This window comes from Heloderma suspectum, chromosome 5, assembly GCF_057233095.1.
Source record: "Heloderma suspectum isolate Gila_16-S chromosome 5, 16-S_ref, whole genome shotgun sequence".
NCBI lineage: Eukaryota > Metazoa > Chordata > Lepidosauria > Squamata > Helodermatidae > Heloderma > Heloderma suspectum.
Genome location: NC_139462.1, coordinates 120,697,723 through 120,951,647, shown reverse-complemented (window position 1 = coordinate 120,951,647; position 253,925 = coordinate 120,697,723). Strand labels below are relative to the sequence as shown.

General features: G+C 44.6%; 2 protein-coding genes across 7 annotated transcripts; one reads left to right on the top strand and one right to left on the bottom strand.

Moving 5' to 3' along the window:
* Positions 1-25,831: 25,831 nt before the first annotated feature.
* On the top strand, positions 25,832-150,812 carry ABLIM2 (actin binding LIM protein family member 2). Of its 5 annotated transcripts, XM_084859862.1 has the most exons (21): positions 25,832-26,117; positions 40,268-40,411; positions 60,384-60,567; positions 69,037-69,146; positions 70,774-70,900; positions 75,386-75,479; positions 77,221-77,308; positions 77,705-77,763; positions 79,591-79,674; positions 80,248-80,394; positions 88,014-88,134; positions 99,226-99,324; positions 121,866-121,967; positions 123,130-123,183; positions 128,153-128,205; positions 137,382-137,526; positions 141,756-141,814; positions 145,523-145,577; positions 147,054-147,061; positions 147,495-147,575; positions 149,768-150,812. In XM_084859862.1, exons 1-21 carry the CDS (start codon positions 26,102-26,104, stop codon positions 149,879-149,881), a joined length of 1,944 nt encoding a protein of 647 aa, XP_084715988.1. In that variant the 5' UTR covers positions 25,832-26,101; the 3' UTR covers positions 149,882-150,812. The 5 variants fall into 5 exon arrangements, 1 of the variants encoding a protein (XP_084715988.1); XR_014792501.1 differs by lacking the exon at positions 147,054-147,061; XR_014792503.1 differs by lacking the exons at positions 99,226-99,324; positions 147,054-147,061.
* A 5,192-nt stretch (positions 150,813-156,004) lies between these two features.
* LOC146344332 (solute carrier family 2, facilitated glucose transporter member 3-like) lies at positions 156,005-180,179 on the bottom strand. Of its 2 annotated transcripts, XM_084857148.1 has the most exons (11): positions 179,854-180,179; positions 177,261-177,392; positions 176,633-176,728; positions 169,787-169,947; positions 169,011-169,251; positions 168,013-168,175; positions 164,932-165,119; positions 163,280-163,384; positions 162,246-162,347; positions 160,476-160,679; positions 156,005-159,526 (listed from the first exon to the last, which is right to left on the bottom strand). In XM_084857148.1, the coding sequence occupies exons 2-11, from the start codon at positions 177,276-177,278 to the stop codon at positions 159,299-159,301; spliced, it is 1,506 nt and encodes a 501-aa protein (XP_084713274.1). In that variant the 5' UTR covers positions 177,279-177,392; positions 179,854-180,179; the 3' UTR covers positions 156,005-159,298. The 2 variants fall into 2 exon arrangements, with proteins under 2 accessions (XP_084713274.1, XP_084713275.1); XM_084857149.1 differs by lacking the exon at positions 177,261-177,392 and having other exon boundaries at positions 179,854-180,145.
* Between the last annotated feature and the right edge of the window lie 73,746 nt (positions 180,180-253,925).

Below are 253,925 nucleotides of genomic sequence, written 5' to 3'. Positions count from 1 at the left end.
TCTAATTCTCTCTGATCACTATAGCCAGAGATTCAGTTGTAAGGGCAAACAGTGGGGAGAAGAAACACCCCTATCTGATGCCTCCATGCAACCCATCTTTTCCTGAAAGCTGGCAATTCCCTGTAACTTGTGCTCTCAGGCTGCCTTAGATCATCTATTCCTATTCTTGAAGCAAACCCCTAAATTAAAAGGAGACCCAAACTGAAAATAAATATCCCCATTACAGACACTGACTGGGTTCGCACAATATGCTAACCCATACTCAGTGGTTGAGTGTGGATTGCTATTGAACCGTGGGTTAGCGTGATGTCTGAACCCAGGACATTTTCCACAGGGTGGCTTGTTAACCATGCAGTTTGGCTTATTTTTCTTGAACAAGCCACCTTGAGAACCCATTGTTTGTTGTTGGGTTGTTCAGGGTGGTTAACAAACCACAGTGCATGGCTAACAAGCCACCCCACAATTCAACAAACAACCCATGGTTCAACAACAACCCACACTCAACCACTGAGTGTAGGTTAGCATGTTGTGTGAACAGCCTGACTAGAAATTTCCGATACTTTCCTCTAAAGGAAATTAAATGTGTACCCCTCTCGACTTTTCACTGCTCAAGGAAGTACAGAGAGCTTAGTAACAATTGACCTTCAAATAAAAAGATCTAGCAAAAATGATCTTATTTTATTTTATTTATTTATTTATTCATTCATTTCATTTCATTTCTATACCGCCCAATAGCCGAAGCTCTCTGGGCGGTTCACAAAAATTAAAACCAAACAGCACACAATAAAACAATTTAAAATATATAGAACATTAAAGCCACAATATAACAATGCAACCACAATAAAACCTAGCAGCAGTGCAGGAGTTTAAAATACAGATTTAAAACAGCAAAGCTAAAAGTTCAGAAAGCTAAAATGCTAAAATGCCTGGGAGAATAAGAAGGTCTTCACCTGGCGCTGAAAGGAATACAATGTAGGTGCCAGGCGAACCTTGCTAGGAAGCTCATTCCAGAGCCGGGATGCCACAGCAGAAAAAGCCCTCCTCCTAGTAGCCACCCGCCTCACTTCCTTTGGCAGGGGCTCACGGAGGAGGGCCGCTGACGATGACCTTAAGGTCCGGGCAGGCACATATAGGAGAAGGCGATCCTTCAGATAACCTGGCCCCAAGCCGTTAAGGGCTTGAAATGTTAATACCAGCACTTTGAATCGGGCCCGGAAATGGACTGGCAGCCAGTGCAGCTGGAAAAGTACTGGCGTAATATGAGCTCGCAGGCCAGTCCCTGTTAACAATCTTGCTGCCCTATTTTGGACCAGCTGAAGTTTCCGGACCGTTTTCAAAGGCAGCCCCACATATAACACATTGCAGTAATCCAGACGAGAAGTTATCAGAGCATGGATCACTGTAGCTAGGCTATCTCTGTCCAGATAAGGGCGTAGTTGGTAGTTGGTAAGCTGATAAAAAGTGCTCCATGCCACTGAGTTCACCTGTGCCTCAAGTGACAGTTCTGGATCCAAGAGCACCCCCAAACTATGAACCTGATCCTTTAGCGGGAGTGCAACCCCCTCCAGAACAGGTTGAATATCACCTAGCCGGGCAGACGAACCACCCACTAACAGTACCTCCGTCTTGTCTGGATTGAGTTTCAGTTTATTGGCCCTCATCCAGTCCATTACCATGCCCAGATTCAGAACAGCCACTGCCTCACCTGGATTTGATAAGAGAGGTAGAGCTGGGTGTCATCCACATATTGATGGCACCTCAGCCCACACCTCCGGATAACCTCCCCCAGCGGTTTCATGTAGATGTTAAACAGCATAGGGAATAAAACAGAGCCCTGTGGAACCCCATGGCACAATTGTCATGGCACAGAGCAATAATCCCCCAGCACCACCTTCTGGAATCGGCCATCCAAGTAGGAGCAGAACCACTGTAATGCAGTGCCTCCAACTCCCAACCCAGACAACCTATCCAGAAGGATACCATGGTCGATGGTATCGAAAGCCGCTGAGAGGTCCAGAAGAATCAACAGGGTCGCACTCCCCCTGTCCCTCTCCCGGCAGAGGTCATCCCACAGGGCGACCAAGGCAGTTTCCATTCCAAAACCAGGCCTGAAGCCCGATTGAAATGGATCTAGATAATCCGTTTCATTCAACAGTGCCTGGAGCTGTCCTACAACCACCCGCTCAAGCACCTTGCCCAGGAAGGGGATGTTGGCCACTGGCCTATAATTGTTAACATCCTCTGGGTCCAGTTTAGGCTTTTTCAGGAGTGGTCTAATTACCGCCTCTTTTAAAGCAGCAGGCACCACTCCCTCTCTCAAGGAGGAATTTACAACCTCCTGGACCCAGCCGGACATCCCCTCCTTGTTTCATTTAATAAGCCATGAAGGGCAAGGGTCAAGCACACAAGTGGTCGATCGGACTTGGCCAAGCACCTTGTCCACATCCTCAGGCCTCAGTAACTGAAACTCATCCAATAAAACTGGACCAGACGGTGCTCTGAACGCCTCTACCAATGGAACTGTATTAATCGTGGTGTCCAATTCATGACGAATCTGAGCGACTTTATCTTCAAAGTGCCTTGCAAACTTATCACAGCATGCTGCCGAGGGTTCTACCGTCTCTCTCCCTGGCTCAGACTGAAACAGGCCACGAACCACTCGGAAAAGCACCGCTGGATGACACTGAGAAGATGCAATGCTGGTGGAAAAGAACTGTCTCTTTGCCACCCTCACCGCCACAGAGTAGGCTTGATAGTGGGCTCTTACCTGCGTTCGGTCAGACTCAGCACGAGTTTTCCTCCACCTGCGTTCTAGCCGTCTCCCCTCTTGCTTCATTGCCCTTAGCTCAGGTGTATACCAAGGAGCTGGCCGGGCTCTGCTCAGAGGGAGCGATCTTCTTGGATCGTATGCCCCAGTTTCTAAAGATGTAATTTGAAATGAAGGGAGGGAAGATGAAAGAGAGGGGATTTGAAATGAACCACTATCTCATTCTAGCTCTAGGACTGTGGTTCATCAGGCTGAATTGTGCTGTTCGGGGTGCTGGGGGGACTATCATGAAGCATAAATTATACAGAACAAGGTTTTTCCACGTGTAAAATTGATTTTGACCTTTCCTAGCTAGAATCATACAGTCTTCTTTCTGCTCTTATTAAACGCTACTAAAGGAAACACTACAAAAATATCATGGGCTGGATCCAGAGTGACAGCACCATCTTATGTATGTCTACTCACAAGTAAGTCTCCCTACTTTCAATTAGGCTCATTCATGAGTAAATATGTTTAGGATCACAGCCTAAGTTACTTGCACTTAGTCCCACTGAAATCAATGTGAAAAGTTAGACAGGACTTGAGTTCGATTGATTTCAATAAACATTATCTTAGTCTGGGTCCTACCCCATATTAGAAAGTGTATATACCCTTCCTATTTCTGTCAGATCACACAATAGTATTCAATGATATTCACTTCTCAGTCTTCAAGACTTGGCTATCCTTTGGTTCTTTAAACAGATATACAAAACACTCTCCCCACCTCCCCCAATCTCTTTTGGATAGCCTGATGTTTTTAAGTTTATTTTTAAAGGAAGCTGAGACATGCATCACATATGGGGGAAATCACAACATTTCCTTTTATTGTTTTCTTCAGGGTCAGCACAGCTTCCTGCTTTCTGTGGCTGCATGTTCAGCTGAATGCATTGAGGATTTTCGGAAGCAATCTGTTTAAATACAGCAGTCTTGTATAGTGGTGAGAGCACTGGACTTGAGTAGGCAGATCCAGATAGATATCCCCACTCACAGCCATGAAGCTCACTGGACCAATCACTTACTCTCAGACTAACCTACCTCACGGGGCTGCTTGGATGATAAAATAGGAGGCATAAAAGTTGCCCTGCACTACTTGGAGGAAAGGGATGATTTTCTGTGGCAAAGGACAAGACGATGATGACCCCCTGCTGCTGCCCACATCCCAAATATAGATTAGACTGGCAGGTGAATCTTACTTCAAACACTGGCAAAGGGACAGTGGTCTCCACCATCCCAAAGACTGGCAGGCTAGCTGAAGGGACATGGGGCAGTTCGCGTGGCACTCAGCTCTGTCCTCTAATACCTCAACACCACTCACTCTTTGCTCTCTCCGGTGGTAGAGGAAGTCCTACTAAAGCCCTGACCTCCAAGGCAGCTCCACAATCTGAGCAACATGGCAAAGGGAGGTGTTCTGAACAGAACCTGCTTCAGAACCTGACCACTAGCTTATCTTGGATGTCATCTGGATCTGGGAATTTGAATCCTCATCTGCCTGATACGGAACTCAGCCCTCACTTGGGCCTGGCTCTGACGCCTGTCTCTGAGCTAAGCCATCGATCTGACAGAAGCAAGAACAAAGATCCAATTACAAGGATAATTTTTATGTAATTATTTAAATTAGTATTAGAAGGAGGGTACATTTTGTATTTCTCCACTAAGTAAGGCTGATTTTAAATGAGTCATTTATTGTACCCTCATGATTGGTCACTCACAGATGTTCACTGGTAATTTACATGATGCCATCAACCTCCAGGACACAGCCAGCTGTATTTGATCTTTATCCCACTAACACCCCACCCACAGAGATAATCCACTATTTAAATGTAAATCCACTTTAATGGCTGTGTGTAAATGTGCGGTTGTCCTATAACCACAAGCTGGGAAGAAGAAGCCATTGAGAAGAGCAGGAAAATCACAATTGCTCTCCCACGCTCTGCCCCTCCTCTAGCATGTCTGCCTGTTGACCTGGGCTGGGAGGGGAGTTTTCTTGGCTGGGCTAGGAGAGGCTCAAAGCAAACACGGAGCTGGCTGGGGGAGGAAGAAAAAGATGGTGACTCCCCATGTAAACGGCTGACAGCAATAAAGCCACACCCCCTCCCCACATACTAGAGAGACTTGAATCCCTCACTCTCTGCCCCAAGGCTGTGAAGAACTTGGACGTCTCTCTACATTAAAGAAAAATCCAGGAGCCCCCAGGAGTATTTTCTTCCATCTCCATGGCGCGATGAGAATTCACTCATTAGACGAGGAACGCGACCAAACGTCCTTTCTCACCAGCCCGTATGGCTGTCAATGAAAAACTGCGCCACCTAGTGCCTGAAAAATGGCAGTGCACCCCATTGTATTTAAATACCTCATTTAAACGTTTTTTCCCCAAACTACACTTTTTGCCAGGGATAGCACAGGAGGGGCCTTGGATGACAATGGCATCATGTAATGGACCCACAAACTTCCATCGGTGGCCAGTCACGAGTGCACTATAAATGCCTCGTGTAAAGACAGCCCTTGTCTGTGTAAAGAGCTGATCTTTATCTCGCTTCGAATGCGGAAACAGAAGCTCCAGTAAACTTCAAAACAAACAGCCTCATGTGATAAATGTTCAAGTTCTGAATTAACATAACACCAGGCTGGGTGTTCTATTTCATTTATAAAAGGACACTAGCCAAAATAGAACATAACTGAAGGTAAATTGTGATTCTAAAAGCCTGACTTGAACCCTCAAAAAATGTTCTGAATCAGAGGACCCCATTATCTGTAATACTGCTCCAAGCTGCCCGTGGCTGTGTACCTTAATATACAAAAGCTGCTTTGTTTGTGCTTTGGAACGCTACATGCTCCTTCTCTGTTCCAGGTTCTTAAAAGGTGACATTGTCCCAGAAGAGGGGCCAGCTATATACCTGCTGTAGTGCACTGGTCCTCCTGCCTGTCAAGGTTAGACATTCAAAAAGGAGGTAGAAGCTTCTCCCGCTCAGCTAGACATTCTAGTTCCTTCATGTTTGTCATCCTCTAACACAGAAATCCCAAACTCTTAATCTAGTCTGAAAATAAGACAGGCCTGCTATAATATTATGCCTCTAGGTGTCACAGGTAGGGATATTGGAGAAACCCACAATGGATTCAAAGCAGTACTGATGTCTGTGAATCCACCTGTGGATTCCACCACAGACAGGCTTTTTCTGAGCCATGCAGACTCTGCGGACGTATGGACTGTTTTTTTTTTAAAAAAAAACAAACCAGGGCTGGATGCACCTGATCTCATCTGATCTCGGCAGCTAAGCATGGTCAGTCCTGGTTAGTACTTCGATGGGAGACCACCTGGGAATCAGGTTTCCTGCACTGAGCAGGGGGTTGGACTATATGGCCTTGTAGGCCCCTTCCAACCCTACGATTCTATGATTCTCCGGGGTGGGAGGGGGGTTGCGCTAATGCACATTTGCTCAAGTGGAATGAAAGTCTTGTACATCTACAAAATAAATCCAATTCTGTCAAAGAGCGGACAATGCAAAACACAGACAGAATGGATTTACCAAAATCTGTACATCCCTAGTTACAAGTAAAACTTCACACATACAAGTTTAAGAAATGTTACATTAATAGAATACGTATACATTTTGGGCTGAAAAAATGCAGAGTTTAGAGCATAAGAGTTTTATTTTTCTTTCCTTTCCATACAATTTTATTTTAACTGAAAAAGGAAACTTAACTGACTTTCAGTACTGAACATGTGCAGTCTGTGGGTTGTATGCAGTGGTGTCATTCCACTAGCACAAAGCTTCTACTGCTTGCAGAACACCTGTTTTTATCCTTGCTCAAGAGTCAAATCCAATATTTTTTTGTTGTGCAACTCATTACAACTTCATTAGACTAGGTGTTGCTTGCTCCAGGGGAGTATCTCCAGCAGCAGCGATTTACTATCAGCCAGCTGCATGTTGAGGTCGTTAGGGATACATGACATCATGGCCATTCAGCAGCCACCCCGGAGCTTTTTGGAAATCCAAAAAACCGGATTTCCTGAGGAGACCACTTAAAGTCTGATTCTTTTCCTTATGTCAGGTTCTCCCCAGTATAGTTGCTGTGTACCCCAACCCCCACACTGACTTCAGGTATGCTAGCCTTGCCCAGAAGTCTGCCTTTCAGCATGACTCTGTCAAGGGGTGTTTCCTTCCCAGCACAAGCATATGTGTGTCTACTCAGAAGTAACTCCCATTGTGCTCAATGACGCATGTCACCTAAATGCACACATCGGAAGTTAATTCACCCCTCCATTACAGCGATCAAGCACACCAAGGGGCTAGAAAGGGGTTGTGAGGCGTCTGCTAAATGCGCACGTCAGAATTACTTCACGCCTTTGTTACTGAGAAAGGGGGGGACTTGGAGGGGGGGAAGCCTCTCTGAATGGTTGAGCAGCCCCTGCCACTCAGATGACATTCACTCCAACCCTCTCCCCCACTGGGAAGTATGGTATGTCACACGAGTTGGAATGGTGCGATGCACACCCATGTGGAGCCCGGCTCGGACCAAAAGTGTTACTAGAAAAATGTGGGTTAAGCCACTCCCCCCTTCTCCTTCCATTGTCATGGAGACACAGCCCAGGTGTGCTAGTTCCAATGCTAGTGGAAAAATTACAGGAGTTCTCATTGTTCCGCTAGTGGTTACACAATCACTATCAGAAGTAGCACTCCTGCCTGTCAAAGTTAGAAATTCAAGAGGGAAAAGCAATGCATAATCTAGTGATATCATAATGAGTTGCACAATGCCTTGTGCAACAATTTATAGAACAGCTTGTGCAATGCCTTGTGCAACAGCTTGCACAAGCAGAATCAAGGTATTGGGTATGACATTTACACAAGGAAAAAACAGGGTTTCCACAAGTGGTAGAAGCTTTGTGTAGGAGAATGACATCACTGGATAAAAACCCTAGATGACAAGGTTTATTGTAGCTTTTCAACAACATGAAATGCATAATAAAACAGCGCAATACCTTCAAATATGTTGTTCCACCGTTTGTAAGATCTGATCTTAGCGGAACTATTGTGGCACTTAAATTGCGTAGTGCTGGGGGACGGTGTTATTTAACCCTTTCCACTGCACCATTTTCCTGATCCAACCCACCCCCCCAGACACACCCACACAAACGCACGCATGCGCGCGGCTACTTGACACACATGGGGAAACATAGAGGTACCTATGTAGTGTGCCTATATGTTCTGTGTTTTCTACCACAGGAAAATGGGAGATCATGTTTTCCCCAGCATCTCATCTACTTTGACCCTTAGGGCTAAACTACAAGCTAAGTTAAATACACAGCATGCAGCTTGTCCTCACTGTTTTGTGTACCTTAGTGTAAGCATGGAGCGGGGGGGGGGGGATCCAAATCAGAACCACCACCTGCAGGTAAGGGAGCTTTAAACCTTCCCTGCCACACACACACACACAAGCTGCCAAAGATTTCCCAAGATTTGTTGCTAACAAAAAAACTCCATTGGCACCAGCGGAGTTTTTTCTTCTTCTTTAGTCCCTGCAGGGGGTGTGTGTGTGTAAAATTTGGGGGTGGAGGTGGGTGGGTGACGCAACTAAATGCGAAGGTTCAAACCTCCCCTACCCATGTGCAGTGGTCCCAATCCAGATCCCCCACGCACTTACAATAAGGTAAAAAAAATATTGAGGATCAGCTGCACGCTGCACATTTAACATAGCATGCAGTGTAGCCCTTAGACTGCAGAGAAACTTGAGTTCTGGCTTCATCTAGTACACCAGCTCTTGCAAGGTTACCTTCTTTCATGATACATTCCAAGGGACTGCTGAAAGTGGCTGCCATAGCACAATAGATTCCTGTTAAGGAGAGAACCCACCATGCAGTATGCTGGGAACAAATTAATTGGAATACATACTGAAAGAAGCCCCAAGACAAGCCAAATGAGCAGGGAGGCATATCAGCAGTTTCAGAATTCACATCCAAAATTAAAAAAACAAAATGGGACTAGCTTTAAAGCCAATTAAGAACATTGCTGGATCAGGTCAAGGAAGATTTACTAGATGCCTTGGGGATACACACAAGCAGAATATGAAGGCAGGAGTTCTTTCCTGAGGTTTATTCCTAGCACCTGGTATTCAGGCAAAAGAGACATTATGGTTCCCGCTCAAGAACAATTGACAATATAGACATTACTGGAAATTGCATGGATATAGACATTCATGCAAATTTCCTATAAAACACGTGCGTGCATCTGAAAGTGCAGCATAGGCGGGCACAGGGGCAGGTGCTGAACTCTCCTTGGAAATATTCCCTCTCACTCCCAAACTACTTATCTCCAGGGGATTACAATGGATTCTTCATATTAACCCAAAGAACAAATGATGTTCAAATTCAGAAACAATGGTTAGTGTTGGAGCAACCAAGGAGTTAGGAGCACCAAATAGATGAAATTACTGCCTAGAAGGCAGTAACAGTTGTCAGTCTAGGCAGAACCCAGGACACCACCTCCCTCGCCTTCCCCACCACCCCATCCTTACACTCGCTGGCCTTCTACCTTTAAATCTTCCACTGGCATTAAGGGTTTTTTTTAAAAAAACCAGATTGTGGGCCTAAAACACCAGCCTAAAATCCTGCATTTAAAACGGGGCTTTCTCCTTCCATTTTACATGCAGGATCACCGCTGACTCCCTTTACATGCACTTCCTCCCCCGCCCCGTATCTGAGTCTTCCATTATCTTTCATTGATCTCACTCCTTCTTGCTGCTTTAACTCTTTTCACCGAAGAAACTGAAGTGGAACACAATAGGGTAATTTGAAAGCTCATTATCTGCGATCTATTTAAAAACAGAACAAAGGGCATTTAGTGCAGAAGGGTCACAGCGTCATGTAAAGAGCCCATAAACGTCTGTGAAGGAGCAATCTCAATCACAGGATAAAAGCTCCGTGTGATGAACCCCTGTATCTCCTAAGAATGTGTTGTTAAGCACTTAAGATTGCGTGATGCTAGGAGACACTTCATGTGTGATTAATTTTTTAATTCACTTGACTTCCTTTCTTTGCAGCTGAAGACTTGTAGCAATTCCTAGCAAACAGACCCAGCTTTGCAGGGGTTGGAATAGCCCTTAGTTTCATACAACAAAGACTGCAAGCAAACTTACCCAGCTGTCAGTATTGGACACCTTGTGCCCACCCCATCTGAGAGAAGACATGACTTCTGGAAACTCTAGGTATGGTTCCTGCCATGGTGCACCTCTATAGCCCCCAGAGGGAGGGATCTTTCCCCTCCATTACCCAAAGTGAGGCTGCCCCACAGTAGGGAGGAGGGAGCAGGCATATAACTCTGCTCCTTGGCCTCCAAATTTCTCCTGACTTCAACCTGTATGGACTGCAAAGCTATGCACTGGGATGCACACCTCTAAGGTTCCCTTAGTATGCATGCCAAGTTTCAGGTGGCCAGGTGTCACAGCCTTACCTCTATGGCACTGATGAACAGACCCATCCTCTATTATATTAAAATCTTGTCAAAAATATTAAAGCAAATATTAAACTAACCAAAAGCCAGATAAGTGTCTCATAAGAGAGCCTTATGACCCCAGCAATGCAGACCTGTCTTCCCAGTGTGTCTCTACCAGAAACCTACAAGACAGTAGCTATGGCTCTGTATCGTGTACTGCACATCTTTCCTGCTCCACAAACAAGAAGTCAGAAACACGGGTATGCAACCTGGTGTCTTCTGGATGGGTTGGATTACAATTCCCACCAGACTCCCTTTAGAGAGCAATCCTATGTCCCCAAGACATAGCTTGAAGAGCAACAGCAAGATGAGGCAGTGGGAAATGCTGAGGTGAAGAAAAATGGAGTAGAGGATACTCCTTGGAAAACGGTGACAGTTAGGGGAAGAAGAACTAGACGCCACTCTGCACCAGTGGAAGCGGTGGAGCTGTGGAACCGATTCCAGGTACTTGCAGATGAGACTGGAGGACAGCCTGCAGAGGAAGAATCACAGGGGAACCTGCATGAGAGTGAGCAAGAGGCTAAAGGTCAGTCAAACAGAGGCGATGAAACCCAGGCCTACAAGAAGAAGAGAAGAGTGGTAGTAGTGGGAGACTCCTTGCTGCGTGGGATCGAGACCCAAGTATGTCGCGAAGACCCGTGGACTCGCCAGGTATGTTGTCTCCCGGGAGGACAGATTAGAGACGTGACTGAAAGGCTGCCTGCACTCATAAAGCCCACTGACAGGTATCCCTTTCTTCTCATCCATGTGGGAACAAATGATACCGCCAAGCGGAGCTACGAAGAGATCACGTCAGACTTTGAAGCTTTGGGAAGGAAACTCAAGAACTTTGGGGCCCAGATAGTTTTCTCATCCATCCTTCCAGTAGTTAGAAGAGGGATAGAAAGGGAACGAAAAATACTCCGGGTGAATGACTGGCTACGAAGGTGGTGCCGACGAGAGAGATTTGGATTCTGGGACCACGGGCTATACTTCCTGGAAGATGGGCTGTTGGCTAGGGATGGGTTGCACCTCACAAAGGCTGGGAAGAATGTGTTTGGCCACAGCATGAAGAACTTCATCAGGAGGGCTTTAAACTGAATCCTACGGGGAAGGGAGATGTAATGTTGGGGGTAACAATGGACGTATGCGCATGCACTGCAATGGAGAGAACAGCTCTGATAGCGCCCAATAATAGTCTTCAGACACATGTAGGAAGAAAGCCAGACTATGAAGCACATGGTCTTCGATGTCTATATACTAATGCCCAGAGTATGGGAAACAAACAGAACGAACTTGAACTCTTAATACAGGAGGGAAATTATGACTTGATAGGTATAACTGAGACTTGGTGGGATGACTCTCATGACTGGAATACAGCAGTTGAAGGATATAACTTGTTCAAAAAGAACAGGAGGAACAGAAAGGGAGGCGGGGTTGCACTGTATGTGAAAAATACATATCTCTGCACAGAAATACAGGAGGAGGAGCTTGGTAGCCCCATCGAGAGCATCTGGGTTGAAATAAATGGAGCAAAGAATAAAAGGAACCTGGTGGTTGGAGTCTACTACCGGCCACCCAATCAAGGAGAAGACAAGGATGAAACTTTTGAAAAGCAAATAGCCAATGTTTTAAGGAAGCATGATGTAGTAGTAATGGGGGACTTCAATTTCCCCGATATTTGTTGGGAGACAAATTCTGCAAAACATGGCCCCTCCAGGAAATTCCTGACTTGTGTGGCGGATAACTTCCTCCTACAGAAAGTAGAGGAAGGAACTAGAGGATCGGCTATCCTTGACTTGATCCTAACCAACAGAGATGACTTAGTGGATAAAGTAGCAGTTACAGGAACTCTGGGGGAAAGCGACCATGTTGTACTTGAGTTCTTGGTTCTAAGGGAAGCAAAAGCCGAGTGTACTCAAACGCGTACCCTGGATTTTAGGAAAGCTGATTTTAATAAACTCAGAACAATGATCAGTAAGGTCCCATGGCAAGCAATGCTAGCGAGAAAAGGAGTCCAAGATGGGTGGGAACTTTTAAAAAAGGAAATTCTCAAGGCACAATCACAAACAATTCCAACAAGAAGAAAAGGTGGAAGACAACAGAAGAAGCCAATGTGGCTTCACAAAAAGCTTAGGGATGACCTGAAAACAAAAAAGGACACATATAGGAAGTGGAAAGAAGGCCAAGTAACAAAGGAAGAGTACAGGCAGGTAGCACAGAATTGCAGGGATGGCGTCAGGAAGGCTAAAGCGGAGAACGAGGTGAGGTTAGCGAGGGATGCTAAAAACAACAAAAAGGCTTTCTTCAGCTACGTGCATAGTAAAAGGCAGAGGAAAGAAATGGTTGTTCAGCTATTAAATAAGGATGGCAAAATGATAACAGAGGACAAAGAAAAGGCAGAGGTGCTCAATTCCTACTTTGGCTCAGTCTTCTCCCAAAAGAGGGTCTATGACCCTCCTGGCAAAGGCGAAGTACAGGCTGAAGGGGCAGGATTGCAGCTTGAGATCGACAGGCATATGGTCAAGGAACACCTCATTACTTTGAATGAGTTCAAATCTCCAGGGCCAGATGAACTGCATCCTAGAGTCATAAAGGAACTGGCAGAAGAACTCTCAGAACCGCTGTCTATTCTCTTTGAGAAATCATGGAGGACCGGGGAAGTGCCAGATGACTGGAGGAGGGCTAACGTTGTCCCTATCTTCAAAAAGGGTAAAAAGGAGGAACCTGGGAACTACAGACCAGTCAGTCTGACATCAATCCCTGGGAAAATTCTGGAGCAGATCATAAAGCAATCCATCTGGAAGCACCTTGACAACAATGCCGTGATTACTCGAAGCCAACATGGATTTGTCAAAAACAAGTCCTGCCAGACAAATCTGATCTCATTTTTTGATCAAGTCACCTCCCTTGTAGACCGTGGGAATGCTGTAGACATCATATACCTCGACTTCAGCAAAGCTTTCGACAAAGTGCCCCATGATATCCTGATGAGCAAACTAGCTCGAAGTGGGCTAGATGAAACAACGATCATGTGGATCCACAGTTGGCTACAGAATCGGACTCAAAGAGTGCTTATCAATGGGACCTTCTCAAGCTGGGGAGAGGTAACGAGTGGGGTACCGCAGGGCTCAGTCCTGGGCCCAGTGCTCTTCAATATTTTTATGAATGACTTGGAGGAGGAGGTGCAGGGAATGCTGATCAAATTTGCAGATGACACAAAATTGGGAGGGATAGCTAATACTTTGGAAGACAGAAACAAAATTCAAAGTGATCTGGATAGACTGGAGCGCTGGGCAGAAAACAACAGAATGGCATTTAATAGGGACAAATGCCAAGTTCTGCACCTAGGAAAAAGAAACCAAATGCACAGTTACAAGATGGGGGATACGTGGCTCAACCACACTACGAGCGAGAAGGATCTTGGAATTGTCGTCGATCACAAGCTGAATATGAGCCAACAATGTGATGTGGCTGCAAAAAAGGCAAATGCTATTTTGGGCTGCATTCATAGAAGCATCGCTTCCAAATCCCGGGAAGTACTAGTTCCCCTCTACTCAGCACTGGTTAGGCCTCATCTGGAGTACTGTGTCCAGTTCTGGGCACCACACTTGAAGAAGGATGCAGACAAGCTGGAGAGGGTTCAAAGGAGGGCAACAAAGATGATCAGGGGACTGGAAACAAAGCCCTATGAAGAGAGACTGAAAGAACTGGGCATGTTTAGCCTTGAGAAGAGAAGACTGAGGGGAGATATGATAGCACTCTTCAAGTACTTGAAAGGTTGTCACAGAGAAGAAGGCCAGGATCTCTTCTTGATCATCCCAGAGTGCAGGACACGGAATAATGGGCTCAAGTTACAGGAAGCCAGATTCCGACTGAACATCAGGAAAAACTTCCTGAGTGTCAGAGCAATACGGCAATGGAACCAATTACCTGGGGAGGTGGTGGGCTCTCCCACACTGGAGGCCTTCAAGACGAGGCTGGACAGCCATTTGTCAGGGATGCTCTGACTTGGATTCCTGCATTGAGCAGGGGGTTGGACTCGATGGCCTTGTAGGCCCCTTCCAACCCTACTATTCTATGATTCTATGAAGACAGTGACTTGGGGACATAGGATTTTCCCATTTCCTGGCTCTGAGCTCGTGGACAGGGCTGTGCTCCTCGACCCCTCCCTCTCGTAGCTGGCGCAGACAGAACTGTGCCAGCTACTTCTCCGCACTTGTAAACAGGAGTATGGTGATGGGGAGAAGGGGGCGTTCCCAGGGGAGGGGAGGAGACCGGGGCAGCATTCCTACAATCTTTCCTATGGCCACCCCAGCCTCCTTCCCTCCTCCTCTCTGAAGCTTCCACTAGATAGGCAAAATTGCCCATCTAGCTAAAATGCAGAGAGGCAGGTGCGACGCACCTCCTGCTCTGCATAGGAGACTCATAAGCCTCTGAGTTCAGGGGCTTACGAGTACCCAGGGCGCAACCCACAGGATTGCGCCATTAGTCTTTTTTCACGTTACCACTTCTCTGAGCATCCAGGGGTGCTGTGCACTGGTGTCCCCTATGTGTTGTGAGCATTTTCCCCTAAGCATTTCTCATAGCTTACCATTTCCAGAGGGTAGCCATGTGAGTCTATTGCACCAAAAACAACAAAGAGTTTTGTGTCACTTTAAAGACTAAGGGCACAATCCTGTCGGGATGGCCATGTGCCTCATGGGTTACTGCCATCCAATGCAGAGTGAGAGGAGTGGCCTCCACGCTCCTCCCACTCTGCATTTTGGCTGGACAGGCTTTTTTGCCTGCTTAGCTGGGCCTCTGCAGAGCAGGAGGGAAATACTCTCCAACTTTGCAAAATACCCTCAGGATAAAAAGCATTGTATAGTTGCTCAGAAAGATCCTGATTCTGTGCCAATTAATTAAATGGCACAGAATGCCATTCTAATTTTGCATGTTTTTAATGCAGAAAAAAGCTACTAACTTCCTCTTGTTCTTTTTTTACCAAAGGCAGTATGACTGTGCAAAAGAGAATGAGAAGTTAGTAGCTCTTTTCTGCATTTAATCATGCACATTTATTAAACGTATTGGAAGATTTATACCCTTTCTTTCATATTTGTTCAAGGTGGCATTTTAATCCCCCCTCACAGAGCAGTAGGAGAAGTAAACTCTACAGCATATAGTGTTCTTGTAAATTGCCCTTGAAGCTCCACTGAATGACAGTATATACGTTTTTTAAACAAATAAATAGTGTAACAGGAAATACAGAGACAAAAACCTACTTACATTGCATGGTAAATGTAGAAGATTGGTCTGCAAGCAAATACTGTTGCTAAAACCCCTGTTGTTAAAATGCATTTTAAGTTAATAAAGGTTATTATAGTGACAACGAGTACAAAAGCATGACTGGCCACCAATCAAGAGCTGGAGCTCCTGATGCGTTAGCTCAGGATCTTACCTAATCAACAATTAAACACACAAATACACACAACGTTGCTATTAGGACTTGGCACAATTAGGATCTTTGGCATTATTTTCTTAATGTTTCTGAAAGGCAAAGTGACTCCCATCTACACAATGTTATTGGAATTAAGGAAACAGAGCACCACTTAATGTTGAGAAGTTTAGTACGTAGGTTTCACCACTAAAGTTAAAAGATGACGATAAGATAGGTACGTGTTATTACTAAAATTAAGGATTTGGTTTGCAAAATGGTAAAGACCTCTAGTATCACTAAAAGATTCACCGTTCCCTGATACTATTGACCAAAATTGGTGGGTTTGTTCCATTTCCTTTTGTTTTCCTTTCCTTTCTAGCAGAGGGAGGACGCTACTCCCAAATAAACAGGGCTTACTAAAGAAATAAGAAAATTAAGAAAAAAAATACTTCTAGGCAGTGCAGCATCATAAAAATAATTAACCTTTGGTCAGGGAAATACTTGTTTAACCCCCCTACCATAGAAGTTCATTGAGGCTCTTGCCTTCTTTTGTGGCCTTAATTAGAAAGTAAAATATTGACTTAACATTTTGTAGTTATAACTCTAGAATCTTGCAGAGTACAGGATCAAGTCAGTATTTCATGAAAGTTTGAGATAAGAAGAAAGACTGAGACACTCACCTGGAGGGAAACACAAAGAAATCTAGGACCCAGAAAGCCAGTAATGGGAGACTTCTGCCAATAAGATGGGCAGGACTAAATTTAAAGGGCAATTTACATTTAAAGGGCCTATACTGTGCCTTATTCTGTCACCTCATAAACCACACCTTCTGGTGGGCACTAAATAAGCAACTCATCTCACATCAGATCTCTCATTCAGTCTATCCTACCACACACCTTCACTCAAGTTCTTTTTCTCCAGTGCAGATTGTATCATTCTCCAGTTGTCCAGGCTGCTAATATTCTTAAGCGTCATACGCATGTATAGTTGAAAGTATACATACTGATTTCAAGCAAACAGGGCTGCCATGTAAATCCTCCTCCTAAGGGAACATGAGAGCCAGTTTTGTGGTCACCATGTCTGGGTGAAAGGCACGTAAAAGAAACCCAGCACAGGGAACATGATGCAGATGCTTTTAACATGGGGAAAATTCCAGATAATTAAATCAAAACAGGGCCCCTGAATTGAGCGGCGGGCAAGAAGGAAGTGAGACACAGAGCAGGCAGTGGACTGAAAAGCAGAGACCTGAGGGGAGGCAAGAAAAGGTCAAGCAGAAAGATGGACTGGTGGAAGCCTCACAAAGGATCTCACCACAGAAGGGAGTGTGTGTCCTTGGCAGAAGGCAACAGTGGGGCAGTCAAAGGGAGTCTGGGAGCATCTGGGCCATAGAAAACAATGTGCCAAATACTGGGGAAGGGCTGAATTTCAGATACCGAGTGAACTAATCTGCCAACTCTTTAGTTGCAGGTTTCTGGTAAGCTATTGTTACAGGATTGGGGTTCAGACTAAACTACATCTCATGGGTCCCTTCCAAGTTGGTGGTTCTTGATTTTAAGAGAGGGTGGGCCTGGCTTATCATCTGGCCAGGCAGTTTCTTGTTAAGTAAACCAAGGCCAAAAGTTGTCCAGAACCCTAACCCAGTTGTTAAGGAGATTAGCTTTAACAACGAGTACGGACCTAGACATGTTTTTCTTCCTCCACCTTCTCCTCTGTCCCCTCTCTGGGGATGATGTCATCCAGCTGTGTCTAAGCAAAGAGCAGAAAGCATGTAGTTTGAGACTGAGAAAGACACAAGCTGAGAGTCAGAGAGCTAAATGATGTTCTGGAAGATTTTGTGGTGTCTTTTGGGCTGTTAAACTGTGAGCCTTCACATATGCTCCACCTAGATAGTTGTAAATAAGTGCAAATATTAGAAAACAGCAGTAAACATCCAGTTACCTCATTCTAAAGGAAAGTAAACTTGGGTAGTGCTACACCCCTGATGTTCTCACTGCTCAGAGAATGGGGGTGTGCTTAACAATATTTATTAGCTGTAACAAGTGTGGGTGTCCTGTTTTAACTTCAAAGAGGGAAAGGTTAATAAATTCACTACAGATTTTGGGTATGTCATGGCAACCCAGGTGACTGTGCTTACCACAAATAAGAGAAGGAATATTGTAATGGGGAGAGGGCTGGAATAGGGTTGCCAGGTTTTTCTTTTTACTTACCCCATGCCTGTGCCTTTAACACCAATCTGACACAATAATTTAATGAGTGGTGTTTTTTTTTCCTGCCATGCAGTGTGTGTGTTTGTGTGTTGGGGGTGGGAACGTTTGATCCAAGACCTGTTTTAAGGGAAACTTGAGAGAAAAGAACAGGAGACCATTTTCCTTTAAGCAGCTGCTGTGAACAGTTTGAGAGCTTCACATCTATTTTATTTATTTTAAATATCCATCTAGGCCCATCACTCAGGGCAAAACCTCTCCCAAGGTGGCTTACATAAAAATATAAAACTACAGCACAAAATTTCAATAAAATACAATTTAAATCATTAGTTGTACTTACAACCAAGTAATCCACAGAATTAGATCAACCATTTAAAACAAGTAGTAAAATATCCACTAATAATCCAAAATCTGGTGGGAATATAACTCTTAAAAAATGAGGGGTGGGGGGAATGACCCCATACTTCTATGGATATGGTCAATGGTGCCTTAGAGTTGTCATGGGATCACTCTTGATGTTTTCCAGAACAAATAAAAGTTATCACATGAATAGTCCCTTAGAGGGTCATCATTAATATCTCATGACGGTTATTTTCCAGATCTAGGAAGGAATGTTTTCCCCCCATTGTCTTCAAACTGAACAATGCAGCTGGCTATTTCTAGCATATCACACACTTCAGGGCAATAAATCAAGGTAGGGCCACTCATGTTCACAGCTCTGAACAAATTCCTGTTCACTAAGGATTTAAAGAAATGGAATTACTGTATGCTGGATGACTAGCAGGGTCAACATCCACAGGGGTCCAAAGAGTGTTTCAATCTGTAGACTACCAACAGGCTGCTTGTTGTCAAACCTGTTCAACAGATGGTAGTAGTACCCAATCTTTGGTCCATATCCATAATTCCAGTGACAGAAGAGAGGTTTAATGCACACAGTGATTCAGAGGCTTATGTGCCAAACCTGCATATGCTCTCTTGTGTAGGCTGATGCCAGACATGTCTGATTGATCGATTGAAAGGGCAACAGACACAGTCAAGTGCCTGAAGCCATCCCATGTTAACAAACATTAAAAGAAAGCATTACAACTCTCAGAGAATTCTACAGTATGTCACACCATCACTTCCCATTTTATTGCTACAATAGTGTTATGTGTTTGGGGTCAGTCTAAATTACCTTCCGGAGTGCCTTACAATCTAGTGTCTCTGAGTGCAAAGAGACTGAGGAGGATTGCCAACAACTCTGACTCTTGAACTGGTAACCTTTGTCCTACAAGGCCTGAGGGGATAGGACAGGAATGAAGCTGGAGGAAGGCTGAATCTAGACAAAGGGAGAACAGCTTTTGTCTTGCAGATGAAGATCCACTGGGCAGCTGAGAAGAAGCAAAGTTTGCTTGGAGTTGAGGTGTTGTAGGCCTTTATCCTGAGCACAGTGTAAATAAACCTTCATAAAAGAAACACCACAAGTCTCTAGTGCCCTCTTTCCAGGAAACTGAGGTCTGTATAAGTGCTGAAGCCCCTGCAAGTTCTCCCCTCTTAGGACTGAGGTGCAGGAGCGTAGAGTGGTTCTCTGCAGAAGTGTTTTAGTCATGACCCTAATCAGCAAGCAGGAAAATCTGCTCCATCGGAAAGAGTAGTGCAAGCAATGGAGATGCTGAACACAAGCCCAGGCCTGACACCAAGCCTGAGCCAGAGCCTGTCAGCCAGGATCCCCATGAGCTAGATCCCCCAAACTGGAACCCGAGGTAGCACCCCCAGAGACACATTTCCCTGTGGTAGCAGCCCCCACAACACCAGGGCCTCAGAACCCTCAGTGCCTGCTCACCAGTGTGGGAGCAGACAGAGAAGCAATTAAATACTAGGCTGGGAGATGACTCCTTTGAAGACCTCCTCTCTTCTGGAATAAAGTGGGGTCTGGGAGGAGGAGTCTGGCCCAAGATATAAATGGCTTCGGTTGAGTTCCAGGTCTTGCTTAAACAGCAAGGACAAGACGTAAATGGCAGCTCCTGGACCTCCCAGAAACAGGAAATGTAGGATCACAAGGCATTAGGTACAGTATCAGAAAAGGAAAGATCTAAAAAGTCAATGAAGATTTATTACTGACTTTTTAACAGTTTATGCAATGTATATATTTTTATGGGATATCTATCTGTCTCAGAAATATATATTGTATGAGCTGATTGTATCAATTGATTTTGTATCTTTAATTTAGAAATATTAAATGTATATACATTTAATGCATTTTTTTAAATTGAAGAATCTTTATAATTAAGTTACTTGGTTCAAACAAAAATTGACCATATGCAATTCCAAAACTGCCCCTGCAAAAAAAAATCTTGATATATATCAAAAAACAAAAACAAAACAAAGGTAGCCATGTTAACTGTAAAGAGAATTCCAAAATCCATATTAGTTTAATACCTTTATTAGGCTAATAAAAAGATTACAAAAACTGTGCAAGATCTCTTCATCAGGCAAGATATTAAAAAAAGCAGGTGGCATGAGGAAGGGGGAGGAAAAAAATGGACTTGATGGTGAAGTCACAATATCTGCGTGTTCAGAGTCTCAAAAGATCCCCAGTTTATCTAGAATTGCAAAACACCCCAGGAGGAAAAACCCCAAATACCCCAATGACTGAAGATGATAAGTGGTTATGGAATGTTTTGCTGGCTGCTTGTTAGAGGGGGGCAACAAAGGGAAAGCTGGGATTGGGGGGAGGGGGGAATGGCTTGTTGGAACACTAAACAGAAGCACTCCATACTGTAACAATTTATTGCAGGGCTCACTTGTAGGGTCCAGCAATAACCTGTTTAACTGGGGCAAACTGAGGAAAATAGGCAAGTAACTTGACAGAGATCATGACTGCAACACTCTGGAAATTTCAAATGGAGTTAAAACATTGCTGCCAGGCTGCTATCGGGTCCTGGAAGATGAGCTCATATATCTTGGATCCTATTCCATATGCACTGGTTGTAGTTAGGTAAATTTGGACTCTGGACTTAATTGTCTTACAAGTGGGAAGTTGCCTTGAGATGGTAACATGCTGGGCTGACTCTGGGGAACACTGAGTATTATTGGGGTGGGGGAGAGAGGTGGCGGCTTTTGTACTGCCTTTTCAGCATCACCTCTCCCTGAGAATTTAAACAGGTTTTATCCAGCGTAACTTAAAACTTATAGAATCATAGAATCATAGAATAGTAGGGTTGGAAGGGGCCTACAAGGCCATCGAGTCCAACCCCCTGCTCAATGCAGGAATCCAAGTCAGAGCATCCCTGACAAATGGCTGTCCAGCCTCGTCTTGAAGGCCTCCAGTGTGGGAGAGCCCACCACCTCCCCAGGTAATTGGTTCCATTGCCGTATTGCTCTGACACTCAGGAAGTTTTTCCTGATGTTCAGTCGGAATCTGGCTTCCTGTAACTTGAGCCCATTATTCCGTGTCCTGCACTCTGGGATGATCAAGAAGAGATCCTGGCCTTCTTCTCTGTGACAACCTTTCAAGTACTTGAAGAGCGCTATCATATCTCCCCTCAGTCTTCTCTTCTCAAGGCTAAACATGCCCAGTTCTTTCAGTCTCTCTTCATAGGGCTTTGTTTCCAGTCCCCTGATCATCTTTGTTGCCCTCCTTTGAACCCTCTCCAGCTTGTCTGCATCCTTCTTCAAGTGTGGTGCCCAGAACTGGACACAGTACTCCAGATGAGGCCTAACCAGTGCTGAGTAGAGGGGAACTAGTACTTCCCGGGATTTGGAAGCGATGCTTCTATTAATGCAGCCCAAAATAGCATTTGCCTTTTTTGCAGCCACATCACATTGTTGGCTCATATTCAGCTTGTGATCGACGACAATTCCAAGATCCTTCTCGCTCGTAGTGTGGTTGAGCCACGTATCCCCCATCTTGTAACTGTGCATTTGGTTTCTTTTTCCTAGGTGCAGAACTTGGCATTTGTCCCTATTAAATGCCATTCTGTTGTTTTCTGCCCAGCACTCCAGTCTATCCAGATCACTTTGAATTTTGTTTCTGTCTTCCAAAGTATTAGCTATCCCTCCCAATTTTGTGTCATCTGCAAATTTGATCAGCATTCCCTGCACCTCCTCCTCCAAGTCATTAATAAAAATATTGAAGAGCACTGGGCCCAGGACTGAGCCCTGCGGTACCCCACTCGTTACCTCTCCCCAGCTTGAGAAGGTCCCATTGATAAGCACTCTTTGAGTCCGATTCTGTAGCCAACTGTGGATCCACATGATCGTTGTTTCATCTAGCCCACTTTGAGCTAGTTTGCTCATCAGGATATCATGGGGCACTTTGTCGAAAGCTTTGCTGAAGTCGAGGTATATGATGTCTACAGCATTCCCACGGTCTACAAGGGAGGTGACTTGATCAAAAAATGAGATCAGATTTGTCTGGCAGGACTTGTTTTTGACAAATCCATGTTGGCTTCGAGTAATCACTGCATTGTTGTCAAGGTGCTTCCAGATGGATTGCTTTATGATCTGCTCCAGAATTTTCCCAGGGATTGATGTCAGACTGACTGGTCTGTAGTTCCCAGGTTCCTCCTTTTTACCCTTTTTGAAGATAGGGACAACGTTAGCCCTCCTCCAGTCATCTGGCACTTCCCCGGTCCTCCATGATTTCTCAAAGAGAATAGACAGCGGTTCTGAGAGCTCTTCTGCCAGTTCCTTTATGACTCTAGGATGCAGTTCATCTGGCCCTGGAGATTTGAACTCATTCAAAGTAATGAGGTGTTCCTTGACCATATGCCTGTCGATCTCAAGCTGCAATCCTGCCCCTTCAGCCTGTACTTCGCCTTTGCCAGGGGGGTCATAGACCCTCTTTTGGGAGAAGACTGAGCCAAAGTAGGAATTGAGCACCTCTGCCTTTTCTTTGTCCTCTGTTATCATTTTGCCATCCTTATTTAATAGCTGAACAACCATTTCTTTCCTCTGCCTTTTACTATGCACGTAGCTGAAGAAAGCCTTTTTGTTGTTTTTAGCATCCCTCGCTAACCTCACCTCGTTCTCCGCTTTAGCCTTCCTGACGCCATCCCTGCAATTCTGTGCTACCTGCCTGTACTCTTCCTTTGTTACTTGGCCTTCTTTCCACTTCCTATATGTGTCCTTTTTTGTTTTCAGGTCATCCCTAAGCTTTTTGTGAAGCCACATTGGCTTCTTCTGTTGTCTTCCACCTTTTCTTCTTGTTGGAATTGTTTGTGATTGTGCCTTGAGAATTTCCTTTTTTAAAAGTTCCCACCCATCTTGGACTCCTTTTCTCGCTAGCATTGCTTGCCATGGGACCTTACTGATCATTGTTCTGAGTCTCTTCTCACTCTTCTCACTTCTCACTCTCTGACTTGCTTCTCCTCGCCCATGGCATTCCTCTGACTCTGCCTTCTGATGCAGGGCCCCTTACCCCCTTACTTACACCTACCCCATTCAGCTGATGACATTTCCTCTGTCTTATCCATAAGAAATGTGTGTGCATTTTGCTGCCTGAAGTCAAGCCCCAATAGTGCCCCATATCCTCCTAGGGCCAACACATTCCACCACACCAATTCCTGCCTTCTGGGTTGGCTCAAACTCTGTGTGTTCCCTTGGTCCACAGAGCATCAGTGGATTCCCTTTGACACCACCTTATCCTCTAACTTCTCTCCGACACACTTTGACCCCTCTCCAATGGCTAGGATGGCAGCTGTGGTCGAGTGTGTATGGGGGGGACCAGCAGCTCATGGCTCGAGACAGATCTTGGTCAGTCCTAGAGGGCTGAGTGGCAGAGCCCACACAATTTTTTTTTTAAAAGCAGGGGTAGCCAGCATGGTGCCCTCCAGATGTTTTGGACTACAGCTTCTATAATCGCTGACTGTTGGCCATGCTGGCTGGGGATGATGGGTGTTATAGTTCAGTGCATATGGAGGGTGCCAGGTTGGGGAAGGTCAGCGCAATTGCACCCAAAGGGATGTTCTGGAATTAAGGATTGGTGGTCTAGATCCATGACCCTTTCTGCTCCTGCAGAAATCTGCATTGCTAACGTCAAGTGGCCTCTGTTGCTGTGCCTGTAATAGCAGTAGGACATGAAGGTATTTATTCACAGGTTACGTTAGTGCTCTGGAAAGCTTCATGTGTTGATTTCTGCACATCAAGCTACTGTCAAAAGCACAAGAGCAAGCCATTCTTTAGCTCCCGGCAAGCCCATACTGGAGGCTAACTGGGTGGGCCTATACTCTTGCAGGAACAGTTAACTTCAGTTTAACCAATGCATGTTAACCTCTCTCAAGAACAGAAGTTAATGTGAGGAGGACAAGTATATATGCTTCTTTAAATAGTTGTGCATATCTTTAGATGCTTCCAGAAGGATTTTATTGTGCAATTGCTCTTGGAGCAGTTGCATGATGCCTTCTGACTGATAGTGCTATGAGCCCCCCTCCCCCCACCTGGAAGCACCATCTCTTCTTGACTGAACTAGCGTGGCTGTTTAGGGGCTAGCCTGGCCTTCCCCAATCTAGTGTCCTCCAAGTGTTTTGGACTATAGCTCCCACCATTCCTGGCTATTTGCTATTCTGGTTGTGGCTGATAGGAGTTGAACTCCAAAACAACTGGAGGGCACCAGGTTAGAGAAGGCTGGACTAGAGCATAGAGTGAAAATTCACAGGATGACCTTCATCAATCATGATTCACAAGCTAAGTAGGCAGGAAATACCCATGGAACAGTTATGGCTACTTTTTTTGGCATTGTGACAGGATGATCCACCATCACTCCATCATACACCTTGTATTTTCATCCTCCCAGAATCCAGGGGCTTACACACCTCACTGGCAAGGGGAAGAGCTTGCCTTTCCCTGTCAATAAATGAAACTATTCTGCTCCAGGGTCAGTACCTCAAATCTGTGGAGAAAAACCATAGTAAATCAATCAAGTGAATCCAGCCAGTCAATCCTTGTGCAAATGTGTCAGATGACTGAGAGCTGATGGGGTTTCTTGTACCAAATGTTCAGAAAAAATGCACAGCATATCCCCAATCCCCCAAAATAAGGCCCCCAGCAAACCCTCTTGCTTGGATGAAAAGGGGCTTTTATGTTATGAAACGGCATGTTGCAACATTTTTGTTTGCTTGCACTGTAGATACTTGGATAAAATTAACTGGAAAACTCTTAACTTTGGTCTACTTTTTTTACCTACAGTAACCCTGTGAGTACAACATGGCTGAAATTGGTTGTCAGAACCCAGTTCCGTATCTGAACGTTCAAAACAGACCTGCTCAAGTGTTCTAAACACGGAACTGACCTTATATGCCTCTGCACCCCAAAAAATCCTTTGGGTTACCCATGTTATACCCCTCCATGACCAGGAGACTGCCCCCAGCGAGAGACGCAAGCATTTTCTCCAGTCAAAACACTGGTTTTGCAGATCATGCAGTAACAAATGATTACTCCAGGCCACAACTACTAATATAAGGATCTGGGGATTTTTCATCCCCAAATAAGCGTTGGTCACCCTCATCCGCAGCAAAGGAGATTGTCCCCTAAGAGGCACCGTAGCATCGCGCCTATGGTGCATTGGACTATCCAGAGCACTACCCCAATGCCAATAACAGCCGACATGTCTCTAAATGAGTGCGAAACTAGCGCTGCGCACCCCAAAGTCAGCTTCAGGCATTGTTACAGTATACATTTCCCCTCCCATCACGCGTCTTTAACATGGCTAGCAGACGAGGTGGCGGCGGATCGGCGACTGCAGCTCTTCCCAGCTGGCGACGAGCCTGGCAGGGCTCCAGAGGGGTGCTGGCCGCCGCAGAGAGCCCCAACCGTACCGCGCCCCGGCCCTGGCGGGCTGCAGTGCAGCTCTCCCACCGCCGAGCTCGGTTGTGAGCCGCTGCAAATCATCGCGAGGCGGGAGGTGCGCGCCTGGACCGGCAGCCCCCGCCGCTCCCTGCGACGCGCCCCGCCTCCTGCGCCGGAGAGCAGCAGCCAGAGCGCTCGAGCGGCAGCCGCGCTCCAGCGCCGCGCCTGGCCCCGTTCGGCTAGCCGCTGACTGGAGGAGAAGGACGGCGGAGGGCGACGCCTGTGCCCCGCCCCGCGGGAGAGCTGGCAGCGCAGCCCTCGCCTCCGGCCGCGGAGACTGCCGGCCGCGTAACAGGTGCCCGGGGATGCCTCCCCGCCAGCCCCAGACGGAGCCAGGAGCAGGGGCGGCGCTGGGGCTGCAGGGAGAAGCGGCCGCAAGATGAGCTCCGGCACAGGTAGGCAGGCGCTGCAAGCGAGCGGCAGCGCCGGCGCGGGGGCCCGAGCGGGGCGCTGGGAACGGGTGCCGGCGGCCCCCAGACCACGTCGCTGCGCTCGCCTGGCATGGCTCTTCGGGCCTCGGCCGGTGCCCGCCGCCCCTCCGCGGGAGTCGCCTTATGATGCGGAGCGAGGCAGAAAAGGCACCGCTTCAGCTCCCCGTCCCCCTCCCCCCGCTGCCGCCATCGCTCAGCTGGAGGGTGGGCAAAATGGTGCTTGGGAACGATGCGTCAAGCCCTGCCTGAGAAAGCTGTCGGGGGCCCGGACGAGCCGCCGCCGCCTCTGTCCCCACCCCACGCGGGAAGCATCCTTCCGCCCCGGCTCCTTCGACGCACCGCTCGCCCGTCCCGCAGCTAACTGATGCAGGGAGGGAGAGGCGAGGACCGCTCGAGGATCCATCTCGGTCGCATGTGCCCGCCTTCTTCCTGACCTGCAGAAGGGCGCTTTCCTGCGGGAGGACCGGCTGGTCTCTTCGAGACTGCGGGAGCGGATATGTGGGTCAGCGACACTGTGCCTACGCTCCGGCAGGCTCGTCCCTCTGCTAGAAAAAGAACCGCATAATCCCAGTTCTAGCCACCGTCGCATGTTTAAGGGTTTTAATATTATGACTACTTTAGATCAACAGCCTGGTGTTATTCGAGGTGACAGAATTACAGATGGCTGGATAGTCATATTTAGGGGTTGGGGCCTCAGTATCAGTTTCATTTGGACCAGGGCTGTTGGTGTTATGTTAGCATGCATGTTTGAGGCTGCTGGCTTGCTGTTGGTTTTGCTCCCGTTCTGCTGCTCTGGTGTCTTATGGTTATTGTTTCAGCTTTTTCACTTTGCTGAGTTTTATTCCATTTAATTCCTTTTTGGGACGCTGCTTTGAGGGCCCTTTTGGCTGGAAGAATGGATTAGAAATCTTAATATAGAGGAATGAAAATGCTAGTGTTAAGGGGAAGAACAGTACTGGGCAAAGATAATGATGGCTGCTAACTAGAGTTCCCACAAGAACAAGTAATAGTCTAGCTGCTTCCACATTAGTTCTTCCTTCCAGAGCTGATGTCATTTGTTCACTCAGTTATTCCACATGACACTGCTGCTGCTAAACCATGGCCTTCCAATGTTTTCCCTGTCCTCCCATTTTGGATGATTTTGTTTTCACTTGGAGTCCAATTGCTGAGCCAGCCTGTTAGGTCTGGCAAAGAGCTATTGATTCGCCTAGGAGGCCTGATGGCTACATGCTACTTTTGGTACCAAAGGCAGTGAGCCTATGTACACCAGTTGCTGGGGAACATGGATGGGAGGGTGTGGTTCCACTCCTGTCCTGCTTGTGGGTTTCCTGTGGGCAGCTGGTTGGCCACTGTGTGTGAACAGAATGCTGTGCTAGGTGGGCCCTTGGGCTGATCCAGCACAGCTCTTCTTAAGTTCTTATATTCTATGAGTGGTCCACAAAGCAGTTGGCAACATCTGGCCTTTCTGATTTGCTTGCCATGTATTTCCTGACTGCACCCATGGAGCCATTTCAAAAAGGTTAAAATTATTCAGTTTGGGAGAAGAAGCTGCACAGTCTAGTGGGTGGTAGGGTGTGGGACTTAGACTTGGGTTCAGATCTCTGCTTTGTCACTGGGTGACCTTGGGCCCGTCACAAGTTCTTTGTTTAAACTACTTCACAGGGTTGCTGTGAGGAGAATAGGGGAATGACTGTGTATGCTGCTCTGAGCTCCTGGCAGGAAGGGTGGGATAAAAATATGGCAGATCAATAGAGCAGGGGCCCCCTCCCCCACCCCCACTCTGTCTCCCCCCCCCCCGCCCCCTCTGCAGGTTGGCATTCTCACTTGCATCAGCTGCTTGCACTTCTGTTCCACAGCACAGTCCCTTTGCCAGATAGAGAGAACAGGGTGACAGGGAGAAAAGGGCTGGCGCCACCCATGTTTAACTCTGGACCTGCATAGCACTGCAGCCCTTGGTAGAAGAAAGGTTTCTCACCTCTGGCTTATATGAATAGTGTATTTATACAAATAACATTTACTGTATACTGTATTAAAAAGATTTGTAGATCAGAATATTTTATTAAACTTGATATTCCTTGCATGGACAATAAAGAGGTTGTGATTTGTTTATAATAGCTTCCTCTAGGGATCTTTTCCAAAGACAACAAGTGCTGTGGGAAATCATTAAGCTATAAAACCACAAGTTCTCCCAGGTATGACCATCTGCTCTGATATATTTCCTTGGGGTTGATGCCAACCCACTCCCAGTCCATCAGATGTCATTGGATATTATGCTCAGCAGCTTACTTAGAAGTTAGTTTTGCTGTCTTACTCCCAAGCAGACATACCTAGGATTTGGCTGTCAGGCTTAGGTGCTAGCTTTGAAACAGAATGTCACCATTACAATCTATAATATGAAGGTTGGAAAAAACAGGAGAATTTAGAAATGTGTATACCACAGAGAGTCACATTTGATAACAGCCCTGTGTATATACATCCATATAGAATCCTAGAATAGTAGCGTTGGAAGGGGCCTATAAGACCATTGAGTCCAGCCTGCTGCTCAGTGCAGGAATCCAAGTCAGAGCATCCCTGACAGATGGCTGTCCAGCTTCATCTTGAATGCCTCCAGTATGGGAGAGCCCACTACCTCTCTAGGGAATTGGTTCCATTGTCGTATTGCTCTAACAGTCAGGATGTTTTTCCTGATATTCAGCTGGAATCTGGCTTCCTGTAACTCGAGTCCATTATTCCGTGTCCTTGGCATTTCTCCCTATTAAATGTCATTCTGTTTTCTGCCCAGCGCTCCAGTCTATCAAGGTCTATCTTCCAAGGTATTGGCTATCCCGCCCAATTTTGTGTCATTTCCAGATTTGATCAGCATTCCCTGCACCTCCTCCTCCAAGTCATCAATACAAATGTTGAAGAGCACTGGGCCCAGGACTGAGCCCTGTGGTACCCCAACTCGTTACCTCTCTCCAGTTTGAGAAGATCCCATTGATAAGCACTCTTTGAGTCTGCTTCTGTAGCCAACTGTGGATGCAGCTGATAGTTGCTTCATCTAGCCCACTGTGAGCTAGTTTGCTCATCAGGATATCATGGGGCACTTTGTCGAAAGCTTTGCTGAAGTCGAGGTATATTATGTCCACAGCATTCCCACAGTCCACAAGGGAGGTGACCTGATCAAAAAATGAGACCAGATTAGTCTGGCAGGATTTTTTTATATATGGTATATAAAATGGGAGCAGAAGTTAAGGTTATTTAAAAGTTTGACCCACCAAATATTGATGGATGGATGGATGGAATTATCTTTACCAGGGAATGTGAAGAACAGCCTTCTCCCATATGAACCTGCCTGCTTGTTGAGGCCCTTCTGTAGCTACCCTTTCCCTCAGAAGTTATGGATATGGCTTTCTCTGTGGTGGTATCCTTAGGCTTAAACCCACCATTGAAGTCCTTCTGTGGACTGAAGCCTGGAAAGAGAAAGATGTGGCTTGTAACAGATCAGAGTTTCTTCTCACCTTGCCAGATTCCTTCAGAAGGTAGAGCTGCTGACCGGGTTTGCATGATCACAGAGGGAAAATAAGCCATGGTGGGTTATTTTCCCTCCCCATGTATGCTGGTTGCGATCTGCCTCATTAGCATAATTGCCCTCACCGGGGGTGGTTGGGGTGGCTTACAAACCACCCTGAAACCCTAGAACAAGCCATGAGTTCTGAGGTAGTTTGTAAACCACCCCTGCCACCCACACTTGCTGGGTTTCATGCCCAGCATAGATAATTATGCTAATTAGCACACATGGGGAGGGAAAATAATAAGCCACGGTGACTTCTTTTCCTTCTGTGATTATGCAAGCCCACCTGCTGCCGCAGTTGGAAGGAGGGAGGGAAACAGGAACCTGGTGCCACTGCTCACCTTGATAGTCTCTCTTCCCTCACTAAAGGAGACTGACTGGAGCTGCCCAGGTGCCTTGTGGCCCAGGATTTGCCATGCCATGCTCCTTCTAAGGCAGTTTTGACTGGCTAGTTCAAATCTATTTGTAAAATTCATCTTCCTTCTCACTGCCTGTTGGGCCTTTCTACCTCCTTAGGGTTTCAAAGTCTAGACCAGAGAGGGCCAGCTGAGAGTCCACAGGCCTTGGATAACCCTTGAAGCAACTTATTTGGCCTTTGATCCTATCAAGCTTTAATAATATTGTGGTTTTTTAAAAATGTGGATAGTTTTACTTGTAAGGAAATGGACTAACGTCCAGGTGTGGGAGCTTGTGTGTTGGGAATGGAAGAGGTTAAGGCCGCGATCCTATGTGCACTTACCTGTGAGTAAGCCCTATTGAACACAGTGGGATGTACTTCTGAGTAAACATGCACAAGATTTTCCTGTGACTGTTTTTAGCTCTATTGGGTTTTATTGTTGTTTTATATATTGTGTTTTTGTGATATTGTTGTAAATTGCCCTGAAAATGTTTAATTACAGCGTTGTATATGTATGTGTTAAATATTTTGTGACATAAGTTAGACTTCAGGATGGATTTTTATTCAAAGCCAGTCAGATAACGTAGGAAGCAATCCTATGGCTGCTAGTCAGTGGCTAGATGGCCATAGGATATCTTGTTTTCCAGGAGCCGACCTCAGAGCCCATGCTCCAAGGTCAGTTCCTGGAGAATTGCCCTTCCCCCTTCCACGCTGCCTCAGAGGCAGCATGGAGAAGCCCCATGCTCTGCGCTCTCAAGAGGAGCGTGGAGCAGCCGAAACAGGGCATTCTGGGGTGGGGAGGGCGGAAATGCCAGTACGACACATCCAGTGTGTCATCCGGCAGCCTCCTCCCGCATTCTGTCATCCTACAGCTAGACAGCCAAAAGCGGCTGTCTAGCCGAAAATGCAGGACAGGAGGAGCACGGAGGGAACGATCCCCTCCATGCTTCTCCTGCCCTGCATTGGATAGGCGGTCGCCTATCTGCATAGCATTGTGCCCTTAAAGGCTAAACATGGAGCTGAACTTGAATGTGCCATGTCCAAACCTGCACTCCCTTTGTTGCATTGTTAACCATACTGATTATCAACCTCTGGCAAGGCACAGGGGTATACTGAAATGAATGACAGAGGCGTTTTGAGGGTAAAATTGATCACATTTGCTCTGACCTTGGCATCACTATTGGTACAGTTCCTGTGGAGGCGTCCAGAGCAATGTCTAATCCAGTTATATAGGATCAGTTTCAGTTGATGTGAGCATGTGGCCTGAAGATATGGACAAGGTATTTGGAGGGGTTCAGCTGACCACCCCTGTTCTTGATCCTTGCCCATCTTAGCTAGTTACATTGAATCGGAAGGGATTGACTGGTTGGGTTCAGGAGGTAATTAATGGTCCCCAGCCACCTCGAAACAGGTGGTTGGGTGGCATCTCCATAATAACCCCCCTTTGGACCTGGAAGATTGTAACAACTATCTCTCAGTTTCAAATATTCTCTTCTTGGGCAAGGTACTCAAGAAGGAGACGGTGGTCCAACTCCAGGGAGTCTTGGATGAAAATCATAGGTGTTCAGCATGTTCTGGATGGGGTTGTACTTTCCCTGAATGAGCACATATGCAGCTGGGGGGTACTCCTTGATCAGCTCTGTGACTTGACGCCCAGGTGGTCTCAGTGTCACAGAGTCCCTTCTATCAGCTTTGGCTGGTTCACCAACCATGGCCATTCTTGGACAGAAATAGCCTGGCCACAGTGTACAGTTAAACTATGGAATTTGCTACCACAAGATGTAGTGATGGCCACAAATGTGGATGGCTTTAAAAGAGGATTGATCAAATTCCTGGAGAGAAAGCTATCAGTGGCTACTAGTCCTAATGGCTGTAAGCTACCTCCAGTATCAGAAGCAGTATGCCTATGTACACCAGTCACTGTTGCACTCATGTTCTGCTTGTAGGTTTCCCTGGCAGCTGGTTGGCCACTGTGTGAATAGAATGCTGGACTAGATGGGCCTTTGGTCTGATCCAGCAGGGCTCTTATGTTCTTATCTATAGTCTGATAACTTCCTGGTTGGATTATTATAATGGGTTATATGTGCGTCTGCCTTTGAAGATGACTCGGAACTTTCAGTTCGTGCAGAACTTGGTTCAACCAAGTGGAGTTGTATTATGTAAAATAAATAAAATGCATTGTACTTCCAAATGGCCATTGCATTAAACCACATTAAACCACAGTGATGGGATGAAGGGATAGTAGTTTATAGGGACCATTCACAAATAATCAAACAAAATGGCCTTGCCCTTCTGAATGGCCATAGAAATATACTGGGACAGGCTGTGGTTTTGCATGCAAATCTGCATACTTCACAATAAAAGACAGATCGACAGATCTGTTTCCAGTTGTCATAGGAATAAGTTAGAATGGGCGCACACGGTCCTGCAGGCCTCCGGAGAAAGCTGTACGAAATACTCGTCATTCCAAATAACCATAGGAATGCATTGGGATAGTAGGGGAAAAGCTAATTCTGTGCAGGGTGTGTTGCCTGCCATGTCAGTGTACTGATTTTGTGGATGACCATAGGAAGACATCGAGATGACTTTATCAAAGAGCAGAAGCCCCAATATCAGTCACAGAGGTACACACGACACCTCCCCCCCCCCCACACACACACAACACACACACAACACACACACACACAGACTCTGGGGCACTAACAACTGCAGAGCCATCTTAAGCTGCAGACCACTTTCCTATGAATAACACCAATCTGTTCTGCTTGCCAGTTTCAACCCTTCGGAACCCCCCGGGGGCTGATCCCCCGCTGCTTTGAGGTATGCACTCCCGAATTTCACTGGCATCATCATCAAAGCAATCGGTGCACTCCCCCCAGCCCCAAACAAAGCCTCTTGCACTCTGCCCAAACAAGGCTTTAAAGCTAAATTTGGCCTTTTTGTGCTACCATCACAGTTTGCCGCTGAAATTCAAGTTGTCGATTGTTTTGTTGCGCTGCTGCCACCACAACAAATTTTGGGGCAGTGGGGGCCAGGGGCCACATGTAGAAGGAGAGTGTGTGTTTGGGGGTGGGGTGAGAATGTCTGTGTCTTGACTTTCTGGAGAGGGTGAGGGAGATACTGCATGTGTGTGTAAACATCAAAATATTAGCCTTCAGTGTTTCCCAACCTGAAGAAGGCTGAAAGGCCAAGAGAAAGTGTGTGTACATGGAGGCTGGATTATAAGACAGCTGGGAACAGAGATGGAGAAAAGGTCATGATGATTCTGATCAAACATGAGTGCCTGCCCATTATCATGCCTACACTGCAGCAGTGATGGAGGCAAAGAAACAGTTGACCACCACCTTTACATCTGCTGTGTCAGCCACTTTCCCGAGTGGTGCTGGCCTCGGGGGAGATTTAGAACCCTCAATAGGTGATGCATTTGCAAGACACTTTGAGAGTAAAGTTCTCCCTATCTGCCATGACTTGGACTCCACAATTCATGCAGTGTCATTAATGGAGGTGTCCAGATCACTGGTCCAGTTTTATTGGATAACTTTTACTTATTAGAATCTTAGGAGGTGGACAAGCAACTTGATCAAATCTGGCCAGATACTTGTGTGCTTGACTCTTGTCCTTCTTAAATCTAGGAGGGAGGGGATGTCCGTCTGGGTCCAGGAGGCTGTAAATGACTCATTGAGAAAGGGAGCAATTTAAAAAGTCATAATCTGAATGGTCCGAAAGAAACCTCGTCTGGAGCTGGAATACATTAACAATGTTAGCCTTATTGGCATTTCCAGATTGTACTTACAACTTCCCTTCAGATCTTAGTGCTAAATGTAGAAAGGTGTTCAGAGGAGCTGCAGGTGCCCCACCACACTTCTAGCCCTCATGTGATCAGGCTGAATGCCTGCACAGCGCTTTCTGGCTGTCCCGAATAAATGCTTGTGTGCAGTAACCAACTGGATGAGGGTGAATAAACCGAAACTGAGGTCCTGTTTGTACCATCACTGAGGGGAAATAAGCTATGGTGGCTTATTTCCCTTGCCAAGCACGCTGATTGCATGCTGGGGGGGAGGAATTTGCATAATTACCCCTGCCAGCACAGCTTGCTGTATCATACAGACCCTGGCAAGGGTGGCTTGTTGCCATGGTTAACAAGCCACCCCAGAACCCTACAACTGCCCATGGATTCTGAGTGACTTTCTAATCATGGCAACAAGTCACCCTTGCTGGGTTTGCATGACATGGCAAGCCATGCCAGTGAGGGTAATTATGCACATCCCCACCCCCACCCCGCGCAGCACATGACAGGCACTCATGGAGGGGGAAATAAGTGGTTTATTTTCCTCTCAGTGATCATGCCAACCCAGTCAGAGGTACTGAGGTACTGCTAGTCAGTGGTTCATCCACCAAGGTGAATTGTGTTCAGCCTCTCACTCTCCCCGTAAATGGTTAGGTTCACTGGGGGTGCCTATTGAACCAGCATTGTCATTAGAGGCTCAAGTGACCTTTGTGGCTTAAAGCACCTTTTACTAGCTTTGATTGATAACACCAACTGTGACTTTATCTGGATGAAGATAGTGGCCACAATTACCCATACTCTAGTAGCCGTCTGCTTAGACCAGGGATGAGCAGCTTATAGTCCAAAACATCTGGAAGGTCACAACTCCCATTATCCCTTACCATTGGCTCTGCTGGCTAGAGCTGTTGGGATTTGTAGGCCAAAACATCTGGAGGGCCACAAGTTGCCCACCCCTGGCTTAGACTATTGTAGTGCGTTGTATGTGGGATTGCCTTGAAAAACAGTTTGGAAAGTGCAGTTGATTGAGAACAGGGCTGCACAATTATAACTGGAATGGGCATTTTCACCACATTATGCCTGTGCTTTGTTCCACTGACTTCCAGTCTGTTCTGAGCCAAACTTAAAGTGCTGGTTTTAATCACTAGTGGCTTGGGACTACGTTACCTGAATGATTGCTGCCTTCTATATGTACCCATCTGAAACTTATGCTCCTTTTCAGAGGCCCTGCTCAGAGTGCCACACCAACTGAGGTGGGAGACCACTAGGAAAAGGGCCTTTTTTTGTGGTGACACCCTGGTTATCTCCAAAAATGCTCACATTGCATGATTTTTATGAACCAGGTGAAGACCTATTGATATACCAGACCTTTTATATAACATGGTGTCATTTTAGCGTGAGCCCCTCAGTGTAAAAGTCTGTATTTTTAGCTTTAATCATTTTTATTATTTTTATACTGTATTTTTATGTTGCATTTGTGAGCAGCCCAGAGTACGTCTCTTATGGGTTGGCTATATTAACACAGCAATAAATACATTACAAATAAAAAAGTGAACAGAATATGTGAGATTGCAGAAGGAAGTTAAGGTGGGTACTTTAATTTAAGGGCAAGCAGAAAGTAGATGGGATCTACTGGGAGATCTCTGGATGATCTGTAGTAGATCAGCAAGGGTTTCTGATTCCAATAGTTTAAGAATAACAAATAAAATGGAAAGTTAACAAAATTCTCTGCCATGGCTGATCTTGTACTTATCTCGCTTATTCTAGCCTCAGTGTTCCTCACCTGTAAAATATGGTATTAATTGGTTGCTTTTGAATGGGGCTCATTCAGACAACACAATAACCCACACTCAAGGGTTGAGTACGGATTGAGTGTGGGTTGTCATTGAAACGTGGGTCGTAGTGTTGTCTTAACCCAGCTGTGCTAACAAACCATGGTTTGTTAATCATGAACAACCCACAGTTCACAACCCAATAACAAACCATGGGTTCTCTTCATGGGTTGTTCGTAGTGAACAAACCATGGTTCAACATTTTTATTAATGACTTGGAGGAGGAGGTGCAGGGAATGCTGATCAAATTTGCAGATGACACAAAGCTTTCAACAAAGTGCCCCATGATATCCTGATGAGCAAACTAGCTCAAAGTGGGCTAGATGAAACAATGATCCAGTGGATCCACAGTTGGCTACAGAATCAGACTCAAAGAGTGCTTATCAATTAGATCGTCCCAAACTGGGGAGAGGTAACGAGCGGGATACTGCAGGGCTCAGTCCTGGGCCCAGTGCTCTTCAACCTTTGTATTAATGACTTGGAGGAGGAGGTGCACGGAATGCTGATAAAATTTGCAGATGACACAGAATTGGCAGGATAGCTAATACCTTGGAAGACAGAAACAAAATTCAAAGTGATCTGGATAGACTGGAGTGCTGGGCAGAAAACAACAGAATGACATTTAATAGGGAGAAATGCCAAGTTCTGCACCTAGGAAAAAGAAACCAAATGCACAGTTACAAGATGGGGGATACGTGGCTCAACAACACTGCAAGCGAGAAGGATCTTGGAATTGTTGTCAATCACAAGCTGAAGATGAGCCAACAATGTGATGTGGCTGCAAAAAAGGCAAATGCCATTTTGGGCTGCATTAATAGAAGCATAGCTTCCAAATCCCAGGAAATACTAGTTCCCCTCTACTCAGCACTGGTTAGGCCTCATCTGGAGTACTGTGTCCAGTTCTGGGCACCACACTTGAAGAAGGATGCAGACCAACTGGAGAGGGTTCAGAGGAGGGCAACAAAGATGATCAGGGGATTGGAAACAAAGCCCTATGGAGAGAGACTGAAAGAACTGGGCATGTTTAGCCTTGAGAATAGAAGACTGAGGGGAGATATGATAGCGCTGTTCAAGTACTTGGAAGGTTGTCACAGAGAAGAAGGCCAGGATCTGTTCTTGATCATCCCAGAGTGCAGGACACGGAATAATGGGCTCAAGTTACAGGAAGCCAGATTCCGGCTGAACATCAGGAAAAACTTCCTGACTGTTAGAGCAATACGACAATGGAAGCAATTCCCTAGGGAGGTGGTGGGCTGTCCCACACTGGAGGCGTTCAAGACGAGGCTGGACAGCCATCTGTCAGGGATGCTGTGACTTGGATTCCTGCATTGAGCAGGGGGTTGGATTCGATGGCTTTGTAGGCCCCTTCCAACCCTACTATTCTATGATTCTATGATTCTGTGATTCTATGATTCTATGTTAGTGTGGCTGGGTTCAGACAACACGATAACCCATGCTTCAACAACAACAACCCACAGTTCAGTGACAATCCACACTCAACCCGTACTCAGCCCTTGCATGTGGGTTGTCGTATTTGTGCAACGCTACTGGCCACTTTGAGAGTTCTGTGTTAGAAACCCTGAGTTAAAGTAACTCATAAATAGATTTTAATTTGTATATAAAATGTATGGCTCATGGGGTGTAGTAGGGAATTGACTCCATTGCCCCACCCCAACCCTGACAACTAGTTTGCACCTACCTCAAGTTAGTGGACCTCAGGGTTCTAGTAAAACACAAAGTAGGCCCTACAAGTTCAAAGTCTGCCCACCCCTGCTTTAACTTTGTTTCCATGCCTTTGAATCATAGAATAGTAGGGTTGGAAGGGGCCTACGAGTCCATCGAGTCCAACCCCCTGCTCAATGCAGGAATCCAAGTCAGAGCATCCCTGACAGATGGCTGTCCAGCCTCGTCTTGAACGCCTCCAGTGTGGGAGAGCCCACCACCTCCCTAGGGAATTGGTTCCATTGTCGTATTGCTCTAACAGTCAGGAAGTTTTTCCTGATGTTCAGCCTTGTAAGTGTCTTAACTCTTCCCCTTAAACCAAAGAGCTTTAAAATAATATTTTAGAATGATACCATTGTCTCATGTTGTTTCTGGAAAGGAAAAGGACCAGTGCCCGACACCCCTCACGGGACCAAATGAGATGTGTGTTTAACAAACGGGTGGTGGCCTCTTTGGCTATGAAGTGGGGATGGGGGGCCCACTTCTTAAATATCAAGCAGCGCATGTGCGGAGAGGGAGTGCTCACTGCCCTGCTCTGCTGCTTTCACCCATTTTCTTCTGGCCTTGCTCACCTCTGGTGCCAGAGCTAGGTGGCAAGGGGGTGGTAAAGACATCCCAGTGTGGCATGTTAAGGTGGGTTTGGGGAGAGGTTTTCCTCCCCTTCCTTCCCTGCTTTGTTTGATATTTAAAAAGTAGACTCCCCCCACCCTTGTGTTACAGCCAAACAACCCAGCATGTCATAATTTAGCTCATGCATGTCGAGTTTGGACCAAAGTTTTTTCTGCCTCTATGCCATGTATAGGGTTGTCTGTGGCTGGGCTCCTGCACCTTTAAAAGCAGCATGTCATGCAGAAATGTGACCCCTGAAGCTTTTTCTTGCATTGATGTGCTCTCATACAGAAAGCTGCACCTGTTACATTCCTGCCATCCATGAAGCTTTTAACAGGGCACATTGGCCCTGTTAGCGGGGGCGGGGGGAAGATGGCAACCTTAACCCTGGATGAAGTTTGCCCCAGCCATTCCTGAGCCTCTCTGCCAACCACTGTTTGTTTAAGTCCTTGTTGGTCCTGCTGCCCTTGCTCCCATCCAGTGCCTTTCACTACCCAGCATTCTTGTTTCTCTCCCCACACTTTGACTCCTTCCTGGCAATAATATGTTTGCATCTTTTAGACCCTGCAAGAGGGTTTTTTTTCCTGCATTCACACAGCTTAGGGATCTTTCTTCAATTCATTGCTTGATTTTTTTCTCTCCCCCCTCAGGCCTCTCTTCTTCACCTTTCAGGCTGCTATATTTAAGTCCACTGTTGACACTGACACCCTACATCTCAGGTCCCTGCTCCTCAGAGTCCTTCCAAACGAGGCTTTGATTGTGCAACCCCCCTGCCTCACTCATAGAATTTTACTGGGGGGCAGGGGAGGGATCCAGACCTCATCACCTTACATTTGTAATCCATCGTGTTTCTTACCAGAAAAAAAATCTATTAAGGAAGGAAAGACAGAAGAGCTGCACAATGCCTTTGGATTGGTAGCTGCTACTACCAGTGAAAAGGAACCCTCTGTCTGGAAGCACCTTTAGCATCCTGCCTCCTGGGGCCTTTTCTCACTGGGGCCTCTTCTCACTGAGCCTGCGGTTCTTCCAACACCTTTTCCATTTAGAGACAGCATTTCTGTTTCGGCTTTCTGTCAAAATGATCACTTTCTTCCCACAGATTCTCTTAACACCTAGAATGTTCATGAGCATTTTGCTGTCTTGATTTCCCATGTGAAGAAGTTTCCTCAAAACATGCAAACATGGTTCATACCGTTACATGTTAGAGTTTGGTTCAGTAAACAACCTGCACTGATTCCATTCTCAGAGCCATCAGGTCTTCCGGGAGACAAACACACAGCCTCTCTGTAGCGTATTCTTGGCCCTTGTGGATTGTGCTGATACAGAAAATCTAACACAATCCCTCTAATTCATACCACAAAAGGATATGATGGGTGATTGGATCACCCACCCGAATCACCTCTGGATGAGTGATTGCCCTCCACCTTGCCCCAGTGTGCTCTGGGGTTTACGTGTTCCAGAAGAGGGATGACACCTCAAGTCAGCAAGCCACAGAAGGAGCCAGTAAACTGGCCTTCCCCAACCTGGCGCCCTCCAAATGTTCTGGGCTACAACTCCCAGGATTCCTGAGTATTGGCTGATGGGAGTATGAGTCCAAAACAACTGGAGGGCACCAGATTGGGGAAGACTGCAATAGACTCCTGGCAATAGGGAGGCAGCCCCCAGTGGAGCAGCAGCACCCGGCCTCCTTAGGGCCTCTGTCTTGGAGGCGCCCACGGTTTGTAATGCTAACCATAGTTGACTGTGAAACTCGAAAAGGAAGGGGGAATGCTCATGAAGGGATGTGAGCCTGTAGTGTGTTCCTGATCACAGAACTGAACCATAGTTATGGAACTGATTCCATCTGCACTGGACTACAATTTTATTAGAAAGAAAGAAAGAAAGAAAGAAAGAAAGAAAGAAAGAAAGAGTTCTGTCATATACAGAATTGACTATTTTAACAGCAGAGGACATACCTAAATAAAGGACAGAGGTATCCTCTTTAATGTGATTATATAATGTTTAATATAATAAAACAGTGGTTTGGAGGATCATATAGCCATAGTCTGCAGTTCTGATAGTCCCACCTCAGAAAGGGCCAGAGTAGTGTTTGATTGTCTGCGATTGATGTGACGACATTACATCACAATATCAATGGGACTTGCTAGAGAAAGCAGTACATTGGCATTGTTCCATTTATTCTAAAACTTCAATTAAAGCATTTTTTCTTTCTCATAGCTTCTCAACCACAGGCTGTGCATAGCCACCTGGAGAAGCCTTCTGGTGCGGCAATCCTCTGCAACAATTGTGGCAATCCATGCAAAGGAGAGGTGCTAAGGGTGCAAAAGAAGTATTTCCATATTAAGTGTTTTGTTTGTAAAGGTATGTATTTTTATTATTGTTTTTATTATTGTCTGTATTAACATTTAAATGGCCTAAAAACACCTCCTACGGTTGGACAGAGGTATGAATTCTTAACAGGAGACCTTTTCCATCTCTGTTGGCAGGCTGTATTCACAGAGGAACAGACCCCCCTAAAAATGCACTCGAAAGTACTAGACAAAAGTCTACACCGGGGAAACAAAACAGTAGTAAATAAAGCAAGTAGAACAAATACAGAAGATCTGTGATTGGACAGATTCATGTGACCATTTCTATACTGGATCCTTGCCCCTCCTGGCTTATAAAAACCAGCAGGGAGGGAACAGGCAGCTGGGCCAGGGAAGTAATGAATAGCTCTTTGTGAGAGGGAGGGGTCCTGAGCTGACTGAAAGAGGCAGTGATGAGACCAGTTCTGAAGAAATCCTCTCTGGACCCAGAAGATCTTAACAACTTTAGGACAGTGGCAAATGTTCCTTTCCTGGACAAGGTCCTTGAGCGGGTGGTGGCCAACCAGCTCCAGACATTCTTGGATGAGACCGATTATCTGGAACCATTTCAGTTGGGGTTCAGGCTGGGTTTTGGCACAGAAACACCTGTTACAATGACCTATGTCAGGATTGATACAGGGGCAGTGGGATCCTGTTGATGCTCCTGGACCTCTCAGTGCTTTTCAATACCATCAACTATGGTATCCTTCTGGGGTGACTGTCTGAGCTGGGAGTGGGGGTACTGCATTGCAGTGGTTCTGCTCCTACTTGGATGGCAGACTCCAGAAGGTGATGCTTGGAGGATATTGCTCAGCCCTGTGGATTCTCCAGCATGGGGTTCCTCAGGGGTTCGTTTTGTCCCCTATGCTATTTAACATACTGAGTGGGGTCATCTGGACTTTTGGAGTGCATTGCCATCAGTATGCTGATGACACGCAGGTCTGCTTCCCCTTTTCATCTTCATCAGGTGAGGCTGTAGATGTGCTAAATCAGTGCTTGGCTGCAACAGTGGACTGGATGAAGGCTAATAAACTGAAGCTCAATCCAGGCAAGACTGAGATCTATGTCACTTTGAGGCTCAGGTGGCCTCAGTGGCACGGAATGCCTTCTACCAACTTCAGTTGGTGGCCCAGCTATGCCCCTATCTGGACAGGGATAACCTGGTTTCAGTAATCTATGCTCTGGTAACCTCCAAGTTAGATTACTGCAATGCACTCTATGTGGGGCCGCCCTTGAAGACCTGCAGCTTGTGCAAAATGCAGCAGCCAGATTAATAACTGGGACCAGTAGGTCTGAACACATAAGACCAATTCTGGCCTGCTTGCATTGGCTGCCTGTATGTTTCTGAGCTCCATTCAAGATGCTGGTTTTAACCTATAAAGCCTCACACAGCTCGGGACTGCAGTACTTAATCACAGAATCATAGATCATAGAATCATAGAATAGTAGGGTTGGAAGGGGCCTACAAGGCCATCGAGTCCAACCCCCTGCTCAATGCAGGAATCCAAGTCAGAGCATTCCTGACAGATGGCTGTCCTGCCTCGTCTTGAACGCCTCCAGTGTGGGAGAGCCCACCACCTCCCTAGGGAATTGCTTCCACTGTCGTATTGCTCTAACAGTCAGGACGTTTTTCCTGATGTTCAGCCGGAATCTGGCTTCCTGTAACTTGAGCCCATTATTCTGTGTCCTGCACTGGGGGATGATCAAGAAGAGATGCTGGCCTTCTTCCCTGTGACAACCTTTCAAGTACTTGAAGAGTGCTATCATATCTCCCCTCAGTCTTCTCTTCTCAAGGCTAAACATGCCCAGTTCTTTCAGTCTCTCTTCATAGGGCTTTGTTTCCAGTCCCCTGATCATCTTTGTTGCCCTCCTCTGAACCCTCTCCAGTTTGTCTGCATCCTTCTTCAATTGTGGTGCCCAGAACTGGACACAGTACTCCAGATGAGGCCTAACCAGTGCTGAGTAGAGGGGAACTAGTACTTCCCGGGATTTGGAAGCGATGCTTCTATGAATGCAGCCCAAAATAGCATTGGCCTTTTTTGCAGCCACATCACATTGTTGGCTCATCTTCAGCTTGTGATCGACAACAATTCCAAGATCCTTCTCGCTCGTAGTGTGGTTGAGCCACGTATCCCCCAGCTTGTAACTGTGTATTTGGTTTCTTTTTCCTAGGTGCAGAACTTGGCATTTGTCCCTATTAAATGCCATTCTGTTGTTTTCTGCCCAGCGCTCCAGTCTATCCAGATCACTTTGAATTTTGTTTCTGTCTTCCAAAGTATTAGCTATCCCTCCCAATTTTGTGTCATCTGCAAATTTGATCAGCATTCCCTGCACCTCCTCCTCCAAGTCATTAATAAAAATGTTGAAGAGCACTGGGCCCAGGACTGAGCCCTGCGGTACCCCACTCGTTACCTCTCCCCAGTTTGAGAAGGTCCCATTGATAAGCACTCTTTGAGTCCGAATCTGTAGCCAACTGTGGATCCACGGGACCATTGTTTCATCTAGTCCACTTTGAGCTAGTTTGCTCATCAGGATATCATTTATTTATTTATTATTAAATTTATTAATCGCCCATCTGGCTGGTCACCCATGGGGCACTTTGTCGAAAGCTTTGCCGAAGTCGAGGTATATGATGTCTACAGCATTCCCACGGTCTACAAGGGAGGTTAGTTGATCAAAAAATGAGATCAGATTTGTCTGGCAGGACTTGTTTTTGACAAATCCATAATAATAATGGATAATAATAAAAATAATGGAATGCCTCTCTTGACATGAACGTACCCAGACACTTCGATCAACATCTGAGGCCTTCCTCTGAGTGCCTGCTCTAAGGGAGGCTCGGAAGGTGGCCACAAGGGAGGGGGCCTTCTCATGGAATGAGCTCCCCAGAGAGGCCTGCCTGGTGCCAACACTGTCATCTTTTTGGTGCCAGGTTATCCCAGGCATTTACTGGCATATGATGGGGCACCTATGTCAGCTGTCTTGAACAGGTCTGTTATTGAAATTGTTTATTGAAATCGGTTTTAGCTATGTAAATTGTTTGAAAGTTTATAAGTTTAAAAAAAATAGACTATGTTTTATTATAATGTTGTATTGTGTAGTGTTGTATAATGTTTATAATGTTGTAGTTTGTATTTTATGTGTGTGAGTTGTTGTGAACCGCCCAGAGAGCCTCAGCTATTGGGCAGTGTGGAAATGAACTAAATAATGATGATGATGATTAGGACCTCCCACTTCATACTATTTAGCAGCTCACACAGCTGCTTTGAAGAGGGTGGAGAGTGGAAGATATTTCCCAGTCTAATCCCCCAGCCTAAAGCTGCTGCCAGCTCTATGGGTGGTGGAGGGCAAGTGAGGCATCTTCTTCCAGAGCATCACTTCCTCGCTTTTCGAAGCAGACACATAGAGATGCTTAGTGCTTTGATTTTTAAAGTTCAGAGGCTATTCAGTGCAAAAAAGGAGGACATTCTGTATTATATTCCTACCCAACATATGGTCGTGGTCAAATGGGAGCTGGAAGGGATGGCTGTAACTTGATGGTTTTTTAAATCTCTGTGGGATGCAAACATGTGGGCAGGGGGAGAGATTCTAGTAGCAACCATCATGTCCACCACACTGGCAGCCTGAAAAATTAGATGCTGTTATTGTAGAACCAGTCCTGTCTGGTAGGATGCTGTCAGAGACTCCAGAGTGTGGATTGGGACATTCTTGGGCTGATGGAGCATCTTAGCTTGGTGGGCCACTCATGACTGTTCTTGTCTCAGAGCTCTCTCCAAGCACAGAAGGCTATAGGGGTGTGCAACAGCGGTCCCTGTGATTAGCAAGCAACATGAAGCCCTGGGTTAAATATTCAGGAGCCTTGTCTTTGGCAGAGCAGTACCTTCTGCCTGCTGCACTTCTGGACCAGGGTCAAACCTGAATCCAACTCCAGCCATGGACACCAGGAACTCAGTGCTGGAAAACTCCCAATCCAAGTCTTGATTCACCCACAGCCCCAGATTGGCCTTGACATGTAGTCCGACTCAAATGTTGCAGTAAACAGCCTTGGGTACCACCCTGTTCATGTGCAGTTCAGGAGGTGCCTGAACTGAACATAGGAGAGCTGCTCCTCTGCGTGGTGACTGAGCGATCCTTCGCGTGCCACTTGCTGCCCCCATCAGGAGGTGGATTGGTTTGGGAGGAGCAATTTGGGCCCTGGACCACAAACCAGTTCAGCATCCCTGCTTTATTCCAAGCAAGCTAGTACATACAAGATAATTGAATTTAAAATGTAAAACACAGTCACTGCCTTCAGTACTTAGTCACATTTTTCAACCCAGCTTGTTGATGTGATAGGTATAATGTTCTGTTGAAGCCGCATTCTTGTTGGGGCTCTAATCCTGCACTACTTATATACATTACTGAAGCCACCTATCTATCTGTGGTAACTGAGGAGGACATAGGGTTCATACCAACAAAGCTGTGCCTTGTTCTTCACTGGTACCAAGATTTTTTAATCCTGGGATCCATAAATACCCCACTAACCCAGCATAAAGGTCTTCCTTCCTGGCGCCTCCTGCCAAAGCCCAGCATGAGGGAGAGAAGCCGCCCCTCCTTTACTCTATGGAGAACTTGGGGAAGGAAAGGAGGAGCGGGTTCTCTTCTGCAAACTGGGGCAATGGTGGTCAGACACTTTTCCCCACGTGCACACATGCATCTCCATCATCCTCTATGCGACTTGGGTGCCAGGTCATGTGGAGCTCCTTTGAGTGTGTTTGCACCATTCTCTCATTCTTGCTTTCCATAAAACAAGAAGGAGCTCCTGGAGGGAGGTCCTAGTGAATGCAAGCTCCATTTCCAGGAAATTGGCAGCTTCATCACAGGAGGTAAAGTGGGAGGTAAACAAGAGCTGGTGGAGTTACACAAGTCCAGTGCTTGCTGGTATTTCTTCCCTCACCTCCAGATATTGCCAGACAACCTTAAGCTCCCCACAACTTCATCTATGATGAAGAGGACATCTTTTTTTGGTGTTAGTTCTAGAAGGTGTTGTAGGTCTTCATAGAACCGATCCACCTCAGCTTCTTCGGCATCAGTGCTTGGGGGCATAGACTTGAATTACTGTGATGTTGAATGGTTTGCTTTGGATTCGTACTGAGATCATTCTATCATTTTTAAGATTGTACCCCAGTACTGCTTTTCCCACCCTTTTGTTGACTATGAGTGCTACTCCATTTCTTCTCAGGGATTCTTGCCCACAGTAGTAGATATGATGGTCACGTGAATTAAATTTGCCCATGCTTGTCCATTTTAGTTCGCTGATTCCCAAAATGTCGATGTTCAATCTTGCCATCTCATGTTGATCTTTGCAGTGGGCATCATTATACAGGGTGGCCCAAAAGTAGGTATACAGTTGAATGTTTAGAATGTTGATGGGAGGGGGAGAGAGTGAGTGAGTAGAGGATGTGTGGGTGGAGTCAGAATGACAGTTGGGAAGAGTGAGTGTCAGGGAGTGACAGTTAAATCAGTTAAGTATAGAAAGTGAAGGGAGTGAGGCCCTTAAGTAGGTATACAGTTGTTTAGTTTTTTAGTAATTTTTTTTTACTGATATTGTGAATGATGGCAGCGAACTTGAGTCAAGAACAAAGAAAGTTGATTCTAAAGCAGTACTGGAAGACTGAAAATTCTCTCCCCCTCCCATCAACATTCTAAACAACTGTATACCTATTTTTGGGCCACCCTGTATAATCCTTATAATTTTTAATCCATATTTTAATGCTAAATAACTTTTCTGGCTATTGTTTTTTTAAAATATTAAAATATTAACAAAACACTGCTTAAATTAAAGAATGTTTTAGCATTATAATACTTATTTAAAATATAAAAGGTGGAAAAACATTCCAGACAGTGCTATTTGTAACATGGATTTTTTCTCAATTAAATACTTCCAATGTACACTTCTAATCTAAAACAAATGCTAAAAACTTGAGGTTTGTTTTTTTACATTTCATGGCTACTATGTTTATCATGCTTAAATTATTGAGCTTGTAGCATTAAATAACATAACAATCCTGTGGGCGCTCCGAGAATCCGGTGCCCAGCTGGCAAGAGCCAGGCAGGGTGCGAGGAATGATGCGGGTGTTTTCACCTCCTGTGCCTCCTTAAAAAGCATTCAGAGCTAGACTGGCCTCTGAACCCACCTGCCTTGCTTACCTGGCCATAAGCTGGGATGGGAAGGGGAGCCTTGTGGATCCAGCAGATCCACAGTCTCTCCCCACCCACTGGTGTGCCCCATTTCCACCCTCCTTGTCCCAGGTCACAACAGCTGTTGCGGAGCTTTCTGTGGTGGGTGGGGTGGGGTGGGGAAGCTGAAGAGCCAGTTCACCTGAGCAAGCATTTCAAGAAATATTCCAAATGATAGTTTAAAAAAGAATGAAACCAGTTACAGAGCAATCCTATGACCCCTGGTATGGCGTCCCAGGGATCATAGAATATGGTGTACTCCCGCCTCCACCAAAGCCATAGACAACACCATGAAAGAATCCCCACTTGGAGTCTCCTGTGTCATGGCCCCAGTGTGCCATTTGTACTAGCCAAGCATGAGTGGAGAGTGTGAGAAGGGGATGAGCAGCATTCACGTTCAATGTGCCTCCAGACAATGTTAGCATCTTATGGCAGTAGGAGAATGTGATATGGAAGCCTGATGGCAAACTTCACTCATTTGCTGACTGTGACACTTTATTGAATACTTAGATAGCTATATTTAGACAATGATTGAGGGGAAGGAGTAAATGGTAATAAACACAGGCTGCAGGGCATGAGGGAGCATTGATGTATCAGGAATTAGGGTTGGTGCTGGCATAAGCCATGGTCTTCTGTTCAGAGTAATCATAAATATTGACAGTATATCTCACTTACACTGTACATACTGAATAGAGGCTGAATGAGTCTTTTATATGATAGATAGCTCTTTTGTCCTTTCCACTGCCAGTTCTCTGATTCTGTGGATAAGAACTTTGGTGCCTGGATAAGTCTTGCTGGAAGCCCCCCCCCCCCCCTTTTCAAGTTAGTGTTGTGGTCCTTAGTTGCTAACATAAGCCTAAGTTTAATCAAAACATAATTATTCCCCCCCCCCGCCTTCAATTTGTGCCACTAGGTAGATGTGTAAGGAAGGGAACATAAGAAAAACCATCCTGGATCAGACCAAGGGTCCATCTGATCCAGCATTATCTTCACACAATGGCCAAACAGCTGCTGTTGGGAAGCCCACAAGCAGGATATGAGTGCAACAGCACCCTCCCACCCATGTTCCCCAGCAACTGGTGTACACAGGCTCACTGCCTCTGTTACTGGAGGTAGCATGTAGCCATCAGGACTAGAAGCCATATCCTCTATGAATTTGTCCAATCCCTGTTTAAAGCCATCTAAATTGCTGGTCAGCAGCTTCAGCGTGGTTTGGGAGTCTGTGTGACCTGAATTGCCTTCAGTGCGGGCTGGGGGGAGCAGTGCGAATTGGTGGAACAGAAATTGGCGTCATGAAAAGGTGAACATGAGGAGTGGAGTGGCCAAAACATGTCTACTCGGAAGTAACTCATTCCCTTCAATTGTACTTTACCGAGTACGAGTGGAGAGAGGGGTCGGGAGAATCCCTTTGCCTGCTGTTTTTGAAATGTCCAGACCAGCAAATGTGTGCATAAGTTTAATGAGTTTAGAGAGTGATCGCCTTCTTCTCGTCGAGAAAGGGTGGACACAAGAGGGGATGTTGGCTTAACATGTGTACTCAGAAGTAACTCATTCTCCTCCATTGCACTTTATTGAGCACACGAGCAAGGAGAGGAGCAGGGAGCAAGGCTCTGTTCATTTGCTGCCCTGGACCTACACAGCTGATGACTTTCAGTTCTACTCGCCCACCCAACCGCGAACTAATGCGGTTTTAGGTGCCGTTTGCCCCGTGAAAGTGGTTAATAAAAATGTATACACTGCTTTACTGGCTATGTTTGCCCTGGGAGGAGCAAACCCAATATCATGAAAATCTGGATTTAAATGGAATCACCACAGAAAGTATTTGTTTAGATGGGGCCCAAGTGTGTTGCATCATAGATTTGTAGATTTGTATAATGGGAGTATGATGTTGGCAGTTTTACTTTCAATTCCTTTCCTGATTATGCCTAGCATGGAATTTGCCTTTTCCACAGCACTGGGTTGACATTTTCATTGAAGTGTCCACCACAACCCCAAGATCTTTCTTGGTCAGTCACTACTAGCTCACATCCCATCAGTGTATACATGAAGTTGGGATTTTTTTAGCCCCAATATTCATCACTTGACACCTTCTTACACTGAACTATATTTGCCATTTTGATGCTCATTATCCTAGTTTGGAGAGATCTTTTTGGAGCTCTTTGCAATCCCTTTTTGTTTTAACCACCCTAAATTATCTGGTGTCATCAGCAAACATGGCCACCTCACTGCCCACTCCAAATTCCAAGTCACTTATGAACAAGTCCAGAAGCTTTGCTCCCAATACAGATCCCTGTGGGATGCCACAATTTACATCTGTCTACTGGGAGAATTTACCATTTATTTCTTCTCCCTGCTTCCTGTTCTTTAAGTAGTTACTGATTCATAAGAGGACCTGTCCTCTTATTCCATGACTGCTAAGTTTACTTAGGAGTCTTTGGAGAAGGACTTTGTCAGAAGCCTTTTGGAAGTCCAAGTAAACAATGTCTACTGGATCACCCCTGACCACACGTTTATTGACACTCTCAAAGAACTCAAAAAGGGTTGTGGAAAAGTTTGCGGAAGCCATGCTGATTCTTTTCCAGCAGGGCTTGTTGTTCGATATGCTTTCTATCTTTAATAATGCTTTCAACCAGTTTACCCAGAACAGATGTTAAACTAAGCGGGCTGTAATTTCCCAGATCGCCCTGGATCCCTTTTTAAAAATTGGTATTACGCTGGCCATTCTGCAGACCTTTGGTACAGAGGCTGATCTTAGGGACATGTTATGTATTTTTGTTAGAAAATCAGCATTTTCATATTTGAATTCTTTAAGAACTCTAGGATGGATACCATCTGGGCCTGGTGATTTATTAACTTTCAGTTTATCAATAAGGTTGAGAACTTCATCTTTTGTCACCACTATTTGCTTCATTTCCTCAGACTCCCTTCCTGAACACATCAGTTCAAGCACAGGTATCTGTCCTACATCTTCTGTGGTGAAGACACATGAGAAGAATTAATTCAGCTCTTCTGCAATCTCCTTATCCTCCTTTAGTACTCCTTTAACTCTATGGTCATCCAATGGTGCAACTGGCTCCCTAGCTGGTTTTCTGCTTCTGATATATTTAAAGAACTTTTTGTTGTGGGTGTTGATGTTGTTAGTGGTATGCTCCTCAAAATGCTTTTTCACATCTTATTGTCTGCTTGCATCTCCTTTCTGCAAGTTTGTGCTCCTTTTTGTTTGCCTCATTTGGGCAAGACTTCCATTTTTTGAAAAAAGCCCTCTTTTCTCTAATAGCATGCTTGACACTGCTCGTTAACTATGCTGGGAACCTCTTGGACTTGGTGGTACCTTTCTTAACCTGTGGTAAACATTCTAGCTGAGTTTCTATTACTGTGTTTTTGGGTAACCTTCAAGCATTCTGAAGGGATTTAATCCTCTTGAGTCCCCTTTCCTTTTTACCAGTTCCCTCTTTTGAAGTCAAATGTGACTGTGTTGGACTTCCTTGGCAATTTCCCACTTAAATATATATTAAATCTGATAACACTGCGGTCACTGTTTCCAGTTGGTTTGACAACACTCACATCTCGTACTTGTCAGGATTCCCTTAGCCCCCACTTTACTTCAATGCCCAAACATACACAGACGATAGGCTTCAGTCTATAGCTTTTAATCCATTACTTCACAGGGTCATACAGATGCAAATTCTCAGAGACTCTCCGTCTACAAAGGAATGCCTTCAGGGGGTTCAAATGGGATTTATGAGAGTTGCCCGAGTTGCCCGCCATTTGAAGAGGGAGGGGGTCTGGCTAGTTTAACTTAAGGGGGGAGGTCCCTCTCTTTTTGTGAGGCCTCTAAGCGCAGCTTTTCACGCAAGGCCAATCAGGTAGACCGTCTAAGTTCCGCCCCTGCCTTCTCTCTCTTTGCTCTGCATCTGCGCCTAGCATTTATTAGGTCATCTTCCCCAAACCCTGCCTCCTCCTGTTCGCTGCCTCTTACGGGGGGGGGCGAAGGGACCCTCATGCTCAGCCATCTGGACGTTTGTAACCTGAGAAGCAGGCCTACGCATATCTGGACTAGCCTGGGAAAACTCCTCCCCCATGTCTGACAGTTCTCTTTCAGAATCTGAACTGCTATCCCACTCCCTGCACTCTGAAACACTCTTGACATCACTAGATCCTGGGCAGCACCACTTGGGATTAAATCCAGGGTCGCCTTCCCTCTGGTTGGTTCCATGATCAACTGCTTTAAGGCACAATTGTTTAGGGCATCAAGAAATTTAACCTCTTTGTAGTGACTGGAACATGCATTTATCCAGTCAATGTGGGGGTAATTGAAGTCACCCACTGTTACAACACTTCCTCGTTTGGAGGCCTTCCTGATTTCATTTTCGATCTCAAGGTCACCCTGAGCATTCTTGTCTGGGGGATGATAGCATCTTCGTAGCACTAAATTAGTTTTGGAGCCCAGTATTGTCACCCACAACTCTTCTGTGGAAGGGTCTACCCCTTTTAGGTGTTCTAGCCTGCTGGACACTATGCCCTCTTTGACGTACAGTGCAACACCTCCAGTATACCCTTCCTTGTCCTTCCTAAACAGTTCATATCCAGAGATTACCGTATCCCACTGATAATCTCCATCCCACCAAGTTTCTGTAATGCCCACTATATCTAGGTTCTCCTTTAAAACTAGGCGCTGACTCTTCCATTTTGGCTTGGTGGCATTAGCATAGAAACACCTGTATGGTGTTCCTTCCAAGATGTCTCTGGTGTGTGCATCCTCTGCTGTGGCCCTGAGGCCTCTCTGACTGACTATCGTGTTTCACCATTCAGAAACATTTTCATCTTTATCCCCTAGGGATGATTCAGCCTGAACTAGATGCTTCCCAGCTCCTGTCAGCTTTCCCCCGGGGTTCAGTTTAAAAGCTGCTCTACCACCATTTTTATGCCAGCAGTCTGGTTACATTCTGGTTCAAGTGGAGCCCATCCCTCTTGTACAGGCCTAGTTTGTACCAAAATGTTCCCCGGTGCCTAACAAATCTGAACCTCTCCTCTCTACACCATCAGCTCATCCACGCATTGAGACTCCACAGCTTCACCTGTCTAGCTGGCTCTGCACATGGAACAGATAGTGTTCCAGAGAAAGCCACCTTGGTGGTCCTGGGATCACTATTCAAAGGCCACTGTAACTGGATAATTTGCACCACAGCTGCAGCAGTGGCTAACTTGTTAGTCTTGGGAGAATGTAAGTGGCATCTCAAACTCTTCTGTTTGGTTAACATTAATGGTAGACTGGGGCCTCAACTAGACGTGAGATGGGAGAATTGTGATCAGGATCTCCCACAGTCTTCTTTTTTTACTTCAAAGCAACTGTATGAGGCTGCTAATTTGATCATGGAGATGATTGACCCTTACCTCTTCTGCTGTTTCCCTGATCTAAATTGCTGTGCCCCCTGCTGAAGCTGTCATTAGTCCTGTGCAGGAGGGGGAAAGGACAGGCACAACATTTCCTCAGAATGAGAATACTTTTGTGTAAAAGGCATGTGGTCTACTTGAGTGAGCAGTGTAATGGAGCTGGCAAGAAAAGCAAGGTCAGGGCCCTTCTGTAGAAAGAAAAATAATTTAGATTTTTCTTCTACAGAAAAGGAGCTGTGATCTTGTGTGAATTCACAGCAATTCTGCTATACTACTCACATGATAAGATCTCATAAATCTGCAGTTATTTTAGCACGTTGGCTGACAGTTTATCACCAGAACCGACTCAAATTGAGAAAACTGCAAGATCTGAGACTAACTATTGTAGTTTTAAAAAAGAGAAAAAGCTAAGCTATGTGTGAGTTAATAACAGGGAGTTGCTATGTATGTACCAGATCAACTTCGCTTGCTAGTCTATAAATACGTTTGCTAAAAACTGCTGTGGTGTAATCTGAGAGAACCTGAATAGGAACACAGTGTAAAATGAGGGTGTTTCAGGTTACACAAGAAGTGCCATTTGCAGGAAATCAATGAGTGGATGGTGAAAGCTTAAAGCAAAGTAAAAACATGAGAAGGTCTTACATTCTCTTGTCAGTTTACCAACCTGAACAGGCAGAGCAGGCATGCTCTTTAAACAGTAGCAACAAGAGGCTATGTGCTTTATCTGTAAACTGTAAATCCCTTTTGGCCTCTCTGATACCAAGGCTTCGTATTACAGAACAAGGAGTACCTGGGGGCGGGAGGGGGGGACTAGCTATGTATAGAGTACAGATTAAACAGTTCAGTGATTTTAGCAACAGGCTACTAGTAAAAGGGATGGCCCTATCCCAGTTTGTACAGCAGCAAAGTGGGGGACTGCTCCTGGCCAGGGATGTGTAGTGTGCCCAGAAGAGCTTCACGTCATTGGGCTGAACTGGGATCACAACTTCATTCACTTTACAAAGGAGATCTGCAACAAAAGTTGAAGTGCAGAGTAGGCAACTCTGGGTGGAGTCAGGAACCATCTAGCAAGCCTCTGGCTCCTCACAGCTATGGGCGAGCTTAACCCCAGCTTGGCATCTGAGAAGCAGTTCCTTGCCAGCATCTCCTTCCCCTGAGTCCCAGAGTATGTGGTACAAACAAGCCACAGAAGAGTTCTGTTCTCCAGGTACCAAAGTCCTGAACTGAAGGTCTGTGGAATCTCCCTTCACCTTCCTGGCACCTCTGGGTACTCACCATTCATTGCTCTCTCATTTCATTTTCTTCTCCATCATGCCTGTTTTGACGGCGTGTGCCTTACTTAACACGCTGTCCCTGCTGTTAGCTACCTCGCTCCTGACTAGACAGTGCAGGCAGGGGGGAATGACCCCATTCTTTCACCAATCTGTTCTTGACCAGCTAACATTGCGCTGAACATAGGGTAGGTGGGCTGATGCTTAGACAAGAAGCAACTGCCTAGAGAAGGGATGGGCACAAGGCTTATATAACCTGGACCTGCCTTCTTCTCCATTGGCTGGAATCTCAAGAGGTGAGTGTGTCTGGCTGCTTATAGAGATATAGACCTTATACAATGGCATAATTTTGCAAGTTTTGAAGAAATGCGTGTGGGTGGATAACTTGATAGACCAAATATCATCTTATTTTCTGCAATAAAATCTTATTTTCTTAAACTCAAAAGTCAAAGGTTACAAATGAGATTGCGGGAATTTGAAAAGCTGTTTATATGTAAAGATGCCAATACTATGCTTTCAAAGATAAATAAGGTGCTATTAAAATATGAATCATAGAATAGTAGTAGTAGTAGGGTTGGAAGGGGCCTACAAGGCCATCGAGTCCAACCCCCTGCTCAGTGCAGGAATCCAAGTCAGAGCATCCCTGACAAATGGCTGTCCAGCCTCGTCTTGAAGGCCTCCAGTGTGGGAGAGCCCACCACCTCCCCAGGTAATTGGTTCCATTGCCGTATTGCTCTGACACTCAGGAAGTTTTTCCTGATGTTCAGTCGGAATCTGGCTTCCTGTAACTTGAGCCCATTATTCCGTGTCCTGCACTCTGGGATGATCAAGAAGAGATCCTGGCCTTCTTCTCTGTGACAACCTTTCAAGTACTTGAAGAGTGCTATCATATCTCCCCTCAGTCTTCTCTTCTCAAGGCTAAACATGCCCAGTTCTTTCAGTCTCTCTTCATAGGGCTTTGTTTCCAGTCCCCTGATCATCTTTGTTGCCCTCCTTTGAACCCTCTCCAGCTTGTCTGCATCCTTCTTCAAGTGTGGTGCCCAGAACTGGACACAGTACTCCAGATGAGGCCTAACCAGTGCTGAGTAGAGGGGAACTAGTACTTCCCGGGATTTGGAAGTGATGCTTCTATGAATGCAGCCCAAAATAGCATTTGCCTTTTTTGCAGCCACATCACATTGTTGGCTCATATTCAGCTTGTGATCGACGACAATTCCAAGATCCTTCTCGCTCGTAGTGTGGTTGAGCCACGTATCCCCCATCTTGTAACTGTGCATTTGGTTTCTTTTTCCTAGGTGCAGAACTTGGCATTTGTCCCTATTAAATGCCATTCAGTTGTTTTCTGCCCAGCACTCCAGTCTATCCAGATCACTTTGAATTTTGTTTCTGTCTTCCAAAGTATTAGCTATCCCTCCCAATTTTGTGTCATCTGCAAATGTGATCAGCATTCCCTGCACCTCCTCCTCCAAGTCATTAATAAAAATGTTGAAGAGCACTGGGCCCAGGACTGAGCCCTGCGGTACCCCACTCGTTACCTCTCCCCAGCTTGAGAAGGTCCCATTGATAAGCACTCTTTGAGTTCGATTCTGTAGCCAACTGTGGATCCACCGGATCGTTGTTTCATCTAGCCCACTTCGAGCTAGTTTGCTCATCAGGATATCATGGGGCACTTTGTCGAAAGCTTTGCTGAAGTCGAGGTATATGATGTCTACAGCATTCCCACGGTCTACAAGGGAGGTGACTTGATCAAAAAATGAGATCAGATTTGTCTGGCAGGACTTGTTTTTGACAAATCCATGTTGGCTTCGAGTAATCACGGCATTGTTGTCAAGGTGCTTCCAGATGGATTGCTTTATGATCTGCTCCAGAATTTTCCCAGGGATTGATGTCAGACTGACTGGTCTGTAGTTCCCAGGTTCCTCCTTTTTACCCTTTTTGAAGATAGGGACAACGTTAGCCCTCCTCCAGTCATCTGGCACTTCCCCGGTCCTCCATGATTTCTCAAAGAGAATAGACAGCGGTTCTGAGAGTTCTTCTGCCAGTTCCTTTATGACTAAATGAATATGGAAGAAATAAAAATTGTATGGTTAAGTAGTTTCAAGATATTGGCAAACTGATTCTGCTTGAAGAATGGGAATATATATAGGAAGATGTTTAAAAACTACAACAAATGGATTTTGAGAAAAAAAATTGTGAAAAGAATGTAAGATCAGATTAAAAATGCATCTCCTTGGCATCATGGATCCCATAACGGCCAGCCAGATGCCTCTGGACAACCCAGAAGCAGGACATGAGCACAAGACCCTTTTTCACTGTTGCTCCCCAGTGTCATTCAGCCTCTGAACATGGAGGTTCTGTATAGTGGCCTCTGATTGATACTAGTCACCAAGCACAAGGAAGGGCTCCGGTGGTGAAGAATCAAGGCAAGAAGTGTTGGAGTTACAACAATATGTGAGTCGTGTGCATAAGCTTAAATACTTGTTCATGTATGTTGCAGAGTAGCTGGTGGTTTCTGGGTGTTACCTGTACATTTCATCTAGTCCATTGTGACAGTTTATACATGACACTGAAGTTGATGGCTTGCTAGCTTGGGTTTTATCTTTTCCCTCTCTGTTAAAAAGTGTTGTGTTCATTAGTAAAGTTTAATTCTTGTGCATGTTTCAGCTGTGTGTTCAAGTTACTTGCCAATGAAAAGAAGCCAAGGGCACGCATGAGTTAAGCACCCCTGCAAGTGTAGCAACCAGTCAAGGAGGCCAGGTCAGTCAATCCTGCCCTGCTGTCTGCTAGCAGATAACTTAATTTTCAGGCAAACAAACCAAGTAATAACTATGTATGTATGTATTCATTTATAAGCTATGAAGCCAGCAGGAATGTGTGGCCTATTCACTTTGTTGCACTGAGCATCACATGTATGACTGTCTGCCTGCTGAGCAGCAGTGATGGATGTGTGCTCAGTGCAATGAGCTCCTGGCTGTCAGAGAACAAGTTTGTTCCCTTGAAACCAAGGTTGCTGGCCTGGAGAAACTGAGAGAGGCAGAGAGGTTGATGGATGAGACCTTCAAGGATGTGATAGTGGTGCCCCACTTCCAGGGCGATAGCTCATCTGCTGTCATGGAAAACACGGGACTCAGAGAAGAAAGCCATCACTCTGAGTAAGAGGAAATGATCCCTTAGAAGGAACCCATTCTCTGGGGGGACAAACATATTTTCTTGCTCTAAGGATATGCCCCCAGGTCGTGGGAGGATCATTGCAGTGGATCTGATCATTAGAGATATGGATAGCTTCATTTGTGATGGGTGTGTAGACAGCATGGTGAATTGCCTGCTGTGTGTGAAGGTTGCAGGTATCACGTGTCTTATAGACAGCCTAGTAGATAGTGTTGGGTTGGCGAGCAGTCATGGTACGCATTGGCACCAGTGACATGAGGAAAATTAGTCATGAGGTCCTGGAAGCTAAATTTAGGTTGCTAGGCAGGAGGTCAAAAGCCAGGACCTCCAACCTCCTGTTTTCCCCTGAAATGCTGCTTGTTCCACATGCAGGGCCAGCTGGGCAGGCAACACAGAAAAGTCTCAATGCATGGATGAGATGGTGCTTTGGGAGGAAGGTCTGAACAAGCCAGGCCAGTACAAAAGGATCATCTCCACTTGAACCAAAATGGAACCAGACTGCTGGCACTTAACATCAAAAAGATGGCAGAGCAGCTTTTAAACAGAACCACTGGGGGAGAGCTGACAGGAGGTGAAGAGTTCAGGTTCCGGTTGAATCACCCCTAGAGGATGAAAGTGAAAATGTTTCCCATTGCCCAAGTGGGGATGAGGTAGAGATAGGCCACGAGCACACAGTAAAACATGAGAGCCAGTCAAAGAAGCCAAAGGAAAATGCACAGAGGATAATGCAAACACCAGGGACGTTTGGAGAGGAACACCATGCATAGGTGTTTCTATGCTATACTTGATGGGAACACAAGAAAGGGCCTTCTCGGTGACTGCTCCCAGGCTTTAGAACTCCCTCCCAAGGTTGACCAGGCAAAGACATTTTTATTTAGGCAGGCATTTTGGCATGTAAGATGAATTGCCTCCAATTTCAGTTTTTAATGTTATTTCGTGCTGTTATTTCGTTCTTACGGAAGTGCTTCTATTTGTCTTTTTATTTGTCTTTGATTTGATGTGTATTTAATGGATGTGTTTTTGATGTTTTAATTATAACTGTCTTTCTCATTTTATTGTTAGCCATCTTGAGAGTTATTTTAGTGGGAAGGAAGGACATATATTAAATTAATGAATAAAATAACACTAGAAGCCACCAAGATGGGAGAGTCAGCGAACATAGACATAGCGGGCATAACAGAAACCTGGTGGAGTTGGACACAGTCTTTTCTGGAGGCAAACTTTGGGAAGGACAGGGAAGAGCATACTGGGGGTGTTGTCACTCAGTTTGTCGAAGAGGCCATAGTGTTAAACACACACACACACACACTAGAAACCTTAAAAGGTGTAGACCTCCACAGAATCGCTGTTGTTGATAATACTGTGAAAAAGGCAAATTCTACATTGGATATATCATTAGGAAAAGGATCAAAACTAAATCTGCCAATATAAGAGTGTCTTTATAGAAATCTATGATGCAACCACACCTGGGCTACTGTGTACAGTTCTGGTCACCACACCTCAAAGAGGGTATTATATAGCTGGAATGGTACAGAAGAGACCAAACAAAATGATCGAGGGGCTGGAGCATCTTTAGTTTAGAAAGAAAGGTGAATAAGAGGGACAGGATAGAGTTGTATAAAACGATGTATGGTGTAGAGAAGGTAGGTAATGGAGAAAATCTTATAATATGGCAGCCATATCGGGGGTCAGACTAAGTAGCCTCATGCAGTCTCATGCTTCATGTTCTTGCTGAGCTCTTTCTCCCTTGAATATATTGTAAGCTGACGAGACACAGGAATTCCTTATCTTGTCAAAGGTCATACAATTGTATATCTTGTTCTCTGCTGTTCTCTTCTGTTCTCTCCTTATCATGGCTACCCTATAACCCAGTTCTTGTATTATAAGCAGTGGTGCTAGGAGAAGAAATGTTGAGGACTGCAACCCCACATGGGAGGGAGAGGAGGAGCCGTTTCCTATGTGTCACAATATCTATAAAAACAATGTGCTAATGTAAATCAGGGCTTCTGGCTCTTTGGAAAAGATTCCAGCCTTAAGCCCGCGCGTTAAATAAAGAAGAATCTCTTTTTCCTTCATTCCGTGGTCTCTCTGACTCTGGGTTCTGCAACAATAATTCTCTCATAATATCAGAATCTGAAGTCATCCCATGAAGTTGAATGATGGGATATTCAGGACCCATAAAAGGAAGTACGTCTTCAGACAGCACATTATTAAACTATGGAATTCACTTGCACACAATATAGTGATGGCCACCATGTTGGATGGTTCTAAAAAGGAATTAGACATATTCGTGGAAGATGAGGCTATCAGTGGTTTCTAGTCATGTTGGGTATGCATTAACTCCAGTATCGCAAGCAGTATGCCTCTGTATACCAGTTGCTGGGGAACATGAGGAGAATGCTATTGCCCTCATGTACTGTTTGTGGGCTTCCCATAGGCATCTGGATGGGGGCACTGTGTGAACAGACTGTTGGATTAAATAGGCTTTTGGTCTGATCCAGCACTGCTGTTGTTACGTCTTTATAGACAAATTAATGGAGGATTAGTCTTTTGTTAAATTTGTATAACTTTTCATGTGAAAAAAATACTTTATTTTTAGATAGTGCATGTATGTGTTGCAGCAGGTGCCATCATTGAAGAGGCATTCCAAGACTGAGTGGGGAAAACCTCTTCTAAGATGTATTTGCCATCTGCAGTTTTATAAGTAATAGTAACATTTTAAATTAAAACATTTTGCCCAGTAAATTGAGGATGCTTCTTTAGTAGTGTAAAAAGGGATTTAATTGGATTAAGCATTCAAGTGTTCACAATCCCAGTCACCAGTCTGCCAGGAGCAAAATAAAGACTCTCTGGTGAAAATGACTCAAAGCAGCTTCCAACATACTCCCACTTGCACAGAGGTTTGAGGAAGGGAAAAACAGCAGTTTTTCCTGTTGTCATTTTCTTACCTAGACCTGTTCATAAATAAGAAAAGACTGTTCCTTTCCTTGTGTTTTCCCCACTTTTTTCTTAGCCAAATCTGCATGCACATGTGGCCAGTCCATTTTTCTTCCAAGCTGCCTGTGCTTGGGAAAGAGGCGTAGTCTTTTGTCTAGAGATGTACAAGCAAACTAAGGGAACAGAAGGCGACGGGTGCTTTCAGATGGAGGATTCCTAGTGTTCAAAAGGCATTGCGCAGCTATTCTATCTTTTCCTGATTTTCAAGATTTTCTTCTGGTAAGAAAAAAGGTGGAAGAAGAGGTGGGAAAACATGGGAAGGATATAAATGGATGACGACATCTGGAGCCCCTGTAAAATATGGTGAATGTGGCCAGGCAATTGCACAATAAAAGCCTTGTAAATCAAATGTTGATTTTTTTCTTCTTCCTGGATCTATGGAGCTATGTTCAGGAATAGGTTTTGCAGCCCTCTTCTCCAGCTAGGAAATTCCAGCTGAAGCAAGGAGCTTCAACCCAGGGGACTCCAGTGGTGGCTGTTCAGCTGTCATGAAGGCAGTGAGCTTGCTTCCTGCACTTTCACTCAGTCATTGTGGGGGCTTGTGATAGGCTGAAAGGAAGCAAGTAGCAGACTCTGACACTGCTTTCTGCTGCCAGCCTTTCCTGGGCAGCCTGAGGATAATACACATGGACAGCCCTTGCCTCCAACCAGGTTGGGGGAGTCCAGATGATTCCCAGTATTCTCCTGCAAAGGTAAGGGATCTGTACCTGCAGGAGTGACTAATTCTTAACTTCCCCTCCTGTGGTTTGATTCTCAGAGCATTTGCACATGGTAGAGTCTGTCTACTAATATAGGGAGTGATAGACAAAGGAGCCTGAAGATAATAGTTACCAAATCTCCTCTCTCAACAAATAAAGTTGTTGCTGACAGTGATGTTCTGCCTTCTTAGAGATGGGACTACTTCTCCTAAACTTTCTGGCCTATTTTTTCCTACAGCATGTGGATGTGACTTGGCTCAGGGAGGATTCTTTGTGAGACAAGGAGATTATATCTGTACTTCAGACTATCAGCGACTCTATGGCACACGGTGCTTCAGCTGTGATCAGTTTATTGAGGGAGAAGTGGTTTCAGCACTGGGGAAAACCTATCACCCAAACTGTTTTGTGTGTGTGGTTTGCAGGTAAGTTTCTCTTACTGACACTTGAAATTGTATCTAAATTTTTTAACCGAGGCCAACCAAATGACTCAGGTCAACTCCCTAAAAGATTCAATTCACCAGGTTTTCCATCCTGACATCTGCTTGGCCTTTTACCCCATAAACTGGGTTGCATAGGTCCCTGGCCCCACCAAAGAACTTGCCACTCTCCAGAGTCTACTGGCATCTCTGGAGGCTTTCTTGGCATTAGGCCATTCTGTGTATGTGCAGGGGCCTTCTGTGCTACTGTGATGAAAGGCTGTGGTCATGCCGTACCTGTGCAGGAGCCTTCTGCACAGGCCCATCATGGCCTGAGCCACCCTGGAGGCATTCCAGATATAGTGGGACATTCTAGGGCTATGCACAGTGGCCGCATATGTGATTCTGTCAATGTCTCACACCAGTGCAGAAGGCCCATGTGCATGGCTGGCACAGCCAACTTCACCTAGGAAATCTTCTGGCACCAGAACAAAGCCCCCAACTTTTACTTTGCAAGGGATTTGCAAGCATCTCTAATTATGTTATTGTTATGCCTGTGTGTGTGCGCGCACGCACGCACATGCACACACTCTTAAAAATGTGTAGTTCAAGCCACTGGGAAAGCCTAATTCTGTGCACCCAGATCTCAGGATTGGAACCTTTGTGATGCATGCAAGAGGGACTGCGGGATGTGTTAAACTTTGTGCCTCCAGAGCATTCTGTATGTATGCTGGGAGGAAGATCTATTCTCAGAAACATGAGGAGCTGTTTCACCAGCACAGACCTTCAAGATTATCAGACAGAAAACAGCTTATGTTCAGAAAATGATGCCACTAACATATTAAAAGGAAAGACTGTGATATTTGAGCACAAAGTATAACAATACATGCAATATGGCATATATTGATACATTCATTGTGTGGTTTTCCAGTTCATACAAAATATTAGATTTTGATGTCATTTACCAAGTTTCCAGTGCCATATTTTGCATAGCTGTTGCATTTAGAAACAATGACTGCAGAGGGGAAGGAATGCAATATTATGATTATTAGTGCTTCTCCCAGTTCTCTACTTCAATAATTTGTAGAGGGACACTCCTATGTATCCCCTTCATGGATCACTGCCTTGTTGTGGCGAAGGGGCTTGCGTAACTCAGTGAAGCCATAAGCTATGCCGTGCAGGGCCACCCAAGACGGACAGGTCATGGCAGAGAGTTCTGACAAAATGTGGTCCACTGGAGAAGGAAATGGCAACCCACTCCAGTATTCTTGCCAAGAAAACCCCATGGAACGTATCACAAGGCTAAAAGATATGACGCCGGAAGATGAGCCCCTCAGGTCGGAAGGTGTCCAATATGCTACTGGGGAAGAGCAGAGGGTATTTCCAAGTAGCACCAGAAAGAGTGAAGCGGCTGGGCCAAACCCGAAAGGACACTCAGCTGTGGATGTGTCTGGCGGTGAAAAGAAAATCCGATGCTGTAAAGAACAATATTGTTTAGGAACCTGGAATGTCAGATCAATGAATCAAGGTAAGCTGGAGGTGGTCAAACATGAGATGGCAAGATTGAACATCGACATTTTGGGAATCAGCGAACTAAAATGGACAGGCATGGGTGAATTTAATTCAGGTGACCATCATATCTACTATTGTGGGCAAGAATCCCTTAGAAGAAATGGAGTAGCACTCATAGTCAACAAAAGGGTGGGAAAAGCAGTACTGGGGTACAATCTTAAAAATGATAGAATGATCTCAGTACGAATCCAAGGCAAACCATTCAACATCACAGTAATTCAAGTCTATGCCCCAACCACTGAGGCCGAAGAAGCTGAGGTTGATCGGTTCTATGAAGACCTACAACACCTTCTAGAACTAACACCAAAAAAAGATGTCCTCTTCATCATAGGGGATTGGAATGCTAAAGTAGGAAGTCAAGAAATCACCGGGATAACAGGCAGGCATGGCCTTGGTGTACAAAATGAAGCAGGACAAAAGCTAATAGAGTTTTGCCAAGAGAACATGCTGATCATAGCAAACACTCTTTTCCAACAGCACAAGAGGCGACTCTACACATGGACGTCACCAGATGGTCAATATCGAAATCAGATTGATTATGTCCTTTGCAGCCAAAGATGGAGAAGCTCCATACAGTCAGTAAAAACAAGACCTGGAGCTGACTGTGGCTCAGATCATGAGCTGCTTCTTGCAAAATTTCGGCTTAAATTGAAGAACGTAGGGAAAACCACTAAACCTTTCAGGTATGACCTAAATCATATCCCTGATGAATATACAGTGGAGGTGAGGAATAGATTTCAGGGATTAGACCTGATAGACAGAGTGCCTGAGGAACTATGGACGGAGATCCGTAACATTGTTCAGGAGGCAGCAACGAAATCCGTCCCAAAGAAAAAGAAATGCAAGAAAGCCAAGTGGCTGTCTGATGAGGCTTTACAAGCAGCTGAGGAAAGAAGGGAAGCGAAACGCAAAGGAGAAAGGGGAAGATATATCCAACTGAATGCAGAGTTTCAGAGAATAGCAAGGAGAGACAAGAAGGCCTTCTTAAATGAACAATGCAAAGAAATCGAGGAAAACAACAGAATGGGAAAGACTAGAGATCTCTTCAAGAAAATTGGAGATCTCAAGGGAACGTTTTGTGCAAAGACGGGCATGATAAAGGACAAAGAAGGCAGGGACCTAACAGAAGCAGATGAGATTAAGAAGAGGTGGCAAGAATACACAGAAGAACTATACAGGAAAGATCTGAATGTCCCTGATAGCCATGATAGTACGGTCACTGAACTTGAGCCAGACATCCTAGAGAGTGAAGTCAAGTGGGCCTTAGGAAGCATTAGTAACAACAAAGCTAGTGGAGATGACAGTATTCCAGCCGAGCTATTTAAAATCCTAAAAGATGATGCTGTTAAAGTGCTGCATTCAATATGCCAACAAATCTGGAACACTCAACAGTGGCCACAAGACTGGAAAAGGTCAGTTTACATTCCAATTCCAAAGAAGGGCAACGCCAAAGAGTGTTCAAACTACCGCACAATTGCGCTCATTTCACATGCCAGCAAGGTGATGCTCAAAATCCTACAAGCTAGGCTTCAGCAGTATGCGAACCGAGAACTACCGGAAGTACAAGCTGTGTTTCGAAGAGGCAGAGGAACTAGAGATCAAATCGCCAACATTCGCTGCATCATGGAGAAAGCAAGAGAATTCCAGAAAAACGTCTATTTCTGCTTCATTGACTACGCTAAAGCCTTTGATTGTGTGGATCACAACAAACTGTGGCAAATTCTTAAAGTGATGGGAGTACCAGACCACCTTACCTGTCTCCTGAGAAACCTGTACGAGGGTCAAGAAGCAACAGTAAGAACCAGAGATGGAACAACCGATTGGTTCAAAATTGGGAAAGGAGTACTACAAGGCTGCATATTGTCACCCTGCTTATTTAACTTATATGCAGAGTACATCATGAGAAATGCCGGGTTGGATGAATCAGAGGTCGGAATTAAGATTGCCGGGAGAATTATCAACAACCTCCGATATGCAGACGATACCACCCTAATGGCAGAAAGCGAAGAGGATCTCAAGAGCCTCTTGTTGAGGGTGAAAGAGGAGAGTGCAAAAGCTGCTTTGAAACTCAACATTAAAAAAACTAAGATCATGTCATCTGGCCCTATCACTTCCTGGCATATAGAAGGGGAAGAAATGGAAGCAGTGACAAATTTTACTTTCTTGGGCTCCAAGATCACCGCAGACGGTGACTGTAGCCATGAAATTAAAAGACGCTTGCTCCTTGGGAGGAAAGCTATGGCAAACCTAGACAGCATAGTAAGAAGTAGAGACATCACCTTGCCGACAAAGGTCCGTCTAATCAAAGCTATGGTTTTCCCAGTAGTAATGTATGGCTGTGAGAGCTGGACTATAAGGAAGGCTGAGCGCCGAAGAATTGATGCTTTCGAACTGTGGTGCTGGAGAAGACTCTTACGAGTCCCCTGGACTGCAAGGAGGTCAAATCAGTCCATCCTAAAGGAAATCAACCCTGACTGCTCATTGGAAGGACAGATAATGAAGCTGAAGCTCCAATATTTTGGCCACCTAATGCGAAGAGAAAACTCCCTGGAAAAGACCCTGATGCTGGGAAAGACTGAAGGCAAAAGGAGAAGGGGACGGCAGAGGATGAGATGGCTAGATAGCATCACGGATGCAATGAATATGAACTTGAGCATGCTCCGGGAGAGAGCGCAGGACAGGAAGGCCTGTCTATGGGTCGTGCTATGGTCCATGGGGTCACGAAGACGTGCTATGGTCCATGGGGTCACGAAGAGTCGGACACGACTAAACGACTGAACAACAACAACAACTCCTATGTATGTTCAAATACTGGATGAAGTATTTGGAAGTAGTTAATACTCCCTTGTGGTTTGTGACAGGTGAACTGAAAGAAACTGGTATGAGCACTTATGTGCCTCAACAAGTACTGAGAGCAGTAAATGTCCTATGTTAATGAGTGCCTTGTTTATTGTGCCCAGACCCCATCAAGAAAAGATGGATCTCGAATGTTTGGGTTTAATAAGGGCAATAGTTTTTTAAACATAACTTTAAAGGATGTGCAACAGGTTGATTTTAATCTGCTTAACTTCCATCCCTCCCATGCAGGTACCCTTTGCTATGAGGGGATGGAAGCTTTCTCCCTCCACCTCCAACCTATATTCTGGGTTGAACTCCCCTGGCTTAGGGCCCATGAGTAGGCATCTCTCTTTTCATGTCTTCTCATGGCCTATACCAGCAGTGGACAACTGCAGGAGGTCTGGGGGCCATTTTTGCCCCCCGCATCCCCAGGCCACACTTGAATTTTGTGGTGCTATCAAAAAACGTTTTTAAAAAGAAAAAAAATGGCATCCAGAGTGCTACAGAGTGCTACAAAGGTAAAACTTAGTTTGTTAGTAAACAAGCTCAATTTAATCCTCGCAGTATTACAGATGCCATTTTTCCCCTAAAAAAGCCCAAACCCTTTTTTACTACCACCAAATTTGGCAGTGTGGTGGGAATGGGGGGGGCTGCAGGGGGGAGTATTTTGGGCCCCGTGTTGCCCATCTCTGGCCTATACATTCAAGATGTGCAGAGGTAGATGTGCTCGCATCACCATCATCAGACTCTTGTGGCTCTGAGTGGGGCAGGCCTCAAGAGGAGCTTTTCCCCTATTCCTTCAAGAATCATGTTGTGAATGGGCAGGTCTGAGGAAGTCTCCCTCTCATCCTCTAAGGTGCTCACCAGAATTTCTTTCTTTCTCCATTGTATCTACCTGCGCTACACCTGCCTTCAAGGGCTGGGACTAGCTTCTGCTTAGTTCCTTCCACAACCCTTAAATACATTCCTGCAGGCCTTGTTGCAGATTGCCCAGGAAGATGCCGTGCTTCTCATCTTGGGCTGAGCTCCATCTTCCTGATATAGGAGAAGCAAGGAGTATTTCACCTCTGGGCTCTTGATGAGCAGTCTTCAATATCTGCCTTAACAAGCTGTTTGCCATCTTCCTAGCCCTATCCATCTGTTTTAGTTTTTGAAACCCTCTGTCTAACAGAACCTGTGTTTTGGTATCATAGCTGCCAGCCGTCCTACATGCCCAGGACACAATAATTGTGCCTGCAGATAAAGCACCAGCATGGGCTGTCCCCTTGCACCAGAACCTGTTAAAGAAACATCTATCAACAAAACATCAGTGAAGAACTGTTCCAAATAACCACCCCCTTTTTCATGTACTCAGCAGTCAGCATCTACTACTATCCACAGGATCGTCACATAGTCATGAAGGCTGTGCTTGCGGCTGTATTTATTTACAATAAAATATATACACTTTCCCCTTCCAAATGGATATGTCCAAATTATCTAACATCACTTAAAAGAAAAGCAGCAAACCAAATAATAAAACACCAGCAATCTTATCAATAAACAACAGATAAAATAATTTAAAAATTAATAATCAACAGAGAGCCAGAATGAATTGAAAATATGAAAATAATTCAAAAGAAATGAAAGCAACAGAAAAGTCAAAAGCTTGCTGGAACAAAAAGAGTTTTCAAGCGGAGCAGCATATCATCTGCAAAGAGGGTGAGCATATAATATCCTGTGGCAGGGAGTTCCACACATCAAGAGTCAACACATAACTGCTGCCCCCCGCGCCCCCCACCCCCATCCATTGCCATCAGCAGTGCCTCAGAGCACAGTGGTCCAAGCAAAGACAGTCCTGCAAAGTCTCAGAGTCTCAGTTAGTGAAATAATAGAATCAGACTTCACGGTCTTCTCACCAGCGGTCAAGAGTCTGGAACATAAAGCTGGTCGCGAATCTGGGGTCTTCTAGGGGCTCTTCTTGTAGGCCTCACCCAGATCAAATCAGCCATCTTTACTCTTTGTTAACCCTTTTAGTACCAGATTAACAAGTCCTACTCGCATTCCCACCACAGGCTTAATCTTGGGTCTGCCAAGCCAGATAGTGCAGACACTCTCCTGAATATCGCTGCTGGCACTCCAATTGCCACCTGCTGCCTTTCATCTTTACCATACTACCATTACTGCTACTCGCTGCTCCACTCCTGCATTCCTCAGTCTGCCTTTCCTCAAGCTCATCAGCTACCCCGATGTTGCAAGGCTGGCACAAAGGGGAGGGACCCCTTGCCATATATCTGGCCAACTCCCTCCTCTTCCTCCTGTAGATGGCACACAAGGCTTCTACAGACAGCTTGCTGACTTGCCTATCCCTGGCAAGCCAGGTGCAAGTCACTCCCCCATCCAGCCGCACAGAGATAGGTGGGGACCGACTGCAATTCAAGCAGGTTTGCTTTGACTAACTATGGATTGCAAGTCTACTTCAAGAAATATGATATATCTTAGAGAGTCCTGTGCTTCATTGGGCTCGATGATGCTATGGGCTCCATTGTAACACTTGCTTAAGGGCAACTCTCGTATCAGCAATTTCCATTAGAAGTTTTCATTTTAAGGTAATATGAGACCAAATAGAGTTTATGTAGTGATTTTGTAAACCTTTTAGTTATCTAATAATAAACAAATCTGTAAATTTACAATTGCCATCTTTGAATCCAATGCAACTAGGATGATGGAAACATTAGGATTGATTTACTTGGTTCATTCAATTTTGGTTTTGTCATTAGAAGCCAAAGTACTTCTCACGAATTCATGTTTTGGTTAATGTTCCAGCCACCACTGGGGTTAGAAAATTAATTCCGATGTGGTAGCTACATGCACCTCCGACTGGAATATGTTAGATAGAAGATGTGACTTTACTGACACAAGTAAGCCTCTTTTAATAGACACAGTTTGCTGCTTGTGGTAATGAGCCCCTATAGGATGACACCTGTTACCCTTATCATTCTTGTTCACCCCCCTCTTATAAAAGAGAGAGGCTAAAGTGGGTTTTGTGAATTACACGAAGCTGTTGGTCACTTCTAGAAAGTTAATAGAATACAAGAGGTAGTGATGGCCACCAATTCAGATGGTTTTAAAAGGGGATTAGACAAATTCCTGGAGGAGAAGGCTATCGATGGCTACTAGTCTTGATGGCTATCTGCTACCTCCAGTACCAGAGGCAGTGAGCCTATGTACATCAGTTGCTGGGAAACATGGGTGGGAGGGTGCTGTTGAACTTGTGTCCTGCTTGCGGGTTCCCAGTCAACAGCTGGTTGGCCACTGTGTGAACAGAATGCTGGATTAGATGGACTGTTGGCCTGGTCTAGCATGGCTCTTCTTATGTTCTTAATTCATAGCAGGCATACTTTAGTATGTCTGTGCAAAGATGGGCTGAGTTTGAAAAGGAGAGGTGGCAGCAGCAGCTTGGATGAGGGCAAAGGAACAAGTGGAGCCCTATCCCTGTAGGGTGAAGGGGGAGGAAGGGACATCTGTGGAGGGAATGTTAATCTCTGGAGAGGATTGCCAGAGAGGAGACACAGTGGGGAGTTTGAGGGCAAGGGTGATGTAGATGAGGAGGAAGGGAGAAATATGGAAGTGTTGGCCTTGTATATATGTTGGGATGTGGCTCATAGAGCCTAGACCTAAATGTACTTAAGTTCAACTCAGTATGCTGTGGTTGGTATCCTTCAGATTACAGCCTTAGTCTCTAAAGCACCCCTGTTTTTACTAAGTCAGTTTCTTGTAATAGGGGGACATGTTTTTCATGCCAATGTATATGCTCCAAAAGCATGTTGTGCATTTTGGGAACAAGATTTTGGAAGATACTACATGCCTTTTTATGGTGCCCCAATTCTTTTCTCAGGGGTATTAACATCCTCCTTCAGTTATGCCTCTTGAGTGCTGAATTTTCAGTTAGCTGGTCAGATTTGCCAGTTGTGGACAAATGATAAAAAGAGCTGAAACAAAAGAAATAAATGAGCCCCTTTTATAAAAAGGAATGTAGTTCAACCACTGCAAGGGTTTTCATTTTCTAATGTATTTATCTTACTTCAGGCAGCCTTTTCCTCCTGGGGATCGTGTAACTTTCAATGGCAAAGACTGTGTCTGTCAGAAATGTTCTCTGCCACCTACTGGTAGTAACAGCAATTTTCCAGTCCTTCGAAGTAAGTCACTGCTTCTTTTAATCTATTATCATTGGACCTTTTTTAAAGGCTAAACTAAAATAAAATTGCTCCCCAAAATTCTCCTTAAAATTCTTCTCTGCAATCTCCAGTTTGATGTTGTTCAGTGGATGTGCTCTGAATGTTTGACTATTTAATATTTATTTATTTATTACATTTCTATACTGTCCAATAGCTGAAGGTGTCTGGGCGGTTCACAACAATTAAAACCATAAAATATAAGATGATGAAATACAATATAAAAATTTAAAAGTTTAAAACTACAGTAAAAAAATTAAAATAATAACTAAATAGAACTTAGCTGCAGTACAAAGATTTAAAATTCAATACCAGACTTAAAACAGAAACTGAAAAACTAAAATACCTGGGAAAATAAAAAGGTCTTCTCCTGGTGCCAAAAAGAGAACAATGTAGGCACCAGGCAAGCCTCTCTGGGAACCTCATTCCACACCTGGGGTGCCACAGCAGAAAAGGCCCTCTTCTTTGTAGCCACCCACCTCACTTCCTTTGGCTCCTGGAGAAGGACTGCTGAAGCTGATCTTAGGATCCAAGCAGGTATATATGGGAGGAGATGATCCTACAGGTAACCTGGCCTTTTAGGGCTTTGAATGTTAATACTTGCACTATGAATAGGGTCTGGAAATGGACTGGCAGCCAGTGCAGATGGAAAAGTACTGGCACAATATGATCACGTTGGCCAGTCAAGACCCCATTAACAGTCCCGCTGCCCTATTTTGGACCAGCTGAAGTTTCTGAATCATTTTCAAAGGTAGCCCCACATATAACACATTGCAGTAATCCAGATAATCTCTTACAGCATGGATAACTGTAGCTAGGCTATCTCTGTCCAGATAAGGACATAGTTGGAATATCAGCCTAAGGTGATAAAAGGTGCTCCGTGCCACTGAGTCCACCTGTGCCTCGAGTGACAGTGCTGGATCCGAGAGCACCCGCAAACAACGAACCTGATCCCGTAGGGGGAGTGCAACTCCCTCCAGAACAGGTTGAACATCACTTAGCCAGGCAGACGAACTGCCCACTAACAGTACTGGATTGAGTCTCAGTTTATTGGCCCTCAGCCAGTCCAATTTAACCCATAATTTAAGCAAGTATTCCATTAAATAACATCAAACTAGAGATTGTATGTATCTTTATTTGATAACCAGTGATATCCAGGAAGCTGCAAAACACAAAAAACAAGTACCATTATCTGCCAGTCAAAGATGTCAAACTGAAGATAAAAAATACGGATGAAGTCATCAAGATTTTAATTTTTCTATGGCAAAGCAATATTCAACATTTGAAGGGGGAAAGTAATAAAATGAATCAAAACCCTTGCATCCTCCAGATGAAATGTATTTATGAATTTGAAGGGGGCAGAATTTGGATATATAAGGTGTTTGCAGCATTTACCTTACATTTTCCGAATAAGTGTTCACTGCATGGCCAAAACGTGCCCAATATTAGCTGTTGTTCTGAAACTAGCCGTGGCTCTATGTGCTGAGTGCAAACACAAAACCAGGTGGTTAAAGCGCACTTGTTTTTCTACAGCCCCTTAAATGATGCATAAAGTATATTGTTTAAAAAGGCATTTTCCTCTTTTTCACAGATTGTGGGGACTGTGGCTCTGAAATAAAAAATGGACAGTCTTTGGTAGCTTTGGACAAACACTGGCACTTGACCTGTTTTAAGTGCAAGATATGTGGCAAACTTCTGAATGCTGAATATATCAGCAAGTAAGTTGGAGACAGTGAGTTGAGCTACTCTTATGCCACTTCTCAGCATTGTGTTACCAAAATATGTTCTGCCAGCATGCTGTGATCTCAGATTTGCAGACCAGATGAGACAATAAGTCTGTGGAATGTCAGCTGTTCTTTCTTTGGATTTTTAAAATGTTGTTTAGTGTGAAGCACTTGTAACATTGATGCAGGCATAGGGAACAGAATGCACAACACACCTAATGATTTCCTCTGTCTTCTACAGCATGTCCTTCCTCTCAGGTCTCCCATATTTTTGTGACTATTTAAATGTTTATACCCCGTTCCAGAGACACCACAGAGGGCACAGCCCTCCTGCATGTCCTGGCTTCTGTGTTTACATAATTGAATGGGGGAAGCCAGCGATCCATGATCTCTCAATGCTATGTCAGATTCTCACCTACCTGCACTTTAACGCCAGGCCAGTTATTAATACAACTGCTCTAATCGAGGACATGGTCGTAGATGAAGAAGCTGACGTTGTATCATCAAGATCTGGCTGAATGAGACATCAGATCCTGCCTTAGTACAACTCTTTCCAACTGGGTAATCAGTGCAGTACCAAAATAAACTTAATAGAACTGGAAGGTATCTGGGAGGTCATCTAGTCCAGCCCACCCTGCTCAGTGCAGGACTGCTTAAGTACCTCCAGGGAAGAAGAGCTTGCCTGTGGGTAATGCTGTGGGTCATATAATGGCAGGCAAAGCATACTCACATACTGTCCATGGCCACGTACTAGTATCAACAGCAGTATGTCATCTACTAGTAGTGGAAGTATGCTACAATACAGTACAATATTCCAGAGGTGGGAACCACTGGAGAGCAGACAATGACCCAGTTCACAAGTAACATCAAATTGTGGGTTAATTAACCCACAATTGCTGGGCACTAGTGGGAGTGAGCCTCGTGTGGCGCAGAGTGGTAGGCGACTGTATAGCAACCAAAGCTCTCCCCACGACCTGAGTTCGATCCCAGCGGAAGCTGGGTCCCAGGTAGCCGGCTCAGGTCGACTCAGCCTTCCATCCTTCCGAGGTCGGTAAAATGAGTACCCAGCTTTCTGGGGGGAAAGGTAGTCACAACTGGGGAAGGCAATGGCAAACCACCCCGCTACAGTCTGCCACAAAAACACTAGCGCAAGCGGCGTCCCTCTAGGGGTCAGCAATGACCCAGTGCTTGCACAGGAGGAACCTTTCCTTTACGGGGCCGCGGTGGCTTAGTGGTTAAGACGATGAACTGCAGACTGGAAGGTTGGCAGGTCAGCAGTTCAAGACCCGAGTGCTGCGTGACAGAGTGAGCTCCTGTCTTCAGTCCCAGCTTCTGCCAACCTAGCAGTTCGAAAGCAAGAAATTGCAAGTAGATAAATAGGTACCGCCTCGGCGGGAAAGGTAACAGCGTTCCGTGCACCTCGGTGTTCAGTCATGCCGGCCACATGACCACGGAAGCGTCTTCGGACAGCGCTGGCTCTTCAGCTTAGAAACGGGGATGAGCACCGCACCCTAGAGTCGGACACGACTGGTTGGGGACACCTTTACCTTTTTACCTTTTTTAGTGGGAGTGAGTGAGCACATTGCCTCTGGCATGCTCCTCACTTCTGCTTTCATTTTCAATCTATCGTAGGTTGCTCTTGTGACGTCCGAACCTGAACAGTCTGGTTTGTTTAAGGGTTAAACAACCCAGAGTTAACTAAAGAGGACAAAGAACTGCCCTGTCAATCCAGTGAAGCAATGGAGGTTGAAAGTAATCAAGGAACTTCTTTTACTTTTTGAGAAATCCATTACTAAAGAAACACCAGTGGAGCAGATAAATTTGCTACAAATCCTATCCAAAAGGCCTGAAGAAACTAAAGAAACTCTGAGAAAGAGTAGAAGAACAGTATACATTTGGATTATGTACCTTCACATGGTTGATATAGCAATGGGATTTATATGGGCAGAAATGCCTGAAAACTGGAAATTACATTTGCAGAATGTTGAACTAATGCTTCCATTTTTTTTCAAGTGCTGGAGAAAATAATTACGCCAACTGTGCCAGACTATACATTCAGCAAATGATAAAGCCTAAAGACAAGTATCCAGAAGTAGATAAAACATTCCAGGAAAGTAAGGTGTCAGAATAAAATGTGGGCTGGAGTATGGACAGATATGTTCATTGAGCAAATGCTGATAAAAACATCAAAAAGCTGAGGAGGGTTGGTATGTCGGTGGGGTTGGGGATGATGGAGAGCCAATGAGCTCCGTGGATTGTGAGCCACTCAGCATACAGTGAAGAACATTAAGAACATTAAGAAACTCTCTACAGAAAGCTTGGCATTGCATGTCTCCCTCCAACTGTTGATGGTGCTATGTACCACTTGTACAGGGCTCATTTCCAATATTTGCTGTGGAAAACACTTGGAGTTTATAATACGTCTCCAAAACAAGGATAGCAACACTTACATAAATATCTTCATCCAATAGCCATTAAAAAGCACCAGAGGAATTATTGAAGACAATTCACTGCACCTGCTAAATCAGTCAACAAAACTTGCAGTAGATTATGTACACGCCAACTTTATGATCTTGTTTGTACTGTGGTTTGCAAGTATTGCAATGTTAGCAAGCACACAAGTGCACTACCAGTTTTTACCAATGAGACAGAGGACTGAGCAGTAACATTGGTAGTGAAAAAACAGTGCTAATATATATTCTTGTCAATTGCTTCCATGTCAAGATTTGCATATAATAGGTTATAATGACTATTTCACCATGTAGTTTATTGACCATATCGACATATTGGCTATATCTACCTATATTTTGGTGTTACCAGTCATTAGATATACAGTAAGTATCTTGATGTTTCATGTTGAACACTTTTTTCATTGAAGTATTATACAAAAAACAAAAAAGTCACCATTTTTTCAGGCCCACTTCATGAGTTCTAGATTTTGGATATTTAATACAGAATACTGTCCTGAACAAAGTACAAGTGGAATCATTTTGGGTGGAATTTGTTTACAGTTAGGCCTGGTCTATGCAGCAGGTCTACTGGACAGTATAGAAGGACAAGTCTTGCCGAAGGAGAATCAATATGGCTTCTGCAAAGGCACACTAACCTTTCAGAGTTCCTTGAGAGTTTCAACAAGCATGTAGATATGGGTGATCCAGAAGATAATGTTTACTTCCAAATGGCTTTGACAAAGGGGCTGTTCCCATGACATGTTATCCCACATTCAGTGTTTGTTGAACCACGGGTTAGTGAGTTGTCTGAATGCAGCATGTTTTCTGCAGGGTGGGTTATCGTGTTGTCTGAATGTAGCCAGCGTGGCTTGTTAACCATGCAGTGTGGCTTGTTAACCACCCTGAACAACCCAACAGCAAATAATGGGTTCTCAAAGTGGCTTGTTCGAGAAAATAAGCCACACTGCATGTTTAACAAGCCACCCTGGCTGCATTGAGACTATGGTCTAACTCAGGGTTCAACAAACAACCCACAGTTCAAAACAACAGTGTTGTGTGAACAGTCTCAAAGTTTCTCACAAGGTACTCACAAGAAAACTTAACAGTCATGAGAAAAGACTAGAGGTCCTCTGGTTAAAGAACAGAAAGCAAAGGCTAGGAATAAATGAATAGTTCTTGCAATGGAGAGATGTTAACATTGGAGTCTCCCAAGGATCTGTATTGGGACCAGTGCTTTTAAAATTGTTCATAAATGATGTAGAGATGGGGGTGAACAGTGAGGTGGCCAAGTTTGCAGATGACTCCAAATTGTTTAGCGGGGCTAAAAGAAAAAGTGATAGTGAAGAGCTCCAAAAGGATTTCTCCAAACTGGTTGAATGGTCAGTGTAAGTAAATGTAAATTGATGCACATTGGGGCAACACATCCTAATGGCACATATTCACTGGTGAGGTCTATGCTTGTGGTGACTGACCAGTAAAAGGATCTTAGTGTTGTGGTGGACAGCTTGATGAAAAAGTCAATCCAGTGTCTGCTGCTGTGAAAAAGGCACATCCCATGTTGGGGATCATTAGAAAAGGAATTGAAAATAAAACTACCAATGTTAGAATGCCCTTATACAAATGATGTAACCACCCATAGAATACTGTGTACAGTTCTGGTTACTGCACCTCAAAAAGGATATTATAGAGCTGTTGACGGTGCAGAAAAGGGAAACCAAAATGATCAAGGGGCTGGAGCAACTCCCCTATGCGGAAAGGCATAGAAGTTTAGAAATTTAGTTTAGAAATTTTTCTAAACTAAAAATGTTTGGGGCTTTTTAGTTTAGAAAAAGGGTGAGAGGGGTGTGTGTGTGTGTGTGTGTATTGGGGGGGCATGATCAGAGGTGAATAAAATTATGCATGGTGCAGAGAAAGTGGATAGGGAGACATTTTTTTCCCTCTTTCAGAATTGTAGAACCCAGGGTCAGCTAACGGTCCTGATTTGAGAGTTATAGTTGAATCAATGTACTGGGTGTTTTCTTTCTTCCAGAGATGGTGTTCCATACTGTGAAACTGACTACCATGCTAAATTTGGAATAAGATGTGACAGTTGTGAAAACTACATCACAGGAAGAGTTCTGGAGGTAAGAACTCTCTGCACTCAGTGGATAGGTCCTAAAAAATATCAACACCTGAAAATTGAGATTTGATTCATGAGACACAAGAACTGAAACCTCAGTGTTCTTTCAGTCTTTGGGGCTTACTGTCTTGATATCATCTAATAAGCAGCAATAAGGTATTTCATTATCCTTCAAGGATGAGATTGTTGAAATGTGTATTCTAAAATGACTTGCACTATAGGGATTAAAAGAGTAGGCTGTGTACAGTTCCATAGGTGAGCTGGCAAGTAGCAGTGCGGTAGTCCAGAGGTGATTTTGTAACCAGCTTTATTGGTTTGACTGGTTCAAATCCATCTTGCATTTCAAAATTCTTGAGCTAATTCTGTACTAAAATATATATTTCCATATTGTTACTGTAGGCTGTCGGCTTCCAATAATCAAGGACATTTCTAGGATGTTCACATAATTATGAGGTTCCTACGTGCACCTGAAAATTCCCAGTCCTTGTTCCATGCCTCAGCTCTATCTTGAATGGCGCTCCCCTGTGGCGTCATCAGTTGTCTCTGATACCCTGGCTCCAGTACTCCTAGCTGGACAGTTTCCTTGTCTCACTTTCAAGCCTGACTGCAGGCCCATCAGCTCTTGCATTGGCAGGAGTGGAATAATAACTGATTTAATTTGGCTGAAACTCCCACTGGTGAAGTTGATTAAATAATCGCAGTACTCTTGAAAGTTATTGGCTAAGAGTGTGTAACTATCTTTACTATAGTATCTAAATCAGCATCCCTCAACCTGATGCCCTGCAGATGTTTTGAACTACAACTCCCAGGATTCCTGACTATTGACCGTCCTGACTATTGACCATGCTGGCTGGGGCTGATGAAAGTTGATATCCAAAACATCTGGAGGGTACCAGGTTGGAAAAGGCTGATCTAAATAAAGTAATCTAAAGCATTGCAAGCACCATCAGTATATGCTGAGATGGTCATTCTTCTGAGGTATGCACTTCTATCTTAAGAGTATTCAAGCCCATTTGCTGTAAGATTGATTAAAAGTACTGATCTTGTTACATTTATGCCTCTTTCATTGGCTCTGTTTCTGTTGAAATGCTCTTGCAAAGGCTGCACTGGGCCCTGCTCATCCTGGAGGACCAGGGTTAGTCAGACTTTAGTATTTCTTTGTCTACTTCTTACAAATTATTAGTAGACTCTCCTTGTTCCATCAATGTGTCTGAATTTTACAAAGTAAGAGTGCACAGTCAGGATCTCTTCAAACAGGACATAATTAATTTGTGTTCATTGATACTGAATGTGCATCTTGCTTAAGAATGTAAGAAGTGGCTTGTTAGAGCAGACCAAGGTTCACCTAATTCGGCATTCTTTGCAAGAATACCAGCTGACCTGCCAGAAATTGTACTAAGACTCACAACTGCAGCACAGTCTACGTTAGTCCTATCCAGACTTTGTCTTGTATAAAATACATTTTTAAAGGCTATCATGTGGTTGATTAACTCTTTAAGATGGCATTAATGATTTTATTTGTTTAGCTTGAAAAGTAATTTGTAAAGCAGGTTCCCCCTACCCCAATGTCTCAACTATGGAATAAGACTACAGTCCCATACACACTTCCTGTACATGGGAATAAGCCACATGTAATTCAGTGGGTTTACTTCTAAGTACACATGCATAGGATTGCAGTGCAAGTAATCTAGGTTTAGTGGAGTCTGTGACCACCTTCATCTCCATTCTCTTTTGTCCCCCCAAAGGCAGGAGAAAAACACTACCACCCAACATGTGCACGATGCATCAAGTGCAGCCAGATGTTTGCAGAAGGAGAAGAAATGTATCTTCAAGGTAAAGAGCAAAATCTTTGAATTACTGTAAAGTAAACATGTAGGATGAATTTCCAAGATGAAAGATTGCAGTGAGGAATATGGCTGCTGTTGCTTTGTGATGGCTGAACAGCCATTGTGCTCTGAGGTATGGTGATGTAAAAAAGATAGATACAGTGTTCGCACTTGGAATTGCTCAAACCACAGAAGGAGGAGGAGTCACTACTAATTCTGCATCTAATTTAGCCTACAGGTTAATCTACCTGTTTCTGGCCAAGCCTAATGATTCACATGTAATACATGACGATGTGCAGTGTTTTGATGCAGTTTTGATATTTCTACACCAATAATTTGTGCATTGTAGTAAAAATTGTGACAAAGTTAAAGAATTAACTAGAATGCTAACTCTGCTTTTCAGGGACTTCCACTTGGCATCCAGCCTGTAGGCAGGCAGCCAAAGCTGAAGAAAAGGCCAAGGTAAAAGTCTCCCCAATTAAAATGTATTTCATTTTCTTCTATAGGCTATCTAGGTTGCTAGACATCTTTAGCTTATGTAAGTCTGTGGCTGCATTTGGACGTCACAATAACCCACGGTGGCTTAAATAGTTTAGTGGACTTTTTAAATAGTCCACGATGCTCCGCCTGTCTTGCTGCAGTCCTCCTGCCTGAGAAGTGGTGCTGTTTCACCTCTAAAGCACTGAAAGTTTGCAGGATCCAGACCAAACTTCATACACAGCCTCCCCTACTTGGGAGGCACCTGATGCACCCTCAAAACCCTGTGCCCTGACACTGACAGCACTGAAAATCCAAGGTGGCTATAAAACCTTGGAGGTTTGCCGATCAAGGCCAAGCTTCATGGAGATGTAACACTCATTCGCGAAAGCACAATTCTCCCCATAGCCATCGCTGGCAAAGAGGCTTTAACATCTTCCCAATACTGCAATCGCAAATTCATGCAATTGCGAATTTGCAATTGAATTGCACTCTAGCACTCTAGTCTCAGGGCGCTGGGTTTTGATGATGCATCGGGTGCCTTCTGATCGGGTGCCTTTGGTCCCAGTCCTGCTCATTTCCTCCCCACACACACTGCTGGCTTGGTCGCTTTAGTGTGTTTCTAAGCGCTAAGCCAGTGAAGAGCAGAGCGGCAGTGGTTTTCACCACTCTTCCCACGCAGCTCTGTAGCTGGTCAGAATAACCCACGGTGACCGCCAGATGACACGATAACCCACGATGGGTTAAAGAACCCACTCTGCAGACCGTGGGTTATCAGAGTGGGTTATTTTGGCCAAATAAGCCATCGTGGGTTACAAAAATCCCACCAGATGACACAATAACCCACGTTGGGTTAATTAAGCCATCGTGGGTTATGGTGTCGTCTGAGCCCAGTCTGTATGTTAGAAATAGAGCTGTGAAGGTAAATGTGGAGGAACTGTTGCATTTTTTAGGTTTTTCCTATTTTTTCCACTGGAAAAATTTGGTTGTGATGGAAAGAAATCTCTTGTGAAATATTTTCCTTTTTGGAATGATGAGTGACATACTTTTTAAAACCATGTTTTAACATAATATTGTTACAAACAATTACAATGCTGCAAAACATATAATTTTGAAGTAACTGAGCCTTTACCAACTATTTTCAGGCTCATCGAGTAGCAGTAGCCCCATAAACAACAGGACCTATCAGCAGCGTTAGGGCCCCTTTAACAAATAAGATCCAAATAAAATCCCCAGGGGTGTTAAGTTACCATACATTCATATAACATTGAAGACAATACTAGAATATATATGGATTTTTCATTTCACATATTTGCAGTAATGGGTAAATATCCTAAATGGTTTCCAAAAGTTATCACAGATCCACAGGAAGAGGGGGGGGGGGTGGGAGAGGAAAGGATTGTACAGTTAGGCCAATAGCACAAATGGAAGGTGCTGCAGAATAGCCTGGCGCCATGTAGTCAACCCTGCTATAGCACAGTGAAACTATGCTAAGCAATGGTTTAGCACTCCAACAGCAAGCCAGTAAAAAAGAGGTTTCCCAAGTGGAAGGATGTGCACATCTGCATATATGTGCCTCTGCTTAATTTTTTTTTTTTTAATAATGCCTTTAAATAGAAGGTGGGAGCATAATGATGGTAGGCCCTGGACAGTTTTGAAACCCCTGTCCTGATGAATGTGGCATGTCTGCTTAAGCCCGTAATTTGAGTTTAGCAATGCATTCCAGTTATGAATGTCAATAAATGCAAGAGGTTTTGAAATGTTTTCTTTAATAAATACTTAATAAAATTCATTTTGCATATTTGATTTCAGTTGCAGGAAACTAGAACTTCATCTGAAAGCATAATTTCAGTACCTGCTTCAAGTACTTCAGGTTCTCCAAGTCGAGTGATTTATGTGAGTATTCATGCTCAAGTAGTAAGGAAATAAATGGAAGCAATGGGGAGAAGTCTGAAGAGAATACGTTTGGAAGGTAAAAAACCCCAAGACTTATAGGGTTTCTTGAATAAGTGTCCGCGCAAAACCATCTGCATTTTGCAACTAGCATCTCAGCAGCCATCTTTGTGAACCACCCAGAGAGCCTCGGCTATGGGGCGGAGTACCATCACTGCTGGTGGCTTTGCCTCCTTTTGCACCCCACCCTGAAAATAGCTGAATTGGCCTCTCTAACTTTGCAGGCTGTTGTGGGTGGAGGAGAAGGGTGGGGAGACATTTTGGCTCAAGCCTTTAGTTTGGGCAACAAAAAGTGGAGGCATGGAGGCTTTCAGGTAAAGACAAATCCTGAAATAGGCAATTGCAGCTTACGTTTTTTGTTGTGCCGAAGCAGCTTAAGAGGGAGATAAAATCAAATTGTCCAGAGAGTCCCTTGCTGGGTATGTCACAAATTTTTCACATCCTCGGCAACAAAAGTGTGTTATGGTATTTCTGTTCTGTTCCCCTTTCTCAGCTGTTCTTTCCTCTATTTCTTAGGCAAAACTTGGAGATGAAATCCTTGATTACAGAGATTTAGCTGCTCTTCCTAAGAATAAGGCAATCTATAACATAGACCGTCCAGATATGATCTCATATTCTCCATATATTAGCTGTTTGACGGATGACAGGCACAGTTATGGGGAGGTACTGATACCGTATAATACACGTGTATGTGTGTGTGTGCTGTTATGCTCAAGTGTTTTAAATGCAAATGGTATTTAATAAAGCATGTTGTTCTGGGTAATTTATGCCTACATGTGACAGGTAACAAGGAACCCTTGCTAAAGTTAACTTCAAAATTTGAAACCAAGCCAAAAGAACTTCGTATTTTTGTTGTGCATTTGATTTTATATTGTGGAAACAGAATATAGGAAACTCTTTTCCCTATGTAGATTCCCTTCTGTTTGTCTTTCCACATAGTTCATCTTCATGTCATCCATGTATATTGGCTTTTTTTGTTGTATATAATAAACAGTTGTCAGTGATGTGCATTATGTAACACTTTGATAAAATACAAAGTTTTCTTCTACAAGCATGTTCATCTGTCTTTCAGTTCATTTCATCATACCTCATTATTATGAAAACTTGCAGGACCTCTACTTGCATTGCAGAGGTCACTCCATATTGAATGGACTGTTTTATTAAGGGGTACAATGACTGCAGATTCAAATACAAAGCCACAGCCTATGTTGCCACTGGCAGACCCAGGAAGTTTGTTTATTCTAACATGTACATGGTTTTTATTGATTAAATGTATATCCCACTTTTCCTTGAGGAAGCTCAAGGTGGCACACATTCATCTTCCATCTAAGAACTGACTAGACCCAGACCTGCTTAGCTTTGGCAAGGTTGCTGTAACAGATGCCTTCCTGTCTCCATGCCCTGTCTCACTTGCCTAGCCAAACACAGCTTCCCAATATGAAACGAACAGCATATGACAATGCTGCTGAAGAGCAGCAACGATTTGAATCAACTAAGCATGAACTACAATTTAGCATCAGTTGTTTTTCTGACAGTAATGGGGTTGCAGGCTGGACCAGAGCTCCCTTGATCTCCAGGCCCCAGTAAAGTGTATCCTTTTCCTCCATGTATAGGCCCTGTCTGGCATATATGGAGGACTGTTTCATACATCCATGCACATCTCTTCATTACTCTACACTGCATTATTTTTCCCTTGATAGTTGACAGTTGAGCATGTGAAATAACTCTACTGAAAAGCACTGTGTTTGAGAATACACTAAATATTTACTTATTTATTACATTTATATCCCATCTTTCTTCAAGAAGCTCAAAGCAGTGTACATGGTTCTCTCCCTCCCCCGCACCCTCCTTATCATACCTGTGAGGTAGGATAGGCTGAGAAATAGTGACTGACCCAAGGTCACCCCGTGAGGTTCATGGCAATATGGGGATTTCCATCTGGAGCAATGGCCAGGAGGAGCTGAACATCTCATGGATGAGTTCATTCCACAGACATGGGCAACTGATGCAAAGGCCTTGCTTCTTGCCACAACAGTCATCACTTTGCTTAAAGCTGAAACTTGAAGAAAGGACTGTGAAGAAGATAGAAGCTGGCATGGGGGACAGTATAAGGCGAGGCAGCCTCTTGAATATATGGGACTCAGGCTGTGAAAGCTTTTAAATGCAAGCATGAGCACTTTCATTGAACCCTGAAGCATATTGGCAGCCAGTGCAATTGAGACATGATTGGCTGAACATGGGTGTACCATCTCAGTTCCATATGGAGATGCAGTTTTGGCTGCCTGACTACACCTTACAGTAGTCAACCCTGGAGGTTATGAAAGTGTGGATTTTCTCTAGGAAGGTGTGGCTCTGTCAAAAGAGCAGAGCGAATTCAAAATAACTTCCAGATCCCAATCCTGTTCCAATGGGGAGATTACCATCACTGACGATTCGAGAAGACCCTACTAGCATTACCACTGACTTGTCTGAATTCAGTTCAGTCCAGTCCTCATCCATGTGACCACAGTTTCCAGATGCTGAATCAGAGCAGAGATAGCAGCAGCTGGATTTTTAGTAACTGAAATATAATGCCCATAATCATCATCCTACTGCAAATATGTCACTCCCAAACTGCAAATGATATCTCCAAGTGGCTTCATGTATTTGTCAACAGTCTGATTTCCAATGAGCTGAGGCAGCATCCCCAATGACCGCCCTCTGCATCCAATCAAACAAGGATTGGCAACACTAGACAGCCAAACCATCACACCAACAGAGAACTGCAGCCAACGTAAGAGTAGCGTGATACATAGTATAAAAAGCTGCTCAGAGGGTGAGCAATTTCTTTGTGTATTTATAGCATATATATAGGCTGCCCAGTAACAACGTTCTCTTGGCAGCTCACAAAATCTCTAGAGCTGCATTACCTGTATGAAGCACAAGATGTAGATCATCTACCTGGGCAACAATGGCAGTCTCTGTCCTATAACCAGACTGTCGAACAGATTGAAATGAATCAAGGTAGGAATGCCTGAGGTTGCTCTACCACGTTTCCAAGTAAAGTGTCCAAATAATATGCAGCATCTTTACAGTGCTAAGCAGCCAGTCAGCATCTTTAAGAGAAACCCGAGAGAAGCGATCCAAGCAATTGTGACGAGTCAGCACTTGCAACCTAGCCTCTGCTTGAACTATGGCATCCAAGTCAGATCTGAGCAACTTCATTACCAACGAATCAAACAAGAAGGTAATGGGGCTATTGATGGTTCACCTTACAGTGGAGAAACCTTGGGGGCCAAAAGGCTCTTCACACCCCAGCAAAGCTCCACAGGATGCAATTCAGCTGATTCAATGATATCAGAAAAGATGCCACTATCACTGCCTCCTCATTGGTCTGCAAATGAGCTATAGCATGCTCGGTCAGATTTGACCTGAGTCTTTTGCTGCCATTGCCCTAGTCATCTGTCAGCACGTTTCAAGTCACTCAGCACCTCAGCAAGCCACGGGGCTGGGTTTCTGTGAGATCAGGGAGTAGTTGAGAGGACGCCTGGTAGCAATTCTTTCAATAGCCCTAGTCAATCTCCCATTCTAAACCATCACATAAATCTCCTGTAAAATCCCCCAGAGATTTCTGGAAACCCAGTGGATTCACCAGTCTTCAGGGCTAGACCATCCTAATTGATTCCATGCCATTGTAGTGCAGATAGTCAACTTTACAGATACCTCAACAATGTTTCCAACAATGATTTGATATCAGTACCATGCCCAATGCAAACAACAAGACAAAACAAGCATGTGTCCTTCTTCTAGACCTAAAGCAACCTCAGTGTTGCCATGAAAACCATGGAGTCCTGAGCTATATCATTCATGGTAGCTTCATAATTAATGTTAAGGTTATCCAGGACAATCAGCCTAGGGTTCTCCCAGACAGTAGCTAAGGCCAACACTGCCGGCTCAGCTAAGGAGTCTGCAGGGCAGTTAGGTGAGTGGTACACCAAGCTCCAGTTTATCCCTATAGCCAAATGCAAGGTGCTCACAATCACCGTTGGGCTCTGTTCGATCCATAATTGAACTTGTGTTTGAATTTGCTGGAAATGTAGGTTTAAATAATAAGCATCATGTTTGTAGGAATGTCTGAGATAAAATTGTTCATACTGGAAGTTCACTTGGTGTCAGTTGGCTACTGTTGCTTAGGTGAGTCTGTTGATTCTGCCTGAGAATGCGGTCTAGGAGCTTCAAGAAGTCTATGCCACAACTTGCCCACCCTTCTTGGCTGGTAACATTTTGCTGAAGTAGGCTGGCTATCCTAGTTGCTATGGGGACATTTCTGGCCATCTTTAAGTAAGTGGTCCTTAGTCTTCTTAAGAAACATTGTGGGACCCCACTGACTTGGGCAATTGTACTCTGATGTAAAATCTGGCATCGTTGGGCAAGGTCTTGGAGCAAGTGATAACTGGACAACTCAAGACAGGGACTTGTAGATGAAGCTGATTCTCTAGCTCCATTTCAATTGAGTTTCCAGGTGATCCAGGGACGAAAACCACTTTGGTTACCTTTATGGACAAGCTATGTCAGGAAATGGCAAGTGTGACCCTATCAATTCTTTTGGGCATGTCATAGTTCAGGTTTTTTTTTAATACCATTGACAATTGTAGCCTTCTGAAGTTTGGGGCATATGGTGGTGGTGCTTGTTTATGGAAAACAGGTTTCCAGAGGTGGTGCTGGGATAGTATTGTTCCTCTCTATCCTGTGGAGTTCTTCCCATTATGTGTTTCATTATCTTTAGCATCTAGATGAAAGACTAGGTGAGGCTGGGTGAATTATGGGGTGCAATGTCTTCAGTGTGCTGATGACTCTAGGCTCTGTTTCTCCTTTTCATCATCCTGGTTTGACGGTTGCATCACTGATTTGTCTGAAATTGGTAATGGACTGGATGAAGGCGAATAAACTAGACTAGACAGAATTGATGGTGGTAGGGGGACCTTGTCGACCAGCTGGATGTGGAAAGGCTTAAGTTAGATAGGATCACACTCTTTCAAAAGGAACAGGTTCATAGCTGGGGGGGGGGGTACTTCTGGACCCAGTGTTGCTCATAGATTCCCAGCTAGTGGTAGTGGTCTAGAGTGATTTTTACCAGCTTCAGCTAGTTATACCAGCTGCACCCGCTCTGGAAAATACAGATCTGGCTATCAAATCTATCTATGCCTTGGTGACCTCCAGATCAAACTGTTATAAAGTGCTCTTGGACAGTCTGGATTTCAGCTGGTTCAAATGCTGCCACCCAATTAGTGACTGGCACAAGTCAGCTCAATCCTATTATACCTATCCTGAAACAATTGTATTGGTTACTAGCTTGAGGGCCTATTTCAATGTTCTGTCTTTGGCTTATATATCCATGAAAGTTCTGCATCTTTTTTACCTCAGGAGGAGGGTGTGCCTCTTCCCATATGAACCTCCTTGAAATCTGAGAACAGCAAATGAGACCCTGCTGCAAGCACTAACTTGTATGGATACTGCTAGGTTGGTTTTCACAAGAAATACAGCCTTCTCAGTAATGGCCCCAGACTGCAGTACAGATCAGCTCCCTGGCCAGCTCTTCAAAGAACTGTGCTGGCTGCTTTTTCTGGCCAACACAGCTCTTCAGAGAACCCGCCCAACCTCTGGCTCGCTCTGAGAGTGAGTCAGAGTGCAGGCAATGGGGATGGGCAAAATGATGGGGGGAACAGTAATGTGGTGGCAATGGGGGGTGACACGACAGCACGTTTGTGCTCTTCTGCCTCGGTCAGCAGGATAGCTTGCACCAGTGCTGTCTGTCTGCCTTGAATTCACCCAGCATGAGTTAACCCGACTGCTGAAGTGCCTTGAAGAAAACACTCTTAGGTGAATCTAGTGAACTTATGTGTGGACACTTCAAGCAAAACACACATCTTTAACCTGCACTCTGAATATGTGGAAACCCAGCTTTCTCATGCTATTAGGACACACAGCAGCAACGCTTGACTAAACAAATATTTCAAAACAGAAATGTGTGCATGCATCAACCTTTTCATATGTCATCTCCTAACGTTAAAAAATGTTTAGTTGTTTTCTTATATTTGTGTAAAAATCACTCCACATAGGAGTTCTTCAATATAGTGTCCCTTGTGCAACTTTCAGTAGAGTTATTGTTAAATCAGTGATTTTCTCTTTGAAAGAACTAACACCATTGTGAATCCATGGGCATGACTTCTACACACACACACACACACACACACACTCACATGAGCATGCTAGTGTGCAAAGATTTATTTTCCCAGTCACTTCAGTGGAACATCTGTGGAGCCTCCTGTTGCACATATGAAGTAAATGGAGAAGCTACTAATTTAAGAGATCCATATGTACGCCAGATCAACCACAGAGCTTTTTATCGAGAGCTCTGCATAGATAATTGGTATTATTTCAAAATGGCTTTTCTTACAAATAACATAATGCATGAATTTATTTCACTATTTCTTTTATTATATTGCTGTTTGCAGTCACCTCAGTCGCGCTCTCTAACACCTACTGAGGTAATCCCCAAAGATTTGTTCTTCTGGTTCATGACCCATTCTGTTTGTATACAAGGATGGCTGTCTGAGCCAAAACTGTAAGCTAATAGCAGCAATGCCTTTTTTTTCCTGGGTGAAGCTGAACCAAGATGGAGGCTTCCCCAATGACCTGGTTTGCATGTAATGACAACCCATTGGTTAATGCACGAGCGGGAGAGAGTGGGTGCACTGCCTGCAGTGCACCCACCTCTCCTGCTTTTACTTGGCAACCCATGATTGTCACCTTTGTAGGTTGCTGAGCGTGATGTCCAAACCTGGACTGCTGGGTTGTTTAGGGGCTAAACAACCCAGCAGTCTGGGTTCGGATGTCACGTTCAGCAATCTACGAAGGAGCCGATCAAAGGTTGCTGAGTAAAAGCAGAAGAGGCAGGCACACAGCAGGCACCACACCTGCTCTCTCCCATTCCTGCACAACAACACTTCAGTTTTTAAACGGATGGGTTGCCATTACGTGCAAACAAGGTCAAAGTTAGTGTTTGTAGGATTCAACTGGAAGTGGGGAGAAGGAACCTCGAGCAGGAGGCATCAACCAGTATAGAGCTTTTGTGCTACAATCAAATCAGCATGTCTGATACTCAAAAAATATCTTTATAATCTTAGCCAGTACTTAAGACATTGAAATGCATTGTTTCTTTGTGAAGAAGTTACTTTGGTTTTGGTCGCTGTTTTCAGGAGGTCAATATCCTTGATCATGTGGATGTGTTTGTTTTACTGATTGACATCAGTATTTCTTTTTCAGATCCTTTAAAAATGTGAATGTAATTCAATATTTTAAACAAGTATCCTACAATGTAGGGATAATCTGGATCCAACCTATAGAGTTTCAGTTAGTCCCACTGAAAGCAATAGGACTTAAGCTAGGATCATAGGAAGCTTCCTTATACTGCAACAGACCATTGGGCCATCTAGCTCACTGTTGTCTCCGCCTCCAGGCATCGGCTCTCCAAGGTTTCAGACAGGACTCTTTCCAGCCCTACTTTAAGATGCTGGGGGTTGAACCTGGAACCTTTTGCATGCAAAGTATGTGCTCTAGCACTGAGCAACAGCCCTTCCCCTAACTTCCACCCAAATTATAATTACTAACTTTTCCCATTGATTTCAATGGACTAAAAAGGTGACTATGTTAGTCTGGATCCAACCCTATATCTAGAGCATGTCAACTTTGTTGTGAATGAACAGCCACAACGAATTTGCCTACATTTAATCTTTTTCACAACTTGCCAACAGTGAAACAAATGTTTTCTTTCTAGGACCGTCCTTTTGAAAGAAAAAATGGGAATTACACCTTATGCAGTCATAGGAAGGCCTAATAAAAACACACATATGTTTAAAAGCCATCATTGGCTTTTTACAACACAATCCTATGCATGTCTACTCAGAAGTAATTCCTACTGAGTTCAGTGGGCCTTACTCCCAAGTAAGCGAGTATAGGATTGCAGCCTTAGTTGCAGTAACAGACTTTTTACATCAGTACAATGATAATGTACTGTGAGAATCATGAATTTTTTTTTCTAGCTACTGGGGTAGTAGTACAAAGTTAACAAATTTGAACTACTTGTAGTTGCATTTTACATGTCTTTAGAATTGGACGAGAAACATACCAAATCTAAAATGTAGAGCCCTATGCATAATGTGATTTATTATAAGTATTTTGTAAGTTAACACTCTTTCTTCCCTAAAGACATAAAAGGTCTTCCTCCCCCCTCTTATTCCTAGGGTGACCAAGATGACCGGTCTTTCAAGCAGTACAGGATATCAAGCCCTAGTTCCACTGGCTCTCTTGGCTATGGTCGTAACACCCCAACTAGCCATTCACCTCAGAACTACAGCAGACCAGGTAACTGACAAGCAAGCACCTTTACTCTCTCGTGCCTTTGGCCTGTAGAAGAAGAGGTTTACTTTCTTTTTAGACATATGTTGCAGGCAAATAATTAAAATTCCTGGATCACTTTAGAATTTATTACAGGATATTTTAAATTTTGTCAACTCCTGCCATCCTGAGAAAGTTAAACACAGTGAAATCCATGGGTTGTACCCTCATAGAATTCTTGCAGAACTTCAGTCATAGGCCACAATACCAAGGCATAAATATGCAAGACCCACATAAGCAGTGAGGGGGTTTTGCCTTCTACAAAGTTAATCCTCATTGGATTTAAATACCATGATCCTAAGCCAAAAAAGTGCTAGAGATGAGCACACCTGGATTCATTAGGCAATTTCATGTGTTTTATATTTTGGAATTGACTTTGTTAGCCACCTAGGGTACTTTTTAAAGGAAAGGCAGATATTTTTAAATAAATATTTTTCCAGCCTTCAGCAGCATCTCTCCAACATGCCATTTGTCTTCCTTGAATGCTGTGTGTGTGTGCGCGCACATGCTCAAAACAGCTTTGGAAACCCACACACAGAGCTACTAGAGGGGGAAATGCCTTTAAATGTATCTACACAGATGAAGCCTATACTTAATATGTATTTCCCTCCTCTTGCCTATGGGAAATCCTGGGTTCCATGCATGGGTCCACCCTATCCGAGCAGGATGGAAACATGAGAAATAAGAATCTTCAGGTGCGCAATTATTATGCTGCTTACCTTGAAGTTACTGCAGTCGTATAGGGAAGAAAAACATCAGTATGCTTTCTGTAGAATACATTTATTATCCAGGAGACTGAAAATGAATGCATGCCTTCTCCATAGCAATTGTATCTTCTTTTATTCATACTGTTTGGGGGAAATTTATTATATTGGTTGAAGGGGTAAAGTATTAGTGACATCATTTCCATCTTTCCCAACTTCAGAGGGGGACTGCCCAGGAAAAAAACTGACACGTATGCAGATTGGGAAATGGCCAGCTGACCAACCCAGCAGATGGATAGGGGACCCATTGAATCTCTTGCAAAACAATGCTCTAGAAAAGGTCTTTACAGCAGTGGAAGGGAGAACTCTTTAAAACTAAACAGAATTTCTGTTCTGAAACTGTTTAGAGTGAAGATGCAGCAGTCATTACTGCCACTGGCTGTGAAGCTACCACTACAGGTTGCATTTGTGGTTCTGCAGCCAAGATACTTGGAATCTAGGAAAGATTCCTAGATTCCAAGAATCTAGGAATTCCTAGGGTGTGAATATCTTCACATGTAACAAGATTCTGTTTACAGTTATAGAGCTGGAAAGGTCCCACTAGCATATCTTGGCTAAGCACCACGCAGGTCCTTTGTTTGTTTGTTTGTTTGTTTTGTTTTTAATCCACTCAATAACAAGCATTCCCTGGTGGATTACGAACAGTTCTAAGAATGAAATACAGTACAAATAGTTAAGAGAATAAGATTCAGTACAAAATGACAAACAGCACAAGAATACCTAAATAGAAAGATACGTAAGAACAACCATAAAAATCTAAAAACTAGATTTTTTAAAACAATTAGATATCCTATCTTTAAAGCATTGAATGTCCCCTGACCAATGCTTTTTTGAATTCCACAGCCTCCTTAGCGTGCTGAAGTGCTTTGAAGTTAGGAGTTAGACGTTTTTATTAACGTTAAACCAAAATTTGCTTTTGTCTTCTTCAAAGCAATTGCTCTTGTCTTGTTACTAGTGGAGATAGTAAATATTTCCTTTTTTTAAAATACTTTTTATTCTATTTTTTAACTTTATAAATGAAATAAACAATACCAACAACCTAATCAATAACTACAATTTCCCAACAATACAGTATTCTTAGGAGGACACAGCAATAATGGAAAAGAAAAAGAAAACAGAAGAAGGAGAAGGAAGAGGAAAAAAAATGAAAAAAATATAAAGAATTATTTAAAGGAATTAAATTTAAACTCCATTACACAGAAACTTCAAATCCCATTCTGCTTAAAAATTAAACCTGACATTGGCAATATTACAATTCAATACAGCATAAATAATCAACCTAACATTTCAATATCATATCATCAGACTTATAGCAAGAAAGCAGGCCTACAATTCATTTCCAGTAACCACATATTGCTCTTCAGCTAACATATAATAATAGAGCTTAACCATTTAACCAGCCAAAAACCTTACTAACCAATAATAATAGTAATAATAATAAAAAGGAGATTTAAAAGGATACATAATAATAACAAATCACTAATTAATTGTATAATGTTGTATAATAATAAAGCTTAAAATCAACCTCACAACAATCACTAACATATTTTGTACTAGATATATAAATGAGCGTACACATTTCTATATACCCTCAGACAGTAAATTTTAGTACAGTATAAGGATTTAAAGAAAAGAGAAAAAGAAAGAAAAAATAAGAGAAGGGGGTGGAAAAGAGAACTAAAAAAAACATCTCTAGCCTAGGCTGAATCTTCCAGACTAAACATAGCCAGTTAGCAAAACATGTTTGTAAATTTCAGTTCATGGTGCCGGAACAGAAATCTCACGCATTTTTGCATTTAGCCATGCCTCCGCCATTTCATGATTTAGGAACTTCTTCATCTGGCTTTCAGAAAAAATGCAAAATGTAGCAGGATATTTTAAGTGATATCGTAAGTTCATTTGTTTTGCCATATTTTTCGCCTTGGTAAATTGCCTTCTTTTATCTTTGATGTAATCTGGAAATAGCATAACTTTATCTTGTTTCCAAAAAAGGTTTCCAGCCTCTTTTGCCAAATGCAGGATATAATATTTTGTGGAGATTCTTGCAAATTGGACTATAATCGTATAACCAGTCCCTTTGGCATTTGACACACGGAATGCCTGCTCGATATCAAATGAATAATCAGATGGCACAGGGAGTATCTCATTTATCTACAAAAGTAGACAGATTTACATCAGTAGGCAAATATTTAATATCAATGATACGTACATTTGCCCTGCACGCTAACGCCTCCAGTTGAGAAATTCTGACAGAAAAATTGTTATAAAAAGCTTGTGACGTAGTTTCATTCCCTGCCGGCCGATCTTGCAACTCATTGACCTTCACCTCCATTTTTTGCTAAGAAATGTTAATTAAATCCACAGCCCCTTGCAGGGCAGTGATGGAATTTTGGATGGTATCCAGCCTCTTATCCTGTTCTGCAAATTGCAAGGACAAAGTTTTTATCAGAGCAAGTAACTCCTCTGTATCTCCACTTCTCAAAGCCTTTGCCAAGAGAGGTGTGTGTGTGTGGGGGGGTAGGTGGAGATCCTTTTTTTCGCCTTGGTGTAGTCATCCTTCTCTTCAAATAAATCTTGCGGGTCCTCAAATATTATTGATAGTTCTTAATCCATTTCTCAAATGTTGTTGGCGTTTCTTAATCCATAAACTACCATGGAGCATGTCAGCCCTAATTTCTCCTAATTAATTAGGAGGTTCAAACAACTTTGAGCGATGATTAAGCTCTGGCAGACTACCCCGGAGTTCAGCCCCCCTGCTACTACGCCGAGAGAGCTGTTCTTCCAAAACTTCATCCAGAGCTGCTCCCGCCTCCCCTTTTAATTCCAGGGGAGAGATAAAAAGGGTTTTCAACCTTTTAAAAAGCTGTTTGAGATAGCGTCCCATGGTGACTCCACAGGATGCTGCAAGGGCGACATTGGCTCTGATGGGAAGTGAGATGGTAAATATTTCCTTATCCTTCCTTCTGGAATCCTTTTTGAATATTCGAAAAACTTTTGCCTGAGCTCTTTAATTATCTTTTCTCTGAGCTAAAAAAATCCCATTTCTTCCTGCCTTTCTATGAAATTTGCTTTTCATAGTTCTCTTCTGAATTCTTTCCAGCTTTCATTATCATTTTTAAGCAGAGAATGTGCAAGACAGCAAATGAAGGTCTCCCACTCAAAATGTCTGGCCCCATTTCAAGCTAGATCCAGCCCTCTTCAAGCTAGGCCCAACTTGAAATGTGGTTCACACCTTGCCCCCACTGTTATCCAGCCCTCTCTGCCAGGCCTTCTGCAAGCATGAAAAAAGGCTTAACTTGGGGACGGAAGCGTGGGCTGGCTTCACTACCACACCAGAGAGGCCTGCAAGGCCTCTCCTTAGTTGAAAATTGCACACAAAATGCCCATCTCTGCTGGGGACCATGGGGCTCGTAGTTTGTAAACAATAAGCTCCATGATCTGCATGTTGTTTTTAACTGAGGAGAGGCCTTGTGGTCTTGTGTGGTAGTGAGCACTTCCCTTTGCCTGTTCTCCCCCCACCTCCTTCTCTAAGGTAAAATGTTTTTGCCTGAGGAAGTTGTGGGAGGGGGACTGGCACCCATCTGGGCTTTTGGGGCATTCCTATTGAGTAACCTCTCTGTATTCTTTGACCATTAGACAGGAACCTTAAAAGAACGTCCAGGTAGTTGGTGAGGCGAATGGGGGCTTGTGCATTACTAGAGCCAGTGTAGCATAGTGCTTAGAGTGTTGGGTGAAGACTGGTGAGACCCAGGTCCAATTACCGACTCAGCCAGGAAGCCCATTGGGTGATCTTAGGCCAGTCTCTGTCTCTCAGCCTAACCTCCTCATAGAATTGTGGGGATAAAAATAGGGAGGGGGAAAGCCATGTACTGAGATGTGTGGAGGAAAATGGAGTGCTAATGTAATAATGATTTTCAAATTGTAATCTCCCAAAATGAATCTAGGATTCCATATCACTGCTGTTTATATTTATTTATTTATTTATTTATTTATTTATTTATTTATTTCCTATACCGCCTAATAGCTGAAGCTCTCTAGGCAGTTCACAAAAATTAAAACCAAAAAGCGCAGGATGAAACAATATAAAATATAAAAGCATTAAAATCACAATATAACAATACAACCAGAATAAAACCTAGCAGCAACGCAGAGATTTAAAATACAGGTTTAAAACATCAAAGCTAAAATACTAGGAAGCTAAAATGGTAAAATGCCTGGGAGAAGAGGAAAGAGTGATAATTTGCCTCCTAAGGCTTGGACATGAGCTCCTGTTAATGTTACAGAAATTGTGTTCTATCCCTGGTAGACTCATCCAATTTGTTTACCAAGAACGAGAGGGAGCATAGATTTGGTCCAACACAATTTTATTCTGCAGAATAAGGCAGACGGCAATCAAGTAGTGTGATTCAGAAGCTTGTATACACAAAGTCTTTGGGGGTTGTCTTACGCCTGCTCTCTACTAATTTCTTTGTCTAGCTGGCACAAACAATGCCCCTCAACACTCAAGCATGCGTAGAGAGACAGCAGAGAGATAGTCACATACTCTAACATAAATACATTCTTGAGTCTCTGATAAGGCACCACATCTCAGCTAGCATAGCAGTTTCACACAGAGGTATTACAAACATAAATCTAGCTACATAGAATAGCTTAGGCTAGACTAAACATACTAAAGCTGAAATTTCTATAACATTAAGACAAACTAAAACCGTGCCTCCATTTTTGCCACAGCATCAGTTGGCTATTTGTGGGCATCTCTACACCAGCCTAAAATCCTCATTTAAAACTGGGCTTTCTGCTTCCGTTTTAAATGCAGGATCACAACTGACTCCCTTTACATGCGCTTCCTTTCCCCACTCCCCTTCCCCACCCCTTCTCCCCGTATCTGAGTCTTCCATTCTCTTTCATTTATCTCACTCCTCTTCTTGCCTGTTTAACTCTTTTCACAGAGGAAACTCAAGCGGAACACAACAGGGTAATTTGATACTCATTATCTGCGATCTATTTAAAAACGGAACAAAGGGCATTTAGTGCAGGAGATGCCCTGGAGGGTCACAGCAGGGTCACGGTGTCATGTAAAGAGCCCACAAACGTCTGTGAAAGAGCAATCTCAATCTCAGGATAAAAGCTCCATGTGAAGGAGCCCAGAGTGTACACTATTAATCACCATAAATCTGAAACCCCTTTTTGAAGTGCTGCTCCCCAAAGAGCTAACCTTAGTTGTACATTTGGTTGTTTCCTTTGTGGAACACTGTACATAGCTTGTTAAATTTTAGATTGTTTGTCCCAGTTCTCCCATTTTTAGCAGTATAATTTTGAATACTTAGCCGAGCCTCTAAAATGTTTGCCATTCTTTTCAATGCATTTATCATCCAAGAATGTGTTAAATATACTGCATATTCTTTCATCCAAGTAACTGATGAAGACATTGAACACCAGTGGGCCCAGCCTCTCAAACTCCACTGGGTTCCTCTTTCTGTTCTTATAGTGATCTATATATTACTTCCTTCTGCATTCATTTTTCCATCCAAATGTCCATCTGATGGCCATTTTTCAAGCTTTTTTTTATAATGATGTCATGTGGAAATATATCAGAAGCTAGCCACTGCCTGTGTCTCCTGACTCTGTTCAGGGACACCACACTGCCATATAATGAGCTTGGCCTGCATCATCACGTGGTCATAATGGGAGCTTTATAAATGGCTGCCAATGTGGTGTCAAAAACAGGCTTAGCCCAGGGCATCACAGTTGGAAGCTAACCAAATCTGACTAAAAATTGTGGCTGCTACAAGCTGCAAGGCTCTAAATGACACTATATAAAATAATTCTCATTCTGCTTGGATAGTTTTAGCTGGTTTAAGCCAGTCATTCGTTCTTGCCAATTTTACTCTCTGATAATAACGATTTTTAGGTTTCTTCACTGATTATTTCTTCAGTGAAAAATCAGAAAAACATGGTTTCTGGAAACCATACCTTTGGCACTGTTATCCTTCCTGCAAATGTTGGTGGAAATTCCCCTTTTATGAACTTCAGATTATTTGATAAATTTGCTGTTTCTGATTTAATGGACGCCCTTGGAATTTTTCCCTGTTTTAGCTTCCCTTGATACACTCACAGGAATTGCTGTTCTCTTTCTCTTGCTTCTGGTTTCAGATATACTCTCTATTAATAAGCAGTACTCCTCCCCCTTTTCATCACAGTCATACATGTTTTCCCAGTAAACCTTAGTGATACAAGCTGGGCATTAGTTCCACTGTTTAGAACAATTTCTAGACCTACTTGCTAGTTTCCCTATGTGACTTGTACCAATATACAAGCATGTCATATTACAGAAATGATCTTATGGGACCTTTTTTTCTCATTGCTCTTATGTTTTCCTTCCAAGTGGAAAGGTAATATTTCTTTTTAGTTATTTTTTTCTGAACATTTTCACTAGCATACACTTTCCATCTATAGCCACAGCAAACATGGACAGAAAAATGGCCCTTGAAAAAGAGCCTATGACAAAATTCAAATGAATTCTAAGCATGTGTTGATGGATATTAGGGTGTCTGCTTTCATGCTTGAAGTTAGCTACAGTTTCAGCCCCAGCTAAATCAATGCTTACATTTTTATCCATCAGGATTTTACGTTGTTGCTGTTACTCAGAGCAGGAGCAGGCAATTGTTGGGCACTGAAATCTACGCTGGAAATGTTAGCATTCAAATGATGACTTCGATGCTCTCAAGACTCTTCTCAGCTCAAGATCTTTGAGGACTTAAACTACGGAATGATCTTATACTGCAGACCTTCTCAGTCTCTGACCCATCAGGCCAAATGCAGCCCACCAGCCAGAGTAGCCCACCAGGGTCTTGATAAACCTCCTTTCACTGTCTTCCCTGGGACTGTGCCTGCATACTTGGCTGGTGGCGGCGGCTGCATTTGGTTTGGTAGGTGGCATGTTGTGCAGGGCTGTGGCACAGTAATAGAGGCTGTGGCACTACGCTGATACCCAGACCCCTTCCAAAAGGACACTCCACTCTTCCCATTCTCCCTGAGAGAGGGCATTCTGTTGATTTGCAACAGGACAGAGGAACAGCACTAATCCAAGAAGTCGAAGGAGATGGAGACAGGCAATGAGCATGACAAAGATGAGGGAATGTGTAGCTAGGCAAAAGAGCTGCTCCTTTCCCCTGGTGCTTCAAATGGGGAGATCAACTCTGCAAGAGGTCCAAGTTGAGTTGGAATCTTTGGGGTGAAATTAGGCAAACGACTGGTACACTCACTCTTCTATCTCCTCCAGCCCAGCATCAGGGAAGCTGATATACTGCTGGTCCTTAAAGTGGCCAAGACCACCAATTCTTACCTAAACTTTATCTCACTCTGCCCCAAAAGAGGCTACTTCTGCTGGGTTCCCTCACTTCTAGTGCTATTGCTATAATGATAATCACTAGAATACCAGACAGGAAGGAAGAAGGACCACTGAAATAACTTGAGAAGCCTTTTCCCCAGCTCAGAGTGGCATCTCTGGGTGTGGATGGAGAGTTGTCTGACTGGAAAATGGGTAATGCCCTGGAAGGGGAAAGAGCACACAGACTGAATCTTTTCATGTGTGCAAGTGCCATTGAAATGGCAACATGTTACATTATATATATATAGCATGCAGCTGACCCTCACCTTTTTTAACTTAAAGCAAGCAGGGGGCGCCCTGATTGGGATTGAGACTTCTGCATGTGGGTAGGGGAGGCTTAAATCTCTTCCCCCCCAGCTACTTCCCCCCCAACTCCAGTGTTCCCTCCCCCCAGCCCCCCACATGGGACTAAGAGCCTCTCCACACAAAGTTAAAATCCCACACCCTAACCCGGGCTTGTGCTTCTGGATTTCTTGCAGGATTCAGATTACCTCCTTGGCACATTTTTTTCCCCAGGGTTTGTCTTTCTGGGCAAGTTCTATATGTTTCATTATAAAGCCACTAGATGGTGCTGTGATATAGGGAAATTCATCAGACATTTATCCCGCTTCAAAGCAGGATAAGATCTCTTATCAGGTTTTCCCTGTTGAGAATAATGCCACTGTAATAGCCAGAAAGCACAGGAGGGGCCCTGGAGGTTGACGACATTGTGTAAAGCAGTGGTCTTCAAACTTTTTTGATCGTGCACCCCTGTCAGTGAAAAATTTTTGAGCACGCATGCCCGGTATATGTATATTTATTTATAAGTTATGTACATGTATTCCTGTGCTAATACATTATGTACATTATAAAACATACACAACAAATAAAAAATAAACAGGATGAGATAAAGATAAAATAAACAATTTTTTTAAAAAATTAAATTTTATTTATTAATGGTACAAGAACCATTTGCTCTCACTTAAAATAATAATTAATATAATCTGTAAATCCGCTTAACTGTGCACACATCATTGCTATGTGCTGACGAGCGAGTGAGGGTACCACGGTCAACTTGCAAGGAGGGGAAAGGCGTGCTTGGCTGGGCTCCTGCCTGTGCCAGAGCCAGGAGTCCTGGTCACCAGCCCTGCACCCTGCGCAGAGTCCCCACTCCTTGACCGATTGGCGAGTTGGCCTGGGCTGTTAACCCTTCTCGCTCTCCTTTGGCAGGATGGAAGCTGTGAGGAAAGTGCCTGCTTCCTTCTTGGCTTTGAAAGGAGAGTGGGAAGGGTTAATCTCCTTCCCACTCTCCTTCAGCAGGATGGCAGTTGAGAGGAAAGCAGGTGCTTTCTTCTCGGGCTTTCTTCTTGGCTTCAGTCTGCCAAAGGAAAGCTGAAAGGGTTAACCTCCTCCTGGGCTGTTAACCTTTCCTGCTCTCCTTTGGCAGGATGGAAGCTGAGTAGGGATGGCGGAGAATTCCACCACGGACTCCAATGAGGCCAGATTCTAAAGAATCTACCCCCCCCCCCCGCAGTCTGTGCTGGAACGGATCACTCACCTCCGCTTCCCCGCGGGATCCATCCAAGTCGGATCCCTGTCTAGGTCGAACCCGCGGAGCCAGCCGCCAGCTCCGCAGGGCTGGAGAAAGTCGATACGTCTGGCAGCCATTGCCATGCCGTATCTCTGTGCAAGTCAGTCCCCCGGACACAAGTGGCGTAATGGACACTAATTGCGGCCGTAAAGGTAGTCGATTAGCCTAAATGCAGCCATTTACGGCTGCAATTAGGCAAATCAACCAGCTTTATGGCTGTAAATGGCGTCGGCTATGCCATTTGCATCCCTGTTCACGTGATAGGCTATGCAAATATTTGCGTAGCCTATCATGGCCAAAAACAGGGACGCAAGTGGCGTAGTGGGCACCATTTGCTGCCGTAAAGCTGGTCGAGTCGCCTAAATGTGGCCGTAAATGGCTGCATTTAGGCTAATCGACCAGCTTTACGGCTGCAAATGGCACCCACTACGCCATTTGCGTCCGGGGGACTGACTTGCACAGAGATACGGCATGGCAATGGCTGCCAGACGTATCGACTTTCTCCAGCCCTGCAGAGCTGGTGGCCAGCTCCGCAGGGCTTTGAAGCAGAGCCGGCATGGACAGATTCTGGGGGGGAGGAACGGATCACCTCCCTCCCCTGTCAAGGATTCCGGGGGGAGGAACAGATCGCCTCCCCCCCATGGACCCCCGGCGGACTGGAGGGAAGGGATTTCGTACATCCCTAAAGCTGAGAGGAAGGTGCCCGCTTCCTTCTTGGCTTCATTCTGTGAAAGGAGAGTGGGAAGGGTTAATCTCTGTCCTGCTTTGCTGAGTGGGAAGGGTTAATCTCCTTCCTGCTTTCCTTCAGCTGCCACCCCCACTGCCACTACCCTCGTTGCACACAACAGCAGCTCGTGGGAGCAGTGGGAGGCAGCTCACACACCCCAGTGGATCGTCTTGCACGCCCCCTGGGGTGTGCGCACCCCAGACCACTGGTGTAAAGGACCGGCAAAAAAACAAGAGTGGCCAGTCATGAGCACACAATAAAAGCCTTGTGTAGAAATGCCCTAAAAACAGAGGGAAAAACCCTCAACTGGCACCAAGGATCAGCTGAACGCTAATGTAGCATGTACTTCAGCCCTCAATTCCAACTTTAAGAGTGGAGGTGCTTCCTCAGAGATGGTGAGGAGGAGGCCTTTTCTGGCAACACACTGCAAAGTAAAAGCTGCTATTCTTCCACATTTCATTTCAGTTAGATCCAGTGCGAACAAACTTTTGCATTATTAGTAAGACAATTTTCTAGAGAGAAAAGGTGTCATTGCTGTGAGTGTTTTGTAGCTTTCAGTAAGTTAATGAAAGAGTTTATTTTCACTTAACTTTCTGTTGTCCCCTAGCTGGTACTCAGACTCTTGGTACCAGTAGCTGCATCTCCCTGCCCCAACACACAAGCCTTGCATCTACATTCAGACATGATTACATCCCTTTCTTCAAAGGTAAGGTCCAGGAATGCCATTGTGATGTTGTAACTGTAGACATCCCCAAGTGTGTTTTGATGTTGTGTGTGCATGTACCTCTAGTGAGTACACTTTCTCTAACTTTTGTGAGTACCTTCTTGATATAAATTTTAGATTTTTATGTAATGGATACTGAATGATCACTGAAGGCAAAATTATTTAACTTTTTAAATGACACTATATTATTTCGAACATGTTTATTTCAGTATTCATAGTTTGGTAACGCCCATGGAAATAATGAGTGTTATCAGCTGTCTGCCCAGGATTTCTGTTCTATTCTGTTGGGGAGGTAGCTGGTCTCAAACACTGATGGCTATCATCCATTGATGGTGCAGACTTTTTTTTCAGTTCATGAAAGGTCCTAATTTGATTGTGTTTGATCCCCTGAGGTGCAGGCAATGGAGAATAGCTGAAATAGCAAAATAAGTACTTACCAAAGAGAAAATAGCTAATTTTAGAAACCAGATTTAAAATGGCATAACTCCCAGGAATGTGTAGAATCTGAAACACATTCCGCGAATTCGTAAATTAAAATAGGATATGTTCGTTTGCTGAGTTGCAGGAATATAAAATGGATTCCATTGTCTAGGCCAGGGCTCGGCAACCTGATGGCCTCCATAAGTTTTGGACTACAACTCCCATCAGCCTCAGCCAGCATGGCCAAAGGTAAGGATTTATGAGAGTTGTGGTCACAAACATCTGGAGTGCACCAGGTCGCCTACTGGTGTAGGCAATATACCACAAAAATCCTAGCCTTTCCTTTGTAGAAAATTTCTGTTTGTCAATTTGAGTCCATTCCTGAGAGCGGCATGTTTTTCAGTGTGGAAACCTTCATGAGACCTTATGCATTTGACTAGTGCTTTGTACTGTCCTGCATGTCCATGCACTATGATAGTATCTCCTACTAAACTGATGTTTGAGTTGCACCATGCATTGCTATTTTGGGTGTTCAGGGATACCTGCTGTTCCCATGGGCAGGAACCGTAATTCTTTACTGTGTTTGGAAAATAACCATCCAAGAGACAGACTCTCACTTCAAAGGGCAGTATAAACAGGGCCACTGCGTTTACACAATTGATGTAGCACTAGTGTAAGCGATCCCCAGTGCAACAACAATAGCGTAAACTGGTGCAATGGTTTCCCCAGAAAACCTGTTGTGCCAGTTTCCCCTATTAGCATTGCACTAGAAGTTGCTTCTGTTGGTGCTATGTCACTTGTGTAAGCACAGCGGCCCCATTGGATACTGCCCAAAGTAATGATCCAGGTAAAATGGAATGAACTACTTTTAAAAAAAATGGTGAATAACTGAGTCTGGGGGCAGCCTTTCTCAGATCTTAATCACAAATATGTCCTTGCCCTCAAAAGTAACTGGATATGAATGCTATAATCAAGGTGGGCAGACTTCAGGCTGGCATGATCTTTGTCTTTTAATTAGAAATGTGGGATCCACCAACTGGAGTCAGTCACAAAATGCAGTCAGTACTTTCTGCATTATTCTGTATTTTCTGCATTTCATTTCCCTCTGACCACAGTGTGTACAATTCCACCCCCACACCTGTGCGCGGCTATATGCTTGCAACTCAGGATAATACTTCATGCATCTGATGAAGTAGTGTGTAGTTCATGAAAGCTATCCCATAATAAATTTGTTAGTCTTTAAGGTGCTATAAGACTCTTTGTTATTTTAGGCACAAAATGGTGGTGCAGATGCCAGAGCCAGTCACAATCGCTGTTTCATCCTATAATCCAGGGCTGGGAACCCTTTCCGCCCCAAGGACTGCATTACTTCATGATAATCTATCATGGACCACATGCCAGCAGGAGGAGGGGCGAGAGACAAAAATGGGTGACGCCAGAGCAGAACCTCCACTCTCTCTCAATATCATCACCATCCCACACTCCTTTTCTCTCTATCTCTTTCTCTCACACACACCACGTCTTGCACACATACCACTAGATCCTCTGCATTTAATCAATTTATTCCCCCCCCCATGTATATTATACTCAGAAGTAAATCGCACCCCCTACCTTCACTAGTTCCCATATGAATCTAGGGATGGCTCCACCATTAAGTAGAGTGAAGCAACTGGGTCAGGCAGATTGGGGTGTGTGTGTGTAGGAGCAGCTGCTCACCCAGCTGTTCTTCCTGAGCTCCATCCGTTCCCCTCTGTTGGAGAGCAGTCCTGTGTATGCCACACAGCCTGTCCTGAGCCTCTTAAATTAATGCTGCTTCAGGTGTAGTGGAGGATGTTAACCTGTCCCCTGTTTAGCATCAGAACCTACGCCAGTTGGGTTCAAGACACCCCAGTGGGCAACCAAGACTCAAAAGTAAATCAAAATGCATTGAACACTTTATTTAAGAAAATTACAAAAAAATTAAGAAAATTAGTGTGGTGGTTACATGACAATAGTTTGGATTCTTCTTTGTGGTTACATTATTAGCAGTGAAAGAGAATGTAGCATTAACTGTAAGATTAACTAAAAGCATTGCAGTTGACAAAGCTGGCACTACAAGTGAGGCAAGCAAGATAGCAAGCTGAGCTTCTAGCATTGCTATCTGGATAATATAGCTGAACTCTGACAAGACCAAGGTACTTTTGGTGGGAGACAAGAGGAGATTGGGGGAGGTCGACCTGGTGTTGAATGGGGTACGGCTATCCTTGAAAGACCAGGTTCGCAGCCTGGGGGTCATTTTGGACTCCCAGCTGTCCATGGAGGCTCAGGCGTCAGCTGTGAGCCGGACAGCGCTGTACCAACTCCATCTGATACAGCGGCTGCATTCTGTACCTGACCATCTGCTCCCATCGGTAGTACATGCCCTGGTCTCCTCTCATCTAGACTACTGTAATGCGCTCTGCGTGGGATTACCCTTGAAGACAGTTTGGAAGCTGCAGCTGGTGCAGAACGTGGTGGCTCGCCTGAATAAAGGCAGCCGCCGGCGTGATCACATCACTCCGGTGCTGAAGGAGTTGCACAGGTTACCAGTTCTTTTCTGGGCCAAATTCAAAGTGTTGGTTTTGACCTTTAAAACCATATATGGTTCCAGCCCAGCCTATCTCAAGGAGCGCCTCCAGCAACACCAGACAGGCCGCTCAACAAGATCAACCTCGGATGGCCTTCTCTCTGTCCCATCAGCCAGGACAGCTAGGCTGACGAGGGAGAGGGCCTTCTCTGTGGTGGCCCCCACGCTGTGGAACTCCCTCCCTAGGGAACTTCACCATGCCCCCTCTTTAATGAGCTTCCGCCATGCATTAAAAACATGGTTGTTCAGACAGGCATTTGGGGTGGGTTAGAGTATTTTTAGAAATACGATGTTTTAATGTGGAATTTTATTATTTTAAAACTGTTGTATTATTGCACATCGCCCAGAATGGCCAGGTGACCAGCCAGATGGGAAATTAAGAAATCAAATTAAATAAATAAATATGACACCCCCTCAGCACCCTCCTGCACTCTACTGGCATTTTAATACTAAACTAAAACATTCTAAAGTTTTCAACTTCTCCTTGACTTCCTCCTGCACTCTACTTGAATGTAAAAGACTAAGCTAAAGCATGATTAAGTTTCTCTAGGCATGTGAAGAATTAAACGTGACACCTATGGAGTTAAATGAAAAAGCGAAAGCGAAAAAACCAAAGTCTAAAGGTGAAATAAGTGGTCTCAATAAAAAACGTTTCTGGGACTTGAGGGGTTAATTCTGATAGTGTGAGCATTAGAACTGTTGCATCAACTTTTAGATCTTAAATCTAAATTTTGCACCTAGTTCCAGCACCTAAACATAATGGCACTTAATAGAATTTAATAGAATTTGGGATTAAAAGGGTTAACCAAGTTTGGTTCTAAGATAGCTTCAAGTCTGGAAGTGATTGCAAGTTCCATCTTCAGAAATAAGACAAAATTCCAAATTCAGAAAATATTCTAAGACCTAACTTCAGAAAGTAAAGGGTTAAAATTATTTGCAAGTTAAAGTCTAAGAGTCTGATGAGCTCAAGAGTTACCCAGATCCCTGAGTCCTGTGATCCAGCAAAGATCAGATGTGAAGTAGTGAGAGAACAGAGTGAAGAAGTGGAATTGAGCTCTTGCTATCTCTGCTTTTATACACTTGTTCTGGCCAGAGGTGGGGGCCCCAATGGTCAGACAACCATCTTCCAATCAAAAATGGGGTGTGTGGGTAGTGAGACCACCCATTCACCAATCAGAAGTGAGGTGTCTATTTATTCCCCCAACGATCTCATACTTTATACCCACGTGTTTTGGGAAAATCTCTGGCATGGTCATTTAATGGCTTAAACTGAGACTTTTCTAAAACTTTATTGAAGGTCTAGCTTCTGGGCACATTATCTTGATTGACGTATTTGTCCCTGGTACATCTTCCTTGAATTTAAATTCAAGGAATTTAAGCCGAAATTTTGCAAGAAGCAGCTCATGATCTGAGCCACAGTCAGCTCCAGGTCTTGTTTTGACTGACTGTATAGAGCTGCTCCATCTTTGGCTGCAAAGGACATAATCAATCTGATTTCGATATTGACCATCTGGTGATGTCCATGTGTAGAGTCGCCTCTTGTGCTGTTGGAAAAGAGTGTTTGCTATGATCAGCGTGTTCTCTTGGCAAAACTCTGTTAGCTTTTGTCCTGCTTCATTTTGTACACCAAGGCCATGCCTGCCTGTTATCCCAGTGATTTCTTGACTTCCTACTTTAGCATTCCAATCCCCTATGATGAAGAGGACATCTTTTTTTGGTGTTAGTTCTAGAAGGTGTTGTAGGTCTTCATAGAACCGATCAACCTCAGCTTCTTCAGCATCAGTGGTTGGGGCATAGACTTGAATTACTGTGATGTTGAATGGTTTGCCTTGGATTCGTACTGAGATCATTCTGTCGTTTTTGAGATTGTACCCCAGTACTGCTTTTCCCACCCTTTTGTTGACTATGAGTGCTACTCCATTTCTTCTCAGGGATTCTTGCCCACAATATTAGATATGATGGTCACCTGAATTAAATTCGCCCATGCCTGTCCATTTTAGTTCACTGATTCCCAAGATGTCAATGTTCAGTCTTGCCATCTCATGTTTGACCACCTCCAGCTTACCTTGATTCATTGATCTGACATTCCAGGTTCCTAAACAATATTGTTCTTTACAGCATCGGATTTTCTTTTCACCACCAGACACATCCACAGCTGAGTGTCCTTTCAGCTTTGGCCCAGCCGCTTCACTCTTTCTGGCGCTACTTGGAAATACCTTCTGCTCTTCCCCAGTAGTATATTGGACACCTTCCGACCTGAGGGGCTCATCTTCCGGCGTCATCTCTTTTAGCCTTGTGATACGTTCCATGGGGTTTTCTTGGCAAGAATACTGGAGTGGGTTGCCATTTCCTTCTCCAGTGGACCACATTTTGTCAGAACTCTCTGCCATGACCTGTCCGTCTTGGGTGGCCCTGCACGGCATAGCTTATGGCTTCACTGAGTTACGCAAGCCCCTTCGCCACAGATCATCAAACCATTCCAAATCACATGAGCCATCTGCAACTTGAAGTAGCCTCTTCAGACTTCAGTTAGCAAACTTATTTAATCCTTTCAGTGCCAGATTAAAAGAAGCCACTATCCCATCTCCAATGTTGAAGTAAGATTCAACTGCTAGTCCCGCTGGTTTCTCTATATGGAATCGGGAAATCTTGGCCTTTGCTTCTGGCAGCAAAATGTCTTGGGCCAGCCTGGTGTGAATCCTCACAGCTGCAGCAGTTCCATCAAACCCTGATCTCTGGCGGAGCAAGGAGGGTGGGCACTGGGCAGGAAGCAGCATGTGGGCTGGAGGTTGGCTGGGCTCTCTTCCCCCTGTGTTTGAATAGAGCTGGATAGAGCAAGAAGGTAGATCAGACCACTGTGCGCCGGTAGGGGAGAGTTAAACCTTCCTACTCACCGCTTCCCCCCTAAATTTCACCTCATGTGGGGGCTAAAAAGAAAGAAACTCAACTGGAGGGGTTTCTTTCTTTTTTTAGCCCCACACATGGGGGGAATTGGTGAGGAGGTGGCTGGATGGAAAGGTTGAAACCCTCCCTGGCCATATGCATTGGTCCTTATCCAGATGGGGCCCCACAGGCATACCTGGAGAGAAAGTTAGAATCTGCACACTGTGTATTTAGCCACCAGGTTAGAACTCTCACTCATACTGAAAAGCAAGCTCAGGATTCATGGATATGACTTGCAGCCTTACTGACATTTATTCAGATGCATGTGTCTATAAAAGTACAGTAAGAGGCATCATCAGTTGCAAATTCCAAAATTAAAAGGAGTACAATAGATATTTGAAGTCTTTTACTTACTGTTTAGAGCAGTAGTTTTCAGACTTTCTGCCTTCAGGGAACCCGTTCTACATTGCCTCATCTGCCAAGGACCTCTTACCAAGGGTCAAACTGCATGTTACGTTGACTACGTAGCATGTAGCTGAGTCTTATCTTTTTGCTCTAGAGTAGATGTGTGCAGCTCCTGGTTCAGATCGTTCTCACCTACACTGTGCAGGGAGAATTAAACCTCCCCCTGCCATTTGCTTCTCAAGATCCCCCCTCAGTGGCATTAATGGAGACTATTTCCCTTTTTCTAACCCCTGCATGTGGGAGAGGGGCAGGATTTTGAGAAGCATACAGCTATGGGGGGATGGTTTAATCCTCCATTTGTGGCGCATGGTGTTCCCAATCCAAATCAGGGGTGCGTGTACCTGTTCTAGAACAAAAGGGAAGATAAGGCTCAGCTACCCGCAATGTAATTAACACAACACGTTGTTTGATCCTCAGATGCCTTGGGACCCCTACATCTTGCAAAAGATTCTGAGAAAGGTTCTAGGACACACACTTCATTCTCACAGAGCGACAGAGAGTTCCAGGAGGCCTGATCAGTGTGTGTACTGAAGGTGCACCCGGAAACATGCCCGATGCTGTACCTTGCAGAGGAAGATCAGTACTAATGGGCAAGTGACCTTTCAGTGAAGGGCCTCTGCCATTACTGATATTCTCAGTGCGGACCCCTTATGGGTCCAAGGAACACAACACAATCTGACACTATTGTGGGCTTCACTGATGGCATGAAGTCTGCCTTAATGGAAAATCTTACCAAAGGGAGTCTGAAGTTTTTAACATTTTTTTAAAAAATTCTTGATGTTTGGCCCCCAGAGAGAATTTTAATCAATATGCAGATGGAGAGAATTTTAAAAAGTGACCTTAATATTAGTTTTAGCAACGCTCCTTTCAAACAGAAAATCCCAGTGATCCTTTTTTCTTCTCTAATTTATCCCTGCCTTTGAATATTTGTTCAGCTCACAAAAAAAGAAATCATGGATGAAGTTCTAAACCTTATTGACAAATTGATAACCAACTACCTGGTCCAGATGGTATCCATCCGAGAGTTCTTAAGGAACTCAAATGTGAAAATGCTGATCTTATAATACAAATACATACTTACTTGTTTATTAAATGTACGTCCTGCCTTTCCCCCAAAATGGTGCTCAAGGTGGCTTAAGGTGTGTTGTATCACAGGACTGTAAAGTGGCCTATATAATGCCATTAAATATATATCCAGGGGAGATCCTGGAAATTACAAGCCAGTTAGCTTAACATCTGCAGAACATCTTAAATTGGTGGAAAGCATTATTAACGATAAACTTAGCAAGCATATGGAAGGATAAGTCTTGATGCAAGTGAATCAGCATGAACGTGAATCAACATGAAAGTGAATCAACATACCTTCTGCAAAGGTAGGTCTTTCTCACTAACCTTGAAGGCTTCTTTGAGAGTATCAACAAGCAGTGAGTAGGGAAGATCCAGAGACATTGTTTATATGGGCTTTCAAAGGGCTTTTGATAATGTTTTTCACCAAAGACTCTTGAGCAAGTTCAGCAGTCATGAGAAAAGAGGAGAGGTCCTCCTATGGATCATCAGTAACTTGTTAAAGAAAAGGAAACAGGGAGTAGGATAAATGGAGAGTTCTTGCAATAGAGGGATGTAAACAGTGGGTTCACCTAAGGATCTGTATTGAGACCAGTGCTTTTTAACTTGTTCATAAATTATCTGGAACTAGGAGTGAGCAGTGAATTTGCTAATGACACCAAATTACAGGTGGTTAAAACAAACAGAGAGTGTGCAAAGCTCCAACAGTGTCTCTCCATACTGGGGGAGATGTCATTAAAATGGCAAATGTGGTTCAATTTGAAAATGATGCACACTGGAGCAAAAAATCTTAAGTTCAAATATATGCTGATGAGGTCTGAGCTGGCGGTGACTGACTAGGAATGGGATCTTGTGGGTAGGGTGGATAGCTCAATGAAAACGTTAAACCAATATGTGGCATCTGTGGGAAAAAAAGGCAAATTCCATGTTGGGGATCAATGGGGGAGGTTTCAAAAATAAAACTGCAAATATCATAATGCCTTTACAAATCTGTGATGTGATCATGGGGTTAGAGCAACTCCCCTATGAGGAAAGGTTACAACATTTGGGGCCTTTTAGCTTGCGAAGAAAGGCAAGTAAGGGGGATCAGATTGAGGTTTATGAAATACTTGGCATGGAGAAAGTGGTTAGTATCTCTCATACTAATAGCACCTGGGGTCATCCATTGAAGCTGATTGGTGGGAGATTCAGGACAGACAAAAGGAAGTACTTCACACAGCGCATAGTCAAACTATGGAATTCGCTACCACAAGACATAGTGATGGCTACCAGCCTGAATGGCTATAAGAGGGAATTATAGAAATTCATGGTGGATAAGGCTATCAATAACTACTAGTCAGGATGGCTATAATCTGCAGGATAGTAAGCAGTATGCCTCTGACTACCAGTTGCTGGAGAACATGAGCAAGAGGATGCTGTTGTACTTGTGTTCTCTTGTGGGCTTCCCATAGGCATCTATTTTTCCGCTGTGGGAACGAAATTCTGGATTTAATAAGCCTTTGGTGTGATCCAGCACAGCCTTTCTTATGTTCATAAAGATAGAAGCTCTTGAGTAGGTGTGAACTGGGAAGTGTCTCTGCATGATGTGAAGACATGAGTGTTTAATCTCCCTGCTTTCATGATTTGTTGTTGTTTATTCGGTCAGTCACTTCTGACTCTTTGTGACTTCATGGACCAGCCCACGCCAGAGCTTCCTGTCGGCCGTCGCCACCCCCAGCTCCCCCAAGGTCGAGTCTGTCACCTCCAGAATATCATCCATCCATCTTGCCCTTGGTCGGCCCCTCTTTCTTTTGCCTTCCATTGTCCCTAGCATCAGCATCTTCTCCAGGGTATCCTGTCTTCTCATGATGTGGCCAAAGTACTTCAGTTTTGCCTTTAATATCATTCCCTCAAGTGAGCAGTCTGGCTTTATTTCCTGCAGTATGGACTGGTTTGATCTTCTTGCAGTCCAAGGCACTCTCAGAATTTTCCTCCAGCACCACAGTTCAAAAGCATCTATCTTCCTTTGCTCAGCCTTCCTTACGGTCCAGCTCTCACAGCCATAGGTTACTACGGGGAATACCATTGCTTTCACTATGCGGACCTTTGTTGTCAGTGTGATGTCTCTGCTCTTCACTTTTTTTATCAAGATTTGTCATTGCTCTCCTCCCAAGAAGTAAACGTCTTCTGATTTCCTGGCTGCAGTCAGTGTCTGCAGTAATCTTTGCGCCTAGAAAGACAAAGTCTGTCACTGCCTCCACATTTTCTCCCTCTATTTGCCAGTTATCAATCAAGCTGGTTGCCATAATCTTGATTTTTTTGAGGTTTAACTGCAACCCAGCTTTTACACTTTCTTCTTTCACCTTCGTCATGAGGTTCCTCAGCTCGTCCTCGCTTTCAGCCATCAAAGTGGTATCATCTGCATATCAGAGATTGTTAATGTTTCTTCCAGTGATTTTAACTCCAGCCTTGGCTTCATCAAGCCCAGCACGTCACATGATGTGTTCTGCGTACAGGTTGAATAGGTAGGGTGAGAGTATACAACCCTGCTGTACTCCTTTCCCAATCTTAAACCAGTCCGTTGTTCCGTGGTCTGTTCTTACCGTTGCTACTTGGTCGTTATACAGATTCTTCAGGAGGCAGACAAGATGACTTGGTATCCCCATACCACCAAGAACTTGCCACAATTTGTGATGATCCACACAGTCAAAGGCTTTAGAATAGTCAATAAAACAGAAATAGATGTTTTTCTGAAACTCCCTGGCTTTCTCCATTATCCAGCGGATATTGGCAATTTGGTCTGTAGTTCCTCTGCTTTTTCTAAACCCAGCTTGTACATCTGGCAATTCTCGTTCCATGAATTGCTTGAGTCTACCTTGCAAGATCTTGAGCATTACCTTACTGACATGTGAAATAAGTGCCACTGTTCGATAGTTGGAACATTCTTTGGTGCTTCCCTTTTTTGGTATGGGGATATAAGTTGATTTTTTCCAATCTGTTGGCCATTCTTGTGTTTTCCAAATTTGCTGGCATATGGCATGCATCACCTTGACAGCTTTCATGATACACTTCTGCTATTCAGGCAATATTAAAGACATTAAATTTACCAGTCCATTTCTCACAGAGAGACAAGGCACTGAGGGACGTCAGCACGTACATGGCCACACTGAGATTTAACTGCAGACTTCTTGACTCAAAGCTCGTACTCTTAACACATATCCTGTACCAGCTGTAGAAGGATTTCAAGAAAGTATCATCACAGCAGCGTTGCTCCAGTTATTTGACAGCTTGAAGTTCCAGATAGTGTAGCGTATGACAGCTGTGGTGCTTCTCTGTTCCACAGAGAACATCTTGTTTGGGTTGGTTTTGGTTTTGCATCATGGAATTGTGTCTGTGTGTTGTTGACATGTGTCAGTGTGTCAAGTTATCTTGCTGATGGACCATAACAGGGAAGATTAAAGGTTCAAGGGGAAGCACAGGGTACTACTCTCTGTATCTTTAATGCCATCATTTCCAAAGCCTTTTCGACCTTTTGTTCCTCTTACCACCACTTGCCCCATTTTAACTAATACCCAGCCCCTCTTTTGCTGCCCCTTCCCTTGCATGCAGCACACGTCATGACCATCCATTTTCTCTTCTGAGTCTAACCAGCAGTTTTGGCGAGTTTTTTTCAGAGCAGGGAAAGTGTGGCATTTAATTGTGAAACCTTTTGAGACAAGAGTGATCTAGCCCACTTCTTTTTTCCGCATTCCCTCCCAGTCAGACATTTTGTAGATAGCCCTATTAGCATTAATAAGTCTAGCTGTCTTTGAAAAACATGTGTGTTCCAGCTTGATTCTTGCGGACAGTTTTCTAGTGGGCATATATCCTTTTCCATGGACCTGCAAGTGAATGGATAAGAATGTGAACACCTTCTGTCCTGAATCTCAAAGCCCCAAGACAGATTTGTCTAATAATATCAGCAAGCATTTATTTAGCACTTTGGGTGCTCAGAAAACATCATGCATACATTCTCCACAGTCCTTACAGTCTGGGCACCCAGTCCTCATTGGTGCCTAAAAATTAGTCCTGGGACTCCTGCCAACTGGTGCCTGGATTACAGCTTTTCTACACGAGGCTGTTAATTGGCTGTATCTACTTTCAGTTTTGTCACAGAATTGAGATTTGAGCACTACATGAGGAGCGTTTCCTTTCATGCTTCTTCTTTCATAACCTGTAGGTGGCACCGAGGTATAGCGGAATAGCACAAATAACACAAGAGGCAATAGCGCTTTTTGCCGCTTTCACAATTAAATGCTGCATTTTCCCTGCTCTGAAAAAAACTCGCCGAAAGTGCTGGTTAGACTGGATGGTTATGCTGGTTAGAAACTGGATGGTCATGACATTGTCTAAAGAACCCATAAACAACTGTGAGTGGGGAATGATGAACACACAAGAGATGCCTCATATAGAAAAGCCCTTACTGAAGAGGGCTGGAAGCAGGTTGATCCTCCCATGTATACTGCTGTGTGTGGGACCACCTCTAATGTTTTTTATCCCTAAGAGCAACCAGCAGTCACTCTCCGGGTCAGAGGTGATGATTTCCAGGTAGGCTTCAGCTCTGGCATCACTCAAACACTTCTGGAATCCAGAACACACCGGCAAGATCAGGAACTCTCATTGGCATACTAGAGTCTTCATCACTCCTTTTCCCAGTCTAGCTGACAATCAGTAGGGATTTGCAGAACTTATCCCTTTAGTTTTTTGCTGTTCCACTCCATGGCATCAGATATCTGGAGAAACTATGAAGTACCTTAGATGTCTGTGGAGTTTCTGAACAACATTCGTGTGTGTTTCCTCCCCTGTTCATCCCCATCCATTTCCCCCCCTTCCTGCTTGCTTACACAACTGTGCAGTTCTGGGAAATTTCAACACTAACTGCACATTATCTTACCAGCTCATGTACTGAGGTCAACTGCCAGTGGCCTTCTCTAGGTGCCCCCATCATGAGAAACTCAACTGATGCCTTCTTAATTATTCCTGGTGTGCCAGGTTCACCCGAGCCTTTTAGATACATTGGTGTGTGTTTTTTTTAATAAACTTTGCATTATGCTGTTTTATTGTGTCTTCATGTGATTGTAAGCCACCATGAAATCAAACTGAGATAGAACATATATTAATTTTTAAAAATGAAATAAATATTAAAATAAAATCTAGCCCCTGTGCAAAAAGCAGCAGTGAAATTAACAAGCTTTCTCCCCATCTCTGCAGTACATCTGGAGAAGTTCTTTTACTGTAGAAGTGAAATTGACAAAAGGTCAATTTTCCTGGATTTCTGACTTGCATGTAGACACATAAATATTCTATTGGTAGGCAGAGTGGCAGGTGCTGTTGTCAAAGTTGGCTCCGCATGAACTCAAATTAATATCTCTTTAGCACATGGCAGCAGAACGAGATGCATCACTTTTAAAATTCTGAGTTAAGACGCAATCCTATGCATGTTTAGATAGAAAATAGGCCTACAACTCCCAGCATTCCCCAGCCAGCTGGGAGTGGTAGGACTTTTTTCTGTCTAAACATGCATAGGATTGTACCTTTAGAAAGTAATCCTATGGCCACCAGACAGTGTCTAGACGGCCATAGGATTTTTTTGGTTCCCAGAAACTGCCCTCCCCATGCCCTCCCCCATGGCCTCGTAGGTGGAACAGTTCTTCCCCATCTCTGCACTCACAACTGCAGCGTGGAGTGGGTGAAAGGGAGGTGGGAAGGGGAGGAGACCATGGAAGTGTCATTATGACACCCCCTATGCACTGTGTAGCCTTCCCCCCTCACTTTGACATCCCCAGCTAGACAGCCAAAATCTGTCTATCCACAAATGCAGGGCAGCCGGAGCACAGAGTAGAGGATCCCCTCCAGGCTCTGCCCGCCCTGCATTGGACAATCCGCTGCCTCTGAGTTCGGAGGTGGCTGACTGTCCCGATCGGATTGCGCCCTAAGGGTGTTTCCAGACAGAAGGCTCCTAGTGCTAACAATCAAAATGCATCGTGCAGCTAATCCATCTTTTCTTAATGGATTTTTTCCCTACTAAGAAAAAAGATGAAAGAAGCAGCAAGAAAACATGGGAGGGCTATAAATTTAAGGTGACATCATCTAGACCCCCCCTTCTGTGAATGAGGCTGTGCAATTGCATCATAAAAGCCTCATCAGGAAACATCCTTACGTTTCAGCCAACCATGTTGTACATGAGCGCCCTTAAAAGCAAACAGAATCTAGCAGTTTGATGGAGAATAGGAAGAAGGGGGAATTGGTGGAATTTTCACTTTGAGGGGAGGGGAACTGTGTATCTGATTTCTCAACCAGGTTGGGTTATGTGCATGAAAAGCCCCATACTGTTGCAGAACCCAGAGTCAGAGAGACCACGGAGTGAAGGAAAAAGAGATTCTTTATTTAACGCGCGGGCTTAAGGCTGGAATCATTTCCAAAGAGCCAGAAGCCCCGATTTACATTAGCACATTGGTTTTATAGACATTGTGACACATATGAAACGGCTCCTCCTCCCCCTCCCGCATGGGGTTGCAATCCTCAACATTTTTCCTCCTAGCACCATTGTTTATAATACAAGAACTGGGTTATAGGGTAGCCATGATAAGGAGAGAACAGAAGAGAACAGCAGAGAACAAGATATACAATTGTATGACCTTTGACAAGATAAGGAATTCCTGTGTCTCGTCAGCTTACAACAATATATTCAAGGGAGAAAGAGCTCAGCAAGAACATGAAGCATGAGACTGCATGAGGCTACTTAGTCTGATCCCCGATATGGCTGCTACATTCCCCCCTTACATGCATAATTTCATTACAATTATAGCATTTCTGATAACTATACAAAGCTTTTTGTGACATACATATTACTTAGCCTCTTGTTGGGCTATTAGAGCATAGAGGGCAGCAGTTTTACTAGCTGAGACATAAAACAGATTGGTTAAACAGCGCATAAGACAAGGAACGCAGAGACATAACAGTATCTCTATGAACAACACTGGTAGAATTAGGATGAACAACGCTTTTAAGCTAGCTAAGATCTGGAAGCCAAGGGGTTAACTAATTTAGCTAATTGTTTTGTCTTATTGTTTTGTTAGCTACTATATTGTGCAGCTTGTTGATCTGTTCATCTACAGCATTGCCATTATCAGTTAAGTTAAAACAACAGAGCTTTTGGTGTGTCTCACAACTTAAATGATGAAGAAGGAAGAGGTAATCTATACCAGCTCTGTTTTCTAGAACTGCACCTTTTAGATCACGCAGCTTTTTATTTAACAATGACAATGCTCTTGAGGTGGCATTTATGCTTTTGGCTAAGCTGCAAGCTAACCGGTTGATTTCCAGACCATCAGCCAAGGCTAAACCTGGAACCTTAACCAGTGACATTGCTAAGGCCAATTTTTCTGAGTCAGAATATAACTGCACATGACTATTACAATTTTTAGTTAGTTGGAGTGCTCGAGGCTGCCGTTGACGGATTTTCTCGGGCTACAGGGGAAGAATTGGCACCAGTTCAATTGGCGGCTGAGGCAACATGGGTGGTTATCAGACAAGTTGGCAGGAATGAATGACCAAGTGCGGGAATTACATGTCTAAAACCATCCATGAGGCAAAAGTATGTGGGCATCATTAAAAGATATGTTTTGAATTTTATTACAGTGGAAGGGGGCCAGGGATAGCTTTGTATTTTCTGGAAAAATTTTTGACAATTAAGCATTTGTGCATACGTAGCATTTGTTTCAGCAATGATGGGGGTGCGTAGAGTGAACTCTGTAGGGGGTAGGATCTTTGCAACCACGCCCCAATTAGCATTTTGGGAATAAGTTAAACTTACACCATAAACTCTTAACATGGTATCTTTTTGAATTTTCCCAGGATGTCTACAGACAGGTATTAGGCAAGAGCTAATAAGCCTGTTTGCAGGTATACCTCTTGGCAAACAAAAATGTTTTACTCTCGTGATGTTAGCCAGGTGAAGCCAGTAATTATCAGCAAATCACTGGGACAAACTTCTTTTTCCAGGGGCAGACCCCCCTTTTTGCACCTTATTAAGAAAACACAATGCAACACTACTAACACTACAACACGCATGTTTGATCTTCTTTGGGATCTGACCGTACGCTGGGCAGCTATTCACCTGGCAAGCTGCAGTAGGGTCTAGTCCCCTTCTTCAATTCTCCAGTTGCAGGTCTGACCGTACGCAGGGGGACAGTTTCCCGGTGTGTCCACAGTAAGGTCTAGCCTGAGTCTTCTTACTGCTTTTTCAGAATGATTTTTAAAGGATTTTCAGGATTTCTGTTTACAGTCTACTCTCCCCCTCTCGCTCTCTTGACTCGTGTCCAATGTATCTAGGGTTTAACTCTAGCTGCTTTCATAGCTGCGGGGGTGGAAAGTATGACAGTTCTGAGTTCTTTCCATCTGGGAGTCAAAGGGTTATTTTTCCCTCTTTAACTCATACTTTAACTCTTGGTTGGAAAGGATGAACTTCTGTGATGGGAATGGCTTATTTTTTTAAGACAAAGCGACGCTGGGCTTGAAGACCTTTGCTCAGTGTTTGGACTTCTTGTTTAAGGCTAACGTTTGCTTGCTCTTGATGCCACTCCAGTGTCAATCATGAAGTCAATGTCACTGCCCCTCACAGTCAATGTCACGGCCCCTCTCAAGCTGTCTCCCTCTTCGCCCATTCTGGCCCCTTTGGTTTTCTCCTTTGTGTATTTGATTTATTTTATTTGGGCATTCATGCCACTAATGTCCATCTTGTCCACACTGGGCACACTGGTTCTTTTTTAAAGAATCTTCTGCCTCTGCCGGGTCTTCTTCTTTTCTTTTTTCGTTTACGTCTTCTTGGGCCTCTGGGTCGAGGGGGGTGTACTGGCGATAGGCATTTGAAAGATGCTCCAAGTACGCTCTGGGGCCTCGGTGGCACCTTGCAGCACTTTAGACACTTTGGTCATATTAATTGACTTCTTTATACCTGCCTTTCATGGCTTCTAACAGCAGGGTTTGATACTGGGTGAGGCGCTCTAGCCCAACTTGTGTTTTGGGATTCCAGCAGGGGGGGGTTACTTACAAGGAGACTTTATTGGGTAACTTACAGCACACAGGCGTACTTAATTTTTGGATCAGACAGCTTCTCTGAACCACGAGCTATTGCGCTAAATGGGTTTTTATACTATACATGTTACCCATAACACTAGCAAGCATTTTCAGCATAGGCTAGAAGTGTTTGGTTCTCAGGCACAGCTTCCTGTAAACAACTTCGCTTCCCAAAGTGCTTGATAACACTTTTTATTTATTAGTATGGGAAGACAAATTTTTTCTCTTTCTTTTGCTTTCTTTTTCTTTGCTGATCTGCCTGTATTGCAGATCATGTTTCAAACTTTTTATATAAAACTTTCTGCTCCATGCACCAGCCTTGTCTCTTTATTTGTCTTTTTCAAGTTAAACTTACTTAAACTTTTCTGCCTTACACTAGTCCCACTGACACACATTTGGGATAGGCTCTTCTTCTCCTTCTAGTTACATTTTCTTCATTTTAAAGAACTATTACATTATTGTGGCTACTTTACCCCAGGTAATAAGCTCCAGGCACAATCAGCTGCTTTTAATTTACCCTGGGGGCAACTATGGCCACGCTTCTTTTTTACAAATGTTTTTTCTTTGCCTTTTGCCTTTTCTTTTTCTCTCTTCTCTATCTGTCTTCTACTTTCTCTATTCCTTCTTTTCTACTTGCTTTTGTCTTTTCTCTTCGTCATCCATTGGGAACCACACTTAGTATCATTTGGAGTTGCAACTAACACTAATCTGCAAATATCACATATACTTTATGATATCTAAGAAATCATAAAATATATACAACAAACTTTTTCTGCAATTTAACACAATGAATGGAAAACACTTCTTGCATGGTAAGGCATGATGGAGCAGATCCAGCAATCATACTGGTCTTCTGGCTGAAAGCTCAGGGCTCATTAAAATCAAGGGACGGGCATACCCACACACGCAGAGTTCTAGGTCACCATTTTTGCATCGGCAACTCTATGCTGCATGAGTTCTGGCAGAAGGAAATCTAAAAGTTATAGATCAAACTCAGCCTGCTGTACACTGAGCTGACTACAAACATAGACACACGGTCCACAGCGATGAGAGTTCAAGTTTATCAAAAGCTTCATAGCACTGTCCATGGCAAGTTTGTGACAATTTAAAATTTTAGTTCATGTGCAGAGTGTCTCTAAAAAGCCCAGACATTGATGGAAGCAAACAGAGACGGCTCTGGGCAATGAAGATGTGATGTTTCCAGCAAAGGCTCTCTACTTTTGCATCAGTTTAAAAAGGGGAAGTGTGGCCCTACACCCCTTCTGACAGACAAGGGCCTTTAACTTTTTAGCAAGGCTTCTGTTTAAACAGAGCGGCACAGCTCAGCTCTCTAGCCATGATGCTTTAACTTGGGCAACTCCTCTGTAAATTTTATTTTACTTCTGTCAGGTTCTCTCACAGACATTTTAAAAACTTACTCTTTTTTTTTCTCTTCTAACCTGGTACACGAAAGCACTGAAACACTGAGTGCCGAAACTCAGGACGCTGGGGGGTGATGGGCATCGCTTTATACTTGCATTTTTCAGGCAGCCATTAATCTTCGGGGAGGCGGTGGGGTGATTTGCAGGACTTCAAAGGCAAGCTTCTCAGTTTGTTTGTATTTGTAAATCCCAAGCTCAAAACAGGACACGATGAGGTACAGGGCCACCAAATTCTTGCTTTGGCACGGGCAACAAATAACTCGGGTTAGCTTTCTTCGCTGGGGTCTCAAACAGGAAAACAGTCTTAATTTAAAGTTGTAACATCACTGACAGCGTCAGCCAGCCAGCTACACAGATCTCATTGTTTTTTAAGACAGTTGCTCCAATATTTTCTTCTCAATCAGGTTGGGTCTTTCAGCTTACACAGTTTATTGCAGCTTTCAGGAGCATGGCAGTAGCGTGATTTTGGCTTGGCCAGGAACATGCTGTCTGGTTTCTCGGTCTCTTTAGCACACACACTTAGGCAGTGTAACACTGGATACTCAAATCAGTGAGATTTCTTCATTGCAGGGAATCCCACGGCAAAAGCTTAATGGTTACGCTCTTCAGAAATCATATAGCTGATGGTCAGTAGCTACAGGCTCTATGCAATTTTAACACAGTTCAAAGCTAAACACGGTTACCTTGACAGAGATCTTCAACATGGTCTTTCCGCTTCATTCTGCTTTGGGACAGTCTTATGGCACACTTTTCACTCGAAGAGGGGTCTAGCCTGTGCTCTGGGGGCTGATTCTTCACCTTTATTTTCTATTTTGCCTTCATCTTCTGGGTCTTCATTTTCAGTTTCCATTTCTTAGGGATTTCATCTCAATTAGGCGAGGTGATGATGTTGCACAACTCAGAACGTTGTGGGCAATTTTCCTGCCCCCCCTCTCTCGGCGCGCTAGGCTAACAGCTACTTCTTCGGCCTTACACTCTCACGCTCCCACGCTTTGTTAAAAGCCAGACTGTCCTGCAACATTTTTCTAATTAACAGCCTCAGATCTTGTTTTTTTTCCTCTCAGCTCGACCTTGAGCTTTTTGCTGTTTTCTCTCTCTATTCTGAATCTTTTTTAAAAAAAACCTTTTTCCTTCTTTGTTTGACATACATCTCAAGGGGGTGCAAGGTTTGCTTCCCCCACCACCCATAGCCTCCCTCCTAAATTGAAGACAGACACAATTAGGGAATGGGAATTGGTCAGTGAGTAAGGGGTCTCACTGGCCGACACAAGAGGATTTTTCACACCACGCACTTTGCTACTGGCCTGGGCACCCGGACGGTCAACGGTATGCGTCAGAAACCGCAGTAGCCACTCACACAATCATCAATCTCTCCACTACATCCATATGTCCCTGCCACCCACTTTTCCCACTTTTTACCAGAGCGGAAAACGGCTTCCCCAGCTTCCTCAGCTTCCTACTGAGTACTGGCGTGCTAGGTACTGGCGCCCACTCGGGGGTGTGATCAGGCCCCCCTTCTACCCGCAAGGAGTAGGTTCTTTTGTATACGTATACCACCAACACTGACCTTCTTCATAAGGCGGGGCCCTCTTTTTTTCTGCCCAGTGGCCTTTCTCCCTAAAGGCGGGGCCCTCTTTTTCCCATATACTTGCCTTTCTCCTGAAGGCTTCCAATGTGGGTTTCAACTCAATTGCAGCTGCGATACAGGCAGGGCTCAAGTTCCTTCCTCCGCTTCCCAAGGTTCTCTTGCTGCTCGCTGCCGTTTGGGCGATCCCGGTGCAGGCTTTCTCCCATTCACTCGACAAAAAGGTCGGTGGCGCCAAGAAAGGGAGGCATGCGCCGAGCTCGTCTTCCCGGTGCGGTGATCAAGAGCAGGCAACTGCCACCTGTCTGGCTCAGAGCCTGCCACATCCGAGTCACGGCACCATTTATGTTGCAGAACCCAGAGTCAGAGAGACCACGGAGTGAAGGAAAAAGAGATTCTTTATTTAACGCGCGGGCTTAAGGCTGGAATCGTTTCCAAAGAGCCAGAAGCCCCGATTTACATTAGCACATTGGTTTTATAGACATTGTGACACATATGAAACGGCTCCTCCTCCCCCTCCCGCATGGGGTTGCAATCCTCAACATTTTTCCTCCTAGCACCATTGTTTATAATACAAGAACTGGGTTATAGGGTAGCCATGACAAGGAGAGAACAGAAGAGAACAGCAGAGAACAAGATATACAATTGTATGACCTTTGACAAGATAAGGAATTCCTGTGTCTCGTCAGCTTACAACAATATATTCAAGGGAGAAAGAGCTCAGCAAGAACATGAAGCATGAGACTGCATGAGGCTACTTAGTCTGATCCCCGATATGGCTGCTACAATACTGGAGTGGGGAGGGTTACTGTCTCCTGATGCAAGGCCACTCACAAATCTTTGGCCAGTTCTGAGATGCTACATACTCTTCAAACTAATTTCCATATCATAATCATTGTTCTCCCATTCTATTCATGCTAAAGTAGTTCCTCCAAATTAGCATCAGTTGTACAGTATTTGGAATCTCTTTTTAGCTTGTAGTTGCTTACTAATGCCTTATATTATTTTACTAGTCATGAAAAAGACTCTTTTGTTTGCCCAGCTGATTTATAATGCCATAAAGAATGCAAATGAGGATAGATTCACATCACAGAATTACGACATGAAGACAAGAGGAATTAAATTTGTACATAATCAGTACTATATTCATCATCATGATACATTGGCTATGGCATTATAAACCCATGACTTGATAATCCAACACATACACAAAATATTATGGGGGATTGATAATAAACAGATCAGAATGTGTCACAGTGGAGGATGAAGTAGAATTTGCAGCAATTTACCTACGCCATCTAAGTCTTATTTTAGCAAGGCTAGACTGAAACTAAGTATAGTTAATCTCATGAGACTTTTTGTGAGCTGGATTTCTAATACTGAAAGCAGTTCTGCAGCAAGCTGTGAGAAGATTAGTTTTGTAAACAAGCAGTTGTTGGTGTGTAGCTATTCATGACATACTTTCAAAAACCAGCTATATTTTATTTTATTGCATGAAAAGCAATACATCAATCACGGAGAAGGGGCACAATATGCTGTGACACTGATCAGTACAAATCTAAAAATGAGACAATGTTGGTATATTTACATGTAAGGACATGTTTATTTAATCCAGAGAATCCAAGGCATAAATCATAAGAGAGGCCTTTCAGTCTCAACCATTTGAAAGGAGAAAATAATTATGTACAGTGCCAGGAATAAAGTAATATCAAAATGCAGACAAAATAATTTGCAAAGAATTAACCCACTGGCCTAGTTCACATGTAACAATAACCCATCGGTTTTTAAACCGATGGGTTGTCATGCACGAACAAGAAAGCGTGGGTCTGCTGCTTGCAATGTGCCCACCTCTTCCACTTTTATCCCAGCCCATCATGGGTTGCTGAGCTGATCATGGGTGGTGAAGTAAAGTAGAAGAGCTGGGTGTGCTGCAGGCAGAGTACCTGCACGTCCCCATTGTTGTTGCATGCAAACAGCCTCAGTATTAATAAAATTGTTTTTTAAAACACGTTTCATTTTCATGCATAATATGGAACAGAAATGAATGTGTAAACTGCCTCTGTCTTCAGATTCCCACCCAGGTCTTGTTCCCATGGGTTAAAGGCGACATGAGGTTAAATGTGTGATTACATTTAACAGGCCTAGTTTTTTCTTCTAAATAACCACCATCAGGAGTGGGAGTGGTCAGGACTGAGTCCTGCTGAGCCCCTCCACCAGCCACTTAGCCCTGTGATCTAGCCAGGGAAGCCCTGGGGCCACAGAAGGGGGAGGGGGGTCAATCCTTCCCATGGCTGTTATTTATAGGGGGGAAACTGGTTGTGCTAAATGCAACCATACATTTAACATTACATCTAATCTGGCCCTGTGAAGGGATCAGAGCAACCATGGCAGCCAATCAAAACACAGCTGCAGAGTTGGGTAGGGCAACCTTCTTCAACCTGGTGCCCGCCAGACGTTTCGGACTTCAACTCCCATCAGCATGGCCAATAGTCAGAAGTGATGGAAATTGTAGTCCAAAACACATGGAGGGCCCCCGGTCAGGGAAGGCTGCTCTAAGCCCTATGAAGCCAGGCGCTTTGCAGCACGGAGGAGGGGAGAGGGGATGTAGCCCCACACCTTTCATGTGATATTCCAGGTTAGTATATTCTGGAAGAGGAGGCCGTTCGTGTTGGTGAACGAAGTGGGAACCAGCTTCCACTGATGACAGTTCAACTCTTTCTATAAAGCAGTTACAGCAGAGAAACCTCCCTTTCATTCTTCTGTATGTTTGGGGTTTGAGCTACAATGCGGTATTGTAAATACTTACACAGTCAGAAGCCAGAGTGATAAAAAATAATCTGGGGTTTTCTAAAGCATTTCTAAAAACCTGTTGGATTAACAAGTTACTTGAAAAAGCTTTTTTTCTGCTTGAATTTCTCTACTTTGCCTACCATTTTTTTTATTTTGTATGCTTTTTTTTTTTTTTTGGCTCTTCCCCTTGGAGGCAGTGAAAGTGGTCGGAGCACTCCAAGTTTATCCATGTATTCAGACAGCAAATCTTCATCATCTCTCTATCAGCAAGCACCTAGACATTTTCATGTTCCAGGTAGGCATTCATTGCTTACTTTTGATCTTCAGTTCCTGCCATCTGTAATGTTTTACAGATGTATACATGTATAAACAATCTGGTTTTAGTAGTATTAAGAATAGGCAACAAACTTATTTTTCTATTAAACCGGTTTAAAAATAATAATATAGTTAATTGCATATTTGTATTTGAATATACAGGTCTTAACTTCCATTTACTAACAACTCATTTCTAGGCCATCAAATTATTAAGGGCCAAGCTAGAAGTGATATGAGAGATCTTTTTCTTCTTCTTTTTTGCTTACAAGCACCTGAGACCCAATTTGGATTGGGGTTGCAGCACGGCAGGTGGATCTTTTAACCCTTTCCCACCATGCAATTTCCCCAATTTAAATCTCACGCACTCGTGTGTGTGTGCGCATACTCACACACAGATACATACAGAGCTGCTGTTAGCCATGGAGTAGAAAAAGGAAGGTACACATATTGCATCAGTCTCCCCGCACCCCTACATCTAATAGCATCTTCCAGGGAGAGGGTTAGATTGGGGAATGGCACACAGGAAGGATTAAAGCCTTTTCTCCCAGCACTATGGATCTGATCCAGATCATACCCCAACTGCTTTTAAGCAAATAACAAAAATGTTGGGAGATCTAATCACAGACATCCCACATTACTTCTAGTTTGGCCCTTAATAATTCAAATTGGGACCAATATGGCAGCTTTTAAGGAAAGAAAATGATAAGAGATCTGATCACAGATCTTCTGCATCACACCTAGTCTGGATTTAGTCCCATTAGGAATGAGTGAAAATTTCAGCAGTCGTGCAGCCAATTTTTAAAACTGCATTTAAAGAGAAATGTGATAGAACTGAGCAGTCTCTGTTCTGCTGCTCTGAGCTTACTATGAAAAGGTGATCTATAAATAAACTTGACATTGACTTGGATCCCACCTTTTTGCTCTGTAAATGGCTGGAGCCTTCATTCATGGATGCAGAGTTATTCTCATAGCCTTTTTGTGACTGCAACTGCCATGTAAGCAGAAACACAGAGCAAGGAGCTGGGATCCAAGAGAATTATATTGCTCAAGTTTTGGTGGGTTTGGAGGTATTCAAAACAAGAGGGATCACATTTCAACTGCTTTTTTACTGTTTGGTTCTTTGTTTCTTTCCTTTTTCTCAGACACTGGAATAAAAGATAACATCTATAGGAAACCCCCTATCTACAGACAGCATGGTACAGTCTGCTTTTCTTTGCTGCAGCGTGTTCTAGCCAGGTCCTTTCCCTACCTTATGCATGTTTGCCTCTGAATGTGTACTGCTGTTTTGCTCTCATTTAGTTCTCATTATTCCAACTGCATGAGAGTGTGTCCAGACAGACAGGGTTTCCTCTTTGTTGTTGTGCAGCCTGCCATGTATAGAAACTGGTGCACGGCGTGTGCTTCACTTCCTGGGTTCTTTTTTCTCTCTCTGTTGCAAAATCTCACCAGGTACGTGCTGCTGTGTGATTAGCCTGGATAGTAGGCTTGTATTTCCCTCTCTTCTTTTCCAGTGCCCACTGTCAGAGAAAGCTCCACAGTCATGAAGCCATACATTGCCCGTGGCTTGTGTACTCTTAAGTCCTGTTTGAGGTACTCTGTTCTTGTTGTAGATTACTAGTTAACTCACCATTTCTCTGCAGTGGCATTTCCCCCGGAAACGTCTTCCAAAAAACTCACTGGACATTAAAAGTGCAATAAATCTTGTGGAAATCATGCATAAAGAAATGCAAAGAATTGGGGAAACACCTGTCAACAAATGCTGCTATTGGCAAAAGCGTGAAGAGACTGACACAAGGTGAAAAAGAACCTGCCAGGGCCAGGCCAGATCCACTTCCCTAGCCCTTTTTCAAATGATAACGCTTGGAGGAATGCCTGCATGTGTGTAGGCAGGGCTGCACACATGCAGGCTCATTTCAGACACTGGAGAAAAGAAATGAATATAAGCCTAGCGTAGAGCCTGCTGCCTTGGTGCTGAGCCCCTCCCATATGCATTCATTTCCCCAGTCAGTAACATCTGGGACAGGCTAATGCGTGTTCCAGCATCCCCGAGTTTAGTTGTTGGATATTGGGCCTTCAACCTGAACCAGAGCTAGGGGCTTGTGATGGCCACAGCAAGGGTAAAGGGGGCTGGGATCTGAAGCACAGCAAGCAAAAGGCTGACTAGGCAAAAGTGGAAGACCAGGGTCCCAGGAGTGATGCCAGCCTTGGCCAGTCCAGAGGCAGACGTTCCATACCACTAGTCCCAGCAATGCCTGAAGAGGGATTGAGATAGTCAGGGCACATAGAATACCAGAGAATGCCCTGGTTCAGGTCCCTGGTTCAAGCCAAGAGCCCCTGACAATTTTCGAGATGGTGGAACAGTCTTTTTAGTTGCCTGTTTGTGAGACTAATCAGCTTTTTCTCAGGACGATTTATCCTTTTTGCGGATCTGTGTAGAATCTGTAAGAGTCATATTATGAAAATGTTTGAAGCTAATTGGTAACTTGGACCAATAAAAAAGCACATAAGATATTCAGAATTGAATTATTTATGTGTTGAAAAAACTATAAACAAAGAAAAATAAAGTGAAAAATCACTGATCTATTAGTCCAAGAAGCAAAGCATTGTGTTGTTACCATGGATCAGTCACTAAGAACAATCAGATCTGTAAAGACAGAGATGCCACCAACAAATCTGAAGTTGAGGAATATTTTGTTGCATTTGTATATATGGTGAGTTATCCAATGAACATGTAGGCTCTATATTACTAAGAACATGGGTTGCAAATACATTGTGGTAATGGGGCAAACATAAAAGGGCATAAATCAAGGGTTCAGGTTTGCAGTATATGAAATAATCCACCGCTTTGCTACACTTCGTGTCTACTAGAATTTGAATGTAAAAGCCTCACGTAGAAAAGCCCTAACAGTGCAGCTTCTCAAGAGCAAGCCCCACTGAGCTCCATGCCCTAGGTAAGTGTGTATAGGAGTGCTGCGGAAGGGTGCAATCCTGTGCATATTCAGACAGAAAACATCATACAGTTCCCAGCATTCCCCAGCCATACATCAACAGTATGCAACTGATAGCTAAAGAACCCATGAGTCTGCATCACAAATGCCATTAGACGCCGCACTGCAGCTACATTCCCCAGCTACGTGTTGGCATTGCATCTGAATCCTGTGAACAGCGGCTTTGTTTTTAATGGATAGGGCCACTACTTGTTTTTTTATTTATGTATTTACTTATTACATTTATATACCACCCAACTGGCAAAGGCCCTCAAGTCCGTTCACAGTAATAAAAACCGAAAACAACAATAAAATTACAACTAAAATAATAAATACAATGAAAATATCAATAAAATATTAAGATGTTAAAGACATTCAAAATGTTAACGAGCCAGCAGTAAAGTAAATAATCAAAGCAACAGGTTAAAGGTTAAATACCTGCTGGAAGACCTGGTATGTAAATGTATACAGTCAGATATTTATGCGGATAGATCTCCCTGAGAAGAACATACCAGAGATGCCGGGGGGGGGGGCAGTATTATAGAGAAGGTTCTTTCCCCGGTCACCACCCGTCATGCCATTGTGGATGGTGGAACCCAGAGAAGAACCTCAGAAGACGATCTTGGTGATCGGGCAGGAACATATAGGGGAGGGGGCTCCTTCAGGTACATGGGTCCTAAGCCATTTAGGGCTTTAAAGGTCAGCACAGGGCGACCAAGTGAGTCTCCACCCTGAAATCAGGCCTATGACGCAATTGAAATGAAGCTTTTCTACTCAAGGCTGTTAATCAGCTGTATCTACTTTTGGTGTTGTCACAGAATTTAGATACAAGCACTACACAAAGAATGTTTCCCTTCCTGCTTTCCCACTACATAACCACTAGGTGGCACTGTGGCATACTGGAATAGCACAATTACATAAGTGGAAAAAGCATTTTACTGCATTTTTCCTGCTCTAAAAAAAACTTGCCAGAAGTGCTGTTTAAAAGCAGAAGTGAAACTGGAGGGTAACAGTGTTGTCTAAAGAACTGGTAAACAACCATGACAAATGCACAATAAATGCCTCATGTAGAAAAGCGCACCGTCAAGATAATCATTATAATCCAGAAGTGCCTGAAGTTGACCTTCAACCATTGTTCAATCACCTTACCGAAAAATAGAAAATTGGCCACTGGTCTAGAATTATTAAGGTCCTCTAGATCTAAGCCTGTGTTCAGTCAGATTCAGAATGAGTCTTCTTCCATCTCTGTTCAAGCCGTCTTCTCCTTCGTTTCATAGCCCTCAGCAACACAATATTTCATGGTGCTTAACAGGCTCAGCCTGAGGAAGAAAACACTCAGGGGTGATTGTATCAACCGCCCTGGTCACCTCCAAATCCTACCAGAAGACCAAGGCTTTAACAGGAACACCAGCATATCAGTGGGAAAATCCCCCAGAGCCCACAGGGATCCCATTGGGTTCCATCATTCTGTGCCATTCCAATTGGTCCCCCACCCTTGCAGAAGAGGAATGGAGCTAGACGTCTAAACCTCAGTAGAGCGTGATCTGACCCTGACAATGGTCCATAGCCCGTCTGTTGCCAGTTTGCTCTGCTCTTTCCTGCCCCCCTCCCACAATAACAGTTCTACGCAACTATCAAAGATGCGGAGCCGTGTCCCCTCCTCCATCTGGCCACCCCATTACTGGCCACCCCATTACCCATCTAGCCTTGGGGAGGCGGGAAATGCGACACCATGATTTATTTCAATGCTTCACATTATTCAGATTATTACATTATACAGATTATGACATTACTAAATGTCACCTACCGTGAGCCAGCTGGGTAGTTTGGACTGCAAATGTAAATAGATTACCACCTGAGCACCAGGGGCAGCAGTTGAGGTGGTTTAGTGGAATAATGGTGTGCTGTACCCCATGCAATGGCTCATACCTGGTCCAAAATCAATAACACCCTGGGGATGTTGGCACGGGTCGACAGATCCACCGTGGAGCATTTCAGCTGTGGCGTGTGCGGGGCATGTGCGGCTGCCATTTTGAATAGGCAACCCCCACTTGGGGGGTTGTCGTGCTGTGTGAACCCAGTGAGCTGTTTTAGGGTTATGTGAGGGTTGTTTAACCTTTGCATAACCCCACGCTCTCCGAGTTCGCATGACACTACAGCACCTGAGCAAGGGTTGGATATATAATCTGGCATCTGTGGGCGCTGCAGCTCATCGTGGGTTAAGTAATGGCGGCGTGTCATCCAAAACCAGTTAATATCTCTATCATGCTAAACACTGGTATGTTAAAGATGCCCCAAAATGGGCCAGATTAGATCACACAAACTTATTTTTGCTTTTTAAAAAACTAGAGATGCCAGTGAAACTCAAAATAGACATTTCAGGGGGCTGTAACTCTTGCCTCAAAGAGGCAGTGAGCATTAGGACCCGCCCCTTCTTCTGTCACTTGGATTTGTAACCTCTCCACTTCCTACCCAGCCCCTGAGCCCCTCTTCCCCTCACCTACTGGGCTGGAGTGGAAAGGCTCCAGTGGCTAGTCCTCCGGAGTGGTAAGGAAGGTCTTTCTCCCCTTCCCTCTCCAGTGCACTTCACTGCAGTGTGTATATATAATTTCCCCAAGGACTACTGATATTGTAGGTAAATAACCTTTGGCCAAGTGGCGTTTCCCGGGGTTACTGTGGCTTGTCCTGGGAGTGTGGCAAGAGTTGGAGGCAAGGGTGGGAGACATCCTTCCCCTCCTCCCCTTCTGGCAGTTTGCCAGAGTGCTGCCACTTTGGCCTGGGAAGTGAGGGAAGAGGGAAGATGGGGTGGGGATAGGTGAGTGGAAGGTGGCTGGATGGTTCAGAGAGAAGAGGTTGGGGACTGGCAGGGAGGGCTATGTTGGCTGTGGCTCAGAAATAAACTTGGCTCCTTCCCAGTTCTGGGGGAAGTAGCTCAGTTTCTGTCCAAGTCAAAGCCAATGAAAGTCACGTGCGGCTCTCCTGCGGTCTCTGGAAAACTAGGGCTCCATGACCACAAGCAGGTATGTCACGTACACTGAGTTCACACTCTCTGTCAGCGGTGGCCTTCCGTAACCGTCTCCTTCCGGCATCATGTATATCATGTGTTGGGTTTTGAGAACACCCTTTTTTATAAAAACAAATTTCTATTTTTACTCTGGAAATTCTTTTTATTGTCTAGCATCAAGAAAAGCAGATGGTGACAGTGGGAGCTGTGATCAAGACGGCAGGAAGGTAAATTTAGAAGGCACCAGAACCAAGATTTTCTATAGCACTGGGGCAGCTTTTCCTTATTAATTGTAGCACTTTGCTTTGAAATGGCAACAAATTAAATATCTATGATAGGCTGAAATCACATCAAGAGAACGGCCCAGTTTAAAATCAGTAGGACTGTTCCATCTAAGTAGTCCCAAATTTTCTGTCCCACCCAAAAATAACATCTAGTCTTAATGAATATGAATCTAAGCTATCAAGGTTACTAGACATGGAAAAAAATACAGATGATAATGAAATTCATAGTGAATCCATCCAAATATTATGCAGTACAGCTTTTTTTCACATTCAACAAAATATGTCTGATTATGAATTAAAACAAAATCCTAGAACTATAGATTGCATGGACCTTGTTCCACATGTTAGTAATCACCTATGGCATAGTTTTTACACACTGATCCACAATTATTTTGTCAACGTGACATGCAGCCAACGGTTTGCAAAAAATCCAGCAGGTGCCATCATGGCTTCCTGGCAGCCTCACCAAAGTGCAACATATCTTATAAGTAAGAATGCAACATTAATCAAACCTATTAATTAAAAATCTCTCAATTAAAATGACAGCTCCAATGAATCAGGCATGCACCAAGCCAAACCGATGAATGAATGATGAAGTGCTTGCAGTTACTCCCTCGCTTTTTCTGGTCCTTCTCACTTGGCAAGGTCATATGGCTGATTTCTTCCCTCAGGGAACCAGCAAAGCCTTTCACTCACCTCATGTCAAACTGGGATATGTTAAGAAGCAATGAAGATAAAGGTTCATGGCTTCTCAGAGGCCCCAGCCCAAGGTAGACAACCTGCCCTGTGAATCCCTTGAGGGTAAGGTTCAGCTGGGAAGCACTCAGAAGAGGTGAGAGTTTCACTTCTTCCTTCCCAGCATGACGTGAGGTGAGATGCTCCCTCCTCACTACTCCCCAGAGTCCTCTGCACGTGCCCCAGAGGACAAGGAGAGGGGGCAGGATCTCCCTGTCCTGCCTGGTTGGGCAGAAAACGAAACCCGTTCACTGGCTTGAATACGTAAAGATGGAAGCATCATTCTCTCACACAGAGGTACTCAGTTTCTACAGCTCTTCTGTGTGACTTCAGTTTGTGTTCTCACTCTGTGTTCCTCAACTCACTTATAGAAACATAGAATAGTAGGATTGGAAGGGGCCCACAAGGCCATCAAGTCCAACACCCTGCTCAATGCAGGAATCCAGGTTAGAGCATTCCTGACAGATGGCTGTCCAGTCTCATCTTGAATGCCTTCAGTGTGGGAGAGCCCACCACCTTCCCAGGGAATTGGTTCCATTGTTGTATTGCTCTAACAGTCAGGACGTTTTTCCTGATGTTTAGCTGGAATCTGGCTTCCTGTAACTTGAGCCCATGATTCCGTGTCCTGCACTCTGGGATGATCGAAAAGAGATCCTGGCCTTCCTCTCTGTGACAACCTTTCAAGTACTTGAACAGCGCTATCCTATCTCCCCTCAGTCTTCTCAAGGCTAAACATGCCCAGTTCATAGAATCATAGAATAGTAGGGTTGGAAGGGGCCTACAAGGCCATCGAGTCCAACCCCCTCCTCAATGCAGGAATCCAAGTCAGAGCATCCCTGACAGATGGCTGTCCAACCTCGTCTTGAACGCCTCCAGTGTGGGAGAGCCCACCACCTCCCTAGGGAATTGGTTCCATTGTTGTATTGCTCTAACAGTCGGGACGTTTTTCCTGATGTTCAGCTGGAATCTGGCTTCCTGTAACTTGAGCCCATTATTCCGTGTCCTGCACTCTGGGTTGATGGAGAAGAGATCCTGGCCTTCTTCTCTGTGACAACCTTTCAAGTACTTGAAGAGCGCTATCCTATCTTCTATTCTCAAGGCTAAACATGCCCAGTTCTTTCAGTCTCTACTCATAGGGCTTTGTTTCCAGTCCCCTGATCATCTTTGTTGCCCTCCTCTAAACCCTCTACAGTTGGTCTGCATCCTTCTTCAAGTGTGGTGCCCAGAACTGGACACAGTACTCCAGATGAGGCCTAACCAGTGCTGAGTAGAGGGGAACTAGTACTTCCCAGGATTTGGAAGCTATGCTTCCATTAATGCAGCCCAAAAGAGCATTGGCCTTTTTTGCAGCCACATCACATTGTTGGCTAATCTTCAGCTTGTGATTGACAACAGTGCCAAGATCCTTCTCGCCTGTAGTGTTGTTGAGCCACGTATCCCCCATCTTGTAACTGTGCATTTGGTTTCTTTTTCCTAGGTGCAGAACTTGGCATGTATCCCTATTAAATGTCATTCTGTTGTTTTCTGCCCAGCGCTCAGTCTATCCAGATCACTTTGAATTTTGTTTCTATCTTCCAAAGTATTAGCTATCCCGCCCAATGTTGTGTCATCTGCAAATTTTATCAGCATTCCGTGCACCTCCTCCTCCAAGTCATTCATACAAATGTTGAAGAGCACTGGGCCCAGGACTGAGCCCTGCGGTACCCCACTCGTTACCTCTCCCCAGTTTGAGAAGGTCCCATTGATAAGCACTCTTTGAGTCTGATTCTGTAGCCAACTGTGGATCCACCGGATCGTTGTTTCATTTAGCCCACTTTGAGCTAGTTTGCTCATCAGGATATCATGGGGCACCTTGTCGAAAGCTTTGCTGAAGTCGAGGTATATGATGTCTACAGCATTCCCATGGTCCACAAGGGTGGTTACTTGATCAAAAAATGAGATCAGATTTGTCTGGCAGGACTTGTTTTTGACAAATCCATGTTGGCTTCAAGTAATCACTGCATTGTTTTCAAGGGGCTTCCAGATGGATTGCTTTATCATCTGCTCCAGAATTTTTCCAGGGATTGATGTCAGACTGATTGGTCTGTAGTTCCCAGGTTCCTCCTTTTTACCCTTTTTGAAGATAGGGACAACATTAGTCCTTCTCCAGTCATCTGGCACTTCCCCCGTCCTCCATGATTTCTCAAAGAGAATAGACGGCGGTTCTGAGAGTTCTTCTGCCAGTTCCTTTATTACTCTAGGATGCAGTTCATCTGGCCCTAGAGATTTGAACTCATTCAAAGTAATTAGGTGTTCCTTGACCATATGCCTATCGATCTCAAGCTGCAATCCTGCCCCTTCAGCCTGTACTTCGCCTTTGCCAGGGGGGTCATAGACCCTCTTTCAGGAGAAGACTGAGCCAAAGTAGGAACTGAGCACCTCTGCCTTTTCTTTTTCATCTGTTATCGTTTTGCCATCCTTATATAATAGCTGAACAACCATTTCTTTCCTCTGCCTTTTACTATGCACATAGCTGAAGAAAGCCTTTTTGTTGTTTTTAGCATCCCTCGCTAAACTCAACTCATTCTCAGCTTTAGCCTTCCTGACACCATCCTTGCAATTCTGTGCTACCTGCCTGTACTCTTTCTTTGTTACTTGGCCTTCTTTCCACTTCCTATATGTGTCCTTTTTTGTTTTCAGGTCATTCCTAAGCTTTTTGTGAAGCCACATTGGCTTCTTCTGTTGTCTTCCACCTTTTCTTCTTGTTGGAATGGTTTGTAATTGTGCCTTGAGAATTTCCTTTTTTAAAAGCTCCCACCCATCTTGGACTCCTTTTCTCGTTAGTGTCGCTTGCCATGGGACCTTACTGATCATTGTTCTGAGTTTATGAAAATCAGCTTTCCTAAAATCCAAGGTACACGTTTGACTACACTCAGCTTTTGCTTCCCTTAGAACCAAGAACTCAAGTACAACATGGTCGCTTTCCCCCAGAGTTCCTGTAACTGCTACTTTATCCACTAAGTCATCTCTGTTGGTTAGGATCAAGTCAAGGATAGCCAATCCTCGAGTTCCTTCCTCTGCTTTCTGTAGGAGGAAGTTATCCGCCACACAAGTCAGGAATTTCCTGGAGGGGCCATGTTTTGCAGAATTTGTCTCCCAACAAATATCAGGAAAATTGAAGTCCCCCATTACTACTACATCATGCTTCCTTAAAACATTGGCTATTTGCTTTTCGAAAGTTTCATCCTCGTCTTCTCCTTGATTGGGTGGCCAGTAGTAGACTCCGACCACCAGGTTCCTTTTATTCTTTGCTCCATTTATTTTGATCCAGATGCTCTCGATGGGGCCACCAAGCTCATCCTCCTATATTTCTGTGCAGAGATATGTATTTTTCACATACAGTGCAACCCCACCTCCCTTTCTGTTCCTCCTGTTCTTTTTGAACAAGTTATATCCTTCAATTGCTATATTCCAGTCATGAGAGTCATCCCACCAAGTCTCAGTTATACCTATCAAGTCCTAATTTCCCTCCTGTATTAAGAGTTCAAGTTCGTTCTGTTTGTTTCCCATACTCTGGGCATTAGTATATAGATATCGAAGACCATGTGCTTCATAGTCTGGCTTTCTTCCTACATGTGTCTGAAGACTATTATTGGGCGCTATCAGAGCTGTTCTCTCCATTGCAATGCATGTGCCTACGTCCATTGTTAACCCCAACATTACATCTCCCTTCCCTGTAGGATTCAGTTTAAAGCCCTCCTGATGAAGTTCTTCATGCTGTGGCTAAACACATTCTTCCCATCCTTTGTGAGGTGCAACCCATCCCTTGCCAACAGCCCATCTTCCAGGAAGTATAGCCCGTGGTCCCAGAATCCAAATCTCTCTCGTCGGCACCACCTTCGTAGCCAGTCATTCACCCGGAGTATTTTTCTTTCCCTTTCTATCCCTCTTCTAACAACTGGAAGGATGGATGAGAAGACTATCTGGGCCCCAAAGTTCTTGAGTTTCCTTCCCAAAGCTTCAAAATCTGACGTGATTTCTTCATAGCTTCACTTGGCAGTATCATTTGTTCTCACATGGATGAGAAGAAAGGGATATCTGTCAGTGGGCTTTATGAGTGCAGGCAACCTTTCAGTCACGTCTCTAATCTGTCCTCCCGGGAGACAACACACCTGGCGAGTCCACGGGTCTTCGCGACATACTTGGGTCTCGATCCCACGCTGCAAGGAGTCTCCCACTACTACCACTCTTCTCTTCTTCTTGTTGTAGGCCTGGGTTTCATCACCTCTGTTTGACTGACCTTCAGCCCCTTGCTCACTCTCATGTAGTGATTCTTCCTCTGCAGGCTGTCCTCCAGTCTCATCCGCAAGTACCTGGAATCGGTTCCACAGCTCCGCTGCTTCCACTGGTGCAGAGTGGGGTCTAGTTCTTCTTCTCCTAACTGTCACCTTTTTCCAAGGAGTATCCTCTACTCCATTTTTCTTCACCTCAGCATTTCCCACTTCTGCCTCATCTTGCTGTTGCTCTTCAAGCTTCTGGTCTTCCCTTTGCTGCTGTAGTTCCCCCATTCTGTCCAAGAACTCTTCGTGTTCTCTTATTCCCCAGAGGATCGACAGTCGCCGCTCCAGTCCACTTACTTTTTCTTCCAGCAGCGTGATCAACTTGCACTTGTTGCAAGTGTAGCCCATGTCGTTCTCAGGCAAGAAAACAAACATTGCACACACCTTGCAGGTCACCACCACTGGAGAGTCTTTCCCTTTTTGTGTCTGGCTTTGTGATTGTTCTAGACTAGCCTGTGCCTGCTCCTCGACTCACTAGAGGTTAAAAGCAGAGTCCCACTGGTGTGGAAGTGTGTGTTACAAGACAAATAAATGAAAAAAGTTAGTTAAAAAATAAAAAATAAATAAATAAATAAATGTTAGGGCCTCCCTCTTGACCTCCCCTGCCGAACTCCCCTGGCCAACTCCTGTTTGCTCCCCCTGTTGGCTCACTCTGGTCGCTCGCTCTCTGGGAGCTTGCTTGCTTCTGTAGTCCCTGGACCAGCTGGAGCAGCTTGCTCTGCTCTGCTCTGCTCTGCTCTGCTCTGCTCTGCTCAGTTGGGAGGCGGGAAACCTAGGAGGAGAGACTGAAAGTTCTTTCAGTCTCTCCTCCTAGGCCTTTGTTTCCAGTCCCCTGATCATCTTTGTTGCGCTCCTCTGAACACTCTCCAGGTGGCCTGCATCCTTCTTAAAATGTGGTGCCCAGAACTGGACACAGTACTCCAGATGAGGCCTAACCAGTGCTGAGTAGAGATCCTTCTCACTTGTAGTGTTGTTGAGCCACGTATCCCCCATCTTGTAACTGTGCATTTGGTTTCTTTTTCTGAGGTGCAGAACTTGGCATTTATCCCTATTAAATGTAATTCTGTTGTTTTCTGCTCAGTGCTCCAGTCTATCCAGATCACTTTGAATTTTGTTTCTGTCTTCCAAGGTATTAGCTATCCCGCCCAATGTTGTGTCATCTGCAAATTTGATCAGCATTCCCTGCACCTCCTCATCCAAGTCATTAATACAAAAGTTGAAGAGCGCTGGGCCCACTTTCTGCCACAGTGCTAAGAGACTTTGCAGTGAAGTGGATCACCACCTCCCTGCAATTCACCACCTCAGAATTTGAGAGTTTAGACCAGCCTTCCCCAACCTGGTGCCCTCCAGACAGCAACTCCCATCCTTCCCAGGCAGCCACTCTGAGCTGACTTCAGAGTCTTGGTGTGCAGTGCTGTGAAAGTGGTGTCTGTGGAGCTCTATGGGCGTCTCTACACCAGCCTAAAATCCTGCATTTAAAACGGGGCTTTCTGCTTCCATTTTAAATGCAGGATCACAACGACTCCCTTTTTCACCTGCTTCCTTTTCTCCCATCCCCTCCCCCTCCTTCCCCCCATATCTGAATCTTCTACTCCCTTTCGCTGATCTCGCTCCTCTTCTTGCCGCTTTTCCTCTTTTCACGGAGGGAACTCAAGTGGAACACAAGGGGGTAATTTGATAGCTCATTATCTGCAATCTATTTAAAAACCGAACAAAGGGCATTTAGTGCAGGAGACGCCCTGGAGGGTCACAGCAGGGTCACAGCGTCATGTAAAGCGCCCGCAACAGTCCATGAAGGAGCAATCTCAGTCACAGGGCAAAAGCTCCGTGTGAAGGGAGCCTATGTGCCGAGGCTGTCTGCCTCTGGATATAAGCTGCTGGGGAGAAGCAGCAGGACATGATGGCAGTCACACCTAAATCCACCCTTCCATGCAAATATTAAATGCATTTGATATAGAAAGTCTGTGATACAGAGTGTGCTCACTCAACGTCATTCATTTTTCATCAGAAATCCTGATTTTATTCATCTGCAAATTTAATCTAAATAATCAACTATAATGACAACTGATGAAGATGTCTTTAATTGAGTGACACCCCACCCACACCCCTGCTTATAAGCCATGTCAGGTTTGAACATTTGATTTAGGTACAGGGAAGCATTTTCTCTGTGCAAGACCCTTGAGAATTGGCCATGTAGATGGGCCTGAGGCCCTAGTTCCCCAGTTTGTGGGATTGGCTAGAATAATCAGGGCTCCCCAACTGACCAGTGGGTACATTTGGGATTTTGGGAGTGTATCATGGGTGCTCTCATACAGTGGCTGCCATGGTGGGCATGGCCAGTCACCAAACACCCATTTCCAGAAGGCGAACAGGTCAGGCTAAAAGAAAACTAACTTGCCCAAGAATTGAAGTACAAGGCAGAGGTGCATTCTGAGTTCCAAAATACAAAATCACTCTTTTGAACCCATTGTTTTGTGCTCCAACACCTATTTCACAGAGGGCACACTTCCAAACAAAACACTGGGCTGCAGCCACCCACCATTTTTATATTCGAAAAATGCCTCCAGGGCTCTTTATTCTTGAAAATAAAGATGGAGCAGCCGTGGAGGCTGCCACCTCACTTTGCAGCATACTGGCCTCCCATTTATTTTTTAACCAACAAAAACTTTAAAAAAACAACAACACAGGCAGGGCAGGTGGCTCTATGGGCACCAAGAGGGGTGCTCGTGGGCACATTAGTGCCAATGGACACCATGTTGGGGACCCTATGGCTAGATGCTTTGCTGAGCTAAGTGTATTGTTGTTGTTTATTTGGTCAGTCGCTTCCGACTCTTCTTGACTTCATGGACCAGCCCACGCCAGAGCTTCCTGTCGGCCACCCCCAGCTCCCCCAAGGTCGAGTCCGTCACCTCCAGAATATCATCCATCCATCTTGCCCTTGGTCGGCCCCTCTTCCTTTTGCCTTCCACTGTCCCTAGCATCAGCATCTTCTCCAGGGTATCCTGTCTTCTCATGATGTGGCCAAAGTACTTCAGCTTTGCCTTTAATGTCCTTCCCTCAAGTGAGCAGTCTGGCTTTATTTCCTGGAGTATGGACTGGTTTGATCTTCTTGCAGTCCAAGGCACTCTCAGAAGTTTCCTCCAGCACCACAGTCCAAAAGCATCTATCTTCCTTCACTCAGCCTTCCTTACGGTCCAGCTCTCGCAGCCATAGGTTACTACGGGGAATACCATTGCTTTCACTATGCGGACCTTTGTTGTCAGTGTGATGTCTCTGCTTTTCACTATATTATCAAGATTTGTCATTGCTCTCCTCCCAAGAAGTAAACGTCTTCTGATATCTTTCTAATGACTCGCATGAGAAGGGGAGGGGGCTTGCTGCAGCTGCTGCTGTCTTCTTCGGTTGATAGTTCATAAGGAGGAGGATCTCTGTAGTGTTTTTTCTCCACTTGATTCTCTAACAAAGCCCTATCCTTGCCTTATTTCCTCTGCCAGAGTCATCCCACTCTCCTAATCCATTTCCACTTGTCAGTCTTGGCCCCTCTCCTCATACCTGTCTTGTCACTTCTAGTGACACTCCTTGTAAGCCCTCAAGTCCAGGGACTGTGTCACACTGTTCTTCATGCTTATTAGCACACACTTGCCACCACATCATAGTAAATTGAGGAAGCAGAATTTCTGGACTGGAAACTATTTGCCACAGTCTTCTTTGTAAGGTGTGGAACATGGAGGATTCCCCCAGCAAACGAAAGAGAATTTACAGAATAACTCAACAGACTCAAGTCCTGCACTTAAAGGTGGTGAGACAATTAAATGACCCCTGAAACTGAAATTTACACAGCAAGCCTAAAAGGTTTCTGAAGTTGAAAAATAATACTGTAATCAGTCACTGTGATCAACAAGAAATCCATTCTCCCTCCCTAACATTCCAATGGGAAATACTATCCTGCTGGTACAAAAGGCTTTAAAAGTTGTTTTTACTTGCATGTTTCACCTGGAGAATCCTTACCTTTATAAATTTGATGGAAAGTATCAAAACTTTGATGCTGGGACTTATTCTTCTCAGCTAAAGTCCAGCTGGCTGACTTTGAAAGGGGACATGGATGCCAGAATGAATTCTCCAGTTCTGGATACTCAGTCACTCCCGCAAAGTCCTGGAACAGACAGGGAACTTCAGCGGTTGCACAGTAATGCAAACGCTGTCTATCTACGTAAGTACTGATTTGTTTTCTAATAAATGGACTGAGAACTAATTAACACAATCACTTCAAAAGATGGTTTATAGCAGTGCAGTGAAGGTACATTTAGGCCCCTAATGTGAAGGTTCAGTCTTCATCACATAAACATTCAGCTAAAACCATCATTTTATTTATTTATTTATTTATTTATTTATTGGCATGAAACTCAAATGTGTCTATGGGAAAAAGGCTGGAGCATGATAGGAGAATCAGGCCCTTTTCTTGAGTTATTGGGCTTCTCTACACAAAGCTTGTATCGTGTGCTTGCAATTGGTCACTCACAGAAGTTTGAGGGTCCTTTATACTATGTTGTCATTCTCCAGGGCCTCTCCCATGCTTTATAAACTTTATGACAGCTTTTTTTCTTAAAGGGGAAAATGCGGCAATAAATTCTGATCACAATTTGAAGTGCTCCAACGGCTGGTGGATTTCCAGAATCCCGCTATATATCACAGCACCATCTAGTGGCTGTATAATGAAATAGAACTTGCAGAGAAAGGAAATCCCCCCTGCCCCAAGCACATGTAAAGGAACTGATTAATCTTTCAAAAAATCTGGAAGCAGAAGCCCCAGTAAAGAGAGCCAGTGTGGTGTAGTGGCCAGAGTGTTGGACTAGGAGCCAGGAGATCTGGGTTCTAGTCCCCACTTGGCCATGGAAGCTCACTGGGTGACTTGGGCGAGTCACACACTCTCAGCCCAACCCACCTCACAGGGTTGTTGTTGTGAGGATAAAATGGAGGAGGAGGAGGATAATGTAAGCCGCCTTGGGTTCCTTGCAAGAGGAAAAAGGCGGGGTATAAATCAGTCAATCAATAACAAAGGTGTGGGGTAAAAGTGGTGTAGAGAAGCCCATCTTCAGTAGTGTAGTGGAGCCACGGCTTTTCTTTTTATTAGCAGGGATGTTGACATCATCTGCCCCCCCCCCCCGCCTCAGAATTCCCAGTCCCCTCTGAGCTTTGCTGCATTCCTCATAGTAGCGGGGGGGGGGGGGATGAATTTTTCCAGCCACAATATATAGTTGTGAGCGACCCCTGTTGTAATGCAGAGTTTTGGGGGGTGGCCTGTTCTTGAATGGGCAATTAAGACCTGTACAAAAGACCGTGTCCTGGTAGAGATGAATAATGCTAGAACTGGTTTGTTGACATGCATCAACGCAGCTGCCTGCAGTTTTCCACTTTTGTCTCCTCCTTGGGGGCATGGCTTTGGGGGCTGTCCTGATGGCTGCCTGCACTTCAGATTTTACCACTACAGCACTGGTTATTATTGGAGAAGCTAATATGCAGTGTTGGCATTGGAATGATCTCTGCATGTTTGTTCCTCCTCCTTTTTGTAATGTCTTATGCTAAGTGCAGAAGAGCAGATGTGGTGCATCCACATGCTTCACACACACACACACACACACACACACAAACACACACACGCTTTATTAATAGAGGCAGACTCCAGTTGTTAAGATGAACATATTTAACCCAGCATGGGAATAGCTGGAGATGATGCAAGCATGTGGAGATTATTATTGTAACTGCTGGATTTGTCCAAACACCTTTAGGCACTGTACTAATAGCTCTTCAGAGTTTGTCAGATCTCTGTCTTGCCAGTGTTCCCAAAAATACTTTGTTACAAAGTGTCTGATTAGAAAAACAAGGGGTAGATAGGAATCTAACCCTTGCCCCCGTTACACATATTTTTTTCAGAATCCAGGGAGTGTCCCTCTTTCAAAGGGCATCTCCACACCAGCCTAAAATCCTGCATTTAAAAGAGGCTTTCTGCTTCCTTTTTAAATGCAGGATCACAATGACTCCCTTTTTCACATGCTTCCTTTTCCCCCACCCCTTTTCCCCTCCTTCTCCCTGTATCTGAGTCTTCCATTCTCTTTCATTGATCTCACTCCTCTTCTTGCCGCTTTTCCTCTTTTCACGGAGGGAACTCAAGCGGAACACAAGGGGGTAATTTGATAGCTCATTATCTGCGATCTATTTAAAAACCGAAGGAAGGGCATTTAGTGCAGGAGATGCCCTGGAGGGTCATGGTGTCATGTATGGGGCCTGCAAACTTCCGTGAAGGAGCCATCTCAATCACAGGATAAAAGCTCCATGTGAAGAAAGCCAAAGAATCAGTAGCCCTGTCCAAGCATTCCACATCCTCCCACAATGAGGGTGAGTGGGGAGGAGCGCACTAGACCCACCCCATGCCATTGCAGTCCCCAGCATGCAGGGGGGGCTCTGCAGTGGGGATCCCACTCTACTAGTGTGGGCTCGCTGTGTGATGTGTAACCCTGATTTCCCAATGTGTGGAGGGACTTGAGGATGGCCACGGAAGGGGAGGAACGAGCAAACCCGTTCCCACTCTCCCTCAAGTGATACTAATGATTTGAAGAAAATCAGCCCTTGATAATGACTTATAAATCTCTTACATCCATATTTTTTTATTTATTTATTGCATTTATATCCCGCCATTTTTCCTTTGGTAAGAAACCCAAGGTGGCATACATAATCCTCCTTCTCTCCATTTTATTCTCACAACAACAACCCTGTGAGGTAGGCTGGGCTGAGAGTCTTTAAGTCATATCTGAGTGAGGCCAGTGCTTCCTGCTCTCACCCTGAATGGGCGGATAATTTTGCCCCATTTTTCAGGACCCTCAGAATTATTGCCCATTTTACATGTGGAAATCTTTTCCATGAAACGTGCCCCCGCACTTTGACTCAGCCCTTCATGCAATGGACACTAACATTGTCCATTCAATTAGTTAATTAATAACTAATTAATTTCCTTGCATTATCTGAAAGTCTTCTTCCTGTATAAATTCTGTTGGGTCACCCATCCAGTAACTACTTTTAATTTTATTTCCATTGTTTTTCAAAATTTATTACATTATCAGCTTCAGCACTCCAAAAGAGAAAGAGTTCTGTGTGATTCCATAGATGCTAGATCTTTGCCTTATTTAGCAATAAGGATAAGAATTACTCCTTTGAAGTTTCTGGGAACTTGGTTAGCTATTACACTTTCACAAGCAGGACCTGCAACAAAATGTTGCAGTATGAAGTGTACCCCTGTACAGTGTTTCAGCCTTACCTTCTTCGGAGAAACCACATTCAATTCCCCCTCTCCCCTGCTGTTCTGCCCCTGTTCCCACAGGCACTCAGCATTCTGTGACCACTGAGCCCTCATCGGGCTGTCTCTTGGGAAAGAGTTTGCTTTTGCTAAATACTTTTTCTATTTCCACAAACCCTGGGGTTATCCTGAGCCTACTGATATCCCCCTTTTGTTGCACTTTAGCTGCATAGCCATTATAACCACCACCTGAGTTCCCCATTAGTGTTTATGATGATTGTACACTCAGGTAAGTACAGGAGCTAAAATTACCTTAAAACATCTACAGTATTCCCCTATAAATCTTGTTCACTTTTCCTTCTGAATTCTTTTGTCCTCATGTAACGTTTGACTCACACATGGGGCTTTTCAGCTCCCCCTTCCTGTCATGACCTCCAGCCCTCAGTCTTTACAGTGTGCGGCACTCTTAAATGGGGACACTCTGCCTGAAATTTGACAGACAGCCTGGAGGGAATAATCTGCGTATTTCATTCCATTTGGATTTAAAATGAGAAAGTAATAGGCAGCTGAAGACAAGGTGTGTGTGTGTGGGGGGGGGTGTGTCTCCAATTACAAATAGCGATGACTGAAATATGGATTGAAATCCAAATTAATTCATCCTGAATTTTTAAAAAAATCATATTTAGTTATGAAATAATTACATTATGAAAATATTTTAAAATACAAAAATGAAAAAAAAAATTCCAAGTGCACATCCCTAATAAATGCATACTAAAGCCCCAGACCCATTTAAACATTTATTTTCCTCCCACCTTCCTCTTTGGGTGTAATAGAACTAGAAAGATGGAAATGCAGTGGAAATTCAGCCCTCCCATTTCCAGCATGGACTCCATCCAGAGTTAAGTATATTAGTATGTTGCTACAGTAAAATAATGAATAATTTAAAATCAGCTACATTTTTACATAAACTTAGAACAAATGTGGTAGATGCTGCCTTCATTTTGATCTATTTGACAAGGCCTTTTTTTTTTTTTTTTACAATATGACTTAAATACTTGAGATGAGCTCTTCCTTATTGTTTTTTTGTAATCTACGCCCAGGTAAGAACATGCATTTTACAAAATCTCTCTTCTTTTCTGTGTCTTTTATAGGATTTCCATATTCCAAATCTGCTTCTCTTCCTGACTATGGAAAGAATGGGTTACACCATGTAGGTAGACATAAAAATGTCTAAATGCAATGCCAGCCTTGGTCAGACTGATGAACTATTTAGCCTTCTGTGCTTAGGAAACTGCCTTGTGCCAGGTCAGACTATTTGTCCATCAGGCCTAGTATTGTCTACTCTGCCTGGCAATGACACTTCAAGATCTCAGGCACAGGTCTTTCACATTGCTTGAGATTTGGTTGTTTTTTTAAACTGGAGAGATTTCTCAGGGCTTGAACCTCGGAACTTCTGCAAACAAGGCATGTGCTCTACCACTGAGCTTCCACTCCTTCTACCAGCGGCATGCCTGCATTTTGGCAATGAATGACCAGCATGGCTAATCAGCATCAAACCTTCCAAACACACCTCTAATCCACTTCAGAATCAAGTTAAGCTAAGAGCCATCTCCATATCTTCTTGCCTTGTGCGACAAGTGAAAAAGCATCACTGCCATTTTACTTGCTGAAATCTATTAACCTCATTAGTTAAGCATCACCAAAGAGTGGTGTGTGTTTTTACAAGCAGCAACATGGTATAAAAAATTAACAAAACTGAATTTAAGTATGATATATGCTACATCAGCACAAACAGCGTATCTTATGTAAACCAACAGTGGAACAAATGCCCTTCTGTGGCACCATTACCAGCTTCCCTCATACACCAAATAGCAGCATCAGGGGAATGGTCTTCATTGAGCTGATGCCATTGGGGAAAGGGCTAAATCCCTTTCCCGTGTGCCCTGGTATCAATCCCGATAAGAGCCCCCCATGGCTGCTATTAAGAAATCAGTACAAAAAGGAGTACAACCGTTGATAAACCAAACCCCCAAATGCCATTTTTTGATGCTGCTATTAAGAAAAACCAGGCACATTAAATGTGATCATGCCTTTATCATAATGTGCAGTTTGGTCATCCGATATTAATGTTAACATTAATGATGTTAATAATGTTCTTCCTTTAAAAAGAAGGAAAATAATAACCCTGACAACATTCATAAAAAAAATGATAGATTGACAGATGATACTTTAGAGTAGTCAAGATTGTAAGGCTCTCCTACAAGCAAAGTTAAAAGTAAAATGAGAAAATGCAGTGAATTAACGTAAATATGAATTTTACATTAATTAACAAAGTTAAATAATAATGCAGGCATTTACATTACTTCAGTAAGATGATTACCAGTGCAATCCTATACATGTCTACTCAGAAAGAAGGAAAGGTTCTTCCTTGTGCAAGCACCAAGTCATTACTGACTCCTAGAGGGACACTGCTTTTGCTGGCGTTTTCCTGGCAGACTGCATAACAGGGTGGTTTGCCATTGCCTTCCCCAGTCATGACCACCTTTCCCCCAGCAAGCTGGGTCCTCATTTTACCGATCTCGAAAGGATGGAAGGCTGAGTCGACCTGAGCTGGCTACCCAAGACCCGGCTTCTGCTGGGATCAAACTCAGGTTATGGGGAGAGTTTCGGTTGCAATACTGCCACCTACCTCTCTGTGCCACACAAGGCTCTACTCAGAAGTAAGTCACATTGAATTCAATGAGACTTACTCCCAGGTAATTGTATATAGGATTGCACTCCAAAAGGTTTGTTAACTAAGATAATTAACTAATATATTAAAGATAGCCCTTTTGGACGCTGAATGTTGGCTGACTGGAGATCTTTCACACAGCATCAACAACGCTGTTTTGTTGTTTTTGTTGTCGATCATATTAGGATTTTTTCACAGCTTATAAAACACTTGTACAAGATGTAGTCCTTAAAAATAGCAATGCTATGCCTACTGAATAAATTAAAAATGGACTCTAATGCCATATTAAATTATGAATGTTTCAATATTTACACTCCAGAATTTCTTAGTATAAATATTTATAGGCATAGATTTGTTGTTTCTTCACTTTCATATCATATAGGTAAAGTATTAGGTAAAGTATTATATTAAAGGTTATAGAAGATGGATTTTTTTCCCTGTGTTCCCCTTTAATTATTTATTTGTTTGTTTAAGATAATTCCTCTGCTTTTTAGGGCCAAGCCCTCACAAGGCAACTTCTAACATATTAAGGGGGCAATCCTATGGCTGCTAGACAGAGGCTAGACAGCCACAGGATATGCTTTTTTCTGGGAACTGAAATCAGTTCCTGGAAAACCAACCTCCCCCGACTTCCGCACTGCCTTGGAGGCAGTGCAGAGAAGCCCCATCCTTCACGCTTGGAAGAGGAGTGTGGAGCGGCTGAAAAGGGACGGGGCTGGGGCGTTCTAGGGCGGGGAGAGCAGAACTGCGTGCAGCCTCCTCTCTTGTTCAGCCCCCCCCCCCCCCCCAGCTAGACAGTCGAAAATGGCTGTCTAGCAGAAAAAGCAGGGCAAGAGAGGCATGGAGGGAACGATTCCCCCGCTCCCCGTGCTTCTCCTGCCTTGCTTTGGATAGGCAGTCACCTCCGAGTTCAGAGGCGGCCGCCTATCTAGATAGGATTGCGCCCTAAAATACACTAGAAATAATTAATGAATAAGAATAGAAAAAACGAATAAGGACCACAATAGAGTCCAACAGCAAGATAATAACAATAAGGCTGGTAAAACAGGGAATCCTTCCCAACAGTTGTTCAGTTGTTAAGTCGTGTCTGACTCTTCATGCCCCCATGGACCATAGCACGCCAGGCCTTCCTGTCCTCCGCTCTCTCCCGGAGTGTGCTCAAGTTCATATTCATTGCATCAGTGATGCTGTCTAGCCATCTCATCCTCTGCCGTCCCCTTCTCCTTTTGCCTTCAATCTTTCCCAGCATCAGGGTCTGTCCTTCCAATGAGCAGTCAGGGTTGATTTCCTTTAGGATTGACTGATTTGACCTCCTTGCAGTCCAGGGGACGCGTAAGAGTCTTCTCCAGCGCCACAGTTCGAAGGCATCAATTCTTCGGCGCTCAGCCTTCCTTATAGTCCAGCTCTCACAGCCACACGTAACTACTGGGAAACCACAGCTTTGATTATACGAACCTTTGTCGGCAAGGTGATGTCTCTGCTTCTTACTGTGCTGTCTAGGTTTGCCATAGCTTTCCTCCCAAGGAGCAAGCGTCTTTTAATTTCATGGCTTCAGTCACCGTCTGCGGTGCTCTTGGAGCCCAAGAAAATAAAATCTGTCACTGCTTCCATTTCTTCCCCTTCCATATGCCAGGAAATGACGGGGCCAGATGCCATGATCTTAGCTTTTTTACAATACAACATCGCTATTACATAAAATTAATTAAAACTATATTTGCTTCAATGTCCACTTTAATTCAGCTTAAACCCAGCATCACCAGGATATCTTTAACCAGAGAAAGGGTGTTTCCAGACTGAGGACTCATGTTTCTTTTAACTTTATGTAAATAAGTTATCTTTGTATTGAGGTCTACTATCTTGTTTTGTTTTGTTTTGTGATTTATAGCTAGTCTGCCTTTTCCTCCTTAGCAGTTTTTTTATGGTAAGAAAAGATAAGAACTGGTGGGAAAACATGGGAGAGTCAGAAAGTGTCACCATCTGGACTCCCGTAAAATTTTGTGTTTGAGGCAAGGCAACTACGTGCAGGACATAAAGCCTTGCCTGGAAGCACCCAGAGTGGCTCAACACAAACGTGTGTTTTGGTGCCCTTTCGACGGCTGGCGATGACAGCGCCTTATGAACTTCCATAGGAATAGAATCCCACAGACATGAATATTGTACAAAAATCCATCTTTCTTTCTGTTCTAGGCTGCAGATATGACCCAATACGACACTGATCAGGATGCTGCTTGGGGCAAGAGAGGTATGCCACAACATCATTTTAGCCAGCACTGCCATCCCATGTCTGCCTTGCAAAGGGCGGGGCTGGGGGGGGGGTCCCAAACACAGGACTTTTCAGTGAGTTCTGCTAATACCGCATAGCCTTCAGGCGCTTACCAAAACTGAGCATGCAGCAGCCATCAGATGGCTTTAGAGCTCTGCCTAGATGCTCAGGCAAACCTCGGACTGCTGTTTACAATGTAGGATACATTTAAAATGTAATGAATTTGTATTAACGCAGCAGTTGCAAACTTTGCATCAAATTACCAGCGTACATTGCTTGTGCAACTAATAACGTTAAGGATGTTCAGACCACTTCAGTGAGAGAGGTCAGCTGAGTGTGCAGCTGCCAGCAGTGATCTCAGACCCTCAGGGATGGTATAGATCAGGGGCCGGCAACCTTTTCGGGCTTGCGGGCAGATGTGACCTTTGGAGAGGAGCCACAGGCACATTTTACCTTTTTTCAGCATCATGGGCACATTTTACAGTTTTTTTTCAGCCCCTAGACACGTTTTATTGCCTCCTTTCCATGGATTCCCACTTCTGTTGCCCCCCACCTTCCTGGATTCCTACTTTTCTTGCTCTCTTTCCACTGTCCTTGCCTTCCTTGTGCCCCATGCTTGAGATTCCCCCCTTCTGCTGCCTACCTCTGCTACGACCACCTCAGCAGTCACTAAGATTTAACCGGGAATTAGGAAGATGGCAGACTGGGGGACTTCTTTCCCCAGTCTGCCAACTTCCTGCATACTGGTGAGGGCCTTGTGGCTGCTGAGGCGAGGGGGGCAAAGGCTGGGGAAGGTGCATACGGGTGGGTGGAGTAGAAATGTGTGTGTGGGGGGTAAGGTTGGTGCATGGGGGATGGGGGGTCTTGGTATGCACTCTCGGGGGTCCTGGTGGGTGCCAGTGCACCCACAGGTGCTGTGTTGCTGACCCCTGGTTTAGATCATTGGTCTCCATTGGTCTCACCTAAAGTGAGTTGCCATAACAATGCTGCCATCATATGAATGAAAGGTAATAGAAGTACATGTTTCAGGCAGAGGTGTGTCCCGGTCTGAAAGGATTGAAGAGTACTGGTTTAAATGCTACCCGTCACATGAGTGTCTTCCCCCCAAACCCTCTTTCATCTGGTATTGCTTCATGTGGGTGTGCTAATATTGAAATGCTTTTTAGCCCACCCTTGCTCAATTGTACAAACCATATGCCAATACGACTGCTATTGAGGATATTCCAGAACTGGTATGCATACATTAGATGTGTGTTACTGATTGATATATGGGGCAAAGAGCATTTCAATATGACAGCTTCCAAATGGAGAGGCTCCACAGAGTAAATCTTTTTGACAGTACTCACATGAGGAAAGTAATGCCTAAACTCATTCTCAAAATGTAGCATATGAACAACAGCCAGGTCTACTCTAATCTACACTTTTATTAATTTATTTATTTTTGGTCTCTTACAGAATACAAGGTAAAGTATGCTGTTAACACTGGAAGAATGTTGAGAATCACCCCGCTGCCAGCCCTGCCATTGGGCAGAGGGACGCAGCCGCCTCAGGTTGCAGGTGCTGGGAGGTGGGGGGCCGGAGGACAGAGCTGTGTGCGCCACGCCGCCTCCCCTGTGCCCCCTCAGTGAGCCTGCTGCCCTCACATGTGCTGTCTTCTTGCCAATGGTGAAGTAAGATTCCGCTGCCAGTCCAGAATGGAGAGGGGGTGCCATCTTGTCCTCTTTTCCTCGGGCAACAAAATGTCTTGGGTGACCCTGAATCAGCCCTTCTTAGCAAGATTCATTGTATTCCTTTTTTCTCCTTTACTCATGTAAAATGTATCCATAAATTTGTACATACATTCACGTATGTACCATTTACATTTTTCTAGGCGTCATACCTTTTCTTTTGTAATAGGTCTATCCATATGAAACACTTATTGTAACGAATAGAGTTCGGGTGAAACTACCAAAAGATGTTGATAGAACCAGGTTGGAGGTAAGAAAGGCATCTGCTTATCATTCTCAAAACGGTACAGTTCAAAATGATTTGATTGCAATGGGCAGAACCCCCTCATGTGGATTCAGAATGGGCTTGGGTAATACAAATTATTTTCCAAGATATCAGAAAATAACTCATCTGGAGTCCATTCAAGTTGGGATTCTGTCATGCTCAAGAGACAACATCAGGAGCATCAGATTTACCTGAGATGGGGGTGGACAATTTATGGCCCTCCTGATGGTTTGGTTTACAATGCCCATCATCCCTCACCATTGGATATGCTAGCTAGGTCTGAGGGGAGTTGTGGACCATAAATACCTGTGGCCCCCCAGTTCTGGAGTTCTGGAGGGCCATAAGCTGCCCACGCCTGTTAAGGACTGGAGCCAAGGAGCAAAGGGTTAAACTTCCACTCCATACTTGCTGCAGCCCCAACTCCAGCTGATGCTATTTGCATTTTTAAAAAACCTGCCCCTTAAATGCCAAGATGCATTTGACATCACATCTAGTTTGGCCTTCAGCTGTCCAAACAGAATGTGGCATTTACAACTCTACATTATTTCGGAGCAGGATATTTAAAGGATCACAGTTTCCCACCTGATTCTGCCCTCCTGGTCAGTTATCTGAGGGAGGCCCCGCTCTGTATCCCACCATCGCTAGAAGTGCCATTGGTGATATGCCATTGGTGATATGGGAAGCTCTTTAATGAGCTTCCGCCACACATTAAAAACATGGTTGTTCAGGCAGGCATTTGGGGTGGGTTAGGGTAATTTTGGAAATGTGATGTTTTAATGTAGAATTTTATTGTTCTGAACTGTTTTTGTTGTACATCACCCAGAGTGGCTGGGTGACCAGCCAGATGAACGATTAAATAAATAAGTAAGTAAGTAAGGGACAGGGCATCCAAACTCTGGAACTCCCTGTCTTGGCTTCTCTACTGACTTTTGGTATATACAGGAGGTGATAGTGCTTTCTCTTGTTCCTGTGCATTTTTTCACTCTTTTTTTGCTGCTGCCATTGCTTGCTTTCTCTATTTAAAAGAGTTTAAGGTGTCACTTGAGTTGTTTTTTATACTTTTTTTTAACGTTCCTGGTGGTTCCACATGGACCCATAGCCTGGATTCCACCAGGAAAAGGGCCTTCAGTGTGGTGGCCTCCTTCCTGTGGAATTCCCTGCCTTTGAAGGTCAGGATGGTGCTTTCTGATGCCTCCTGAAGACATTGTTATTTTGGGAGGCCTTCCTTGAGTGACCAGGCAGTTTATTAAATTCAACCTTATTGGAATTTGTCTTTTTAAAAAAATGTTTCAACTGTTTTAACCTTGTGTTTTATTCTTTTATCTTTGTTGTTCACTGCTCTGAAATCTTCTGATGTGGAGCAGTATATAAGTACTGTAAAATAAATAAATACATACATGCATACATACATACATACATAAACAATAACTGTAAGCTGCCTTAGAGGCCCCTCTGGGCAGGACAGAAAGGCAAGTATAAATATTTTAATAAATAACTAAAGGCCAATGTCCTTCCACTGAGTCATATATGAGACATCATTTTCAGGAATGGAGGTGGCTGAGCAGGAACAGGAACACAAAAATAGGACCATACAAAGTAGAGCAGAACTCATGGCTAAATTACATGTTATGGCAGACGCAGAAGCCCTATACAGACATGTGTCTGCTTCCATGTAGGGCAAAAGCGTGTAGGGCGACATGGATGTGCATGTAAGCCCTGCCCCCAACGTCCCCACATGCAGGCTTCTGTGCAGACCTCCACGCATTAAGCGTAAAGATCTGAAGAGGGCTCTGTGAGCACGTTCAGCTGAACATGCTTACAGAGTTCCCATGAACGTGAATATGAACCCTGAATAGGGCGGGAGTTGTGGCTGGAAATAGCATCCCCAAGCCACATTCCCTACCCCCTCATGTGTAGTTCAACTTGCTCTTCATATGATACCCTGGTGTGTGTGATCATGGCTTGGATCTTAAAATTAGCATAAGGAAGTTCACAGAAGGAAAGTGTCCCATCCCCCCCCCCCCCAAAGCTGTCCTGAACATATGCTTTCTGTGGAAAGATTTCCAGAAGATGTTACAAATTTGATATAAATCTTAACATATTTATTTCTTGTACAATATATAAATGGGAGGACATTTAGTTTAGAAGTACTTCTGATACTTTCTTTCTTTTTCAAGCGGCACCTGTCCCCTGAAGAGTTCCAGGAAGTCTTCAAAATGAGTGTTGAACAATTTGAACGGCTTGCACTTTGGAAGCGGAATGAGCTAAAGAAAAAGGCTTTGCTTTTCTAGCCTCCCATCGACCAACAGAAATGTGCTTAATGAAAACAAACTACACATTTGCCACAACTTACCATGTACACTTGCTGTAGACCCTTTGCCCAGCTTCATATGTTAGGGGTGGGGAAGCAGAAGCAAAGAGAAAAAACATGGCATTTGTGTGACCCAGATGAATATCTCAGTAAGTGCTGGGTCTTTAAAGAATATAACAAATCTTGCTTTAAATTAATGATTGCTTTAACTGTTGCTTGTTGCAAAAAAGTAATTTTAAATAGGAAGGAAATAGGTGTCACTTGGACAAAAAACAATATAGCCAGCTACCATTTTGTTTCTACATTTTGCACTAGTGAGCAAAACTTGTACAAAATTAAAACAGAGATGGAACACAAAACTTCCCCAGGAGAAAAAAAAAGTGCTACTTTGAAGCAAATGTGATGAAGGCCAAAGAGAAGCATGTGAGTAAGTCACTCTTGCCAGTGTTTTGTGTGTGACATCTTTTTAGGAATAAAAGCAAACCTATATTAAAGCACTTTAAGTCTCATTCTCTCACTTAAATATAAGCTACTATTTCAAAAGTAATGTAGCAAATGAAAGAAATAGCTATCAAAACTTTTATTTTAGTAAAAATAGACTGTAATGTAAATGTGTCCAGTTCAATCTACAACCCGCTTTATACAAAGTACTTGATTTAAAATGTGTGAACTGTTTACTTTAGTGGGACAAAGTTCCCCTAAATCTAAGTACTTTGGGTTAACTCAGCTGGGGGTCATGTAGAAATTTAATCTTCATTTCAGAAAAATAAGTAAATTCTTCTGTGGAAATGTCATAAGACTGTGCAATTCTGACTGTGTATTTCTATTTTTTCTACATTTCACTCTGGTACAAAGAATGTGTAACTAATCTTGATTCTATGCATACACTGGTGTCCACATTAAAAATATTGTTTTGTAACTAAATGTTATATGGCTTGTTACTCCGTTTTGGCCTCATTTAAGGAGGTACTGTTACAGTGAAAAGTAGATGTACAATAAAAAATAATTCACATACAACAACACCCCATTAGTAATATAAAATCATTTGTCTTTGAGCATTTGCATGTTCTTGTACAAAGAGCCCTCTGCAATGCTACAGTGGGTGCAGGAATATTAATAAGTTAAGATCTCTTCAGCTAAAATAAAATAACACATTTAGGCTGAAATCCTATATGTACTTACCTGGGAGTACGTCCAATTGAACTCGGTGGTGCTTACTTTTGAACAGACCTGTGCAGAATTGCACTGTTAGGCTGGCTACTCAGTCCAGTCTTAACCCTGTGGTCAAAATGTTTGGGATTTATCTTAGGTGAATTAGTTTAGTACTGGGTTGTAAATAAATAGAGATGGGCCAAACCTGGAAGAATTCCACAGCTTAATCTGTACAACACATTGGGTGCTGGATTTCTATGGAATTTCTAGAACCCACACAAATTCTGATTGGTGTGTGACTTTGGGCGATCAGTGGGGAAACAGTCGGCGTCAGTTGTTTCCCCCACCCACGTGTGCAGCAGTCGAATGCCTAGTATTAATAACACTTTAATTACCCATGCCATGTTGTGGGTTGCTGCATCATCCAAACCCAGTGCACGGTGCGGGTGTAGTGCATTTTCACCCACCCTACAACCCACAGCTTGCAATATGGGTTGTAGAGTGAGTGAAAATGCACTATGCCTGCATTGTGCGCTGGGTTTGGGCAACCCATAATGCAGTGTGGGTGATTAGGGTAATCCCAGTCACATGACTGGCATGTGCAGGGTGGGAGAAACAACTGACGCTGCATTGTTTCCCCTGCTGATTGTCTGAGCAACCTCTGTGTGGGGGGTGTAGGGGATGGTTTCTTGGGATCTGCAAGACTCCCTGATGATCTGGGCATCGCTATGCCTTGCAGATGCCTCTAGATGCTGGTGTACCTACGATAGCAGCTGGATGTTGTAGCCTAGCAGTTTGCAGCAGCAGTGCCAGTTGGAAGCAGGGAGAAAATAGAAAGAGGAAGGACACATACCGCATGCAATCAGGAATGGATTGTAAGTGGCCACAACTTGTATTGGCTGCAGCTCAGAGTTCTTACACAACGTATGACACGGACCCAGTCTTCGGGCAGTCCAACTGCTAGCCAGTTCTCCATCCCAACCTGCCTTCTGGGGTAACATAGGGGTGGCAGGATTTTGGGGGACCCACCACACCATGGGCTGGTCACATTGGTCTCTCCTGTGATCTGGGCATGTGGCAGGCAGCATGCCAGTCCCTGAGCTGGGCTGGAGCCTTGGGCCCTACCCCCAAGATTCCTTATGGGGCCCCTTCCACACACACACACTTTTGGGGATAACCCCCAGTTATCCCCTTGAAATGGATCTGGCCCAAGGCCCACTGCACCCATAATACCAAAATTGTGACAGGGTTAAGCAGCACAAGCAATGCTTCATGCACCTATTGCTGTGAGGAAGGCAAACCCTCCATAAACATATGGCCCAATCTCATCCATGGGTAACAGTCCTCCCCAGCCCTGTCAACTGGTGGCTAACTTTAGTCCATAGCAATAAAACCAGTTCAGGAGGTTCGCTGGGAAAGTCTGTGCCAGCACTAGCTGGAGCCTTGGGGGGGGGACGACTCCAATATATGCCCTTGGAGTGGACTGGAGAGGGTACTTCCCCTCCCAGGTTTGTTGCCAAGGCCCTGCCCCTGGGAATCAGCGTGCACCACTGATTGGCTCCTGGGGGTTCTCCCAGGCTGCAGCACAGCCGCGTGGTCCTTCGGGCCAGTCAGCCATGCAGCAAGAGAATGTTGGCTCCCTCCGCCCTTGGCACCAGTATGTCAGCGCAAACAAGGATCCCATTAAGTGGGGACCTGGGCTTTCTGCTGGCTGCCACCAGATGACTCTTCATCAGAAACGAGGGCCCACTCAACTTCACACAGACTGTAACTTTGAGGTGCCAGTGCAGGCCAATAATATTGACCATCATGTCTGCTTAGAGGTCTCTACTCAAGTCTAGCATAGCAGCCAGAACCTGACAGCGATTTCAATGTCCGCTGCACTCCTCTCTATCGCCCAGATGCACACCGAATCTGTCCCAAACTGGGCCATTCAAAACCTGCCCCAAACCATAATTTATAAATGTCCTAGGTATAATTCAAGTTGTTCCAACCAACTCTCCAAAGGTTGGATCCAGGCTTAGTCACATTTAGAGTAGGCCCATTGGCTCCGACCCCAAGTAAATATTTTAGATTGCATCTCAGACATTGAACACATTATTTTGACCCGAGTTCCATTAATTCAATCAACTCTGGGGCCAGTTCATACAATTACCAGTTGGCAGTAGTATGCACACACAGAAAACAACAGAATGACATTTAATAGGGATAAATGCCAAGTTCTGCACCTAGGAAAAAGAAACCAAATGCACAGTTACAAGATGGGGGATACACTACAGGTGAGAAGGATCTTGGCATTGTTGTCGATCACAAGCCGAATATGAGCCAACAATGTGATGTGGCTGCAAAAAAGGCAAATGCTCTTTCGGGCTGCATTAATACAAGCATAGCTTCCAGATCCTGGGAAGTACTAGTTAGGCCTCATCTGGAGTACTGTGTCCAGTTCTGGGCACCACACTTTAAGAAGGATGCAGACAAGCTGGAGAGGGTTCAGAGGAGGGCAACAAAGATGATCAGGGGACTGGAATCAAAGCCCTATGAAGAGAGGCTGAAAGAACTGGGCATGTTTAGCCTTGAGAAGAGAAGACTGAGGGGAGATATGATAGCGCTCTTCAAGTACTTGAAAGGTTGTCACAGAGAGGAAGGCCAAGATCTCTATCATCCCAGAGTGCAGGACACGGAATAATGGGCTCAAGTGACAGGAAGCCAGATTCCAGCTGAACATCAGGAAAAACATCCTGACTGTTAGAGCGATATGACAATGGAACCAATTCCCTAGGGAGGCGGTGGGCTCTCCCACACTGGAGGCGTTCAAGACGAGGCTGGACAGCCATCTGTTGGGGATGCTCTTGACTTGGATTCCTGCATTGAGCAGGGGGTTGGACTCGATGGCCTTGTAGGCCCCTTCCAACCCTACTATTCTATGATTCTATAATTCTAAACAACATATGTTGAATGAATGCAGTATGGATGGGGAATGCTCCTTCCCTGTCCAAAAAAGAGAGCCAATTACGCACAGATCTGGTGTACATGTGTATATATGTACAGCTCATGTTTGATCAATAGAAGGAGCACTGTTACCAACAGAAGGCACGAAGGAGAGTGGCGATTAACCCACAGAAACCAAAACAAATGCGGTTGCTTGACAATGCAAGCACCCCTGCTTGAATTAAAGGGATGCGATGGGTGCGCACGCCCCTTGGAGCTTGCCCTTACTGGATGCATTGGGGCTTGCGCCTCTCCTCCACCATTGCGTGGCTTCCAAGCCCCCATGATCTCTGGCAGTAAATGACAACCAGCTCCCTGCAGCCCAGGAGAGTCCCTGTGTTGCGGGAAACTTCTTTGCAGCCAGAGATGATGGGCACTTTGAAGCACCCACCACCTGTCGCTGCCAGTGACACTCAGCCCTCCATAACCTCCCAACCATCCCCCTTCCCCAAGGAAAGAATTTGGAGGGACAGGAGTGGGGAAGGCGGCAGGAGGACTTTCAGGGAGGTTTAGGGAGCAGAGAATGCTGGGAAAAACTAGGCTGCTTGAGTGTTCAAGAAAAACCCACTTGGAAAACATAAACACCGAAGCAACGCAATGGGGCTTTCAAGCAGGTTGTTGCCTCTCCCTGTTCACTTATGAAATATAGAGATGCTAGGTTCAAGGCATCTGGCGAATTTTCCAGAGATTTCTTCAGCAGGCATGTGTCGGCTCTCATGGGTGTCTTCTATGTGCAGTGCAAATGAGGAGGCGCCTCAGCCCACATGGGTAGGGTATGTCCTCGCTTAGCTGAGGCAGCGCCGCCCCTGGAGTACTGTGATCACTCAGCGATGGCCATTAACTGATCCATTTGGCATAAGGGGCTCATCACCTTTCAAACCTCTTAGGTCAAATCGGGCGCTTCTGGCATTAGCTTTCCCGTTGTTACATGCACGCCCTTGGCCTTCTCTTTGATTAGAGAATTTGAGCCATTCTGCTACAATTCACTCTTTGTAGATAGCGCCTCATTATTTCAAGCCACTAGCTGCAAGTCCTGGTAAAAGCAGCCTCATCTCTCGAGGAGGAAAAAAAAAAAGCTCTTCTATGAAAAGGCAGATTCTTTTTTACCTTCAAATGGTCAAAGCTTTCTTTAGGCCTGTACAAGCAGACAGTGGTCAGCGACTGCTTGGAACTGGCCTGTTCACGTCCCTTCGCCTTTGCTGCATGTGTAGCATTTCTGGCCTGGGAGTGCGCAAATCACTCCTCAGCAGCCAAGCAGCCCGTGACTGTAACCACTAAGATTCCACAGGGCAAGCAAGCAGTGGTATCCTTACCTCAGGGAGCAGTAGTATCCTCACCTCAGCAAGTGGCACCCCAAATGGGTCTCAGCCCCACTTTGTTAGGAAGGCACATTTAATTTTTACCCTTCAAGGACCTCAGCACGGCGTCCCCCACTCTATTTTAAAGAATAGTGACTGCTCACCCGGTAAGCTTCATGAATGAGCAAATATTTTGAACCTGGGTCTCCTTGGTCCTGGGTTGACCAGCTGACCACTACATCATTTTTCTGCTGAGCCGCTCCCTGCGGGGCCAGACAATAAGGTGTGGTGGTACTGCACGGAGGACCTGTCAGTGGCAAAAGGGGAGCAGGGTTAACATGGTTCTACGGTCTGGGTCTGTCATCAGCCTACTCGCAGAGGCCTAGGAGCCTCTGTCAGGATCAGCAAAGGATGCATAGCCCCAAATGGTCTGCATGCAGGCATTCCAAAGAGGTCTGTAAAGAAGGGGTCTTGATGGGGAGTCAAGGAGGGATACAGGGAGAGTAGAAGAGGCTTAAACGATTATGTGGAGAGCTGTGTAATGAGATGCAGGTTTTGAATTTACATGAAAAAGTTGTTGAGTAGAAATATATGTGTTCCCTTGCCATCTGCCGAAGATTCCTTGGTTACAAACATGGGACAAAATTACGAAGGTGGGAGTTGTAGATATACATATGTAATATTTCCATCCAAACCTTTTATTTTTTTATTTAAAAAACCATATTCACAATAAGAAAACTTATAAAACCAACAGGAAATCTTTACGACACAGACAACAAAAAGAGTGAGATGCACATTTCAATTTGAGGCATTGCACAAAGTACAGAATGCAAGGTGTAGAATGCTGTTGCACCCATACAGAAAGGGTTTTTTCAGCAGATGCGAATGTTCATCCATTGTAAGCTACAGGAACGGAGTCTAACTAGTCTGCTCCAGGTGCTAAATAATGGGGATTTGAAGTTCAGAAGATGCCTCCAGTGATGTGGGCTGGGTCCACAAAAGCTTATGTCATTATAAATGTGTTAGTCTCTGAGCTGCCAAAATATTATTTTGTTGTTTTTGCTGCCAAGGACTAACATAGCTCTACCCTGGAAAAAGATAAACAGGATCCAGTGATGGAAACTGGGAGTGAGTTACAGATGTTTGGATGCATTAAGCAAAAGGAGTAGTCTCAGAGCGTAACCAGAATTATACCCCACCAGGATGTTTTTGACATGTGGGAATGGAAAAGGAGGAGGCTCTGCTAGCATTCCTAAGTAGCCACAAAGAAATCTTTCCACTGCCTCTTGGAAGCATGCAGCTTGGGGGAGGAAAAAAGAAGATATCAAATAGGATTTTGATATACTTATTGCAAGCCAAATATTTCAGATCATGTAGCACAGAGATTTGGGGTACCAGTTTCTGAGAACCCCAGCTGCAGAATATATACCCAATTCTTGTGCTTCAGCACAATTATAATAATCCTGCTGCAACTGCCATCTCTTTATACACAAACAGTGCTTGTATAATGGGATGAGCAGTAACAAGAAGCAATATGATTAGCAAATGACGAGTTAGACTGGGATGGTGAAATTAACAACCAGTAAAAATGTCCAGTTTTTATGACCATCCTATTTTGCTTCCAGGAGTTCTGGAAGAGTGATTCGTTCATGTGAAACTAAGCTATGGATGTTAGCAATCCTTCTGGACAGTAGACATGACTACAAGGGATTCTCTTCCTTCAGAAAGAAAAGAAAGGTTCCTCTTGTGCAAGCACCAGGTCATTACTGACCCATAAGGACTCTCAAACTGGGAACACACACTTCCCTGCTGAAGGGAAGGCTGTATCAGCAGTAGCACATGCCCTATGTAGCCTATGCTGCAAACTTGCATTCATTTTATACCATGTTAACTGCCTGACATTCCTCAAAGAATACTGGGAATTGTAGTTTGCTGAGGGTGCTGAACATTTTCCATTAGAGATCTCCAGAGCTAGTTCCCAGGGTCCCCTGGACAGGGGAAATGGCAGTGATACTGGTGTAGATATGCCCACAGACTCAACATATCTTCCCATTCACTCACTGAGTATGAATGGGAGAAGAGACCATCAATACACAGAGGCCTTTCTGTTTCTCCCTCCAGTGGAATGCATTCATATACACACATACACACCCCATATTAAAATACTTGATATTTCTGCACCTATAAGAAAACACATCCCATTGATAATATATACAGTAGTTAGCCAAATCTGTATATATTATATTGATAATATATACATTAGAGCTAGCCAAAAGAAACCCTATTTATCTACATTCATTATAATTAACCAAATATTCTCCTCAGGCTATTCAGCTACAGGTTTCATCAAGTTTTAGCAGCTTTGGTCTCTATTCCTGCATTCCATCATCTCCAGGCTAAGCTGACAATTTCTCTTATCAAGAAATTGCCATATGCTTTCATCTAATAAAATAATTGATTACAAAAATACATATTGGAAAACTAGTTTAGCTTCACTTTCACTCTATTTCAAACTTTGCTTACTCTTTAAAAAAGTAAAAGAACAGAGAAGCTACACTACCACCACCTCCATCATGAGAAATGATAGATCTAAGTCAATTTGTAATTTAAAATAACCATTTACTACTTATATTGTCCTTGGATGACAAGAGCAGACACCCCAGGGTCTTAATATGCATGAAGATCTGATATGAAATGACATCAACTTCAGAAAGAAAAGGAATGTTGTGAAAACTGTTGAGATGCCACCAGCGTTGGCTGGAGACATTTTGACCCTCACCCAAAATGTCAGCCTTGCAGAATGTGAGAGGCATGTCCTTGACATTAAAGAGTTGCCCTTGAAATAGTCATGTATGCCCCCCTTCCTACATTATGTTTTCACACAGTAGCAGCCAAAGGGGCCTCATTCATGTCTTCAAAAACCACTGCAAGAAACAGCCTAGAGTCTTTAATCTGTGAATGGGAATAATGACTGAATGTATCAAGCCGCAATGCCCCTTTAACATCACAATTTTCAAGTAATACTTAATGACAGGTATTCAACATGCTCACATTTTCTGGTAAGCACAGACATGGCACACTTGCTCTCTCCAGGCCTCAGTTTTCCTGAAGGCATGATTAACCCTTAAAGGTGACAGGCATAATCCAGCCCAGATCATGTACCTGTGTGCAGAGCGATCTCTCTCCTCTTTGGTATTCTACTACCTACCACCAAAATTCCTTTACAGTCATAGTGCTTCTCAGTTGATACTATCATCTCTTAAAATACCTATTTATCTTAAAACATTTTCTCTGATTCATATATACATAGGAGGGTATTTTTACATAAAAATAAATATTTACAAGCAAAATGACACAGGAATAAATAAACTTTAGTATATAAACTCTTGTGGGTTGTACAAAAATGAAGGGAAAAATATTTTATATCTCTATCCGTATTTTCCAAAGAAGAAGAAAACTTCCATTTGATGAAATAAATAGAATAAGATGGCTCTCCCCTTGATTTAAATTAAATTCCAATGTTTTGAACACTCTCCACAGCCAAACTGCAGAAAAGACTAACAAAAGAAGAATCGAAGGAGCTGTTAGCTCACTTACAGGAAAGTAATTCACTTCAGAGCTGTAAATGATCATTACAAAAATAAGTAGGTTAGCCCCATGTAATGATTCAAGGTGAATGGGGTAAAAAAAATGAGAGAGATTAGCAATATCTCTCAGGTCTCGCTAGATGCTTGGCAGGAAAGGGAGCATGGCGAGGCTAGCTTTGCCAGAATGCCTCCCAGTGATGGAAGCAGGGAAGGCTGTCCTGCATTTAACTTGTTTTAGTGCTTTGCAATAGTTTTGGCAAACACAAGGAAGGCAGAGGGAAAATGAAGACACAGCAGCAATGAAAAGGTATCACTGCTTGTCCAATATGGGAATTATTCCCAGAGACAAGCAAGTGTCAAGAACGGAGTACATTAAATATTGTCAGCACCATCTTTAGTAGGCTGAATGCTAGTCAGTTCCACCATGGGGCTCTTTTCGACAGTTGCTGGGGCAGCACCGTCCGCTGTCCGCCTTTCGAAGCCACTGGAGATGTCTTCAAAAGTCCGGCCTTTGGTCTCAGGGACTTTGAAATAGGTGAAGAAGAAGAAGAAGACTAGAAAGCCAACAAAGATGAGGAAAACATACTCGCGACAATACAGCTGCAAGGGGAAAAAGAAAGAAAAGGCTTTACTTCCAACAGAGTAACAGGCCTGAAGGTTACAACACAGCTGCAGCCTGCAAGGCCCAGAGTCACAAATCATAGTCATGCTCCTGTCCTTTGTGCTTAGCAGGCCCGAATGGCAGGAACCTAGCAGGCTGCAAATGCTTCTCACACCACTCATACATCACCTCTACCCATGCCATGGTGTGGCCATACCAAGTACACTGCAAAATGCGCCATCCTCAGTGACCCTCCCACAATTTGGGGGCATCTTATAAACAAAGTATCTTACATACAAGGTATTTGGAGGCATCTTACAAACACCACATCTCACACTAGGAGGAATACGTTCAAGGGGGTCTGTGTGTAACTCTTGATGCTTCATGGGGAGAAGGGCTTTGGTCCCTGTGCAACTCCTCACTGAGCAGCAAGTATGGAGGGATTAGTCAACCCAGCCTGTCCTCACCCCCCGCCCCCCCAGTTTCATGCAATGTGTACAGCCTAATTCCCAGTCTCTGCATGTAGCATCTCCACTACCTGTTTATCATGTGGGTCCATATTAAACTGGAAGTTACAAAGAGAACTCTTCCACTTGGGGCTTTCCCAGAATACTTTTCCATTTGATGAACCAAGACAGTGAATGTCACCCTTCAAATCCCTCCTCCATCATGAAGCCCTTGCTTAACGCCCCCTCAGTCATTTCCAACCGTGACACAGCCTCAATACACATAAAGTAGATTTGCTCACATTTATCTCTTCATGCCCTTGCTTGTTCCATCCCTTTCCTTCTTCTGTTTCTTTCTGCTCTGTTAAATCTTAGACTACTAATGCTTTGGGAAGGGACCAGACTTTTTGCTTTTGTTATACTGTAAGCCCCCAGCATACAGAGTGCTGTATTGCTCAATAGTCTGCATGCCAGCGGGAAATGGCCAAAGCAGATCACTTACCACTGCATAGGGAAAGAGCATGGCCACGAGGAAATTAGATGTCCAGTTTGAACAGCCAGCCACTGCCACAGCTGCAGGACGAGGACCCTGGCTGAAGAGTTCCGATACAATGAACCAGGGGATTGGTCCAGGGCCAATTTCAAACAGGGCCACAAAGGCAAGAGTAGCAATAATGCTGATATAACTCATCCAGGTAACAGTAGCCTGCAACAAAGAGATTGAGAACTGACTACATTTAGCACATTAACACAGGAGTCCAGATCTAACATGCCTACTTCTGGCAAAGCATTTCGTCTTTATCTGGTTCATCCTCACTTTTATTCCCATTTTACAGAAAAGGAATGGTGCTAGAAAAACAACAACCCAAAGAGCCTCCCCTCTGTCCCACTGTGTTCATAGCTAAGTAAGGATCGGAATCCAGATTTTCTAATTCAAGTCCCTGAACCAGCCCAAGGGCCTGTGCACAAAGGCAAACTACCTACGTTTTCTGCACATGATCCCTCCCCCATAGAAGATTACGTTGGGAAAAGCATGTGGAAACAGGTTGCATTCTGGTAACAGCTGTGGGTGGTATTTCTACTGCTGAGCCAAAGTCTTTGGCCCAGCAATTTTTAGTACTTGTAGGTGTGGGTGGAAGAGCAAAAACTTATGGGTGCGGGAGCAAAAACACTCCCCAAAGATTGGATTCATATTTGGAGGCAGGGCAAAACTGAAGAACTTTCAGGTAGGCATCTTTAAAGGTAAGGCCACCCTCTACCCAAATATTCTTCAATTAACCCCCCACCCAACAGCAAAAAAATATAAACTAAATAACAACTAAATAACCACAGACACCGAACGACCAAAAATGGCAGCAGCAAGTAGCAACAAAACAGCCGATGTACAACTCCTCAGCCAACGTCATATTTCCCTGTTTTCCTCCCAGAATACACCCCCCTCACCCATGTTAGAGACCACTCCATACATCCAATATTGGTTCCTGGCTCACAAAAGGTTCTACAACAAATCATTTGTTAGTCTTAAAGGTTGTCACACAAATTCTGGCTCCCTCTGCAAACTGAGAGTATGTGCCAGGATCTCAGCAGTGACACAGTGAATTCTGGGGCATGTTCTCAGCTGATGCAGGAATGACTTTGAGACAGCCCTCCAGGAAAGGATTGCATGGAGAAGCTGGTGCATATATGTGAACTGGTCCTGGTTAAACACTTGTTAATTGAACCACCGGATCTCCTGATATGTGAGAAATCAGCTGTAATTCTATTATAAAGCCATGGCTGTTTTAGTTTTTTTTAAACTACAAGGGTCCCTAACTCTTTTACTGGTAAACCATTTCCCTTCCAATAATTCATTTTAACCTAAAGACACTGCTGATATAATGGGCCCACTCGCACATAACAGCGACAAATCATGGGTTAATTAACCCAAGATTTGCCATGACCTGTGCCCAGCACGTGCTGCCACCATTTTGAATACATAACCTCTGATCTGCCGAATCGGACTTTGTTCCATGACGTGCAGACCCAGAGAGTACGGGTTAACCATGGGTTAAACAACCCAAAGTTAATCTAACAAGTAATCGTAGGTTTAACCCATGATTAACCCGTAGTTTCTAGGTTTGCATGTCACAGAGCAACTTCCGATCAGAGGTTGCATATTCACAATGGCAGCTCCACACAACCCTGCTAAATCCTGGGTTAATTAAACCATGATTTGCCACTGTTAAGTGCAAACTGGGTCACTGACTTTGCTGGAGGACTGCTCACAACTTACCTTTAACACCAAGGCGATGGTCATGACGCCTGCACAGATCGCCATACCTCCTAAACCAATTAAATGGAGTGTCCTGCGCCCTGCATGCTCCACGAGGAAGAGCTGAAAAATTGGGGAGGGGAAAATAAGATGTTGCTTTTGGTGGCAGCAGCAGGGGCTCTCTCTGGTATCCACAAGCCAAAGTGTGGCTTAGTCACATTCAGTGAAGCTCGCTCTCATATAAGCAGGTACAGGACTGCAGCTTAAATCCGTTACAGTTCACAGCCCTAACCTGTACTGTTATGCGCCTCAAATCACTTTGGTTAAGACTATCTAGAAGTGCAACCTGCAAGTTTGCCACTCTGTGATGGGGAGGAATGCAAATAGGGGTGCTTTTTGCCCCAGCTTACTGGCAGCATTCACTCTCCCAGCAGGCTTTCTGCTCTCATGCTGATTTAGCTTCAGGATAACACAATCAGAATGAGGGCAGAAGAAAGCAGTGCTCCTAGTCTGGGGAGGAAGGAATGGGAGCAACTTCGAAAAAAGAAATGGTGTACAGTAAGCATGGGGAAAAAAAAGGTAAAGGTGTCCCCAACCAGTCGTGTCCGACTCTAGGGTGCGATGCTCATCCCCGTTTCTAAGCCGAAGAGCCAGCGCTGTCCGAAGACACTTCCGTGGTCACGTGGCCGGCATGACTGAACACCGAGGTGAACAGAAAGCTGTTACCTTTCCCACCAAGGCGGTACCTATTTATCTACTTGCAATTTCTTGCTTTCAAACTGCTAGGTTGGCAGAAGCTGGGACTGAAGACGGGAGCTCACTCTGTCACGCAGCACTCGGGTCTCGAACTGCTGACCTGCCAACCTTCCAGTCTGCAGTTCAGCGTCTTAACCACTAAGCCACCGCGGTACTGCAGCCGCAAAAATGGTGAATGGGGATGGGACGTTTTGGGAAAACTCCCCCCTCCAATTCTCCTCCCCGCCCCTGCACTTATTTTGAGGCCTTCTGGTTCAGCCTTAAAATACATTAATAGCATGCTATCCAGTACTACTTACTGATACAACAGTAAAGATGGTGTTGACCACACCAGCACCAATGGTAGCGTACACCGGCTGTTTCACTCCAGCTTCTTTGAAAATTCCAGTTGAATAGTAGAACACCTGGAGGCAGAGAAAGACTTATGAGCAGTGCTCCATACTTGGGACCTCATCCCATTTGGCCATAAGCCCTCCTCCCATGCCCTAGTAATTGTGCGGAGGAAGGGGAGAGTGGGGCTTCCCCCATGGGCCCCCCCTTGCTCCTTGCCATCCCGAGTGCGGCAGGGGGGTCACCTGTAAAGGGGAGCCTGCTGGATGTGTGCAGGCTGCCCATGAGTGGGAAGCCGGAGTCATCAGAGTTCCCAAACACTGGGGGAGCTTACGCCAAGGTAGCAGGCTCCCCTGTACAGATGAGCCCCCCCAACACATAGGGATAGGGCTAGCACGGACAGGATGATGGGTGAGGCCAACAGACACAGCTCTTCTCTCTCTCTCTGCCCCATTCCCATCACATGGAGGGGACGCCTGGACAGAGCTATGCTTTTTAAATAAGCAGTCATTACAAATACATGAAACAGAGCATTACAATATCAAATCAAAGAGCCAGTGTCATGCACTGGACAGCACTGAATGTAAACTGGGGGAACTCAGGTTCAAATCTCCACTCAGCCACCTTGCCACTGGGCCAGTCGTTATCCTCACTGTAAACTACCTCACAGGACTGTTCTGAGAATTAGGGCTTTCGACCTGAGGCTGTTAATCCGCTACATCCACTTTTGGTTTCGTCGCAGAATTGAGATCCAAGCACTACACGAGAAGTGTTTCCTTTCCTGCTTTTCCACTACATAACCTCTAATTTGCACTGTGGTGTAGCACAAATGGAAATAGCATTTTCTTTCGCAATCATAAAGAATATCCATTTTCCCTCATGTTTTTCCTAAAAGCAATCCTATGCCTACCTACCCTGAATTCAATGGGACTTACTCCCAGCTCAGTGTGACAGGACTGTAGCCTTAATTGCTTAACCAGCTTAAAGCACACCCCTGTCCCTAAGGCTGGTGACAAGACTCACTTTCCCTCATTCAGCCTCAGAACAACCCCATTGCTTAGGGTGCTGCTCTTCCTATTTTTATATCTGAAGACCAAAGAGCTTTTCTACACAAGGCTGTTAATCTACTTTTGGTTTTGTTGCAGAGTTGAGATCCGAGCTCTACACAAACAGTCCTTTCCTGCTTCTCTTGATACATAACCTGTAGGTGGCACTGTGCTATAGTGGAATAACACAATTACACAAGTAGGAAAATACATTTTCTTTTGCTCTCAGAAATATCCATTTTCCCCACTCAATCCCCCCGCCCCAGGAAAGTGCTCTTAAAAAACAGAAGTGAAATTGGAGGGTCACGATGTCATCTAAAGAACCTGCAAACAACCATGAGAAAGGAACAATGACCGCACAGTAAATGTCTCATGTAGAAAAGCTCCAAGTCTGCAACTTGCCCAAGGTAATCCAGTGAGTTCACCATCCCTGTGTGTTCATTCCAATGAATGCCAGTGGGAACTGGCCCCTCCACACAGCCAGCCGTTGAGCATGGGGCACTCTCCCTCTGCATGACCACATGTCTAGCAGGAAGAGAAAAGAGCTCAGGATATCAAGCAGGACGGTCACATACCGCATTGATGCCTGACAGCTGCTGAGAGAGCTGGAGTGCAATGGCAATGATGATGGCCTGGCGGTAGCTGGGGGAGCGGAAGAGCTCAGGAATGGTCACCTTCTTCTCTTGGGACATCTTGGCACTCTCCTCCTTCATCTCTGCAATATCACCGGACACGTCTTGGGTGCCACGAAGCTTCTGGAGAACTGATGGAAAGAATCAGAGGCCTGAGTCATACTTAAGGAGGCATCAGTTCATAGAGCACCCACTAGTTATAAATTCTGACCTTATTTCCAGGTGGGATTCCATCCGAATTTGGGAGTTCACATCTTCACGATGATGTAGTCTGTTCCTTACTCTAGCCCAGCCTTCCCCAACCCAGTGCCTCCCAGATGTGTTGAACTCCAATCATGCCCAGGATGATGGGAATTGTAGTCCAACACATCTGGAAGGCACTAGTCTGGGGAAGGCTGCTCTAACCCTTCTGCTCCACTCAGAGATGAACTGGCCTTTGGCCTGCCCCATTCATTACCATCGTCACCTATTTGAATGAAATCTCGCCTTGCTGTCAAACTCCCTCCCCTCCGTTCACTGTCTCCGCTGTTTTCCTCATGGGCTAATTTTAGACTGGGGCAGAAACCTCTTTTTTGCTTGTGAAATTCTATAAAGCACCAGGTGTGTGGATAGTGCTGCATCAAGTGATGAAAAAGACGATGTAAGTTCAGGCTGAGATGTGCTAAGCTTGGCTGATCTGTGACTCTGCACTGAAGGCCCGCTAATGCTTCCACTCATCTTGGAAGCAGGTCAAGACCCTCACAGATTCAGGAATCAATTCCCACAAGATGGCTCCGCTAGAATTCAGTCTCTTCCCTAACACTCAGTGTCTATGTCTGCCCATTTCAGGAAGGAACTGATATAGGAGCCAATGTTATGGGAAGACCCAGGAAGTGTTCTGGGTTTCTGATGTCCCTCTGCAGAGATATGTAGACCAGAAACATTTCATGGGGCTCACGAAACAAAAGACCCGAGTCCAGTTCCAGATCTCTCACTTTCTGGAGCAGACAGACTTGGAGGAATTTGGTGGGCAACAGCAACAATAGGAATCAGAAGAAACATCTGTAAAGCTAGAAACTAAAATCAAAAAAGGAACAGCTGCACCAACTGAATTCCCAACGCATTTCGACACGGGTCTTTATCAAGGAAAAACTCTTAGAGGCTTTTCTGGAGGATTCCCGCTCCCTTACTTCTTCTTCTTTGGAGAGAACTAGCCTTATATTTATATAAGAGAGAACTGCATTGGGAATTCAGCTGGTGCAGCTGTTCCTTTTTTGATTTAGGAATTTGGTGGGCCAGGCCTAATGATGGATAGCTCTCACTATTCTGTATAGCTGTGGGTGTTTCACACTAGGGACTAGTTCCAGACTTAGTCATACTGACTGACTTAAATCCCATTGATTTCAGTGGGTCTACTGATTAAGTATGGATCCAACACTAGGCATTTACTGTGGAATTGCCAAATTTCACTCAATGTTGATGAGGCATTTAGATGATATCATCATCCAGATACTGTCCTCGTGTGTTTTCTCTGTGATGTTTCCATATCTTCTCAAACTGCAGAAAATCCAACTGCAGAGTGGAACTATAGTGTAATCATTGCAGGACTGTTCTTAGCACTACTCTGTCATTCTTTCCTCAAGGATGGTTTTACTGTGTGCAGGGACATACTACAAGAACATTTATTGCCACTGGGTACACCTTCACTATTAACTCTCTGGTGGGCATAATTTTATCCTGTTCATTTTTTTAAATGATCTTCGAATTAGTGTTAAAATGCTTTTTCAGTTATTTTTAAAAATCAGAATATTTATGCAATAGTATGCAAATAAAAGTGTGTTATAATACTAATATAACTGCCATTTTAGCATTTTGTTCAGTTAAATACTTGATGGCCTGATGGAGCACCTCTCCTGACATGAACCGCTTAGGGATTTTATTATATTTAGCGATATATAAATATCACAAGTATCACAAATAAACCTACCCAGACACGATGATTGATATCTGAGGCCTTCCTTCAAGTGCCTCCTCTGAGGAAGGCTTGGAAGATGGTAACATGGGAGAGGGCCTTCTCAGTGGTGGCCCCAATTCTGGAATGATCTCCCCACTGAGGTTCATCAGGGCTAGATCTACATTAGTGCTTTTTACCGTTACTGAAGTGCACTGATAACTGTTGGGGCACATCACACACTCCATATACCGCTCTTCTAGCATTATGTCCCACTTTTTATTCCTTATTATCCAGAATACCACAGCAGATGTCACTGTGTGCACTACGACGTATAAATGCACAAGAGGGATATAGCGTTACCATGATGGGATCATATCAGCATGACATGAGGTATATCTGGCCCTGGTGCCAACACTGATCTTTTTGGTGCCTGTTTAACAGGCATTTATGTCAGTTGTTTTTATCAGGTCCAGTATCTTATTGTAACTGTTTTAGCTGTTTAAACTATTTCACATTTTGTATGTTAAAGATTTTATTATCTTGTATTTGTAGTTTGTAATTTTTGTTAATTGCCCAGACAACTTCAGCTGTCGGGTGATATAGAAATGAAATAAATGAATAAATAATAAAAACACTTCTCATCTAACATTTGCTATCTGAAAGAGCATAGAACACTTCATTTTGAAACACTTTTTACAAGTAAGCAATTGGGCACTTGTGCTGAAATAAATACATAAATAGCACAAGTCAAGTGACTGATTAAGAAAAGATTGATCAGAATTTTTTTTTAATGCCTGCCCTCTCCTTCCCTACCACATAGTTATGTCATACCCAACAGTATGAACACAGTAGGGAGTACACCCAGAAAAGGAGAAATATACCCCCAGTCAATTGCAATTCCACTTGTACTTTACAGTGGAAGATCAATGAATAGATAGTATTAGGAGCTGCTCATGGGGAAATATCCATGAAGATAAAACCAGAAGCTAGTCCTGTGGTAACAGAGGTGTTGTAAGGTGGTCCTGATCCACAAATATGTACTGGCAGAAGGGGCTGAGGGTTTTTTGGTGATGTATTTAGTTGGTAGATACCTGCATGTGCTTTCTCTTCCTCCATCTTGTTGATCAGCAGAAAACGTGGGCTCTCAGGACAGAACGGCAGTGCTGCACACTGCAAGATAGCTGGAATAATGGTGAATCCCAGTAACAGTGGCCAGAGAGTTTCACTTCCCATGATGACATCTAGGCCAAAGACCTAATTGCAACATTTGGTGGAGAGAGAAAGATAGAGAGAAGTGTCATGAACGATTCCCATAAATTTAAATTATATGTACATATGCAAGCGGCATGGGTTGGAAGAGCCTTTCGTCTGGTACAGCGAAACCTTCAAGCAACATTATGGGACACACTGTGCCTATCCTGAGGGTGGGGTCTGTTCACGTCATTCCCAGGACTGGGTAGCAGGGAGGGGGCAGCTGTATACCTCTGTCTCTCAGACTACTCCCGATTGGCTTCAAACTGTATTGATTGCAAAGCTATGTGCTCATTAGGGAAGCCTGCCACTTAGTGACTGAAGTTGGTACTGCAGGCTTCAAACACAGACACATTTAAATTAATTACAAGTAATTAATGTGTTTTTAAAACCAAATAACCCCAAGGTGCACACCCCTAGGATCCCCTTAGTATGCATCCCATGTTTCAGGTGTCTAGGTTTCATGGTCTTGGCACTATTGCACTGACAGACAAACAGACACACATCCAATACTGGAATGAGAATTATTATTCCATTTTGACGTGGCTCCCTTCAATGAATCCTGAAAACTGTAGACTGCTGAGGAGCTGCGCATTCTGTTAGAGTCTCCAGGCCCCTCTCCACAGACGTCCACCCCAGAGTTCCCTGATAAGAGCAAATAGACACAAGTACTAGTGTAGCTCTGCCCAAACCTCACCCACCCAATCCCATTTAGATTATTTCTTTGAAAAATGTTCCCCACTCTTCAGCTGAAAGTGCTCCCAGACACCCCCCAAACAATACCAACAAACCACAATGCTGTGTGGCTGTGAAACCACTGCAGAAAAGTCGATCCTACCTGTGCCACCAGGATGCCCACGACGATGCCCAGCTGGTTCAGTGTGCCAAATGCCCCTCGCAGTGCAGTGGGGGAGACCTCGCTGATATACATGGGGACAAAGCCAGTGCAGAGGCCACAAAAGAGACCAATAATGAAGCGGCCAACAATGAGCATCTCCACGGCACGTGCCAGTTTGGAGAAGCCCATCAAGGTGCCCCCCGCAATGGCCAAAATATTCACCAGCAGCATGGAGTTTCGCCTGTGGAGGGAAAAATCACTGAGGATTAGGAAGCATGGACAAGATCACCCAGGTGATGGCTATAGCAAGCGTTGACCCATGACATTCGGGGGCTTGAAGCAGACCATCCAAGTGCCCGCCCCCCGCCCCAAATTAACACAGGGCACAATCCACCACTGGGACACCGTCCTGCACAAACAAACTTCAATGAAGAGCATTTCCGTGGGGAGTGCACAGAAGCCCTTCCGAGTGCGCTGGGTTGGGCCTGATGGTTCAGCTCCGTCCTTCTTTCGTTTTGTTGCCCATAATGAAACCCGACATCTGCTGCTGCCAGCTTATTTCACCTCTTCGCAGGGCTCCCTCTTGGGAATTCCACAGCATGCCTTTGTCATGCATGGCAAAGGAGCCAGTTCAATCCCCACCATGTGTATGAGTTCACTTCTTAGAATGGAATTCCTCATCAGTTTTCTAAAGGGGATAATTTCCTCTCATCCCCTTCCTATGCTTCAGAACAGAGGAGGAAATTGCTACATAGGCCAGATTCTTCCTACCATACCTGCCAAATCGGTTGACAAAGAGTCCAACGGAAAGAGAGCCAATCATCCCTCCTACAGAGAAAATTGACACAGAGAGGGACCACAGTAAGGTTAGGAGATTATCCGAGATGGGGCGATTTGTCCGCTGTATCCACGTGTCATTGAAAAAGCTTTTGATAATCTGCAAGATAATAAATAAATCAATCCCACATGCATTGGTTTAGATTCTAATTGTTAGAACCACACATCAAGAACATCAAGAACATTTTGGAAATTTGAGAAAGAACACTATTTGAACACACAAAAGGAGAAAGGGATTGAGTGGAAAGAGGAAAGCAGACAAACACAGGTGCCTGTTCTTAAAGTTACTGAACCTTTAGTGATTTTAGGGTGCAATTCTATGCATGTTTAGACAGAAAAACATCCTACAACTCCCAGCATTCCCCAGCCAGCCATACTAGCTGGGGAATGCTGGGAGTTGTAGGACATTTTTCTGTCTAGACATGCATAGAATTGCACCCTTAGATGGCTTAAAAATAATATACTGTAACAGCAACAGAAGATTCTGGAACCACAGAAATTAAGAGAAGAAAAGGCTAATCTGGTTCAGAAGAAGTGAATTGCTCGGAAATTCTAGGGCAGTCGTTTTCAAACAATAAGTTAGTATGGAAGCCTGGGTGCCTTGGAAATTGATCAAGAGTTTCTTGATGAGAATATCAGCAATGGCAGGCAAGTTCGCCTGAAAGCTATTGCCCTATCATTACTCAACACAGGAGAATCCTGGGTGTATTCTGGAATCTAGGTCATGTTCTCCATTCACGTGGATCAATTGTGAGACCCAACAGGTATAGCCAGTGCACCCCAGTGTGCATCTTAGAAAGTACTCCCAAATCCTCTGCAATGTGGATTCACTGCGGATGAGTCAATGTGGAAAATGTTCCCTAAAGGTACAAAGTCTAGAAACTGTTCTAGAGGAATAAACATTCAGTGAAGGTGAGTGGAGACACTGCCTCATTATTAAGTCTGTAGTATGCACGCAAGTGGGCTCCAGTGTTCTCTGTATGGCCTTCTGCTTTCTTGCAAGCTGCTGTTCCCACAGTCACCAGTCTTTACCTGGTGCCCACAGCACTTCTCTGCCAATGTGTAATGACAACTTAGCCAGTGTCTGATACAGAGGAAAAATCAGTCTGGAAGTTTGGTGTGGGAAGGAGATACAGGGATGAAGAAAGGGTGCCTTGGGGTTGCAATTTTCTCCTCAGATAAGCTCACTGCCTTTAACAGCTGCCACTAGCATAACAGGCAGAAATTCAACAGGTAAAAATTCAAACAGTTCATCCTCCTCTGACAAAGCATAGAGCCTCTCTCAGGAAGAAAAGTGGGAACCCTAGCCTGCCTATGGAGAGAGATTAATAGCCTTATGTACTTGAGAGAGTGTATCTGTGCATGAAACAATTTTCTTTCGCTATATTACATGTTAAGGCTGTGATCCCATACTCATTTATCTGGGCATAATCCTCTCCTATACATGTCTGTTTCTGAGATCCTATACTTCTGAGTAGACATGTACAGGACTGCACTGAAAAATACAATTTGAAAAAAAAAAAAAAGCTTCATCTGAGCAACTAGATAGCAATTAAAATTGAAAGTTGCATCTGAATCCCCATTAGTTAATAGAACTTGGAGGACTCCTTGCCAACGTAACACTGCATATTATACAAGCATGAGTATTATATTTGGAACATGTTTACGTTAAAATGGGACCAGACATTTTCAGATACAGATAATCTCAAAATGTCTGACAAAATAATCTTCACAGAAGGGTCTGTAGTCTCCCTTACATTATTCTGAAAGAAAGCCATTATAATCCATTGTACTACGGCCATCTTACTCCACACAAACTGAACGAAATATACAAAAATGATTACAAGGCCACCATTGCTTTTGTTCAACCGAGGGCGTGAGGTTTTTTTGCACGTCTGGTGGTGTTTAAGGGAAAAGTATTGCATACCATTTTAAGGACACAATCCTATGGGGACAGTTGCCCGCCTCCGATCTCGGGGGCGGCCGACTATCCAATGCAGGGCAGGTGGAGCACGGAGGGGATCTTCTCCTCTGCATTCCAGCCACCCTGCATTTGTGGCTAGACGTCCTTGGGTGATTAGATTACTATGTTATTTTATGCATTTTAACTGATGTCATGCATTGCTATTAGTTGTTGGGTGTTTGCTATGGCTACTCTGCTAATGCAGTAAATATTTGTAAGGCTAGACGTCCAATTTCAGCTGTCTAGCCAGGGTGCCTCGGAGCAGAGGGAAGAGGCCAGACGGTGCATAGGAAGCGTAGTAATGGTGCTTCCACAGTCCCCGCCCCACCCCTAGGAACACCCTCTTTTCACCTGCTGTGCACTGCTCTTATAAGCGAGGAGCAAGGGACAAACCACACCACCTACAAGGCAGCGGGGGAGAAGTGGGGACTCAGGTTTCTGGGAACCGAGCTCAGAGCGCTAGCTCCGAGCTCAGTTCCCATAAACCGAAAAATCCAATGGCTGTCTAGAGGCCATAGGATTGCACCCTAAGTTACTTATAAATGTATCATCCATATAATCATATTAACATCTTGATAGGCTTATTTTACTGTACCATTAAAAAAAAATCCTAACAACTAGCAGTTAAGATTCTTGTAGATTCATAAACTTACAGCCCCAAGTAACAAAGAATAGTTGTTCAGGGTTTGGATATACTCAAATGGCAAAATTAACTGAAAACGTGCAAACAGAAGACAGCATAAACTACAGGCTACATTTTGAAAAATCCTGATATCCCCAACTTAGATCCTATACAGTGTAATGTTAATCAATCAATATAAGTTTCTTGATTATATTGAAAAATTGCATAGGATTGCAGCTTCAAACAGTTACATTTTATCACATATGGTTCTGTTTAAACATATCTTCTAACCATGTGGCCCAAACAAGTTTTTAGAGAAAACCACTGAAGAAAAAAGTTAATAGAGACATATAAGGCTCCTGCGAAAAAAAAGGGGATGTCTGGCTGGTGCAGTGGTTTTCTTCAGTGGTTTTCTGGTGCAGCCAGACATGCAGAAATAAGAAAAGTGATGCCTGCGGAAATTCCCTCTTCCACACTCAGCCATTCCGTTGCATCTGGACTACCCTATACAAATATGTAAATACCAGTGCTGGTTTATCTGAGGAAAGAGATCAATTGTCAGGGTACAGCCATATTCTGTATTACCACCAGATGGCAGCAGGACACTAACATGAGAGCACAGAGAGAGATGCTTAGCTCATTTCTTTTCCTCTGAAAGCCTGACTAGCTATGACATCCACATTCCCGGAGCTAGAGTAGATGTGGTACATATGAGTCACTCTTAAAAAGAACCCAACCCACGCACTTCCCCAGTGTATCTCTGGTAATCAAATGGCGCAAGTTTGAAATGTGTTATTGGGAATTTCCCCCTAGTCATCTTCCTTCCCCCAGCAATGCTCTACTTTGACTACTGCATGGAATTTAAAATATGAGAACAGAGTAAGATAGGTAAGAGGGAGAGCTAGTAGTTAGCTATATGACTGACAGAGAGTCATATAGCTAACTGCAGCTGGGGTGGGTGCTGAAGTTGAAGAGGAACCCACGAAAAACAATAATGTCGGCCCCTCTGGGCTCTTCACTGTATGCTCTCTTCCCTCGCCGCTCCCCTTGTTCCTTCAACTAGCTGTTCTGTGACTCAGCAGCTTCCATTCCTGTTCAGGTGTCTTGCCCTCCATTTATTATGGCTACCCCTCCACCCCATCCCCAAAGAATAGCATTAATTTTCTCCTAAGATCTAATGATCCTGTGCAGGTAGTTTAATCTCACCCTAATCCGTTCTTCCCTCCCACCTAGTCCCCCCTCCCTCCACAAAACTCTATTTACAGAACTAACAGTGCCAAGGTGGCCTTTCTGTGTTTTGAACTACAGCCACCAAGAGCGGTGACGTTTCTTAGGCAGCATCCTCCAGACTACCAGTTTCAGCTGAGCCCCTGCCACATCCGGGACACAAAGACAACAGAGCAATATCCACTTGATGCCAGGCAAATATCTTTTGATTTCCCAAGCCTTTTAATCTGATCTGTTTTACCTCTGCTGCCGCCGCCTTTACATTGCTTTCTTCAGATTTACTGCATTTATTTTCTGTAAGTTTTTAATAGCTTTTATTGTACTGCTGATTTTTTGTAAACCACCCTGGAAATTTGTTTGAAGGACAGGGTAGAAATCTCCATAACAATCAATCAGTCAATCAATCCAGTCCATGCAATTGTTGTAGGTTGCCAGGTGCCTCCTGGAGAATATTGAATTACTCTGAAACTGCCTGATGCAGCAGGAGAAAAAGAAGCTGTGACTTCTGCCCATCTCCAACCCTGGTCCTGCCAGCTTCTGCTGCAGAAGCACTGGTGAAGTCCCGCTCACTACAGCAGGCAAAGGAGGTGAACTGGTGATAGAACCAGGAAGGGCACAGGTGGCAGCTTGTTTCCCATGGTACAGGGGGACTTAAAAGGTATATTCATTACATTTCTATTCCACCTTTCCTCAAAAGAGCTCAAGATGGTATACAAAGTTCTTCCCTTCACATTTTATCCTCACAACTATCCTACCGGATAGGTTAGGCGGAGAGATAATGATTGGCCCAAGAGCACCCAGTGAGCTTCATGGCTGAGTGGGAATTTGAATTTGGGTCTGCCCAGTGTCAGTCCAATACTCCAACCACTATACACCAGCTCTCTATATGAATGTTTCCTGGGTTGCAACCTAGCAGCTCTAAATAGCTGTGGGGAGGTATCTTTATTGCAGAAAGGGGAAATCATAAGGATGCGGCCTTCCTGCTCTCTCAGCCCTATTTAAAGACTGGATGATTTACACACCAAGGGTGGAGCACTCCTCCCACAAAGAGGAAAGGAGCTGAAACTGTCCCAAGTTGCAAATGACTAATTAGACGGCAAGAGACATCTGGAGATGTCTCCTGTAAGTTATCGGTTTCCCTCTGCCTCAAGACCAAGTCTGAAGATTCACTGTAGGGGGTGAACCTGACAAGGATCATCTATTGCCTTGAAAACTAGTCAGGTTCAACTGTTGTTGAGTCCCCTCTTTACAGGATGAACAGCATTGGCGGGATGTCATGGGCATGGCTGAAAGACAGCCATAATACTTAAGCAACTACATTCAAGCAATAGCCTGCTACCTGGAAAATGAATTGCATTGTCTTAGCAATAATATGTTTTACTGGGTTCACACATAATGGCAGCAAATCATGGCTTCCCGAGTCACATGCCATTACAATTTTGAATATGTAACTTCCAACTAACCTGGTCGGGGGTTGTTCCATGATGTGCGAACCTGGACGCTATGGGTTAAACAACCCAAAGTTAACCTACAATTAGTTGTTAGGTTAACTTTGGCTTGTTTAACCCATGATTAACCCATAGAGTACGAGCTGACTATGGATTGTTGCTGAATCATGGGTTGTCGTTATGTGTGAACCCTGTATTCTGGCCTCAACACACATTGAGCTGTGTGTCTATCTAGACAGATGAACTCACATCCAATCCAGTTCTGTATAACTCAGAACTTTATCTTGAGAGCAGTAGCAGAGAACCAGGCCTAACAGAGCTTTCTCTCAAACGGAGGAAGAGCTGCGATAAACGGGCTAGAAATTCTGCCTGGGGACAAGTAATCAAAGCACGACAACAAGGCCTGATCAGTTGCTCACTAGATTCACAGAGGGCAAACTAGAGCAATTACTAATGCAGAGCCTAGGGGGCAGCATAACATAATAACATGATGCCCAACTAGAACTAGGGCAGAACACCCTGCACTATGGTTTAACTATGGGTTGTTAAACCATGAACAAATGAGAGTTCACAACCCAACAAACCATGGGTCCTCTTCCTGGGTTATTCGTGGTTAACAACCCATAGTTAAAGCATAGTGCAAGGTTCCAACATAATGACAACCTGCAATTAAATTGATTGTCTGGAAAGGCTCTTCTGGCAGCTTCTCCAGCAATAAGAGTTATACAGGAACTTGATTAGGAAATACCTCAAAACATGGGTTTTGGCCACTGGCTGGGCACCACCCTTGCTGCACCATCCATGTTTAGCTTTCTGGTTTCTCTGGATTATCAGACATCACTACAAGAATCCCTGTGTGGCTTGCGGACTTTAGGCACAAAGATTCAGGCCAATTCTACCTTTGCAAGAAATTGTTTCCCACTTCTGGTTATTCCTCACAAATATAATAGTCAGGAATGATAAGTTTTCCAACTTCCTACAACAGATGACAATTACTCTGCATTCCTGAGAAGGAATCATGTTACTTCCTCCCTTCCCCCTATTTCGAAAGGGAAAAACGCCAACACCCCACTTGCCATGCAGATCAGGCAATAATACACTGATGTCCAACAGTTGACATATACTCCGTGCCTTTAACAGCACTGCGATAGGCAGGAATCCAGCAGTATCACCAGTAGGGAACTGCACCAGTTGAATTTCTGCCTCACATAAAGCTGTTATGAACAGCACCTTTGTCAGGAAAATGATGGCAACTGTCAACTCCTCTTCTCTCTTTTTACTACTCTCTGGTTTTCACCAAAATAAAGGATTTGTTTGTCCCTGTGAAGGCAGTTTCTCTGCTTTTCTTCTCTTGTATCTCCATAAACAGGACACATTTGTATTCCATGACTTCTCTCAATCTTCTGTACCCTTCATGATTTCCTGATTCCTCCTCAACCTCCTTGCCACTACACCCAGGCAAAGCTAATTTTGTGGTAGCAATGGAACCGCCTTAAAGCTCATTAAGTGCCTGTCACTGTCTTACCTCCTCAGGAGCATTGATGACTCCTGTGTTGTACCCAAACTGCAGGGATCCAATGACAGCAACACACACAGCAGAGACAAGGGGGCATGTTATCTTCTGCAGAAAGGAAGGAGAGAAAGGGGTCAGTTCATTCACATTTTCCTCAGACAAATTGGCTTTCTATGCAAACAAAGAACAATCTCAGTTCAGGTTCTCTCAGATATCACAATGCATCTCTCAATGTATTTATAAATGAGTGAGTACAGATTTTTAAGAAGACCCTAGACTGCATGTGAGTTAAGGATAGCCAAGAATGTAAAGTGTGCCTAACTTTCCAGTGCCTTGAATAACGATGAAGTTTGAGATAAACAAAATTTCTGAGTCCCCATTATTGGGTTTAAATGCTCTGGAATTGCTAGAGGTATAGTCCCAGACAGTTTGGAGCTTAGCTACTGAAAAAAGATATCTAAAAGATGACCTCCCTGGCCTTTCCTATGCCTTTAAACTCTGCCAGCCTATTCCATTATGCACTTCTAGGCACTAGATGAGACACACCACCATAGCAATGTATGCGAGTCTAGCCAGGTAAGATCTATTTAAGTCCATTGCATCACCCTCAGTTTACCCTATCACTTCATGTGCTCCCTACCAGGTTTCTTGCGTGCATCCCTCCTTGGGTCAAGCATCCCACTCTGGGAAGCCATGCCCAAAGGCCAAGGCAAGTCTGCCATGCAAGGCAACAGGCTCAGCGTCACATTGGCTCCAGGTTTCTAGTCAGTAACTGAAGAGAAATTCAAAAACTCGTGTTAGTGCAGTCTCTTGCCTTAATCTTCCTTTTCTAAAAGGCGTTAGATCTAGCCAGAAATAGATCTGGCCTGGTTTCTGTTTTGTTTGCTAACTGTCGCAGTTCATACTGAAATTTTTGTAAAAGTAACAGAGACTGAAGTGGTGCCACAGGTTAGGAGGGCACCACCCAGTGGTGGTGATCCTGCAGCGCCTCACATATTCAGAATAAAGCCACTGCCCCCAAAGCCACCCTTGGCATAGCTTCAGAAAAATCCTTCTCATTATTATTTAAGACAGTTAACTTCTATCACTACATTCAGGGGCACTGAAGAGACTAACTATATGTAACAGCATGATGATGCATGCCTTTGAACATGGGTCCTGCTTAATTTCAGTAAAGCAAAATGTGGAGGGTGATTTAAAGCACAGAAGGGATAGAAGAGAGCAGAATTCTTTCCCTGCCCACGCTTGTGTCCCCATTACTACCTCCCCCCCACGTACACACACAGAACTGTTTTTCTCCTGGTGGAGCTTATGGTCTAAAAAAACTAAACCACTGGTAGAAAATGGCTGGTGGGGGGGAGCTTATTTTGAGGTAGGGGAAGGATTCAGCACCCATCCCCCGCCTGTCTGCTGCTTCTGTGGTTTAAATCTCCCCACCCCACTTTATACATATTTGCGGTGATGGCATCTCAGTGCACAGATCTACTGACATTCATGTCTAACTCGCCCTTTTGCAGCCCTTTTAATTCAAAGGGAAGAAGCCTCAGGCACAAAAACATGTATGTAAATACCCCAAGGCTGGTCATGCAGGTTTAGGATCTCCCAGGTCATAGTCTAATAATTATCAGTTAAACTTTGTAAAATACCTTTTCAAAGCATTTCACATCTCTGTGATCTTTACAACAAAATCTTATTACCATCCCTCTGTTGCAGATGGGGAGCTCAGTCTGAGAGCACCGTGTCTAAGATCAGCTTGGGACTTGGTTGTTGGAGTGAGATTTGAACTAGGGACTTCCTGTTGAATAGCTCACACTCTTAGTCACTACACTGGCCTACAATCCCCTTCCCAACAGTGTACAGAATGCATGCATGTCCACATGCATACATGCAGACACGCTGTGACATTATTTCTTTCTACAGGCCATGCACTGCTAGGCAGCCTCACTTTTCTCCTCAGACAGCTCTGTCTCCCTGCAGACTCATCTGAATGCCCTGACATCTCAGAGGAACGTGCGAGAGTCCTAAGTGCAACTATAGGTAGAGCTTTGTTCTCGAGTTTCTGCTACTGCCTTTCCCCACTTGGCCTAAAAGTCCACGAGCATCCTTGGCCTAGAGACACTTTTTCTGCTTGGCTGTCCATTCTTCCTAAACATGGCACAATCACCTAATATTTTCTGTCCTCCACAGTGGCCGCAGACAGCCATAGAGCTTGGGGGAGGGGGGAACCGATCAGGCAGCGTGAAGAAACTTGCAGCAAATTCCAAATCTAGGCCCTCACGTGCACCCCACCGCGTGCTCTTGCCGTGCACACTGGCAGGTCTTCTGGCTCCACATATTATGAAGGCCTTAAAATCTCTCCTCTAGAGATTTAGATCTGGAACTGTATCTCTTGCTGAATTCAAGTGAGGCAGCGGGCACGTCCCTTGCCTTCCTCTAAATGACCTCGACAGAGATGCTTGGTGAGACCACCCTCCTAAAACGGGACAGCAGGGAACCACCAATGTACATGTCCCGGGGTCAATAGTGCTCCCGCAAAAACAAATCACCCGGGGCACCCGCCCAGGGTCGACTGCGCCTGCCCTCCTCCGGCGTTTTCTCTGGCGTGCTCTGGCGCACGTGCCGAAAATGGATCCTCCGCTAGTGTACGCAGCACGCAAGGCTCAGCCCTAATGGGGCCACCAGACATTCTAGAGCCGAATTCTCCGCAGCAGGAGCAGCAAAATCGTTTCTTCCTTCCTTTTCCATGTGGGAATGCCAAAGCCTTATGACGTTTAGGGTCAGAATAGACATGCTCATTAATTTACATTGCAAACACGGGGGGCCGGGGACGGTCCCTTTCCTTTCCCATTACATCATGACGTATTGTGAACTACCCGACGCAGCTGGTTTGGCCCATCCCTTCCTCCCCCTCGCCCACCCCAATGCCTTCTAATGTGGGTGCTCAGTCTAGAAACCAGCTTGGGGGGGAACTCGTAAGATTTTAAAATGATTTTCGAGGAACACCACAGAAGCAGCCTTTCCCTACCACTTCTTGCATCCCTCAAGGAGTTCCCGGCTCTCACAGCAAAGCAGCACGGCCTCCCCTTCCCCCTGCCCCAAGCGTCACATTTAAAAAGCAGATGCACGTCTGGGGGCACCAGAGCTGCAGTGCACAAATGCAGTCTGGCAAAGACTTGGAAACAAATATCATTTGCCAGCGCTGTCACACTTTGCAACGATTTCATCGCCCTGACCTTTTTGCTCCCCATGGTGCTTGGCGAATGCCTGAATCCGGACCCCGGCTCGCTGTTGGGTTCGCGGCCCGCGCGGCTGTCTCCCGAGGGCTGGCTCGGGTGCCCTTCGCAGCTGATGGGGACCCTTCCCGCGCCTCTGACTGTAGTCTAAGAGATGCGTCGGCTTCCCGCGTCCGTCCTTTTGGAGCTACCGTGTGAGGCTGATCTATTTATGGCTTCCGGCTGAAGGGCGGGAATGATTAGGGCGGGACAGAAAGACGAGCCCCCGCTCGAGTCTAGTCCTACGTGAAATAAATACATAGAATCATATGATCTTTTACTATGCCTTCTGCATCAGTGACGACGGTTGATTCTCCGTTTCAGACCTGCTACGATCACAGGAATATGGTCAGGAGGGTGATGAAGAGATGTCTGCAAATCTCTCATTCAGCCTAATTAGATGGATGCATTTATTACGATCATAAATCAGCACAATTCAGCCAAATTGTATTATGCTTTGGGGAACAAAGGACAGTCAAGAAATAGTTGTCTAGCCTCCATCTCAATCTCGCCTTCAACTGAATGTATTTATTTATTTATTTATTTATTTCTATACCGCCCAATAGCCGAAGCTCTCTTAATTTCTTAATTAAGAATTTCTTAAGCAGGTACAAACAATTCGGAGGCAGGTGAAATAAACAACATTTTGAGGAAATTAAAATGATCCACAGTTAAGCCCCTCGCCCCCCCGTGTTCAAATTCTAGACATTGGCAGAGTTCCTGTACCCAGGGAAAGGAGCTGATGCTATTTTATCTGTGTTTTCTTTTTCCACTCTGATTTAGAACAATCCATTTTAATTAATCTAGTTTTTGTAATTCTTTTGACATCACAAAGGCCATCATAAAGATTGCTAAGGATGATTAATCAAAGATTTTGAAAATATTTTGGAAAACCCAGTAAACAATTTGGAAAACCTAGTGGCTTTGGAGCTGCTTTGATTCTGCACATTCACCTAGTTCAGCAATCTGTTATCCAGCCAAGCCAAGCCATTTTGGCACCCAAGGCTGAAAATCCAAATCCCCACTTTAGCTGTAAAAGTATAATAATGCATTAAATAACTAAAATTCAGTAAATACACTTACAGCGCAATCCTATATATGTTGACTTGAAAGTAAATCTCATTGAGTTTAATGGACCTTACTCCCAGGTAAATAGGTATAGGATTTCAGCCTAAGGGCACAATCCTATGCATGTTTAGACAGAGAAAAGGCCTACAATTCCCAGCCAGGCTGGCTGGGTAATGCTGGGAGTTGTAGGCATTTTTTCTGTCTAAACATGCATAGGATTGTGCCCTAAATGCATTAAAGACATTCTTTAATGGCACCCAAAGGCAGCTGCCTGAAAGAGCTACTTTCCTTTCCCTAATGATTGGACTGGCCTGATCTAGAACTCTACAGAATATACTGTAGAATGTTCCAGATACATTATAGAATTATTGTAGATTATGTCGACTGTTTCAGAAGACATGGAAGAAATACTACATTCAACAACATTAAAAATCTCCATTTCGGATGTCTATACATGATTCTTCTTCCCCTAATCCATCAGCTTCCAGACTGCATCTGTGCATGCCTGGCTCTGCTTCTCAAGCATCCAGTGGGAGGATTCTGAGTTGGGCCAGTGACTCATACTTGGGCATTGCTCCAGGACTTTTGACATTGCCTAAATGACCCAGGCCTTCCCAGTGGATTCAGCTCCCTCCCACAAATGCAAATCCTGTGCCTCTGTATCAAGCTTCAGCCCTTTCCAGTAGGAGCTTAGACAGTAACCATTTGGTTAAATGCCCGGAATACTTCACTACACACACCCTGAGGTGTCAACAGACGTTCAGTCAGAGCTGGTGTCAAAACTGAACAACTCCAAGGTCCACCAATGCTGCGGGGGTGTGAATTGCTCACTTTAGCATATTTAATAGTCCCGCATTGGAAGATTGATTTTGAGTTCCTTTCTTATTAAATGATTACTGGGCCAGAACTGAAAACCAATATTCTGAATTCAAAAATATCATTTGCTGAACTGATTATGTTGACAATTATGCAATTTCATTGATGTAGCTTTGCATTTTAGCATTGTACAAATGTTTATAAAAGCATAGAGGGAAGCAGGAATGGGAGAAGCTTTCCTCTTCCTTTCTTTCACTGCTTTCCTCTACAATTGTTTATACTAGATATTAGCAGTCACTTGCTGCTCCTTCCTTTTAAGGTCTGAGAAGTCTTGTGGAGAGGAAACCACCAGAGCCACAGAAAAGAGGCTGTTATGAGAAAGATTGTGCTGCTGCAGCACTTCCTGGATGCTGCTGCGCTCTGCTTACGGGGCGGACGTGACATCCTGTGAGGGCTTGTCTGAAATTTCCTTGCCCCTCAGCCCTTCAGGTCGCCTTATTCACTCTTACTCAGGCTCTAGTTCAGCATCTTCCCCATAAATTCAGTTTTTCCTGATCTATGTTACCACGGTAACAGGGCCTTGCAACAAAGCAAGAAAAATATGTCTTTAAGGAGCAGTGATGCGCGTTTCTTGTATGGAACTGACTCTCTGTGTGATGTGTGCCATCATCTCACACACATAGTCTGATAATCCAGAAATCTCCAATGCCTGGCTGTGAGTGCTTACATGTGTATTAGTGGTGTGTACCAACTCCCCGCTTTGACTCAGATCCCAGTTCAACTCTTCATAAAATGGCCTGCTTTTGTTTGGACTGAAGACTCCAATACTTCAGCTTTGTACTGAACTCAAGTTGAGATTCGGAAATCCAAGGCTTCATGCTTCTCATTGACTATCATCAGAAATAAAAAAAGGGACTGTAACTTTTTTCTCTTGGCCAGAACTGGATCATAATCACAGGCATAGTAGCCCCTTAGGAGGGGATTATGCTTGCCCAATGTCAGGAAAATAGGTGAAGGAGGTTTATATTTTGATTAGTTAAAAAGGGAACTGCTGATAACTTTTTAATTTCCTGGTAGAATTAGATTAAAATTTGTCTATATCTAGTTATACATATAATGGCAAGAGGAAAGGGGGCTGGTTTAGGCCTAATCAGCCTGTAGAATGTCAGAATAAGTGTAAGTTTATCGCTTGTCACTGCTCTCAGAGAAAAGCAGGGGGGAGTTGAATCACTCCCATCTAGCTGCTAGTGTTCAACCTTGAATTACTTGCCTACACTTAAGAAAGTTAACAGGCTCTCCGTGATAAACTATTAGAAGGGGTGGGGCTTTTCAGAGGTATCACACAGGGTGAAACATCAATTCAAGAGGGCGGCACAAAGATGCCCTGTATTGAGAACCATAGAGATTTCGATGGGGAAACCAATGTTGTGCTGATCTCTGACAAGGTTATAGTTATTAGCTTTTGACTGTTCATTGAACTAAGTAATGAGCCTATAGCAAATTACCCTCAGCTATATGATTTCTGGAGAGGTGCAACCATTAAGCTTTTGCTGTGAGAGCTAAGAAACACATCTGTGAAACCTGATTTTGCTACCAGTAAAAGTTCTCACTGTTTTTCTGGTGTTTTGTGTTAGCTTGCCAGAATATGTTGGTGCCAAAAGAAGTGCTCATGACAGACATAATGTTTGCAGGTGCATATTATATCTGAAACACAAGTTGCTAATGATGAAGTCTCATTGTGGAATGGCTTCAGTTCTGTTGGCTCAAACTCACTACCTTGGGATCCAACAGGACCAGACCAAAGTGGCCTGATTCTGCTCAGGCTTTGGACTATGTCTGAATCCAATGCACATCCCTAATATACATATAATCTTTTTCTTACTATTGTGTTGTGGTCATAGTCCACAATTTCCAAGGAAGAGAAACAGGCTCTCAGGATGCAAAAAAAAAAAAAAAAGATTGTAGGAAGCCCAATACGTTTTGGCCTTTTTCTTATTTTTATGCCTTCTCCAGGGGGTAGAGAAAAAAGTCTGCAGAATTTTTTCACAAAAGATTGTCTCTTGTGTCAATCTACTGACATAGGAAACAATCTTTTGCAAAAAAAATTCTGCAGAAAATGCATTGGGCTTCCTACAATAATTTTTTTTTTGCATCCTGAGAACCTGTTTCTCTTCTTTGCGATTTATTTTGGATGCTCACCTCCTTCTGTTTTCATACTTCATGATGATCTAACTAATCCTTCCCCCTTTTATTTCTCTCCAAAGTGCTGCTATAGTCTGTGGTTAAAAATACGTTGTGCTTCCAACTGTCATCTGTATACTTCAGCCTCTAACTTCCATCTATGTTGCTGAGGGCTTGAAGCACACAAATCACAACAGTACCACATGGCCCTAGACCCCACAAAAAGAAGATGTGGACCGGTACACCAGTTTCTGGACTGTACTACCTCAGATTGCATGTGAAGGATCACATATCACACACACACACACACACACACACACCATGCACACAGAAAACTAACCTGTCAGGGAGAAGGCTAGGCAACTTTGTCCCTGACACCTAGTTTTCACTATGCATGGATTTTTTTTCCTATAGAGGAGCATTAAATCATGTGATTGTGACCTGCACTCTGAAAACCAGAAACAGGTTTACCATTACATCTGCCATTTGTGTGAACAGATCCATTTGTCATCCAAATCTCTGACTGGGACTGTGGCACTGAAACCTGACTTTTCATGAATGCTGAAGTTAAAATTGCTGGGATAGCACTGTCATGAAAATTCTGACCCAGTTTGCACAATTACAGCAGGGGAAATAAGCCCCATGGGTTCTGGGTGGCTAGTTAACCATGGCAAGCTGTGCTGGGAAGGGTAATTATGTAAATCCCCTGGCATGCAACCTACATGTGCCAGGGGAAATAAGGCATGGTGGATTATTTCCCCTGCCATGATCATGTGAACTGGGCCAAATGTCAGAAATGGGGGCTCCTCACCTGTCACTCTTGATGGGCTGGGGAAGGAGGATGTAGCCAGAGTTCTTGAGCCCCTAAGCTCCTCATAGCTGCTGTGTTCTGCACACTTTGTGAAAATTAAAACAAAGAGGACGCCAGTCTCTCAAGAGTTACTGTTCTCAGGAGTTACCCTGCATGTATTTTAATTACAAATTAAAATTACAAACCAAACCCTTGGAAACTGAGGGTGGCATTTATGCTTGCGTTTGTTAGGTCTCTGACACTGCAAGGCACATTGCTGTTGAACACAGAGCACAACAGGAAGGAACAGTAGCAAAAAGCTGCTGGAAGAAGGCAAAGGAGGCAGCAGCAGAAAAGCTGCATGAGAAAGTGTCACAGAATTGACACTTTTGCTCCACATCAATGGAGCAAAAGAGTAGAATAGTACAAGTACAATCATCGGTGATCAGGGCTAAGAAAAACTGGCAGTGTTGCTGTTTCCAAAGACTGGGATAGCAGAGAGGCCTCCTGAGGGGAAGATTGGAATAACCAGATGAAAAAGTCCCCTGGAGCAAGGAGGCCGACACTCGAATGGGATTGGCAGCGACTGGCAGCGTGGTGTGGGTAGGAGGGCCACAGCTGGAATGACAGGGTTATTTCAGGATGCGGGGGGGGGAGCGAGACAAATTCATACAGCTGTTTTGAAATAGCTACTTTGAATTTTAAAAAAGTGTGAGGGAAGGGAAATCCTGGCAAACAGTGTCCATTTCAAAACGCTTCCCACATTGCCGTGGTGTCCTGATTTGGTAAATGTTCCAGCAAAACATTCAGAAGTAATGAAGCAAAGGGAAGGTCTCTCCAATACAGAACTGAAGTTCTAATGGGGAAGGCAGAGCCTTTGGTTCTCACCTTCCCACGGTCAGAATCTGAGTCTCACTTGGCGATTGACAGTGTTTGTTCTCTTCCCCATCCCCTCCTGCATAATATTCCTTTTTTTCACTACCATCTGCAGCTATTCACAAAAGAAAACAAGCCAGCATATCGCTTCCTGTGTGGCAGGATAGGATGCATTTTCTCCTTCAAAATGTGTTTGCAGAGCTCTAGCTGAAATGGTACCAGGCATGGAGCTAGCTAGGTAAACTTTGCAGGTAGTATTGAGTGCTGCCCTTGGGCCAGGGAGCTTCACTGACTTGTCCTGTTCTGGAAGTGCTAGCTTGGGCTAGTTTCAGGTTGCACTATCAAGTGCCAGCTTCCCATTGCCTGAGTGGCTGTTTCTTCCACCACAACATGATTGGTGCTGGTGGACTGCTGATATTGGATACTGCCCAGTGAATTGAAACAGATAGGAAGGTTTAAAAAAAAACAAAAACAATTCAACCTCTTACAACGGAGGCAGTGAATTACGCATCTAGTGGGGAATCTGGAAATAAAGATGTATATACCATAGACAGTATTATCCCAATGACATTATGATATAAGATTTTTTTCCAGTCTCACTCCTCATAAACCCTAACACTGAACATGCTTTTCCAATGCTGCAGTGCACTAAGTTGTCATTTTCAGTGAGTGTTGTACTATAACTGCAAGATCTTATTTCTGTGTAAATACATTCAATATATACATTTCCATCAGTATATGTGTGATCAGGGCCAGCCCAACTCACTAGGTAATGCAGGCAGCTGCCTGGGCCGCTACAATTCCAAATGCTCCAGGCTAATCTGAAAAATCCTCCAGGAATGTTCTTCCCTTGGAGCAACAGTTGCAAATCAACCATGTCCTCTCTTACATTTTTCTGACTGCATTGCCCTTGTCATTGTATGCAGCAAGGAAAAGAGGGTGCAACTGAAAAAAAAACTAAGGCCGGTGGTAATTCCTCCCCTTTGCCCCTTTGCGGCCCTATTGTCACAAAGTTCTGGGATGTGGGAGTTGTTGATGTGTTGCCTGCAACCAAAACTGCAAAAAAGGTTGGGCGTGATGTCAGGATTTTTTGTCCCTTCACACTTACACCCACTCTCATGTGTCATTCTTTTGCTCAGGAATGGGTTTGGAGAGATCCTTCTAGAGCTCTGCTTAAAACATTATTGTCATAAATATTTTGATTGCATTTGCAAACTTGGCTCATTGTCCACCCTTGATGGCACGTTAGCTAGCGCTGGTCCCAAGTATTTGTTTCCTTCCATAGAGAAAACTAAAGCTTTATTCCTGCCCATTGCTTCCTGTGTTTAACAAGGTAACCATTACATGCTAATATCACATGCAGCTTATCTAATGTGATATATACTCAGAACAACAGGGAGGGGGATTTAAATGTATATGATGCAATGCACATCAGACACATAAATAACACACTCATAAACAAGTCAGTCCCTTGCCTCAGGCGGCAGACGATAAGAGGCAGAGGCTCACCTCACCCTTCCATTCTGGAGCTTGGTGATTCACTGTCTCCTGGGAAAATCCCATTTGTCCTCGTGCTTCTGAGGGAGCTTGTAGGAGGCTTTAGCACACCAAAGGACAAGGTCTTTGCCTCAGGGCTTGTCAGCCTCATTGGACTGGGCAGAACTCTTTGATCAAGGGAACTACCAGCATGGCATCTTCTTCCAGAAGCATGCATTGAGTGCATTGTTTCATTGTGTAGGGTTATTTGTGAAATGGTAATGGTCAGCCACCCCCAGGCTATTCATATGCATTGGAACTTTTAAAGGTAATCCTACAACAATCAAGGCATCCTGAAGGCCCCAGTATTGGCTGATCTCCTTCTAGGTTTTATTCTGGTTTTGTTTCATTTTAGAACATAAGGTCACAGTACTGGGTGGGAGAGCAGCAACTGCACCTTTGCAGGCAATTGCATGTTTCATTACTACCAATGTAAGCTCCTGGTGTTGGGGACTTGAGAGAGGACTGGGGTTCTGTCAGTGTGTCATCCACACTGCTGCCCACTCTGAGCTGGCAGAGGTGCTCTTGACTGTGGTGTTGAGGACCCCAAATCTGGTGGTCTTAGGTGACTTCAGCATTCATGCCAAAGCTGCCTTATCAGGAGTAGGCCGGGAGTTCATGGTTGTCATGGTGACCATGGGCCTGTCTCAAATTATATATGGTCCAACACATGTGGCAGGATGCCCCTTGGATCTGGCCTTCTCTACTAGACTGGGAGAAAATGATCTATGGGTGGGGGAGCCATGTGAGTTCTGTTGCTCTGGACAGATAATTACATGATCAGATTTCAAAATCCATATTAGTGCAATACCTCTATTAGGTCAACCAAAAGATCACAAAAATGGGCAAGCTTTCAAGATTTCTAGGTCTCTTTATCAGGCAAGATGTTATAAAAATCAGGTTGGGGAGAAAAGGAACCTGACTGGATGGTGAAGTCACCTTGTGCAGAACAAGGGTTTTTTTCCCTCCCCTATTCCCCCCATACCCTACTTGTGAACTATGTACATTGATGGGGGAAGATGTCACTTACTGTTTCGTCTCATGCAGCAAAATGTCCTGAGCCAGCCCTGAGAACACCCACAATACACATCCTTTCTGTTCCTGGAATGAAGATGAGATTATTCAGGGAGGAATATGGAGCAAACAGGGGTGGAGTGTCCATTAAACCTATTACGTCAGCAAGAGTCACGAGAGAGATCCAGGCTCTCCTTTCCGTATCACTACTGCAAACTAAAATTAGGTACAGATCAAGCTGATGACATCCAGAAATGCCAGGGTTTGAGGCCAATCACTGCTAGGTTAATACTAGTTCCACTTCTTGAAAATGTAAGGATTTTATAACGGTGTGCCTGAAGTGGAGAGTTCTGATTTGACCTACCTCAATAAAACACATCTTCAGGATCATATGGGAGCAAGGCAGAGATAATTAAAACTAGGTCAATATGAAGGAAATATCTTAACAAAACCTTTATAGGTTACCACCTCTCTGATGGATTAGGGGGAAGGGAGGGAGAATATGTAGGGCTCATTTGCATGTGTGAGTTTAAATGTTTAAATGCTCCACTGCCAAAGGTCACAACATATTCTAGGCCAACTGGAATGCAATAGTTGACAAAGGCTTGGGACATTATGTACATTAATAAATTAATATATCATGTATATATGCTCTTGACAGAAATTTGGCATTGACCCTGTATCATTTGGAAAAATTGAAGTCAGGACATAAATATAAAAGATCATATTTTTGTAACTTTTAAACGAAACAGATTTCTTCCTTTTTTGTTAATAGGAGAACTATGAAGTTGGGAAAGATAATAATAAAATGGACATTGAGGCTGCGGGCTTTTTTGTTTTGTTTTGTTTTTTGTTTAAAAGCCTCAGCTGAGCTGGGTGAAGAAAATAAATGTTTACTGCCCTCCAAATTGTCTCTTGTGGAGGCCTTGCCTCTAAACTAGGACTGGAAGATCATGCAGAAAGGCTTCTGCACAAGTCAGCAGTTTCTGCAGCTGCTTGCTCCACTCCTAGTAAAAGAGCAATTATAAAAAGTGCAAATACAACATAGTATTGTTACAGCATGAAACTTCCCAACATAGGCATGCTAACTGAAGTCACACGGAATCTTTGCTTTCTTCATCCACTTGTCCTGCAAGTCCAGTGGCAGTAACATAGTGTCCAGTGGCAGGAGGTAAAATCCAAATGAGTAGGGCTTCGACTAAAGCCACACCTCTTAATTCAGGGATGGAGGTCTCCCATCCAGCCCGCAGAGCTTTCATGCATTCCTCTGTAGGGCAAGGCTTGCCCTGCAGGAGATTTGGCTGGTGTGTGGCAGGAGATTCAGTGGATGCTGGGAGGAACTGTTTCTCCCAGTGCTGGCTGAATCTATTCATGCATTGTGCATCACTCTATGGGGATGGTGCAGAGCGCATGAAGCCCCAGGGATTCACCTGTGCACTGCCTTCCCTATTGAGGAGGGTGCTACACAGGCAAAGCATCCTGGGCAAACCAGCGGCTAGAGCACTCCTCCAGCTGCCGACTCAGTCAGGGAGGACACCATGTGGGCAAAGCATCCCCAGCCAAGCTGGCAGTTGGAGCACTCCCCCAGCCATTGACTAACTCAGGCTGGTTTCCCCAGTGGGGGAAGCTGGCACACAGAAAAGCAGGGTTCCAGTTGGTGCACCAGGTAGATGATTCACCCAGTGTATTGGCCAGGAACTTAATGACATCAGGGGGTGTGGCGCCATCCCCTGATGTAATTTGACAAGCAGAGTGCTGGGTGGGGGTCATCTGGCCCCTTTAGTTCCCCACCCCATCATTATTTTTTCCTCTTTTTTTGTACTTTTCCTCACTTCTTTGATTCCTGGAACCAAAACCAGGCATGGCAGCAGCTCCCATCTGGAAAGCCCTAAGATCATTTTCACACATTGCACTAAAAAGCACCATTGAACATCTCTTGCAGTACTTTTGCTACCAGTGAACGTTATTACTGTTGAAAATAAATGCAATGTGTATTCTAGCCAATGTAGGGTTATCATTGATATTACAGGACAGTATTAGCCAATCTTTTGCAGTGTCTGATCTGGCCATGATGACACCTGCCTTACTTTTTAGAGTGGCAATAAAGACCAACAAGTTCATTCCGGCATTGGCTTTTGTGAACTATAGCCCACCATCAGATGCATGGAGTATTATAATTAGTTTGAGGTTTTTTATACAGTACATGTGTTGTTGATGGAGAAGACTTGTAAATAGTGAGATCAAAAGGAAATTAAATGCAGAAAAGGACAATCACACTATTTAACAGTGGTCATTTACAGTGCAGTTGTTGCTGATAATGCAAATGTCCTCACACTAGGTAAGCCAATTAACACATGTAGTGTGTTATCCTGATTCAAGCCTCTGGTGACAGAATTAAATCATAGAATCATAGAATAGTAGGGTTGGAAGGGGCCTACAAGACCATCGAGTCCAACCCCCTGCTCAATGCAGGAATCCAAGTCACAGCATCCCTGACAGATGGCTGTCCAGCCTCGTCTTGAACGCCTCCAGTGTGGAAGAGCCCACCATCTCCCTAGGTAATTGGTTCCATTGTTGTATCGCTCTAACAGTCAGGAAGTTTTTCCTGATGTTCAGCCAGAATCTGGCTTCCTGTAACTTGAGCCCATTATTCCGTGTCCTGCACTCTGGGATGATGGAGAAGAGGTCCTGGCCTTCCTCTGTGACAACCTTTCAAGTACTTGAAGAGCGCTATCCTATCTCCCCTCAGTCTTCTCTTCTCAAGGCTAAACATGCCCAGTTCTTTCAGTCTCTCTTCATAGGGCTTTGTTTCCAGTCCCCTGATCATCTTTGTTGCCCTCCTCTGAACCCTCTCCAGTTTGTCTGCATCCTTCTTCAAGTGTGGTGCCCAGAACTGGACACAGTACTCCAGATGAGGCCTAACCAGTGCTGAGTAGAGGGGAACTAGTACTTCCCGGGATTTGGAAGCTATGCTTCTATTAATGCAGCCCAAAAGAGTATTGGCCTTTTTTGCAGCCACATCACATTGTTGGCTCATCTTCAGCTTGTGATCGACAACAATTCCAAGATCCTTCTCGCTTGGAGTGTTGTTGAGCCACGTATCCCCCATCTTGTAACTGTGCATTTGGTTTCTTTTTCCTAGGTGCAGAACTTGGCATGTATCCCTATTAAATGCCATTCTGTTGTTTTCTGCCCAGTGCTCCAGTCTATCCAGATCACTTTGAATTTTGTTTCTGTCTTCCAAAGTATTAGCTATCCCACCCAATTTTGTGTCATCTGCAAATTTGATCAGCATTCCCTGCACATCCTCCTCCAAGTCATTAATAAAAATGTTGACGAGCACTGGGCCCAAGACTAAGCCCTGCGGTACCCCACTTGTTACCTCTCCCCAGTTTGAGAAGGTCCCATTGATAAGTATGCTTTGAGTCCGATTCTGTAGCCAACTGTGGATCCACCGGATTGTTGTTTCATCTAGCCTACTTTGAGCTAGTTTGCTCATCAGGATATCATGGGGCACTTTGTCGAAAGCTTTGCTGAAGTTGAGGTATATGATGTCTACAGCATTCCCACGGTCTACAAGGGAGGTTACTTGATCAAAAAATGAGATCAGATTTGTCTGGCAGGACTTGTTTTTGACAAATCCATGTTGGCTTCGAGTAATCACGGCATTGTTGTCAAGGGGCTTCCAGATGGATTGCTTTATCATCTGCTCCAGAATTTTTCCAGGGATGGATGTCAGACTGACTGGTCTGTAGTTCCCAGGTTCCTCCTTTTTACCCTTTTTTGAAGATAGGGACAACATTAACCCTCCTCCAGTCATCTGGCACTTCCCCCATCCTCCATGATTTCTCAAAGAGAATAGACAGCGGTTCTGAGAGTTCTTCTGCCAGTTCCTTTATTACTCTAGGCTGCAATTCATCTGGCCCTGGAGATTTGAACTCATTCAAAGTAATTAGGTCTTCCTTGACCATATGCCTATCGATCTCAAGCTGCAATTCTGCCCCTTCAGCCTGTACTTCGCCTTTGCCAGGGAGGTCATAGACCCTCTTTTGGGAGAAGACTGAGCCAAAGTAGGAATTGAGCACCTCTGCCTTTTCTTTGTCATCTGTTATCGTTTTGCCATCCTTATTTAATAGCTGAACAACGATTTCTTTCCTCTGCCTTTTACTATGCATGTAGCTGAAGAAAGCCTTTTTGTTGTTTTTAGCATCCCTCGCTAACCTCAGCTCGTTCTCAGCTGTAGCCTTCCTGACACCATCCCCGCAATTCTGTGCTACCTGCCTGTACTCTTCCTTTGTTACTTGGCCTTCTTTCCACTTCCTATATGTGTCCTTTTTTGTTTTCAGGTCATCCCTAAGCTTTTTGTGAAGCCACATTGGCTTCTTCTGTTGTCTTCCACCTTTTCTTCTTGTTGGAATGGTTTGTAATTGTGCCTTGAGAATTTCCTTTTTTAAAAGCTCCCACCCATCTTGGACTCCTTTTCTCGTTAGCGTCGCTTGCCATGGGACCTTACTGATCATTGTTCTGAGTTTATTAAAATCAGCTTTCCTAAAATCCAGGGTACACATTTGACTACACTCGGCTTTTGCTTCCCTTAGAACCAAGAACTCAAGTACAACATGGTCGCTTTCCCCCAGAGTTCCTGTAACTGCTACTTTATCCACTAAGTCATCTCTGTTGGTTAGGATCAAGTCAAGGATAGCCGATCCTCTAGTTCCTTCCTCTACTTTCTGTAGGAGGAAGTTATCTGACACACAAGTCAGGAATTTCCTGGAGGGGCCATGTTTTGCAGAAATTGTCTCCCAACAAATATCAGGGAAATTGAAGTCCCCCATTACTACTACATCGTGCTTCCTTGAAATATTGGCTATTTGCTTTTCAAAAGTTTCATCCTCGTATTCTCCTTGGTTGGGTGGCCGGTAGTAGATTCCGACCACCAGGTTCCTTTTGTTCTTTGCTCCATTTATTTTGATCCAGATGCTCTCGATGGGGCTACCAAGCTCCTCCTCCTGTATTTCTGTGCAGAGATATGTATTTTTCACATACAGTGCAACCCCGCCTCCCTTTCTGTTCCTCCTGTTCTTTTTGAACAAGTTATATCCTTCAAGTGCTGTATTCCAGTCATGAGAGTCATCCCACCAAGCCTCAGTTATACCTATCAAGTCATAATTTCCCTCCTGTATTAAGAGTTCACGTTTGTTCTGTTTGTTTCCCATACTCTGGGCATTAGTATATAGACATGGAAGACCATGTGCTTCATAGTCTGGCTTTCTTCCTACATGTGTCTGAAGACTATTATTGGGTGCTATCAGAGCTGTTCTCTCCATTGCAGTGCATGCGCATACATCCATTGTTACCCCCAACATTACATCTCCCTTCCCCGTGGGATTCAGTTTAAAGCCCTCCTGATGAAGTTCTTCATGCTGTGGCCAAACACATTCTTCCCAGCCTTTGTGAGGTGCAACCCATCCCTTGCCAACAGCCCATCTTCCAGGAAGTATAGCCCGTGGTCCCAGAATCCAAATCTCTCTCGTCAGCACCACCTTCGTAGCCAGTCATTCACCCAGAGTATTTTTCGTTCCCTTCCTATCCCTCTTCTAACTACTGGAAGGATGGATGAGAAAACTATCTGGGCCCCAAAGTTCTTGAGTTTTCTTCCCAAAGCTTCAAAGTCTGACGTGATCTTTTCGTAGCTGTGCTTGGCGGTATTGTGGTAAATGGCCCACAAAAGCTTCTGCCAGAATAAATGTGTTAGTCTTTAAGGTGCCACAGGGCTCTGTTGTTTTTGCTGCAATAGACTAATGTGTTCATCCCTCTGGAAAGTGTCACTCTAGCGTGCACTACAGTACCTAGGCAGCCCCGAACCCAGCCATGCCTTAGTGTGGTTTTGCCTCAAGTGCAAAGAACCATAGTGGAGGGAGCAGGGCAGCACTGGTGAGGAAGGGCAGCAGGTCCAACCCGAACTGCTTAGGGCTTCAGCCATTGGCATGCCCATTGTCCAGGCACACCCACCAACTCCTGCTGACCGTACCACTTGTGCTATCCATCCTATAGGTTTTCCAGCCATATCTGATTTAAGCATAAGCATTGCTGTGCTAATCTATTTTTTAAAAGATCCAAACATAACAGTAACAGAATGCCTTTATTAGGTAATATGCTTCTGTTACTTCTGAATTCTGTAAACCTCTTGTCTAATGTTCCAGGCTTGATTCTTGGCATCCAAGGATTTCCAGAAGCACAGCTGGTAAAGACCTCTACCTAAGGAGCCTCTTTGATGAGACATTTTATAAACGTGCATTTAAAAAATACATATCACACATTCTGCACGTGCTCAGAGGCACTTTCACCCTTGCTATCCCTTCATACATGACAGGGCCCATGCAGGTTTTGACGAGCCCCAACATGAAGCTCCACTTGAGAGCCTGGACAGAACAGAGTCTGACTCCACATGGTCGCCCTGAGCTGGATGGACCTACTGGTCTTATCTGCCTCAACATGGAGTGGTCCTCTGATGCTTCAGCATCCCTCATTAGAACGCAATAGCACATTAACTGATTAATTATCCAGTTAATACTGTAATGACAGATTGAAAATAAGGTTTTAACTGACATTATCTATAAGCATCTGCTCAGTGCCAATTGCAAAATTACAGATGGTGCTCAAAAGTCCTTGATTCAGAAAACATGCTCACCTGTGTTTTGCAAACAATGAATTGCACTGTAGCCGACTGCATTTGAGCTGAGCTAAGAATTTGTACTGCCAAACAATGGATTTGCAGGTCCCCGTGCATAATTGCTCATCTACAACTGCTCCTTGTCGGCATTAAAGTTGAGATTTTCAAGAGTGATAGAAATCAAAAACAAAAATGTAGTCAGAACAAAACATTTTCATATTATTAACAGACAGGGTTGGTCCAAGACATTTTGATGTCTGATATGAGGCAACAAATCCAAATGGCTCCCTGCTACAAGTAATTTACGTGGGACACAATTTATTAGGAAGTTCTTTTGCATGATCCCCATTGAAATGAACAGGAGCTGCACAAGAGCACAATAGGTGGTACTTGCACGGAGCAACGATCCAGTGAGTTCTGGCTCATCTGCATCCCACTTTACCATCTTTAATGATACCCCAGATCTCCCATGGGAGTTAAGATTACCTCTGCTATATGGCAATTTTGTACCTCATTGGGTGAGAAAGGAATTTGCCTTGGACGGGCCCTAGAAACGAATATTTTTTTTCCACTACCCCAGTCAGCCTGTGCTAGAGAAGGCAGACCTGGAGGGTGTGTACGTGCAGAGCATCACTTCGGAGGGATGCGGGATTCTCTCAGCCAGTTGGAATTTGTCCGTGCTCAAGAATTTTCACCATGCCCCTCGCCTCCTCTGCAAACAGCTGGTCACACTTACGGCTTTCTCTTTCCTCCGCCTCTATTGCCTTTAATTTTTCTTGCAAATATAAAGCATTTATGCCAGCAGCTCTTCTCTGTATGTGCATGTATTTGTTCTCCAAGCCTGCCATAGGCCTCTCCTGCAGTGGCTTTTGCTCTCCCTGTGATCTCTCAGAGATCCCCTGTCATCCCTGTAATTGTGTGGCTGTATAAAATGATCCAGTCTGTATACTGTTCAAGATGACTGTGCAAAGATGCAGCAAGCCAAGCCACATGAACAGGCCAAAGACGCGCAGCTTGTGCCTTCTTATAGGCTGACCCGTGCTGTTCATCACAGGCACTCTCCTCTCTGCAGTTTCATACAGCTCTTTGTGATTGTGTTTCAGTCTCCGAAACCCACATGCAGTTACATGTATGTATGTATGTATGTATATATCTGTATTTTTTGTGTGGAAATCTGTTTCTAGGTGGGGGTAACACTCCGTTATGCCCAAGAAGAATGGGGGTGCACGTGTTTCTATGACTGTTTCTATCACTATATTATTACTGTGCTTATTTATGATATATTTTTATAACAAAAAGGACCAGCAGATTTGCCAGGCAAGGGGGGAAGTGGGTCCACAAGAGACCCCACCAAAATGTTCCCGCCTCTTTCTCCACCAACTTCTCTTCCAGCATCCCAGCTCAACTCATTTCCTGTGGCCACAAAAGCTGCCACCCTCTTGCTTTGTTCTCTCTTCCCTGTCCCAGCCTGAGGAATCTGCCCTGTGCAAGTCCAGAGCATCTTTCCAGGCCCTGCACAAGCGAGGAGAGAAGAAGCCTGCCGTGTTGCTGCGGGGCAAGGAAAAGGAGGTTCAGGGAGGGCAATGCAGCATTCTCCAGTCTCTGACATTTCCCTCACATGGTAGCATGACCCATCTTGGAAGGCTGGGAAATTGCCTTTACAGATGTATGTAGTTATGCGGGTCTGCTGGGGTCAGTATGAAGGGAGGGCCTTATATTGTAGAGACCCCCATGGGGCGCGGAGGTGTACAATGCATTGCTATGTACTCTGCACACAGACGGCTCCCTGCTTCTGTCCAAGGAGGCTGGGTTGTCCACTGACAGGGGTGGGAGGGGGTGGCTTTGCCCTAGCCTTGGGCAACCCCAGGATCTCAGGTGAGGGACAGGTTTTTGCCCTTTCTCAACTCTTGCCTATTTATTTATTTATTTATTGCATTTATACCCCGCCTTTCTCCCTCTCGCAAGGAACTCAAGGCGGCTTACATTATCCTCCTTCTCACCGTTGTATCCTCACAACAACAACCCTGTGAGGTAGGTTGGGCTGAGAGTCTGTGACTGGCCCAAAGTCACCCAGTGAGCTTCCATGGCCAAGTGGGGACTAGAACCCGGATCTCCCGGCTCCCAGTCCGTCACTCTCACCACTACACTACACTGGCTCTATCTTGCCTAGATAGACGCCCATTTACTGTGCCTCATAGAACACCAGGGGAGCCACTGAGGCATCTGCTGCCTGCATAGCCCCACGTCTGTATAATGCTAAAGTGTGAGGCCAGCATAAGGAGACAGTCTGGGGTAGGTCAGACACACTAGCCTCTTCTGCTTTTACTCAGCAGCCCACAATCATCTCCTTCATAGGTTGCTGAGCGTGAGGTCTGAACCCTGGGTGCTGGGTTGTTTAGGTGCTAAACCACCCAGTGCTCTGGGCTTGGACATCAGGCTCAGCAGCCTATGAAGGAGCTGATCATGGGCTGCTGAGCGAAGGTAGAAGAGGCATGCGTGCAGCAGGTCAATCTGTGTTCTGCACTGGGGCACACATTGTGTTCTCCCCATTAGGTTTATCTCAAAGAGGCTTTTGCCCCTGATAACAATATGCTACTAAGCAGGCTGTGCCAAATCCCACTAAGCTCAATGCTCCTTGTCTTGTACTGCCTTCTATTGCATTAACACTTTCCTGTGTTTATAACTATTTGTAGACACACTGTATTTACAAAAATAAAGATGTACTCAGTCAAGGGCCTCAGTGGGCATGGGGATTAAACCTGCCCCTTCCAACGTTGGCCCCAAATTTCTTGTGAGGAGCAAGCCTTGCTCTTTCTGACTTTGCCAGTGTCTCTGTCCCGAAGTACTTGGTTGGAGCCATTGCAAAGCATGCCAGCACCTCTCCGCAAAGCTCCATCCTGGATTCTGTTTCTTTAACATGCCACCACTTGATGTTAGTTCCTGGCTGCTGTCTCTGTGTCACATTCTAGCTTCACAACAGTTCCCATTTTGTCCAGTGGGACGAAGTCCAAAGTCCCATTGTATTTTTTTTATATAAAGAAAAGGATAACGGAACATGCCTGCAGTTGTATTTCTTTATTATTTATTGGAAGTATTTGTATCATGCCTTTCTAATAAAAAACAATGTTCAAGGTAGTTTACAGCATATTAAAAAATAATAACATCTCAACGTGTGTGGAATTCCAGTGTCCATGATAGAAAATGAAGGGTGGACATCGGTGTTTCACTGCAGCCTTGCAAGCTGCTTTTCACAAAATCTTGGCTGTTGGGCAGAATTCATTAGCCTTTTCCCATGGTGATGTTGTCCATACACTGTTAGCTCCGTCTGAACAGGCTGTGCCAAGGTCCTGGAAGCTCAGTGCTCCTTGTATTACACCAACTTCTATTGTATTTACACTTTCCTGTGTTTATATTTACTGTATTTACATATTTTATCTGGATTAATGACATTTTCTTTTGCACTCTATTCAAAATACAGTTTTTATATTAAACAAACAAACCAATTCTCACTCTAAAGCAAGAGTAAACTAATGTGTTGCTTTAAAAGTTACCATTCTTAATTAGAAGAAGGCTTTATTTTCTACAGTCGCTGGACAGGCAAGATAAGTTTGGCAAAACATGATGGGGAGGCTACAGAGTGAGAACTTAAAAAAAAAAAAAAACTGTTTCTTTTCCAGCAACATCTGATGGAAAGTTAAGACTGTCCAGCTGAAATGCCAGCCAGTGGAAATAATAGAAATACTATTTTAAGGAAGGTCAAAACTCACTACTCCTGACCAGCGGCATCGCCTCATTCATGTGACAATACTATGTGCAGTGTCGGGTTGAAAGCCGACATGGGGACTGGCAAAGATTCTAGGTACTAATAGTGGCAGGAGAACTTGCGTGCTGCGCTGATTTGGCTCAGTAGACTCAAGGATTGCGTGAGAGTTCTGCATTTGTGCTTCAGTGAGCACTCAAGTGCCACTTTGGGCATGGCTGGTGGCTTAGTTTAACCCAAGCATTGGCCACCACTGATCTAGATTATCCAGTGCTCAGAAGATATGATATCTTCACAACAGTAGCAAAGAAGACATGTAACACACAAATGTGTGTGTGTGCGTGCGTGTGTGCGCATGCATGCATGCTAACAGCACTGATTGTGCAAAAATGCCCTATAAAATAAAGCATAAACGATACAGGGAGGCAGGCAAACAGGCACGAACCAGCATGTTAGCAGCCAGTGGTGTCTTTTGTGTGTGAGTTTTATTTGTTTGATCCATCTTCCCATTCTCCCGGTTCCTCTTCACTTTGATACTTTGTCCTTTCTTCTCTATCCATCAATCTCCCATTATATTTCCCCACAATTTCTTTCCTCCATTTTTTCAGCCGATAGCCCAACCATTCCATCAGTCTCCCCTTCCCATCATTGTCAGAGGTAACAGAAAAAGTTACAAGGTCTTGCAAAGATACCAAACAAGGTCAGAAGGTAGATAATTGAGATTGATGCCAGCTCCTTTTAACTCTGATGAAAAAGCAAAGAAGGCTTATAAGGGCATAATTAGGAAGCACTAGGCTGCATGCGATCGCTCATGTCCCCAGTAATGTATGTATAGAGGGAGGGAGGGAGACCTAGTGCTGTTGCTCACAACTGCAGCCTACATGCATATCACTATTTGACAGGAGATAGCATCTACGAGGAGAGCAGAGTAGGAAGCACAGCAAGTAAAGAAGACTCAGATTGGGTAGCAGAACTTAGTTGTGTTTGTGACATGTTTCATGGGAACCTTACAAGGGGATCTGAATAGGATCAGCAGGGTAACAACAACAGTAAACAAAATGCCAGCCCAACCCCTCTCTTCTCAATATCCCTCAGCCTACAAATCCCACCCCTTCCCCATTCTGGCCATGGGGTATCCCCACCCCCACCCCAGCGTGGCCAGACCTCCATATCCCTCGCATCTCTAGCCATATCTGCATGGGAGCTTCTTGCAATCCCATCTCAGTGCTCTAGTACTAAAGCAGGGATGTGGGGAAAATTGATGACAAAAACAGGGGTCAATGGATCTGGGAAAACCCCATATTCCTCCTCCAACCCCACTGATTGTGCTGCCTACTCTAGACCTCGATTTTCTCCATCCCCTGCTGCTACCAAAGGGGCTCACTGAGATGGACAGTGAGGACTGTAGAAGTCCAACCCTCCTCTCTCCCTCCGTCAAAATGATCCATAGACATTTGCAGAGCACAGCAACATGTAGCCCTCAACCACAGTCAAGGGGGTTCCTGACTGGAAATCTTAAGACGTGTGGCCACTTGCACAGTGAAGAAAATACTTGCATGGTTAAGGTACAAGAACTGAAATTGTAGCCTACATGAAGCAGATGTGGGAGATGCTGTGGAGAGATACTGGGGAGAGAAAAAGCCCTTATCCAATGTCAAGTATGTTTGTCTGTCTGGGGATTTTTGTTGTTGTTCAGTCGTTCAGTCGTGTCCGACTCTTCGTGACCCCATGGACCATAGCACGCCAGGCCTTCCTGTCCTGCGCTCTCTCCCGGAGTGTGCTCAAGTCCATATTCATTGCATCGGTGATGCTATCTAGCCATCTCATCCTCTGCCGTCCCCTTTTCCTTTTGCCTTCAATCTTTCCCAGCATCAGGGTCTTTTCCAGGGAGTTTTCTCTTCGCATTAGGTGGCCAAAATATTTGAGCTTCAGCTTCAGTATCTGTCCTTCCAATGAGCACTCAGGGTTGATTTCCTTTAGTATGGACTGATTTGACCTCCTTGCAGCCCAGGGGACTCGTAAGAGTCTTCTCCAGCACCACAGTTCGAAAGCATCAATTCTTTGGCGCTCAGCCTTCCTTATAGTCCAGCTCTCACAGCCATACATTACTACTGGGAAAACCATAGCTTTGATTAGACGGACCTTTGTCGGCAAAGTGATGTCTCTGCTTCTTACTATGCTGTCTAGGTTGGCCATAGCTTTCCTTCCAAGGAGCAAGCGTCTTTTAATTTCATGGCTACAGTCACCGTCTGCGGTGATCTTGGAGCCCAAGAAAGTAAAATCTGTCACTGCTTCCATTTCTTCCCCTTCTATATGCCAGGAAGTGATGGGGCCAGATGCCATGATCTTAGTTTTTTTAATGTTGAGTTTCAAACCAGCTTTTGCACTCTCCTCTTTCACCCTCAACAAGAGGCTCTTTAGATCCTCTTCGCTTTCTGCCATTAGGGTGGTATCGTCTGCATATCGGAGGTTGTTGATAATTCTCCTGGCAATCTTAATTCCGACCTGTGATTCATCCAACCCAGCATTTCTCATGATGTACTCTGCATATAAGTTAAATAAGCAGGGTGACAATATGAGCCTTGTCGTACTCCTTTCCCAATTTTGAACCAATCGGTTGTTCCATGTCTGGTTCTTACTGTTGCTTCTTGACCCTCGTACAGGTTTCTCAGGAGACAGGTAAGGTGGTCTGGTACTCCCATCACTTTAAGAATTTGCCACAGTTTGTTGTGATCCACACAATCAAAGCCTTTAGCGTAGTCAATGAAGCAGAAATAGATGTTTTTCTGGAATTCTCTTGCTTTCTCCATGATGCAGCGAATGTTGGCGATTTGATCTCTAGTTCCTCTGCCTCTTCGAAACCCAGATTGTACTTCCGGTAGTTCTCAGTTCGCATACTGCTGAAGCCTAGCTTATAGGATTTTGAGCATCACCTTGGATAGGTCACTTTTATTTATTTAGAAAATCTTCAAGTTCACCATCTCAAGAAGACAAATGAGCTAAGATTAGTACTGAGACGGAAACTGAAAATAAATTAAATGAAAACTTACCCTTAGCCTTATTAGTTAATGAACTGAAAGAATCAAGAGAGGTTATTAGATGGAAAGGTGTTTGAGCGAGTATAATTTTTAGTCAAAAAAAGCTACAAAGAAACAGAGGATGTCTTAAGAAGAACAGAGGAAATGATGACTTGCTCAATGGTGTTTGCGGGAATCCAGAAAGAGAAATGTTGAGTGGCCACTGCAGGAAGTGGAGGAAATGGTGTGAGCTTCCTGAGACCAAGAAAACAAACCAACATGAAGGCTCTCCAGGAGGGGGTCACACCAAAGGCATTGCTAAGTGCTTAAAAGATTCAGGGCCCAGGCCCACGCTGACCTTGTCATCACTTGCAACAGCTTAATGACATTCCAGCTCTGGATGACAACTGCCTGGAGAGCCCTTTTCATACTCTCTCAATCATTCCTTTGCTTCATCACCTAACCCCTTGCCCCTGAAAGATGAAAACTTGATTTTCTTTTGTATATTCCAAACGTTACCCTTGCTTGTGTTTATTCTGTCACTGACCTACTTTTCAAAAGCAGCAGTTCTAAGATCATCTTGATTTTTGACACTATTTAGCTGCAGGAAATAATTCTTTACGTCTGGATTTCCTTGCTTGGCAATAGTTCTGACAATTCTTGCAGCACCTTCTATGACTTTACATCCTCTCCTAGATTGACAGTTCATGATGGAGCAACCGTGGTTCTTTGCTGACAATTCCTCTGTCGATCTTAAAATATGTAACAATACAAGAGCAATGATGAAATATTGGCACTGGGCCCATTCCTGACACTGAGCCCAAATCTAACAATGCCAGACCGCTCGAGGCAGAGACCTCCAAGCAACATATGATCCAGATTTCCCCAGGCTACAGGACTGGCATCCCCAGTGCCTGCTTACCATGCAGGCAGCACACCTGATGGGAACTAGCAAAGAGGCCATGGTGCCCTGGGATGAAGGCACAACTGCCTCTTTATGCCTCTCTACTCCTCAGGAAGGGTCTGGCTGGGGTAGTGAGGCCCAAGGTGGATATGAGGGTTCAGTTGGACCCAGGAACCCATTGGAACAAGTCATCTGCTGCCTGTGGTCTGTCCAGGTTAATGAGGGACTTGTCTCGGACTGCCTTGCTCTCCAGGCCATGACTCCAGATCTCGGCCTGCGTGCCGCCCCTGCGTGCTAGTCTCACCTTCACCTTAAGAACTCTTGCAGAGTCTGCTTCCTTCCAAACGTTCCATAGGATCAGCCAAGCCAGGCCTGGGCACAACAATTTTCTGCAGGTCCGGCGCAAACTCTCCCACCACCTGAGGCATGACACCACGTGTTCCGCCACTACTGTGTGCCCTACCCACTTCCCTCCACCTCCTCATATCCATCTGTTTGCCACATAATGGCTCCTTTCTCTCATCCTGGCACAGGCGCCCTCTTCCCCTTCCATCCTCACACATGCCTCGCCTTCCCCTGACCACATCGTGACCCAGCCCTTCCCTTTATCTTTACCTCTGTCACTGGGTCAGCTCTCTGGAAAGCCACACAGTCCGCAGAAGTGGCCAGTGTGGTACTTGTGACATTTCCAGCCTTCAGGAAGTCCCATGTGACAGAATGCTAGCAGAACTGTTGGGTAAAGTAATACAGTACCTCCCATAGTTCTGCTCATAATGGGCATGAAAGTATTGGCGCACTGTATGAGTGAAAGTGAGGTGCAGTTCCCTATTATCTGTTCCGGTCGCCATATACTGTCTATTATGCATGTTCAGGAACGTACTGTAAAAAAGGGACAACTGGGGCAGGACCCAATGGTGCCCTACCGCCAGTGGTGAGCACCGCCAGTTCCCGGAGTATGTGCAGCCAGTCCCACCAGCAGTGGCAATGTAGTGCTCCCAGGGCAAGCCCCCAAACGGCTGGAAGCAGAAGTTTCTGGAAGGGCAGGTTGTGCCTTCCAGAAACCTGCATTTCTGGTCATTTGGGGGCTTGCCCCGGGAGCACTACATCACCTCCGCCAACAGTAGGGTCCACATGTGTGCCGCCACCACCAGGGCCAGCCCCACACGCCCAGGAACCAGTCGTGCTCACCACCAGTGGCAGGGCACCATTGGATCCTGCCCTTGGTAACAAGTAAAATCTCATCTATGTGACATAAACAATTAGTTCGATGTGAAAAACAAACAGTTGGCGAAAGGTACAAAGCATATCACTACCTGAGGCAAGTGTCCTCTGACTACTGCTCTCCATACTTTTTTCTGTGCTGGAAGAGCCATTGACACGGGCCATTGACATATGCTGCAGCAGCTCTTAAGAGCTCATTTGCATGCACAGAACATGCGTACTTTGAAAACCATCTGGTACCATATAAGATAAAAAGGTAAAAAGGTAAAGGTGTCCCCAACCAGTCATGTCCGACTCTAGGGTGCGGTGCTCATCCCCATTTCTAAGCCAAAGAGCCAGCCCTGTCCGAAGACACTTCCGTGGTCATGTGGCCAGCATGACTGAACACCGAGGTGCACGGAACGCTGTTACCTTTCCCGCCGAGGCGGTACCTATTTATCTACTTGCAATTTCTTGCTTTCAAACTGCTAGGTTGGCAGAAGCTGGGACTGAAGACGGGAGCTCACTCTGTCACGCAGCACTCGGGTCTCGAACTGCTGACCTGCCAACCTTCCAGTCTGCAGTTCAGCGTCTTAACCACTAAGCCACCGCGGCCCCTCCATATAAGATAGCTAAGAAAAATACCACTTCTGCAAGAGAGGGAGGGAGGGAGGGAGGGAGAGGTCAACTGTTGCACATACCACCTACAGTGATTTCACCTCAATATCAGTCTTACCTCCTGCAGTAAACTAACGCATTGTTCTTCATGGGAAACATATCCAGTGCATGCTTATGTCTGTTTCTAGCCCATATTTACCCTACAAATGTGGCATTCTGATTACAGGCTTCAAGTTTGCCAGGTCAGGGATTTATAGTATACAGTCTCTCGATATCAGAGGAATCAGAATGTGTCATCTAACAAATCTTCAGATACAAAGGTAGGAGAAAAGAAAATGGATACAGAAATGGTATAAGGTGTGTTAGGTGAATACCTAGTTGTAAATTCGATATGGTTTGGCCTGTTCCCCACATCCTCTCCTTCCCTGTCCAATTTATCTTCCTGAACAGCGCGTAATGATATAAGGCATTTTTATTGCATTCCTGCATTTTTCAGAATTTTGCCCATGACTGCCCAAGTGATGAGAAGTTAAAGGAGCTGTTGTTACAATAAAAGTATTTATATCCTGCCTTTCTATTTCTGAAAGCCTCCATGGGGGGCTGGAAAAATGAGTAAAACATCACAACAAATCAAAATATAATACATGGGCTATCAACAAAACAAATCAGCGAGGAGGCACAATTCATCATCCTACCAGCCCCCTGCCAAATGCTCTATGTCAGGTCCTAACAGCATGGTGGAAAGCTCTCAACAAAGGGGCCAGACACGTTTTGGGAGGCCATGCCGGACCTGTAGTGCCACAATTGAAAAGGCCCTCTCCCGCATATGCATCAGCTCCATCTCAGATGGCTGGAGAATGTGGAAAAGGGCCTCTGATATTAACCAGAAGAGTCAGGTATGTATGTATGGGTGGAGATGGTCCCTAGGATTTCACATTCCAAGACCCTTTAGGGCTCTGAACATTAAACTAGCAGTTTGAACTGGGCTCAGAAACAAACCAGTAACCAGTGAAGACAAATGGGGCCTCCCAACAAGATGCTGCAGTGTATCCTTGGCATGTATGTGTTACTTGAGCTTGGGGCTGAGGAAGTTGAAAAAAAAGTTAGCATCAAAGGCAGGAGGCCCTGCTCTAACTCAGGCCTTACTTCATGTGTGATTTTTTAAAAAGCTGTTCAACATTTTAAAAGTGCAATTCAGTGGAGCATGAGGCTTCCCCATGCAATTAAGGGCTTGGTTTGGCCAGGGAGGAGGTCTGAAGGGGTAATTTAAGTAGCCTTACTTAAATTTAAGTAATTTAAGTAGCCTCACCTCTGGCCTGGAATATGAATAGTGGTCAACGTTGTTGGGCTACTCTCTCAGCACCACTAAGCCTCAGTGAAGAGGGACAGAATGGCTGTGAGAAGCAGGGCTGTGGCAGCCTGCAATGCAGAGAATCACCACAGGAGCATCACCTCACCAGGGCAATGCTGTGGCACTGAACAGGATTTAGGGCTTTTCTACACAGCCTTGTTTCAATGCAGAATTGAGATCCAAGGACTACACAAGGAACATTTCACTTCCTGCTTTCCCACTACATAACCTCTAGGTGGCACTGTGGTATAGCAGAATAGCACAAATACATAAGAGGCAATTGTGTTTTCTGTCACCATCAGAAATAATACTCAATTTTCCCTGCTCTAAAAAAAACTCTCAGAAAGTGCTGTTTACAAGCAGAAGCGAAACTGGAGAGTCCCAACTAAACAACCCATAAAGAACCATGAGTAAGGAATGAGAGTGCACAACAAATTCCTTGTGAAGAAAAGTTCTTAATCAACAAAGTGTTAACACATTATATTCAAAGGAATATGGCATTGAGAAAATACAATATATTGAAGGGAATCTACTTATTTATTTACTTTTATTATTAAATGTATTATTGGTTAACAGTTATTAAAGTTATTTAAACCATAAGTATAATTTACATCCCAGATTATACCATGGCTTTACACTTGCAAGAATGGTACGTCAGAATCATATGCTCCATATGTCTTATTGCAGTCAAAGCTCTGGTGTCTGCATTCTGGATCAATAAATGTTTCTGAATATTTTTCAAAGGTAGGCTCACATTAAGTGCATCACAATAGTTCAACTGGGGTGTTAAAAATAAAACACCCCCTCCTTCATGGTCTTATTTTGATGGAGGAGGTACACCAGACATGTCTTTGTGAGACATGGTTAGATGAGATTAGAGAGCCAATTCATTCTGGCTGGGAATTCAGTCCATTATCAACATTTTACTGAGGGTCAGGGTGAGTGCCTGCTGTTCTTCAAGAGTCCTTTATCTTTTACAGCAGGTGTGGGCAGCTATTTTGTCCTACAACTCCCATCAGCCCTAGCCAATGGTGAGGGATGATGGGATTTGCAGTCTAAAACTGTTGCCCACATATTTTGCAGGTACACTGTGCAGATAGTGTTTGTCCTCAAATGCGTGTCTGTGGCATTGGGTTCCAGTGAATGATTGAATATTTCTGGTGTAATGTCCAGCAATTTCCCTTTCTGAACTCAATCTGGAGCTTGTCTAGAATGCTCAGGGTGACCTTGAGATGGAAAATGAAATCAGGGAGGCTTCCAGATGAGGAAATATTGTTGTAATGGGTGACTTCAGTTACCCCCACATTGACTGGATAAATGCAAGTTCCAGTCACAAGAAAGAGGTTAAATTTCTTGATGCCTTAAACGACTGTACCTTGGAACAGTTGGTCATGGAACTGACCAGAAGGGAGGCAACCTTGGATTTAATCCTAAATGGTGTTGCCCAGGACCTAGTACAAGATGTAAATGTTGTTGAGCCAATTGGAAACAGTGACTACAGTGCTATCAGACGACTGAACGACTGAACAAGTGGAAAATTGCCAAGGAAGTCCATCAGAGTCACAATTGACTTCAAAAGAGGATACTTCTCTAAAATAAGAGAACAGGCAGAAAGAAAGTTGAAAGGGGGAATCAAGAGGGTTAAATCCCTTCAAAATTCTTGGAGGTTTCTCAAAACCACAATAATAGAAGCTCAGCTAGAATGTATACCACAGGTTAGGAAAGGTAGCACCAAGTCCAAGAGGTCATTGGCATGGTTAACAAGCAACATCAAGGAAGCTTTTATTTATTTATTTATTTATTTATTTATTTATTACATTTATATCCTGCCTTTTTTCCTCTTTAAGGAACCCAAGGCAGCGTACATAATCCTCCTTCTCTCCATTTTATCCTCACAACAACAAACCTGTGTGGTGGGTTGGGCTGAGAATCTGTGACTGGCCCAAAGTCACCCAGTGAGCTTCCATAGCTGAGTGCGGACTAGAACCCAGATCTCCTGACACCCAGTCCAACTCTCTAGCCACTACACCACACTGGCTTTCTATTAGAGAAAAGAAGGATTCCTTCAGAAAATGGAAGATTTGCCCCAGTGAAGAAAACAAAAGGGAGCACAAGCTTGCACAAAGGTGATGCAAGCAGACAATAAGAAAGGCAAAACCACCAAATGATCAGTGGTTGGGGGAAAGGGGGTGGGGCCAGGGGAAGGGGTGGGGCTATCTGGGGAACCCCATAGATTGGGATCCCGTGTGAACCAGACTGGGCTTTCTGACTTGAAGTTCTGCACCCGTGATCTATACCAACAGTGTAGGATTCATCCACTTGTTGCAATTGCTTGGATCATTTTGACTCGCTCCCTGTTTAAGATGTTGACAGGATGTTTGGGACTGTGAAGGCCACATTATTGTGGTTGGCCAAGGCCCGCCACAGACAGCTAAATGAGCTTAACATTGTCAATGCAAGAGGGTGAGCTTCAGTAGTCTTTGACAGAACAGGTGTTCTGACTACTTAAAAAACCTCTAACCTTGGCCAAGGATGATCTGGCCAATTTTTAACCTATGTCCAACCTTCTGTTTCTGGGGAAAGTGCTGGAGTATGTCATGGCTCAGCATTTCCAGGTATTGCTGGATCTTTTCATGGACTCTTTCCAGGCTGATGTTCACCCTCGTTATGGGCAAGAGATGGCTTTGGTTGCCTGGTTCACAAGCTTCATCTGGAAATTGACAAGGAGGAAAATCTTCTTGCTGATTCTCTGGGACTTCTCAGCAGTGTTTGATACTGTGGTCCAATGTATTATTTTGGATTATCTGGGAAATCTTGCAGGTGCCCCAAGAAAAGTATTCTAGTCAGTCAGCCTCTTTTCATCAGACAGGACTCGCTAAGACAGCTCCCTGGGATGTGCCATGTGGGATTCCACAGGCTTGGTATTATCGCTGATGCTATTTCATACCTATGTGAAGCCACAGGCAGAGATCGTCCGTAGTTTTATGACTGGGTGTCATCAATATACTGATGACATGCAGCTCTCTCTCTATCTTTAACGAGGTTCCCGAGAGCTGCTATTTCTGTCCTGCAGTCAGGTGGATGTGGAAGAATCAGTTAAAATGGAACCAGATAAGACAGAGGCCATACACACAGGGAATGGCTGGGGTCTGGATTGATAGGGTCACTCTGACCTACCCTAGCTGATCAAATAAAAACCCAAGAAGTTCTCCTGGACTTGGCACTGCTTTTAGAGAAGCAGGCTGGAGTTGTTGCTGGGAGTGTTTTCTTCTCCCTTTGGCTCATAAGGCAGCTTTTTCCTCTTCTAGACAGGCCAAAACATGCCATATTCATCCATGCTTTGATAATGTCTGTCCAGGTTCAATCACTGCAATGCTCTTTATGTGGGGCTGCATTTGAAGATGACTTGGAAGCCTTAATCTGCCGCAAAAGGCTGCTTTATACTCCTGTTAGGAGGAAACACATATTCAACTTCTTTTGCACCAATTGCATCAACTTTTAGCATCAACTTCTTTTGCACTGGTCACCAATCTGCTTCCAGACTCAATTCAGTGTGAGTTTTAACCTTTAAAACATTGCATGGCCTGGAACCCTTACACCTTATGGGCCATCTCCCCACCCCCATATGAGCCCACTCACCAGCTGAGGTCTACTTACCATCTTTGCACAAGGTTCAGATGATGACAGCCAGAAATTGAGCCTCTACTGTCATTGCCCCATATTTGTGGAAACTCCTTCTTGAAGAGGTAACGAAATGTTTTGATTGTTTTTAATAAGGCATGTGAGACACCCCCATTCGGCTGTCAGCTGACAATATTGCCTTTTATATTATTATATGTGGGTCTTCCTATGTTATTGTTGAATCATGTTGCTATATTGTTCACTTTAAATTGTATTTTTTGTTATTGCAAACTGCTTTAATCTTCACAGAAAAGCAGTATGAATGATTGTGGCCAGTCCATCTTCACTAGGAAAGGCTGAAACATAAGACCCTTGGGAGAACTTATTTATTTAAATAATTATATCCCACTTGTCTGTCCCTTGTGGGATCCTCAGGGTAGCTAATATACAATAATACAACCCCATCTTAAAAAAAAGAAAAAAGCATTACCAATAAAACCACACAATACATCTAAACAACACTGTCTGTATATTCCTTTTTCTGCTAGTTTCAGTCTTTGTCCCTCAGACCCTCTAATGGGAAGAACTCTGGCCAAAACAGACATAATTTTAAATGTGTGTCTAGCAGGTATGTCTTCTTTTCAGTGTTACTCTAAAATAGGCACAGGAGACCTAATCCAGATCTTAAAAGTACCCCTACTCCCATGTTTGACAGGAAATGAGTGTCTCAGGTTGGTTATAGTCAAATAAACATATTTTGGTTGGTTCTTTGGCTGTTCTCTCTATAGTTTGCCACATGAGTGTTTAAAGGAACAGAAGGACTCTTTCTCTGACTTCCATGCAGCTCTAGCTAGCTGAATGCGGCATGTAATTCTCAGTCAAAGTTTTATGGGTATAGTAGTTCAATGAGAAGCGCATTCTGTTTACCATGTTCACGTAATTGTAAGTAACATAACTGTGTTTTAAACCCAGATCTATAATCAGGGAGCCATCCTGGAAAAGAAATAGTACACTTAACAGGATGGGTAGACTCAGAGGAATCATGACAGAAATGGAATATTTTGTAAATAGATTATACAATTTCCTTCAAGACGAAGAAGAATAAATAGAATGGAGAAAGGGCAATGGACACTGAAATTCACCACACTGGCCAAGGACTTGTAAGGCGATTGTATAGTCTCTCTCAATGATATGGTCGAAGAAAGTCAAAGCTACCATAAATTAAATTAATGAGAGCCCTGATTGAAATCTAAGAAGGAAGGACTGAGGTTTAACATTTGTGATCAAATTCACTAGACCATTTATGCTATCCCAACTGGCTATGCTTCAAAAACTGCTGAAAATACTTGTGTGTCATCAGGTGCTTCCAGATGGAGGGCTCCTAGTGCTACCACTCAGAAGGCATGATGCAGCAGTTCTGTCTTTTTCTCCTTAATGGATTTTCTCTGTAGTGGACAGAAACCATGGGAGGATTATGAGTGGAAGATGATGACGACATGTAGACACCCCCCCCCCCGCCCCAGTAAAATTCCATGAATGAAGCAGGGTGATGGTGTGATAAAAGGCCGAATCTGGAAGTATGCTAAGATAGGGCGGTTGAAGTCCAGCAGCCTTTTGTACATATCCTGCATCATCCTGCTATATGCTCCATGAGGCTTTCCACAATGAACATGAGATAAATCCTATTGGAAACAGTGATCAATAACATTGCCTAAGAGAGGAGTTTCTGCATCCTGCCATCTCACCAAGCCACAGTTTACTTCTGTAAAGGGAGGCAGATCAAAAAAGGAAGTAACGTCTTCATAACAGAATGGTATTCCTCGACTCTTGGCAGTTCAAGCCCCATTCACATTCCATGGGAATCACCCAACCCCACTCCAACTGCTCAGATGGCATTCTGCATTCCCCCTACATGAAAGGCCAAAGTGGCATGAAGTCCTTTTCCAATCCAGCTGGCATGAAAGTGAGACCAAGAACATACAACCAAGTTAACTTTCACAGAACAGTTACAAGTGCAAGAAGTTACTTATCTTAACAGAAGATCAACTTGCAGCATTGTCATGGATAGGTGAGATTTCGAGGCATGTATAAAAGACAAAGAGACTTCAAGACCAGTCCCTGCTTGGTGCTGCAACTTCAGCTGATATGCATAGTCTTTTGTCTTGCACCCTTTCCCACTAGTTTGTTAAGTTTCCCCTCTTACTTAAACCCCCATCAGCCTCTTTCCAGTATACAATGACAATCATAGACCTGGTTCGTACATGACACCAATTAATGGGTTATTTAATCCATGAATTGGTGAAGTCATGCTGGAGCAAGGGAGCACACTGCCTCCCTTGTGCCCTCCGCTTCCACTTTGCATCCACTTTCATGAACAACCCAGAAACATCCTGTTCCTGGTTTCTTTGATGTGATGTCAGAACCCTGGGTTGCTGAGGGACAAACAACCCCAAGTTTTAACCCAACAACAAACCATGGAATAAAACTCTGGGTTGTTTATCCTGCAATAGCCCAGAGTTCCAGGTTCGGTCCTCCCCCAAGACCACCCCAGCTCTTGAGCACTGAGTCCAAAAGGAACCATTGCGAAGATACGAAGCTGCAAAAATGTGCGCAAGTGTGATTAGATAAATGAAAACACCTCTCTGTGCCTCTGTAACTGTGCAGCTGCGAAGGGATGGGGGGAGTAAAGGGGCACTACAAAGCGACACAAGCACTATGCATGCCTACAACATGACCACTGCAAAATGCGAAGTCGGTTTGGGGAAGGGACAGACAGCTCGCAACCATGGGGAAACCCACAGCAAATGAAAAACATCACAGCAGAACGCCTCCTTGGCAATCCACATTTTTCGGGAGAAAACCTTGGATGGCTGCGAAGTGGTGACTATGTCATCTGTCCCGAGCGACCTCGACTTGCAGCTGCCCCGAACTAAAAGGCTCATGTAGATGGGGCCCAGGTAAGGGAGAGAGACAGAGGGCTGAGGATTTTAACCTGCTACGTTACCAAGGCTTCTGCTTCCAAATTCTTTCTGGGATTAAGATCGGCTTCTTTTCCAGGGTTTTTCTTTCTCTGCCTTTCTATACGTGCCATTACACAATCACTAGGTATAGTGGGATTGCACAAATACACCAGGTTTTCATGCCGCCATCACAAAAATACCAGACTTTCCTTGTTAGAAGAAAAACACGATTCTGGTTGCAAAGAACGGGAGAGGCCCTGGACGATGAGCACCTGGGGGCCATCTACACGGCACTGCTTTCAACCTTCACTCCGTTGTAACTGTGCAGCATTGCCACTGCGAATTAGCTTCTGCTGCTGTACACGTGCGATTTACTCTGGATTTCTCCAGTGGGAAAATCCGCTGTGCCCTGACACATAGCTGTTGGACTGAAGTAAACTGTGGTAGTTGCACTGCTCCTTTTTTACCATTATATTTAAATGCGCAGCTGCGCAGGCACATGAGGGTGGTCATAGCTGCTTTGTATTTTAGGGGTTCTTTCGTGTCTGTCCATTCCTCATTAAGTAAAATATGGGTGGTCTGCTCCTTCGTTACCATGCCAACTGTTTGGCAATTCTCCAGCCCAAGACTCTTGGGATGGTTCACACATGCCAAGGCATGAGAGGTACGTGCCTACCCATCATTCCGAAATGGTGGCTGGAGCGAAGTTCGTCCTGGACTTTCTGCTCCTCCGACACCCCCTGCCCCCAGCCTTTGGCCACTGACTCCAAAGCAGCCACTGCGAAGATACAAAGCCGTGCGAAGGTGTGGTTAAAGAAATGAGTGCACTTCTCTGTGCCTCTGTAGCTGCGCAGCCATGAAGGAATGGGGAGGAGTGAAGGGGCATCACAGAGTGACATAAGCACTAGACACGCCTACCACATGCCCACCACAAAATGCCAAGTCAGTTTGGGTAAGGGACAGACAGCTTGAGGCTGCAAGAAACCCGCAGCAAACCAAAAAAATGGAAGCAAAACACCTCTTTGGAAATCTGCATTTTCCGGGTGAAAACCATGGTTTGGCTGCGAAATGGTGACTACGTCCCAAAGGTCCACGAATCGCAGCAGCCCCGGAGTAAATGGCTTGTGTAGATGGGGCCCTGCAAACTACTGTAAGTGAAGAATCACAAACGCACAATAAATGCCCCATTTAGAAAGGCTCAGAAAACATAACCGTGGAAGGAATTTGTGGGCGGCGCTTCAGCAGATGCTTCTCTCCATCCCATTGGAGATTTAAAGGGTATTTTGGTATTCATCAGGTATTGGTATTTGACATTTCACTGTATTTGGCAGATGACATGTCATCTCACTGGCAACATCTGATTGATGACATGCAGTCTGGGCAGGCCCTAACATTGGGCAAAGTGAGGCAGCTGCTTCAGGCAGCAGGTTTTGGCTGTCATGAAATGGCAACAAATTGTTAGTTTATTTATTGTTGTATTTTTACTACTGGGGACAGAGAGGGGTGCTTAGAGGATTTTCTGCTTCATGTTCCAAAATAACTTGGCTGGCTTGGGGCTTGGCTGGGTGGGGGTAGCCAACTGCTGTTCTGCTTCAGGCAGTAAAATGTCTTGAATTGGCCCTGCATGTAGTGTTATTTCATATCTGATGCCTGCCTGAACAAGATCTGCTAAGAATTCTAAAATACTTGTATTTTCTGAGGGAAAAGTTCACATTTAAAACATCAATTTGAATTTTAAATGCAAAATATCAGTTTAAATATTGAAATCAAAATCTCATATTCAGAATTTGAATGGAAAAACTAAAATTTAGAATTCTTGTGAATATTCAGTTCAGCTCTTGAAAAGATGAAGGGATCGCAGCAGAGGCATAGCCTGATGTTTTAGTCCGTATCCAAGCAAAATGCCAAGCTGAAAAATGGTCACTGAAGTTCAATGATGCAGTCAGCAAAGAAGCACTGGAATGCCTCCCCACCCCTCTCTTTCTCTCTCATATATACTCCAATCTTCCCTGCTCCTATTCCTCAGGGTTGTTCTCAGCTGAAGGGTTGTCATAGAGACAGTGCTGTCATAGCAATTGGAGTACTGGGGAGAGCTAAAGAACTTGGGAGATAGAGATGATGTGCTCCTTTGAGACTCTATTGCAGACTTCTCATATAATCAGCTTGGAGTCCTCATCTCACAGGCGTAAAGTTCTTGGATTTTGCTCTTACCTGGGCCAGGGGGAGGCTTTAACAGCAGCCTCCTCCTGCACTCAGCAGCACCAGAAGCCACTTCACTTCAGGAAAGTGCCTTGGAAAAGTATGGCTGCCACATTCCTCAGCAACGTCCACTTGCTCACCTAAAGCTAACGCTACAGCGACACACAGCCTGAAAGCCACCTTCAGTTCCGCTGCCTGGCAGCAATCCTTTTGGATGCATTCCTGTGCTTACTAAACTGCTGAGGAGGCAGTAAACAGATTCCAAGCCATACATCAAGGTTCAGTCTCAGAAGCTGTGGAGAGACATTACATCACAACAGAGCACAGGAGCGCCTTCAGATGAGAGAAATGATGCAACACAGTCTGTTACATCTTCTTCACACAAAACTCTCCAATCCAAGAGCTGACAAAGCTGAAGATGCAGTACATAGTCCAACAGACCAAATGGCCTAACCGTACACAAATTCCACCCAAAATTATTCCACTTGCACTTTATTCAGGACAATTCCAAAAACTGTAAGAGTGTAATACCTTTATTAGGCCAACTCAGATCACAAAAAATGTGCACATTTTCAAGATCTCCAGGTCTGTCCGTCAGGCAAGATGGTACAAAAAGCATGGGGAGGAGGGGAATAGGAGGGGGGAAAGGGTGACTGGATGTTGTAGTTAGGATGTCTGCATAGTCAGTCTTAAGAATAAGATGATATGGAGGACGAGGTTTTGCAGATATTCAAATCAGGCTCTGCCAGGTGATGTGAAGGTTTCAGGTTTCAGTGCCGATAGCAGCACTGAGACCATCTCTACACCAGCGTAAAATCCCACATTTAAAACAGGGCTTTCTGCTTCTGTTTTAAATGCAAGATCATGAAGGAAGCACACCTTTACGTGTGCTTCCTTCCCCCACCTTCTTTTCCCCCTCCTTTCCCCTCTTATCTGAGTCTCCCATATGTTTCATTATACAGCCGCTAGATGGTACTGTGGTCTAGCTCCTCTTATTGTGCGTTTTCCTTTTTAAAGGAGGGAACTCAAGAGGAACTCAAGCATGGTACTTTGACAGCTCATTATCTCCAATCTTTAAAACATGGAATAAAGGTCATTTAGTGAGGGAGTTACCCTGGAATCATAGAATCATAGAACAGTAGGGTTGGAAGGGGCCTACAAGACCATCGAGTCCAACCCCCTGCTCAATGCAGGAATCCAAGTCACAGCATCCCTGACAGTTGGCTGTCCAGCCTTGTCTTGAATGCCTCCAGTGTGGGAGAGCCCACCACCTCCCCAGGTAATTGGTTCCATTGTCGTATTGCTCTTACAGTCAGGAAGTTTTTCCTGATGTTCAGCCGGAATCTGGCTTCCTGTAACTTGAGCCCATTATTCCATGTCCTGCACTCTGGGATGATGGAGAAGAGGTCCTGGCCTTCCTCTCTGTGACAACCTTTCAAGTACTTGAAGAGCGCTATCATATCTCCCCTTAGTCTTCTCTTCTCAAGGCTAAACATGCCCAGTTCTTTCAGTCTCTCTTCATAGGGCTTTGTTTCCAGTCTCCTAATCATCTTTGTTGCCCTCCTCTGAACCCTCTCCAGTTGGTCTGCATCTTTCTTCAAGTGTGGTGCCCAGAACTGGACACAGTACTCCAGATGAGGCCTAACCAGTGCTGAGTAGAGGGGAACTAGTTTTTCCCGGGATTTGGAAGCTATGCTTCTATTAATGCAGTCCAAAATAGCATTGGCCTTTTTTGCAGCCACATCACATTGTTGGCTCATATTCAGCTTGTGATCTACAACAATGCCAAGATCCTTCTAGCTTGTAGTGTTGTTGAGCCACGTATCCCCCATCTTGTAACTGTGCATTTAGTTTCTTTTTCCTAGGTGCAGAACTTGGCATGTATCCCTATTAAATGTCATTCTGTTGTTTTCTGCCCAGGGCTCCGGTCTGTCCAGATCACTTTGAATTTTGTTTCTGTCTTCCAAAGTATTAACTATCCTGCCCAATTTTGTGTCATCTGCAAAGTTGATCAGCATTCCCTGCACCTCCTCCTCCAAGTCATTAATACAGAGGTTGAAGAGCACTGGGCCCAGGACTGAGCCCTGCAGTACCCCACTCATTACCTCTCCCCAGTTTGAGAAGATCCCATTGAGAAGCACTCTTTGAGTCCAATTCTGTAGCCAACTGTGGATCCACTGGATCATTGTTTCATCTAGCCCACTGTGAGCTAGTTTGCTCATCAGGATATCATGGGGCACTTTGTCGAAAGCTTTGCTGAAGTCAAGGTATATTATATCTACAGCATTCCCACAGTCCACAATGGAGGTTACTTGATCAAAAAATGAGATCAGATTTCTCTGGCAGGATTTGTTCTTGACAAATCCATGTTGGCTTTGAGTAATCACTGCATTGTTTTCAAGGTGCTTCCAGATGGATTGCTTTATCATCTGCTCCAGAATGTTCCCAGGGATTGATGTCAGACTGACTGGTCTGTAGTTCCCAGGTTCCTCCTTTTTACCCTTTTTGAAGATAGGGACAACATTAGCCCTCCTCCAGTCATCTGGCACTTCCCCCGTTCGCCATGATTTCTCAAAGAGAATAGACAGCGGTTCTGAGAGTTCTTCTGCCAGTTCCTTTATTACTCTAGGCTGCAATTCATCTGGCCCTGGAGATTTGAACTCATTCAAAGTAATTAGGTCTTCCTTGACCATATGCCTATCGATCTCAAGCTGCAATTCTGCCCCTTCAGCCTGTACTTCGCCTTTGGAGGTTGATGATGTTATCTAAAGGACCCGCAAACTTCTGTGAGCAACCAATCTCAATAGCAGGATAAAAGCTCCATGTGAAGAAGCCCTGAGAAGAAGACAGTTGCAGACAATTGTTGATGGGGTTGAAAGCTGGAAAGAAAAGAGTAAGTTCAGGCTTACTTGTAGTCAGTGCTCTTTCCCTGCCCATACTGGCTGTCACAAATAGAAACACAGGAAGCTGCCTTATGCTGCATCAGATCATCTAGCCCAGTATTGTTGACATTGATTGACAGTAGCTCTCCAGGGTTTCAAGCAGGATTCCTTTCTAGCCATACCTGGAGAAGCTGGGGATTGAATCCGGAACCTTCTGCAAAACATGCGCTCCACCACTAAGTTATGGTTCTTCCCCAACCTTCACCTCAAAACCAAAACCAAGAAGCAACCTTTACCAAAAACATGGGCAGGAATTAAGTGCTCCATATAATGGAAATAAGAAAATGCAGTTGCTTATAACATGACACCATAAAAGGAAAACTAATCGTATGGATCTCGTTAACATCTTGCTCTAAAGAGCATGTGCTCCAGATATAGTCCTCCAAACTGGCATATTTTTTCAGGATCACACAGATATCTGCAGATATAACATACATTCACAAATAGTAAATTCAACTTATTTGCATTTCTGTCCCTTGCAGTCAAAGATTTTTCTAGTTCTAGCCACCTCATAAATCTCCATAAACATGATATTGATTCCTGAGAATATCTCATCACAGATCCCACCTAACAGAGGGCCAATTTGCATGACACAGCTGGCTCACTGTGGCCAGCTTATCATGGGGCTGTGCCTGCAACCACCATTTTGAATATACAACCCCCAATTGGGGTGATCGGAGGTTGTGCCATTTTGTGTTAACCCAGCCATCATGGCTTATTTAAGGGTTAAACAATCCTTGCTTAACCCTACTACTAATCAAGGGTTATGCAAGGATAGTTTAACCCTCAAGTAACCCACAATGGCTGGGTTTGCACGACATGGCACAATCCCCGATCGCCCTGATAATGGCAGCTGCACGGCAGGTTAAATAACACACATTAAATAATCCATGATGAGCTGCCATGTCATGTGAACCAGGTTAGAGAATGTATTGGGGGCCTATCCATTCCATGTCACATGGCGTCTGGGTGATTCTGATGCCACAGATGCAGATACAGTGGAACGGGGTGCCCTCCATATGTTATTCCAAAGAAGTGAGTTGGGGTGCTTCCTGATGAGGCTTTAATTGTGTAGTCACCTTCCTCTAAACACAGAATTTTATGGGGGATCCAGACAATATCATCTTCCGCTAGTAACCCTCCCATGCTTTTCACCATTTCTTCCGTCTTTTTTCTTACCACAAAAATTGGACCCTTGGTCTGATCCAGCATGGCTCTTCTTATGTTCATATATGTGTATGTGTGTGTGTTGATGTCGGCTCCTGCCAGCTGACTGCAGCTGGCGGCAATAAATCACTGGCTAATAACAGGGTTGGAAACCTGTCCAAGGCCGGGGAAGCGAAAAGCAGCTGTAGCAAGGAATATTTTAACTGGGCAGTGAATCCGAAGCGTTGAGGAAAAGAGAAGTCTGTTGTCCAGTCTGAGGTCCAAATCACACAAGGGAACATGAGCAAGGCAGTGGGTCAGGTCTGAGGTTGAGGCTGAGGTCTGGCATGCGATATGATGTCGCTCTTCAGCAGTCTTGCCCCAGCCTGCCCTCTGCTTTTAAGGGCCACAACTTGAGGCAGCTGCATCCAATCAGTCCTCCTGCCTCTGAGAGCCTCTCTGCCTTAAATGGACAGAGGCTTGCCTATGCTGCTCCCGGATATGCAGCTGCCTTTGCTCTGCGTGGGTCATTGGCATTTCGCCCTCCGAATCCTCTGGGAGGGCCGCAGCTGGGCATGGAATCTCTACAGGGGTTCGGGGGTTTGGGCTCCTTCTGTGCTGGTCCATTCCCCTGGGTCCAGAGCCTGCCATTCTCCTTCATCCTTGGAGGAGTCCGAGGGAGGCATGACAGTTTAGGCCCTGTTTGCACATAATGACAACCCATAATTTTACTCAGCAACCCATGATCAGCTCCTTCACAGGTTGCTGAGTGTGATGTCTGAACCCCAATCACTTGGTTGCTTAGGGGCTAAACAACCAATGGTTAACCCAAAAACAAACCATGGGTTAACCATTCTGTACTTATAAGCACCTTGCTACCAAGCAATACCATCCACACATGATGTCAGGCTAGTATAGATCCACCTAGTGCAGACTACAACTGTGCCACAATCAGAAAGCAGGAAATAACCTCCTACATGCAGAACAGATACCTTAAGAAAGTGAGCCAAGCCACCCTAAGTAATACAAGCTCAAGGAAATAAGGATGTATAAGATTTTCTAGAAAACATTGGCCTCTTGCATAGATGGAGAACACACCACCAAAGCTTGAGCAATGACCACACAGCCTTCTTTCTCTTTCGCTCTAATGCAATGTATCTTCTCTCTCCCCATCCCTGTTCCCCAAATAAAAAATAACAGGTAGTGGTGGACAAATAACAGCTTTCAAGATTATTAACTGAATCAAGCAGCAGACTGGACATAGATATTCAGTCAAACTTAAGTCAGTATGAATTCTCAGCACTTCCACGATCTTTGTTTGCTGCTGATGGGAAGATGCAGCATTGCCTGGCTAAATATAAGCTTATGGTAGTGTTGGAATCTTTACCTAATACATCTAGCCAAGATGCAAATGACAGTATTTCTCCCACAAGAAACATCAGCAATAGTAGATAGCATGGCCATTCTTCACATTTACAACAAGCCTTCTTCTGTTAAAAAATGTCAAGACCTCAGAGCACACTTTTGCAAGTGGATCAGTGAAAAATTTCACATCTGTAATGATGTTCACATGGTTTTTGGCTGGTACAAAACCAGCTCCCTAAAAAGTGAAACGAGAGAGATTCGACAAAGAGGATCAGAGCTAATCCAGTACAAAATCTTACATGAAACAAAAATTTTAAACACTCCAATGAATAAACTATTGGCCCATGACAAAACAAAAGATGAATTGACTGCATTCTTTGCTGAACATCTCATTCAGTATGGTAAAACTAAGGGGAAATCATATGTTGTCAGTTGGAGAGACACTGAACCTGCATCACATGGTGTTCATGTTTCATCCCTTTTCAGTACACAGGAGGAGGCAGGCAATAAGATTATACTTCATGGAGTGTATTTAGCATGCAATGGAATCAAAGGGCTCCTTCACACTGAGCTTTTATACTGCGATTGAGATTGCTCCTTCATGGAAGTTTGTGGGCTTACATGATGCCATGATCATCCAAGGCATCTCCTGCACTAAATGCCCTTTGTTCCATTTTTAAATAGATTGCAGATAATGAGCTATCAAATTACCCGTTGTGTTCCGCTTCAGTTCCCTCCGTGAAAAGAGGAAAAGCAGCAAGAAGAGGAGCGTGATCCATGAAAGAGAATGGAAGACTCAGATACGGGGAGAAGGAGGGGGAAGGGGTGGGAGGAAAGGAAGCACGTGAAAAAGGGAGTCGTTGTGATCCTGCATTTAAAACGGAAGCAGAAAGTTCCATTTTAAACGCAGGATTTTAGGCTGTAGAGATGCCGAAAGTTGTGTATGTGTACTCACCTCGCACTGACGTTATGATTTTGGCACCTAGGCAATATCTCATTCTTCCACAGGAGTTTGGCATTTATCTTGGTCATGAAATGAAAAGGTATGTTGAGCTAGCTCCTATCTACAAAGCTCTAGGACCACTAAAAGCTTCTGCACCCCCTGAATTACCTGCACTATCTGGCGCAGTTGTAACAAGTTTGTTTGCTAATGTGGAAAAACTAAAGTGGTAGAAGGCATTTAATTCAGTGAACAGTGAGTTACTAGAAGCTTTGGCCAAACTGGGCACCTCCCCCCCCCCCCCCGCTTCCTGAAGATCTCTGGGATGCTTTCTTTGCGAACTATACATCCCAAAACCAACACTGACTAATATAAGAGCTGTAAGGTGGTGGTTATTCACCAAAAAACAATGTCACGATGATAGCCTTCCTCCAACCAAAGGAGCATTACACCCAGCCCTACTAAGAGCTCACCTTCAGGCTCTCCAGTGGAATCATAATATCATTCAACATCCTAATATTCCTCCACCCACAGAACTAGGATAGGGAAAAATTGAGAATACATACTGTGAAGGATAGTTGGTTTCACACCAGCAACCCTGCAAGGTAGGTCAGGCCCAACTTGGCCACAATTTCTCCCAAAGTTGACCCATTAGCTCCCTTCCCTGGCCAATAGGCACTGTATTTAGCACTGAAGTTATGCAGGACACACCACACCAACTGGAAGTTGGATAAAAGTTTATTAGGGGAAAGGAACAAAGAGGAAGAAATGGGGTGGGGGGGAGGTTGTACAGGAAATTACAAGCAAGGTACAAAACTAAGCAAAACCAGAAACGCCAAACACCACACGCTCCCAAGAGCAAAACAATAAAGCTAGCTAGTCTATCCTATACATACCAAAGTATGGGCCTCTCAGGATAGCCATCGACCAGCAGCACACCCTAGTACCCTCAGGGCCAAGACGAAACACCCGCCCCTTCTTTAGCCCTCTTTTTATTGCCCAGCCCTAGCAACTCAGGGCAGATTTGAAACCAATCCAAGCCCAGTCCCCGGACATCCCACTCCATTCCCCAAGGAGGCTGAATCTTCCCACCAGGCACGGCTGTTATCATTTTCCCAATTAGCTGGAGCAGAGCGTGGCCTTGACCTGCTGGGCTGAGAAACGGAAACGGCCAAAAAACAATCAACCTCCAGGTGGCTACTTCGTATGTGACTACCCAAGTGGCCCAGCATGGCTCCCACTTCTGCTAACCCATTCTTAACACATACGAATCAGTTGTGTGAGCTTATACTCGAACTTTGTCGCTGCACCTGCAGACAAAGGAAGTGTTCTCCTCCATATACCTGTCAGGCTAATGGTCTCACGTGTACAGAAATGTGCAATTGTGAAGGTAACCCTGATTGGTGTGACAATTTGGGAGAGACTGAAGATGAAGAAGAAGATGAGAAGAGTGATGATGATTGTGGTGATAAAGAGGATAGTAAATAAATTTATTGTTTGACCTCGTGTAATGAACAAAACGTTTTTGGACTTAACTTGACTTTTTTTCCAAACACAAAAGATCTGAGATGACTTTAAGTATGTTGTTGAGATGGCCTTTCTCAAACATCTATAGTCTGCTACTTTTTTCGTTTTTAAATCCTTAAGGTGGTGGACTACATTACGTAATTTGGGTAATTTAGCCACCATTTTGTTTTATACTTTCATGTCTGCACTGTTTTCACGATATATGCCTCAATAAACAATTTACAATGCAAATAATAACAAAAATAGGCCGCAATAACTATTTTCCAGTAACAATTAATGATTTTTAATAATTTCTGACTGCTATTTTGTTCTCTCCCTGTAACTCATAACGGCAGAGGTTCTGAGCCTATACCATTCAAAACTTGATTTCCCATGCTCTAACAAGGAGATTGGTACCACACTCATACCTGTATCATCAAGGAACCTAGGGATAAATAGGAAAAACTGCTTTGGGTGGTGGCCATTTTGTTTTCTCCCTGTAGCTCATAACTGAAGAAGTTCTGAGCCTATCACCATTCAAAACATGATTCCCCATGCTCTAATGAGAAGATTACTCACTCATACTTCTATCATCAAGGAACCCAGGGGCCCCAATTTTTGTACATTTGAATGCAAACTACATATGGTAGGCCTCACCTCTCCAAGGATCCTGTCCAAGCCTTGGGCTGTATAAATTGAAAAGTATCCAGTAGTCCTCAGCCTCCTTCAAGCCATAAATAAGAGCAGGGATGCATCTGAAATGTTTAAAAATATTTAAAAGATTCTAAGAAGTAGGGGGTAGCTGAACTTAATAAGGAGTCACCTTTGTATACTTGGTAGCTCTGTCAAGCTTGCCCTACATCCTGCATTTCTGGGTTTGCTGAGGGCTTCGCGAAATTATTATCAGACTTGTACTTGAATTGACCAGAAGCTTCAAGTTGCATGCAACTTCCTTTCTGGTCACCCAGGAAGAGTGTACTAGTCTCATGACAAAGGGAACTTCTCTGATCCATTGGATAGCCTTGAACTTGGAAGGCCTGGATCCAAGGCCAAGGGGCAACCACAGAGTCACTGTGCAGCTTTGGACAAGTCAGCAGCTCCCCATTTGCAAGGTAGTTATATTAGTGACCTACCTCATAAGGCAGGCTGCTCCAACCTGGTGCGCTCCAGACATTGGCATTACAACTCCCAGCATCCCTGACCATTGGCCACGCTGACTGGGGCTGATGGGAGCTGAAGTCCAAAACATCCAGAGGGCACCAAGTTGGGGAAGGCGGTCATAAGGCATTGCAAGGACAAGCAAGATGATCATAAATGTTCTGAAAATTAAATATGCCATATAAATGATTGATAATAAGGCAAAATATTCACAGTTCTATCATGCTTTGTGTTAAGCAGTCCTTCATTTAGCTTCTGTTACTCTCGCACCTACGTCCACAGCATTTCCCATTGGTACTGCACCCACTGCATACAGCAGGTCATAGTCAGGCTCTGGCAGCTCTAGTTAAAAAGGTTCTCAGTAGCAGGCCTGAGGCTCTGGAAAACTGCTGCAATTACCATAGGCACTTAGGTGGACCAATGGCCAGACACCACAAGAGAGTTTTGTCTATAGGAAGCAATTATTTTAACAGTGTTTGTTTGTTATGTTTTTATCCCATTCTTCTTCCAAGGAGCTCTGGGTGATGTACATTGTTCATTGTTTTCCGTCCTTTCTTCACAACAACCACGTGGGGTAGGTTAGGCATCACCAGTTAAAAAGGGTTAACAGACCTAGAATTGAATTGACCAGATGCTTCAAGTAGCGTGCAACTTCTAGGCTGTGGTCAGAATAAGAACAGGGCCAGATGCATCAGTGGCCAAATGCAGTACAAGGCAGCATCACTTGACAGGTCTCTAGCTTGATTTTGTTTCTCCTGCCACAGACCAGGCCTGTGTGTCATAAAGCCAGATGGGCCTGCTTCCAGACAGAAGACTGCTAGTGCTCCTGATCATTGCTGTTCCTCTGTAAGCTACAAGTGGAATTGCGCTTGACCATCCACACGTCAGGGGACTAATGTTTTCTTTGTTGTGTGCATCTTGTTATGTTGCATCCACACAGTAGGCATGACTTAGCCGTATGGGCAGTGTTGTCCCCTCCCCCACACCCATTGGTTACCACACACCCAGTTCTCCTGACATTTTTTAAGTGGGCACTCCTCACCACCATTTTCTCAGGACCCTGTTTTATATGTATATGTGTGTTTACAGTTCTTGAAGCAGCACCATTTAAAAATTTTGTTTTTAAAAAGAATGCCTACAGCACAGGGCAAGAGGATTGCAGGTTAGCTCACTTCTGAATAAGCATGCTTACATATCAGGTAAAGTCCCACCAGTTTCACCTAAGAATGCCTGATCTCTAATCTAGTAAATTTTACAACTGGATCTAATTGGAGAGCCTGATCTAATCAGTTCCTCAACCAGACTAGAAAAGTTGCCAGCTCGTTTTTCCCTGCTTGTTAGTTGGCTCTGAACTCAGAAATGCGCAGCAAGTGGTTGAGAAAGGAAGACAATCCCCAACATGCCACCCATGAAAGGAAGACAATCCCCAACATGCCACCCATGAAAGGAAGACAATCCCCAACATGCCACCCATGAAAGGAAGACAATCCCCAACATGCCACCCACATCATTCTCAAGGGACAACTCCTCCCACTGTCCCTCAGTTGCGCATTTTCCTACGCACACCTGCAAAGAGATTGTACTGCTATTCTGTTCTTTCCTTCCTTAACTGGTTTTCTGCAGTAAGATAAATGACAGAAGCAGCGATGGAAAAACACAAATGGATTACAAGTAGATGATGACAATGTCTGGAATATTTGTACAACTGTATGAAGGAAGCATGGCAATTACACATGAAAAGCCTCATCTTGAAGCACGCTATGGCTGGTGCAAAGGAAGCTCTTGGCTTAGCAGCAAAACACATACTCCACCTGCAGAACGTCCCACGTTTAATCCCTGGCTTCACAAGATAAAGGAAGACCACGTTGTAGAGCTGGGAGAGACTCTTACTGGATAGCTACAGCCCTGAAGACTAGGGATGGGCAAAGGTAGACTAGGATCCACTAGATGATTTGCAGTAGATCAACAAGGACTTCTGACTGCTTAACAAGAAGGTGCCCCATTGTCATAAGGCTGCTAGAATCCTTGATCTGTATTTGCATATGTGAAAGTGCCTTTTGCTGAATCAAGCCATTGGCCCATGTAGGCCAGTGCTGTTTCCTCTGATTGTTGGCTATGTGCTACCTCCAGTATCAGAGGCAATGAGCCTATGTACACCAGTTGCTGGGGAACATGGATGGGAGGGTGCTGTTGCACTTGTGTCCTGCTTGTGGGTTCCTGGTCGACAGCTGGTTGGCCACTGTGTGAACAGAATGATGGACTAGATGGACCCTTGGTCTTATCCAGCAGGGCTCTTCTTTGTTTGTATGACTGGTAACAGCCCTCCAAGGCCTTTGGAGGGCCTTTCCCGGCCCCGCTACCTGAAATCCTTTTAACTGGAGACACCAGGGGTCAAGCCTGGGACTTCTGACAGACAAAGCTTGCTTTGGGAAAACTATTTGTTGATTCATAGGGGTCATTTGAGGCCATTTCCCACCCAAGCATCTCCTCCCCTCTGAGTGTGTTTACGTAAACAGTCTTCATAGTATGTTATTAATACTATAATTAATTATAATTACTTTACATTTCTTCTGGTATCCTTATTTCTCATCATTGTTGGGAATCACCTGACTGGCTGCACATGATCCAACCACTCCCTTCGGCATCTCCACTTTGACTTTGTGATTACTTGAATGTCAGCAAAACTGCCATTTATTTATCCTGATTCTGTTCATGTCAGCCTAGATCCTCAGCCTTAGTCTTCTCAGCTATGTTAAAAAATACAGACATGTCCAATTGAGGAAGACACAACACCCATAAACTAGCTTTACAGCTGTGCAATATTTTTTCCCCGAGGAACTCCCCTTCCAGTAGGTTGCATCTACTTATTATCAGCACCTAGATTCATGATCCTGTGTACCTGACCTTTGATGTCCCTAGCTATAGAACCTGCACTATTCATGAAAAAGATTAGGTCCCCAATAAGAACACAGTTGGAAATTGCTCTCCTCTGCCAGTGACTCCAGCACTGTTCTGTGATCATGAACTGTTACGATTTTCACCAAAACATGCCTGTGCAGAAGACATATACTTCTGTTTGCAAAATGCAGCATCCTTGGTTTTAATTCTGTTCCTTATGACATTCACACACACCCCACTTGCCCACTCCACCCCACACCATTCCCACTGAACAAGAAAAATAATAACTTCCCAAACCACTTTCTCAACATTATCCTGGAGTATCAACCATTTCCTGAACATTGTGAACAAAGATTTCTAACATATGACTGAACTTCCAACAATTTCCAGTGCCTGTTTCAAGCATGGCTGATTTCCATCTTTGGACATGTTTACAAATCCAGTCACAAACATAATACATCCATTTGTTCCCTTTCTAAGCACAATTCTGCTGCATCTTACTAGGATTTTGGCAGCAGCATTGTTAACTAAACCATAAGTTGAGTCTGTTTCCCGCCTCCCAGCTGAGCAGAGCAGAGCAGAGCAAGCTGCTCCAGCTGGTCCAGGGACTACAGAAGCAGGCAAGGTCCCAGAGAGCGAGCGAACAGAGCGAGCGCACAGGGGGAGCAAACAGGAGTTGGCCAGGGGAGTTTGGCAGGGGAGGTCAAGGGGGAGGCCCCTAACATTTTTTTTTTTAACTAACTTTTTCCCATTTATTTGTCTTGTAACACACACTTCCACACCAGTGGGACTCTGCTTTTAACCTCTACTGAGTAGAGGAGCAGGCACAGGCTAATCTAGAACAATCACAAAGCTAGACACAAAAAGGGAAACGGGGCTATGGAAGGACAAGACTCTCCAGTGGTGGTGACCTGCAAGGTGTGTGCCATGTTTGTTTTCTTGCCTGAGAACAACATGGCCTACACCTGCAACAAGTGCAAGTTGATCACGCTGCTGGAGGAAAAAGTAAGTGGACTGGAGCGGCGACTGTCAACCCTCCGGGGAATAAGAGAACACGAAGAGTTCTTGGACAGAATGGGGGAACTACAGCAGCAAAGGGCAGACCAGAAGCTTGAAGAGCAACAGCAAGATGAGGCAGAAGTGGGAAATGCTGAGGAGAAGAAAAATGGAGTAGAGGATAATCCTTGGAAAACGGTGACAGTTAGGAGAAGAAGAACTAGACGCCACTCTGCACCAGTGGAAGCGGTGGAGCTGTGGAACCGATTCCAGGTACTTGCAGATGAGACTGGAGGACAGCCTGCAGAGGAAGAATCACAGGGGAACCTGCATGAGAGTGAGCAAGAGGCTAAAGGTCAGTCAAACAGAGGCGATGAAACCCAGGCCTACAAGAAGAAGAAGAGAAGAGTGGTAGTAGTGGGAGACTCCTTGCTGCGTGGGATCGAGACCCAAGTATGTCGCGAAGACCCGTGGACTCGCCAGGTATGTTGTCTCCCGGGAGGACAGATTAGAGACGTGACTGAAAGGTTGCCTGCACTCATAAAGCCCACTGACAGGTATCCCTTTCTTCTCATCCATGTGGGAACAAATGATACCGCCAAGCGGAGCTACGAAGAGATCACGTCAGACTTTGAAGCTTTGGGAAGGAAACTCAAGAACTTTGGGGCCCAGATAGTTTTCTCATCCATCCTTCCAGTAGTTAGAAGAGGGATAGAAAGGGAACGAAAAATACTCCGGGTGAATGACTGGCTACGAAGGTGGTGCCGACGAGAGAGATTTGGATTCTGGGACCACGGGCTATACTTCCTGGAAGATGGGCTGTTGGCTAGGGATGGGTTGCACCTCACAAAGGCTGGGAAGAATGTGTTTGGCCACAGCATGAAGAACTTCATCAGGAGGGCTTTAAACTGAATCCTACGGGGAAGGGAGATGTAATGTTGGGGGTAACAATGGACGTAGGCGCATGCACTGCAATGGAGAGAACAGCGCTGATAGCGCCCAATAATAGTCTTCAGACACATGTAGGAAGAAAGCCAGACTATGAAGCACATGGTCTTCGATGTCTATATACTAATGCCCAGAGTATGGGAAACAAACAGAACGAACTTGAACTCTTAATACAGGAGGGAAATTATGACTTGATAGGTATAACTGAGACTTGGTGGGATGACTCTCATGACTGGAATACAGCAGTTGAAGGATATAACTTGTTCAAAAAGAACAGGAGGAACAGAAAGGGAGGCGGGGTTGCACTGTATGTGAAAAATACATATCTCTGCACAGAAATACAGGAGGAGGAGCTTGGTAGCCCCATCGAGAGCATCTGGGTTGAAATAAATGGAGCAAAGAATAAAAGGAACCTGGTGGTCGGAGTCTACTACCGGCCACCCAATCAAGGAGAAGCCAAGGATGAAACTTTTGAAAAGCAAATAGCCAATGTTTTAAGGAAGCATGATGTAGTAGTAATGGGGGACTTCAATTTCCCCGATATTTGTTGGGAGACAAATTCTGCAAAACATGGCCCCTCCAGGAAATTCCTGACTTGTGTGGCGGATAACTTCCTCCTACAGAAAGTAGAGGAAGGAACTAGAGGATCGGCTATCCTTGACTTGATCCTAACCAACAGAGATGACTTAGTGGATAAAGTAGCAGTTACAGGAACTCTGGGGGAAAGCGACCATGTTGTACTTGAGTTCTTGGTTCTAAGGGAAGCAAAAGCCGAGTGTACTCAAACGCGTACCCTGAATTTTAGGAAAGCTGATTTTAATAAACTCAGAACAATGATCAGTAAGGTCCCATGGCAAACAATGCTAGCGAGAAAAGGAGTCCAAGATGGGTGGGAACTTTTAAAAAAGGAAATTCTCAAGGCACAATCACAAACAATTCCAACAAGAAGAAAAGGTGGAAGACAACAGAAGAAGCCAATGTGGCTTCACAAAAAGCTTAGGGATGACCTGAAAACAAAAAAGGACACATATAGGAAGTGGAAAGAAGGCCAAGTAACAAAGGAAGAGTACAGGCAGGTAGCACAGAATTGCAGGGATGGCGTCAGGAAGGCTAAAGCAGAGAACGAGGTGAGGTTAGCGAGGGATGCTAAAAACAACAAAAAGGCTTTCTTCAGCTACGTGCATAGTAAAAGGCAGAGGAAAGAAATGGTTGTTCACCTATTAAAATAGGATGGCAAAATGATAACAGATGACAAAGAAAAGGCAGAGGTGCTCAATTCCTACTTTGGCTCAGTCTTCTCCCAAAAGAGGGTCTATGACCCCCCTGGCAAAGGCGAAGTACAGGCTGAAGGGGCAGGATTGCAGCTTGAGATCGACAGGCATATGGTCAAGGAACACCTCATTACTTTGAATGAGTTCAAATCTCCAGGGCCAGATGAACTGCATCCTAGAGTAATAAAGGAACTGGCAGAAGAACTCTCAGAACCGCTGTCTATTCTCTTTGAGAAATCATGGAGGACCGGGGAAGTGCCAGATGACTGGAGGAGGGCTAACGTTGTCCCTATCTTCAAAAAGGGTAAAAAGGAGGAACCTGGGAACTACAGACCAGTCAGTCTGACATCAATCCCTGGGAAAATTCTGGAGCAGATCATAAAGCAATCCATCTGGAAACACCTTGACGACAATGCCGTGATTACTTGAAGCCAACATGGATTTGTCAAAAACAAGTCCTGCCAGACAAATCTGATCTCATTTTTTGATCAAGTCACCTCCCTTGTAGACCGTGGGAATGCTGTAGACATCATATACCTCGACTTCAGCAAAGCTTTCGACAAAGTGCCCCATGATATCCTGATGAGCAAACTAGCTCGAAGTGGGCTAGATGAAACAACGATCATGTGGATCCACAGTTGGCTACAGAATCGGACTCAAAGAGTGCTTATCAATGGACCTTCTCAAGCTGGGGAGAGGTAACGAGTGGGGTACCACAGGGCTCAGTCCTGGGCCCAGTGCTCTTCAACATTTTTATTAATGACTTGGAGAGGAGGTGCAGGGAATGCTGATCAAATTTGGAGGGATAGCTAATACTTTGGAAGACAGAAACAAAATTCAAAGTGATCTGGATAGACTGGAGTGCTGGGCAGAAAACAACAGAATGGCATTTAATAGGTTCAAATGCCAAGTTCTGCACCTAGGAAAAAGAAACCAAATGCACAGTTACAAGATGGGGGATACGTGGCTCAACCACACTACGAGCGAGAAGGATCTTGGAATTGTCGTCGATCACAAGCTGAATATGAGCCAACAATGTGATGTGGCTGCAAAAAAGGCAAATGCTATTTTGGGCTGCATTAATAGAAGCATCGCTTCCAAATCCCGGGAAGTACTAGTTCCCCTCTACTCAGCACTGGTTAGGCCTCATCTGGAGTACTGTGTCCAGTTCTGGGCACCACACTTTAAGAAGGATGCAGACAAGCTGGAGAGGGTTCAAAGGAGGGCAACAAAGATGATCAGGGGACTGGAAACAAAGCCCTATGAAGAGAGACTGAAAGAACTGGGCATGTTTAGCCTTGAGAAGAGAAGACTGAGGGGAGATATGATAGCACTCTTCAAGTACTTGAAAGGTTGTCACAGAGAAGAAGGCCAGGATCTCTTCTTGATCATCCCAGAGTGCAGGACACGGAATAATGGGCTCAAGTTACAGGAAGCCAGATTCCGGCTGAACATCAGGAAAAACTTCCTGAGTGTCAGAGCAATACGGCAATGGAACCAATTACCTGGGGAGGTGGTGGGCTCTCCCACACTGGAGGCCTTTAAGACGAGGCTGGACAGCCATTTGTCAGGGATGCTCTGACTTGGATTCCTGCATTAAGCAGGGGGTTGGACTCGATGGCCTTGTAGGCCCCTTCCAACCCTACTATTCTATGATTCTATGATTCTATAAGGTCATTTGAAGGCCTCCTAAGAATCTCCTCCCTTCTGTTTATTTAAACATATTCAGAATGTATTATTATTATTAAGAATTACTGTTTCTAGAGCCCTTTTGGTTCCTGAAATGCTTTTATAGTCTCATTAATCCTAATTAATCCATAACAATGGCAGAAGAGTTGTCAGATTAAAGGTCAGGCCCTTTTAAAACAGTTATTCTCATAGTCCTATAGACCATAATAGATGCCCATTATCTCCATATTTCATGCTGTTATAAAACACTGTAAAAGTTCCAATATCACAGCTCCAATTAGCTGCTTAGTTTTAGCTGGGGACTATACCTAGGAGGCAGGTCACTTAAAAGGCTACTTTACCAATACTGATTGTTATCATCCTGACTGTAAAGTCATTATTTCCTTTCAACTTCAATGTGGTGGTGTACAGAGGCCAACTGCCAAAACAGTTATCCTTGTTCCAACATTTCTGGCCCTGACTGTATATTGCAGTAACATGACTGCGAAATAGCATGGCTCTAGGCTCCTGCTACTGGCTGCCCTTTCTCCTTCAGTTCTGTGTATTCTTTATTGTGCACTACATATAAATCAGCTACTCCCCTATTGTGAATGAAACAGTGCTCTTGCTATTATGAATGGGAAAAGGAGGCTACTTACTGTGAAAGCAGCCGTACCGCAAATAGGGAAAAAGAGGGAATAGGGGGAGAAGGGGCAGCCCCATCCTGTGACCACGTCACTTGCAGGTCACAGCCAAGTCACAGAGGCACACCCAGGACTGAATGCAGAGTGGACAGAGCACACCGCCGCGGAACCGCTCTGGAGCTGCATTTAGGAAAAACAACAGAGTAAAAGGACTTTCTGAAAATGTGCATTTTCAGGACAGATGCTGTGGATAGTGGTAGATTGGTGACAGCATCATCTGTCGCAAATGACCCCAATGCACTGCATTAAATCGGCCGTGTAGATTGGCCCAGGGTTATTCTTCATTTCTTTTCTTTACTAACCATGCTATGCAGAACAGGCCTTCACTTTCTAAGTGTGAATACAGATTCAGATTACAGGTAATTTACAGATTCTGTGTAAGTCTGGCCTCCTGGCTTTAAGAGCTATGGTCTTATAGTTTATGTTTATTTTAGATATTCCTGGAATTCTGGAGGGTGCTGGAGGCAGAGGCTGGGCAGCTGTCTGTTGGGGACCCTCTGATTCTGGATTTTCCCTTCATTCTTCCATCTGTTTTCTTACAACAGAAAATCTGTTCAGGAGAAAAAGATGGAATAGCTGCACAATGCCATTTGACTGATATCCATCTGGAAGCCATCCGTCTCATAGCACCCTGTGTCTAGGCAGAGTGAGACTTAACTATATGGCATATTTCTATTAGTTGCTCTTTGGGCAATGTTAAAATAATCATTACCCTTCAAGAGCCTGACATGTAATACTGTTAACAGGGCTACTGTATCCAGACTTGGTAACAAAGGTATCTGAATGTGGAGGCTTGATGTGAGCTTGATGGTGTCCATCTTGTAGCTGGAACTTCAAGGTGAAGACAGGGGAAATATTTAACGAGGAGCCACAGCAGATACTTCATGTGTGGTGTAAGCCTGGCTTTCTCCCAGCGTTGCAGTTTGCATGACAGGCAGATGTTCTGTCAAGCTGAACAGTTGTCAAGTTGGTCAGCTATCAGTCTTTCTCATCCCCCCATGATCCAGGTAGGCTGTCTGTTAAATTACCATTTAAACATCAGGTACATTTACACATTCATACCTCACCTTATTTGAAAAACCTAGGTAACGTTTAAAAAGTAGTTTGCAAATCTGCTCTGGGGATGGGGGTAGTGGGGAGGTGTTATTGACATGATTAGAGCTAACCAATCAGCACCATTCATAGCCAGCTTGAAACTTGCTGGGCTTTGCATTGGTGGGGAAAATGGCCTAAGGAAACATCTACTGTTTTTCTCAATGTTTTTCACCATGTACTGGCAAAAAAGAGGAGCCACCTGGATTAGCATATTGCAGAAAGAGCAACATAGAAGAGATCAGTCATGTTAGATACACCCTATGTGGGAAGATCGTCACAGACTGAGACCAGTGTTCAATCTTAATGATGCCCCATTTACTATCAAGTGGAAGCCATTTCAACTGCCTGTTAGTCCCCAAAGCATTAGTACAGTAATACTTTGAGAGGAACAAAGAAACTTCATCTGATGCAAACTCAAAGAGGTTAGGATTATTAGAGCTAATGTCGTTGTTCCATGACAAAGGTTATTATTAGCTGTTGTTTTCTAAGAAGGGACTGAATTTCCAGCCCTATAATTGTATCTATCATTATTTCCCTGTTCCCCATTGACACTTGCAAATTGATCATGGAAGCTTATGCATCCACATACTATTCCTCCCCCATACAGGCAAAAGTGTCCTTGCCAAAGCCAAAGCTAAAAAACACAATGTGAATGGCTACAGCACCATGACTTGCCCACAACAGATATTTGACTTCAAAGATTAGTATCCCATGAATTGAACATTTTGCCTGTTCGTTTTGTAATTGTAACACCTGCGAAGTCAGAAATGTGTGGTAATTTTTAACTGGTCATTTTATTTGTATGTTGCAATTGGTTAAGCGGTGAAGACTGCCCTCCAAAATGTAGTTGTTTATCCCACCCCTCTCACTGTAACACAGTTTCATCACAGTAGACAGCAGTTGCACAAACACCTCAGAAGGTCCTTGACTAATAAACTCCACAGTCCTCCTGGAGTTTCCTCTCTCAGATTTCTCTCCATGTGAAATTAGCAAAGTGTTTTTAACATGGTTGATTATATTTAAACTAAACGTTTCTTAGATTCATGCGCTCAGCAGCCCCCAGCACCGCCATCATCTTGTATTTTCCATTGACTCAATTTTGCATCTTTTGTTTCCTTGATAGTGTCATACATTCTCCCAATTTTCCCTTTCCCCATCACATTTTTCTATTATTTCAGTCTCTCTCTCTCTCTCTCTCTGGTGCTTCAGGGCTAAGAGCATGCATTGTTGTTGTTGTTCAGTCATTAAGTCGTGTCCGACTCTTTGTGACCCCATGGACCATAGCACGCCAGGCCTTCCTGTCCTCCGCTCTCTCCCGGAGCGCGCTGTTTCGGTATCTCCTCCCTCTCCACCACCATTGTGTCTCACTCCCTACTGTCCAAGTACCTCCTCCTCCTTGGGTGAGTCGTATCACTTGTGATGACACCTGGAATCTTTTTCACATTCACCAGAACTTCCTGGCCAGTGGTTATTTTCAGTTAAAAAGCACAAAGAAGGTGGCAGTTCTATGCTTGAGTCTGCCTATATACTCCAACCATTCCCATACCCCCCCCCCCACACACACACACTGGTGTACCTTCTCCTGTGCTGGTTCCCATCCAAGAATGACTGAACAGGTTTTCTTTCAGGCCCATGTCTGCTGTGATGCTACAGCCTGTAGCTTCAAGTCTGGTAGTAAATCTTGTATTCTTTCTGGTCTCTCAGGTGGTGGACTGAGATGTATGGTTGGCCTGCTTATGGGCCACACTCAGACTGCTAGGCCCTTATAAAAAATAAGCAGAAAAAGGGGGTATAATCAACTCCAGACCAGAAAAAGGAAAAAGGTAAACCTCACAAGGACCTGCAGGAAACTGTATGGTTCATTCAAAAAAGCACTCCAATGCCTCATTTAGGAAGCAAGAAGAGATAATGGCTCCTAACAAATCCTTGTCCCTCTCAGTGGTCCTGCTGGGGCCATACGTCAATGTGTACATCTGCCTTTTTCTGTATTTCTTATACCGGTTCTTATGACTGGTTTTCTTGTATATTCTCAAGTCATATCTATACAACACATTTAAAACTGATTTAATGTGCATTCCTTCTCCTCAGGAAACCCTGGGAATTGTAGTTCAGAATTAGGGAGTGGGGATCTCTAAGAGTTCTTGACATTCATGCCAAGCTACAGTTCCCAGGATTCTGTGGGGGAAGCCATGAACTGTTTTTTTTGGGGGGGGGTGTTAAATATAGGAGGGAGCAATCCTATGGATGCTAGACAGCGGCTAGACAGCCATAGGATATCTGGTTTTCCAGGAACCGACTTCCCCCACTTCCGCGCTGCCTCTGGGGCAGCATGGAACAGCCCTGTGCTCCGTGCTCACAAGAGGAGCATGGAGTGGCCGAAAAGGGGCATTCCCAGAGGGCGATCTGGGGCAGGGAGGGCAGAAATGCCTGTACAACACATCCAATGTGTCATATGGCAGCCTCTTCCCCCACTCTGCCCTCCCACGGCTAGACAGCCACAGTCAGCTGCCTAGCTGAAAATTCAGGGCAGGAGGAGCGTGGAGGGAACGATCCCCTCCGTGCTTCTCCTGCCCTGCATTGGATAGGCAGTCGCCTCGCCTATCTGAATAGGATTGTGCCCTAAGTCTGTAGTGTAGATACATTCTCTGTCTCGTCTAAAACAAGTTGTCTTTGGCCTCTGTCCCTTCACATAACACCCTCCTCAGTGGCTCTGTTGTTATGACTGGTTGATTTTTTTTCCCCCACAAGCCACTAGCATACTCACTCCCACTTTGCCTCAGAGGTTTTTTTTTTCTTATTCCACCCACAAGCAAGTTATTTCTCCCATTCCCAAAGGAAAACACTTGCCTCTTTCCACCTCAGTACAATGCTATTATGTGCATAATATGTTAATATTGGTTTGTTTTCCATTCCCAGGCTTGTTATCAGAAGTATTTCAAAGTCAAAGATACGTTTAAAAAATAAGAACAAAAGCCTTTTTACCTAAACCCGATCGGAGTGATTCCCAGATCCGGGAGTGGAAGTACTGGCAAATGCACAGAATAGTAGGAGAGACCCAAAACAAAAGATTTCCATCAGCAAGTTCAAACACAAAGGATTCTGGGTAGGACATTTACCAAACAGAATGTATTTGAAGAGAGAAGGGCAGCAAAAGAGCCTCTGTTCCATGTTACGAAACAGAACTGAAAGCAAGACACATCTGAGATACCCCTTGCCAGAAAAAAAATTAGATACGCAGCAGTACAAGAAAGAGTGACATGCACAGCTTGACACATACAAGTGAAAATGTTTTAATGGCCCACTGCTCCCCCCAATGGTTAATGAACACTATGTAGTCAAGGAGGCAATCCCATCCCATTCTCTCTGTGTCACTTTAGCAATATAATCAAATTGCGGCTTGGATTGGTTTCTGCACCAATACATTCACAGACTGGGTGGTTCCCTCCTGGGATGCTTCCAGGCAAAGGGCTCCTAGCCCTACCAATCACAAGACATAGTGCAGCTATTTCGTCTTGCCCTGCTTAGCAGATGTTCTGTGGAAACAAAAAAGACGCAAGAGGTGGTGGGAGGGTTACAAATGAAGGGCAATGTCATCTGGACCCTCGTAAAATTCCATGGATGTTGAGTCCCAGCTCATTGCAGGCCCAGCACATTGCAGCGGCTGGGAACCTTGCCAAAGGCCCCTTCCCTACAGCAGCTTCAGGACTTTCTGTGCGCTTTCTTGTTTGGATGACCCAACAAGCCACACCTGGGGGGAAATTAGACAAATGGCACCACCACAGCTTAAAAAACCCACTGTGACCGGGTGAACCAGGCCACTGTTCCCTGCTATAATCCAAAATATTTTGGGGGTGGTTTGGTCTTGAATAGGCAGTGAAGACACAGCTACCTGCGTTTTGCAACTGTCCTTGGCGGGCATGGCTGTGAGGACTGTCATGACGGCCTGTACTTCAAAATTTACCACTACACCATGGTTCTCTGGTCTCTATGGAATAAACTATCAGCCACTTCCTAATTTAGTCCTGCCCCTTCATGGATCACTGCCTTGTTGTGGCGAAGGGGCTTGCGTAACTCAGTGAAGCCATAAGCTATGCTGTGCAGGGCCACCCAAGACGGACAGGTCATGGCAAAGATTTCTGACAAAATGTGGTCCACTGGAGAAGGAAATGGCAACCCACTCCAGTATTCTTGCGAAGAAAACCCCATGGAACATATCACAAGGCTAAAAGAGATGACGCCGGAAGATGAGCCCCTCAGGTTGGAAGGTGTCCAATATACTACTGGGGAAGAGCAGAGGGAATTTCCAAGTAGCGCCAGAAAGAGTGAAGCGGCTGGGCCAAAGCTGAAAGGACACTCAGCTGTGGATGTGTCTGGTGGTGAAAAGAAAATCCGATGCTGTAAAGAACAATATTGTTTAGGAACCTGGAATGTCAGATCAATGAATCAAGGTAAGCTGGAGGTGGTCAAACATAAGATGGCAAGACTGAACATCGACATCTTGGGAATCAGCGAACTAAAATGGACAGGCATGGGCGAATTTAATTCAGGTGACCATCATATCTACTACTGTGGGCAAGAATCCCTTAGAAGAAATGGAGTAGCACTCATAGCACTCATAGCACTCAAAAGGGTGGGAAAAGCAGTACTGGGGTACAATCTCAAAAACGACAGAATGATCTCAGTACGAATCCAAGGCAAACCATTCAACATCACAGTAATTCAAGTCTATGCCCCAACCACTGATGCCGAAGAAGCTGAGGTTGATCGGTTCTATGAAGACCTACAACACCTTCTAGAACTAACACCAAAAAAAGATGTCCTCTTCATCATAGGGGATTGGAATGCCAAAGTAGGAAGTCAAGAAATCACTGGGATAACAGGCAGGCATGGCCTTGGTATACAAAATGAAGCAGGACAAAAGCTAATAGAGTTTTGCCAAGAGAACACGCTGATCATAGCAAACACTCTTTTCCAACAGCACAAGAGGCGACTCTACACATGGACATCACCAGATGGTCAATATCGAAATCAGATTGATTATGTCCTTTGCAGCCAAAGATGGAGAAGCTCTATACAGTCAGTCAAAACAAGACCTGGAGCTGACTGTGGCTCAGATCATGAGCTTCTTGTTGCAAAATTTCGGCTTAAATTGAAGAACGTAGGGAAAACCACTAAACCATTCAGGTATGACCTCAATCATATCCCTTATGAATATACAGTGGAAGTGAGGAATAGATTTAAGGGATTAGACCTGATAGACAGAGTGCCTGAGGAACTATGGACGGAGGTCCGTAACATTGTTCAGGAGGCGGCAACTCAATCCATCCCAAAGAAAAAGAAATGCAAGAAAGCAAAGTGGCTGTCTGTTGAGGCTTTACAAGTAGCTGAGGAAAGAAGGGAAGTGAAAAACAAGGGAGAAAGGGGAAGATATATCCAACTGAATGCAGAGTTCCAGAGAATAGCAAGGAGAGACAAGAAGGCCTTTTTAAATGAACAATGCAAAGAAATCGAGGAAAACAACAAAATGGGAAAGACGAGAGATCTCTTCAAAAAAATCGGAGATCTCAAGGGAACGTTTTGTGCAAAGACGGGCATGACAAAGGACAAAGAAGGCAGGGACCTAACAGAAGCAGATGAGATTAAGAAGAGGGGGAAAGAATACACAGAAGAACTATACAGGAAAGATCTTAATCTCCCTGATAGCCATGATAGTGCGGTCACTGAACTTGAGCCGGACATCCTAGAGAGTGAAGTCAAGTGGGCCTTAGGAAGCATTACTAACAACAAAGCTAGCGGAGATGACAGTATTCCAGCTGAGCTATTTAAAATCCTAAAAGATGATGCTGTTAAAGTGCTGCATTCAATATGCCAACAAATTTGGAACACTCAACAATGGCCGCAAGACTGGAAAAGGTCAGTTTACATTCCAATTCCAAAGAAGGGCAACGCCAAAGAGTGTTCAAACTACCGCACAATTGCGCTCAATTCACATGCCAGCAAGGTGATGCTCAAAATCCTACAAGCTAGGCTTCAGCAGTATGCGAACCGAGAACTACCGGAAGTACAAGCTGGGTTTCGAAGAGGCAGAGGAACTAGAGATCAAATCGCCAACTTTCGCTGGATCATGGAGAAAGCAAGAGAATTCCAGAAAAACGTCTATTCCTGCTTCATTGACTACGCTAAAGCCTTTGATTGTGTGGATCACAACAAACTGTGGCAAATTCTTAAAGTGATGGGAGTACCAGACCACCTTACCTGTCTCCTGAGAAACCTGTACGAGGGTCAAGAAGCAACAGTAAGAACCAGACATGGAACAACCGATTGGTTCAAAATTGGGAAAGGAGTATGACAAGGCTGCATATTGTCACCCTGCTTATTTAACTTATATGCAGAGTACATCATGAGAAATGCCGGGTTGGATGAATCACAGGTCGGAATTAAGATTGCTGGGGGAATTATCAACAACCTCCGATATGCAGACGATACCACCTTAATGGCAGAAAGCGAAGAGGATCTAAAGAGCCTCTTGTTGAGGGTGAAAGTGGAGAGTGCAAAAGCTGCTTTGAAACTCAACATTAAAAAAACTAAGATCATGGCATCTGGCCCCATCACTTCCTGGCATATAGAAGGGGAAGAAATGGAAGCAGTGACAGATTTTACTTTCTTGGGCTCCAAGATCACCGCAGACGGTGACTGTAGCCATGAAATTAAAAGACACTTCCTCCTTGGGAGGAAAGCTATGGCAAACCTAGACAGCAGAGTAAGAAGCAGAGACATAGAATCATAGAATAGTAGGGTTGGAAGGGGCCTACAAGGCCATCGAGTCCAACCCCCTGCTCAATGCAGGAATCCAAGTCAGAGCATCCCTGACAAATGGCTGTCCAGCCTCGTCTTAAAGGCCTCCAGTGTGGGAGAGCCCACCACCTCCCCAGGTAATTGGTTCCATTGCCGTATTGCTCTGACACTCAGGAAGTTTTTCCTGATGTTCAGCCGGAATCTGGCTTCCTGTAACTTGAGCCCATTATTCCGTGTCCTGCACTCTGGGATGATCAAGAAGAGATCCTGGCCTTCTTCTCTGTGACAACCTTTCAAGTACTTGAAGAGTGCTATCATATCTCCCCTCAGTCTTCTCTTCTCAAGGCTAAACATGCCCAGTTCTTTCAGTCTCTCTTCATAGGGCTTTGTTTCCAGTCCCCTGATCATCTTTGTTGCCCTCCTTTGAACCCTCTCCAGCTTGTCTGCATCCTTCTTCAAGTGTGGTGCCCAGAACTGGACACAGTACTCCAGATGAGGCCTAACCAGTGCTGAGTAGAGGGGAACTAGTACTTCCCGGGATTTGGAAGCGATGCTTCTATTAATGCAGCCCAAAATAGCATTTGCCTTTTTTGCAGCCACATCACATTGTTGGCTCATATTCAGCTTGTGATCGACGACAATTCCAAGATCCTTCTCGCTCGTAGTGTGGTTGAGCCACGTATCCCCCATCTTGTAACTGTGCATTTGGTTTCTTTTTCCTAGGTGCAGAACTTGGCATTTGTCCCTATTAAATGCCATTCTGTTGTTTTCTGCCCAGCACTCCAGTCTATCCAGATCACTTTGAATTTTGTTTCTGTCTTCCAAAGTATTAGCTATCCCTCCCAATTTTGTGTCATCTGCAAATTTGATCAGCATTCCCTGCACCTCCTCCTCCAAGTCATTAATAAAAATGTTGAAGAGCACTGGGCCCAGGACTGAGCCCTGCGGTACCCCGCTCGTTACCTCTCCCCAGCTTGAGAAGGTCCCATTGATAAGCACTCTTTGAGTCCGATTCTGTAGCCATCACCTTGCCGACAAAGGTCCGTCTAATCAAAGCTATGGTTTTCCCAGTAGTAATGTATGGTTGTGAGAGCTGGACTATAAGGAAGGCTGAGCGCCGAAGAATTGATGCTTTCGAACTGTGGTGCTGGAGAAGACTCTTACGAGTCCCCTGGACTGCAAGGAGGTGAAATCAGTCAATCCTAAAGGAAATCAACCCTGACTGCTCATTGAAGGACAGATACTGAAGCTGAAGCTCAAATATTTCGGCCACCTAATGCGAAGAGAAAACTCTCTGGAAAAGACCCTGATGCTGGGAAAGACTGAAGGCAAAAGGAGAAGGGGACGGCAGAGGATGAGATGGCTAGATAGCATCACCGATGCAATGAATATGAACTTGAGCACGCTCCGGGAGAGAGCGCAGGACAGGAAGGCCTGGCATGCTATGGTCCATGGGGTCATGAAGAGTCAGACACGACTGAACAATCTAGGCCTGACCACGTTCTTGGGAGCACCACTCCAGACCAGAAGATGACTGGGAATTGGGGCACAGAAAATTAGCTGCCTGCTTACGTGTTCACTCGCCAGCTCCTGTGGTTTGTATGGTCACTTCACAACTCCTCGCTCTCTTTTTGTTTCTGTCCTTTCCTTTCCTCCCCCATTTTCCTGTTTAATTTTCCCTTTGGTTGCCCTGCCTCACAATGGCCACTAGTGGGGAGTAGAGTTCCGTATAACAAGCTGAGCGAGCGAGCCCAGCTTCACTGTGTAGAGCGATTAAACATGTAGATGGGGCATCTTATTTGCCTTAACGTAGCTCGTGCAAACAATACGTCCTTTGCTTGTGATTGCAAGACATCACCGTGCCTCAAGCCACGCAATACAAATCCCACTGTGCATCGGTCACATGCTGTTCGTGGCCAGATTTTGACACAATGGACTGCATCCAGGGCTGAGCTACTCAGACTATGAAAGCGTCACTGGGCAGTATGATTGACAAGCCTGCTGCCTACTTCCTTTCTTTCGCCCCCCCTCCTATTTTCTCTCTTCCTGCCCCTTTTTCCTCCACCTACTCTCCCCTCCCACTATTTTCTTTTGCTGCTTTCTATTTCATTCCCCCCTTCTCTCCACATCCAGATCCAGCTACCTTCTCCTCCATTCTTAATTGGTCACTGGATGGGAATAAATTGGAGCAAGTGTTCCCCTTTAAGTACCTTGGTGTGGTCTTCCAGTGGACGGGTACATGGTCTTCGCAGGTTCAGTCAAGCACCTTGCTAGCTGGCAGAACATTAAATGGATTATTATGGTTTTATCGTACAAAAGGGGGCAATCTGGTTCAGCCCACCCTAGAATTGTATAAGAATAGGGTTCTGCCAAAATTGCTATAATGAGCTCCGCTATGGGCCATGGCCAATTTAGATTCATTAGAAAGAGCTCAACATGAAGTTCTGCATAGACTTCTGGCAGTTCCCATTTCTCTAAAACTAGAATTGGTTTGTGCTGAACTGGGTGCAATGACTATCAAAGCTGAAGCTCTTAGATTAGCTCTGCTCTTTTGGTTAAAATTCATCTTTAAGTGAGTATCAGAATTTATTCTGATGGTATTGGAAGAGATGGGCCCAAACTCTTGGAAGCAAAAAATGCAACTTGCTGTCATGAATTTGGGATTCTCTACTTCTTTTCTCTTAATCCAAGGATATGATAGAGCTAAAGTAATATTGCTCCAAAGGCTTACGGACACTGAGATGCAATCTCAGGTGGCTGGGATTAAGGCTTGTCAAACTAACAACTTCTATGCCTCCTTTATTCCTTCATACCTGTCACTCCCAAAATACTTGGTAGATCTGCCAAATGTTAAAATGAGGGCAAGATTAAATGTTCGTCCTTTGGCAGATTGGGTGGGTGGCATAAAGGCGTTCCTAAGAAGGACAGAGTATGTGGTTGCAATTCTGCATCAGTTGAAGATATTATTCATGTATTTCTAGAAGGTTCTATCTATAATGATCTTAGAACCAACTATATTCATCTATTGTTAAAATCGTTGAAGGGAAAGTCATCTCTTCTAAAGGTTTGCTTTCTGTTGTCTAACACTTACAAACATGTATCCTTCAGAACATCTAAATTTCTTGTCAGTGTTTTACAGATGCACGTTACCAAGCTTAAAGGCTGTAAGGAAAATTATTAAATTTTTGAGGGTAGAGTTTTAAATTGTATAATGATTTCCCCCCTGTAACTGTGTACAGCGGCAAATTGCTAAGACACAGTAAACTCTTTTGGCTATTTTCTCCTCTTCCGCCATCTCCTCCTCATCTCCCTAATCTTTCTGGAGCTTAGTGTTCCCAGTGTTGGGTGAACCCCTTTTTAAAATCACCCCAAAGTAATATCTGGTTCAATGCTTACAGTCTTCTTCACTGTCATGATCCTGACTACCTTCCCATGCAGAGGTGTAACTACGCCTTTGGACCTAAATGAGTTCCCATAGCAAGGGACAGTGAAAATGCAAAACGTGCTTACTAGGGAGTAAGCCCTATTGAATACAAAGGAGACTTACTTCTGAGTAAACATGAATAGGATTGTACAGTTAAACATTCTTAATAAGCCATTCTCTAAAAACATTGATACTTGCATATATTTGTACATACCTTCTTACCGTTCTTGGGCACTATTCCTTGTAGATTACTGATTGTAGCCTTACCTGTGTGTACAGAGGCTTCTGTACATATTTACCCACCTCTGCCTCTCCTTACCCTGCCACACATCATTGGTCCACTTTCCTCACTCCAGAATATAACTTTGATATGCCACTTGACATGCCACTCACTATTCCCCCACTCCAATATTTAGGGCGTAATCCTATGCATGTTTAGACAGAGAACAGACCTACAACTCCCAGCATTCCCCAGCCAGCAGAGCTGCCTGGGGAATGCTGGGAGTTGTAGGCCTTTTCTCTGTCTAAACATGCATAGGATTGTGCCCTAAAATAGGTATTCCAGAGCTAACTGTCTGGAAGCACTGAACAAATTTTATGCAAAAGTTTAATGTAACATTGTGCATTTTGTTTTCTGTTTGTTTTTATTGTTAAAGTTAAGAGTCTACCTCCGCACTCTCTTCCTTCCCTGCCCACCCCCTGCCCCAAGGTTTATCCTCCCCCACTCCCTCTCCAATGCCGACCTTATAAGATAAGATCCCCTGGCTATGGTTTTAACCTTTCCATACCTTCTCTCACTACTCAATGCAGCTGCATTTTCTGGCTACCCCAGCTGCCTTGGCAGCCACATTACCTACATGCAGACTCGCTTCTCATGCTTTGGAGGCTGTCACAGAGACACCCTTCAACATGTCCCATTGTTCCACTCCAGTTATCCTAAATGCTTACCCCCAGATAGTGCAGTGTGTGGAATGGCAAGGAACAGCATTGCCTAACTAAACTTCCTATTCCACTCCTCTCACGTCCCCCCTCCTTATGATTCCACATTCTTTAAACATCATATGGGGTTGGGCGCTCTAATAGAAGAAAGCAAATTCTCACTAAATTGTGGAAATCAAAGGGTTATGCAGTCCTACCACAAAAAAACTCACCTCCAACCCATCTAAAATGGAAGCAGAAAGCCCTGTTTAAATGCAGGATTTTAGGCTGGTGTAGAGATGCCCTAGGTGTGCCGGGGCAGGGAGGAGGGAGTATGGGAGATGCTGGAGCACAATATGAAGGTTTTACTTGATATTTCTTTTTAGTCCTTCATGGTCCTTTGCTGAATTATGACTTCATTTATATCACATTCCTTATTGTCTTTACTGCCTTGACTTTGCTTTATTATGTCATGTAGCATCATTCTCAAAGGTATTTGGAGGGGGGGGTTGAATGGCTTCTACATGGTGGCAGCCACTTTTCCTTCCCAAGAATGCCCCTGGGGATGATCCTATGGCATCACATCTTGACAATGACCTGGTTTGTGGCTGGTGCCAGCCAGCCTTGTGAATATTCAGTCCACAGAGGGCGGTTGCCATTGCTTATTGTGATGCGTGAGCCTGGGCAGAGTGGTTTGTTGCTGTGGGTAACAAGCCACCCAGAAGCCTTGGTCTGTGGTAGGGTTCTGGGATGACTTGTTACCCCCAGCAACAAGCCACCCTGCCTGGGTTCACACATCCTGATAAGCCACGGTGACTTCTCAGCACAGCTTGAATATTCACAGTGGCAGCCAACATGCGCCACAACCCGTCTTAGTCCCATTAAGCTCAGTGGGACTTGCTCCCATGAAAGTGTGTATAGGTTTGCAGCCATATGAGCAGCAGTGAAAACCAAAGTGTGTTTACTGCTGTAGAGGATGTGTTAGCATTTGGCGATACAACGTGGCAATGGATGGTTGAAGCAAAGTTTGACAGACAACTGATAGTGCAGGAAAAGGGTTGATAGAGAGAGCTAGTTTCCATAGAGATGGCTGCATCATATGATTTCCTTTAGTCTGAAACCACTAGTAGTTCTAGATGAAGGAATAACTATATAGCGAGGCAAAAACAAATGTTGTTGTTGTTGTTAACAAGATAAACAACAACAAAACCTGGCTGAGATCTAATACCTTTTATGTTTCTTATACTATTGCAGTCTTCAGTTCCCTCACTCATCTGCTGGGCCACAGATTTTAAAACACTTCTGGATATTTCTGCATCTTTCACAACTGATTTTTTTAAAAACACACACAGCCAGAGCAAAGTTTTAACCCTGGGGTTTAAAAAGGGGTGGGGGTGGGGTGGAAGAGTGAGAAATCTTTTTGAGCATTCCATATAGATTTCTGCTGCCATCTGGTGCTTAGCTGAATCATAGTCAGAGTCCAGTCAGTTCTTTTTAAAGATGCTGTCTTCCACATGGATTGCTTAGACAAAGACGCTCTGAGCTTTGCATAATACTTGCTTAGCAATAATGTAAATGTAACCCAGGAGGGGCCATAGCTCAGTGTGATAGAGCACATGCCTGGCAGGCAGAAGGTCCCAGGTCCCCAGCTTCTCCAGGTAGGGCCAGGAAAGAATCCTGCCTGAAACCCTGGAGAGCCGCTGCTGCCAGTCAGTGTCGACAGTACTGGGCTAGATGGACCCAGGGTCTGACTCGGTATAAGGCAGCTTCCTATGTTCCTACATGTATGGATTTACTTCTGTTCAAAGGTGCATGAGCTTGGAGATAGTAGATTGGAAAAAGAAAGACAGAAAGATGACTATTCAGAATGCTTCATGTACATTATTTCTGTTATCCTGACAACAAGCCTGCAAGGTAGCCCGGTATTATTATCTCCACACTGCAAATGGGGACTGAGACTGCTAGTAGTTTTTAGAAACTATTTTTTATGGGATGAGTTCATAGTTGAGGTGAGGTTTGAACAGGGGACTTCCCTGCTCATACTTTAAATCACTACATTATATGAGAAATTAAATTATGAATTAATGCCCCACATGTGAATGTTTGGAAGCCAATGTGATAATGCAGCTTCTTCCCACTTTGCATATAGGCAAACATGGAGCAACAGTGAATATTCATGTGAGTGGAAATTCCAAGGCGGGGAGTGGAAGCGGGGGAGAAGGACTGACTGCCTCTGAGGCTGATCAGCCAGCACAGCTGACACTTTCCATGGCCAGCCAGCATTAGCAACACTGGTCACAAAATACATACACAGCAGCAGTACTTCTGACACAGAGATACTACATAGTCACAGAGGACTGTGGATACATCGATGTACAAATGTATTGCTGGTATACAGAAAGCGGACAGGGAGATGCTTTTCTCCCTCTCCCAACATACTAGAACCCAGTGGAGTCATCCCATGAAGCTGAATGGTGGGAAATTCAGGACAGATATAAGGAAGGACTTCTTCACACAGCGCGCAGTTTAACGATGGAATTCTCTACCACAGGATGTAGTGATGGCCACCAACTTGGATGGCTTGAAAAGAGGATTAGACAAATTCATGGAGGAGAAGGCCATCAATGGCTACTGGTCATGATGGTTATGGGCTTCATCACACAAGGCTAAAGAATCCTGCAATTTACCAGGGCTTCTGCTTCCGGAATCTTTGTGGGATCAGATCTGGTCCTTTCCACATGGCTAAAAAACAACAACACCCTAAACTTCTCAGTGAGATGTATGTGTTTCATTACAAAGCCACTACATGGCGCTGTTGTTTTATTTGCAATAAAACCTACTTTAAACTGTTCACACTCATTTATGTCGACTCCATGGCGGCTGGAGGGAAAATGCCGGACTTTCCTCGTCATGGGGCTCCTTCACACCGGGCTTTTATCCTGTGATTGAGATTGCTCCTTCACAAAAGTTTGCAGGCTCTTTACATGACCCAGCGATCATCCCAGGCGTTTCCTGCGCTAAATGCCTTTTGTTCTGTTTTTAAAGAGATCGCAGATAACGAACTATCAAATTACCCCCTTGTGTTCCACTTGAGGAACAGTGGCAAGAAGAGGAGTGAGATCCATGAAAGAGAGTGGAAGGCTCAGATATGGGGAGAAGGAGGGGGAAGGGGGGGGGAAGGAAACGGGTGAAAAGGGGAGTCGTTGTGATCCTGCATTTAAAATAGAAGCAGAAAGTCCCATTTTAAATGCAGGATTTTAGGCTGGTGTAGAGATGCTCATGGAAAACAACGCAACAGAGCTCACAAAGAGTGGGAGGTTCCCTGGAAGAGGGCTGAGTTGTGTACAGGTCCCGCAGACTTTTATGCGAGTAAGCAATCTCCATAGCAGGATAAAAGCCCCGTGTGAAGGAGCCCTATATATTACTTCCAGTATCGGAGGCCGTATGCCTTTCAGTACAAGTTGCTGGTGAATAGGAGCAGGAGGATCATAGAATCATAGAACAGTAGGGTTGGAAGGGGCCTACAAGACCATCGAGTCCAACCCCCTGCTCAGTGCAGGAATCCAAGTCAGAGCATCCCTGACAGATGGCTGCCCAGCTTCATCTTGAATGCCTCCAGTGTGGGAGAGCCCACCACCTCCCTAGGGAATTGGTTCCATTGTCATATTGCTCTAACAGTCAGGAAGTTTTTCCTGATGTTCAGCCGGAATCTGGCTTCCTGTAACTCAAGCCATGTCCTGCACTCTGGGATGATGGAGAAGAGATCCTGGCCTTCCTCTCTGTGACAACCTTTCAAGTACTTGAACAGCGCTATCCTATCCCCCCTCAGTCTTCTCAAGGCTAAACATGCCCAGTTCTTTCAGTCTCTCCTCATAGGCTTTGTTTCCAGTCCCCCAATCATCTTTGCTGCCCTCCTCTGAACCCTCTCCAGTTTGTCTGCATCCTTCTTAAAGTGTGGCACCCAAAACTGGACGCTGTACTCCAGATGAGGCCTAACCAGTGCTGAGTAGAGGGGAACTAGTACTTCCTGTGATTTGGAAGCTATACTTCTATTAATGCAGACCAAAATAGCCTTTTTTTGCAGCCATATCACATTGTTGGCTCATATTCAGCTTGTGATCGACAATAATTCCAAGATCCTTCTCACTTGTAGTATTGTTGAACCAAGTATTGCCCATCTTGTAACTGTGCATTTGGTTTCTTTTTCTTAGGTGCAGAACTTGGCATTTATCCCTGTTAAATTTCATCCTGTTGTTTTCTGCCCAGTGCTCCAGCCTATCAAGATCACTTTGAATTCTGTTTCTGTCTTCCAGGGTATTCGCTATCCTGCCCAATTCTGTGTCATCTGCAAATTTTATCAGCATTCCGTGCACCTCCTCGTCCAAGTCATTAATAAAAATGTTGAAGAGCACTGGGCCCAGGACTGAGCCCTGCGGTACCCCACTCGTTACCTCTCCCCAGTTTGAGAAGATCCCATTGAGAAGCACTCTTTGAGTCCAATCCTGTAGCCAACTGTGGATCCACCGGATCGTTGTTTCATCTAGCCCACTGTGAGCTAGTTTGCTCATCAGGATATCATGGGGCACTTTGTCGAAAGCTTTGCTGAAGCTGAGGTATATTATGTCCACAGCATTCCCACAGCCCACAAGGGAGGTTACTGGATGCTATTGCAGTCATGGGCTTCCTGAAGGCAGCTAGTTGGCCACTGTACAAGCAGAATGCAGGACTAGATAGGCCTTTTCTCTGATCCAGCCAGGCTCTTCTTATATTCTTATGAGGCTGAAGTTGATTACTAGTTGTCAATTCCTTATTCCCAAGGAAGTCTGAAAGCTCAGTACTCAATAAGGGACAGATGTTTACATGCCACTGCATCTTAAAATAAGTGCTTACCTACCACATACATATCTCCATGACTAGGGACTGTCCCCTTCAAGATCCACAACTGTGCTCTCCAATCAAAACTGCTGTTTTCGCACAACAGATAACAAATAAAGGAATTGGGGTATGCATCCCAAACTAAGCTTTGGGCCCCCACAAATTATATAGCCACACTTCTGGACAGTGTCTTTGATGAGATGCTCCAACATCCAGCCAAGTGTTTCATTTTGGCACAAGACAGTATCAAATGTCCCGTCCCATGCCAAAAATAGCCAAAAGGATGGATATAGACTTAAATATGCTGAGAGCATGCTTTCCAATGAAATCAGTGAGACTTAACTTAAGAATGACTGACTTAACTCCCACTGATTTCAGTGGGTCTCCTCTAACAATGACTACATCTGGATCCAACCTAAAATATTTATCATTGATGCCTCCATGAGACTGGCCTATGTGACACACCACAGCATCCAATCTGGCCCAGTGCTTTGCTTGGGCACAAGACACTGTCCCCATGTCAGTAACAGTCTAGCAGCAGATCCCAGACATACACAGAGACAGTCCCTCTCTGTCCCTCTCTCTCTCTGTCCTCGCTCCCTCCCCCCTCCTCTCTCTCTCACACACAGAGCAGCAGCAGAATCTCCCTCCTTCCCTCCCTCTCTTGCTCTCTCTCACGCTCTCTCTCTCTCACGCATGCGCGCACACACACACAGCAGCAGCATTTCTCTGTCTCTGTCTCTCTCACACACAAACACATAACAGAGCAGCAGCAGAATCTCCCCCTCCACACACACACACAGAGACACACACAGCAGCACCCATAGAATAGTAGTAGGGTTGGAAGGGGCCTAAAAGACCAACGAGTCCAACCCCCTGTCTCTCTGTCTCTGTCTGTCTGTCTCACACACACAAACACACGGAACAGCAGCAGAATTTCTCTTTGTCTTTCACACACAGACACACAGCATTTCTCATGCAGACAGACACTGCAGAACTTCACACAAAGGAGAACTACATTCACAGCAGCACCATTTCTCTCACACACTCACAGCAGCAGTGCACACGCGCGCGCACACACACTTCACATACACCGCAAAGCTCCCCAGCCCACCATATTTGGGGCGGGGTCCTTGGCCTTCACTTTCTGGAGTTGTGAAAGGTGAGGCAAGTCAAGCATGGGGCTCAGCTGAGTATTTCAGGGGGCTGTGCCTTCCCTTGGCATAGTTCACAGCAGCCATAGCGGCAAAAATAAGAGAGGATCTGGCAAGACCTAAGTGGGGTGCTGTGGGTGTGGCAAGTAAGGCTGCACCAGGACACATGGCAAGAGATGAAGGGGACAGAACAGGGCTGCAGGGGGAACATCCTCTCACCAGGGGCAAACACCCACTGCTGGAACACAGAGCAGAGGGGCTTGGCACCCCCCAGGTTGTTTTTGCATTTGGAAAGGAGGAGGCAAAGTTGCAGCAGAAGCAGCAGAAGGCAGAGGAGCTGGGTGTTTTGCACCAAAAATACACAAGAGCTTGGATCCAGACTTGCTGTTCTGCCAGTGGAAGGATACTGCTGATGGAACTCGACTTTCATGTTCTCTCCCTGCCCCCACCCACAGCATCCTCCAGATCTGTTCCAGAGGGTTGGGAAACCCTCCAAAGGACATTTGGAATAGTGCAGGGCGCTGCATGGAGGGAGGATAGGAAGCAAAAGTCCCATTCTACCATCAGTATCCTTCTGCTGGCAGAACCATGATTCTGGATCCAGCCCATGGTTTGGGGGGGGGGTGCATATCCCCTTCCAGTTTTGCTGGTGTATAGCATGTGGTCGTCCAAAGCTTATTATAGAGAACACACTCCCAATTCCTCCTTCATTTGTACACATGTTGGCAATTATGGGCATTAGGTCAGCACATTTGACAGTGACCTGTGCCAGAACAATGCACTGGGCCAGACACGATTCTAGGGGTGACTCATAGAAGATGGACTACCAGTGGTGCTAGGATGTCACTTGAGGTGCCCGGAGCTTATTTTGGGGTGCACATTTCTTGTTCATTTCCTCATATTTGGGGCATTATTGGCTTGGGCTCAGCACTCTTGACAGTGTCTTGGGCCCTGTCTAGACTGGGCTTTTACTCCGGGGCGGGGGCAAGTCAAGGTCCCTCATGATAGATGACACAGTCATGACTTTGCAGCCATCCGTGGCTTTCGCCTGAAAAATGCAGAGTTCCAAGGAGTTGTTTTACTGTGATTTGGGGGGGGGGTTGCTGTGGGTTTCCCCTTGGTTGTGGGCTGTCTGTTCCTTCCCTGAGCCGACGTCACATTTTGCAGTGGGCGTGTTGTAGGCACGCGTAATGCCTGCATCACTCTGTGATGCCCCTTTGCTCCCCCCATCCCTTCGCAGCCGCGCAGTGACAGAGGCACAGAGGGGCATTTTCATCTATTTAATCACACTTTTGCACAGTTTTGCAGCTTCGTGTTTTTGCAACAGTTGTGGACTCAGTACCCAAGGGCTGGGGGGTAACATCACTCCAGCCACCATTTTGGAGCAACGGCTAGGTACATAGTGCTCACGCTTCTGAGTGTGAACGATTGCGAGAGTCTTAAGCTGGGGAACTGACAAGCTGATGGTGCGGAAATGAAGGCACACAAAACACCCACTTTTTACCTAAAAAGGGACGGAAAGACACAGCAGAAGCCCTCAAATAGAAAACAGCCACTGAAGTGTCGCACCCCCACACTCACGGGACTGCACAGCTGCGCATTCCAGGAAAATGGCAAAAAAAGGGCACGGCAAGCCTGTTAGGGAAGTGCACAGTACATCGCTCGTGTATCGCAGGGCATGTTGACGCAAAGCCGCATTGCTGCACAGTTGCAATGGTGGGGAGTCAAAGTGGTGCCATATAGATGGGGACTTGTTCAGAAATGATGCATTGAGCTGGACATGTTCCTGGGGCACAAGCTGCTCCTCCTGCTTGACCCACGTTAATTTTAGCCCTTCCCAATCCCATTGGTCCTTATAAGCAATACCCAGCTTCTACATCCTGTATGCCTACTGATGCCAACTTGCACTTAAATAGGATAACTACGTCAGTGTTCTCATGAGCATTCATTTTGGGGTGTCAGTTATAAACATATCAACATTCTGCAGCAATAACTGTCTTCCCCTTCATTCTCACTATGTTGTCAGAGGTGGGGTCCAGAAAAGGAAATATACTCCCCCACCCCCACTGCTGGGATCACCCAACAGAGAATTCCCCAGAGAAGGGTATAAAGTGAGAGACAGGGTGGTTGGCACAGGATACATAGCAGATTATTCCTTTCAATAATAAAACCGCCCTTGACCAGTGAAACCTCTGCATGCTGTGACAAAATGACATTCACAGTGGGGTCATCTTGTTCTGGATTGGAGCCTATTCTGCTGCCACCCACTTAATTCCAGAAGGAAATGTTCAGGAATTTGTTCATTGCTTTAATGTCTCTATTCTGATCCTTCACAAAGCAAAGATGTCAAGGGATTCTCCACACGGGGCTTATATTGTGTGATCAACATTGGTTGCTTATGGAAGTTTGCGGGTCCTTTTTGCGGGCACAGAATCTTCGCTGCAGGGTTCCTGATGGCCACTTGAGTCCATCCCCCCGTTCCTCTCCTGCCCACTCCCTTGCTGGTGTACAAGAATGTGCTCATTTCACAGCCAAGGTTCTTTGATGGCGCCCCAGATATCAGGTAAGTCCCCACTGGGTGTGTGGACTACGGCATCCACTACCAAAAAAAAGAAAATGCACCATGGGGTGAGATTCAGGATCTATCCAGATTAGAACAGACTAAATTACTTTAAACAGAATTAGGTTAATTAATCAAAACATATAGAAATAACATTGCAGACAAATAAGCAAACAAATACACAAACAAATACATAATAGCTTGTTACTAACTCCTAAGTCTTCTAAAGGTGCCTTAGCTCATATCATAGGCAGATACATGCTGCTGAGTCCAAAACCAAAGGTTTCTCTCTACCTCCTGGCAAACCAGTGTCATAGACTGCAGGGAACATGGATCGCCAGCTCCCACCGCAGACTGGCCTCAGTCTGGAGACCACTGCTTGGTCAGGGGCTGGGTTCTTTACTTATAGGAACTTGCCTCTGAAATTGACACAATGGCAAGCCTTATTTCAGGAAATTGAGCAGGGTTGAAAGAAAGGTCAGCCATGATTGCAAAATGTTGCCCCCTTAGGAAGGAAGACAGGGAGGAACATTGGGGTCTGGGTGTAACAGAAGATCAGAAGAGTGTTAAAAAATTATCTAAAATTCCAAACATTTAACCCCTTGTATGCCAACTCTCTGTGATACCCCTGCTCTGACCAGTCACATCATCAGCTGTTTGTGTGAGTAAATTTCTCTCAGGTTATCTGAACCCAGAGCCACATCAAGTGTAGGCATGGTTAGGCACGGTTGGGCACCTGCCAAGGGCCCACACCCCAGCAGGGGCCCACTGACAAGCATTATCTGCAGTTGCTCCTCCTCTTCCCCACTGCAACCTGCTTGTTCAGCGGCCTCCCCCTCTGGCCCAGACAACGGTGGTGGGGAGAAGGAGGAGCAGCGGATGCCACCGCCCTCTGCCTGTCAAGCAAGCAAGTGGCGCCAACGTTGAGGAAGAGGCTGACGAGCAACAGCAGCTGGTGACAAATAGCTGTGAGAAGGTAGACTCAGGGGGTGAGGAGGGGGCCTATTTAGGATGCCTAGCTCAAAGGCCCTCAAAAACCTAGCACTGTCTGTTGCCCTTTTCACATGGTCTTTCCAACCACAGAGA

Coding starts and splice junctions, on each gene's coding strand:
- ABLIM2 (XM_084859862.1), top strand. Junction 75,480..77,220: donor TCACAGGAAGAGTTCTGGAG/GTAAGAACTCTC, acceptor GTCCCCCCAAAG/GCAGGAGAAAAACACTACCA. Junction 123,184..128,152: donor CCCTATCTACAGACAGCATG/GTACAGTCTGCT, acceptor TTTATTGTCTAG/CATCAAGAAAAGCAGATGGT.
- LOC146344332 (XM_084857148.1), bottom strand. Junction 169,252..169,786: donor TTTGTCAACCGATTTGGCAG/GTATGGTAGGAA, acceptor TTCCCTCCACAG/GCGAAACTCCATGCTGCTGG. Junction 163,385..164,931: donor AGCTGTCAGGCATCAATGCG/GTATGTGACCGT, acceptor CTCTGCCTCCAG/GTGTTCTACTATTCAACTGG.